We start from the raw sequence: 243,793 nt of genomic DNA, 5'->3' as shown, positions 1-243,793 counted from the left end.
TCTGGAAATATATTAAAAATATTTTCTCCCAGTCTGTGGTTTGCATTTTCAGTTCTGTAAAATTGTCATTTGAGGAGCAAACATTTTTACTTGTAATAAAGTCCAATTTGTCCATTTTTTCTCTTATGATTTATGCTTTTTGTGTTCAATTAAGCGATTTTTGCCTACTTGGAGATCATAAAGATTTATCCCTTGTACTAGATTACTAAAGTTTTATAATAAATTTTGAAGTCTGGTAGTGTAAGTCCCCTAACTTTTCTCCTCAAATTATTTTAGCAATTCTATTAAAAGTCCACTGGGATTATGACTAGAATTGCATTAAATTTGAGATAATTTGCATTCTAACAATATTGAATTTTATAAAATACCTATCTATTTATTTATATCTACTTTAATATTTCCCAGAAACATTTTTATTTTTGTACATTTTGTAATTTTAAGTGTATATGTCTTAAAATCTTTTCTTAAACTTATTACTAAATATTTTATTCTCTTTGGTGTTATAATAAAATAGAGGCCTGTTGCACAAAAATTCGTGCACTAGAGGGGGGTCCCTCAGCCCAGCCTGACCCTCTCACAGTCCGGGAGCCCTCAGGGGATGTCCTACTGATGGCTTAGCCTCAGTCTGGCTTCCTTCTATGGGAGGCAACCTGCAGATCAGGGGAAGGCGATGCCGCCATCACGCCTCTGCTGCTGCCACTGCTGGACACCATGGCCTGCCTAAGCCCTAGGCAGCCACTGCTGCTTTGTCCGGAAGGATGTTCGCCCTAATTAGCATATTACCCTTTTATTAGTATAGATGGTATTTATTTCAATTGTTTATGCTAGTATAAATATACAATTGCTATTTATTTACTGACTTTTTACTTTGTGACCTTGTTAAATTTTCTTATTATTTATAGGAGTATTTTTTTAAAAATATATTTTATTGATTTTTTACAGAGAGGAAGGGAGAGAGATAGAGAGTTAGAAACATCGATGAGAGAGAAACATCCATCAGCTGCCTCCTGCACACCTCCTACTGGGGATGTGCCCGCAACCAAGGTACATGCCCTTGACCGGAATCGAACCCGGGACCTTTCAGTCCGCAGGCCGACGCTCTATCCACTGAGCCAAACCGGTTTCAGCAGGAGTATTTTTTAATAGTTCTTAGAATTTTCTATGTAGACAAAGATGGTGTTTATATGATGTTTACTTTCTCCCCTCTCAATATTCATGCATTTCATTATTTTTTATTCCTGTCTAACTGCATTGGCTAGCACTGCCAGTACAACATTGAATTGGGGTAGAAAGATAATATATTCTTGCTTTATGCCCAATCTTAAGTGGAAAGCAAGCAATTATTTCTTTATTAAGTATGCTGTTACCTGTAGGTTTTTCACAGCTGTCTTTAATAAAATTAAGGAAGTTTCCTTCTATTACTAGTTTCCAAAAGTTTTTACCATGAATGGGGGTTGAATTTTAGCAAACACTTTTTCTTTATCTATCAAGATAACCATGTGATTTTTCTTCTTTTTTTTTCAGTAATTTTTGTTTTTAAAATTATAGCTATTTTTCATGAAAATACTTGTTAACATGTAATAAATTTATTGTTCCTTTGAAATAAATTAAACATTTTGAATTTTAATTTCTAATACAGTAAATTTTTCTTCTTCTATTAATGTGGTGAGTTTGCATAAATGAATTTTCAAATAAACGTTAAACAAATGTAGCATTTTTGAGACAAACTCTACTTGTTCATGATATATTTTCCATATGATATATTTTCTGGATTTATTTTGCTAATATTTTGTTGAGGAAATTTTCTCTGTTTATGAGAGACATTGGTCTGTCAATATTTTTGTTTCAGGGTTATGCTAGCCTCAAAATGAGTTGAGAAGAATTTTCTCTTCAATTTTCTGAAAGAGTTTGTAGAAAGTTAGCATTACTTCTTTCTTAAATATCTGATAACTGGTATAAATCACCAGTGAACCCATTTGGGCCTACACTTTTCTTGTGGTAAGGATTATTTAAATTACAAAATTAATTTTAAAAAATGTAGAGCCATTTAAACTATTTTCCTATGTCAATTTTAATAAGTTATGCTTTCCATCCTATCTCAGTTATTGAATTTATAAACATAAATTTGTTTAAAATATTTACTTATCCTCTTGAAAGCTATAGAATATGAGTGTCATGCCCTCTTTCATTTCTTACACTGGTAATTTGGATTTTTTAAGTAGTCTTGCTAGAGCTTTATCAGTTTTATTAATCTTTCCAAAGAATCCATTATTGGCTTTTCAAACTTTTTATAATGTTTATCTGTTCTAAATCTCAGTGATTTATATTTTAAATTATTATTATTTTTCTACTTACATTGGATTTAATTTGCTGTTATTTTTCTAGCTTCTTAACATTTAAAGCTTTCTTTTTAAAAAATATAGGCACTTAGCCGAAACCGGTTTGGCTCGGTGGATAGAGCATCAGCCTGCGGACTTGAAAGGTCCCAGGTTCGATTCCGGTCAAGGGCATGTACCTTGGTTGCGGGCACATCCCCAGTGGGAGGTGTGCAGGAGGCAGCTGATCGATGTTTCTCTCTCATCGATGTTTCTAACTCTCTATCCCTCTCCCTTCCTCTCTGTAAAAAATCAATAAAATATATTAAAAAAATATATAGGCACTTAAAGTTATATATTTTCTTTTAATAACTGCTTTGGCTGCATCCCACAAATTTTGATATGCTGTTTTCATTATGATTTACTTAGAAATATTTTCTAATTCCCTTATGGTTTCTTTTTAGACTCATGGATTACTTACTGTACATTATTTAATTTTCATATATTTGGGGATTTTCTAGATATCTCATTATTGATTTCTATTTTTATTTCATTGAAATCAGATAACATAGCTTGTAGGCTTTAATCTTTTTAAAATTTAATGAAATCAGGATAGACTAGAATATGGTCTATATTGGTGAACATTTTATGAAAATGTAAAAAGAATACATTTTGCAACTATTGGGAAAATATTTCAGTCATGTTGGTTGATAGTGTTGCTCAGATAATCTATGTACTAATTGATATTTTATTTATTTATTCTATCAATTAATAAGAGGGTCTGTTAAAAATGTGCAACTGTGATTATTTCTCTCTGCAGCTTTATATTTTTTTATTTAATGTGCTCTAAAGCTTTGTTATTGTGTATGTAAATGTTTAGGATAATTGTCTTCCTAATAAATGTGGCTTTTATCATTGTGAAATGTCCTGTAGCTGTGACTATCTACACACACTACAGCAATGGACTTTGTCTTGATATCTACTTCGTCTGATCCTATCTAATAAAAGAGTAATATGCAAATTGACCATCACTCCAACACACAAGATGGCCGCTCCCATGTGGTCAAAGATGGTTGCCCCCATGTGGACACAAGATGGCCACCACAAGATGGCCGGCAGGGGAGGGCAGTTGTGGGCGATCAGGCCTGCAGGGGAGAGCAGTTAGGGGTGACCGGGCTGGCATGGGAGGGCAGTTGGGGGCAACCAGGCCTGCAGAGGAGGGCAGTTGGGGGGGGGGGACCAGGCCTGCAGGGGAGGGCAGTTGGTGGGGACCAGGCTTGCAGGGAAGGGCAGTTGGGGGGGACCAGCCCTGCAAGGGAGAGCAGTTGGGGAGGGGAGGACCAGGCCTGCAGGGGAGGGCAGTTGGGGGTGACCAGGCCAGCAGGGGAGGGCAGTTAGGGGCAATCGGGCCGGCAGGGGAGCAGTTAGGTGTCAATCAGGCTGGCAGGGGAGCAGTTAGGCATCAATCAGGCTGGCAGGGGAGTGGTTAGGGGGTGATCAGGCTGGCAGGCAGAAGCCATTAGGGGCAATCAGGCAGGCAGGCAGGCGAGCGGTTGGGAGCCAGCAGTCCTGGATTGTGAGGGGGATGTCTGACTGCCCATTTAGGCCTGATCCCACATTGGGCCTAAATGAGCAGTTGGACATCCCTCAAGGGGTCCCAGATTGGAGAGGGTGCAGGCTGGGCTGAGGGACACGCCCCCCACCCCCACCCCTGTGCACAAATTTTGTGCACCGGACCTTTAGTATTAATATAATCATGCTCATCTTATGTTTAACTGTCTGCATGGTAAATATTTTTTCATCCTTTTATTGCCGTCTTCCTGTGTTTTATATTTAATATGTATCTCTTATAGGCAGCCAATAACACTACTGAGCCATCATTTTAAAAAAATGAGTGATGTCACATAGAAATCTGAATCTCTGGCCTCTCTTGAGAAATAGAAAATCTGGGGACAACAAGCTACATTCCCATATGGCAACATCCCATCGAGCAGCTGATGCCCCCTATAGATTTGGCATGTTCTCTCCAGTTTCCCCTCTTCTCTATCATCTCCCAGGCACTGGAGCTGAATTGCCATTTTTTAATGGGCTGTTGTTCTTTTCATTGAAGACAAATATTTCTTTGAGTAAATATCCCCATTACATGGGAAGACAAAATGTAGATAACAGGCTGTCTGTTCAAAGACAAAAAGGAGACGATGTATACCTGGCCCACTTTATTCATTATGTGACCTGGTTGGCCTCCATAGACATTTGAGCTTCACTTTCTGTTGTAGTAAATGTTCAAGTTTTGTTTGAGATTATCTAACTCTGAGGATTAGTATTTTAAAAAAGAGACAATGGTTTCAGCCCATGCACAGGCATTTCTTTTACAAATGGCTGTTCTCTCCTTGTAAATGCATTTTTTAAAAAAAATGATTCAAGTCTATACTAGTGTTTTGTTTTGTTTTTTTAAATATATTTTATTGATTTTTTTACAGAGAGGAAGGGAGAGGGATAGAGAGTTAGAAACATCAATGAGAGAGAAACATCGATCAGCTGCCTCCTGCACACCCCCCACTGGGGATGTGCCTGCAACTAAGGTACATGCTCTTGACCGGAATCGAACCTGGGACCCTTCAATCTGCAGCCTGATGCTCTATCCACTGAGCCAAACCAGTTACAGCTATGGTAGTGTTTATATAATGCATATGTGCTCATTAATGAAGATTTAACTTTATCCTGGTCAATAATACCCAATCAGAACAATGGTCTAGTTATTAAAATATGTCTCTATGAGTAAAATCAAATAGTTGAGCCAATAGTTAGCTTCCATCTCTTCTTCTCTGGCTTTTGAGGGCAACAGACCAATGAGAAATAAACATCTGCTTCTCATGTAACAGTTGTGTGGGAAAAGACCAGTGCGAACATTTCTTATGCTGAGATGGACAGAAGGTGGGGAAAACATTTGCAAAGTTCCGTGCCTTGACCCCCAGCTGGGGGTGCCAGCAGCTCCTGTTCCATCCCCACTATAAGGAGGATGTCCTGAGACCCTACCCTACTCCTATATTCTCTCCAGGAAGGGCAAGATGTTGCCCTGCACAGCTGGGCCAGAGCCCAGAGCACTGGGAGGAGCTTGATCGCTTCGTAAGATTGCTCCAACATTCTGTGAAATGAAATTTAGAATATGCTACTAGGGCCACAACACAGAACCTTCCAATCCTCCAGATGCTGCTGTCCTGTGGCTTTACCATCTGGGAGGACGTAGTAGGTGATGGTGGTTTGGAGGCTGTGATGAAGATGATCACCCATTCCATTTAGACATCATTTAACAGTGGCCAGAGCCATACTGCATTCATTTTCTGAGACCCATGGCTGCTTTCCTGACCATTTCCTTCCCTGGGCCTAGAATCTGAAGCTTTGGAATCCTGTTAGCACTTACACATCCTAATTCATTTTCTACAATGGAGGCCGAATCATAAGACCTCTCCTTCCTCTGTAGTTTCTTTCCGCAATGATTTTCTATAAACCTAGGAGTAGAGAAGGTCTGTCACCTTGTCCCTACATTCTGTTCTCCACATGTTGTGAGGTTTGTGCATTTTTCACACATTCCCTGAGGTTTTTCTGCCCATGTTTTCTGTTTGTTTGGCCATGATGGGGCTGTGCAGGCAAGGGACTGGGCCAAGCTTGCTGAGTGGGGAGAATATTTCTTCATTATCATGAGGTTGCAGTGTGTGTGTGTGTGTGTGTGTGTGTGTGTGTGTGTGTGTGTGTGTGAGGGGTCAGCAGGGGAAAGGTGAAGAGGTGGCTAATGGCTTTTCAACTTCTGCAGTGGGAGACAGCAAGAAGATGGGTAGATGTAGGCTGTGGGCTCAAGAAATATATACATTTTAAAAAATATTTTTATTGATTTCAGAGAGGGAGAGGGAGAGAGAGATAGAAACATCAATGATGAAAGAGAATCATCGATCAGCTGCCTCCTGCACACCCCACATTGGGGATTGAGCCCACAACCCGGGTATGTGCCCTGATGGTGAATCAAAATGACCTCCTGGTTCATAGGTTGATACTCAACCACTGAGCCACACTGGCCGTGCTCACCAAATATTTTTAAATAAACATGACTAGAAAGTAGGCTGGAAAAGGCTTCTCTTCCAAGCAGAATGTACCGTGCAGTTATTTTGAGGAAATCAGAACCACCTTGGATATGCTTTTGAGTTACTCATACTGCATCTTGCTTTTGAATGACTTGAGCTTCCTCTTGCAGGTCCAGCCAGAAAGCAGACCTGGAGACAGGGTCAGGGTCCATGAAAACTTAGCCTAGAGGGATTTCACTCTGTGTTTTCCTGAGAATGCTTTGCACACACTCATCTTCTGGTCAGAAAAGGCATTGCTTTGTGTCCACTGTTCTCAAGGAACAGTTCTCACATGGCCAGCCAAGTGGACCTAGTTAAGAAACTCCTGGTTCTGACTGGTGTTCATTACTTTTTGATTCAAACACATTGTCCAGACACTTGAATGGAAGGGTGATGTGAAAGGGACACTTGCCAGAATGTGACGTGGACACAGAATGCAATCTGTCTTTTTCATTGAGGAGCAGTGCCATTAACTTGGATGAAAAGGTGCCTGTAAATTGCTTAATAAGTGCCTGGCACACAAGCAGCACCTAATAAATGTTCAATGTTATTACTTTATTATTATTAATAAGAATGATGCCTCTTTCCTTCCTGCCCACCTTGCCAACAAGGCACTCTTCCCCCCAGCGCCCCCCACCCCAGATTATCCAAATGTGTTTTGGACAAAATGAGAGGATCCAAGATTGAATTATGCAGTTACCTGGTTCCATTCCCTCCCCCCAGGGGTTTCTGGAAGAACCATAGGCAGGTAAGACACTCTTGAAGTCTCCTGGGGCATGTCTGAAGGGCTCTGGTTGGGTAGCCTGTTATGACACAGAACTTAGCCTTTTAGGGAGGCAGCCTGTAACCCTAATTGTTGCTTGTAAATGTTTTCTCTTCATGGTAACCACTTATTTCCTGGTGGACTTTCACTCTACTAGTTTTCTGAACACAGTGAGAGGGAAGCTATTTACAACTGGTATCCTATATAATAAAAGGCTAATATGCAAATCGACTGAACGGCAGAACGACCAGTCACTATGACATGCACTGAACACCAAGGGCAGATGCTCAATGCAGGAGCTGCCTCCCAGGTGGTCAGTGCACTCCCACAGGGGAAGCGCTGCTCAGCCACAAGCTGGGCTGACAGCTGGCGAGTCCAGCAGCGGTGGTGGGAGCCTCTCCCACCTCCGAGGTAGCGCTAAGGATGTCCGACTGACGGTTTAGGCCCGCTCCCTGCCTAAGCCGTCAGTTGGACATCCTCCAAGGGCTCCCAGACTGCGAGAGGGCACAGGCCGGGCTGAGTGACCCCCCCAGCTCCGAGTGCACAAATTTCGTGCACTGGGCCTCTAGTTTCTGTATAAAAGAAGAACAAAGTCCTCTAGCAGAGATTTCTTCTATGTACAGGGTGGGGCAAAAGTGGGTTTACAGTGGTTCATATAGAAAATAATACAATAATGAATAAGTAATAATACAAGAATAAACTCTCCTTTGCATTCTCACAGCTGTAAACCTACTTTTGCCCCACCCAGCAGATATGAGTACATCTGCATCTCCTAATACGGCTGCTTGCCAAGGCTCTCTTAGTTTCCTGTTGTACAGGGCGGGGCAAGAGTTGGTTTAGATGCCAACATTTCTATGTCTCGAGTGCAGGGCAGGCACTGATGTTACAGAGATAACTACACCGTGTAGACTCACATGTTGTTTCTAACTTTTCTTTCCCCTGTAGCCTGGGAGGTAGTAAAGTGTAATGATGAAGAATCAGAGAGTCTTGAGTTGAAATCTTGACTCTGCTATTTCCTAGTTCTGCAACTTTGGGCCCATTACTTATTCTCTGTGAACTTTCTTTCCTTGTCTACATAGTGAGCAAACGAATAGCCATTCCACACAATCATTGAAAGCATCAAATAGCATATCATATGAGGATGTGTTTTATAAAATGTTCAGTTCAAGTTCAGAAAACCCAATCCAAACAACTTAAGCAAAATAAAAATGTATTGACCCTCATAATGAAGAGTTAGAGCTGTAGGCATGGCGAGATCCAGGGGCTCAAACACTGCTGTTGGGTCCAGACTTCACCTTACTTTTAGTCCGCTCCTCTCCACATTGGCCCTCTCTTCAGACAGGTTCTCCCTTATCGGGCCAAGGTGGCTGCAATATCGTCCTTCTTTCTCCTCCAGTTTCAAGTCCAGGGGTTAAGAGAGGATTCCTCTCTTCAACAGTCCCAGCAAAAGTGTCAGTGCATCTCGTTAGCTCTGAGTGGATTATCTAGGAACCAATGCAACCCTGACATGAGCCCACCTCGGGAGCAAGGGGTGGAATCAGTACCCCCTGCATTGCCTGAACGTGCAATGGTTTCCAAGAAGGAAATTGGGGTGCTATTGCCAAAGGAAGGGGAATTGGATGTTGCCAGGGTCAGGGTGAATTTCCCCTAGAAGACCCTAAAGATGAAAGAGTATGGACTTTAACACCAGTTCTAGAAGTCCATATGGAGATCTTTCTTGGACCTTAAAAGAAAGAAAATCAGATTAAATGAAGATAGCACCACTAGATGCAGAAGTCGTGAATTTACGTAATTGTTATTATTTCAAGAATTGAATGAAAATAGAGTAAAAAAAATGGATGAAAGGTTCACAGTGAGAAACCAGAACATTGTGGAGTGGGGCGGGGTGGGAAGCGGCTGCCGGAACTCTGGAAAGTCCATAGCCAAGGACAGACACTACGCCCAGCTGCAGAATGCAGAGAGGCAGGGGCGGAGCAGAGGAGTTCCCGGGAGCCTGAGGGTGGATGGCCGGGCAGAGGGCTGGAGTCCTGAGATCCCAGAAGTTTCCACATTATCATCTGGACTAGCTGTCCCGGCCAAAGATCTTTAGTTCAAGTTCTTCCTGCCAAGTAGGGGTTCTCAGACTTGGCTGCTCACTAGAATGACCAGCTTTTTTAAAGGATGATTCTAGGAAGTGCCTGCTGGCAAGCGATTCACTCAGCCTGGGTGGGGTCGGAGTCTGGATGTGGAACCAGCTTTCCTGGGGCCAGGACTAGTGTTTGGGTCTCTAGGGGCCCTGTCCATCTCTCCCCAGCTGCACTCCCCACTCTGTAATGGAAGGACCTGCTGACACTGCTGTCTCTCCCCCCACCCCCGGCCCCCAGAGTGTGCGTCCCCTGAGGGCAGGAACCCCTGCTGCTTTGGACACCTGCACACCGTGCAGTACCTGGGGTGCTGTGAGCACCCACTAAGCGCTTGTGGAAGGAAGGGCTGGAGGACACAGGCTGTCAGGCCAGCTGCCGTTTCCCACGTGAGCTTTTCTGGGGAAGAAAAGCTGCTATTTCTGGAAGAGCTCTGTGATTGAGGAAAGATCACAGCAGCGAAGGAAGAAAGGCCACTGGGGAGGGGATGGGCTCAAGGTTCACACATACTCCATAACATCTCTAATAAAGCGACAGCAACGCTGGTGACGGTACCGGTTAGCATGACATCCCCATTTCACAGATGCAGATTAAGAAAGGGAGGACGGTACCGGTTAGCATGACATCCCCCTTTCACAGATGCAGATTAAGAAAGGGAGGCACAGGGAGCTCGCCGGTCCAGGAGCCCATCGCTAGGCCGGGACACAGCTGGGACTCTGCCACCTGTGCGGCCACACCTGCCTCTCAGCTCTCGCAGGTGGGGCGGCGCAGCTCTGAGAAACATCATGCATACCTGTCGGGTGCCCCTTTCCACCGTGGAAGCGTCCAGCAAAAATGAGTCAATAGGTAAGGAAATCTTGAGAGAGCAAAGGGCCTCTCATTAAAGAAACCATTGTCCACCTTTCCAAACAGGCTATTTTCGGTCTCATTTTTATTCCCCTGCTGCTGCGTGCTGAAGGTCACTGGCTACGTCTGTACAAACCACCGAGGTCATTGACAAGGAATACTTGGCCGGGAACCCCAGGACTGGGGAGGGGCTAGGGGAGGAAGGAACAGAGGAGAAGGAGATGAAGCAACTCCACAAGGGCCAGCTTGGCCTGCTTTCCCTCCCCAACCACCCAATGACCTTCTTTCCTCAGGGTGACCACTCCCCTGGGCTGGCTTTCCGGCACACCCACAGACAGCCCAGCCTCGGCCTCGCAGTCAGTCTGCATTCCAGGGACCAGGGGACCAGACCGTCTGCATCTGCAGGGTGCTGCTCCCCACTCCTCAGGCGGGGAAACGCTCTTGGAAGGGCTGGAAAGGTGGGTGCCAAGTTGAGGTTCATTTCCTTCTTCTCAGAGTGCGCCTATGAAGAGTTTAAACCGGGGTGGGGCATCAGGCCTCCTCTTGGGAAAGTATTTGAACATCTTCTTGAGACAGAAACAGGGCCAGGCTGGCTGCTCCGAGGGGATGAGTGGGGAGCTGGGGAGAGGGGTGAGGAAGGCCAGCGGGAGAAAGAGCTGTTCTCCTTTGGACCTGCCAGGGCCAGACCGAGAGGACCTCAGAGCCAGAAAAGATGAGTCTGGAGGGCGCAAGGCTGCCCTCTCTGGGTGTTGCCTGGCTCGGTGGCGTGGCGGCAGCTACTGAGGGAAAGCCACCTGCTTGGGGGAGGCGGCTCAGGCTCCCAGCCAGACTCCTTCTAGGACTGAGGCGAGGCATTATCTTGTCGTCCCCCCAGGCCAGGTCCTGAAAAACCACTTGGCCACCCACAGTTCAAACGAAGGGGGACACTGTGTCCGAAGGCTGAGCCGTGTAGCTGGCCTCAGGGACAGAAGTGGAAGGCCAAAGAGACCAAAAGTCAGGGCTTGTCTGGCGTTCAGGACGAATTTTCCTTTTGTTAAGAGAAAAAGAGCTCCATAACTGTTAATGATTAGCCAGTGTTCTCGAAAGAGAACAGCCTGTTTTTGCTCTATGCTTTTAAGGAAGAACTTTCTGGTTGGCAGAGCCCTCCTAAGGGGTAGGACTGCCTCGGGGCGGCGGGAGGGGGGGGGGGTCGCCCCCAGATGATGGAGCGTTGAGGCTGAGGCCTGGCAGGGATGGTCCCCTGGCTGCAGTCACTTCCCGGGCTGTGTCACGCCAGGCCGTATCAGAGGCGGGTCTCTTGATGTCACTCTCTGGGCTTGCTCCCTCACCTGCCACTCCTTCTTGGAGCTTTTCCTGGGATCCTCTGCCCACGGCTTGGGTATCAGCTCTCATCTGATGGGCCTGAAATCTCTATCGGTGGTTTGTCCGTGATCCCTGAGAAAAGAGCGGCCACGCACTGAGAACTTTCTAGGTATCCGCTCTGAGCTCAGTGCCGTCGATGAGAGCTGTGCAGTGTGGGGTCCAGGCCAGGGGCTCAGAACAGACCACATGCTTTCCAATCTTGTCCTCCACTGTTACTGAATGTGTAACCTTGGACTACACACTCGCCTCTCTGTGCCTCAGTTTCCCCACACTTCAAAATGGGGATCACACTACCACCTACCCCACAGAGCTCTTGTGAGGCTCACATGAATGGACACATGCCAACTGCTTTTAACAGTGCCTGGCACGTGTGTTCAATATATGTTAGCAATTCGAATGGTATCTTCTGAGCGGCACAGCAAAGCCCGAAGGGAAGTGTAATTATCCCCAATTGCGGATTAGGAAAACTGAGGGCCAGAGAGGAGGTGGATCCCGGCCAGAGTTTGCAGTCCAGCCACTCTGCTAACAGAAACAGCGAACCCTTAGAGAGCACAGGGCAGAGTCAGTTTCAGACCTAGGCAGGGAGCTCCAGCATCTATTATTATTTTTTTTACTCCTCACCCAAGGACACATTTTTGGTTGTTTTTTAAAATTGATTTTAGTGAGAGAGGTGGGGGGCGGGGGAGAAACAGCGATGTGAGAGAGAAACATTGATCGGTTCCTTTCCATACTCGCAATGACTGGGGATCGAATCCGAAAGCTAGGCATGTGCCCTGACTGGGAATCAAAACCCTTGGTGCCTGGGCCGATGCTCCAACCAACTAAACCATCTGGCCAGGGCTCAGAATCCACTCTCTTCATCACCCTCCCAGACCACCTTTCTGTAATGGTTGTGGAAAGAATCAATACTCAACCCCGGCGTTGGCTTTTACAATGACGCTTGCTTTGGGGTTGGAGAAGGCCTTTGAAAGTGCAGCTGACCCTCAGACCAGTTTTTGGGAGGCAGCAGTGACCCCTGTGGGCGGACTTAAGCATGTGAAGGGGGCCTGGAATATAGTAATTTATTTAATCCTTACCGGGACCCTTGGTAGTATTACTGGGCTTATTTTACAAGTAGCTAAGACAGAGTCAGACCTCCCCGATGACGTCACAATTGTTGGGATTGGGATTTGAATCTGTGTCTGACTCTAAAAATCCCTGGCTGGGTCTCAGAATCTTTGATGGAGTTTTTTTTTTTTTTAAAGGTAATTCCGGCCCACGGGATCAGATTTTCTTAGGGAGCGCAGGCCTCTGGTGTTTAAGAGCCAGAATCTCATGTGCAGCAATCCTGAGAACGCTTCCCAGCTGCGCTGCTGCCTCTGCGTGTCACAGTTGCATTTCCAGGCCTCTGAACATCCCACCTGGGCACTCACCAGCATCTTCCCCTTTCTCCTCATGGCCTTTGGCCACCATCCAGGCACCCAGTCTCCCCTGGGAACTCAGTCATCCTCAACTTCGCCCCCTCCTTTCCCACAGGGGTCCCCATGGTGTCTCCCCAACCCATGCTCCCTCTACCTCTGCTGCCTCCACCTTGGAAAAAGCCTTCATTGTTGCTGCAACAGCTTGCTAACTCACCCCCCTCTGACTATCTGTTTCTCCTTCTCTGTGACTCCATCTCTCCCTAGGCTATTCCCATTTCTTCTCCCCTGAAGACCAGCCCACATCCTTCCTCCTGCCAGACTTAATGAGCTAAGAGCTATCTCATCACCCACTTTGCTGCTTAAAAACTTTCATCCACACAAGCCTCCCAGCTAGTATCCACGATCAGCACAGCAAATCCATCCCCTCAATCCCTGGCTCAAAGTTTACTCTTGAGCTTCGACTTCTCCCGGTGGCCCAGGCCATGTTCCTCCCCTAAACAGTGTCCTTTCACAGCGTGTGAACATGCCATGGTGTGCCTTCTGCCTGAAATGAGCTTTCAACCTGGCTTGGCTGAAAAACTCCTACTTGTCTTGTAGAACCCAGCTCAAAAATCACCTCCTCCGGGAAGCCTTCCTGGAGTTCCTCAGACATGGACACTGCTTCCTCCATCCTTCCCTAGCACCCGGCTCCATCTTTAATCACCGGATGAAACTGGAATGATTTGATGACATGTCTGTCCCTCAGTGAACTCCTCATTCAGCAATCACCTATTAAAGGTTTCCCACTGCCAGGTGCAGGCCCAGGCGCTCGGGGTACTGATGAGTAAAATAGAGTTTCTGTCTTCACATCGACTGAACCTGGTTGAGAAGGGGGACAGGGCACTTCAGAGAGAGGGCACCACATGGCAAAGACCCAGAAGGCAGGGGCAGCAAGTCTTAGGGATGCCTGCAAGGGGGGTGCTTAGGGTGGCAGGGAGGGAGATGCAGACAGGGAGGCGTCTGGAAGGGCCACGAGCTTCCTCTCATGCGCCCTGAGGTCCTCTCCCGCTTGCCCTGAGACCCCCCCACCCAGGAAGCTAGGACTTGGGAGAACCATGATCAGATTCGTGGCTCAGAAAGATCCCTACGAGTTAGTTTCTTGAAATTTTCGTGTCATTCGTGTTTATAAGCACAGTTTCTGGAACACAGTTTCTGGACCTGGAGAAATAAGGGTTGAGAGAACGACTGGACAAGGACATCTCTTGGTGGGGATGGGTTGGATCCAAGGCCTTGCGGTCCCTGAGATTCCCTGTGTCTATTGACTAAGCCTCACTTCTCCCCCCCACCCCCTCGGGGGTGCCCGCAGGTGCCGGAGTCCAGCCATGCTGGCGCTGCTGTGTGCCTGCTGGTTCCTGGTGGCCTGCGCCTCCGGCGCCTGGGTGGGCTCCGATGCCAGTTTCGGGGGCCCAGAGGAGCCGAACCGAGACATGCACGCCATAGTGTCGGAGACCGGGGAGGAGATGGCCCGGCGGCGGGCGGCCACCATGCTCTACGCGGCCTGCCCTGTGCAGCCGTCAGCCAGTCTGGACGCCGCCCAGCCCCAGGTGACCGGCCTCGTGCTGTTCCGGCAGCTGGCGCCCGGAGGCCGGCTCGATGCCTACTTCGACCTGAAGGGCTTCCCGACGGAGCCCAACAGCTCCAGCCGCGCCATCCACGTGCACCAGTTCGGGGACATGATGCAGGGCTGCGAGGCCACCGGGCCGCACTACAACCCGCTGGGCGTGCCGCACCCGCAGCACCCGGGCGACTTCGGCAACTTCGCGGTGCGCGGCGGCAGCCTCTGGAAGTACCGGCCCGGCCTGGCCGCCTCGCTCAGCGGCCCGCACTCCATCGTGGGCCGCGCCGTGGTGGTGCACGCGGGCGAGGACGACCTGGGGCTCGGCGGCAACGCGGCCAGCCTGCAGAACGGCAACGCGGGGCACAGGCTGGCCTGCTGCGTGGTGGGACTGTGCGGGCCCGAGCACTGGGCGCGCCTGGCGCAGGAGCACCAGCAGCGCAAGGAGCGCAAGAAGCGGCGGCGGGAGAGCAAGGCGGCCTGAGCGCGTCCGCCCGCCCCTCCGTGCCGGTGCCCTGACACCCCTCCAAGCTCCCCGAGATCCCCTCCAGGTGCCCCAAGACCCTGCCCACCTTGATTTTCTCCCTCTTCTTCCAGAGACATCCTCTACCCTGAGATTTCCAGCCAGGCATGCTGAAACACCCCCCTCCATCCAGAGGGTAAACCCCCCACCCCCTTCGGAGCACCCCCACCCTGAGCTCTAAGAACCCCCAGAGGTACGCCCCTCCATCTACCATATACTCCATCTACCCTGAGGGCCTCCTGGACTCCTGAGGTCCTTTTCTACCCTGTCACCCCAGCCCTCACCCCATGAGCCCCAAGATACCTCTATGCCCTCAGGACACCCCCCTCTAACTCCCCTGCCCCTAGATTCCGCCAGGCTCTCGGAGGCCCATCCTGGGGTTGCCTAGAGTCCCCACCTCCCCACCCACCGCCAATGCGTAGCCCTGCCAGGCGCGCAGCCTGCAGGAAGGAGCCTTCGGCTATTTTCGGCTATTTTCGGCACCTCGCCACCCTGCAGAGAGATGCCCTTTGGGGCGGTCTGGCAATCTTCACGTTGCACATTAAAAACGCAGCAGCTCAGTACTGCATCGGGGCCTCGGTTACTTTGTTTGTTTGAGGCTTCTCTCCCGGGCTCAGTTACTATTTGAAAATAGCAAAGATATTTCCCAAACCCCTGTAGGACTTCTCCTTATTCCCCTCGTCCCAATTCTGCCGGCAGGGATTGTTGTGGGGAGTGAGAGAGGAAAATTCCGTTTCCTGAGTTTCATCCTGGAGCTGTGGAACCCAACCTGAGAGAAGGAAATCTGTTTGCAATAGGCTGCCGGCTGGAGCCGCGGGCCTGGGCCCTGTGGCTCCTCACACCTGCCTCTCCCTGCGGCATGAGGTCCGTTTCCCGGGTGGCTGAGGTCGGGCCCCTGAAGCCACGTCACTGGGCAGGTTACAGGAGGCTGTGCTGGCAGACGGACAGGCCTTTGCACAACCAGGACGATGCTCTTCTCCACACAAAGGCACTTGGAAGCAGGGCGGCCCGAAAGCGGGCTGGTTTTAATTCAAAGCTTGGAGTTCCAGCCTCTTTTTGAAAATTGCAATCTACACACAGACTAGATCAGTCTTGCGTATCCACCTTCATTTACTGAACAAAAGTTCTCCTAATAACTTTTCAACCTCCAGGTGTAGACCCACGTCCTAGCCATGGCGTTTGCACCCTGGTTAGCTGGAGGCAGCTTCTGTGTCTCCCCGATTCTTAAAACAGTGAGTCAAACTGACCCTTAGCCAGAAACCCATCCCCAGCGGTTATTTTCGCCTCTTACTAGGACTAACTTGTCATTGAAGGTTCTTCCTTTGAACCCAAGTGACAATTGGGGAGAAAGGCTATTCTTGTCTGGTGACTCTGCTCCACCAACTGGTTCTCACTGGTTTGAAACCTTAACTTGAACTGTACAGGTCAGCACTGAAAGGGGATGAGCAAACCGAGTCTTTAAATATCCTGATCTCAAAGAGATGGGCTCACCTATCCCCACAATTAAAAGTTCCAAGAGCGGCCAGGCAGCAATTACAGAGGGCTAAAATGCCAGACATGTCATCTTTGACTCTGCTGCCAGATTGTAGGTTAATTCAGGATCACCCAAGGAGGTTTGGGTTTATTTTTCAGAAGGAGACTGGTGCTTTTCACCACTTACCTTCTGTCTTCCTCTGTTGGGGCTGCTATCACACACACACACACACACACACACCACCACCATCACCACCACCACCACCACCGTGTAACTTAGAAACAACAGGAATTTATTTTTCACACTCCTGGAGGCTGGAGGTCCAAGATCATGGCACCAGCATGGCCAGGTTAGAGACCTCTTTGGGGTTCACAGCCAGGGCTTTTTAGCCGCATCCTCACATGGTGGAAGGTGCAAGGCATCTCTCTGGAACCCTTTAGGCACTAATCTCATTCATGCCTGCCTCTCTCTCTCTCTCTCTCTCTCTCTCTCTCTCTCTCTCATGATTTTGGGATCTCCTAAAGGCTCCACCTCCTATAACCATCATCTTTGAGGGGTAGCATTTCAACATGTTTATTTTGGGGGGACACATTCAGACCATAGCACCTTCTGTTCTTAGTTTCTCTCTTCACTACCCTCAGCCCCTCAGACTGAGGAGAGACCCCAGCAGACCTACTCCCTTCTGTTCTGTCCACTAACGGGAATGGAATGGACACACTATTCCACGGGGCTCCAGAGCCAAGAAACAGAGAGGAACTAACACAGGGGCCAATTACCGTTCCCTGCCAGGGCGAAGGAACGCGTGGAGTGTGATGGCTGATGGCTCGGGCTCAGCTAGAAAAGCCTGTTTGGAACCCCGGCTCTGCCATACTCACACGCTGTGTGACCTGAGCAAGTCACTGCACCACTCTGGGCCTGGCTTTTCTCATGTGTGAAATAAGGCTATCCTGTTGGATTGTTGTGAGGGTTAAATCAACTATTATTCAGGAAAGCTGTAGAGCATCACATGAAGACCTCAGGATCTACTAAGTGTCTAATTAATAACTCTGGCTACGGTCAGAAAAATAGCTACTCCTCATGGATTGGACCACCTTCTTAGGTACTGAGTGCCATGCCAATGGAAAGATTCAAGTAAAGGGAAGGGTGCCACCTCTGAGGTTTGTTAGAAGAGAAACTCTGCGATCCCAGCTCTTGCAGGGAGGGGATGGGAGATGAGGGACAGATTCTGGGCCAGAAAGGCAGGCCTTTGCTTTTGGCCCAGAACTTGTCACCAAACCTGTCCTTTGGCCCCTGGAGGCTATTTTTAGCCTCTCCCCTTACCGTTCTATTTTGTTAATCTCTTTACATTTGCTGTTTTGACTTCCCAGCCAGCTTGCTAATCAGCTTGCCTATTTGACTCACAGGGTTTGCATTTGTCACTGAGACTTCAACACACACTTGTTTTGATTTCTTTTTGTAAAATTAGAAGCATTTGATGTAATGACTCTACCTAGACACAGCTGGTAAAGTGAGAAGAATGCTCAAGTTTGCACAGTTTAAACACAATGTAGACAATAATTAGAAATGCTATCTTTAGATGTTTAGGATAAGCTTTTTCTCAGAATTGCAGTGAATTTTTCTGAGCTGGGCTTTTCAGTGCATATATATATATATATATATATATACACACAGAAATACTAAAAATGTGAGAAAATAGAGCAAATCAGTGAGCACTTGGATCAACTTGAAAGATTGCAGGAAATAAATGAACTGATTTTAGATCTGGCATTTTGGACTGAATGCATAAAATCTTTACATTCTCCTTAATTTTCATGATGAGCACATGAGCTAATAATTTTAGGTGATAGGTTTGTAACTGATAAGTGGCTACAATATGAAGAAACGCTCAGCCTGTGTTTGGCCTGGAGCAGGGGTAGAGAGAGAAAAATGACCCAAATAATAAAGATAATTAGTCATCTGTATAAGGAAAATTACCACATATTTATTTCAGGTAACAAAAATGATACAGTCATGATACATGATGATCATAGAATCCAATAAAGCAAATCCTGTAAATGAATAGAAGTTACTTTTTTAAAAAATTAATCTACAAAATAGCAGCTGTTTTACCTTTTTTTTAAAAAAAGCCAATTGTTTTAAATTTAATAGGCTACCACTGGCCTTGGCTAAGATTCCCCAAAAATGTATATTCCTGGGCTCACATAGGTTCCAGAAAGTCAGACTTGTCAGTGGTATACAAACATTCGCTGTGCATTCCAAAACATTCTCATTTAGTAAAGAGGTGATACAAAATGTAAGGCAGCACATCAATATCTATCATTTTAAATTGCCTTCATGCTGTATCAACGTGGTTTGCTTTGTTTTGGTGAGCAATCATATCGAGAGACGGGTCCTTCTTATTCTTTCTGCTTCTCGTTTCTATTTAGATTCACTACTGAGCTCTCTATTGCATCTCTCTGATCTTCACATTTTTCTTTGTTCAGAAAGACATCTGGAAAAAAGGGAATATATTAACCTAGTGAGTTAAGGGGACTCCTCTGCCTTTTTGACATCCTAAGGTACCCTCCGTATTATTAAGGAGACTTCCCAAATGAAAGCAGAGGGAGAAGATGCTCCAAGAGAGACCTCTTTCAAAGAGAAGTGGGGTACCAAGCCAGCCCCAGGGCTGCAGGAAAATGGTCAAGCCAGGAGGAAGTGTCATTTTTTTTTTTTTTTTTTTTTTGGAGGAGCAGAAAACCAAAAGGAGCCAAGTCATGCTGTAATTTTAAAGAGACAGGGAAGTAGCTGGTCTTTGAAATTCTTTAAAGAGGAGACTGGACCTTTTATGTCCCATGGGGAATTGGGGTGCCCATCCTCAATGCTCCAGCCCGAAGAACACATCCGAAAATGCACCCCAGCACGTGAATGACAGACGCCAGAACCCTAAGAACTTCCCAACGTGATGGTGCTTGGGAGAGAGGGCGCAGAAGAACAAGGACGGGAAAACGAATTTGGCTTATTTAAGGTTGCCAACTGGGCAGAGGTTCCAGCAGGGGTTGAGCTGAGGGCCACGAGGAGCCCCCCGTGGAGAGGCTTTGGGAATGGCTGTGCCAGCGAAGAAGAAAGGGGGAGGGGGAGGGACAGAGAGGCTTAGAAAGGGAGAGGCGTTAGAGATGAGAAATGCCTGGTTTGCAAAAACCAATCCATTTCCATGGGCCTTAATTAAAAGAACGACAAACACTCATATGTAAAAATCCTCACCTAAAGGCTCCCGGGTACAGAGAGATCGCCAGAAATGCAGCCCGTGTGAACAAGCTTTCATTAAGAGACCTGTCAGCTCTGTTTCATTTATCCAGACTGCTCTGCATTCTGCTGGCAACCAGGCTGGAAAAATAATGGCAGGACAGACACACTTGAGGAGGTAAACAAAGGTGGGAGCGTTCCAGCTTCGAAATAGGACGGATGATAGAGAAGCCAGGAGAGGGGGCAGAGGAGGTGGCATTCTTCTTAACTAGCACAACAGCACACAACCACCACCACCCTCCCCCCATGGCCACCCTCATCAGTAACATAATATTCTGGTTTGTTAAGGAGAAACAGATTTTTAAAAAACCAGATGTGGGGTTCAGTGATAATGCTGTCGATGGCCTACCACTCAAATCTATTCTCAACTCACCTATGTTTCTCAAGACCTGATTTTGTTTTGGTGTTTACCCTTGTAGGGTCTGCATGTTCAGGGACAGGGCCCCTCCCCAAATTGTGAACCTAAACCCAGGACATACTTTCATCTCCCTTGCCAGGGATTGGTTTAGACATAGGCAATTCTCACCAATGAAATGTGACAAGCCAAAACCGGTTTGGCTCAGTGGATAGAGCGTCAGCCTGTGGACTGAAGGGTCCCAGGTTCGATTCCGGTCAAGGGCACGTAACTTGGCTGCGGGCACATCCCCAGTAGGAGGTGTGCAAGAGGCAGCTGATGGATGTTTCTCTCTCATCGATGTTTCTAACTCTCTATCCCTCTTCCTTCCTCTCTGTAAAAAATCAATAAAATATATTTAAAAAAAAATGTGACAAGAACTGAGTGCTTTGCTCTTACACACACACACACACACACACACACACACACACACACACAAAAGGGGAAACTTCCTTTTGCCTTTGAACACAGCTGTGAGAGGAGGTGATGGCTGGAGCTGTTGCAGCCCTCCTGTGAGCTTGAGGAAGTAGCTGACACCGAGGTGGTCAGAGCAGGACCACAGGGACCCAGATCCTTGATGACTTTCTTGAATGAACCAGTCCTGGAAGGCCCTACTTCTAAAGTTCTTGTTATGCAGTATAATTCATTTTTCTATTGCGTAAGTTTCTTAAACAAGAAGAGTGAATTACAGATGAGGAGACCCTGACTGATGCAGGGTTATCTGGTGGAATAGGGGAGAGAAGGCTGCACCCTTTCACAGTGGCTCCTAAAAAGACAAAAGGCAACCATCAGTAATGGCTGAAATGCTCTTTAATGCTATGGAACAGAAGAACCACGTTGGGTTGGGATAGCAGAGGTGGGACAATGTCACAGGTGTGCATGGGGCGACAACAGGATCGACTCATTGGCTCCAATGCCATCTCATAACACAGAGCCTTTCTAGGCTGATTGCCCGCAGGGGTTTAGGTGATCGCTCTCTATGACCTCCCTGCCCTGAACCCCAGACTCCCTGGGGCTCACAGCGGTTTCCTGCCCATGGTGGAATGTGTTGGGAGTTCACTATAAGCTTTGCTTTCTGGAAAGTCATGAACGGGCCCTAAAGATGTGCACCTGGCCGACCGTGTGTCACAACCAGAGCTGCTGCGGGGAGACACTGTCCCTCTGATTAGGATGGTATTAAATCTGCCTGTGTTTTCCTTTGGCGACTCTGGCGTCCTATGCAGCAGGGCTGAACATTTGCAGGCGATTAAGGCCGAGTGCAGCAGGAAAATGATGTCTGTGGCTGCTGGGCTGTGCGGGCTCTGCAGCTGTGGAAATGGCCTCCCTGGAGAAGAAGCTGAGGGGTGGGCCTGGCGAGGGGGGAGAGGCTGGAGCACAGAGCGGGGAAAGGGGCACTCCAGCCTGGCAGACGGGAGAGGGGGCAGACGGTGTGTCCAGCTCACCAGGAGCCACAGTGCACTGACTCGGGCATGCCCCCATTCCACCAGCAGGGGAGACCTCCCACGAGTGGAAAGAAAGCTGCTGGAGGCTCCCCCTTCATGCACGTGGCAAAGGCCTGGGCCTTCTTGTCTGCACGTGGCCCCTTCAGAATGAGACAGCACTAATTCCTGTGGGCTCCTGCTCTGCTACAGAGCGGCGCCAGGGGATGAAATGTGGTGGGGAAGTGTCAGGGTGGGCCGGCCACGCACGTGCAGGTTTCTGATCATCTGTTTTTTAGGGTGACTTTTCAACCTTTCCCACCCAGTGAGCCTCTCTTTGTCTGAAGCAGTGATTCTGGTTCTCAGAGTGTTTTGAGCTTTGGGATCTGGTATCAGGTCTTCCTGGGAAAAGAAACTGAGTAAGGCTCAAAGAAAGTCCTATCGTTGGATGAGCCTCAGTTTTCTGCAGGGCCAGATGCTGCCGAGAGCAGCTCATTTTATGCTCAAGGAAGGAACCAGGTGGGGCTGACCACGCCCCCGTCCCCACACCTGGAGCTAGTACTTGGTTCCACAGCCCCCTCACGCGCTGGAATGGAGTTGTTTTCCTCTCTCTTTCCACTCTAGGGTCACGAGCTCCGTGTCTTGTCTAAAATCCCTGTTCCTGGGGGCACGGAGGAGGCAGCCTTCACATTCTGTTGGAGGAGGGATGGGTTCGAGGTTTCAGGTGCGGTGGGAGACTGAATGGGCCCTAAGCAGCTATATCTTGCCCCCAATCCCACATGGCCATAGGACAGGCTGAATGAGAGAGGCAGCATTTGCAGGTTCCGGCCCTCATCTCATCTCAGAAACAAAACATAAAAACAGCCCTGGAGCGCCCCTCCTCCCGTCTCAGCCCGCCTTCAGTCCAGTCCATGAATCCTGCAGAATCACCGGCTGAAACACGGGGCTCCAGCCGCCAGCAAACAGGTCTCCGCAGGGGCTGTGGATGCCAGACCCGAAGCCCCACCTTCCGAGCCTGCTTCAGCCCCTTCCACCTGCCAGTGGGTGTCAGGACAGAGCCTGCTGCGGGCAGGATGCCAAGAACACCCCTGACGGCAGGTCCTGCGGGCCCTGCCGGGATGCGGGGGAGCGGCGGGCCCTCTGGACCCATTATGCTCAATTACACCTTCCTCTCCAGCCGCCTAACCATGACAAAGACGGAGATCTGATTAAAAACCCCATCGGTTTGAAGCCCTCCCATAATTTTGATGGACGTTAAAGGCTAATAAAAAACATCTCTAATGAAACAAAATGCTGACAGAAAGACGGATGCCGAGGACCGGCCATATGGCGGCCACGACTGCGCGCCGGGGCCCCGTTCGCAGCGGCGCGTCCTCGGCGGAGAGAGATGACACCGAGAAGCGTGGGGACCCGCATTTAATAAATCACACGGCGCTGGCATCCTCGGGACAGTCACAGTTTGCGGCAGGAGCCGTGTCTTTCCTCGCCGGCAGACCGGGAGGTGTTCGAGGAGAAAGCGGCTGCGCAGAGCTGTTCTGGGGGTGAACCCTTCGCTGTCCTCGGTGCCGCCCAGGTGTCCTCATGCCACGACCCGCTGCCCTTCATGTTGTCACGGCGCTCCTTGGGCCTCCATCCTCTGGAGGCTCCTGGCCAGCTTCCCCGGGAAGGGTGGGCGCTTCGGCTGCTGCCTGGCTGGAGGCGGAGGGGGCCTGGCAAGACCTGGGGAGCTGCCTCTCCGAAGGCAGGCCCGGCGGGGACGGCCCCGCCTCGTCCCTCAGCCCCTCCAGGGGACCCTCTCCCCTGACCCCTGCCGATTCTGCAGCTGCCTGCTCCTCTGTCAGTTTCATGGCTTCCCTTCCAGGCCTGTTTACTTCTTCCTCCACCGAAGGTAACGAGGGTAATGAAGGATGAAAGTGCTTGCGTCGGTGCCCGTGGCTCTGATTTGCTGGGGACTTGACAGCCGCCCTCCCGGCATCCTCCGGCGCTGTCAGCACCTCGGCAGCGGCAGGGCTTTCATCTCGGTCTTGCGTCTGAACCTCCCCTGGAACAGACGGAGGACAGCATCAGACCTCTGGCTGGAAGGCAGCCCTCACTCCCGACCTCTCCCCGCCTCCGCCCACGGGCACGGGGCCTCCGAGACAGACAGCAGTGCTCCTGGCCCCCTACCCGCCTCGCTGAAGGGGGACAATGGGCCTGAGTTCAGAGAGAAAGCAGCAGGCACTTGGGTGATGACCGTGTCATTGAGGGAGAGAAAGGGAGCACCAGGATCATTTCGTAATCCATCCTGCCCAGGCCCTCCCTCCCTCCCTCCCTCCCGCGTCATTCTCTAGCCTCGGCTCCTCATGCCCCTTACGTATTTAAGTGAGGACAAAGATTTTGTGCTCTTCAGAAGGGAAAAGGGATTCTGTCTGCCTTGGGGGGCACAGAAGTGCATTCTCCACCAGCCCCGCAGTCTTTGATGTAGACGCTGAAGTTTCCTCCATTTCAAATAAAATGACTATATGCAAAAGCAGCTTCAAGCTCCCTCTGTCCGCAGCTAAACTGCCCTCTAACCTCCTTCTCTACACAATAGAAATTCTCCAGCTGCAACTGGGTGGAGGCAGGAGAGAGGAGGGTCCCCAAGAGCCGGTGTCAGGCTCCCATTTTCCTACTCACTGGCTTTGTGACCGGGAGGACCTGTCTGGCCTCCTCCTCCCTGATACAAAATGAGGCAGGACTCTCTGAGGTCCCTTCCCTCCCTAGCAAGCAAAGGTGGCGCCGCATGATCGGGAAGCATCCGGGGAGCGAGCTTTTGGGCTCCCAGGAGTCGAGATTTTCTTAGCCCCGGGGACACACAGTGATGAAATGTATGGAAGAGGCTCGCTGCTGGGCGGGTGCCTCCAGGGGCGAGGGGCCTGGGAGCACTTCCTGGTCCCCACCAATGGAACCAGAGTAGAATCGCACTGCCACCAGGCCTGAAATATATGCAGGTGCGCTTCAGGCTGGAACACTGGAGAACCGAGGGTGAACTGTTGGAGGGTTAGAAGGAAGTACACCTGTCTGACCATGTATCTTCCTGTTAAAACCATCCACTGGCGTCTTGTGGCTTTTAGGAGACATTTCGGTTCCTTTCACGTAGGTCCTTCCCAGGGTCCTACCTGGTCTGCCCCTGCTCCGCCCTGCAGCCTCATTTCCCACGGTCCCCTCGCCTATAGTGTCCTTCTGTCCATTCTGCACTGCCTTTCAGTCTGCCTGCGCCATCTGGTTTCCCTCTCTGGAAAGGGAATTATACCAGCTCACGCTTATTAGGTGCTTTTCTGTGCGAGGCTTGGTGCCCAGCATTTTATACATTTGCCTTATTCGAGAATATATGCAGGGATTTCACCTGACTTGTTTACAGTGCTTGGAACATTCTAAGCATTCAAGAATGTTAAAAAAAGCTCTAGTCGGTTTGGCCCAGTGGACAGAGCTTCGGCCCTCCGACTGAGGGCGGCGGGTTCAATTCCAGTCAAAGGCACGTACCTGGGTTGCAGGTTTGATCCCTGGCCCCCTGGTCAGGATGCGTGTGAGAGGCAACCAACTGTGTGTCTCTCTCACATCAATATTTCTTTACTAATCGCTTTTCTCTTGCCAACAGCAACCACTCTCATACTTCAGATGCCAAGGATGAGTTTCGCCTGGTCTTTGAACTTCAAATACTGAAATCATTCTGTATGTTCTAGTTTGTGTCTGTACTGGCAGATAATAGGTATATGGTGACTTTTTAAGAATTATATGAATTTTTGAGGATTATTTATATAATTTAGAAAGCTTTGGCTCAGTGGATAGAGCATCAGCCTGTGGATCCAAACAACTAAAATCAGAAATGAAAGAGAAGTGACAACTGATACCACAGAAATACAAAAGATTATAAGAAAATACTACTAACAATTATATGCCAACAAATTGGACAATCTGAAAGAAATGGATAAATTCCTAGAAACATACAATATTCTAAGACTGAATAAAAAAGAAACAAAATCTGAACAGACTGATTACAACCAACAAAATCAAAGCAGTAATTAAAAAAACTCCCAACAAACAAAAGTCCTGGACAGATGCTTTCACAGATGAATTTTATCAAACACTCAAAGAAGAACACCTATACTTCTCAAATTATTCCAAAAATTCAAGAGAAGACTCCCAAGCTCATTTTTACGAGGCCAGTATTATCTTGATTCCAAAACCAGATGAAGACACTACAAAGAAAGAAAATTATAGGCCAATATCCCTGATGGACATAGATGATAAAATCCTCAATAAAACATTAGCAACCCCAATTCAGCAATAAATTAAAAAGATCATACACCATAATCAAATGGGATTTATCCCTGACATGCAAGGTTGGTTCAATATCTGCAAATCAATTCACATGATACACCATTATTCTAATAACTATGTATGGTGCCAGGTAGGTACTTAAAATACTGAGGGGATTACTTTGTAAATTACATAATTTTCTAGCCACTATGCTATACATGTAAAACTAATATAAAAAATATTAAATGTAAACCATTATTGAAAAAATAAAGAATAGAATGTTTTGAGCTTCTATTTATTTAATTTAAAAGCTGGATGTGTTTTTTGGGCATTTAGTTACTTAAAATAGTATTTAAAGTTTTAAGAAACTTAAAAATGGCTGAACCCTTGGAAAATAACTCTGAGAAACTTTAGAAGAAATGAAATGTTGGTGAGATCAAATGGATCACAAGACTGAAATGAAGCCACTAAGGTGAAGAAGGGTGGGGCACAGTGAAGGAGGAGATGACTGTAGACAGAGTGGTGGCTGTGACAGTCAACAGGCTGGCATCGCTGGGGAGGACAATTGTGGGTCTCAGCCAGGGAGGCTGTGACCGCTGTCTTCACACCCCATGCCTCTCTAGTCCTTCTGATACACATTTGCTTCTCACCTTCAAAAGAAGCCGTTTTCTTTCTGTTTAGCCTTTTTGATATCCAGAGAAAAAGTCCCAGGGACAGAAGTTCAACCAATCCACATTGCACTTTCTAAAGCGTGTACTTAGTCACGGACAACTATCACTCTCCTGAGAACTCATTGACCTCAGTAAGTACTGTACCTGAAAATGAGACCATTACTTATACTTACAATGAAACTCATAATGTATAAATGAGTGACTAAAGCAAGCCTTGATTTAAAAAAAGTCCAATCTGTTCAGCCAGGATAATTACGTTAGTTCCTAATGGCTTCCTTTGCTTCTAGTCCCCTGCTCTAATCCAACCTGTTCGAAGAGGGACCTTCCCTAAAGCTTTGCTACTCTAAGTGGGGTCCCTGGCCCAGCTGTGGTGCATTAGCTGGGAGCTTGTTCAAATGCAGGCTCCCAGGCCCCACCCAAGACCCACTGGTTCAGAATCTGCATTTTAATAAAATCCCAAGCAATCTGGGTGCACATTGCAGTTTGAGAAACATTGTGAGCTTAAAACACAAACCTGACCATGCCTTTCCCAGCTGTCAAAACTCCAGCCTGCCATTGCCACAGCAACAAAGCCCAGGCCATTAGCCTGAGATTCAAGGCCTTCAGTGACCCAACATCCATCGACCTTTTTAGCTGAGTCCCAACTCTTCTCCTTATAGCCCTAGGCTCCAGCCATACGGAACCTTCACAGCATTCCAGCCCCACCCGCTGCACCTCTGCTTAGGGGGTCGATTCCTCTGTGACCATCACTCCTCTGTGTATCCAGATGGCCACCCCCTCCACGAAGCCCATCTGATTAAATCTGGTCAGAAGTCATCTCCCCAGTGTCCTAAACCCTACAAGGTTGTTTCTGGACCCCAAGAGAACATAGTACTTCCTGTTACCCTTGAATGATTATCCATGTTTAGTTAGCTTATAAAAACCACCTGAGGTATCAAATCTTACCTGGTTAATTTTTTAACTTTGCCAATGTTCTATAGTAGGGGCTCAATAAATAGCTTGTTAAATGTTTGAATCTATGGACATATACATTAACTCGTGAATCAGTGGATATATTAGCATATTGAAACATCATGCATTAATTAATAAAGCAATCCTTGAATTTATAGTGTTTGTTCCTGATTGTATTCAGGTTGCTACCCAAAAAGTTCTTAAAATGGCATTTTCAGGGGGTAAAAAGAGAAAGATTTCTAACTCACATAAACATTTAGCTACATCTGAGGTAGCCCAGGGAAGCAATTACATAATTTCCACACTAACAAATACAAATTTTATAGCGGTTGTGCAGGGGACATGGGAAACACTGAGTCAAAATGAGCAAGTTTCCAGAACAGAGTGAGAACCCTTATCCTAGAGGAATAATAGGTAGTCTTTTCTGCAGCCACACTTTCCACCAGCCTGAGGTGAATAAACTCCTTCTGGAAATTACTCTTATGATGTTACTTCTTCCAGGACACTTAACAGTATATTCTGACGGCCCTGAAAAAATTCATTAACCTTACCAGTGAGAACCTAACCCCTACACCATTTGTAGTGTTTATACCATGGATCAGGTTAATCTTCTCAGCCTTAATTTACATCTAAGTGAGGGGGTGTCTAAATTAACGCAGGGGACTTTTGGTCACTGGCACTTTGCCTTGTGCCATTTCTTTAAGTGACAGTCTGCTCATAATCAACTGTATGAATCTTTTTGAAAATGGCAAGCCTCTGAGATGAGCAGGGAGAACTTTTAAACTTTGCTTCTTGGGTGTGGGGAGGGGAGCCACACTGTGGTCATCATCAGAGGTCGAAACGCAGCTGCAGAAGGGAATGGACGAGGCAGAAATTCTACCGTTGGGTTCTATCGGGGATTGTTTTCTGAGAAAGGCTAGCTTTTCAGAGCCTCAGGACCTTAAATATACAGGGGCCAGGCTCCAGGAGTGGCTTATGGGTCTGCAACAGATTTACCAAAACACTCCTCCCCTTTGTTTATCCAACAGGTACATAAAAAATATACTCAAGCCATTGACAAAGAAAATTTACTGAAAATGTCACAACTGGTGAGCCAAAACAAGGACCTTGGCTACTTGCCGTGGGAACAAACTCTTCCTTTCATTCTGTGATTCTGGAACGTTAATGCTGAAGTTGTGGGAATTCCATCTTCCCTGTGAGAACAAAGGCACAGCATTGCCATTTTCATACAAGAGAGATTTCTGAACTGGTCCAGAGTAGGAAAATATTATTATAAATAATAGTAATTATTCTGTGCTGTTTTAGCCAACAGAATTAGGATCATTAATACTTATTAGTAACAATACACATATTAATAATGACGAGGCAATCAACGGATACAAATGCATTATGACACAAATAGTGTGGAAAGAGAAATATATTTTCTCTAAAAAAATGAAGAAACAGTAGCTCTTTGAAGGAAAGATTGCTTGGTCCCTAAAAATGTGCTCCACACCCCCTCCATTGGCCCAATGGGGACATTCGTCTTCTTTTGTTAACCGGTCTCTGATGGGCTTTGTCCTCCGAGCGTGAGCTGCTTTCAGTTGGAATTAATCAGAGATGCCGCAGTGATGAGGAGGCCATCCCAGACATGTCAGCCGCGACATAAATGCTTCCTTGTTCCACCGTGCTGGTGCAGGACCGGCTGGAACAATGAGAGCTAATGATGGAACCCGGGAAGCGATCATTGTGAATCAGGCCATTACATATGCCTTCCTGGTGAAAATCAAGCCAGGCTCAGGCTCCCTTTCAGTGTAGCAGCCCAGGTCCCCCTGGGGGCTCAGCAGCCCAGAGCAGACAGAGGGCTTCACTCTCCATGTGTATATCAGAGGCTGGTAGGGGATGACTACCAGCTAAGACATGTTCCGGACTGCACAGCGGGCCACACTGTGTTTCAGACCAGCCTTGCAAACAGCCACTGGGCTGCTGGGCTGGGAAGACCCAACCTTGCCTTCTGGCCAGTTGTGTGACCCACCCAGGTCAGGGGCTCTATCCAGGCATTCTCCCTGCATGTGCATGGGGGACCACTCTTGAAATCCCAGACCTGTCCTAGCTCCTATTCTTACTATCCCAGCACTATGATGAGTGATTAGCACAGGCTTCAAAACACAGCTGTCCAGATGTGTGAGTGAGCTTGTAGAGCCCATCTGACCCAAAGACTTGTAATAAATAATACACAGTTGCTGCTTTCAGTTCAACTGGTTAGTACAGTTTGATGGAAGCACAGTTTTCATATCAGAGAAACCTAAATACGATTAGAAAGGCAAGCCAGGCCAGGTCGCAGAGCTGGAAGATAGCTGAGAGCCACTTGAGAGTTCTGAGCAGGGTACGAACAGGATGGAAATCGGTGTTCCAGATGCTTCATGTTAAAGCAGCAGGATGAAGATGGGATGAAGTCAGGAGAGTCTGGGAGGCAGGAAACCTAGGATGGAAGCCCTGCCGAGGAGGTAAAGTGGGCCTGCACCAAGGCAGAGGTGGTAGGAATGGAGGTACGAGAAACTCTGAAGAAAGGGTTTGACTAAAGACCAGGAGTGGACGGGGAAGGAAAGTTGACAGTGGTCAATGATGACTCTAAGGTTTCAAGCCTGGAGAGCTGCTGAGAGGGAGACGACAAAAGGAGGAGGCAGGAAGAGTTGGGGATGTCATACTTGAGGAGTACAGGGAGTATTTCAGTGGGAAAGATTGAGCTTTGAGAAATGTGGGACTGTAACTCTGTAGAGGGACCCGGGCATGGGGGCAATTTTGAGAGTATTTTTCATAGAGCTGGTGGCTGAAGGCATGGTTCTGAGCAAGAGAAGATGGAGAGGAAATGTAGATGTTCATGAAAGAATATTGACACTGCATGCAAGGTGTATTAGTCAGGTACTGCTGTGTAACAAATTACTTCAAAACTTAGCAGCTTAAGACTCAGGAGCCTGGGAAAAGTTTATCTGGTTCTGGCTAATGGTCTTTCATGAGGTTGAATGCCAAATGTTGTCATCTGAAGGCTTGACTAGGGCTAGAGAAGCTGCCTCTAGGGTGGCCCCTCACATGGCTGATGCTGGTGGCTTCAGCTCCACACCAGGTGAATAGCATGGAGGGCTGCTTGAGTACCCTCCTGACATGGCAGCCAGCTTCCTCCAGAGTGAATGATCCAAGACAGAGAGAGCAAGGCAGACGCTAAATGTCTTTTATGACCTAGCCTGGGGAGTCGCATACCATCACCTCTGCTGTATTCTGTGAGTTACACAAATCAAACCTGACACAATGTAAGAGAGGACCACAGTAGGTCATAAATACCAGTAGAAGGGGACCATGTGGGGCCATTTTGGAAGCTGGCAACCACACTGGGAATGGAGGAAGAAGACAAGCCAAACTTAGAAAGATGTGAAGGATAGTTGAGTTGGATAAACAAGGCTGCCACATGGGAAGAGATCTGCCCTCACACCTGCTGGCTCCTATGGCACCCTGCCTCCAGAAAGTGCGCCTGGAAGTGGATACAACTTTTTCTCCATGCAACTGATTCCCAGGCCACGTACCATGTGCCAGGCAAGGTGCCAAGATTTCCCTGAGGTTGGCACCATTACTTATAGGTAGGGAGACTGAGGCTGAAGTTACTAGCCCAAGTTCTCACAGCCAATACGATGTGGGGCTGGAATAGAAACCCAAGCTGTTCAACAAACTGAGCCCTAACTCTTAACCTCTGTGCCACCATCCAGAGAGTGCAGGGGCCTGCGTTTTTTGGCTGGAAACTCCAAACAAGATGATTCATGGGAGCAACAAGAAAGGATAAGAAAGAAACACAAGGAATGACCCAGCAGTGCCACAGAGATGGACGGGACTGATGTCCACTGAGCCCTCTTCTGTCCCAGGCACAGGCCAAGCAAGGACCAAGAAATCGAGGTGTGCTTACCGTCCTTGGGGTTCGCTTTGTCCTCAGTGGGCTGCTCGGTGAACTTCAGCAGTGGAGACCTGGACCTCTGAGTGGTGGGGAGAGTAGGGTCGCTGAACATTATGGTGTCCTTGCCCCCTGTCGTGGAGAAGGGGAAAATGGACATATTAGTCCTCAATGGAGTTGCTGCTGCTTTCACCACCACCACCCCTACCCCCCCGCCGCCCACAGTGGACTGGCTGGTGAATAAGGCACCTTCTTCAGTTGTAGTTAACGCTGGGGAAGGGCAATGGAGAGCAGGTGCTTTCTCTCGTGTGAGGACAGGGAATAGCTGTCTATGAGTCCTGAGAGTCTGCTCAGGGCATGGCTGCCCACAAATGCCTGTATGTTAGCTGAAAACTGAATGGCACTGATCAGGGTGAGATAATAACAATAATAACAATAACAACAGCATCACCGTGCTTAGGAGAGCAGGCTTTGGAACCGCCCTACAGTGTTTGTATTCTGACTCCATCACTTGCTAGCTGGGTGACTTCAGGCAAGTCACTTAACCTCTCTGAGCCACAGAACTCTCATCTGTTAAATAAGGACAAATAATAGCACCCACTTCACTAGGTGGTTTTGATGAATTAATTCATGTCAAGCACTTAGGCATTTAGTTAGCACTCGGTAAATGCCACCTATTCAAATGATTACTTTAGAAGGCACTTCCATAGCACTGTCATAGACACTCTATCTGATTTAATTTGATTTGGTCATTAAGACTGAATGATAACTCTGTCATAAGTCAGGTAGTATCAGGTTCCTCAAATTATCATAGCTACTAGTAAACTTTCACTTAGAACATATAGTCCCAGACCAGCCGCAACCTTGGATCGATTTGCAAGAACTCCCTAAGTGGACAGAGAAAGTCTGAGGCAAAGAGAAGGAGGAAAGGGAAACCATTACAACTTTACTCTCAAAGCCAGTTATGGAGCGAGGAGCAGGGAAGTATGGCTTTGAAAATGAGCACCTTGAACATAGACACAAAAGGTGTGGACAGAAAGCAATGCTGCCATGGCAGTGAAGACAGCACAACAGGCAGGACCGGATCCCAAACTTTGCTCCGTGAAGCCTTGGGACCCTTTTGGTGAGAACCACTCTGCCAAACCCCAAACTCCATGGACCATGTCCCAGCCTATGCTCCAACCTTAGCTGTATAACTTCGCACAAGACTCTTTCTAAAGCCCTTGTTAGCTGTCTCTGGGGCTCAGGTCAGAGGCTCCAAAGTCCTACTATCTTGGTCAGCTTCAGGTTCAACGGAGCACAGAGTGAGATTTGGGTGAAGACTTCCACTGCTTTGGTGAACCTAGACTCTACCTTGGAGTCCTTATCTATATATATATATATAAGCCCAATATGCAAAGTCTCTCCTCAGGTGTTCAACTGGGAGTTCGATCACTCGCTATGACGTATGCTGACCACCAGGGAGTGGCGCAGAATGAAGGGAGGCCCCGGCTGGCAGCCAGCAGCCGCTCAGGACCCTACCCATGCATGAATTTCATGCACTGAGCCTCCAGTTTGTTTATAACACTATCTTCCCATGAGGTCCAGTCTTATTAACTTGATTTCCAAGACTATAGTAGAGAGTTTATACATGTTAGGTGCTTAACAAGTATCTGATAAACGTGTGAATAAATGGCAGGTGCATGCTTGGGAACCCCGATGTCCTGGGAGCAGGGTGCTTGCTGCTACCTCAGGTGGACGACCTATGTTATTAGAGCCATAGCACTCTGGTTTCTCTGGTATCTGAGGCTCATGCTAGAGGAATAGAAGTCTGATAGGAGCTGATCCTGAGGTTCTCCAGTGGCACAGCTATTCTTCACATATGGAAAAAATCCAGAAATCTTCAGTCTAGAGAGGTTTCCCAAAGAGAACCATTGGGGTAGTGTTAAGTGATTCTCAGAATGAAGTCAACGTAATTAGGTCTCCCTTTGAGCTGCAAAGATACCATCTGGAAATAGTTTTGTTGTTTTTTTTTGAGGTCCTTAATCTTTTATTTTTTTAATTTTTTTAATTTCTTTATTGATTAAGGTGTTACATTGGAAATACCTTGAGGGCTTAATGGTTACTATGAACCCTCAGCAGATACCTCAGGATGGACTTTTGTTACTGTCCACAAGTCAGGGAAAGGACTGCAATTTTTAACCCATTTTTCCCCAGTTGGCAGGCTGGCAGCTCCCCAGCCTTAAGGGGACTCAGTAAAAGACACACTCTGCCTCTCTGTGTCCCAACCAGCCTTCCAAGTCCCCTCTGCCTTGGTGGCCAAAGAATCAAAATTATGGGCCAAATTGGGAGCTGGCTGAGATCCTCAGCCCTTCCTGTCACGAGGAAATGTCTAGGGTGGAATGTCTTGTGGCCCTCTCGAACCACAGGGCATCATTCATTCCACATGGCCCCTCCAAAATGCTGGTACCAGCAACAGTAAACCTCTTCAGGAACCCGAGTAACAAGCGCGTAGATAAGGGAAACAGGAGCCACCACTCATTAATGTTCAACCAAGGTGGCGACTGGGGAGAAGATAACTACCTCCCCAGTTGCCTGCCTGGGGAGATCATTTCCTAACCTTAAGGCTAAACGCCAAGGTTTGGTCATTCTTGCAAAATATTTGAAGGCTTCAAAGATCTTTCTTAGGAGAATCCCGGTTCTATTGTTTCTAACTCAGTCCAGATTCCATCTATATTGACTACATTGAGCGCTAATCTGATGGCCTGCTGTTGCACAGTTTCCCTTTGGTTTGTAGGACTGGAGCAGTGGTCGGCAAACTCATTAGTCAAAAGAGCGGCAAACCGCGGCTCACGAGCCGCATGTGGCTCATGAGCCGCAGTTTGCTGACCACTGGACTGGAGGATGAGGAGTGGGCAAGGGACCCACCAACTAGAGTCAAACCACAACTGCTGTAGAAGGTTCATTGAACTTGTGTTTGGACTTCTGGAAGCCCCCCTGATTCCTTCTAACACAACATCCCTCATCTCCTCCTCTAAAATTGACCAAGAACTTTCAAAATGCACATTTTCCTCCTTAGGCTGATGCTTAACGTGGAGAAAAGAGAATTAAAATGAAAAGCTCCAAGAGCCAGGCTCCATTCTTGCCATATTTGTTCTGGCTTATCGTGTCTTTTTCTCTAGTATGAACACACACAGGGCACCTCCTTTCCGAGCTCCCCAAGCACCATTCTCCACGCAGAGGCCAGCACAGGGCTGGGAGAATGAGGCTGACAGGGAGGGGGTGGGGAGGGTGGATGGTCATTCCTTCCAGAGGGGTGTGGTCAATAGGGCCAACCCACCCTCTGGCTTCCTCACAATAGCCCCATACCTTTTCCACCTCAGAGATGGGATTAACAGTGTGGAATATGCTTTGCTATCCAGATGATTTCTCCACAGGTGTGACATTTGTCAGACTTGTCTACTTCAAGGCAAGATCACAAGTTTGCCCTAACTTTATCAAAGACCACCAAGAGCTACATACTGTTGACTGAGAGAGTGGGGAAGGAGGGAGAAGAGAGTCAAAGAAACATCACAGCATGCTCCATGCCCTGCAGTAATTCTGCCTTGTAGCAACGAGTGGTTGGCTCCTTCACTGCTGGCCTTTGGTGTCTCAGAAGAGACTGTTCTGGCTTCTGACTTTCTCTTCTCCAATCCAGCTTGCTTTGTAAACCATTCCTCATCTGATCTACCCTATGGTCTCTTCTCCGAATTGTAGTTCCTAGGACAGGTGGCACATGAAATGATGAGCTGAACACCTGGGTTCTAACACCAGCCACTGTGGCCTCAGATATCATCTAACTTCCTGGATTTCCTTAAGAAACCTTCCTTACCTAAAGTGAGGGGATCGGACTAGCTCAGGAAAGGGGAAAATGCTTTCTCTCACATGTCAACTCTGACCAAAGGTGGCTTCCTGGAAAGCCAACAGTGGAAGGCTGTTCTGAGGGCCACGTGAGATCATCGAAGAAGAGCAATACGATTGATTAGTAATGTCTGCCACTACCATGGGAATGGGTGTGGTGTAATATACACCATGTATCTTAGTATTTGCCATCCTTGAACGTTTTGCTCTCCACTGTCCTTCCAGGGCTAGTATTCAATGACACCTCACACACCAACATCTTTATCCCTCAGCACTGAATTATGTGCCATTTCCCTCTTTCCTCTCACTTCTTGATATACATTCCTCTTGCATCTGTAATGGGACTGTGGGTTCTTGGAGCGGGTGAGGGGCATCTCTAGAATGGCTGGTACAGAACTAAATTCACAAAGTGATGCCCAAAAAGGTATCAACAGGTTGAAGGGTTGATTTACTGGAGGAAACCCTGATAATTTCAAGACGATGGTGAATAAGAGAATTAGCAACTCTCTGAAACCATTGAGACTCAGTTCCCTCCATCTGGCTGAAACATTATGATTTGGCTCCCACTTGGGGAAAGAAAGATGAAGAGGAAGAAGAGGAGAAGGAAGATGAAGGATGAAAAGGTAGAAAAAAGAAGAGGATGACCAGGAGGAGGAGGAAGAGGAGGGGGAAAGAACACACTGTTTCTTGCTCCATAATTGGAGCCATAAAACAATGAGCAGGCAGAGGGATTGGTCTGATTTATGCGGGAAGAGGCCCACCCCTTACTCTCACACAGCTTTGAGAATGATCATAAGGCGCTGCTTCCTTGTAACATCCTTCATCACTGTGCCAGGGCAATGCTATTCCACTGGGAAATTGGCACTCTTTTTCCTGCCCTCCCACTTTGTATCTATGTGGAGGCCAGAGATGAGAACAAACATGGCCACGGCATAAAATCCATTCAGCCGGGTTCCTCAAAGCTAATTTCACCATTTAATATTTGCTTTGTGCTAATTAAATTCTCCATTTCAATTGACTGTTCTAATCAGGGAAGTGCAAGGATACATAGAGAATGCATTTCTATTTATTTACATGCGGGGCAGATATTTATGCACTAATGATATTAGCCACAAACACAAAAATGTCGAATAGAACATACTCCCAAATCCTACTGAAACGTTGTAGCTCAGGCCTTCAGGCAGCAAAAGGAAGGAAAGAGACAATTGTTATCGCACAATAGCCATTGGAACCTAGACCAAACATCACCAGAAAGAGAAAATTCTCAGCATTCATTGTTATTCAACTCCCAGCTTTTTACATAAGTTGTAGAAATAAAACATTGTGAGATTTCACTAAGTCATTTGAAGAGGGGGTGGGAAATCCAAACTTCAGTACAAGCACAGAAATAGCAATCTGACTGCACAAATAAACGACAAATGTGCCCGACTGTGTTGAAATTCAATGCAATAAAAGAAAGGCCTTCAAAGAAGGTTTTAACCGCATCAAAAGGTTCTTGTGCAAAATGGATCATTCAAATCCCCAGGATGGCACTCGCCACTAATTAGTTTTGTTAGGTCTTTTGACATCAAGTTCAAGGAATCGCTGCTCAAAATTCCAATTTATGAAACACACTTCCAGGCAACCTAAGGCAGCAATTCAGATTTACATTAACAAACATGCTGTTGTTCATATCCCTGTGGCAATGTTCATTCCCCGGAAGTTATAGGGAAGCAACAGATAGGAACCAAGGGTAGAGGAGACTAGCTTGTGTAGAAAGGTTAAGTAACTAAAAATACATGTACAACGTTGCTTCTCAGGGCAGAGGAGGCGATGGAAAATGATAAGTACAAGTTTTTGGAACGAGTAAAGGAAAAGGGGGAATAGCTGACTGGGGTCAATGAAGGGGTTATTTCACCAAGATAAGAAGAAAAAATACAGCTAATTAATACTGTGTACAACTGTGAAAAAAAAAGCTCCACAGGAAATTTTGATCTTCAAGCTACATTAAAAATGGGATGGGCAAAGAGAGGAGAAGGAGGTTGGTAAGTGCATGAGGGTTAGAATATTTGTTTTTTCTTATTTTCACTTTTAGGGTTTATGATTAAATTGAACAAATCTTTATAAGACACCTATGGTGACAAAAATGAAGCAATTTATTATCTTCACAAAGTTTACAAAAAACATATAGCCACACGGAGAGACTGTTTCAGATTTATGTTAGCAAAACTTCATAGTTATGTAGATGAGAACCTGCATATGTATTATACTTTACTGATTTCCCTCCAAAATGATGGTTTCCAAGTTTAAAGCACTTGTAGATTTCTCAGCACTTATCTTAGAATAAAAGGACATTGAAAAGGTAGAATCTTCTTTGTAAATTATGAAAGCACTTCCTTTTTTTAAAAAAAAGAAAATAAAAACAAGTTTTATGACGTACTGCTTACCTGGAAGACTCCACAAACCAGAAACTTCCAGAGTTCTTAATTTTTTCTCCAGTTCAGCCACCCGATTCCCTAGGATTCTGGAAAAGGGGAGAATATTGCAGCAGACAGATTAGTAAGCATCTCATCAGCTTGCAAGCCTGTGAGCTGGCTACTTGGGAAACCCACTAGTACACTAATAGAAAATGTTTTGAGATTTACGATACATGCTAAAAATGGAATTCTCTCTCTCTCTCTCTCTCTCTCTCTATTGGAAATACATATAAAGTACATAATTTTTTAAAATATTAAAATGTTGCCATTGAAGTGACTCCTCTCCCAAAAAGGTAGTTTCTCTGAGAAGTTAAACAATTATCCAGCCATTGCCCAAACATCTTATAGAATTTCTATTTAGGAATTGCTCATTGCTAAAAATGACTATGCATTTTGAATACCCTTAGTAGTATCACACCTTGACTCTTTGAAGGTAGATCTGAGTTTTGGAATCAATCAAGTCTAACAAATACCATGCATGAATATACTTGGTAATGTTGCTTTGAGTCAATAAAATAATAATATCTGCCCTCTTAGAACTAACCTATGTTGGATTTATGTCTTGCTATCTAGCATAATGCCTGGTAGATGCTCAAAAATGTACTTGATTAAAAAAATGCTTTTCTTTTCTCATGGCTTGTAATTATCAATGTAGAGAATCCTATATAATAAAAGGCTAATATGCAAATCGACTAATATGCAGAACGACCTGTCACTATGATGCACATTGACCACCAGGAGGCAGATGCTCAATGCAGGAGCTGCCCCGGGTGGTCAGTGCTCTCCCACAGGGGGAGCGCCACTGAGCCAGAAGCCGGGCTCACGGCTGGCCAGTGCAGCGGTGGTGGCAGGAGCCTCTGCTGCCTCTGAGGCAGCGCTAAGGAGAGGGCATAAGCCATGAGTGGAACACCAATCCCCGCTCCTCCGCCCCCCCACCCCGGGCTCCCGGACTACGCAAGGGTGCAGGCTGGGCTGAGGGACCTCTAGCTTAAAGATATAGACATTTCTAAAGAACTCTCAGTGATTGCAAAAATCATTAGAATAATGATATTGCTTCCCAAGGTGACCATTCTGACTCATTGATATGTGAGTTCTGGAATGAGTATTTGAAAAGACTACACTACTTACCCGGAAGTCAAACTTTGTATATATTCATGGGAAGACATAAATGTGGGCATATATTTCCCCTCCTTTACACAAAATTAAATATGTTGGGAAATAATCTGATAGTCATCTAAAACTTCAATCACTCCCCATTGGTCTGGAAATTGAAAAAAGTCTTTATTGGAGGATTTTCTTGGCACTGCTGTGCTAAAATGATGCAGAAATATCCCTTAATAGCAAAGTTTCAGTTCTTTTCAACAGGAGAATTCAGAACAGCAGAATTGTTCTCCCAGCTCTTTATATTCCAGAGATAGCTGCACACACCCACATATACACAGAGACATGAATATGTATATATCTGCACATATATATGGCTTTGAATTCATCTTTATTTTATCTGAATCAACTTACAGCATCTTAATTAATATTCCCTCTGAGTTCATGAAAAACTCTTTGATATTACTATGTGTGGTGTTCTTCATCTGGGTACTTAGAGCTTTTCTTTGCCTCTTTTTCTTAAGTCTTAAATTCTGCATAGTCTTGATCAATTACTTTCAATTTTCACTCCAATTGTTGGGTTTATTCTGCTTTCATGACTCTGACCCTTCAATAAACACCATTCTTCGTAATCTCATTTTCAATATTTTGCTCAGGCCTTCTGATCCAAGCTCCCTTTTCACCAGCTGATGGGTTTGAGATGCAATCTCAGCCGTGTTCAAGTTGACGCCTGTTTCTTAACGAGATCAGATCATCTGTATGTGGCTGCCTCTTGGAAACAAACAATAAGGCTTAACTCTTCCCTGGACACCGAGGGAGGCCGTCAGGGCAATGTTGGAAGGCGTGGTGGAGAGACGTTTGGCTGTATTTTTTCTGATGCTCCCAGAGAACAGCCATGTCTCCCAGAAACGGAGTGAGGTGAATTTGCTGGTGTCCTCAACAATCTACTTCCTAAGCTTGTCAGGGGTGACTGCTTTTTCGGCCTGGCACTGGCATCTGAGGCAGGGCTGCAGGCAGTAAAATGGACCAGCGGGAGTTGTGGTAGTAGGAACAGTGTCAATAGCAATAGCAACTGCAATACTGTTGACACAAACAGCAAAACTGATCTTTCCCGAGTCCTGGACATGAATCGGGGTCCATGCTGAACACCTACCAGACTTGCATTATCTCATCAGACCTGACAAAACCCCTGAAGTGCATATTGTCTTTTTTAATCCTTCTCTTACACATGTGGACCCTAAGGAACAGAGAGGTTAACCCACTTGCCTAAGGATGCAAAGTGCATCTCAAAAATATGTCTTTTCACAACACTCAGTGCTCTTACCCACCATACTCTACTCCTCCCATTAGAAAACAGAGGCATGGAAGTTAGTTAACTTGACCAAAACTATATGCAGGACTCAGCTGGTGATGAGTCTGGATTTGAATCTGTCAACCCATGGTCATTGGCACCAATTCCAAAGCCAAGAGGAACCCCTGATTTGGGGTGCAGTGAAGAAGGAAACTTTATTTAGTGCAAACAGCTCAACAGTAATATAGCAGGGCTCTGAAGCTGCCCCAGGTCCTGGACCCTCTTTAGCTCTGCAGCTCTGCTCCAATCACGGAAATGGGATTCTTTAGTCTTCCCTGAAAAGTGTGCTCCCTCATACAATGCTGATTTTATATAGACAGAAGTCCCCGCCCCTGGTCCCTGATTAGTTCATTGCCTTGCAAATGAGGATGCCAAATCAATCCTTGGTTTGATTGGTCCAAAGGCACTGTCCTGATTGGTCAGAATAGAGCTGCTCTGATTGGTCAGAGTTGTGCAGCTCCGATTGGTTGGGGAAAGCCTCAGTCCCTTGAAATGGGACGCCAGGAACTCCTTTATAAGGGCTGGCTCAGAGGGCAGGAACACAGGGCAGGCAGAAAGACAGTTCAGTGCAGAGGCAGACATTTTAATGCAGAGGCTTCTCCCCAAAGTGCAGCTTTTGTGGGAGGTCCCTGTGCAAAAATGGCTACTAGATTCCTTTTTTTTTTTTTTTTTTAATTTGAGCCTCGTTAGCCACCAGGAGCTCTTCTTAGTCCTCCAGGTTCACAAACCTAAGCCTCAGTTTACCTCCGAAGTGCATACTGTTAACCAATACCCAGTAATGGCAATGGGAAACAAGATTTCTTGTGTCTGGAGCAAATTCTCATTAAAACTGTTTATATTGAAATATGGATGTAACCACAGCTGACTTGTCAAATATAACCCAAGATGCTTCAAATGACAAAGAGGGACCTCCTGATTGGCTTGACACTGAAAGAATATGGCAGGTGGTCTACTGAACGGCATGATGCAACCCAGGAAGAGAAAAGGGCTATTTGGGTCTTAATAGCTGGCTGTATTTATAGATAGAGATGGTGGAAGTAAGAGCAGGGTCCATTCAATTCAGTTTGACCAAGTCAACAAACGATTACTGAGGCTGTAGGGGATAATGAAGAGAAGCAGACCCTGTCCTTGTATTTGAGGGACTAAAAACCTGGTGGGAGACAGACACACAGATGTGTGCAGGCACGTGCAGTGCCCGTGGAAAGCTGTAATAACAGTTGATATTTATCAATCACGTGTTTTGTACCAGATAGTACCCTAAGCACTGCACAGTAATTATCTCAATCCCTTGCCACAACCAATGAGGCAGCTCTTACCATCCTAATTTTGTAGATGTGGGAACTAAGTTCCAGGGAGGTCAACTAATATGCCAGGGTGACACAGCTGTTAAGTGAAGGGGCCTGGAAATGCACAAGTCCTTCAGTAGAACTGTGCAGCAGAAGCGAAGAGTGAACGAAAGATGAATCCAGAGAGGCTTGTAGGGACCAAGATTTAATTATCTTGTTGCCATATTGACAATGTTAAGACTTATACACCGGGGAGATATTGAAGGGTATTAAGCATAGAAATAGCATAATGAGGTTTAGGAAAAGTATTCTTGATGCAGAGTTGAGAAGGGACTGGAAAAAACCAGTTAGAAAGTCGTTGTCCAGGTCGGCGATGATGGTGGCCCGAAACAAGCCAATGGGGATGCAGGGAAGCTAAAGGAACGAGGCAACAAGCTGGAGGCAGGTAAGGAGTGTGAGGCACCTACAGCATCTCCATCTGGACATACAGGAGAGAGGAAAGATGTGGGAGTGCAGAGATGAGAGTGTAGCCTGGGGGAGTGGATCTGTTCACCAACAGCATGGGAGAATTCAGAAGAACAGAGGACTAGACCGCCTTCTGCGTAGGGCAAGAAAGGACCAGAGAAGCACCTGGAGACGGAGGAGGACAGCTAGGGCAATGTGGGGCCTTGGAAGCCCAGGGAAGCGAGCTCCAGGTGTGACGGTGTGGTGAGTGCTGTCTTATTCTAGAAGTGGTCATACTTCTAAATGAAAGTTTAGAGGAGGTCACTTAGAGGATGTGCCCGACCGTTGAGAGAGATGTTTCAGTGGAGGCAATGAAATCCAGAATCCAAGTGACAGGCTTGAGACAACAGCAGACTATGAAAACATTGAGGCGGTGACTTTAGATGACTGTCCAAGTAGTTGAGCAGGGGATAGGAGACAGCCAGGGCAGTAGCTCGAAGCTAAACAGGCTGGAGAGAGGATTTTTTTTTTTGTAGGATAGGGGAGATTTTAAACGAAATTTGTAATTAGCTACAGTTTGTTTGAAGATGGGGAGATTTCTGCCTATGCCCACCTAATAGTCTAGGAAAATCCTCAAGATGTCAGGACTCTGGATTTTCAATAGCAGTTTCTGATAATAACAACATCAGAGGGGATCTACAAAGATGGAACTGACTCAAGAACTGGCCACCACTGCGCCTCTCTCCTTGCTTTCTGGACAGCACAGGGAACAGAAATCCCTGAGTGAGGGTCCTTGGGGAGAGTCGGGACCTGAAGAAGCAGCAAGGGTCTGTGGCTCTCCTCAGACCTGGAGATGATCCTGACCCCCACCTCCACCCAGGCGACCTTCTTTTGAATCTTTGCTCTGATCCATGATAGCTCATGCTGCTACTAAGATCCTGAATGTCTAAGCCAGCCGTGGGCAAACTACGGCCCAGGTGTTTGGCTGTTCTATCCAGCCCGCGGAGCCAAAAGAGCGGAGGGTTCTCTTGCTCTCCCCTCCGCTCCTTTACTTTGAATTTATATTAGTTCACACAAACACTCCATCCATGCTTTTGTTCCGGCCCTCCGGTCCAGTTTAAGAACCCATTGTGGCCCTTGAGTCAAAAAGTTTGCCCATCCCTGGTCTAAGCTATTTACCATTGGCCAGGGAAGGGGAAGAGCGGTGAACAGTTTTAGGCACAGCAGGAAGGGTAGTGAAAGGCCAGTGTGTCTTCATAAATTCACCGCCACCACCAACTCACCACCCCACACTGGCAAAGTGATGGTTTGTTGAGAAGGCCTGGAGTACTAAAGGTGGTGTTCCATGAAACAGTACTTTAGCACCTGCCTCTTCTTTTTTTTCTTTTTCTTTTTTTAAAAATATATTTTATTGATTTTTCACAGAGAGGAAGGGAGAGGAAGAGAGAACCAGAAACATCGATGAGAGAGAAACATCGATCAGCTGCCTCTTGCACACCCCCCACTGGGGACGTGCCCGCAACCAAGGTACATGCCCTTGACCGGAATCGAACCCGGGACCCTTGTGTCCACAGGCCGACGCTCTATCCACCGAGCCAAACCAGCTAGGGCAACATCTGCCTCTTCTATTAATGCTTTGCCATCTGTCTATAAGACAAGTGAACCTCATCTCTTCTGTAGCAATAATCAGACAACTGCCAACTCTTTGGCAATAAATACCTCAAGCAAAATGCCTAGTAATTGGACGTCCTCTCAAAATGTAAAATCCTGGTTTTGTCATCAATTCTTCAAGATGGCTCCCATTGCACTTTCTCAAGGGGTGGGCGGTAACCGTCAGGCAGTGGGGAAGACACTTCCGGGACAGGGTATCTTTATTCCTACGAATGATGCTCCCCCAAAACAAAGCTATCCTGTTATTTTAGTTACAAAACTCTAAATCATGGGGAATAACCGCAAGCAGACAAAATTCACTTTCTATTCTTAGCCCACACTCCATTTGTTGTTTAGTTTTTTTACATGCTCCCAAATAAAACATTTATCAAAAGCATGAAACTTAAGACCTTCTTAGTATTAAAAATGGCACATTAGGTACTCTATGTACTGATGTGAAGCAATCTTCAAGATCTATTGTTATGGGCAAAGTGCAGAACAGTGAAAAACTTTAAAAAATATGTATGCTAGCTACTATTTATAAAAAAATGAAAGAGAATACCTACACAAATATACATGAGCGTTTTTGTATATCTATATAAATGTATTCTGCACTTGCTTATATATGTATGCTTGGGAAGGATCCTTAAGAAATGAGGAATGGTGGTTTCTCTCAGGAAGGGGAACTGGGAGGCTAAGAGACAACAGTAGTTTGGAGATACAGTAAGTCCTAACTTAACGTCCTCAATAGATTCTTTGACTTTAAGCAAAATGACGTATAAGAAAACCAGTTTTACCATAGGCTGATTGATATAAACAAGAGTTGCGTGCCTTTCCAACACAGCAACATTATACTGAAATAACACTGAATGAACTGATGTTATTCAAGGACCTGCTGTATATTGTTGTTTAACCTTTTATTCTTTTTTTAAAAAAATATATTTTTATTGATTTCAAGAGAGGAAGGAAGAGGGAGAGACAGAAACATCAATGATGAGAGAGAATCATTGATGGGCTGCCTCCTGCACGCCCCCTACTGGGGATCAAGCCCACAACCTAGGCATGTGCCTGACCGAGAATCGAACGGTGACCTCCTGGTTCAATGTTCAACCACTGAGGAACACTGGCTGGTCTGTTTAACCTTTCACATGTGAACCACGAAATGGTTCAAAAATATTAAATAGTTAAAAATGAAAAGGTGCATTAAAACAGAATGCAAACATCAGTCTTTCTCAAAAGAGGTGGCAACCCATGGGGAATCCATAGGGACGCATTAGGAAATCAACCTGTCAGGCGGGTCAACAGCAATGTGGAACGCTGCAGGGTTCTGCCTGAGAAAAGAGAACTCGTGCCTGTGCGAGGAGATTCCCATTCCTTCTCCCTCCCCTTAGAAGTATCTGCATTTCAGCCTCTGGCCGTTTCTCTCCTTGGTTAAGATTTCTTTAAAAAGAATCTTTGAAATGACTTCTGTCAATAAATTACCCTTGTCATTCTTTGAGATTGCCCAGACTCCCTCCACTGCTCTCTGCCTTCTTTTATATATATCTTAATCTCCTGCGCGATCTTCCCTTCCCTTCCATCTCCTCTTTTTCTCTGTTTTGTTTTTACAATACTCTCAATCATTTTCCAGGACCCAACTCCCTCCCCAGTCCCTCCCCTTCTTGCTGGAAGCCCAGGCTTTCGTTGCTGCTCTCTTCCTCCACCCCTTCATTTGGGCTCTGGGTGTAGGTCTTATAAGCAGGTCCAGCTACGTAATTGGCAGGGCCCAGTGCAAAATGAAAATGGGGAGCCCCCTTGATGAACAATAATTTAGAATTTCAACATGGAGACAGGAGCGACAGACCCTGTGCAGGGCCCTTCTGAGCACGGAGTGTTGACAACTATGGGGCGGGGTTTGCAGTGTTTGCTGCTTTAATTTACTGTTTATTCACCATTCTCTGAACACTTTCAGTTTTGCTTCTGTTGTCTCTAATGGCTACTTCTACTTGCTTGATTTTGCCCAACACAGTCAGTATGTTTATAATAACCAAATAAGACATTCTGTTTTAATTGTCACTCTTTTTTGCTGATCCTGAAGTGTAACGTGTACTGCTTTGTAGCCACATCTGCCTTTGAGAGGATGCTTGGCTGTTCCTGCCATTCAAAGCCCCTCAAAGGTAAAAATGGCTCCCAGGAGTTACCTCCCCTAAAAGAGACCTGGTGGACAGGTAGGCTGAGTTACCCGGGCGAGTGTACTATCAAAATCACCATTTAATATGCATTGCTCAGGGGGTAGGTCAGGGTAAGCATTCAATAAGCAGTGGCCAGTATTATTTGCTTGCTTGACCTCAGCAGAAGCATAGTTCCAGTTTAAGGAGTTTCCTTCCAGATTGAGGGTTCTCACCCGCTCCTCTTAAGACACGTGGCCCCACCAGTCGCCATCACCCCACATCTCTCCTGCCGACCCCCACCCGAAGGCCCAGCCACCTACTTGTTGGTCTGCCTCTGGTGTTGGATGACCATGTTTTTCTCGTGGATCGTCTCCAGCAGGGCCGTCGCCAGAGATTTCAGATCAGAAATGGACTGCGGAGTCGCTGGCAGACTGCACCCATGATCCTCCGATAGCAGATCCTGGACTAGGTGGGACAGAACAGGGACAACTCAGACTTAAGGTCATCTGGAACCCTGGAATGCAGACCAATGTCAGCTCTTCCTGGACACTGACAGGGGCCCAGCCTCTAACTGCTGCTGGGTTGCATTGAAGAGTCCACTTCGAGGGTCAAAAGTACAACAGAATGAAATTCAGTGTGTGGGTTAAACAGGAAGGCGGAAGTCCTCATGGATTGTTATCAACAACTTTTAAAAGGAGAACAATCTGCTGCACTTGTCCAGTATTTTATAATTTCAAAGATACATTCCTCTTGACTAACTCATTTGAGACTTAAAATGAACAACAACAAAAATCCACCTGGTGAAAGCAGCATTTATCCTCATTTCATGTACAGGAAAGCAAAGTGCAGATGGAGTAAAAACATTGGCTGAAGGTCACGCTGCCACGCTAATGACAATGACTCTAGTCCTGACCCCTTCCTGTACGTCAGAGTTTCCCAGGGTGTGTACCTTTAGTAGCAAGATGATGTGGGAGGCTAGTTAAACTACAAAATACATTCTGTATATGCTCATTTTTGGAATGGATAGATAAAGGGTTTACACAAAAAGTCAATGATCACTTGTACTCCCACCAGGCAGAAAAAGAAAACAGTGTAAATCACTTTAAGTTTTTGTGTGTGTTTTTTCACATATTAGCATAGTTTAATTATTTTAGCCAACTGAAAACTAAATTTACATATAAAACATAAGATTAACATGATTATTTGTTAACAGGCTCCATGTTGACTTAATTAATTAAAATAATATGATTTATTAAATTAATATGACTACTGTAGTTTTTTAATCTTCATTGTTGAAAGCATCACACTGCTCCTCCTTTTCCCCTCATTAATCTCTTCCAGCCCACTCGCATCCTCCCCCGACCCTGAAGCCTTCACCACCCCATTGTCTGTGTCCATGGGTTCACTATATAATTTTGAACACTGTTCCTATGCCCATACATAGATATACTAATTCATACAATTTTCTTCAAAAATGGGAAAAAAGCTCTGCTCTTTTCACTTAACTTGATGTCTCATCCTGAGTATCTCCTTAAATAAAACGTAAGAGCTGCTTTGTAGTTCATATACAGATCTATAATAAATAAATGTTGTTTCCAATGTTTTTTATTATAACTAATGTAGGAAGAACTTTATGGAAGCAAAATGTCTGCATAGGTCTCTAGTTACCAGTTTAAGGCATCTCATAATAGGTTGCCTAACGCTTATTTGCAAAGGTTGCCCTGATTTGCTGCTCGGCGGCCGTGTTTGAGTGTGGCTGGCATGCCCTGTGGCAGTGATAAGACTCGTCTCGGCACTCAAAGACACTATGCTGTCAAGAGTATCCAAAGCTAAATGTAGATGGGCTACTCCACATTTCTATAGAGTACTGTAGTTTTCTTAAAAAAAAAAAAAAAATCTAGCCCTAGCTGGTTTGGCTCAGTGAATAGAGCATTGGGGTACAGACTGAAGGATCCCAGGTTCGATTCTGGTCAAGGGCACATGCCCAGGTTGCAGGCTCGGTCCTCAGTAGGGGGTGTGCAGGAGGCAGCCAATCAATGATTCTCTCTCATCATTGATGTTTCTATCTCTCTCTCCTTCTCCCTTCCTCTCTGAAATAATGAAAAATATATTTTAAAAAATCTATTAAAAAAATCTAGGGTGTCCTTTTCTAGTAGAATAAAGAAAAAAGTTGCTTGGAAAAGTGCCTTGGGTGTTAGTTAAGCTGAAAAGTCAGCATTTTTTTTCTACGCCACCCTCGCTCTGATTAAGACTGCCATCTGACTGTTGCTGTCTGCACTGCCAATGACCCGAATGTGGGCCAGCAACGCATGTCCAACCCGAGGCTTACGATTAAAACTGAGTTCCCAGATCATAAGCGTCAGAAGCAAGCTCTCTGCTATTTGTTCCCCTGGAAGGTTCCTGGAAGACCATTATTTTTCATCGGAATCGACAGGGAGGAGGAACAAAATTGCAATCAATACAAGCTTCCTTGAAAAAGGCACATGCTCCATGATAAAATGATTCCAGCAGCTCCGAGACTTCTATTCAAAGAGGCCAGGAAAAAGGGAAATTCGATGAGGTTGCAACATGTACTCGGAGATGCTAAGCTGGTGATCAGAGAAGGGACAACATAGTTGAAAGAAGAGCACAGGGCCGGGGAAAGGACACATAAGAGGCCAGCTATTAGAAAAACCTCTAAGGCGGAGTTTCTTAAAGCAGGGCCCCCCAACCAAGCATCAGCCTCATTTGGGGACTTTTCAGAAATGCCGACTCCCAGGCCCACCCCAGACCTACTAAATCAGAAACCCAGTAATGTGTGTTCTAAGGAGCCCGCTAGGGAATTCTGTTGCAGCCGGAAGTTTCTAAGAGCCAGCTCGGTCCCCAGTCCACAAAACGAGATGTGATTGACAGCTCTAGCATTCTGGGGTCCAAAGCGTCCCCCCTGAGAAGAAGCCCTACCTTGCTTTGCAGAGAGGACACCCGTCAGAGCACTGCTGCTGGATCTGCCCTGGCCTTTTGTGTTTTTCCGTCTCTCAAGAGCATTCTAAAGCAGGATTGGGAGAAAAAGAAAACCCTCTGTCAGAAAAGCCAATCATGAAAAAATGCCTCGTTACGTTTAGTCACATCCTCCCAGTTCAGCTCCCAAGAACCCTTGGCAAACCCTTGAGGCTGGCCCACCTGTTCAAGTTCCGAGTCCCTGCCAAAGGGTTGGGGTTTTATGGTCCCAAAAAAGAGGTTTTTAAAAAGTTGGTGCCTGGCAGAATGACAGCAATTTCCCTCTCCCAAATAGAAAAGGCACTCTATGCATATTTGTTAAATGATCAAATCTCAGTCTCATGTGTGAAGCCACTGGTTATGAAAACCCTTCCGAACAGACAAGAGATGGAGAACAGGTTCACTTTCATGTACCGAGGCCTAGAAGTCGTCGGTGGTATTTGGAAGGATTCCGTGGTTGGACCGGAAAAAGAACCACGGCCAATCAGTGATTCCTGCCGTGGACACAAAAAGGGAATGCATAGATGCCACCTAAATGTCATTCCTAGAAGAGACTCTTACATTGAAATGGATGTGTACTGCCCAGCAAGTGTGGCTCAGTGGTTGAGCATCAGCCTATGAACCAGGAGGTCACGGTTCAATTCCCTGGGTCAGGGAACATGCCCAGGTTGTGGGCTGGATCCCTGGTGGGAGGCATGCAGGATGCAGCTGATCAATGATTCTCTCACATCACTGATGTTTCTATCTCTCTCTCCCTCTCCCTTCCTCTCTGAAATCAATAAAAATATGTTTAAAAAAAGAACAAGGAACCAAATTATACCTAAATAATTCTGCTAATAAAAAAAAATTGATATGTACTATACAGCTGGTGCTTGGCAAATAGAAGAGCAGAAGACATGTTCTTGAATGCATTCGTGCATATTTTAAAGTTATGTATTAATTATACATCTTTAAAGCTGTATTCTTCTTCGGCTGCATGGGTATATATAGACGTGTATAAACTAACGTGTGGCCCCCACAGAACGGAAAAGAGGAACAGCATGGAGATTTCTGAGGAAGAAAAAAAAAGCCCACGTCAAAAGCCAGGAAAATGAGAAGGCTCTCTCCCCCAAGCATCTAGACTGCTGTAAAACTTCCCCCTCAGCAAGGGAAATCAATCTATTTTCAAAGCAGAGAAACCCAGGAGATTTCTCTAATTATAACACTTACAAGTAACATCTGCAGAAATAGATATTATCAAACTAATGGTGCTGGAATGAGACGAAATAACAGTGGGGAGAACTTAGACACCTTGTCCTTCAGGGTGACGTGAATACTATGGTCTGGGTTGTGATTTCCTAATCTTTGTTTCTCCGTCGCTCGGAAACCGTTTTCTTAGGGACGATGATGAGACCAATAGCATCTGGTGACAGAACAGTTTCTAGAAAAGCCAGGTAAGAAGCCTGAGGTCGCATGGACCGACCGAGGCTGTCAAGGGGCCGTGTCTGGGTTCTGGGGTCTCTGTGTGCCCCGTCCTGATAACAGCAATGAAGGAACTCTCGCAAAAGCTGTTTTGTTGTCTCAGGTTTAATTCTCATCAGTTACCTCGGTGAAAGCTCTTATGGGCCTCTCCCTGGGAGGGCAGGCAGGCACTAAAATATCTTTGGCACATAAAAGAGAATGAAATAGGATGACATTTAGACGTGCAATGGAATCACCAATGCCATCACCATGGCTCTGCTACCTTGTATTTGGCAATGTTGGATTTCAAGAGGTTGACCTCTTCATGAAGTTGCTTTAATCGCTCTTGAAGATACCTGGAAAAACAAGTACAACTAGAAAGTGGGGGCAACAAGCAAACAAAAACAAAGAAAACCAACACACACACATTCACATAGAGCGGAGGAAAAAGCACATGCCTCCAGAGCCATCTTTTACATACAATGCTTCTCACCACCGAAGGGCAGGGCGGGGAGGAAAGCGCGCCTGTGCGACCTCTGCTTAAGTGGCTGCGATCAAGGTCAAATATGCCCAAATCACAGAAACCCCGCTTCAGAAGAGCCCCGTGCAGAGATCCCCTAAGGGATATCCACACGCTTTTCACATAATTCTCATTAAGATGATTCCACTGGGAAGGCAGGCGGGAAGAAGCAACACCAGACAGAACACTGAGTTAGACACATACACACACTGAAATTTGCCTCGGGGAAAAGAGGCAGCTCAGGGAATTTCTCAATTTATTTTCTCATTCTTTTCTCTCTCCTTGATAGCAATAACAGGCAGCTTTCACTGGCTCCCTGCCCTCTCGCACAATTGGGTGGGAGGGGAGAGAGGAAGGGGCACACGTGGGCGTGCAGGTGTGTGCTGCTTCTTTCTGACATTTATTACTAATCTGTGACATTAATATTATTATTTGGGTGGGGGGTGGGGAGATTGTGATGTTCCTTCCATTGTAAGGCAATTCTCTCAAATGTGAATAGGGCTGCAAATAACTCCTAGCCCGCAGGCCGGTGGTGAGCCAGCATTCTGCCTGCTGGCAGGCCCGGCCCGGCCACTTGCCTGTTCTCCATGCACAGGGCGTCCACGTCAATGATGCGGTTCTCATGGCCGCCCAGGATGTGGTTTAGCTCCTGGTTGAGCCTCTCCACCTTGTCCTGGTAGGAAGACCGCTCCTCCTTCACGTCCTGAAGCTCATCCACAGAGGCCTGCAGGTCATGCTCCAGAGACTCAATCTGAAACCAAAGGAAGCGCCCTTCCTCAAGATGTTGTTCTTCAGGCACCCGCTTTATGGCCAGCGGTGGAGCTTTCTGCGTGGCTGACTGATTTTTAGAGAGCGCATAAGACGACCTGCATGCTGTAAAACCCTGAGAGCCACTCACTGGAATACGATCAAAGCTAAAAGGAAGGGGCCGGCGTCCTGCCAGACACTCTGTCTAAGGAAGGTGGGAGGGGTGCACTGGCTTGGAGAAACAGAACCGATCCCTTACCAACATGCAGCATGTCCTGAAATCAGAGGCTCGGAGAGGCCAAATCCCGACGCTGGCAACAGCAGCCAGTGTCTTACAAACACAGGATTTTTCAAGCCTCTCTAGACCCAGAAATCGTGTTCTGCTCTTCAACACCAATTAGCAAGAGAAGGAAAGCAAGTCTGGGCTCTCTTAGCTGTTCCCTAACTGGGACTCTGTACCCGTTGAGATTTTGCCTAAAAAGCACTGCTCAGCATTTGAGCGGAAACTTGCAAATTAAGGCCAGTTTGTCACGTTTTGTTCTCTCCTTGTCTCTCCTGGGTGAGGGGGGGGGAGTTTCTTATCGTGTTCAGAACAATGGCATCCAAAGTAACAGAGCAGACCTGCTGGAAGCCAGGAACACAGAGGTGGCTGGGGAACCTCGCAGAGTACCCAGGAAGGAAAAGCACTGGGCTGGCACCCTCCTTCCTCCTCTGACTCGCATCCCAGACACCTCACACCCTCTGGGCAACAGGGACACAGTCCACTCTTCTGTGTGTTGTGTCCAGCTGTGCAAATCCATCTCCTGCTTTGAACGGATGTTAGCAATACCTGTTCCTTCGCTCTCTCCAGCTGCTGAACCAGGTCTTCACGCTCATGGGCTGCAAAGTGCCGCACACCGATTTCTTCATCTCCAAGCCTCTGTTTGGCAATTGTCATCCTCAAGAGCTGCATTTTCCATTAGTAGGAAAGAGAGGGAGAGAGTTAAAAGGAGTAGATTAAACAAACAAACCAACAAACCCAAGCACACCAGGCAGGAAGTTTTGAAAGATTTTCAAGAAATGCCAGGGAAAAGCAGAAGACAAAGAAATTCCTTGCCAATATCATAAGTTTTTAGAAATATACTGTATTTTGTCCACGCATGCACATACACATGTGTGCATGTATTAATGGTACAAGGCTATAGAAACACAGGCCTGGGCATTTGAAGGTGGATGTCCTGTGTAGCACAGCCCTGGTGAGGAAACCAACTCTGGGTTTCTTTTAAACTTAGCAGAAATTTTAAAAAAATGATAGCACACTCTGAGATGAGCATGCTCCCACACTCCTAACAATGAGGCCATATTATCAAGAGCCTTAAAGTGTCCCAACCTCGCCGAAACTGGTTTGGCTCAGTGGATAGAGCGTCGGCCTGCGGACTGAAGGGTCCCGGGTTCGATTCCGGTCAAGGGCATGTACCTTGGTTGCGGGCACATCCCCAGTAGGAGGTGTGCAGGAGGCAGCTGATCGATGTTTCTCTCTCATCGATGTTTCTAGCTCTCTATCCCTCTCCTCTCTCTTCCTCTCTGTAAAAAATTAATAAAATATATTTTAAAAAAAAGTGTCCCAACCTCATGATCCAGTAACTTCACTTCTGACTCTCTGGGCTAAGAATAATCCCAGACAGGGACTAGCTTTAGGAAAAAAGAAAAGGCAGATTGCACTGTTATTTATAGAAAGGGTAAACAAACTAGAACAGCCTCTAACAACAGTGGAATTGTTAGCAAACTATAATGCAATCCATCAATGGGCTTCTTTGTAGCTGTTTTAAATAAGGGTGATGTGAGCTATGCAATCCCACTGACATGTTTATTTATTTATTTTTTATTTTTTTTAATATATATTTTATTGATTTTTTTTAGTTTCAGGTGTACAGCATAGTGAGTGGTTAGATATTCACATACTTTACAAAGTGTTCCCTCCCCACCATATTTTCAATACCTACCTGGCACCATATATAGTTGTTACAATATTATTTACTATATTCCCTATGCTGTACTTTACATCCTGAGACTATTTTTTAACTACAAATCTATACTTCTCATACCCTTCACCTTTTTCACCCAGTCCTCTAAGCCCCCTCCCCTTTCAACCATCAGTCTATAGTCTGTATTGTTTGTTCACTTACAGTGTTCTTTAGATTCCACATATAAGTGAAGTCATATGGCATTTGTCTATCTCTGACTAACCTACTTCATGTAGCATAATACCCTGTAGGTCCATCCATGTTGTCACAAATGGTAAGATTTCGTTCTTTTTTTTTTTTTTTTCAAAAAAGTGACTGAGTAATATTCCATTATATGTATATACCACTGCTTTTTTATTCACTTATATATTGATGGTACTTGGGGTGCTTCCATAGCTTGGCTATTGTAAAATGCATATATTCTTTCAAATCAGTGTTGTGGGTTTCTTCGGATACATTCCCAGAAGTGGAATTACTGGGTTATAAGGCAGTTCCATTTTTTATTTTTTGAGGTAAGTAACTCCATACTGTTTTCCACTGTGGCTACACCAGTCTGCATTTCCACCAACAGTATGTGAGGGTTCCCTTTTCTCCACATCTTTGCCAACACTTGTAGTTTCCAAACTTTCAAAATAACTATGCATGACTTTCATAACATATGTTTATTTATATGTTTTTAAATCCCTAGGGATATAATTCCAGAAATGCAATTTTCCCAAGGATCCCCACAGAATGCATAGCTTCCCCACACGGCAGGGCCAAGCTTCACAGGCAGCGCCAAACCTCCAGGTAGAGCAACAATGGGAACTCGGTGAGACCAGGAAGATCCAGTGGTCCCAGAGGACCCTTTAGCTTCCCATTAGTGCCAGGCAGGTTGCCATTAGAGTGACTTTTAAAAGTTACGGTACTGCTTCCGGATGCTTCTTCTAAAAAGGTTGTAAGCCTGACACCCCCGCCTCCCTGTAGGGTGTGTGTGGACAGGCTTCATATATGGATGAGATCCTGGGGATAGTTTTTCCCTGTCACACAGATCCCACACGCCAGCAGTGCCTGCTTGGGACACACTTTTCCTTGTTCCTTCCAATGAATCTTGAGGGATTTGTTGCCAGTAGAGGAAATGGCTTTATTTTCAAGTCTCTGAAGGATTTAGGGGCAGGTGAGAGAAAGTTAGAAGGCAAAGTAGAATATTGAGTAGATTGAAATAATAACAAACTTGGAAAAGAAATGATGACCGGAGAAAAGTGAAGAGCATTTTCAAAGGACATCAGCTTGGGCTTCTTATTTAAAAATTACTCAGTTGAACTGGACATACTAGTATATTTATTGTGCACTTACTATGTGCCAAAGCATCATTTGGGTTGGGCAGACAATGTTCCAGGCAGCAGAACAGCTTATAGAAGACCTGGCAGAGGCTATACACAGACGATGTGTTTGATGGAATCTGATCACAGTCGAGCCACATTAGTCAAGGATTCTGTATTTTCAAATTTGCCCAAATTTATTTGTAACCTCAAAATCAGCACCCATGGCACTTCTAAATCCCGCATGGGCATGGGGGAACAAGTGCAGAGTTGCAAAAAATGTGTGTTGTCTATCAGCCTGGCTCCCAGCTGAGGGTGAAAGAGGCAATGCTCTGCCCTTGCTTAGCTCTCTGCACAAGTATCCTTTCCGTGGTCTATTTAGTGCCACATTTTTCTGCTTTTTTTTCCTGTTTAAAATGGCCCTCATGCATAATGCTGAAGTGCTATCTAATGTTCCTAAGCACAAGAAAGCTGTGATGCGTCTTACAGAGAAAATATGTGTGTTAGCTAAGCTTCATTCAAGAGTGAATGGTCGTGAGTTCAATGTTGATGAATCAACAATATGCATTAAATAATATGCATTAAACAGAAACAAAACACACATAAAACAAGATTATGTATTGATCCATTGACAAAAATGTTGTGACCAGAGGCTCACAGAAACCTGTCAACCGATGTTGGCACCAATTCGACGCCAACAAGAATCCCAATTTGGGATGTGGTGAAGAAGGAAACTTTATTCAGTGCAAAGAGCTCAACTGTGATACAACCGGCTGTGAGAAAGTGCTCTCTCTCCCTGAGCCAGAGGGAAGCTGACTTATATAGACAGAAGTCCCTGATCCTAGCCCCAATTGGTCTGTCCTCATGCAAATGAGGACTCCAAATCCTTGAAGTTTGATTGGTTCAAAAGGCACACTCTGATTGGTCAGGGAAGATGCTAATGGAGATATAGCTGCACAGCTCTGATTGGACAGGAAATGCCTCAGTTCTACTGGTTAAAATAGGAGTCCAGGAACTTCTTTATAAGGGCTGACTCAGATGGCAGGAACACATTGAAGGCAGGCAGTTCAGTGCAAGCAATGGGCAGTTTAATGCAGACTTCTTGTTAAAGTGTGGCTTGTGTGAGAGTTCCCTATTTACAAATGGCTGCCAGGTTCTGCTTTTAAATTTGAGCCCAGTTAGCCACAGGAGCCCTTTTTGGTAGGTATCTTCTTTCTCAGGGTTGACAAACCTAATCCTGTATTTTTCCTAGGAGCTATAGTTCTTTATGTGTTACTTTAGCATTTGCAACAACTATAGAGAATACAACTATGGTCAATAATGAGAATCAACTGCATTGGGCCTGGCGGGTATGGGGGGTGGAGCTTATAGCATCAAAGGTTAATTCAACTGAAAGCTGATCTGTGAGAACTCTTTCACGTTACACAGTTGCTTGGCTCAGGACTTGCAGAACCCCAAGTGGCTATACAGAAAGAAAAATAGCTAACCAAATAAAAAAAGCTTTCTCAAATCAAAGGGCGTAGGGACAGGTTGGCTTCTGCCTTTTGCAGTCTGAGGCAGCAGGAGAACTGTGACATGACTTGGAAAGTGGGGCTCTTTTCTTGATATATGAAAAGCCAGACTGGCGGCCTGAACTTTAAGTAATAAAACACTATGGTGGTTTTCCATTCACAATCCGCTTCACTGAGCACTTAATTTAGAATCACACAATTATGTTTGCTTAATGCCAATTAATTATTAAACATGTTTACTCAGGTCTGACAGCCATATAAGAGAGTCATCGTTTATATACTGGATGCCTGTTAAGCTTCAATAAATATGTTAACAATCATTTGGTGTTTAATGTGCATACAATATCGGCTATTAAACCTCAGGGCTAGACTGGTTGAAACACTTATTTTTAAAGTGAGGCCCAAGTTGGTGATAGCTGGATCATTAGTTGGATTTGACACTCAAGTGCAATCAGCCGAAGGCCACGCAGCAGGAATGGCAGGGCCCAGGAAGAGGTCTGCCTTTCCAGCTGACAGCTCAGAGGCTCTGGAGTCCCCCTGCCTCGGGGTTCACCTCCTGGCCCCACAGTCTATGAGCTGTGCAACCTCAAACATCTGCCTTGATGTCTCTGAGCCTTAGCATCCTTAGATGGGGTGAGGGGGAAGAGGAGTAAGAGAGAGACAGAGAAGAAAGACTGAGAGAGAAATAAAAGTTTTTAAAAATTGGGTGACTTTACCCTCCCCAGCTCTCAGTGTCCCAGACTGAGAGGTGGGCAAAATCATACTGTTCATATTTATACAGAATACCACTGTTCAGCTCTACACATGGCCATGTGCCCTGGACTTTACGGAAAATTTGAGGGTCCATCAGGGGAATTTTGACTAGACACAAGTTCCTGCCTCTCACATGCTGACTTCAGAACCTACATGAGAGAAGATGGGATTTCTCTGCGATACTTAGCACAGCCCCTGGAACGGAAGAAGTGTTCCATAATGTAGCTGCTATTATGACTGTCATTGGGATGATGGTCAGTGTCATCCTCCACGTACGTTTCCCCACAAAGGCCCCCGCTGGAGAAAGCAGAGCCCCCACACCAGCCTTATCTGTAGACCAAAGGCGATGATGATTTTCCCTCTTGGAAAAGGCTAGGAAGCAACTGCTCTGGGTGCTCAATTCCCACAAACATAGGATCAGAACTCCTCAGCCTGCCTCCCAGCGCCAGCCCTGGACGTGGCTCAGTGCCCTAGGCGTGCGCACACTGCCATCAGCGGATGCATTCATTTGGTGACTTAGATGGAAATAAATGTTTATGAATGAATTATGGGTGTGAGTCGTCAGCTTATGGACGAGGCGCAGCTGCAGCTGGGATGTGGCTGAAGGGACTTGAAATGAAGGGGCCAAATGGCTCTTAGGTGCCCATCCCCCAAATGCCCATTGAGTCCAACTCCCCACTCAACCTTGGGTCCTCCTCAAGGCCCCTGGCTCAGAACGTCCCCCTCCTTCCCTGATCTCTTCTCAGGCTTCATCCCTCGAAGCCTTCCCCATTCTCTCTCCCCTCCTGTCATCTGCCTGAATCCATCTCCCCCGCACCCCCCCCCCCCCCCGCCACCGCCCCGGGCCCCAGACAGTGGGGGGCAGCCAGGAGCAGGAACAGGCACCCCTCCCCAGGTGCTATCTGTGCTCAGATCCTGCTTCTGCTGATCTAGTCACCTTCTCAGCAGCCATCAAACCTCACTGGACCCCAGGGGACTTTTTTTAAAAATAGGAATTATCTTAGTTCATTCCGACGGCTATAACAGAATATCATAGACTGGGGGGCTAACAAAGAACAGACACTCATTTCACACAGTTCTGGAGGCTGGGAACTCCAATATCAAGGTGCCCCCCGACTCGGTGTCTGGTGAGAGCCTGCTTCCTGGTTCATGGATGGCCGTTTTCTCATGTGGCAGGGGGAGCAAAAGTGCTCACTGGGGTCTCTTTTATGAGCACTAATCCCATGTGTAAGAGCCCTGCCATCGCGATCTAATCTCCCCACCTCCCATACCAGCACCCTGGGGTTAGGCTTCAACAGATGAATCTCATGGGGACACATTCAACCTATAATAAGGCTAAAGGGACCCTGTAGACAGCACAGCTGTGAATGGCTGCCCAGCCTGTACGCTGCACAACTCCAACTCCGGGGCCTCCGTCTTCTCAATATGAAGATGTAAGTCAGTGATTGTCAACCGGTGTGCTGCAAGAATATTTAAAACATGCGACACCTGACTATGCAGTCAGGGGCAGTGACCTCTTTTCCCTTCGGCTGTCAAATAAAAAAAATGACAACAGCCAACACAATAATAGCTGCCCGTTGTGAATGAATCAAAATGATACCTATTTTTTGGGTCAGATCAGCAAACTTTTTTTGTGTGTGTGTGTGCCTCAGAATTTCAGTGATTAGTTCATGTGTGCTACAAGAAGAAAAAGGTTGAAAATCGCTGATATAATGATGCAAGGACCACTGTTGATGTAACTCTCGCTGTTGACTTAAATGTATTGTTGATGCAGAGCTTTGAAAGTGAAATCACCAGTCACAGTTGGTCTGGTTACAGTCCGTATAAAGTGCCTATTTGCCAGGGTTACTGGGAGGGTCAGCTGAGAGAACTGTTGAAGGATGCAGATGCTAGCCCTCCCTCACCCCCAATCCTGGACACGGATGCAAATAGCTCACCTAGGAAGAGGACAGCACCAAAAGGCACTTAGTAAACATCCGTGGGGCAGAGTGCTGTGCTGGGCAGCTTAATAAACAAGGCCCTGACTAGCGTTAGTTTTCCTGTTGCTTTTCTCCACACCCTCTCCCGCTGCCCCTGACTTCTGAGATACCCTCGATAAAACTGAACACGAGAGATTAAAAGGCCCCACGTGGGCAACTCTGTTGTGTATACCAGAGACCAAATTTCTAGTCCAGTTCCAGCTTTAAACAGAAGCATTTGTCACTTAAAAATACGCACACACACACACCAAAAAAAAACCAAAACAACAACACAGACCCAGCAGTTTTCACTTTCTCTCTCCCGGGCTCTGGAGATCACCGCACACACACTCATTAGTGTGTATCGATGTTGCCCAGCTAATGAGCACCCAATTTGGGCCAAACAACACGCTAGAAGTTTCCTTCACATGATGTTTTCAGTGGCTTTTCACTGCACTGGAATAAATGCCTCTGCCCTTTGGAGGCTAATGAGCTGCTCCCGGCCCACCTCCAACCCCATTGCTAATGCTCCCTTGTTCTGTTCTCCAGCCACCCTGTGCTTCAAATACACCAGGCTCCTGCCTGCCTCTGGGCCTTTGCACTTCCTCTGCCCTTGGACTAGCCTGCCCACATGTCTGTCCAGAGCCCATCCTTTTGACTCCTTCAGGTCTCAGGTTAAATGCCACCTCCTCAGAGAAGTCTTCCTTGGACACCATCACGGAAGCTCTTTACCCGCAAGTTACTCTTCCTCACACCGCCCTGCCCCGCTGTCTTCATCGTACTCACAGACATGGCCGCCTTCTCCTGCCTGTGTGCTCCCCACGGTCAGCTGCCCACAGCAGGAGCCTTGCCTGTCATCTGCACTGAAATAGCTCGGCACTCAGAGCAGTGTCTGGCTCTCCCAGGGGCCTCAAGTGCTCCTTATATTAGGGACCTCTCATTTGATGCTTCCCACAACTCTAGGAGGCAGACACTGTCCTCCCTTCTCTACAGCTGAGAACCCCCCGGGGGGCTGACACAGGGCTCTGAAGCCAGGTCTCCTCACCCGGGACCTGCTCAGCTCAGGAGCAGCCCTCACCCAAGGTTTCAGTCTTAACTCTCAGAGCAAACACACGCACCGAACTACCCACCAGGCCCTGTCCTGGGTGCTTACACATGTTAACCCATGTAAGTCCAACAAGCACCATACGAGGTGCTGCTACTATCGTCAATTTCAGGTGAGAAACTGAGACACACAGATAGAGTAACTTGCCCACATCGGACCTTACCAATGTCCGGGCCAGGCGTGGAACCCTGGCCGTGCAGGGTTCTAGAGTTTCTGCTATGCTGCCTCCCTCCACAATAACAACAACACTGCACAGTGCCCCCACCGTGGAGTGTGTCCTATTTCATCCTCACAAAAGGCTCACTGGCCCCAAGCTGGGCCTCTACCACCCCAAGCTCCGCCTACAGGTTCTCTTCACCTCTTCCCTGGGTTATTTGACCACCTCCCACCACGGTTCCTTCAGAGCTGCACATGATTAGATAGATACTCCTTCCCAATATAAACAGTGCCCCCATTCCGCACCCTCTCCCCCCACTGCCCCCCCCCCCCTGTTCTGCCAGGCTGCACACTACACAGTCTGTGTTTTACTTAGCACTTAGTTAGCACCTTCTGACACAGTGCGTTGTGCAGCTGTGCCCCTTCTCTGAGGGGGATACGTTCCAAGACCACTGGGGGATGCCTGAGACTTCGGATAGTACCAAACTCTACATGTACCATGGTTTTTCCTATACACACAGACCTTTCCACTTAAAGGAAGCAGTGTACAGCTTCTCTTTGACATATCCAAATTGCTAGCATCATATTCTTGTCATTGAGGCCATTAGTAAGTCAACTACAGGTGACTTATGCACAAGCACTGTGACATCAGGATCTGATAGCCAAGATGGCTACTAAGTGCCTGATGGGCGGGGAGTGTATGTGACGCAGAGATGCTGGACAAAGGGGGTGATTCATGTCCCTGCAGGATCGAGTGGGATGGCTGGAGATTTCACGCCAATACTCAGAACTGCCCTCAATTAAAAATTTATTAATTGTTTATATCTGGAATTATCCATTTAATGTTTTTGGACCATAGCTGACCACAGGTAACTGAAACTGTGGAAAGCAGAACCACAGATAAGGAGGGACTACTATATTTCATCAAACGTAAGTCTCTATCAACTTTGAGACTCACCATTATGCACCTCTAAAAAGAATACAAAATGTTAATCATAACTACATGATACCACTGACTAGGTCAGAGGTGTTCGCATGTGAAAACTGTGCATCTCAGAATCTGGGAAATATGATTGTGGGGAAGCACGGGACTTGGTTGGAAAGTCTGTAAGGAGGAATCTCTGAAAGGTCAGGGGCCTCTAGGGGACCCTTGCCAAAGGTGGCAGGCCATGTCTTGACTTTTCCAAACAAGTCTGAGCCCCCAGGTGTTTTACTGGAATCTTTATATTTAGACTTCAAAACGTCCTTGCTTAAAGGACACTACAGATGCATGTGTCTTCTCAATGATGCTTACCCTGTTATTAGTATCTAATAGCTAATTTTAGTTCAAGCTATTACTACAATAAAAGCCTAAGGAGGCAGGCGAACGGGGCTGAATGGTTCCTTTAGCCAGGCAGTCCCTTAGCCCTCTCTTTCACAGAAACGTGTGTCAGAGTAATCATTCACCTGTCACTCAGGGTCTGCTGGTCAGTCCTGGCATATGATATCAAAATTTATTTGCTTATTGTCCATCAGTTCCCACTAGAATGGGAGCCCCATGAAAGCAGGGACTCACTCACTACTGTCCTATCCCCAGAGCATGTAGTCAGGTTCCCAATAAATATGTGTTGAAATGAACTGAATCACCTGCCATAAGTCAAGTACTACTATTATCTCCACTATACCGATGAAAACAACTAAGGCACAGAGAAGTCAAGCAACTGGCACAAGATCACACAGCTAGGAAGGCCCTGAATGACCTTCAGACAATTCAGTACACACTGCTCCCAGAGCCATACTCCTTAGTGTCCCACCAAATAGTGTGAAAGCTGCTTCAGTTTCTCTTTACTTTAGTAGACTTTGGGCATGGTTGCTATAAGATCTGTCTTGGGCAGAGATCTCTTTCAGAACCAGTTCTCTACTAAGAAGTATAATTACAATATATGGTCTATGGGATTAAAGTCCAAAACTGTGCTGTGTTGGTCACATGGGCCATCCAGGCTACAAGCTCATATAAACCAGGGCAGGCTCAAAGATGGTCTCTGAGACCAAATGCAACTAACTCATTTGCCAATAAAACATTAGGGGATGCTGAACCAGCCCGGCTGCTCACTGACCCAGCTGAGCACTACATGTAGTTCACAGTCAAGATCCCAGTTTGAGTGAGATATGATGGGGCTGAAGCGAGGGAAGGGCCCTTATCCCTCATTTCAGTTCTCTGTAATTAATTTCCGTAATGCCCCAAGGTGAGAGCTTTCCATTAGAGCGCCCTCTTCATTGGGGTTTCTGCAGGATGGGACATCTCTGAGCTTTAAGCATCAAGAGAAACCGTTTACAAAGAGCTCCCTGACCCTTCGTCCTGGACCATGACAAACACCCACAGCCGAGCTCTTTTTCTTCCTTTTTTAGTGAAGTCTACTTTAATTAGTCACCTGCATGCTCACTGGTCTGTCTTGACTGGCTCATGGCTTTGACTTAATTGGTTTGCTCGCTGGATCTATCCAAAAGTCCCACGTCAGTAGAGGTATGGTCACAGAAGGGCTCCATTGTTTTATGGTGCCAACACCAGATAAAACAGAGGCACTGAAAGACGTCAGCTGGTGCAACATAAAGCTCATTATTAAGGGCGAAACCCGGGGTTTATGGAATGTCACAAACAGCTCCATTTAAGCTGGCAGCGGGGCCCGGGAAGTGTGAATGCATGCCCCTGTCAGAAGTGCTGCCCCCTGAACCTTCTTGCTTTGGAAAACCTTGCACTGCCGTATCGTTCTTCTGCACTAACGTGCCAGACTCTGCAAAATGAAGAAAAACGAAAGCCAATGGACAAGAAGACCAGCTGCTGGCTGTCTCCACGGGAACATGAGCTGTGGCTCCTGGAGTATCTAGTAGGTGCTTATCCCACTAGGGGCACACAAAATGCAAGGAAGCTTCCAGAACTCTGCCCAAAGCAGTAAAGCTGGTGCTGGCAAAGCTGGGAGTGGTGATGAGGAGGGCTGAGTTCTGAGGGGTCATCTGCCGGGCTTCTCGTCCCTATCTCTGTCTCTGTGGGAAGGCACACATCCAGTCCACTGGAAACAGTTGATCCATGGGAAGGAAGACCTGGAAAGATTTCTGGTGGAAATTAAGAGGAATCTAAGCTGATCTGGGCCGGTGTCGTGCTAAACACACCAGCAACATTTACCCTTGTGGAGTGCTTACTGGGTGCCAGGCTCTATGCTACACACTTTACAAACACTTAATATTGCATGCAAACACACACACACACACACACACACACACACAATCATTAAACCTCATTTTCTGGCTTTCTCTTTTTCCCCAGCACTAACCACTGTCTAATGATCTCACTTGTCTATTTTATTTTCTTACTGTCTTCCCAACTAGAACATAAGCTCTGTGAGAACGAGTACCTGGTCTTTGTTATTCCTTATGTTTCCTTAAATCTTAGAACATGAATCAACACATAACAAGTCTCCAGTTATGTGTTGATGAGTGAATGATGAAACCTGAGAACAATTCCATCAGAGGAAACTGAGGCCTTGAGAGAACACTAACCTGCCCAAGGCCACAGAGAGTGTAACTGACAGAGCTAAAACATAAACCTGTCTCTACACATTTCCAAAGATGGACCTATTGGACTACAGAGTGAGTCCTCAAGGTCATCAATAGGTTCTTGGACACTGACTTTAAGTGAAACAACATATAGCGAAACTAATTTTATCATAGATTAATTGATATAAACAAGAGTCAAGTTCCTACAGCTTATTTCTGGTCACAGAAACATCACCAAATTTATACGTAAAGACCCAAAGTATTGAAATAAACATGAACTATACGTACATTTATGGAATATTAATAGAAACAAGTGAAGATAATTCTTTTTCAGCCCACTGATTCCAGTTCAGGGTCACAGGTGGCCGGAGCCCATCCTAGCTGCTCAGAGTGCAAGACAGGACCCACCTGGACAGGATGCCCTTCCATCTAAGGGGGCATCACCCCCCATACCCACTGGGACAGTGTAGACCAGGCGTCCTCAAACTACGGCCCGCGGGCCACATGCGGCCCACCGAGGACATTTATCCGGCCCGCCGGGTGCCGCTGCCTGTCCTGCTTAGCAGCCGACTCGTCCCGGGCCCGCAGTGCGCATAGGAATTTGTTCATAGTTTTTTTTTTTTAAACTATAGTCCGGTCCTCCAACGGTCTGAGGGACAGTGAACTGGCCCCCTGTTTAAAAAGTTTGAGGACCCTGGATGTAGACTCTCATGTGCACATCTTTAGCACGTGGAAGAAACGGAGTGCCCAGAGAAAACCCATGTAGACATGGTGAGAACATGCAACTCCATGTGGACAGTGGCCAGGAATCAATTTTTTTCTCATTAATTTTATAATAAAATGAAGTTGAACGAAACACTATACAAAGACTTGCTGTCCTACACTACGCCACTTGGCAGAACCAGGGCAGGCTGGAGCTGGCTCTTTCTGGAGTGGCCAATCTTTGCAACTCCAAGGTCAGTGACTTCACTTGGGGAGCCTGACATTTGTCATGGCGTCAGTAGTTACATCGTGGAAATTAGCAAAGAGAAACCAGCCAGGCTTCCTCTTTCGGAGACCCAGCTGGCCCACCCACTCACCTTTGGATATTTGTAATTCAGATGTGCTCTGCTAGCTTTGTTGATTGACTCTTACTAATCCTTATATTCTCAGAATCTTCCTTCTTCCTCCAGGTCCCCTCCCCACCCACACCCCGATCCCAAGCTTTTCCTAATGCCCAGATGAGGAAGCCCACAGACCCCAGGGCAGGAAGGGGAGCAGCCATTCCTCAGTGGGTTGCTTTCAGACCTGAGGCCCCGCATGGGCCGCTGGGTCTTTCCACATCATTAATTGTTCCTTATTCCTTATAGACTGACACACTGAGTTTCCCAGGGTGGTTTGGCGGGATGGAGGGGAGGGGGGGAAGAGGGGGTACAGGGGGGTGTCCTCCTAGCCCCACAGGCCTCCTCTTCCATCATTAACCTTTCAGAACTAGAATTATCAAGGCAGGGGAGGGTATCTAGTAGATTTCCCGCCTCACACCTTTCATCTGGTTTGGATTGGGGGTGTATGTCCATCTAGGAGCCCCGGAAAATTCTTGGGTACTGTTCAGAGGGATGGCAGGGGGTGTTTGGTCACAGGACCCCCATTGTCCCAGAACCCTGCCCCCAACCCCACAGGAGTACTAAGCTGTTTGTAAGCCAGGGTGGCAACAAATCTTTCAAGAGGCTGTTTGAAAATGCTTTATGGCACGTGGGGTTACAGGCTCTAGCTGAACAAATGGGAAAATTAGTCTACCTTAAAATATCCAAGGCAAGTCATTTCCTATTACCTTGTTTCTTAAATGTACTTAACACCCAGAAGCTGGGCTTCCCAAATATGGATGAGGGTCATCAGTTAAAATGGCAGCTCGGAGATAAAAATCTCCCACTTTAATGGCCGCTCATAAAAGGCTTCCGTCAGCCCTCTGTTTGGAAAGTGAGGAGTTGGGACCAACAGCAGCACTCATTATGTCTTCTAGAATTTAACAGGCTTCAGCTCTTCAGCTGGCCAATGAGCAGGACCTTACCCATGTCCACCACAAACCCCTGCTCTCCACGGGCCTTCCCTGGGTCTCACACCTTGGGTTTGCCTTGTCTTGTTTTGTTTTTCTCTGATGGAACAAACCATTTGCTTTTCTAGCTCCTTTCTCCAAATTTCCAAACTGTTCCTCGCCCCATGAAGGGAGTTACTATTGACAACCAGCGTGACAGTGAGTCCACTTATTGTCTTGTATTCTTTTTCCTTTTCTGAACCCTGTTGCTCTTCTTTTCATTCCCTTTATTCATTCATTTCATTCATTCACTCATTCATTTATTCCATTCCATTCCTTCATAAGGATTTATCAAATAATGTCTACTGATTAGGAACCAAGAATGTTAAATCCTAGGGATACAGTTGTATACCAGTCAGGAATCTGGCCTGCAAAGAGCTTGGTTACTCATGGGAATGGGGGGACCACACAAGTGCAAGCAGAGGGGAGAGAGCAGGGCATTGTGGGCAAGCCCAGGACCTGCCCCGAAGAGGTAGAGAAGGCTGCATTTGACCTATGACCTGAAAGATGAGCAGGAGTTTGCAAGAGAAGTAAAGGGGAAGAGTGTACCAGACAAGCAAACAACAGGTGCAAAGAGCCTGAGGCACAAGGCAGTTCAGTGTAGCAAAGGCGCTGAATTAGTGCTGAAGGGTGGAAGGATGAGGAGATTAGCGTTAGAGCTGTGGCTGGAGAAATCAGCAAGGGCTAAACAATGGAAGGTCTAGCACACAACGGCAAGAAGGTGGAACTGGATCCAGAGAGCCATGAGAAGGTTGGAGCAGAGAGAGACACAATGAATAAAATGACAATAATGAAGCATTAACTGATTCTCCTATCACACGGTCACAGCCACCTTTGAACAGGGGCCTCTGAGTTCCTCAAGATGCCTGGTGTCCTTATCAAATGAGTAAATCTGGCCTTAAAGCTGGTGACTGGGGTGGGAGGAAGGGGAGGATGGCCATGACTCACAGGAGCCTGACAAGAAACCAGCCCTGGAACTTCAGATGCCAATGAGAATAAATGAAATCCCTGGGGCTCCCCGCAATCGGTCCTTTTTGAGGGGGGAGGCTGGACACTAAGATGCAGGGTCTGTTGAACATTATAACATCCTCCCTGCACATTTTGGCAGGCGAATTAGTTCACAGGCCATGAATTTGAGTCCCTAAATTCTAAACCTTGGCTGGGGAAACAAAGTTTGATAAATGTGTCCAGCTCCTGGAATAAAGACCCAGAGCACAAGCAAACCATGAAGTTCAGCCTGTGTCACAGCAAGAGAAGCCCCAGACCACACACACACACATACACACACACACACATACCTCACATACACCGACACACCCTCATGCACATACACACACACACTTGCACGTGCATACACACATACTCACACACATACATTCACACATACACATACACTCATGCACACACACTCTCCCTTTCTTTCCTTTAAATATCAGTTGCTAACATCAATTCCTAACATATCTCCTGCCTAAAAGGTGATACAAGTGACCAAAAAGTGACCAAAATATGATGCACACTTAGGGAAGTTGGAGATGGGGTAGCTCAAAAAGAAAAAAATCAGTCAGTCAAGAAGAACCATGAATCCAAACATCACATTATAAAATGTTTCAGTCTTTTGTGGGTTTATAGTATCTCCAAAACTCCTGTCCTGTTTTTGTGGGCTTACAGGAAACCACTGCACACGCTTGAGGAAGTGACAGAGAAGGGCTGGCCTTGAATTACTGGCCGAACACCTAGGTTACAGGGCTCAAATCCTTTTTAATGATGCATAAAGCCACACCAGAGGCCTGGTTAGCGTGTTCCTGGCTCATTAGAACCTTTCTTTGGCGTTCTTTCCCACCTCCTAGTTCAAGACCAGAATTAGGAGAGCCTAATTTTCAAATACATGCTAAATCTAAGAGGTATGAAAAGCGTTAGAGGCAGATGAAGTGGAGAAGAGGCTATGTAAAGAAGATTTCCCACAGGTGGAGACTCAAGACAACAGCACCCTGAAATCCTGTCTGATCTTTGGTTGTGGAAAGAGTTCTTGGGGCAGCAGACACTTACATGCATTTAAAAAAAAAAAAAAAGCGAACAACATTCAAAATGGTGCCTTGCCGTAACCAACAACTCCCAGGAACTAGGCCCATCATCACAATCTGTCAAGAAAGCACCTCCTTGCGCCACCCCCCACCTCCCCCGTGTCGTTTCCGTGAGTGACATTCCAATGGTCATCTCTGTTGAGAGAGCTGCCTCCGGCAGGGAGTTAAAAATAAATCTATCTCGGCAAAATGGGGAATTGTTCGTGGGGACGGAATTAAACTTCAGCACTTCTTCCTTTTCTCAATTGTACTTTTGTTCCTAGCTTCAGCTGGGAGAGAGTGCACACATTTAGTGGGGAGTTTATGAGTTCATATTTTATAATTAACGTTGCCAACAGGGGAGTTTGATTAATACCGAGCGGTGGATTTTGAGCAATGTTCCATACAAATTGCCAAATTTAGCAATAAAATAAATTGGTTATGTGCACATAATTAGTACGATGACTACTTAAAATTCAAACCCGAATGTGAATAATTCCAAATCATCTGAGCCACAAATCCATTATTTGTATAGAAGGGGGAAAGTATAGCATTTGGGTTTTATTTTGCCCTCAACCACAATGTTATTCATCATCAGGCTGAACATAATGAAACTTCTACAATGAGTTGGACAATATTTTAGAGCAACCCCAAAACACACGCATACGAGTGCACAGGCACACACAAAGGGAATGCCATAAAGATAAGAAATACTCCACTGTGAATTTTCACTGCAAATGTAAAAATCTATGACAAAATTTTTCAGCAAATGCTGCATTACATGTTCCTGATGCGCTGTCCATAAACCTCTGGCGCACAATTACTCAGCAGAGCCTTTCCCTTTAAATATTCACGGTACCTTATTGTCACCCTGGACTTCTCCGAGCCTTTGCTGCAGTTCTTTGATTTCTTCTCCCAGGTGTTTATTTCGGTCCTGAGAATCTCTCAATAGTTGTACAAGGTTAGCCTGGAAATATCAGCACATTAGGAGATACAGTCAGAAACGGAGGAGTGGACAAATGCGAGGCTTTATTAGGCTCACGGAGGCTGGTGTGCAAGCCCAGCTGAGCCACACAAAGCCCATCAGAGCAAAGGCATGTACGAATGCAGCAAGTGTGCACATTAGGCCCCAACGCCGCCTGGAGGAAATGAAATTGGCCCTGAACCTCCATTTGGGAATGTTCTTTGTTTCCAGAATAGCTCACAGGTAAGTAATAAAAAAGTTGCTTGTATTCGACTTTTTTTAAAAAAAATGTAAGAGCTCTTCATTAAACATCTTGCAAGTGGACATCGAGTTCAATTCTAAAATCTGGGTCAACAATAGAGGAAAAGTTCCATTTCCTTGTTTAGATTGTTTCCCCTGCCTCCCTTTCGAATAGATCTTGTTTCATGAACTTTTCTTTGCTACCTCAATGCCCAGAATTTTGATCACATCATGTGCCACAGTTTCAAAAGTCAGGGTCCAGAGATAATTCACGTCTCCTGGGCTGGTTTTCCCACCTCCTTATTCCCAAACAAGGACAATCACCTGTCAGTCCCATCTTCATGACATCATCCCTTCCTTAAGATTTGCACCCTGCTTAGACCCAGATCCCTCAGCCCATGTGGGAGGTTGTTCAACAGCCAGCCTCCACTCTCAATCCCGCTTCATCTCACACCATGACTGCCCTTTCCCTGTAAAATGTGGGCACCTTTGACCACGTTCCCACACCTCTCCAGGTCCCCCAAATTTGGAATTGTTTGCTCTCCCAGCTATGGACATGCTTTCATCCACTCAAGCCTGTAACTTACCATTCCACTGAGCCTCACAGGGCTTCCTGTTCTGTGGTACTATTTTGCATTTTGCTAGTTGTCATTTGTTCCAATTCTCACCTTGCTTATTGCATTCTAATCTAACATTAGCAAGAAGACTGCAAGCTATGGAGAAGCAGAGATTCCGTTCTCTGCTTCCTCAGCTATAAGAAGCCTGTGTTCCACCTAATGTTTTAAAGACTCGTGATGGCCCAGCCGGTGTGGCTCAGTGGTTGAGCATCGACTTATGAACCAGGAGGTCGCGGTTCGATTCTGGCCAGGGCACATGCCCGGATTGCAGGCTCAATCCTCAGTGTGGGGTGTGCAGGAGGAAGCTGAGAAATGATTCTCTCTCATCATGTATGTTTCTCTCTCTCTCTTCCTCTCTGAAATCAATAAAAAATATATATATATAAAAAGACTCACGATGAATAAAAGAGGGAAGGAAGGAAGCAAGCAACCAGAATATGACTCCTGGAAAGGAATCGATCGGAAATCATCACACAGGCATTTTAAAGATTACCTCGTACAGTCCCTTCATTTATAGCTGAAGAAATTCAGGTCCAGAGCCATTAGGACCCTAGTGTAACTGTAGTGGCTACATCTCCCAAGACTTCAATGCTATCACATGGGGGAATACTCAGGTATGTTAGGTACTCAAAAGAGAATAAAGGTGAAAGAACGGAAAATTAAACCTGGGCTCATCCTTGACTCCTCACTTTATCTCATCTCCCATATCCCATCTTTTGTCTCTGCACTCAAGGTATCCCCCACCCAGGTCAGTTTCCCTCCAAGCTCCTTGCTGTTCCCCATACATACTAGGCATGACCCCTGCTCAGCACTGTTGCACTGTTCTCTCTCACTGGAATGCTCTCCCTCCAGAATATCTCATGCCCTCACCTTTTTCAGGCCCTTGTTCAAAGTTCATGGTATCAAGGGGGCCCACCTAAAGCACTTCATCTAACACTGCAACCTGCCCACCTCCACCCTGACCTCCCTAGCCCATTCCCTTACACTACTTTTTTCTTTTCTTCCATAGCACTTGTCATCTTTTTTTAAAAAACATGTTTTTATTGATTTTAGAGAGAGAGAGATAGAAATATGAATGAGAGAGAAAGAAACATTGGTCAGCTGCTTCCTCCTGCACACCCCCTACTGAGGATTGAGCTCACAACCCTGGCATGTGCCCTGATTGGGAATCGAACCAGTGCTCTCTTTGTTCATGGGTCAACTCTCAACCTCTGAGCCACACCGGCCAGGCAGCACTTAAGCTTCCTTTCTGGTTTATTGCTTTCTTATTTCCTGTCTCCTTCTCCCTACTAAAATGGAAGTTACATGAAGGGCAAGGAACTTTGTTTTAGCTACTGATCTACCTCAGCACCTAGTAGATACTCCATAAATATTTTTGTTAATAAGAGACAATATGCTGAGCCTGGAGGTTGTGATCTCAGCCTGGGAGGGAGCTGGAATGATGACAACAATGACCAACACTGAAACCAGTACTGGCATGGGCACTTACATAAAAAAGCCCACTCATCCCCACGGGCTGGGTTTAACCAATCCCTGGCTTCTACTCACTTATTTGTGGATGTTACTCAATAATGTGATCTCATGTTTATACTGCGTGTTTGCAAAGCTCTTATCTTGTAATCGTTGCATTCCAATCCTCCCAGATTCTGTTCTCAGCAGATAAAAATTGGTGAAGGATGAGAAATGTTAACTCCCACTTTATAGGGAAGAACACAATCAAGGGACATTGTAATCAACAAGCTATTTTTGGAAATTTCTCAATGGAATCAGAAAGACTAAGTTGGATCCCAGTCCTGCCACTTACTGGGCTGGGTGACCCTGGGTGAGTTTCTTAACCTCTTGAGTGTCCCCATCTGTAAAACAGAGTCATAATATCTACTTCATGTGGGGCCTTGATATTAAAATTGAGCAATAAAGACAGGACACCTACCACAGTGCTTGGCATAAATAGGTGCTGGTTAATGGCTGGTTGCCTCCCCTTGATTATGTCCTTCCACTTACCCCAACTCAACCACACAGGGGAAGATCTGGCCAAATGCCTCCTTGGGCACAGCTGGCTTCTTTGTGATCCTGGCTCTTCACTGTCCTTACTCATCTATTTATTTATATAACAAATATGTATTGAGCACCTACCATGTGCCAGGCACTGCGTTAGACTCGGAAGTTTCAGCAGTGAGCAATACACCTAACCCCTTGCCGTTGTAAGCATTCATTTTAACAGATTATATTATACTAGAGGCCCTGTGCATGGGTGGGGTCCCTCGGCCTGGCCGGGGCCATCTTTCCCAGTCCCGATCGGAGCCAATTGGTGCTGGCTGGCCAGGGGGAGGGACCGCAGAAGGTTGGCCAGCCACCGGCGGTTGGCTAGCCGCCGGAGGTTGGCTGTGGGAGCACACTGACTACCAGGGGGCAGCTCCTGAGTTGAGCGTCTTCTCCCTGGTGGACAGTGCATGTCATAGCGACCAGTTGACCAGTCGTTTGGTCGTTCAGTCATTTGGTCGCTTAAGCTTTTATATATCCTATCTAATAAAAGAGTAATATGCAAATTAACCATCACTCCGCTACAACCACAAGCCACGCCCACCAGCCAATCAGGAGCGAATATGCAAATAAACCCAACCAAGATGGCTATGGCCACAGAGAGCAGGAGGGAGGCTTGGGTTTCCCCTGCAATGGAGGAAGCCAAGCTTTCCGCCTGCCCTTGCCGGCCTAGGTCTCCACTCAAGGCTACAAAGTTTCTTTTTTTTTTTTTTTTTTAAATATATTTTATTGATTTTTTACAGAGAGGAAGGGAGAGGGATAGAGAGTTAGAAACATCGATGAGAGAGAAACATCAATCAGCTGCCTCCTGCACACCCCCCACTGGGGACGTGCCCGCAACCAAGGTATATGCCCTTGACCGGAATCGAACCTGGGACCTTTCAGTCCGCAGGCTGACGCTCTATCCACTGAGCCAAACCGGTTTCAGCAAGGCTACAAAGTTTCAATGATAGAAGATACATAAACCCAAACAGAAATGGCGGCAGCCACGGAGCTGGAAAGAGCAGGAGGCTAGGGTTGCCCCCAGCGATGGAGGAAGCCAAGCTTTCCGCACACCCTGGCAGGCCCAGGCCTCGCTTAAGGCTACAAAGTTTCAATTATAGAAGATAAATAAATTCCAACAGGAATGGCTGCCTCCACAGAGCAAGCAGAAGGCTTGGCTCGGCTCCAGGCTACAAAGTTTCAATTGTAGAAGATAAATAAACCTCAGATACCAGGGCCTCCTCTTGGGTTGCCAGGGGGCATGGCCGGCCTGCAAACCACCACAGGCCCCTCGCCCAGGCCACCCTATGCCCCAAGGGAACCCCCACCCTGATCCGGGACATCCTTCAGGGCAAACCAGCTGGCCCCCACCCATGCACCAGGCCTCTATCCTATCTAATAAAAGAGTAATATGCAGATTGACCATCACTCCAACACACAAGATGGCTGCCCCCATGTGGTCAAAGATCCTCTCCCACGTGGACACAAGATGGCCACCACAAGATGGCCAGCAGGGGAGGGCAGTTGGGAGGGACCAGGCCTGCAAGGGAGGGCAGTTGGGGGCGATCAAGCCTGCAGGGGAGGGCAGTTAGGGGTGACTAAGCCAGCAGAGGAGGGAAGTTGGGGGCAACCAGGCCTGCAGGGAAAGGCAGTTGGGAGGGACCCAGGCCTGCAGGGGAGAGCAGTTGGGGGGGGGACAAGGCCTGCAGGGGAGGGCAGTTAGGGGAAAACAGGCTGGCAGGGGAGCAGTTAGGCATCAATCAGGCTGGCAGGAGAGTGGTTAGGGGCAATCAGGAAGGCAGGCAGGCGAGCAGTTGGGAGCCAGCAGTACTGGATTGTGAGAGGGATGTCCAACTGCATCAGGCTTAAACGGGCAGTTGGACATCCCTCGAGGGGTCCCAGATTGGAGAGGGTGCAGGCTGGGCTGAGGGAACTGAGTGTGCTGGGGAAAGAGCCACAGAGGCCTCACTGGGAAGGGCACATTTCAACCAAGACTTGGAAAAGGGGAGAGAGTGAGCAAGACCCTTGTGGTAATCCCAGGGGAAGTTCCAACTACTAGTTTCCCTCTCTCTCTCTCTCCCTATCACATCGAAAACTTCCACTTTGGAGAGCAGTTCACCAGAGACTACATGAAGTGGACAGAGGATTCAGTTCTTGAATTTTTTTCCAGTTCTTTTCCTGGTTCCACCTCTCCCTCTTGTAGGTCTTCTTTCTCAGCACAAACTGTCACAGGTGGGCAGCCTCTGCTTTTCTTCCATGCAACTCCAAAACATTTCCCAGACATTTGCTCAGCAAGCATAATTCCTTTCCACCACAGGGCGGGGCATGCCCCAGGCCCAGTAACTGGCCCAGAGGGGGGGGAGGAGCCCAGGGCTGAAGGCAGCCTCCCAGGGCCCGCTGCTGCCTGCACATGGTCAGGCATCTCAGCACCCCATCTGCAGGACACACAGCAAAATCCACCTTCACAGCACCTGCCTTTTCTTCAGCGGCAGAAGAGATGCCTGGAGAGACATACTTGTAACAGTAATAGTGAAAACTTCATAAAAGACAAACAATGCCCAAAAAACTGCAATGCCCTAACCTTCCCTGTTTGAATCAATAATGGCTTGCGCCCCTCACGGGGGGTGGATGTTCTCCCACCAGCATCACCGCAGTATCTAAGTCAGTACAAGTCCATGTGTCTGTCCATGGTGAAAGACCGTGGACCTCTACTCCGTCTCTACCTCTACTCAGTCACAAACCAGTGCTATTGCAAAATACAATAGAAATCAACTACTAGGAAAATGAATTTAAGACATCAAGACTCCAAGTGTTTGTTAGATTCAAAAATCCTGCTGTCTGCCCGGCCAGCGTGGCTCAGTGGTTGAGCGTCGACCTATGAACCAGGAGATCATGGTTCGATTCCCAGTCAGGGCACATGCTGGGGATGCAGGCTCAATCCCCAGTGTGGGGTGGGCAGGAGGCAGGCAACGAATGATTCTCTCTCATCATTGATGTTTCTATTTCTCTTTCCCTCTCCCTTCCTCTCTGAAATAAATAAAAATATATTTTTAAAACCCCTGCTGTCAGATTGCTGTCAAAGTTTCTGAACACTTCCTCTTCATTTCTGCACTAAGCTTGTCCAGCAATAGCAGCCTGAGCTGGGCACTGGTCCTTGGGCATCATTTTGAACAGCACTGAGCTCAGCGATGCTCCCCAGGATTTAGACCTCAGAACAGGGCAGGTACCCGGTATATACCTCCAATGATACATACAGCAAAGAATAGGGCTGCTTCAGGGAACGGCGATTCAGAGACCCAGTGATGTGACTGTCAAACATGATTTACTCTGCAGCCTGGCTCAAAAGAAATCTACCAAAATAAAATCAGTCGCATCTACAGTGGCTGCAAAACAATAGTCAATCAAGTGAGTTCACAGTAAATCTACACCAGCTTTAAAACTGACCCCTGGGGTAGGCCGGGGTGGGGAGGTATCCTGCGTTAGGGCAGGTGAGTTGTAATTTTCTTCTATGTTTCACAGGCTGGAGTACTTGTCAGCACACAATTCTTTCCTATTCATCAGGCCTTCCACCTCCGCTCCAAAACAATAACTCTGAAAACTAGAAAATGACTATTCTGATACGGTGCCTAACACCTTAAAGAACAAGAAGAAAGAAAGACAAAAGAAGTTGTACATTTCCAAGCACTCAAAATAGAGGAGAAAAGTTCACACCAGTCTTTTGACCAAAAATAATGCCCGTGACTCACACACATTCACTGTAACAACCCATCCAGCGAACACGGGACGCCTGCTTATAATTTATCAGCCATGCAGAGCGTGTTGTCTCCATGTTATCAGGAAGGACTCTGTGACTATCGGTTTAGAATAGCAGCACTGGGTGCAGGAAATGTCAGGGGAAGGTGGCAGACGCTGGGAAGGATTTCACAGGGAAAGAAAACAAAGCCGAGAGATTATTCTCTCTAAACCTCTGGGGCAGGTGGGAGCACAAACAGCAGAACATGAAAAGGCTTAAAGAGAAGCCTATTTTCAATATTCAGATCTAGCCAAGGCCGACAGGAAAGGTTGACATTTTAGCTCTGATCATAGCGGAATGCTGAATACGGTGGAACATATTGCAGAATCCATATATATTGAAGTCCCTCTTTTTGGCTAGAAGTTGAATCTATTAAAATAGGGATGCGGAAAGGAGGGGAGAGAGAGTTGATGAAAATACAGCCAGGAGGCCTGAGGCTGAGAGGATAGCATGGCTCTCCATTCCGATACCCCCAACTACCCCTGATGTCTGCAGAAGCTTTGCCAGGGCCAGCCCCCGCTGTGGGAACGGTGGGGCTCACAGAAATTCTCTCTGCACAGAGGTGAAGACGACACCCCTGACGGTTGTTGGGAAGGCAGAGCCCTGGGACCAGAGAGGCCAGCGAGCATTTCACCCCAGCTCTCCCTCTGCTCTGCTGCAGAAGTTCCCACGGGGGGCAGATGCCTCCTGTGAGCAGTGAGGGTCTCTCCAACTCTCCCCAAGTCCTATTGCATCCTGTGAACGCCAGCCACAGGAAATATTCATAAAATCATATGCTTTTTCTTCTGTTAATCGCTCTCCTGTTCGTTAAATTTGCAGGCCCCCATTCACGGAATCTAGGAGGGCAGAAGATAAAAACAACATTCCTGCCTCTACTTCTATTTCAATTCCCTCAGAAATGCCACGACATGTGTCAGAACCGTTTACACTCTAGATGCAATAGGCTCTTTAAACTTACAAAAAGCGACGGGAGATTTGTAAAAAAGGATGCTTCATGCTTGGCAAGGACGATCACTGTTAGGGCCTCCTGTTTCCAATGATCAAGTAATCATCACTGGTCCCGAGGAGGGGGTTTCAGGATGCGAATTGTGGGGGACAGCCCTGAATCTCTGAGATGGGAGAAAAGGATCCACATACACCATTTTTCTCCCCGATGTCAGAATGAAAAGATGGTTACGAGTGGGTCAGAATATGTCACTCCAAAATATGCCACTTTGTTGTACAGATTATTTTGAGCTGAAGAAATTGAGAACCAACAGATACGGAGAACTCTCCTTCCTCCCGTTTCCTGCCTGAAAGCAGGGCGTACATTTCCTTTTGTGAGCGTGTCCAGTCGGTGCCAGAACCAGGAAGAGGAGAGCGACTCTTATCACCAGAGACTTAGAGTGGGCACCACAAACAACCCTGACTAAAATAACCCTCGTCTCCAGTTAGTTTCCGCATATATTTCCTAGTCACTTTCCCACAATTTATCATCCCTCGAAGCCCAGACCCCATCCTTTTGTTAGAATGGTATATAAGCCCCCACCCAAGTCTAACCAGTTCGTTGAGTTTCCCTTTTCTCTAAATTCCCTTCCATGTAAAATATTCATAAAATCATGCTTTTTTCTCCTGTTAACCACTCTCCTGTTAGTTAAATTTGCAGGCCCCCATTCACGGAACCTAAGAGGATAGAGGATATAAAACAACATGAAGAGAAAGTGGTGACAAGTTTAAGATAACCTTCCAACCTGGCGCTAGCCCAGACCCTGGGAGAGCCAGGTGTCTTCACCGGAGCCCTTAAATAATTCAGACCAGCGACCAGGAAGGGGGAGGGCAGCATTCCAGGAGTGATGCCTCAATCATCTTGAATCTTGCTAATTTATTAGGTGAACAGCATTTCAGGTAACCTAGCCATGGAAAAGCTCCTCTACACTGTAGAGTAAAAGATGATGCATTACCAGAGAGCTCTATATCTTACTTCTCAATTTGCTGATCTAGCAAAACTGGAAATCAAAAATGTAAGGGAAAAGTCAGAGAGAGACCGGTAAAACCTTGACCTAGGCACTTCCTCAAGAAGAGTAAGGAGCCCAGCCAGTGTGACTCAGTGGTAGAGCATTGACCTATGAACCAGGAAGTCATGGTTGGATTCCCGGTCAGGGCACATGCCCAGGGTTGTGGGCTCAATCCTCAGTGGGGGGCATGCTGGAGGCAGCCAATCAATGATTCTTTCTCATCATTGATGTTTCTATCTCTCTCTGGCCTTCTCCCTTCCTTTCTGAAATAAAAATATATTTTAAAAAAAGAAGAAGAGTGAGGAAAAAAGAGCATGAGAAAGAAAGAGACTAGATTTAGAAAATGCTGCTCAACTACATGGTGTTAAAAAGTTTGATACTCTGGACCCCTTACCCCACACCTTCCACAGGGGAACATACTACATAAAACAAGAATATGTTTTTTTTTAAAAAAAAAGGAAAGGAAAGGAACAGAAAAAAGTTTGATGAAACATCAAGCTTACTTGAGAGGTGTGATTGATAGCAAATTTAATTGCAATTTCTACTCGGCTGCTTTGGTGTACGGTGCCTCCTGTGTTAATAGGAATAGAGCGAAACTTGTTCTGCTGAGCAAGGGCCCCCTGTTCACAGCAACTGCCAAGGTGATGACCTCAGCTACAGCGACAGCTTTCTGATTTACAGAAAACAACCACCCGAGAGATTATTCCATACATAGTTGTTGGCTGGGCAAGGAGCCCTCAGCAGCCTCCTCCCACCTCATAGAAAGATCTTGGACATAATCTCAAAACACACACTTGCCAACGAATGCATTTCCAGCCCACGGGCAAACACTCTTCAGTAGGTTTGGGAGGTGGCTACGTAAATAAATATTTGCCTAATCTTGCTCATTATGATTCTGCATCTGCCACTTGAGTGGCTCCCTTAACAGCTCCCAAGTTCTTTAGACGCATTGAGCCTAAATTTCCTCACCTACCAATTGGGGGTGCTTGCACCTTCCTTACAATATTGCTGTCAGGATTCAAAGGGCTTAGAGCAAGAGGCATTAGGGCTCGGAAGGAAGTTGCCGTAATATTTTGGGAGATATCCCACAGGCTGGACCCTGGATGTTTCCCCAGGTTCCCTGGTGTGACAGGAAAGTCATACTTACTGTTCAAAGTGTTATGAAAGGAACATCTCAAAGCACTCGAGACCTTTGAAGGGAGTTTTCGGTTCTGAGCATCAAACTGGGACTCAGACGCAAAGCTGCTCTGCCTCACAGTCACCGGGGACTGAAATAAGATTGACTAAGAAGACTTTGCTACTGAACTGAAACGCTCCCTCCCACCCCACAGAGGGCCCTCTCTGCTCTGATTTCTCCAGGGTTGTCATCCTAGCATATGTCACCGTCTAAATAAGCCATCACTTTTTAAGGAAAGAAAGCAAAGGCTCCCTCCTAGACCCAGAGGAAGCCTCCCATGGCATATCTGCACAAAATCAAAACCGGAAAAGACAACAATGCATCTGGTTACTCACTCCAGGAGGAATTTGCGTGGGGAGAGTGGGCTGCTGTGACTGCCCCAAATCCCACTTTTTAAGAATATTAACCCAAGATCATTTACATTCCCCTTTGTCTCCTTTGGAGAGGCTGCTTGTTTAGCAAAAGACAAATATTTAGAATCATCTGAGATCTTTCAGTGATCTCTCGCTGCAGTGCGAAGAGGTGCCCCATGCATGGTTCTGCCTGGAGTACCAGGAAGAAATTTCCATTTCAATATGGCACGGGAAGCTATTAGTGCATCGCTGCTGTCACGTCTTCTTCACAGCTTCTTTAACGGATGATTTACCATTGGAAATTGAATTGTTTTCAAAAGTATCCTAAGTTCTAAAAGAAAGCCTTGACAACTATGTTTCTAGCACCACAATCATGAAAGTTCTGGTCTGTCCTCTGAGGAGTAGACAAAAAAAAAGCAGGAAAAAAAGTCCCTACCCAGTTTGGCTCAGAGAATAGAGCGTTGGCCTGCAGACTAAAGGGTCCTAGGTTCGATTCCGGTCAAGGGCACATGCCTGGGTTGTGGGTTCGATCCTCAGTAAGGGGGTACAGGAGGCAGCTGATCAATGATTCTCTCTCATCATTGATGTTTCTATCTCTCTCTCCCTCTCCTTTCCTCTCTGAAATTAATAAAAGTATATATATATATTTTTTTTTTATAAACATTCTTTTTTTTTTTAAATATATTTTATTGATATTTCACAGAGAGGAAGGGAGAGGGATAGAGAGCTAGAAACATCGATGAGAGAGAAACATCGATCAGCTGCCTCCTGCACACCTCCCACTGAGGATGTGCCTGCAACCAAGGTACATGCCCTTGACCGGAATCGAACCCGGGACCCTTCAGTCCGCAGGCCGACGCTCTATCCACTGAGCCAAACCGGTTTCGGCAAAAGTATATATTTTTTAAATAGCAGGGGAAAAAGTATGGCCAGATAGTGTTGGCCACAAGAAAGAATAGTGGGATAGGCAGCAACTCTTAGGTTAATTTCTGGTTCTCCACCACTCTGAAGCAGAGGGCTTCGGATAAAGCATTTCATCTGTGGACTTTTAGAATGGGTTGAATTAAAAATTGATTATGCTTCCTCTCCACTCAAATGTTCTAAGAATCAAATGTAGAACAAAACACCTGAACCACAAGTTAGGAGATCTGGATTCTAGTGCTGCTCTTTTAACCTGTTGTGTGACCTTGGACAAGTTACATGAAAAATTAAAGATAGCCAATCCACTTTTTCACTCACCATGGAGCACTCACCAAGTACAAGGAAGTCAGCATTATCATACCAGTTCTTCATAAGAACTTTATGAATATATGTCATTATTATGTTCATTTTGAAGAGAAGGAAAGTGAGTCTCAGAAAGGTTACTCAAGATCACCCAGTCAGCAAGTAGTTGGCTTAAATTTGAATCCATGATGCCCATAATGTGCCCTTGAGACTTCATGAAATACATCCTTGCCAGTGTGACCTCAGAAGATAGGAGATTACATCCATCCATCCATCCATCCATTTATCCATCCATCTATTCATCCAGCCATGCATACACAGTCTCTGAAAAGCTACTACAAAGCACTACAAAGCACGAACGTTTTCTACTTATATCTAAGAAGAACCCTCCATTCATTTAGAGCAGCAGCTCTTAAATGCAGTGCAAGGAACCCCAAGGATCCATGGACAGGAAGCAGACAGTCAATGAATCTAGGAAATTGAATGCAAATATTTTTGTGGGCATCTACGTGCCGCATTTCTAGAACAAAGGCCCATGGTTTTCATCATATTCCCAAAGATATCTCCGATTCTCCTCAAGAATGTAAGAACCACTGGTCCAGAGAAATGGAACTGGAAACACTACTTGAAATATCTCATTTGTTCCTTATAGCCACACTATGTGGTGTGCACTACTTGCTCCCATTTTATGGATGAGAAAGCTGAGACACACACACCAAAAGCAACCTTCCTAAATCCACACAATTTGTTTGATGGGTATCACTGCTGGCTCCCTCAGAGCGCTTCCATTCCAGGTGCTTAATCTAAGGCAGATAATGTACAGTACTCGCCTGGTGAATGTTAATAGACCAGGAATAGGAGCATGTCCAACACGCACCCAACTAGACTTGTACTCTGTGGCTGGGTTTTCTACCTCTTCTGCTTTGGGGAACCAGCCTTAGAAGAAAACTTACGCTAAGAGGAAGCTGGCATTAAAATAGGCACAGTGGCAGAGTGGTCAGATAAAATACCGGATGCCCAGTTCAGTTTGAATTTCAGATAAACAATGAATACCGTTTTAGCATAAGCATTCCCTAATAACGCATGGGACATAACTTTATACTGAAAAAGTATTAATTGTCTGTCAGAATTCAGATTTATCTGGGTATCCTGTATTTCATGGGCTACGTGTGGCACAATGGAGAGAACCAGTACCTGACAACTATACAGCATCTGAAGCCCGCACTACCTCTTGACTTTCGGTTATGTAAGGTCATTGATTCCTGCATGGCTTAAGCAGTCTAGAATTTCTGTCACTTGCACCCCAATGCATCCTACCTCATGCAGCAAATCAGTGGTTCCAACCCCAGTAGGAAGGAGGCAGAATGCAAGCTCACAGCACCATACTAAATCCCAGAGGGACAGAAACTCCATACCATATTAAAAGCGACAAAGCCAGTGCTTAGGACATTGAACTTGTGTGGGGTTTTTTTTTTTTTTTTTTTTTTAGCTATAAAAACACAGCTTGACAGACTTACTGGAATTCATCTGTATTATATAGTCACGGGATGTGAATTCATTTATACTGTAAAATTCCTTCATATATACTAACAAACTCTAAAGTCATGCCAGAGATGACTGGTCATAGCCACCCCAAATCACAAAAACAAAAGCACCTAGCAATTCCAGATGAAGGGTCCCAATTTTTAGACATTAATGCTAAATTTTCATGTAATTTTGTTTAGAAAGAAAAATCTGGCTCCATAGAAAAGTTTGACTTTAGGTAAAATCTAAAACATTGTAAAGTAATCAAATAAAATAGCAAGGAGGTTATGGGAGTGAGTAGAACCGATTGACTGAATGGCTAACCACAGGACTGAACTGCTGTTTAAGGGTAAATGGGCGCGCCTGTGCACATGTGCGTGCGTGTGTGTGTATATGTGTGTGTGTGTCTTGGCCATACTATTCACGCAGCATCAAAAATTACAAGGTAATGAACCCAAGACGTTTATATGCAATACCAGGTATATGATCAATGAACAAAAACAGGATGTTTAGTTAGCTGTGACAGTTATGAAAGACCAAACAAACCTGTTCTTATTTGCCTCCACAAGTTTCAAAGCCCTGCGTGGATATAGAGAATTCCCATAACATGGAACACACAGCATTAACATCACATCATCCGGGCTCCCCTCAAGCCCACAAAAGGCGATAACTCAGGGGTATGTCAGCATAGAACAATTGTGAAGTTAAGAAAAGTTCTAACAAAGATATCTTTGGAAAAAGCAATATACGTGTATGTATGTATGTAACTGTATTAAAAGAAATTTGATGTACAATTTTCCTGGACATAATCCTATGAAAACGTTAACTGTCCCCAAATTAATCTATAAATTTAACAAGCTCTGAATCAAAATACCAATAGGTATGTAGTTGGAGAGGGGGGCAGAGGAATCAGAGGAGCACATGGTAAAATGTTTGTTATCTTCCTGAAAAAAGAAGAACAAAGGGAAGAGATGAGCCCAAACAGATATTAAAGGTATTATAAAGTAAAACCAGAATAATATGGTAGGACCACAGGACTATATAGAAGCTCAAAGGAACAGAACAGAAAGTCCAGAAACAGATCCAGGTATTTCTACAAGAATTCATTCATTGATAAAAATGGGCATCTAAAAGCCACAGGGAAAAATTGAATTTGTCAGTAAACAATGTTGGCTACCATTTAGGAGAAAAGAACATAAATGGCTTGTGAATTTTGCTGGAAAGATGGCTTTTAAAAGTCCGAAGTGCTAGGTGTCCACCAATAGATGAATGGATAAAGAAGATGTGATGCATATGCACAATGGAATATCACTCAGGAATATGAAAAAGTTGAAATCTTACCATTTGCAACAACATTGATGGACATAGAGGGTATTATGCTAAGTGAAATAACTCAGAACGAGAAAGACAAATACCATATGATTTCACTTATATGTGCAATCTAAAACAAAACAAAATAAAACAAATGAAAAAACAAAACAAAAGAAAAACCCATAGAAACAGAACAAACTGATGATTGTCAGAGGGGAGGAGGTTGGGGAGATGGGTAAAAGGTAAAGGGGAATAAGAGGTACAAATTTCTAGTTATAAAATAAATAAGTCATGGGAAGGTAATACACAGCACAGGGAATCTATATAATAAAAACCCAGTGGTCGTAACACCATATCAATCAAAGAACGGTCACCAGGAGGTGCACTGATGGGTCCCGTGGTACCAGCGGGACTTGACGCTGGGTCCCGAGGTGCACCAGGTCTGGGTCTCGCGCGATTTCACACACTGGACCTCTAGTGTAGTCAATAATATCACAATCTCTAGCCAGTTTGGCTCAAGGGATAGAGTGTCAGCCCATGGACTGAAGGGTCCTGGGTTCGATTCTGGTCAAGGGCACATACCTCGGTTGCAGGCTCAATCCCCGGCCCTGGTTGGGGTGCTTGTGGGAAGCAACCAATCAATGTGTCTCCCTCACATCGATGTTTCTCTCTCTCTGCCTCTCTCCCTTCCTTCTACTCTCTCTAAAATTCAATGGGAAGTGGGAGAAACCAAGATGGCGGCATAGGTAAACACCTAAACTGCTGCCTCGCACAACAATTTCAAAACTACAACTAAAAGGCAGAACGGACACCATCCAGAACCACAGGAAAGCTGGCTGAGTGAAAATTCTACAACTAGAAGGAAAGAGAAAAGCTCACAGAGAATTGGAGGTACGGCAAAGGGGCTTTGTGCGTGCAGAGAGGAAGGGCGGCTGAGAGCCTGGCTGACTTTCTCTGGCGGAAGGGGGAAGGAAGCCTCCGACCGCACTGAACCCCAGTTCTGACTGCACTGAACCCCAGTTCCGGGCGAACCCCTGGGGACCCACGCTCTTACGGGGGGAGTCTGGACTCTCGGGCGGAGACTCGAGCTGGGAAAGGCAGAAGTCTGAAGGCGCACGCGGGCCAGTGCGCACAAAGGCTGCGGAGGTTGCCACAGGCTTTCCCTAGTAGAAGGGAGTCAGAGGATCCTGACTGCACTGAGCCCCAGTTCTGACTGCAGTGAACCCCAGTTCCAGGCGAGCCCCTGGGGACCCACGCTCTTGTGGGGGGAGTCTGGACTCTCGGGCGGAGACTCGGGAGCCAGGGAAGGTGGAGGACTGAAAGCACACAGGCGCGCAAGGGCAAGGCTGACAGGAAGCCAAGACTGAGACTCCACCCCATCCAAGCTGAGCACAGAGGCTATTGCAATTTGGCAAGTCTAATCCTATAAGGCTGTCTCCAGCACCGAACTTCTCCCAGCATAGACACAGCTGATCCTTACAGACAACTGGCCCGGAGGTCAATTCTTCCCAGTGATACCAACAACAATAAAGACTTAATTACAACAAGGCTGTACACACAGTCCACAAAGGGGTGCACCAAGAGTGTCCACCTCAGGTTAACTGGGGAAGCAGACCCACTGGGCCATATTGGAAACCTAGCACAAATATCTACCTTACCAACTCAGGGAATCAGTGAAAATGCGGGGTCAAAGAATCAGATCACAAACGAAAGAAATGGAGGAAAACAAACGACTGGATATAGAATTCAAAACCACGGTTATAAGACTTTTTAAGAATATCCTAGAAAAGGCCGATAAATATAACGAGACCCTCGAAGATATGAAAAAGGACCAACTAGAAATTAAACATACACTGACTGAAATAAAAAATATTATACAGAGACCCAGAAACAGAATAGTGGAACACAAGAATCAAGTCAAAGAATTGAAATACAAAGAAGCAAAAAACACTCAACCGAAAAAGCAAAAAGCAAAAAAAAAAATCCAAAAAGTTGAAGATAATGTAAGAAGACTCTGGGACAACTTCAAGCGCACCAACATCAGAATTATGGGGGTGCCAGAAGTAGAGAGAGAGCAAGATACTGAAAACCTATTTGAAGAAATAATGACTGAAAACTTCCCCCACCTGGTGAAAGAAATAGACTTACAAGTCCAGGAAGCCCACAGAACCCCAAACAAAAGGAATCCAAAGAGGACTACACCAAGACACATCATAATTAAAATGCCAAGAGCAAAAGACAAAGAGAGAATATTAAAAGCAGCAAGAGAAAAACAGTTAACTACCTACAAGGGAGCACCCATACGACTTCTCAACAGAAACTATGCAGGCCAGACGGGAGTGGCAAGAAATTTTCAATGTGATGAATAGCAAGAACCTACAACCAAGATTACTCTACCCAGCAAAGCTATCATTCAGAATTGAAGGGCAGATAAAGAGCTTCACAGATAAGAAAAAGCTGAAGGAGTTCATCACCACCAAACCAGTATTATATGAAATGCTGAAAGGTATTCTTAAAGAAGAGGAAGAAGAAAAAAGTAAAGAGAAAAATTATGAACAACAAATACATATCTATCAACAAGCGAACCTAAAAATCAAGTGAATTAAAAACCTGAGGAACAGAATAATCTGGTGAATATAATAGAATCAGGGGCATAGAAAGGGAGTGGACTGATAATTCTCAGGGGGAAAGGGGTATGGGGGGTTCATGAAGAGAATGGACAAAAATCATACACCTATGGATGAGGACAGTGGGGGGGAGGTAAGGGCAGAAGGTGGGGTGGGAAATGGGTGGAGGGGAGCTATGGGGGGGAAAAGGAGAAATAATTGTAATAATCTGAATAAAGATTTATTTTTAAAAAAATAAAATAAAATAAAATTCAATGGGAAAATATCCTTGGGTGGGGATTAACAACAATAATATCATAATAACTTTGTATGGTGACAGATGGGTCCTAGACTTATTGTGGTGATCGCATTGTAAGGTATACAATGTTGAATCACTATGTTGTATACTTGAAGCTAATATAATATTGTATGCTAACTATACTAAAGTATAAATAACATAAAATACAAAATTGAAACAAAAGTCTGAAGTGGCAGAAAATAAACAGTAAAACATTACCACCCATGGAACAGTAAGCTAATGTGCTATAGCCATGAACCTTCAACTTACGGTTTCCCAACAAGAAAGGGAATGCGGTCAATTCCTTGGAAGAAGGAATGGGGTGCACTCTGCCACCCTGTTGGACTTCACACGGTTCCCTTCACCCTTCACCCCACCTCAGTCCCTCTCTGCAGTAGAATTGCCCTACTACCCACTCCCCTCCGTAGGACAAAAGGATCCTGGGAAGTAAAAGATTTCTCTGCACATCATGGGATTCCCTCATCTCCATAACCGTTGAAGGCACCAATGCATACAATCTGAGAGTTATCCAAGATCAGGAGTAAGTCTCACCTGTTTCCTCTTTTCAGGGGGAAGTGACGGATCTCCATCCTACAAAGAAACAAATGCTACATTGTAGTTTTTTTTAATGTGCTTAGATTCAAGGAACTGAACCCAACTATGAAATAGATTCAGACCCTCCCAAGTCCCACCCCCTGCAACCAGTAATATGCTGAACCAAGTTCAGATATGCTTTCAAAAAATTAACTACAAATTCAACCAGACTTATTTTGGAAAAACCTCTGAGGGATCAGTTCCATTTAAGACCAAACCTATATATTGTCCAAAACTGTGCAAACCAAACCCACCCGCCCCCCACAAAACTGCATTTATCAAAATTATTTTTGAGCAGCGCCAATCTTATGTAACATTTCATTTGATTTGAGTTGAGTTCCTCTTTACATCGTTAGATCCAAAGGAACAGCAACAGATACACATATACACACTTGAGTTTTCTCTATGAACAGAATAATATGGGGAGGGGGTAGAAAAGATATGCTCAAAATAAAAGAAAATTAACTGAGAACTTCCAGTCCTATCAGACTTTTTGTCTTAAAAGAATTCAATTTCTTTCCCTTGTAGGTCATCCGGGACTACAAATATCTCAGGTGAATGAGTAAATGCTCAATAATGAGTACATTTTTATCTGATGCTGTCCACATATAGGTCAACAGTACTTTAACCCGAGGAATCTTTCTACTCTATTTCTGTGCCAGAACAGTTCAATGAGCCCAGCACAAATGGTTAAATATTAGCAATAGTGTCAACACTTTAAAAAGAGGCTGCATACATGAGTAAAAAAGAAGCAGGAATGCTCTTGATAGCCACCATTTCCATATAATTTATACCCTTAAAAATCTTGCCATATAAAGCCCTAAAGAAAACCTAAATGCTCACGATAAGAGAAAGGTTTAAAAAATGAAAATATTACTATGCAACTATGTTTAAACATGAGCTATATTTGTATGTATGGCCTAGAGAGATGTCCAAAATAAGGTGTGAGTGAAAAGAGCAAGTTTTAGAACAACATTTATACCATGCTGTCCAACAGAACTCTGCAGAGATGGAAACACCCTACGTGGAACTGTCCACATGGAAGTGCCCCATAGCAATGCAATGCAATGCAGTCGCCACCGGCCACCTGTGCCAATTGAGTCCATGAAATGTGATGAGACTGAGGAACTGAGTTTTCAATTCTAATTAATTTAAAATGGAATTTAAATAACCACATGTGGTTTCTTTATTAGACAGGGCAGATTTATAATACAAATCCTCTTAAAAATACTCCATAGGAACAAATGAATAAGTAAACTGGCACACGAACACCTATGTGTACATGTGTGCTTCATAGGTGCCCAAGTAAGTTGTCTGGAGGGACTGGGTTGTGGAACTGTTTGAATTCAATCCTTTTTTGAGGAAACGGCATGTTAAAATGCCCCCTTTCTATCTTAACCAGGGAACAGGAATGCCACGGTGACGTCATACGTACTATCAGCTCTCGGTATTTCTTCTTCAGGGCCTGGTGGCGTTCTCGGAGCTGGTTGGCCATGAGTTTGTACTGGTCCCTTTCCTGCTGGCATGTGTCCAGCTCCTTGGAGAGGATCAGCAGGGCCTCCTTTTTGCTCTCCAGCTTCCTTTTGCACACGAGGTACTGCAAAAGAAGTCCAAGCGACCGGTCAGGACCTCAGCAGGACTCCATTTACCACGCCCTGCAGGCTTGTTTTGTTTGGTTCTGTTGCTTGTTTTGTTTTTAGAGAACATATACCCAGACATTTGTCAGTAACTGACATATGCACCTAAAGGCTGGGACAGTACCTAACCTATCCCTCAGGACAGAACCCAAGCTTTGGATGCTCATGAACTTGGGCAAACTGGGTCAGAAAAAATCATTTCATTACAAACAAGCAAAACAGTAGAATACTTTTTTAAAAACTACATAGCTAAACAGATAGATAGCTGGACCCCAATAATTTCGTTTAAAGGGATTTCTATATCCAGATAAGATTATGTAAAATTTTGCTAAAATTTTACAAAATGATATACAAAGAAAAACACTTAATAAGACATTTGTATATTACTAACGATTGTCTCTTGGCAGCAAAATTATTTGCATGTTTTAAAATTTTTATTCTTTTAAAAAATATATATATTTTTCTTGATTTCAGAGAGAAAGGGAGAGGGAAAGATAGACACATCAATTATGAGAGAGAATCATTGATGGGCTGCCTTCTGCACACCCCCTACTGGGGACTGAGCCTGCAACCCTTGTATGTGCCCTGACCAGGATTGAACCATGATCTCCTGGTTCATAGGTGGACGCTCAACCAGTGAGCCATGCCGGTTGGGCTAAAATTTTTATTCTTTAAGCTTTTCTATGCTTTCTAAATTTTCTAGACTAAACTCGTATGGTGTCTATAATTTAAAAAACACAAAAATATTATTTAAAATAATTTAATTGAACCATAAAATCATTGCAATAGATTGCAACAGCAGACATTTTCTCACCTGAGAATTTTGGTTCACATATTTGACCAAGATACGCACAACTTCTGGGATTCCAGCCCCCTCCCACCAGAGACCAATTTTACGAACTAAGTACTTTAGCCACATTTGGAATTATCCCCCAATAGTGGAGTGTACCTTGTGGAAACTCTTCGTCTACCTTCTCCCCACTCCCCGCACTGTGAACCACCCCCACGTGACAACCAGCCAGCACATGGGCCAGCATGAGCCCTGACCAGGAAGGACTTCTTTACTTTCATTGCCTATACCGCACCATCTGGTGTTATTCACACACGTGAAATGTGGCACTAAATACCTTTTGAATTTGCCCCGTAAAAGACCAAATTCAGAGCATTCATGAAAACAATTTATAGTTTCATTATACACTCTGACATGAGCACTTTGTCATTGCGGACGCTCACACAAAGCAGAGAGAATCAGCACTCCCGAAACATTTGAGTCAATGCTCTTTTATGGACAAAAAGCATTACTCATATAGAGAGCTTGCTCAGAACTGACTTTGTTAAGTTCAATTTCAAATAAATGAAAGGGGAAAAAGAGAGTTTTGTGCATTAGCACAATTTTTTTCCCTTAAAAAAAAAAAAAAGTAATTGCTTGGCTTCCAAAACAAAGGGGAGAGAAAAGCCATTCTGAGACGGATTTGAGTTCTAAGAGAGGACACTTCCACCTTGGAGGAATCTTATTCCTGGCAGTAATGAGGTTGGAATCCTGCCTCAAAATGTCCTGGATTTTAAGACTTTGACATCCTCTTCATGGAGGCAAAATGGTTCTGTTGCCACAGTGATTTCTCAAGAGTAAAATCCCCAACGAGTAAATATCAAAGGCGGGTGGCTCAGAAACCTAAGCTGCAATGTCCTAAGGGAGGTATTGAGATTTCACAGGAAAAAAATACCGTTTACACACAATTGAACAGACCTGCCCTTGTGCCTTTGGTTCTTTGCCCATAATCAGCAGCAGTGGTTGTCAGTGCTATTAGTATTGGTGGCATTAAGACAGCCACCTTTGTCCCTTGGATTTATCAGATCCAAATCTGAGGCCCTGAAGATACCCAGTGTTTTCTGACTTCGGGGAAGAAAACCCCAGTGGCGTGGAGACATGGTAAGGAGCGGTAGGCAAGATGAGTTGTAACATCTGGTCTACAAAGAGGAACAGGTCCTCGCCACCACTGTTGGCCAAGTGGAAATTCAAGTTCCCTGACTTGAAGTGCAATCAGTTAGGGTCCAAGAGACAAACTGTTTCTCTCTCAGGGCCTGGTTGAAATGGGGCCTCGAAAGCTGTGATGCCCACCCTTCCCTTGGGTGTACGGTACCTGGCAGAAAACAGGCAGAGGCCTCTGCTCAGACCCAGTGGCCAGGATCTGAGAAGCAGTACCATTGCAGTTCAGTTCCCCTCGGGGCACAGAACACAGGACAATTACGACTCCACTAAAGGGTAAAAAAGCAAATGCATTCTGTGTAGATGATGAAGTCACACCAATGAAAGAGTGGTTTTTACAAAGCCAGGGCTGGATTGCTCTTTCCTCTGCTTACTATGGTCTACAGTGAAGTTCAAAAACTGTAGTCCACGTCAATCATTTTTACCAGTAGAAGCTTAGGATGAAACCTCATTTCTAAAGCAGCTCAGAGTGGTGCTACTCTGGCGAAGGTGGGACGCTTCCCCTGATGAGGCCTCATCAACAAGGATCCCTGGAAAAGACTGCCCTGCACCATCTCGGGATGCTCGTGAACATGCAGCTTCCCGGGCCCAGCCCAGCCCAGACCCATTGAATCTGAGTCAGGTGACTGGCTCAGGAAGCCATGCTGTTAGCACAGGTGATTCTCACTCCCATCTACACTTTGAAAACCCAGGCTCAGGAGGTTCCAGCTTTATGGTGTCTCAAAAGTTAGAACCAGCTACAATAGCCTGGAAGGACCGAAAGGCCAGCTTCAGTCCACCAGTTCAGGACCAAGGAATGGTCTCAGCATTGTTCTGGGGTGTCTATGCCACCTTCCATAGCACAGAGGGGTTCTAAACAAGTACAAGCATTTCCCTAATAACCAGTGATGTTGATGTACCCCTATGTTCATTGCAGCATTATTTGTAATAGCCAAGACATGGAAACAACCCAAGTGTCATCAAGGGATGAAAGGATAAAGAAGGTGTGGTCCACGTACACAGTGGAATGCTACTCAGGCATAAAAAAGACGACACGTTGCCATTTGTGACAACATGGATAGATCTTGAGGGTATTATGCTAAGTGAAATAAATGAGATGAAAAAGGACAAAGTCATATGATTTCACTCTGAGACTATAAAATACAAAAGTAACAATGAACTGACAAAACAAATAAAAACAAATCAAAGATATTGACAACAGAATGGTGGTTATCAGATGGACAGGTGTGTGAGGGAGGGAGAAATGGGCAAGGGGTCAAATATATGATAACAGATGGAAACTAGACTTTAGGTGGTGAACCCACAAGTGTATACAGATCTCGAATTATAATGTTGTATACCTGAAATTTATATGATGTTATTAACCAATGTTATCTCAATAAATTTAATTTTTTAAATGCCCAAGTATAAGCACAGACTATATTTCACTGCATCTGGCCAATAACCCTACGTATGCAGAGTCTCAATGAAATAACAACGGGAGGAATGTGTTGGTGGGATATTGGGGACAGGGATGGGACTTCTCAGTCTCATTCTAAAATGATGACAGTTTAGTCCCTGTAATGACAGCTGTTAAAATGTCCCATTTTCTATCTCTCTAATTGGACACAAACAACCAAAAAATCTGGAAGGAAAGAAAAAGGCCCTAAAGATCCTCTTGTTAGAGCTCTAACCAATCAGCAAACTTGTGGATTTACTCCTCGGCCTTAGACGGGACCAATCATAACACAGAAAGCGAGACCAGCCAGTGCTTGGGATGTTTTGGCTCCTAGGAGAGGATGAATACGGTAAGCGTAGATGATGGAGAAGGTGGGTGGAGAGCAGTAACCACCAGGCAGAGCCCAGAGGCTTCCATCCAGATGTAGGTCTAAAGATGAGCTAATCCTGAACCACTGGGGCCCCAGGAAAGCCACCGAACACAGGTACAAAACTAATACACACTGCCTGGGCCTCAGTTTCCACATTTGGAATATGAAGGGGTATACCCAGGGTGACTTCCACTTTGAGAAACCCACACTTTCAACACCACATCCAATATGGTTGGGGGTGAACAGTGTCAGGGAAAACACTGGGGGGTGAGGGGCTCCAGTCCAGGAGGTATGACTCACTCCAAGCACCCAGAGACCGCCTGGTCTAGGACAGAGCTCACTCAGTGAGTTCGAAAGATCATCCACGACAGTGGCAATGCCAGAATCTCAACATAGCAGGGCCTTCAGCAACCTTGTTGGAAGGGGTGCTAGACCTGTGTTTTCAAGAGCAGTACATGATAGAGTGAGAAAAGACTAAACATCTATGTGGTCAACATGAGTGCCTCTCTCCAATATTTCCATTTCTCCTCTACTTCCAGACAGGTGGAGGGCCTGTCCTTCTCCATAGGTTTGAAGTAAGGCAAAGCTGTGTGATTTGCTTTATTCAAGAAAATGAGGCTGGAAGGAACATGAGAAATTTCTAGGGTGGAAGCACTTAAGGGTCAAGGTAAGAATCCCCAAGCTTTCTCCTCTCCTGTTGCAACAGCTGTGGAAGTATGTGTTGTTATGGAGGTGCCATAAGAACAAATCCGCCTGGAGCCTGGAGCCAACACACAGGCAACTGCCCTGGAGAGTCATTTGGGCCCCAGAGAAATCTGTGTGACCAGGAAATAAACGTTTGTAGTGTTAAGTTTCAGAGATCGGGGGTGTTCGTTACTGGAGCATAACTTAGCCCACCCTGACTGGTACAGTCCATATCAAATAGTGGGAGGGTGGGAGATTGGTGGAGGTTATATTTGCTCTTGCTCTGTGCTTCTGCTGAGTCACCACAATGGTGCTCAGGATGAACATTTTTACTATTACTATCATTATTAAAAAAACAAAAACAAAAAAACCCAAAGTTTTGTGACAAATGCTTTTTATGTATGATCGATCACCTTTCATCCTCACAACATAATGAGACCACCATGTTATTATTATTTTTGTTTTCTAAATGAGAATGTGGATCTTAATTTATAGAGTTTAAGTAATGCACCCAGGGATTGGCAGACCCAGAATGCAAACCCAGGTTTTGAACTGTAGAGCCAAGCCTGTGAAACCCCAATTCCAACACCAATCAGAAAGGATATATGCACCCCTATGTTCATAGCGGCACAATTCACCATAGCTAAGATTTGGAAACAGCCTAAGTGGCCATCAGCAGATGAGTGGATTAAAAAACTGTGGCACATCTACACAATGGAATACTACGCTGCTATAAAAAAAGAAGGAATTCTTACCATTTGCAACAGCATGGATGGAACTGGAGAGCATTATGCTAAGCGAAATAAGCCAGTCAGAGAAAGATAAGTATCACATGATCTTACTCATTTATGGAATATAATGAACAACATAAACTGATGAACAAAAACAGATCCAGAGACAGAGAAGCATCGATCAGACCTCTCCCTCTTACCCCCACCCTCAGAGGGAAGGTAGGGGAGGGTGGGGGTAAGGGGGAGAGATCAACCAAAGGACTTATATGCATGCATATAAGCCTAACCAATGGATAAAGACACCAGGGGGGTGAGGGCATGAGTGGGGAGGGGGCAATGGGGCAATATGTACACATATGTAACACCTTAATCAATAAAGAAAAAATTGGGGGGGGGGAAGAAACCCCAATTCCTGACAAACTAAGCATTCTATGCCCGCCCCGCGCCCCCCCCCCCGCCCCCAAGAAACTCAGAATATTCCTGGAGTTGGTCGTCCTAGCACAAAGAAGCTAAGGAAGGGCACTTTTGAATGTGGCTATTTTTTAGACCTAGAACAAATGTGTAAAACCGTTATAGTTTCATCCACCCCCCTCTCTCTAAAACTAGTGGTCCTGCCTCTCCTTTCCTCAGATTCAAGGCCTGAAAGAAGAAGGGGGAAAAACCCACAAAAGAACCCGCAAGCATCTGCACCCTCTGCTCCTTGTGAGGCAGCCAAGCAGAAGCAATGGGTTTCCATCTACGTGTAAGAAATGGGGTAAGACCACAGGGTCTCACAGAGGAACCATAGAGCTTTCCTCAAAAGCAGCTTGTAGTGATGGGGGCTTTTCTGTAAGCGATAGTGGGTCTCCATTATTCATTCAACAAATATTTGCTGGGTGTCTGCTATGTGTTAGGCACTGAGCCAAGCATTGGTCTCCTAAAGGGATAAAGGTTCCTGTTGATTTTGAAAAGGGAAAAACATGGAACTCAGAGAACATTTTACTTCCACAATCCCTTATGGGTTGTTTTTTTTTTTTTTTAGAAACCCCCAAATTTCTAAAAAATTGCAACCATGTTCATACCCTGTTAATGACTTCAGCTGGTGTGAGGGTGTTTATGGTCCTTATGCCACTGAGTATGAATATGCATACATTTACTGAAGGCAAATCAATGTGTTTGAGTACAGGCCGCTGCCCATGCCTCTACTGGGGTTGATACAAGATACACAGTACGCTATCGCATTTCCTTTCCGCCACCCAACATTCCTGATCGGAAACATTTGGGGCCCAAGCATTCTGGACAGGGAACCCACTTTTATTTGAAAGTCACCCTTGCAAATCCTACACAGTTTCAATGACATATGTGTGACTAAAATAAAATCTTTCTCAAACAGTAATTGCCCAAAACCTAAGCATGTATTAGATGTCTACTTCCTCACGTGGTCCAGGAAAAACTGAAAGTACATCCCGTGCAGTAAATGTTAGGCTGCCATCATGCTGAACTGCTATCCCACAGCCTCCTAATTTCTTTATCCTTTAGCTGAGCATGAATGCTGGAGCTGGGCAAACCTCACAGATAACCCGAGTGACTCGCAAAGAACAAGGCTCCTGGCTGCCAAGAGTCCATGACAGTGTTTTCCAAATTGTGGGTCATGATACATTAATCTGGATGGTAAAATGAATTCAGTTGCAATCCTCATTTTCTTCTTTTTTTTAACATTAACATTTTTTAAAAAATATTTAGAAAGAGGAAGGAAGGGAAAGGGAGAGAGAAACATCAGCCCTGGCTAGTTTGGCTAAGTGGGTAGAGCATCAGCCCGTGGTCTGAAAGGTCCTAGGGTTTGATTCCGGTCAAGGGCATGTACCTCAGTTGCAGGTTCGGGCCCTGGTCAGGATGCATGCAGGAGGCAACCAATTGATGTGTCTCTCTCACATCAATGTTTCCCTTTGTCACTCCCTCTCTCTTCCACTCTTTCAAAAAATCAATGGGAAAATATCCTCGGGTGAGGATTAACAGAGAGAGAAAGAGAAAGAGAGAGAGAGAGAGAATGAGAGAGAGAGAGAGAGAGAGAGAGAGAGAGAGAGAGAGAGAGAGAGAGGAACATCAATTTGTTGTTCCACTTATTCATGCATTCATTGGTTGATACTTGTATTTGCCCTGACCGAGGATTGAACCTACAACCTTGGTGTATCAGGACGACACTCTAACCAACTGAGCTAATCCCAGGGCCACTCTCATTTTCTTAAAAAAAAATAAAGAAGATACACAATAGCCCAGAAAATATCAGCATGAATCCCATACAGTAAAGGTAAGTATTGTCTCATGGAACTTTTTTTGAATATGCGTATGAGAATAAACACACCTATATGCCTATTTTCATGCATTTATTGCCGACTGCCATTGAAAAAGTTTGAAAACTACAATTCTATAATAAGCCACTCTGCACATGTATTCATTCAGTCAACAACTATTTAGTGAAAGGCACCAAGAGAGGCAAAAGTGAGGCTGGGGGATGGGGGTGGGGCAGGGAGGAAAAGCTACAGGGAGGAAAGGATGCTTGGGAATGACTTTTGAGTGATGGGTAGGTATAAAAGGCACAAAATAAAGGCCACTATGTAATGGAAATAATTAGCTGGTTCTTTGGGACTGAGGCACCACTCTGATTAATTAATACCTGCTCTGCCCATCTCCCTGAAGTGACTGTGAGCTTGAAATGAAAGGTGATATGCTAAAATTTGGCTTTGTAAACTTTTCCAAAATTACAAGTATTATTTTTCTAGCATTTAAAGCTTATAAAACACTGTCGCTGACACTCTCTCACTTGACAGTCAACACTATATGACAAGCGGGACAAAAACGTTTTCCCATTTTACAGACAAAATAGTGGAGCTTGTCTTCCTCAGAGGCGCATAACTAACAACTGTCAGCTCAAACTAGGGCTCCTAACCACCAACCTCAGGCTCTCCTCACTATTCCATATTGATACCAAACACATTATTAGCAGTTCCACATACTACCTCTCTTGAGTCCAATCATATTTTTAACAAGACACTCTTAGAGATAATTGTGTAACTACTGAAAGCAATGCATTTTATTTCATAGCATTCCCAGGCCCTGTTTGGAAAACTGGCAGCCCCTTGGGGCTTTTACAGCCCTATTCCACCGGCAGGGGCTGAGGTGCAAGCGGTCCCCCGTGGATCCACTCATCGATCAGCCACCTCCACATCCCTGAGAGTCTGGCTAGCTGAGTGTTAGATGACAGGCTCATCACACTGGGGTCTTTGCCAGCTGATTCCCAGGTTTGAGACACTATTTTTCACAGGTAACCTGCATGCAGAAGTTGTGACTCAGGCCCTAGGTCTCATCCCTTGGCTAACTCTAATCCTAGCTCCACCTCACTTCCATCAAGGGAATCTTGTTCAGTCCAATGGCCCTCACGGTCATCTCTTGGCTGATTCCTCCCAGATCGATTCCATCAGCCCAGCCCTCTCACCTGCTTGTTTTACTCTGACATCCAACTGTGTGCTTCCATCTGAACAGCTGAGAGGCATCTTACACTCAACCCTTGCTCTCCCCTCGAACCTGCTCCTCCCCAAATCTTCCCTCTTGGGAAATGGTGCAAACCATGTTTGGTTTTCTGTAAAAACCTTGGAGTCATTCTTGTCTCTTCTCTTTCTCTCCCAGCCCTCATCTAATTTGTCAGCAAAGCCTGTGGGCATTACCTTCACAAGATATATTGGATTAGAATACTTCTCACCCACCTCCAGCACGACCACCCTCATTCAAGCCACCATCGTCTCTTGATTGGGCCTCCTGCTTCTGTCTCCTACCTCTACCCACCTACGGTCTATTTTCCATGTAGTAACAAGAAAGATGCTTTTAAAATGAAAACAGATGGCAACCTGTGGTAGCTCAAAATGCCCCGTGGCCACCCATCACATTTAAAACAAAATCCAGTCCTTCCACTTGCCCTTGCTCACCACTCTCCACCCTCAATGACCTCCTTGCCAGTCTTTGACCCATCAAGCCCACTCAGGGCCTTTGCACTGCTGTTCTGAACCTCTGCTTGGGTTGTGTGACTTGTTCCCTGCCTTTGTTCAAATCTCTGTTGTAATGTCTTCTTCTCAGGAAGCTCGTCCCTCAGACTCTCAATCCCCTTAGGTTTTCCTTCATAGCACTTACCACTTCACCTTGAGTGATAGAATTAATTATTGGTTTATTTTCAGTATCTCCCTCCCTATGGCAGCAAGGACTTTGCTTTTTCCTTCCACATCCCCAGCACTGAGAACAATGCATGATACATAGCTGGTGATCTATTTAAAATGAACGAGAAATCTTCATACATCATCTTATTATAGCCTCAACATACCCAAGACACATGGTATTGTCCCCATTTTACAGACTCTCAAACTCACTGCTATTGAAGACTGTAGGAGTCATCTAAGCCAGGACCCTTATTCTACAGATGAGAACATCGGGACTCTGAATGGTAGACTGACTTATCCAAGGCTGGCTGGTAGAATCCAGAGCTAAAACCTAACCTGAGGATTCTTCTCATTCCAAGTTCAGTATTCTTTCCATCCTCCCTAAGTAAGGTGCAAATTCCTGCTAGAGAGACATTCATGCCTCGAGACTTACAATGGTGCCTGGCACATTTTTATACTAATAATAATTTTTAATGTAATAAAATAGATAATAAGTAGCCTGGTCATCATTTACTAATAGTATGCTAATACCATAAGGAGATACAAAGCTCCCAGAACAGAGAAAGACAGTTGGGAGTAATGGTTGAGAATATGGCAGAGGCACTGAAATGCCTGAGTTCAACCTTGGCTTTGCCACTCACTAGCTATGTGATCAATTACTTAGCTTCTCTGAGACTCAGTTTCCTCACTTGTTAAGTGGTATAATTAGAGCACCTTCGCAGGGCTGATTGAGAATGAAAAGAAGTCATTCATACATGTAAAACATTGAAAATAGTAAGTGCTGTGTGCATATTGTTATTACCACCCTTTTTACCACTAGGAGAGTGATCGCAGCTTGGCAAAGAAGTTATTCAAAGAGCTGGACAAAGATGTGCACATTTGAAAGGAATCCCGAAAAACAAGTAGAGGGATTCTTTCTGTTTGGAGATGAGGGAAGTTGTCACAGGTGGTGGTGAAAAGAAAACAATACTCCTGGCAGGGAACAGCCACAGCAAAGCACAAAGGTGAGACCCCAGAAGACACACTGTCGGAACAGTGAGCACTGTGCTGGGCTGGCCTCGGTGGAGGGTGTGAATAAAAGCTGCGTGTGATAGAGCTGGGAAGAGATAGACGGTGGCCAGGTCAGAAAGGGCCTGGAAGGAGTTCAGGCTTTATTCTTCCAGCAAGTAGGAGTCTCAAGGGTCTTAGACTTGGGGAGTGACATTAAGAGTCTTTTTAGGAAGACAATTTCGTCCTGACAGCATTGTGAAGGGGAGACTGTTTCATGATGTGACCGCTGCCTGTCCCCACGTTGGACCTGGGCCAGAATGGAGGTTGTTTTCTGCAAACCCCTCTTAGAGATCGTCTGATCGTAACTGATGCTTATTCTGACATAAATCAGCACCACTCCCCTATCTTCTGCCACGTGCTGGTTTCTGAAACTGGTTGTTGTCCTGACCTGATCAAGCATATGAAGTAACTTCCCACACCCAAGACCATCCCCCCACCCCCACCCCTTTTACCCATATCATTCTTGGTGACTGCCAAGCGTGCATAGTGATCCACTTTTATCTTGCAGTCGCCCCAAGACATGCTTGGTATGTGAGTTTCCCTTAATGAAGTCCATTGATTACTAGACTGGAGTGGCCAGCCTCTTTCTTCGGTATTTCCCACCCTCCGCTTACGGGAGTAGATTTTCAGTCTCAGGGCTCCTGCCTAGATCTATGTGTACTGACAGTCATGTGGTGTAAACCTGGACTATATACAGCTTGGGTAGAATTTGTTGCCAAGCTCACATGGAGAGGGGAAGGTGGTTGGGGTTCAGCCCCTCGACCCCCCGCCCCGCCTTTGCAGACATACCTCTGGGTCCTGCAGTTGGAACTGATCTGCCAGGCCTATGATCTGCCAGGCCTATTGGCTGTGCTGTTTCTAAGGTGAGGTCTGTTATCTCCTTGTCTAACACGATATTGTTGGGCAGGTTGTTACCAGATGCATGCATGGGCTTAGCCTCAGCCAAGGCAGCTGGTATCAGAATCACATTAGTGGGTAAGTGCGTCACGTGGCCACCCAACCACACCCCAAAGGGCTGAGCTGAGCAGGGCAAATCACAGAAAAGAGTCTCACTTTCTGGTCATTCAGGTGGGGCCATGAGATGCACACTGGTTCTCCTTATGCCTTTGTTTTCACTCTTTAGGCAAGGTGCAAAGATGCTTGTCAAATTCATATGCCGTAGGGGCCAGAGATATTTGCTCACCTCTCTAACCCCAGACAAGGAGGGTTGTGGTTTGTTTTTCGGACAGAGGAAGGAGAAAACAGGTCAGTATTTTTTGAATGTCTACTATGTGCCAGGCACTGTTAAGAACTATAATAATGAGACCTTTATTTGATTATAACAGGAAATGCAGCAGCCACTACTTACTTAGTGAACATATTAAATGCATGTGGCTACCCTATGGAACAGGTTGTATGATTAGCCCTGTTTTAGAGGTGAGGACACTGAAGCTCAAAGAAGTCAATTTGTCCTTCATCCCAAAGGTGATGTGCAGCAGAGCCAGGCCATTCTCGGCATACACCAATTAGGACCCTGGGGTTATAAGCAACAGTAATTGGCACAGCAACCTATTGGGAGGATATTGGCACTCATAGAATTGGCAGGAGGACAGAGAGGTCAACTTAGAAACAGGTAGGCAGCAAGGTGACTCTGGGGGCTGGAGGCAGGACCAGGGACCACCAAGTCTCAGGGAAGGAAGTTCAGGTCAGAGGCCACCACATGGGGCAGAAGTGAACTCCACTGTGTCTCAGACTTTTGGTCTCTCTGCTCAAGGGTGTCTCCAACTGGCCCAAAGCAGATCATTGCCATCCTTTGGGAGGAGAGGACACCCAGATCATATCCCTCTGATCTGTCCCTCCAGATTGTATCCGTGATAACACCCTCCCAGTTGGGGTGCAGTTGAGAAAGAGAAATCAATGCTGGGAAGAGAACAATAAATGTCCACCACAGTAACCTACGCAGGCCCATTCTATTGAGCTTTCTCAACCTTGCTGAGGTTCCCCTTCTAGGGGTTCATGAATAAAGGTGGAAAAAGAAACAGCGGCTATTTAATAACAATTCCTTTTATTTTAATCGATCTCAGCATCTCTATTAATCACACAGAGAAACACAGAGACAGTGAAGTTTACACGGCTGCACCTACCGACTAGAGAAAGGCAAAGACCAGACACCAGCTAGACTAAGTAATCAGTGGAGTTTAAATGGAATAATCTTGATAAAATATGTCCAGCTTTTGGCATATATACTAGATATCGTGAAATATTTTTATTATCCTCTCAGAAACAGTTTTCTTTTGAATTGCATTCCAATTATATTTTTAAAGCAGAGCTCATAACTCATTTGTCGATGTTAATTCACGCCCGCCCGCAAACACCATGAAGGTAGCCTTGTGCTTATCATCTTAAGAACCCCAAATCACAATTTTCACTACTGAGTGGCTTTTATCTACACGTTTACTGTTATCTGCAATAAAGCAAGTCATAATTGCTACAAAGAAGATCATAATAATTAAATGACTATCTGACATACTACATTACTATCTGGATGGCTTTACAACCAGGTAACTGCAGAGAGAGATAAAGGTAGCGGGATGTCAGGGAGGGGACCTCTCCGCCCAGTGACCCTCTCCATCAAACAATGACTAGAGGTCCTTGGGGACTGGTACTGATGGGATCAGGCTGGCTCTCATTAACCGCTGCAAGAACGTGGCCTGTCAACTCAGAAAGATTTCTCCATGTGACGATGAACACGTGTGGCTGAAGGGTTCATGTTCGGGAGTAATTTACAAACTTATCAACTGCAGACTCACTCTTGGAGGTATTTCTTCCCTTGGCCACCCTCTGTTTTCTACTTTGTTACTCCCTCTTCCTATCCCACTCTTTCCCCATCCAGGAATATCTGCTCCCCCAGCCAATAAGCATCTCCAGGGAAACAGGATTCAACAACCAGTGTAACTTCCCCAACCTCACCTACGTCACTCCCTTCATTCCTAGCACCCCTGCTTTGCCCTACCCAGGAATCTCTGGCCGGGGCCATCATAATAGCCTCCTCTTGCCTCCCTGCCTGCCTATTCCAGGTACCAGAATCTCTGAAAATCATCACTCTTCTTTAAAAATGCCTCCATTAAGGAGACTGGCAAATAAGAGCCCTTTAGTATGTGCCCTCAGTCCACCTCTCGGACTTTTGCTGCCCACCGTGTCGCCGTTTGTCCCATCTACAGCTATCCCACACCCAGTCCCCCTCCCCTCTCTCTTTCTTGTCATGTCCTGGATCCAGCTCACAAGTCTCTGTCTGGGAAGCCCTCTGCCACCATTGGGGCAGAGTAGGAGCTAGCTCCCAGTGGCCCCGAGGCATTCTGGGTATACCTTAATTAGAGTACCATACACTGCATCACCACCACCTGCCCACCTGTCTTGCCTCCCCACTGCCCGAGGCCTCTCTACAGCCAAGGTCATCCACCTTTGCATATCCAGAGCCAAGCACAGCTCCTGGCCCAGAGTGAGTGCTCAACAAATATTTGAGGAATAAATTTCAGTTTTCACTAAACATCATGTTTAAAAGATGAAAAGTCCAGATACATGAACTCCATGTCTATGGAGATGTCATGAGGTAACTCCTATAGGATCATCCAATGGCATTTGCCTTTAACATCATTTTTATCCCTTACAATGAGCACTTCCCTACATTACATGGCCATATACTCAATTCGCCACCTTCATTTTTTGAAGTCTTGCAGATTCACCACTCTAGATGGCATAGAGGACTGTCACTTGGAGATGCAGGTATACTTAATCTGGCCAGATTGAGCCGAGGCATCTTTAGCATAAAATGCCATGTGAAGCTAACCACACGCTGGTGTGCATTGCACTGAAGTCCTCTGGCCCCCAGCAATCCCTGCCCCACAACACAACTGGCCAGCGCCTTCGGGATGCATCTTTCCTGCCTGAGTCCATACCTCAGTCTCCAATTGCACAGCTTCCCGGGCATTTCCATAGCCCTTGTCTAACTCTGTGTCCGCCTCTGTAATTTTTAGATAACACTTCAGCAATTTCAAGTGGGTAACTTAGTGATTCTAATGCCATTCTCTAAGATATATTATTTTTTAATAATCTATCTTTCTCGGAGTCATCTTGGTGGGTTCCCCTCTCCAGTATTACTTTCGACAGGCAAACTTTGATTATTTGAATGCCCCAGGGGATGTGCTGAAATTTAAGTTAAGTGAGATTTCAGGTAATTGGAAGAGTTTATAATGTGAACTACAGTAGCTGGGGGGTATGTGGGATTCACTGACAGTCTTGGTTAACTGGAGTTTTGAATAGGGAAGGTTTGCCTGAATATCTATTTCAATCCTTCATTCCTGCTATTTCTCCTTTCCTCCCTCTCCCCATTTTCTCAGTCTCCTCTACGCTCTACAAAGAGCGGCACCTGCTCTTTTCAGGCCTGTAAAGAGGAGGAGGAAACGCAAGGGGAAAAGGTTGGCTTTCCTTCTATTTGGCCATAACCAGGCTAGGAAGCCCCATCTCATTTGCTAAAGAGAGCATATATTTTTAAAACTCATTGCCGCCCAGAGTGAGTTTGCTGTCTTTTCACTGTAAGGCTGATTCGACCTTGCCTCGGGCCGAGACACTGATGGTGGGGCGAGCAATTCTGGTTTGTTTCAGAGATCAGGTGTTCAAGATGGAGCACTAAAATTACCCAGGCACCTGGGGCTCTCCGATTGCCAGGGGCCTGGGATACACTGGATGCAGGCTACACCTCACGTCACCAATTCTCACGTCTGCGGTGACATTATGTAACGGTCACGTGTGGCATGTAATGGCAGATTCGCTGGTCATTTCATTACATTGTAATCCCATTCAGTTGCAGAGGGCTTTTCTTGTGGGCTGGGTAGCAGTAAAAAGCCAGCAAGGCATCGGCAACTTTTGGTCAAACTGTCTTTAAAAGCTGTCAAAATGCTGTGGCTCATTTTGCCCTTGTCTCAAAGAGAAATCATAAAAAGACCCTAAAACCCCACTATCAGTGAGCTACGGCATCCTCTTGCACATCTACCAGCTCTTAGCCTCTCCAGTCTGCCTCAAACACTGCGAGGCAGAGAAGACCTGGGACAGTGCCTGCACTCTATAGCTGGGGGCCTGAGAGACTTACGGGGTGGCATCTGCCAAACTAGAAATGACTGACTCCTGGACTGTCCTTCAACAAAAGGTGTTCGGGAGATACAGAGACAAAGGCGCTGCTAACAGAAGCAACTGGGTTTAGAGCAGGGGTGGGCAAACTTTTTGACTCGACAGCCACAATGGGTTCTTAAACTGGACCGGAGGGCCGGAACAAAAGCATGGATGGAGTGTTTGTGTGAACTAATATAAATTCAAAGTAAAGGAGCGGAGGGGAGAGCAAGAGAACCGGATAGAACAGCTGGATCCGGCCCGCGGGCCGTAGTTTGCCCAAGGCTGGTTTAGAGTAAAATGTGGGTTTCACTGCCATCACCTTCCACTGGGTGTGAAGCCACTCACCCCCTCTGCTCTGTTCCCCTTTTATAAGTGATCACATGATAACCATCATCATTTGGGGGCTATTCGGTGCTCAAAGATGACTTATCATTTCACATCCATAAATCATTAATCCTCATCACAACCCCAAATGGTAAACTTACTATTTCCTTTTACAGATCAGGAAACCAAGGCTCAAAGAGGTGAAAAAAATAAAACATCAGCTTGTGAGGACAGAGGTAGGATATGAACCCAGGCCTGTCCCATGCCCTTTCTGCCAGTGCCCTGCCTCTCTCACGGAAGAGTCTAAGGATTCTGTATGATGTTGCATATAAAAGAACACACACAAATAGTAAATCCTAAAGGCACCAATCTCATTATCACAGTAATGAAAAGAACTGTGTCAGTCCTATCCAAAGAAAGAAAATCTCCATTCCTAAGCTTGCCAGCAGACCCTGCCTTCCTGACAAATATTTTCCCTCTGCTGGGATGAATAGTTCCATGAAAGGGCCAGAGCACTCAAGGGGAAGATTCAACTCAAGAAGCAACGATTGTGGGAATACTTGTGGGCCCCCACCTCTCAGATACTCGAGTCAGGTGCAGATACTCTAAGCAAAGAGATGTTCATCCCAGTCTGCCCCAAAAGGCAGTCATCTGCAGACTAGAGATCTTGAAATCAGCCATGCAAATCCATCACCACGTTAATTATCCAAGTAAAAAGAGCTCTTATCGCCATAGGCCAAGATTCTCAACAGTCTCAATCATTACAGCTCCCCGAATGGTTCTCTTCGGATGAGAACAGCGGAGTCACCGCTAAAGGGCCAAGTGGGCCCAAATTTCTGCCTGCGGGATGAAGGTCTCTCCCCTGAAGCTGGTGGCTGGGAGCTGTTTTTTCCCTCTCTCTCCACTTTGCTCATATTTTTCTGAGCACTGTTAATTTGCTCCCGCACTTCATCTTCGTCATTCTTACTTTCTCCACCAACTCCAGGCAATACTGATTAGTGAGAAATTTTCCTCAACAAGAACTGTCAGTTCAGAACTCAGCCCCACAGCAAAAAAGTCAGGTGGAGATTCATTCCAGAACTCGGGTGGGTGTGCAAACCTGGTGATTCAAATCCCCTGAGACTTCCGAGGACAGACTGAACTGTAAACACTTCTTAAGGTGGGGACTCTGTCCAGGTCTGTTTCTCTGACTGATAACTGTGCACATGAGTTGATTATGTTAGTGAGAGGCTCCTGTGGGTGGCCTGAGTTAATTATGGCTTTCAGGGAAGACGGCAAAATCCTCATTGGCTACACATCGCCAATGGCCCTCAAGGCAATACTGGGCATGATTTTACTTGCTTTCCTTGACAGTCCATTTGTCTACAACCACCACTGCTTCCGTCATCACCATTCACCAGGAGAGCATTTAAATGCCAATAAAATAGGTTGCTCCATTTTACTCCTCCCCAACTACAGAATTAAGAACTGACACTTTAAAAATTCCTTGGGGGAGGGCACACAGACATCACTGCTGCAGCTAATGTCAATGTTTGGGCATTTCTCTTTCGGTAAAGAGAACTCAGTAATAATCAGGATCACTACAGATAGTAGCATCAAGAGGAAGTGTTAAGTATATGAGCAGGCTGACCCTCCAAAAGGAGATGAAATTTCAGAAGCAGAGAGACCTAAAAGGATAGGGAGGGCAATGGAGGTTCCAAGTAAGACCCTGAGCTCGGTAGTCTAACATTCCTGGAGTCCAATCCCTGCCCTGCCACATCTTGCTCAATGACCTTGAGCAAATTAATCCGTCTCCTGCTGAGCCCAAGACCCCTGACCTGGAAAATGAGGACCATGGTTGTAACTATATCATAGGGTGTGTGAGTAGATTAAAGGAAATAATAAAACAAGGTGTCTAGCCCAAGTAACTGGCATGTAGCTGGTATTTCCTAAGAGGTATCTTCATCATTGTCATCACCATCACCATCCATAACCATCATCTTCATAGATTCATCAGGATGGGGTACTGTCCACTTTGTGTGGGAGGGAACGAACACTAGTTACAAGTCCTACTTAGGAAAGTCCCACCAAGCCTCATGGGCCCAGATTCCAGATGTGACCCTGGATGCATCAGCCAAAAAAACAGATGGTAGACTCTTCTACCTTTGACTGTGTACCGTCACTGCTACAGGGACTTTACACACTTGATCCTCACAATGAGACCCTATGACATAGGTCCTACTACGATCCCTACATACATACAAAGTGCTGAAAGCAGAGGGGTCCTGCGGGACTTCTAGGACGTTTCCTTAAGGAGAGGGCACACACTTTTTCATGTCTCCCTCCTTCCTGCAATATATTGGTCCACGAAACGGAAAGCCTCACTCTTGGAATGGAGTGGCCGACCAGAGACACTGAAGGTACCTGGAATCCTGACAAACTGTGAGCCGCCACATTGGCCCTGCACTGCCTACCTCAAAGTTAAAGTGCTTGAGAGAGACACAGATAACTCTATCACATTTCAACCACTGTTGTTTTTAATATCACATTAAAATGAATCCTAAATAATATACCAATATCCCCAAACAACTGATATGGAGGAAATTTGGCATCTTATAATGCAAGATATGTACTTGAGTTCATATTAGAACCCTATGTCATCACCGACAAGTGACATCAAATATCTATGACACAAAAGTGTAGAAGTACTATATTAAAGTATTAGAGTTTAAATGAAAGAATATGTCCATTCTGGCTCCATAATTCAAAATATATACTTTCTAAAAATGAGCATTTCATGTTGGTTGGTCCATCCATCCATCCATCCATCCATCCATCCACCCATTGAGGCTGTGGTAGAGTAGAAAAACACAGGCTTTGGAATCAGGAAAGCCTGAGGTTCAAATCCCAGCTCCTGCATTGCTCACATATTCCCTTTCGTTTACTTGCCATCTCTTAGCCGTACTGACCACAGCTATAAAATGGTGTTATTCTCACTGCCTCCCAAGGCTATTGTGAGGAATAAATGAAATCACACATATAAAGCATCCAGCACAGGACACAGCACATTAAAAAGCGGCTCAATAAAATGTTTTATTTTTCCTTAAAATATGCGCCTGAACTGAACATTATATGAAAAATGCTTCATGTTGTGCCTGGCATACAAGTGCTTAAGAAATGGAAACAGTGTAAGACAAACTTTACTGCTATTAGTAGTAATAATAATACTAAGAGTAGTAGCAGCAATCAGAATAATGTAGTAATAGTGGTAGTGAAATAATCAAAATCTAAACCAAGAGGGTGGAATCCGGGAAGGTTCCCAAATGTGCATGGCTAACGCCTACATAATCACGACTTCACTGCTCATCATCGGGTAGGAGAGTATTTCTGGGAGACACATGGAATTTCTCTCCTGTCAGTGCCTTCACGGATGATTCGAGTAACCAAGACAGCTATTTGCTTAGCTCTCCAATGTCACCTAAAAGAACCTTTCTCTAAACTCAGGTGTTTAAATTGTCCAGTGAATTTCCCTCCTCTTTTAAAAATGAATTTTTAAATTAATTGATTTCAGAGAGAGATAAAGGAAGAGAGAAAAAACATCAATTTGTTGTCCCACTTATTCATGCATTCATTGGTTGATTCATATATGTGCCCAATGGAGGATCGAAACCACAACCTTAGCATATCAGGACGATGCTCTAACCAACTGAGCTACCTGGCCAGGGCCTAAAAATTAATTTAAAAAATATTTTTTATTGATTTCAGAGAGGAAGGGAGAGGGGAGAGAGAGATAGAAACATCAATTATGAGAAAGAATAATTGATCTGCTGCCTCCTGCATGCCCCACACTGCGGATTGAGCCTGCAACCTGATCATATGACCTGACAAAGACTTGAACTGTGACCTCCTGGTTCATAGATTGATGCTCAACCACTGAGCCACGCCAGCAGGGCTAAAAGTGAATTTTTTAGAAAGAAATTAAAGGAGGACCCAAATTAACAAAATCAGAAATGAAAGGCGAAATAACAACAGACCCCACAAAAATACAAAGGATTGTAAAAAAAAAATACCATGAACAAATTTACTCCAACAAACTAGACAACCTAGAGGAAATGGACATATTCCTTGGAAAATATGACCTTCCAAAACTCAATCAGAAAGAATCTAAAAAATCTCAATAGGCCAATAACTATGGAGAAAAGTGAAGCAGTAATCAAAAATGCTTCCAGCAAACAAAAGCCCAGGACCAGACGGCTTCACAGGGAGTTTTACCAAACATTCAAAGAACTAAAACCTATCCTCCTCAGACTATTCCAAAAAATTCAAGAGGAAGGAACACTTCCAAGCTCATTCTTTGAAGCCAGCATTACCCTAATCCCAAAACCAGATAAAGACAACACAATGAAAGAGAATTACAGGCCAATATCCCTCATGAACATAGATGCCAAAATCCTCAACAAAATTCTAGCAAATCGGATCCAGAACTACATCACAAAGATCATACACCATGACCAAATAGGATTTATCCCGGGGATGCAAGGATGGTACAATATCCACAAATCAATAAACATGATACATCACATAAACAAACTGAGAGATAAAAATCACAGTCATATCAACTGATGCAGAAAAAGCATTTGACAAAATCCAACACCCTTTCTTAATAAAAACCCTCAGCAAAGTGGGAATAGAGGGATCATACCTCAACATAATAAAAGCCTTATATGACAAACCTACAGCCAACATCATACTCAATGGGCAAAAATTAAAACCATTTCACCTAGGAACAGGAACAAGACAGGGATGCCCACTTCTGCTCCTGTTCAACATAGTACTGGAAGTGCTAGCCATAGCAATTAGATAAGAAAAGGAAATAAAAGGCATCCAAATTGGAAAAGAAGAGGTAAAACTGTCATTATTCACAAATGACATGATACAGTACATAGAAAACCCTAAAGGCTCCATCAAAAAAGTATTGGACTTAGTAAATGAATTCAGCAATGTAGAAGGATACAAAATTAATATCCAAAAATCGATGGCATTTTTATACAACTTACAGAAAGAGAGATTTAAAAAAAACAATCCCTTTTACCATTGCAACAAAAATTAAGATACCTAGGAATAAACTTAACTAAGGAGGTAAAAGACCTATACTCACAAAACTACAGGATGTTGAAAAAAGACATAGAGGAAGACATAAACAAATGGAAGAATATACCATGTTCATGGATTGGGAGAATCAACATCATTAAAATGTCCCAAGCAATCTATAGATTCAATGTATTCCCCATTAAAATACCAATGGCATATTTCACAGACGTAGTACGAACTTTCTAAAAATTCATATGGATTAAAAAAAGACCCCAAATAGCTGCAGCAATTCTGAGAAAGAAGAACAAAGTAGGAGGGATCTCAATACCAGATATAAAGCTATATTACAAAGCCACTGTCCTCAAAACTGCCTGGTACTGGCATGAGAACAGACATATAGACCAATGGAATAGAATAGAAAACCCAGAAATCGACCCAAACCACTATGCTCAATTAATATTTGACAAAGGAGGAAAGAGCATACAATGGAGTCAAGACAGTCTCTTCAATAAATGGTGTTGGGAAAATTGGACAGATACATGCAAAAAAATGAAACTAGACCACCAACTTACACCATACACAAAAATGAACTCAAAATGGATAAAGGACTTAAACGTAAGATGGGACATCATAAAAATCTTAGAGGAATCCACAGGCAGCAAAATCTCAGACATATGCCGAAGCAATATCTTTACCAATACAGCTCCTAGGGCAATGGAAACTAAAGAGAAATAAACAAATGGGACTACATCAAAATAAAAAGCTTCTGCACAGCAGAAGAAACCATTAACAAAACAACAAGAAAGCCCACTGCATGGGAGAACATATTTGCCAATTATATCAATGATAAGGGTTTAATCTCCAACATTTACAGGGAACTCATACAACTTAACAAAAGGAAGATAAAAAATCCAATAAAAAAAATGGGCAATGGACCTAAATAGATACTTTTCGAAAGAGGACATACAGAAGGCCAAGAGACATATGAAAACATGCTCAAAGTCACTAATCATCAGAGAGATGCAAATCAAAAGGACAATAAGGTACCATCTCACACCTGTCAGAATGGCTATCATCAACAAATCAACAAACGACAAGTGCTGGCGAAGATGCGGAGAAAAAGGAACCCTCGTGCACTGCTGGTGGGAATGCAGACTGGTGCAGCCACTGTGGAGAACAGTATGGAGTTTCCTCAAAAAACTAAAAATGGAACTCCCATTTGACCCAGTGATCCCACTTCTAGGACTATATCCCAAGAAACCAGAAACACCAATCAGATAGGATATATGCACCTCTATGTCATAGCAGCACAATTTACGATAGCTAAGATTTGGAAACAGCCTAAGTGCCCATCAGCAGATGAGTGCATTAGAAAATTGTGGTACATCTACACAATGGAATACTATGCTGATGTAAAAAGGGAAGGAACTCCTACCATTTGCAACAGCATGGATGGACCTGGAGAGCATTATGCTAAGCAAAATAAGTCAGTTACAGAAAGATAAATATCACATGATCTCGCTCATTTGTGGAATATAATGAAAAACATAAACTGATGAACAAAAACAGATTCAGAGACAGAGATGCATTGATCAGACTGTCAAACCTCAGAGGGAAGGCAGGGGAGGGTGGGGGTAAGGGAGAGAGATCAACCAAAGGACTTGTATGCATGCATATAAGCATAACCAATGGACGCAGACACTAGGGGGGTGAGGGCACAAGCTGGGGGGTGGGAGGGCAATGAGGGGATAAGGACACATATGTAATACCTTAATCAATAAAGAATAAAAAATAATAATGAAAAGAAGAAGGTAAGGAATGGGAAGAAGTCACACCCTAAATTTGCTGTCCTGTAAAAACCTTTGTACCATGTATGAGGCTGCAGGATGCCATGTCCAGCACATGGAGCTGTCAGCAGGATGTTCAGCATGACACATGTGCACTCAAAGGAGCAAGCGAGCCAGGGAGGGCACAAGCAGGCCTTGCAAAACAACACACACAAAAAACACAACAACAACAACAAACAAACAAACAAACAAAACAGGAAACTCTCTAGTCACTGGGCCTACAGCCTGTTGTAGAACTAAATAGAACTCTGATCAGACGTCTGGGCTTCCTGATGGTGGGGAACAATACAATCAGTATTTCTAAGACATGCTCAAAGCCCAACAAATGGCTAGCTTGTCAATACTTGGACTCTATGCTGCCATTATGACTGATGATTGTGAGGATAATGACAATGAGCTAGCGACATGGAGGCAGTTCACTCCTTGTTGCTGAGTAGGCAAGAGAATAAAAACAGCATACACTGACAGAGTCAGAATATGGTTACCTGGGGGAAGGGTGACTGGGAAAGGACATGCAGAACCTCTGGGGAACTGGGAATGCTCTGGATCTGGATCTAGGCTGTGGTTACACAGACGCACACACGTGTAAAACAGCATTGAGCTTTCACTGTGTTCAGTCACAGTACGTATGTGAGCCTCTATACAAGTAAAAACATAAAATAGCTTATGATATAAACTCAGTTTTAGAAATAAAGCCATGAGAAAATGTCAGAAAGATTATGCACAAAAATATTAACAGCAGTCAGCTCTGAGTACTGAAATAATTTTTCCCTTTTAAATGTATCTATAGTTTCTAAATTTAGGGGGTGCAGTGAATTCATATTACTTGAATGTTTCAAGTTAAATCCACTATGACCCAAGGCTTTATCATCTCCAGGTACTACCTTTGGCTACTCACTTTTCTTCCCCAACCTGTTCCCATTCACAGATTCAGTCCATCACAGGCAGGGCCCTCACAGCTACCTAAGGAACCCCCGTGCTGGGGGTAAAGCAGGAGGGAGTGTGGCAGTGGCTGAATCCTTGGCACTGTGAGACTCTCTCACAACGGGGCTGGGTCACCCGGTCTGCCTACAAAGGCAGAGGTGGTGTCCTGATTGTCCTTCAAGATATGGTCTCATCCACAGGTCTCCCGACACCACTTTCGCTCAACTTCCAGCCCATATAGAAGTCTGGGCAGGAATCTGAAACTGGACCCCAAAAGTCTCTCTTTCAGCTCAAGGTCTTGGGTTTAGAGCTGGACCGGCTGATGTGAGTGGCAGAGGGTCTGCACCCAAGGCTCCTGGAGGGAAACACACCTATCTGACTTGAAGTTAAAAGGCTGAGCTCCATACACTCGCTTCTTGCCCAGTGACCATAAAGGAGGGCACTGACTTGACATGTATTTGCCTATTAAATGAGGACCCTACCCCTGCTCATCCTAACTGGCAAGGAGGTAATGGGGATTAGATTAGGAATGCAGAATAAGGTGGCAATATCCTGCTGCACTTTGCACTCCAACTTTTAGCAAAGTGCCTGGGACATAGTCTTCAATATCAGGGGAAGAAAGTCAAAGGTAAGGAGTTGTCTTTATTATTTCTCATGAAGAGACAATGAGCATAGGAATCAAAGAAATTACACAATTTCTTTGCACAAGAGTCAACGCTGGGTGGTAGATGACCTTGGAGCAAGGTAGTTCAGAGCACAGTTCAGGGCTGGCATGTGCCAGACCCACATTATACATATCAGAGCCCATCATAAAAAGCAGCTCTTTACAACCAAACGACTTCCCACCTGAAGCTTCTGCCTGACTCTTTCCAAGCAATATATCTGATGCCATAAAATTTCAGTTTGAAAGAAAAGAAGAAAAAGAAGGGAATGAGGGAAGTAAGGAGGGAGGAATGGCTTTCTAGTAAATTCATAAACCCCTTAGAACATATTAAAAGGAGATCTGACTTACTACCTTGAAAAGATCTCAGTCTTTTGAAACTCAAGCTCTGTGAGATCAAATGGATGTAAGAAGACTTTGAAGAAAGAATTAGAGGAGAATGGTATTCTGACCAAAATAAATAGATATCATTGTTTTCAATTCAAGTGTTAACTGAGAACTCAATAGGTTTGTCATCCCTTTTAAATTTGTTCACTACACAGCAAAAGCAGTCTTGAGAGGGAAGTTCATAGCTCTACAAGCCTACTGCAAAAAACAAGAAACAATGGTAATAAATTACCTAACCCTACAACTCAAAGAGTTAGGAAGAGAGCAACAAGAAAAGCCCAGTGTAAGCAGAAGGAAGGAAATAATAAAGATCAGAGAGGAGATAAACGACATTGAGACCAAAAAACAATACAAAAGATCAACAAAACCGAGAGCTGGTTCTTTGAAAGGATAAACAAGATTGATGAACCTCTAGCCAGGCTCACCAAGAAGCAAAGAGAGAGGACCCAAATAAACAAAATCAGAAATGAAAGAGGAGAAATAACAACAGACCCCACCGAAATACAAAGGATTGTTAAAAAATACTATGAACAACTCTATTCCAACAAACTGGACAACCTGGAGGAAATGGACATATTCCTAGAAAAATATAACCTTCCAAAACTCAATCAAGAAGAATCTAAGCATCTCAATAGGCCGATAACTATGGAAGAAATTGAAGCAGTCATCAAAGAGCTTCCAGCAAACAAAAGCCCAGGACCAGACAGCTTCACAGGGGAGTTTTACCAAACATTCAAGGAAGAACTAAAACCTATCCTCCTCAGACTATTCCAAAAAATTCAAGAGGAAGGAACACTTCCAAGCTCATTCTGTGAAGCCACCAGCATCACCCTAATCCCAAAACCAGATAAAGACAACACAATGAAAGAGAATTACAGGCCAATATCCCTTATGAACATAGATGCCAAAATCCTCAACAAAATTCTAGCAAATCGTACCCAGCACTACATCAGAAAGATCATACACCATGACCAAGTAGGATTTATCCCAGGAATGCAAGGATGGTACAATATTCGCAAATCAATAAACGTGATACATCACATAAACTGAGAGATAAAAATCACATAGTCATAACAATTGATGCAGAAAAAGCATTTGACAAAATCCAACACCCTTTCTTTATAAAAACTCTTAACAAGGTGGGCATAGAAGGATCATACCTCAACATAATAAAAGCTATATATGATAAACCCACAGCTAACATCATACTCAATGGGCAAAAACTAAAACCATTTCCCCTAAGAACAGGAACAAGACAGGGATGCCCACTCTCACCACTCCTCTTCAACATAGTACTGGAAGCATTAGCCATTGCAATTAGACAAGAAGAAGAAATAAAAGGCATCCAAATTGGAAAAGCAGAAGTAAAGCTGTCCTTATTTGCAGATGACATGATATTGTACATAAAAAACCCGAAAGACTCCATCAAAAAACTAACAGACTTAATAAATGAATTCGGCAATGTAGCAGGATACAAAATTAACGCCAAGAAATCTATGGCATTTCTACACACCAATAGTGAACTTACAGAAAGAGAGACTAAAAAAGCAATCCCATTTACCATCACACCAAAAATAAATAAATAAATAAATAAGATACCTAGGAATAAACTTAACAAAGGAGGTAGAAGACCTATACGCGGAAAACTACATGACACTGAAAAAAGAGACAGAGGAAGACATAAACAGATGGAAGAACATACCATGTTCATGGATTGGGAGAATCAACATCATTAAAATGTCCATACTACCCAAAGCAATCTATAGACTCAATGCACTCCCCATTAAAATACCAATGGCATATTTCACAGACCTAGAAAGAACTCTCCAAAAATTCATCTGGAATAAAAAAAGACCCTGAATAGCCACAGCAATCCCGAGAAAGAAGAACAAAGTAGGTGGGATCTCGATACCAGATTTCAAGCTGTACTACAAAGCCACTGTTCTCAAAACTGCCTGGTACTAGCACAAGAACAGACATATAGATCAATGGAATAGAATAGAGAACCCAGAAATTGACCCAAATCACTATGTTCAATTAATATTTGACAAATGAGGCATGAACATACAATGGAGTCAAGACAGTCTCTTCATAAATGGTGTTGGGAAAATTGGACAGATACATGAAACTAGATCACCAACTTATACCATACACAAAAATAAACTCAAAATGGACCAAGGACTTAAACATACAACAAGAAACCATAAAAATACTAGAGGAATCCACAGCCGAAAAATCTCTGACATATGCCGAAGCAATTTCTTCACTGATACCACTCCTAGGGCAATGGAAACTAAAGAGAAAATAAACAAATGGGACTACATCAAAATAAAAAGCTTTTGCACAGCAAAGGAGACCATCAATAAAACAACAAGAAAGCCCACTGCATGGGAGAACATATTTGCCAATGATATCAACAATAAGGGTTTAATCTCCAACATTTACAGGGAACTCATGCAGCTTAACAAAAAGAAGATAAACAACCCAATCAAAAAATGGGCAACTGATCTAAATAGACACTTTTCGAAAGAAGACAGAAGGAAGGCCAAGAGACATATGAAAACATGCTCAAAGTCACTAATCATCAGAGAGATGCAAATCAAAACAACAATGCGGTACCATCTCACACCTGTCAGAATGGCTATCATCAACAAATCAACAAATGACAAGTGCTGGCGAGGATGCGGAGAAAAAGGAACCCTCGTGCACTGCTGGTGGGAATGCAGACTGGTGCAGCCACTGTGGAGAACAGTATGGAGATTTCTCAAAAAACTAAAAATGGAACTCCCATTTGACCCAGTGATCCCACTTCTAGGACTATATCCCAAGAAACTAGAAACACGGATCAGAAAGGATATATGCACCCCTATGTTCATAGCAGCACAATTCACCATAGCTAAGATTTGGAAACAGCCTAAGTGCCCATCAGCAGATGAGTAGATTAGAAAACTATGGTACATCTACACAATGGAATACTACGCTGCAGTAAAAAAGGAGTTCTTACCATTTGCAACAACATGGATGGACCTGGAGAGCTTTATGCTAAGTGAAATAAGCCAGGCAGAGAAAGATAAATATCACATGATCTCACTCATTTGTGGAATATAATGAACAACATAAACTGATGAACAAAAATAGATCCAGAGACAGAGAAACATCAATCAGAACGTCAAACCTCAGGGAAGGTAGGGGAGGGTGGGGGTAAGGGGGAGAGATCAACCAAAGGACTTATATGCATGCATATAAGCCTAGTCAATGGACACAGACAACAGGGGGGTGGGGGCATGAATGGGAGTTGGGGGGTAATAGGGGAATAAGGACACATATGTAATACCTTAATCAATAAAGAAATTAAAAAATAAATAAAAATAAATTCATTCACTACACACAGGACTGTGCACTGGGCACATTGGGCGATTCACAGATGAATCAGCCCTTTCCTGCTTGGAGTAACTCTCAGCTGGAGGCGAGGCAGAACATAAATGATTTCAGCATAAGGCGGCCAGGGAGACGCAGGTTACGGAGGCGTGCTTAGATGCTATGGGATTGCAGAAGGCAAGGGAGCTTTCAGTTGGGGGGCAAGGTGGTCATGACTAAGCAAGCATTCCAGACAGAGGGCACAACCTGAGCCAAGGCCAAGTACGTGGAAACCCAAAGTGGTTCCGTTTGCCAGGAGCATGGAACATGTGAAAAGGAGAAATACAAAACAAGGTTGGAACATTTGGTTTAGATGAAAGTAAGAAAGGCCTTCGATGACAACAGAGTCTGAACCAAAGTGAGAGCCAATAGGAATGATGGAGGTCTCTGAACAAGGAAGGGTCAGGTCCGGAGTTTTATGGGCAGTCTGGGAAGGTAGAAGGAGATGCAGGAGGCAGGAAGCTGATGGAGGCACCTGCAAGAACCCAGGGGGAGAGGGATAACTGTTAGCTGTGTCTTTTCCTGAGCATCGCCATCAGCTTAAGAGGAAGCTTGTTCAAGACTCCAACAAACAAAGAAAGTGAAGTAGTCAGCAGATGGCTAACAACCAGAGAGGGGTGCAAATGGGGAAGGCAGATCCATCGGGGCAGAAGATTGGATTGGGGGGCAGCAAGAGGGGTGTGATAGAAGGAGAATAAGGGGAGAGCAGAAGAGACTGGGGGTGGGGAGGATTGATTGAGTAGCTACAACCGTGCTGAAAGGTCTGGCAACAACGGAGACTGTCAGGAAAGAAGAGAAGGTGAGCGAGTGACCCTGACAGAACTCACCAGGCTGGAGCAAATTAAAAAGCAAATTGGACCTGGCTAGGAGAAGGGAGTCCCATGCCTGCCACCTCCAATATTGCCTTGGTCATGGGTCTGCAGATGGCAGAGCCAGCAGTCCGTCAATCTGTGCCCCATCAATATGAATTTTCAATGGCATCATCTTGACAGCCGGCAGCTGACACATCACCTCTCTCTGCAGAAGCATCTTTGAAGACCTGGAAGGGTTTTCTGAAAGCCCAGGCAAGGATAGGACCACCACCTCGGCTGTAGTGGGTTGGTGACTTTAAACCCCATTTTTCACATCACCCCATTGTATGCTCATCTTAAATGAGACACACAAGGCAGATACTGTTATCCTCACTGTATAAAGTCCAGAGAAACTGAAGCCTGGAGAAGTCAGGAGATTTGCCCATGACCATGTAGCTGACTAGTGGTACAGCTTGATGACATGTGACCCACTGAAGCCTGAGCCAGGATCCTTCCCCCCTCTCTACAATCAGAGAGAGAGAGAGAGAGAGAGAGAGAGAGAGAGAGAGAGAGAGAGAGAGAGAGACAGCATCACACCGGGATCAAACCTGAAACCCAGGTATGTGCCCTGACCGGAATCCAAATGACAACCCTTCAGTGCATGGAATGATGCTCTAACCAACTAAGCCACACAGGCTAGGGCTGAAGCTCATCATTCTAGAATTCCTCTTTCCTACCCAACGCAGGTGGTCACAGTCCGGTCTCTGAGGAGCTCAGTAAATTGTGTTGGAGTTAAGATGCACACACAGGGAAGGTGCTTTCCTTTCTTAGGGAGCATGTAAGTGCTGTGTGAGCAGTTTGGAACCTTGCCTGTAAAGGGGAACAGGATGAAGAGCTCACTTCAACCTTGGGAGACTTTATGAGGGGTGTGGGCTTCTAGTCCACCTCAGGGAAGAAGTGGAAGGTCCACCTGCACGAGGCCAGGGCGTGAAAATAAGATGGAAGCCAGAAAGCATGACAGATCAGTTTGGCTGGAACAGCTCATTTATGAGCGGAGCAGTGAGACATAGGCTAGGAAGGTCAAGGCCAGTTTGAGGAGGGCTTTGAATGCCAGTAATGGGGAGCCATGGAAGGCTTCTGAACAAGAGAACCTGGTGAAAGCGTTTTGTTTTCTTAAGGTGACCCTGTAGGTTAGTTGTGTAGAGGGCAGACTGGCTTGAAGAAGATCTGGTACCCTGAACATAATTAGGATGTGTGGTGATTCAAAACCTGATTTTCTAAAAGTCAGTCCCATAGGACACTTAACCATTGCTCACGGCTATTTGCCAATTCTTCATCAGATCAAACACTGCTGCTTCTAGCCATTATATAGTAACACAGTAGCTTTTTAAATGTTATTAAATGTATTTTAATAATCTAGTTAATATTCTATCAAGCATCACTGTTTCAACAAGTACTCTTTTTCAGTGTCTCTTAATTCAATAGCTGAGTATTGTAATTATTTTCCTCAGATGTTTTGTTTTCTCTTAATTTTGTATTTCTTAAATTATAATGATTACACTTCGTTCTGAACATATTAAAATAAATATTTTGAAATAATTTCTTTTAAAAATAAGATGTGTGTTACAATAAAATAGCATAACATAATGAAAACAGAGTAGAATAGGAGAGGTGAAATGAAAATGGGAAGATTTCAAAATAAAAAATTAACCAAAGGTGTGTGTTCCTTAGGGACTAAGTGTCCCCTACCACTGGTGCCACATTACCTGATGGACAAGAGATGCAGATTCTCCACTAAGCAAAGTCCTCCGCTGTGAGGTACCCAAGGCCCCAGTGTGGTCTTATTGGTGGAAAACCAGGCAGTGAGAAAGAAATGTCATTTGCTCTAGTCATTTTCATTCAAGGGCTAGCCAAAGTCTTCTTCTAATCTTCAGCCAATTATTTTACTCAATGTGAGAGTCAGTAAATTAATTTTTAACATAATAAGAGGATAAGTTGTCAATTTTAGAAGCTCCTGTGCAAATTCCCCTGCACAGGAGTGAACATGAACCCCATCAGATAAAAATAGTGGTTGTGCTCACTTTCCCCTACATGCTAATTTTAATAAACTTACTCTGAAATCATCTGCCTCTGGGAGGAGAGCTGTTCATCAAAAAAGCGCCCAGTAAGCACTAATCTTGCTCATCGGAGTTCTAGCGCTCCCAGGAGACTGAACAATGCAGAGTTCTAAACGGAACTCCTCCTCCTCTCAGCAGACTCCGCCTTCTGTTGGACCCAGCATCCCCACTCTCTAGCCACCCATCAGGGGTCATCTTGGACTCTCTATTTCATATTCCAATCCAGTTGGCTATGAAACCATGAAGGGGTCATCCTTTAAACTCTTCCTTATTGCCATCCCTTTTTTTCTATTCCCACTGATGCTGTATCCACGTCATTCATTCAAGCATCCTATTGAGCACCTACAAAGGGCAAGGTACACTACTAAGTGCTAAGGTCACAAATGAATAACATGTGGTCACTACTTTCAAGGAGTTCTAGATCTTTTGGATCCAGTTGCAAGAGAGACAAGTCAAGGGTTAGTTCAAAAACCATGTAAGTGGAATGATATAGACGCAATAGGAATATTTGGGAATGTTGATGGGGACAGAAAAACTAGATTATTGATCTCTCATCTTATCCTGCCCTGATTCCTGGCTAAGTTACCAAATTAGTCTTTATTTGTCAAATGAAGGCTTGCTGATGATAAAGGCTTAGTGATTACTGAGTTCAATGGAAACAAATCTTTCCCAAGTATTCTCATCTACTTATATTCCAGCTAGAACAGCATCCAGTGCCTCTCTGCTACTAGCTACCCTTCTATCTTGCTTTGGAAGTTTTTCACCATCTGGTCCATCCTGGCTAGCCAACCCTAATGTCTGCTATACCTCAACCCACTGGTTTCTGTCTTTATCTGGAGCATTTCCTCAGAGGTCAACCACCAGCCCAGTGTCACATCTGTTTCCTGTCATGACTGCCCATACCCTCTTCAAACCAAATGCAAGGCCATAGTTCAAGTTCCACTTCTTCTAAGAAGCTTTCTCCCATTTCATAAAGCCTCACTAAATGCCTACATATGTGCCTAAGATGTATTATTCACTGTTGCACACCGTTTTTTCATTTAATAACATTATTAATATATGTAATACTTTGAAATATTAATTGATACCTTATCTATCGATCCATCTTGCCTCTATTTCCTATAACCCCCATGCTGTTTCTCCCCACATACTCCTCTCCCTTTTTAGAAGTTCAAGGAAAGGGAGAGGCATGACTCCCTTTTTGGAAGTCAGACATTCTGACTTGTGTTCCAAAGAGGGGAGTGCCCAGCAGAACACAGGTAACAAAGTGAGAGAGCCTGGTCCTGAAGACATCAGGGCATAGAAGAGTCTCCCCACTAGCTCCCTTCCCCATGATCCCTCCACACACATAAAAGACTAGAAAAGATCTCTAAGTTGGAAAAGGGGAAAAATCAGAGTGCAAGAAAGGATAAACACTGAGCTTTGCCCAGTCAGTGTGGGGTGGGGAGAAGGGAGTGAGGCCTGGGGGACTGAGGTGGGGGCATTGCTCATTATGATGGAAACCTGATGAGTTGAAGAATTGGACAGGTAAAGAGTAAAATCTCTATAGTGATAGCTGTCTTGAATATCCTTTTCTCCCTTTAAAAGAAAATAGATTTCTCTATGTAAATTAAGGGCATAATTTACATAGAGAAAAATTCACCCTTTTTAGGTGTACCGTTCTATAAATTTTCATAAACCTGCACAGTCTTGTAGCCATTCCCACAATCAAGGCAGAGAATATGGCCATCGTTCCCCAAAGTTCCTGCGTGTTCCTCTGTAGTTGATCCACTCACCCCTCTCCCAGGCTCCAGCAAAGATCAATTTGGTTTTTGTCTTTTTTGTTCTACCTTTTAAAGGATTTCATATAAATGGAATTTTACAGTAGGAACATTTGAATCTCTGGCTTCTTTCAGTTACCAAATGTTTTTAAGAATCGTCAACTTTTTGCATGGATCAGTGGTCTGTTCCACCTTAACACTGAGCAGGATTCTGTTAAAGGATGGAGCACAGTTCATCTGCTCACCCGTTAATTGGGATTATTTCCAGTTTTCAGCAATTATAAATAAGACCCCTCTAAGCATTCACATACAAGTTTTTGTCTGAACATGTGTCTTCATTTCTCCTGGGTCAATACCTAGGAGTAGGATTGCTGGGTTGTTTGGTTAAGTGTATGTATGACTTGGTGAGAAACTGCAAAACTGTTTTCACAAGTGGGTATACCCTTTTCTATTCCTCCAGCCACGTCTGGGACTTCCCATGCGCCTCGTGCTTGTCAGCACTTGGTTTGTCCATTTTTCATGTTTGTTTTTCCATTCTAATAGGTGTGTCTCGGCATCGTGTGGTTTTCATTTACATTTCCCTAATGGCTGATGATGCTGAATATCTGTTCATATGCTTATTTGCCAGGCAAATCTCTTGCTGAGTGCACCTTCGGTTAACTCTTCTGCCCATTTTTAAAATTAGGTTTTTTTTTAAAAAAAATTATTGAGTTGTGAGAGTTCTTTATATATTCTGGATATATGCTATGTGTTCTGCACACAGTTTCTTCCAGTCTTTGGCTTGTCTTTACAGGGTCTTTTAAAAAATAGAAGTTTTTAATTTTGGTAAAGTCCAATTTATCCTTTTTTTTTTTCTCTTATCCTTGGGGATTTCTGTGTCCTATATATATACCCTTCTTACTTTTTAACCTCCCAAATTTTGAAAGATCACCTCAGATAATGATAAAAGTAACTGTCCCTAATTTAAGTTAGGCATGTCCAGCTAAGTACTGCCATCCCTAGGCTCCCTTGCAGCTAGCAATGGCCACATGGCTCTGCTCAGACCAATGGGATGTGAGCAGAAGTGACTGGTACAGCTCTGAAGACATCCTTAATTAAAGAAAAGTCCTTTGCTCTGAACTCCCCGCACTCTCTTTCTCTCCCTGTCCTTCCCCCCTTCCCATGGGCTGGGACAAAACCACGGCAACAACCCAGCTTTAACCATACAGTTGAGGACCAACCCCTAAGACACAGTGAAGTAACAAGATGTGAGAAAACCTTGAGTTCTCAAATGACCCATGAAGCAGGACCGCTGTTCCAGCCTGGGCCACCACATTGTGACGTGAAAGGCATCCACATATCTACCTGATTTAAAATAATATGTTGGGGGTGGGTTGTGGGGGGGATAGGGATCTTTGGTATAGTGGCCTAGACTTTACCCTAATAAACACACCCTTCTTTCTTAGGAAGTACAAAATAACCCCATTATCTCAGAACCCAGCCTGGTGTTGTCTGGTGCATCTATGTAGAAAAGGGCACAATAATTTTCCAAAGTTTTTCTCAGCTCAGGAGTGATTTGGGGGCAATAGAATATGACCTTGCCCCCACCTTGGGCAAGAGCTCAAAGTCCCCCATGCCCAGAACAGTGAAGGCACCACACCAGCTTGTTCTTCGCTCACCCAAAGCCATGTGGGTGTGGTACAGACAGAGGACCAGAGAGGCCCAAGAAGGAACAAGAGAGGACACCACGGTGACATCCAGTGACCAATAATCAGATACTGGTCTGAAATGAGGAGAGTGTGGCTCAACAAAAATAGCACTCCCCCTGGTCGGTTGGTTGAGCATTGCCCCGTCATCCCATGCATCGAGAGGTTCAATTCTGGGTCAGGCATGCCTGGGTTTTGGACTCCCCCAGTAAGGGATGTGCAGGAGGCAGCCAATCAATGTCTCTCTCTCTCTCTCTCTCTCTCTCTCTCTCTCTCTCTCTCTCTCTCTCTCTTCTCTCTCCCTCTCTCCCTCTCCCTGCATCTCTCTCTAAAATAAATAAAAACATATTTTTAAAAATAGCCCTCCACCCCATTACCACTGCCAATGGCTGAGCACTACTTGAGCCCCCTAGAACTTAAATACAAGTTCAAGGAAAAGGAGAGGCATGACTCCAATCCAGATTACATTTCCACCACCCTCACAGTGTGAATTTGTAATCAAAATTAAGGTGTTATAGCAAAATAAAGAAGTTTTCATTTTGTGAACACCCGAATTTGTGTCCTGAGGTTCATGCTTATTGTACCAGTGATCACTAAACACTTTCTACCAGGCGGAAAGCTAAGCATTAACAGGGTTATTTAATTTGAGCCTCACGATTATAGCACCTATGAGGTAGTACTTTATTATCCTATTTAAAGTTGAGAGAATGAGGCTCAGAGAAGTTGCACAGCGTGGTGATTCTCTCAACATCCAGTCCCCTTCTTCTGGCAAACAGCCTCGAATGTCCCAACCCTCTCGCAGTCCATGTGGTCTGAGCAGGGCCCCATGTACAACTCCAGGCCTAAGACAATCACATCACTACACTCCTGAGTGACTTCTCCCAGGGAAGGCAAATTATCTAAGTGAGTTCAAATGGAGTGACTCCTGGGACTTTATAGGATCTACCACATAAGAGTTTCTGGCTTCTCCTCTGGACTTGAACTTGAGAGGCTAGGAGGCTGAGACTGAAGGCGGTAAGCAAGCAGACCCAACGATGGAGAGGAAGCATCTGCTTGAGCGCTGAATCCAGCTGTGCCCAAAGTCACGCCTATTTTAGTCACATCAGCTGTGTTAGTTGGCTAAGGCTGCCACAACAAAGTGCCAAAAGCTGGTGTCTTGAAACAACAGAAGCTAATTCTCTGATATTCTTGGGAGTTGGAAGTCCAAAATCAAGGTGTCAGCAGGGCCATGCTCCTTCATGAAGCTCTAGGGGAGAATTCTTCCGTGCCTCTTCCTGGTTTCTGGTAGTGGCCAGCGATCGTGGCGTTCTTTGGCTTTGAGTTGCATAACTCCAGTCTCTACCTGTTATCACATGGCCTTCTTTTCTCTGTGACCTCACCTTGTCTTCCCTTTGTGCAATTTTGTGTCACGTTTCCCTCTTATTATAAGAATGTTGGTCGTCGGATTAGGAGCCCACTCTAATGACCTCATCTTAACTCTATTACATCTTCAAAGACTCTATTTCCAAATAAGGTGACATTCACAGATACATATCTTCTTGGGGACACAATTTGACCCACAACATCAGCCAAAAAATTCCCTCTAATATGAACCACTTTGGGTTGGGTTTTTGATCATTTGCATCAAGAAACAGCTAGAGCCGAAACCGGTTTGGCTCAGTGGATAGAGCGTCGGCCTGCGGACTGAAGGGTCCCGGGTTCGATTCCGGTCAAGGGCATGTACCTTGGTTGCGGGCACATCCCCAGTGGGTGGTGTGCAGGAGGCAGCTGATCGATGTTTCTCTCTCATCGATGTTTCTAGCTCTCTATCCCTCTCCCTTCCTCTCTGTAAAATACCAATAAAATATATTAAAAAAAAAAAAAAAAGAAACAGCTAGAGTCCTGGCCAGGTGGCTCAGCTGGTTGGAAAGTCATCCCATCTACCATAAGGTTGCGGGTTCAATTCCTGGTCAGGGCACATACCTAAGCTGTGAGTTCCATCACGGGTTGGGGCGCATACGGGAGGCAACTAATCAATGTTGTGCTCTCATATCGATGTTCCTCTTCCTCTCTCTCTCCCTTCCTCTCTCAAATCAATAAACATATCCTCACGTGAGGATAAAAAGAAAAGAAGAAAGAAAAGAAAAGGAAAGGAAAGGAAAGGAAAGGAAAGGAAAGGAAAGGAAAGGAAAGGAAAGGAAAGAAAAGAAAAAGAAAGAAGTAGAGCCAAAACTCACCACCCCAGATTTCAGTCAACAACTGAGACAGATAGCTATGCCCTTAATCACAGAGCCAGACTCTATGCCTCTTCAAAACCCCTCTCTTCCAAAGTCAGTGGCTATACTTGGGGCAGAGGCCCAGGGTTAACTGTCTTCCATCTGCCTAACAGCCACTGCATACAACACAGTCAAGGAACACAAGAGTGATTGCTATCTAATTAATTAACCAAAATTTATTAGCCATGGTTTATCATAGGGCAGTAGGCTGAAAGATGGCCAGGATTTTTATCTAGGAAATAAAAAGTTATTGATTGCCCGCACGGCTGCCTTTCAAGATCTTCCCTTGATTTTGAGAGATCACCTCAGGTGGTGATAAGGAGAACATGTCCCCCTCCCCAGACATTTAATTTTCAAAATAGACTATCAGCCATGCCCCTTTCACACGCATGGCCACGTTTACCCCAGGGCCTGTGAGAAGGCTGTCATTTCAGCTTGTTATACTGAAAAGATGAAAGTAAAACTGATGTCTGTAGAATCATTTTAAATGAAAACTGCTTCCTAGAGGCAAGCTAAGGAAGCAAACTGATTGAAAGAGAGCACAGGCTCTGGGCAGGCAGGGTACTGACATGCAGACCCCGCGTGAGAGGTAGACACCAGGACTTCTGCAGAAACAGGCGTGTGTCAAAAAGCCGCCTTCATATGAGCTCCCTCTGGCTGTGTCTCAGTCTTCCCACAGCCTTTCCCCTTGTAGCTCTATGGCTCAACTCTCTCTTCTCTTCTAAGGAAGGACATCGCTCAGATTAAGGCCCACTGTAAATCTAGGATGATATCATCCTGAGATCCTAAACTTGATTATATCTGCAAAGACCCTATTTCCAAATAAGTTCACCTTCATGGGGGGTGGAAGGGGAGGGACAGCAGTTAGATGTATCCATTGGAGGGCGGGGAGGGAGATTTCAATCCACTACAGTAGATTTGGGGTGAGACTCAAAATATTGCATTTTCCCCAAAATACAAAGTGACTCTTGGCACTCTTTGCTCCTAAAATGACTCTGATGCAGGTGATCTATAGAACATACTCTGTGAAACATTTAATCCAGTTGCTGAGGATTCAAAAATGAACAAGACATGGTCCCCTCCTTTGGAGAACCTACTGTCTAGTGCAGCGGTCGCCAACCTTTCAGACCTCACGGACCACCAGTGGTCCGCGGGCCACCGGTTGGTGACCACTGGTCTAGTGGAAGATACAGACAGGTGCACAGATGATTAAAATACACAGTGTGGCCTAGTGATGCCAAGCTCCAGAGTCAGAAAAACCAGGGATCCAACTCTGCACCTCTGTCTGTGAGGCTCCAAGCAAGCTCTAAGCCTGTCTGAGCCACAGTCTTCTTATCCATAAAATTAGAAATAATTTCTCCCTCACACCACTATGAGAATGGGCCATGTAAAATGCTTAAGATCAAAGATGGACCCAAATCGTCATTAGCTATTGTGAAGGCGGGAAGCATTTTGCATTCATTTTCACATCCCACAGCCCCTCCACATCCTAAGCCTTTAATAAATGCTTGTGGAAGGGAAGAAAGCGTAAGTCTGGGATAGGCAAGACATGTCCTGGATCTCAACTTATTCTGCAAGCATTTTCTGAGCACCTTCTGTGTATGGTGCTCCATGTAGGCCCCTGGAAGAAAGCCAAATAAAACACACAGCCTAGCAGGGGGGCAGTAGATTACAATAGAGTACACCTCCTTCCTTTGGTTTTCCAACCTTCATATTCCATTCTTTTGTATCTTCTTAGGATTAGTAGAGTTTGGGAAGGCCCCTCCCAAACTATATCATATGCTCCAGGAGTCCTTTGATGGCAAGAAAGGTTCTCTCTTCGCCACTGAATCCCAAGGACCTGGCAATGAACCTGACTCCTACTAGGCATCCGGTGAGCATCTGTGGGGGTGGTGAATATTCTGCTGCTATTTCAGAGCCCAACACTGGACTTCTATGAAGAACCACCTCCAGCCTCCTGGACTGCTGGGTCTGATTCTTGATGGGCCAAGAGAACAGATACCCAGAGGATCTATTCCTTGACATAAAGCCTGATAAGTTGGGGGAGATGGGGACAGACTGCAATACAATGTATCATAATTCTGTACAGTTATGAGTTTCCAATTACTAGACCCAGAGTAAACAAATTAAACTACGGAAGAAGCTCTGACATCTCCTTCCTCTTCAGAACTGCGATGCTTTGCACGCATGAGACATTAAGGACTGTTCCCCGGTTGACCTGGAGGCCCAGAGGACGTTTAGAAGAGAAAGTCATTGCACTGCCTGTGTGCACTGGAATAAGGAAAAGAAGCCCCCTGAGCCTCGGGGACGGAGGCTAATTCTCAGGAGGGAGAGAAGAGCACGTTTCTGGTGGATGGTCAGCCTGCCTCGGTGACATGGGTGACTGCATCACTGGACCAGCAACCTGTGAGAGGGAGACATCGGCAAGCCCTCTCAGCTGGAGCGGTCAGGTAGCCCCTCTCCAGTCAAAAGCTCTTAGGGTGGACTCAGGAGGAAATTGGGTAAGAGTCCAAAAACACTGACCAGCGGTGATTATGACAAAATAGCGGGGCGTGTTCTCTGCTTCCACAAATCCAGTGACTCTGCACCTGTTTCATTTAGTAGGCCCACAGTAAACCCATGTGGATTCAATTGAGTGGTGAATGAATGGAGGCTAACGAGGACCTTGAACTCCCCCACCCACAGCTCCATTGCAGGTAATGCCACCTGGCCCAGGGTTGCCCCAGGGCCCGGATGTCCCTGGCACCACCTTCCCACTTCAGCACCGGGCGTCCAATCGCTTGGCTCCAAAACAGTGGCTACTAGGAAGGCAGGTGGGGCTTGGCGCCCTCTCCTCCCTCCCGGATCCGGGCTCCACGCTCCAATCCGGGGCCCAGCCCAGCAGAGGGAAGGCCCCTCCCCACGGGCTGTCACCAGATGGCGTGGAGGAAAGTGGCCCCGGGCTAGACCGGGAAGAGCGGAGGAGCAGCGCACCTGGCGGGTCGCGCAGGGCTGGGCGCGAGGGCCTCCGGTGCATGTTCCCCCTCTCCGTGCGCGCGTCCCCGCCCGGCTCGGCCTTCCGGGGGGCACGGCCCGGGACTGGGGGCCGCTCGCCCGGCCCTTCCCGCCTGGCCGACGCCGCGGCCTCACCTCGCTCACCAGCCCCTGCCAGTCGCTCTCGGTCCGGTCGCCGTTCATGGCCTCCTGCTGCAGGCGCGGGCGGGCTGCACGGGCGCCGTCCTCCGCCTCCTCCTCCTCCTGCGCCGCCGCCTCCGCCTCCACCTCCACCTTCCGCACCACCGCCGCCGCCGTCGCCACCGCCCGGCCCCGCGAGGGCCTGGAGCCTCAAGCCGCTGCGCCGCCGCCTCCTGCGGCCGCCCGCGCTGTCGCCTCCACGTCAGCCTCGGCGGGAGGAAGGGGAGGAGGAGCCGGGCCCGGGCGGCCGCAGCCACAGCCCCGCCGGCCCGCCCGGCGCAGCCCGGACCCCGCCGACCGGCCCCAGCCCACCCCGGGCTCTAGGGAAGGGGCGGCTGGGTCTCAGCCCGGAGGTAACCCCTGACCCCAGCACTACCGCTCTGCAGGGCAGGAGGAGGGCTGGGCAGGCACCTGTGTGTCTCCCAGGAGAAGCGCATCCCCAAATCCTGCCCTTTCCCCACCACCATCAGGCCCCTGCTGTGGAACTGGAAGCCCCACCAGGGCTTGGCTCTGCTCTCTGATGTAAAGCACATTCTACAAAGATTTGTTGCACATCTGAATGAATGAACCACGTGTTCTATATTTAACATTGTTTTCCAAGCTACTAAGGTTTATTTATATTTATTTCTTAAATGACCAGCTGTCATAAATAGAAAGAACATGTAACAGTGAACAGTAAAATGATATTGAATTCTAAATAGGTCTAGAAGCTGAGCGTATTGCTTAACACTTGGCAGGAGAGGGTTAAGACACATCCCCAACAAACTGAGACTGAGAAAGGACTGAAAAAGCTGATGGCAGGGCAGGTGAGTCTCACAGGAGTTTGTCATTTGAGGTGCTTTTCCTGTGCCACCTAAACCCCTCTCCGGGACCATCCCCAACAGTGAGCCTTCCGTACCTGCACAGCCCTGCCTGCCTATGGAGATGGGCAGGTAGGTTGAGAGAAGCTGTGAACCCATTTTACAGGTGTAAAGCACCACAGCCAATATTTATTTACTAGAGGCCCGGTGCATGAAATTTGGTGCATTGGGGGTCCCTCAGCCCAACCTGCACCCTCTCCAATCTGGGAGCCCTCAGGGGATGTCCTACTGATGGCTTAGGCCCACTCCCTGTGGTTCTCTGCTCTCTGCAGGGCCTGCCTGCTCCACACCACCGCGATGGGCAAGCAGGCCCTGCTGGGTGCTGCCTGTGGGCCACGCTTGCCTACTACCAGGTCGCCGCGAGATGGCAAAGCAGGCCCTGCTGTCTGCTGTCAATCTGCACGGCCGGACCCGCCTGCTGCACCGCCCACCCTGGACTCGCCAGTCCGGCCCTGCCTGGCTCCCTGGGCCCCGCAGCAGCCATGGCCACTGCAGGTCTGGCCCTGCCTCCCTCTCCAGCCCTTGAAGCAGCCTTGGTGGCTGCTGACCAAGCCCTCCCCCAGTGCAGAGGCCCCGGCCACCCTGCCCCTGACGCTGCGTGCACAACCTCCTCCTGTCCCGTTGACCTGTTACGGCATCCTGGTTAATTAGCATATTTCTCTATTTTTCATATATAGATTACTTTTAGCCCCTATTGATCCTGTATCAACCCTATGAGGTAGATTTTATCCCCATTTATCAGATGGGGAAGCAGAGATTCAACTAGGCTCTGTTGACTAATGAGTTTGCTGACCACTGAACTAGGACATCTGGCTCCAATAGGCCCCATTCAGCATCTTGGGAATCTACAAACGAAGTATCACCCCTGGGAGTTGCAAAGATTGGGACTCTAATGTTGGCCTTATTTTGTTGATGTGGTAGATGGTTTGCAAAATGGCATGGATAATTTCCTGCCTGTGTCCCAGCCATTGTCTGTAACTTTGACCCTTGGCTCGGCCATGTGGCTTGCTTTGGCTGATGCAATGTTTGCAAATGTGCTACACAAAGAGGCCTGCAAACACCCGTGCGGTCAGACTTATCCTTGTTTATGTCCTTGGGAACCTCTGATCCCCACCATAGAAACAAACCCAGAAAAGCTTGCTGGATGATGAGGGACTCAGGGCCAACTCAGCTACCACATATGTGAGCGAGGCCATTGACTCCCAGCTGCCGTGGATGAGACCAGCAGAACTGCCCAGCTGAGCTTTGCCCCGTTTGCTGCCCCACAGGTCACAGGCTACATAAACTGAGGTGGTTTTAAGCCAGTAATGTTTGGGAGGGTTTGCTGTAGATCAACACATAACTGAAGAGCCTGGATGGCCTGCCTGGCAGCACTTTAAAAGCAACAGCCCCTGGCATCCCAACCTGTTGGGTCCTCATCTAAAGAAGATTCTACAACAGATTCTGGCAGGCCAAGGACTAGGAGACTGCCAGTCAGCACCTTTATTCTGTGCCTGTTGTATACAAATCCTATACGCACCCTGGGTTCAATAGCTTTGCAGACCACAGTCGCTGTCCTGGGGCCTGTGGGGTTTGCAATCCTTACCATCGAGGTTTTGCTCTAGGGAATAAAAAGAGAGAAAAAGGGGCTAGAATACAGCTAAGGCTTCTGACCATGCTGGGCCACCTAATCTATTCTTTTTTTAATCCAAGGAAGTGGAAAAAAGGTCATCCCTGAGCTGAACATCTAGGGTTAACTCAGCGCCAAGTTTCTGTTCTTAAGGAGCCTGATGTCTCATGCTAAGAAGCAGGTACTGTCTGCCAATATATTGCCCTCTGGCAAACCATCTGGTTTCCTTCTGACCTGTCGATGAAATAGACTGTAGGAAGAGTGGACATAACTTGGTCCATCTGCCTTCCGCTGCCTCCTGCTCTGCGCCTTGCTCTCAGCTGGCATTCAGGTGGGAAAGCAGCCTGCCCCTTCCAGTTACCACGTTTAGCTGAGGCTTTCAATACCGCTGCTCCTTGGCAACGGCCACTGATATTTCAGGCTGTCAGCTGCCAAGGACTCTTACAGGAGAGGCCACGTACCTCTGTGCGAAGTCATTTCTCCAATTTGCTTTCCTTCTCTGAAGTAAGTCAGCCAGTGTTTAAGGTATTTTAAAATAAAATTAGGGCCCAGCCTGCGTGGCTCAGTGGTTAAGCGTCAACCTTTGAACCCTGAGGTCAGGGTTCAATTCCCAGTCAGGGCACATGCCTGGGTTGTGGGCTCAATCCCCAGTGTGGGGCATGCAGGAGGCAGATGATCCATGATTCTCTCTTATCATTGATGTTTCTATCTCTCTCTCCCTCTCCCTTCCTCTCTGAAATCAATAAAAATATATATTTTTAAATAAATATAAAATTGGGAGGAAAATCCAAGAGTGGCAGCCCTCTTCCCTCCCCAGCCTGTGGAGAAACATCCAGCTCAGTTGGACAGCATCTCCAGGAGCTGGGTTCTCCTTAGAGGTTTCATGTCCCACCTGCCAGCTCGAACCTGCCTCGCTTCTAAGATGTGATGAAATCACAGACCAAGGCAGTGTTGCTGCGAGCGATTCTTTTTTATCTCTTTTCATTTATGGAGCCTGACATTGAGTAATAATAATAATTAAATGCCATTTAAGCTTTTAGGCACCTATACCAGAAGGCCTCTAGACAACTCATCAAGAGCAGCCCAGGCTGACGAAAACAAAGCTAATTATATTGTTGGTTAGCTTTTTTCTTAAAAAAGAAAAAAAGAAAAATAAGGAAAACTGCTGACCAACTCTCCTTAACTCTAGTGAAAACAGTACATTAAATGCTGCATCCGACAGTCCATTTGTACGGAACCAGTTTAAAACCAGCTACCCTTGACTTGAATTTCCCTCCTGGAATTAAGTATTAACATGTGACTCTAGCCTCTATTTTCTTCCTTTCTTTGTTTTAAAATTAAATTTCATTGAATTTGCTGTAGAAAGAAGCTTGTAAAATCTCCCATGACCTAGGTAAATTATTATAAATATTTTAGCTAATTTCTCACATTTTTTCCTATGCATTTATTTGGGGGGGGGGGTATTGATTTTTACTTTGTTGTGTTTATTCTGTATTTTCTACCCTTTTGTAAATGTAAAACAAAAGTGCTATTAATAACAATTACATATTTTGAAAGCCCACATCAGGAGGGTTTATTTCTTCTTTATTTTTCAAATACAGTTGGCATTCACTATTATTTTGTATTAGTTTTAGGTGTACAGCATAGAGCTTAGACAGATACTTTACAAAGTGATCCCCCTGATACTTCCAGTACCCACCTGGCCCCATCCATAGTTATTACAATATTATGGACTATCTTCCCTATGTTATACTTTACATCCCCATGACTGTTCTGTAACTCTGATTTGTACTTCTTAATCCCATCACCTTTTTCACCCTGCCCCCCAACCCCTCTCCCCTCTGGCAACCATCAGTCTGTTCTCTGTATCTATGAATCTGTTTCTGTTTTACTTGTTCATTTATTTTTTTTAGCCTCTATTTTCATGTTCCCTTAGCTCCCTGAGAAATCTCTAGGGACCCAATTTTTCCATATAGATTCGTAGCCCCGGGGCCAGTTTTATTTATTTATTTCTCTGCACCTATAGTGGTAGAAGGAAGTGCTTGGATGCTTTTGAATGACGCTTTTCACTTTCAAACGTTGGGAGACAGGTTTAGATGTGGAAACTCCAAAAATAGCTTGATCTCAGAAATTAAACCAGCAGATACTGATGACAACAAAAGAAAACAAAAAAGAAATCTCTGGAGAGACTGGGAAAGGGTGACGTGAACTTTTTGTTACAAACCTGAGCCTCTCGTTGCAGGTTTTCTACTGATGTGCAGGTTGACTCTGGCCAACTCTCAACAGCCCCAGACACACGGGGGAAAACCCTAAAGCTTTTGACACAACTTCTTTCGACAGTATTTTCAGTTCAAATTCTGGCTGCCCAAGCAAAAATGCCAGAGTTCTCATTAAAGGAAACGAAGCAAGTTTGCAGGAGAGGTTTTGGCTCGGTTTTTCTCTGAACCATGCAGCCGGGCAGTGTTCACGGCCACTCCTTTCCCAGGTCACTTTTCTCCTGCCTGAAAGAAGAAACCAAGGCTGATGGGCCTGGGAAGAAAATGATTCACAATGACTGTGGTTTATAGTGGTAGATACAGATTTTTTTAATTAGCTCCATGAGAGTCAAGGTCCCCAATTCTTGCTCTTGTCAAGGGAGGGCCATTTTGACAGGTCCTGCCAGGAGCCCCCCTGGGCTGCTTGCTAAATGCCTTCCTTTGTTCTTGATCTCGTCTGGGTCAGGGGACTGCAGGTGGCCCGGTGCACTGCGGTCACTGCACTGCGGTCACGGTCACGCTTCCTGCAGAGCCCTGAGACCTGAGGTCCCCTGGGCCACTGGCCTCAATTCTATAAAAGATAAACCTCCTCTCTTCCCCCTACCTGGGGACACTCTGCAAAGGGCCTCATCCATTTTTCTACCAGGGCTGGCAGCCAGACAGCAGACAGGCAGGGGATCCTGGCCAGGTTCCTGACTCAGAGCATCCTCTGTCTCTTAGCCCCTTGAGCTCCTGAACCCTCACTCTGCCCGCACTAAGCCCTCCCTTCCCAGCAACAAACAATCAGTTGCTGGCTGCTCCCCCTCTGCACCGCTGGCTGCCAATCAGCCCAGCAACAGGGGGTGGAAGTAAGTTCCACTCCCCGCTGAACCACCAGGAGGTGCTCAAAATGACTGAGTGGGGCTGATGACGGCCTGGCAGGCTGGGGACGTGCAATTGTCATCCATAGGGGGCCCAGGCTTGGGTGTGATTGGCTGGGGTGTTGTGGGGCAAGGGGTGGGGACTAGGGGGAGCAGAGGGGCAGATCCTTCTACTGATGGAAGAGTTCCAGGAGGGGAAACCTACAGGAAAGGGCGATCTGCCCACGGAGGCCAGATAGGAAAGGAAAGACAAAGGGAAATGTGGCCCAGGGCTCCTGATGAGAAGCCAGAAAATCAAGAACCAGGGGGAGGAATGGGAAACCAGGGGTGGGTGGGAGAAAGGCAACTCGGGCTCCTGGGGGAGTGGAGTGAGCAGTGGCCCATGGAAGGAGTTAAATGGAAGAGAGACAGGGAAAGTCACTCGCCTCTCAGATTATTCAAATTTATTGTACTTATTGATAATGAATTTCATTTCTTCTGCATGGGGGGGATATGATTCAGCACAAATTTGATGTAAATTTATGGAAATGTAGATGCAGAGAGGCTGTAGGCGGGAGCTGCCGGCGGGCAGGTTGCATGGCCCTCCCAGAGGCGAGGTTACCGCTCTCTGGACTCGGGGAGCCGGAAATAGAAGCAACCGCCTTGGGGGCCACTGGCCTCAACTTCAGGCCAAGAGAGGGGCTGACCCTGTCGCTCTGGAAGGGGTAAAAAAAGAAGTCTGATGGCCGTCTACAGCAGAATCACCTACGTTGTCCTCCTGTTTGATTTTTGTCTTGTGGTGGGGGTAGGGGGGGTGCAATTTTTATCCAGTGGAGAGGGTCAGGGGAGAAAGAAGAAAATTACCATTAACTAGAACCTACTATGTACACAGAAGTGGCTAGAGAAGTGACAGAAATGTTGTTTTTCCCTCTGCACTATGTAAGAATCATGGGGCTTGGGGAGGGGGAAAAAAAATGAAAAAACCAAGAAAACAATTTGCTAGAGAGGGTGAAAATGTGGCATTGCATATAAATGGCCGGAGCTGGTAAAATATTTATTGTCCATTAGGCTGTCCTTCACAGCACTGAAGGCTGATTTTTATCTTCCCCCCTCAAACCAGGTCACGGCATTTATCTAAAGAGGCACCTCTCCCAGCGGGTCGCAGCCTCTCCAGCCTGGCCATGACCATGACAGTGACAGCAAAGAGGACCGTTCATAGTGTGGGGGTAGCCTCTCTGGACCAGGCCTCCCTCTGCAACTGGAATTGCAGTGACACAGGAGATTCAAGACAGCAGAGACCCGCCAGGCCAAGGGTCTCACTGTCCCTTCATCCCATTGGACAGATATTCTCGCTTTCTGCCAAAGCTGCGATTCCTTTCAATGTCCAAACAGTTGTGAGCCCCCGAGCTGCTGCATGCGGGTTGCCTGGTCTGGAGGAAGACAAAGAGGTGGTTAGCGGCAGCCCACAGCCTGGGTTTGAAACAGGCATATTTGAGTGAGCGTTTCAAAGGATGGCAGTGATCTGCTCATTTTTATTACATTCGTGGGGCAGAATTTGTCACCCCTTGGTGACACCCATTATAATGCTTTGACCTCATTCAGTCACCAAAGGGCAGATTTCTCTTTGTTCTCTAACAGAAACACAACATGGCAAGTAAAAGTGAGTTCTAAAACGAGACTGTCACCAGGGGTATTTATGAGCCTATCATGTTCCCGCTGTTGCACTGAGAAGCTCACCTTTGGAGAAAGAGGCATATGTGTGCCCCTTATAGGCCCTCATGTGACACAGTGGTTGCCATTTATTAACCATGTTTATTCCCATGAGACAGGAGAAGTAATCTTAAGGTGATGTAAGAGAGTCTTAGGAGGCTCTCCTTTAACATATAGGGTCATTTATTCACCTGACAAACAATTGTGTTTTTCTTTTTAAATTTAAACATTTTTTAAAAAATCCTCACCCTATTGATTTTAGAGAGAGGGGAAGGGACAGAGAGAGAAACATCAATTGGCTGCCTCCTGTACACGCCCCAACTGGGAATCAAACCTACAACCTATGTATGTGCCCTGACCCGTCATGGAACCCACGACCTTTTGGTGAAGAGGACGACACTCCAACCAACTGAGCCAAAGCACAACAAACATTTCCTGAGCATTTGTACGCTGAGCTAGGCCATGGGGGTGACAACCAGGCTTGGACCTGGCTCTGTCCTCGAGGCTCTTAGTCCAGCAGCCTCAAGCAGCTGAGCTCTACGGAGCACAGAGAGATGATCCAGGACTGGCCTCTTCAGCTAAGATGTCACACAGGCTTCAGGGCCAGGGATGCACCGTGGAAACTGGATCCATTTGGTACACTTAAAATGGTTAAAATGGCCAATGTTATGTTATATATATTTTCCCATAATAAAAAAAAAATAGTAAAAGAAAAAGCTTTGAGGAAAAAAACGAAAAAACCTCAGAAAATGAAAAACTAGGTAGGTTCATGTGGAAAGCTGGGACAGGGCAAGGTCAAAGACACAGGCACAGAAAGCACGTGTTGGCGAGTTTACTCACAAATCCCAGAGCGTTTAAAAAAGAGGAAGCAATGACCCCTTTCCAAAGTGAAGGGAGGAGTCATTGGGCAAGAACTTTAGAAAGGGGGCCTAGGTAGAAGCAGGGAGTGTGCAAGCTGGGACGTGTCCACGTCTCTGTGCTTATCCTCACCTATACAATGAGCAGATTGGGCCCGATGACCTTGAAGATCGGTGACTATGAAATAAAAGCAGAATTTTCCATTTGAATGGGACTCTGTACAAAAGGTTAGTGAAGGTGATATTCATATCATCCCAGAGAGCTTACAGTACCATGGAGCGTTAGAAGTATGAGGAATCTTAGCAGTATTCAGAAGTGCTGCTATGGTAGCTTGTCTCCAAAGCTGGGAACCATTAAATTTTCCTCTCCCTGCCTGTGACTCCATTTCAACTCCATCTAGAAGTGGATTCTATGTATCTACCTTCTTGAATCTGGCTGGCTTAGGAGGAACTGTGACAGAAAGGATATGGTAGAAGTGACTCTATGTCAATTCCAGAACTCACTTTTAAGAGGACTGGCAACTTCCACTTCACTGTGGTCCGAATGTCTCTGTCCCCTCAAAATCCATGTGTTGAAATTCTTATTATACACGAGAAGAAACAGAGGCCCAGAGTGGTAAAGGTCACAGGGCTTGTTAGGGACAGAGCTGTGGCGAGAGCCCAGACTTTGGATTCCCCATGCCCTGCCTCTTTCACAATGCTTACAGGTTGGCAATATCTGAGGTTCCTAAGAGCAGAATTCTGGTTATCTATTGCTAGTCAATACACTGCCCCCAAACCAGTGGCTTAAATATTAATTTATCACTGTCTCTTGTGGTTCTATGGGTTGACTGGGCTCAGATGGAGTCTCCTAGGTAGAAGTCAGATGGAGGCTGGGGCTGCAGTCCTCTGGAGACTTGGCTGGGCTAGATGTCCAAGCTGGCTCACTCACATGGCTAGTAGTCGATGCTGGCTGTCGGCTGGGAACTCAGGTGGCTGTCCACTGGAGCACCTGCTCATGTCTCTCCATGTTGGGCTTCCCACAGCGTGGCCCCTGGGTCCCCAGAGGGAGCTGCCCAAGGACAAGTGCTTCAAGGGAATGGAAGTGTGCCTCAGTCCATTCTGGTTGCTATAACAAAACACCATGAACTCAGTAACTTAAAATCAACAGAAATGTGTTTCTCACAGTTCTGGAGGCTGGGAAGTTCAAGGTCACGATGCAGGCAGACTCCGTGTCCTGTGAGAACCCACTTCCAAATGGCCATGTTCTCCCTGTGATCTCACAAGATGGAAGGTGAGCTCTCTGGGGTCCCTTTGATAAAGACATAAATCTGAGTCACAAAGGCAGAGTATGCATGACCTAATCACCTCCCAAAGGCCCCATCTCCTAATACTATCACCTTGGGGTTAGAATTTCAACATATGGATTTTGAGGGGACAGAGACATGTGAACCACAGTGAAGTGGAAGTTGCCAGTCCTCTTAAAAGTGAGTTCTGGAATTGACATAGAGTCACTTCTACCATATCCTTTCTGTCACAGTTCCTCCTAAGCCAGCCAGATTCAAGAGGGTAGATAAATAGAATCCACTTCTAGATGGAGTTGAAATGGAGTCACATGCAGGGAGAGGAAAATTTAATGGTTCCCAGCTTTGGAGACAAGCTACCATAGCAGCACTTCTGATTTTTACCGCAAATTATCTTTGGGTGCCCTGTTTGGAAAAAGAATGCTAGGCAGGGATTAACCAAGCCTGACATTTTTATCTTAATGGAAACAAAATCAATTGAATTCAGGCCTCGGTACAAGTGTTTGTTTGTTTATTTGTTTGTTTGTTTGTTTGTTTTAAAACCTACCAAATTGGGGATCACTTAAGCCAAACCATGACATAGCAAGTCCCTAAAGAAATACTCGAATGAGGAATGCATGGGGACATCTAGTGTGGATAGAAAGGTGGAATCAACAGTGCTAGGCATTGAAATACTAAAAGACCCTCATCTCCCTTTATTATGAAAAGCAGGGAAGTAGAAAAGAGTATCTCAGCTCTGCTAAAAATAAACTCCTTGAGGGCAGGGATTATGCCACGTTCATTTCTGTATTCCTAATGCCTGGGCTAGTGCCTAGTAGGTTGTAGGTGCTTAATTAATGCTTAATAAATTGAGCTCCATTGAAGTACCATTCTTCCCAATTATAATGTAAACTAGCATTTATTGTCATATGCCAGGCATTTTTCTAAGCACTTGACATGTGTCATCTCATCTCATTTTCACAAAACTGTATAATTATCTGTAATTATCACAGGCCTGATATTCAGCAGGTAAAAGTCAGGAAAGCCTGATTGATTGTTGATATTAAAATGCTTCCATATAGGTTGGTAATTAACAGCTTCTCTGTATCCCTTGAATGAGCCCCTCACTTCACACCTCTTCCCACTGAACACCCCAGCCCAGGAGAGACCCAGGTGGGCACTATCATGGGTAGAGAGCCCTGAGTGCTTCCTCCACAGTGGTCATGCGTCTCCCTGGCCTGATTGGACCAACTCTAAAGGAGTAGACAGAACCCTGGCTAATGTGTTGATGGCACCTCAGCAGATACATGCTCAGTGCCTGTCTAGCCACCCAAGACTGGAATGAATCTTTAAGAAGGAATGAACCTAGAGTCACCCTCCAGTGGCCACGGGTGGGTTCGGCAGCCTCTAGCGCACCTAATAGGCTGTTAAATATCTTGAATATCACTCCTGATTATCTACATGTTAGAGAAAAGGAAGTTGAGAATGTTAAAGAGTTTTTAAATGACTTAACCACAGTCACATAGCTAGTGAGGGGTGGACCCAGGAGCTGTGCACTGCCTCCGAGATCCATGCACTCTGCTATTGCGCGATCCTCTATGTTTTGGTAGGTTTCTACTTCCCTGCTTTTCAGTCCTCTGTGTTAGTTGGCTCAGGCTGCTGTAACAAAGGACCACAGGCTGGGTGCTTCAAACAACAGAAATGTATCGCCACACAGCTCAAGAGGCTAGAACTGTGAAATAGAAATTGGCTGTGTTGGTTTTCTCTGAAGGCTGTGAGGGAAGGATCTGTTCCAAGCTTCTCTCCTGGGCTTGTAGATGCCCATCTTTTCCCTGTGTCTTCCTTCTATGTGCGTCTGTTTCTGTCCAAATTTCTCCTTTTTATAAGGACACCAGTCATATTGGATTAGGAGCCCACCCTACTCCGGTATGACCTCATCTTAACTAATTACATCTGCAATGATGCAATGATCCTATTTCCAAATAAAGTCACGTTCTGCAGTACTAGTGGGGAGAGAGGGAAGGGGCACACAATTCAACCCATAACAGCTGTTTTCTTTTCAATGAGACTTCCCGCATCTCTGCATAACAAACTTAACTGGGCATCTACATAAATTATCTGGGTCCACTAGCTTTTTGATGCATGCTTAACCATCCCTAACCATCCCCCCGCACCAAAACCCCCAACACACCCACTTGTTGCTGAATTGGTGCTACTCAGCAACATTTGCCCTTCCCCCATGCAATCCATGTTTTTCTATTGTGCCAATAGCATGGATTGTCCCAGTCCATTTTGGTATCTAGTGGAAGGCCTGAAATGAGGTGTTTTTACTCATTTTATTCCTTTTTCGTGCTCCTTCAATGTCCTTAAGCTTGCTGACTGCCTGGCACATGAGGTCAGCTCTTGTGCCTTCAGTAGTTCAGTGAACTCTGCAGCTCAACCGATCCTGGAACTGCTGATCATGTATGGTGCCTCCTTTCTGAGTTCCAAGGAGATACCTCAAAGGCCTTTTGCAGCAAGTGCTATGGGAAGCATTGCCTTTGGGACTCTTCTCTCACCAGGAGCTTCAGCTATATTCTGTGAGTGAGATGCTCGTCTGGTTTTCTTGCACACTCCTTTCAAACAGACAGTAACCTTGGTCTTAGATGCAGTGTCCTCAGACTTGGAAACTCATTGGACCAAAAATGTCTACAACTTATTTTTCCCCTTAGATTCTCTTTTTTTTTTTTATTGATTTTCCATTTTTAGCACAAGATTGATCACCAGCCAAATACCAATTTACATACAAATTCTGCTAAACTCAGCATCCTATATACTTGGGACTTTTTCATCCATAAACCAATTTTTTAAAGAGAGAGATTCTATTATCAGAAGTGTCCCTGATGACACCAAGATGGCCTATCGGGAGCAAACTCAGGGGGCCCTCAGACTAGTGGGGTGAGCTCAGCTGATTTGTGAGCATAATAATTATGAAGTCAATGTTGTAGGTTGATACTGTGTGGGCAAGTTCATCTTTTGCTTACTTCTATGGCCATGAGTTTGAACCGTAAACCTTGGTCAGCTATCTTACAATTTCACTCAATAAAATTTAACAAATGGTCTTTGAGTACCTACTATGTGCCTGGCTCTGTTTAAGTATTGAGATTAGAGCAGGAAGCAAGAAGGACATGGGCCTTGTCCCCATCATGTCTACAGTATAGTGGTGAAGCAGATATCAAACAGTTATGCAAATGATTATTTCATTAGCAAGGTCATAAGTGCTATGAAAGAAAAATACAAGGATACTACTATGAGAGCATGAATAGGAAATCTAATTAAGTGTCATTTAAAGCAAGACCTGAAATATGTGTAAAAGTTCGCTGGGAATAAGGATGAGCTGAGAAGGAGTGCTACCCAAGCAGAGAGAACAGCATGGAAACAAAAGAACTTCATGAAGACCAGCTTAACCTGAGCACAGAGAGGAAGGAAGAAGTGCCAGGAGATTGGGCTGGAGGGGGGATCTGAGCCTTAGCCGTGTTAAGAAAGTTGGAATTTGTCACACAAATCTTTTTGAGTCAGACCCTTCTGTCTCTTGGGCCCTGATGTGGTTATTGTGGGACTCTGCCTTCAAGATTCTTAGAAGTTTCATTGTTTAATGAAGAGAATCTACAAGGCACACACTAAAGATCCTTAGAAGGCCTTTAATCTTTTTGGAAGAATTTCTAAGGTTGCATCTTCGATCTTTCTGAGATTTAAACAAAAGATCTTATAGCTACATCTTGAACTTATATTTTCTCAGAAGCCAATACTTAATTTGGGATCCTTTCCTGGCTGAAAAGACTGTTCTAGGATCTATAATAATAAAAGGGTAATATGCTAATTAGACCAGATGTCCTTCTGGATGTCCTTCCTTCTGGACAAAGCTGCAGCGGGCGGGGGGGGGGGGGGGGGAGGGGCCAAGGCCCTTGCACGAATTTCGTGCATCGGGCCTCTAGTATTTATATAGTCTCCAAATTGCTTGAAAACTTAAGAATTCATTCTTTAGTCTACTTACTCCTCTGTCGGTGTTTTGTTTTGTTTTATTTTGTTTGTTTTGTTTTGTTTCGGCAGCACCTTCAATACTCTGCCTGGAAATCAAGTTTACTAGATTATATAGATATATTTTCTACTTATGCATTACCATAGGAAACAGTGTTGCTGAAATCTCTTCCACTACATTCAAGGCTCTCCTTTCCATCAGTTTCTAATAACATTTCCCTCGGTTTGCTTTAAGCCCTCATCAGCTCTCCTGGAGGCCCTTCCAGCTTTCCCTCACTGTCCTCACTAAGGGCTTCCGGAGCCCACCTGCCACTGGGTCCCTAAGCTAATGCCATATGTTTTAGATTTTTGTTACAGTAGTCCCCCACTTCCAGATTCCAGAGTTTCTATTTCTATTGCTGCCAATTCCATTCCTGTTGCTTCCAAACTTAGTGGTATGAAATACTATGCTAACGGTTTATGTGCATCAGGAATTCAGAAAGAACATAGCTGGGATCACTTGTATCTGGCCTGTCTGGAACATCAGCTGAAAATACTTGAAAATTGGGAGTGACTCTACAACCTCGAGTTTGGAGCATTTGAAGGCTTTTTCAATCAGTCTGGCACCAGGCCTGGGAGAACTCGAAGATTAGACTTTTGACTGGAGTACCTATCAGTCTGGCTACTCCATGTTGCTTAGCTTCCTCACAGTATGGTGCCCTCAGAACAGTCTGACTTTTCCCATAGCAGCCCGGCTCCCAGTGTGAAGTTTCTGGTGAACAAGTAGAAGCTACATGGCTAAGCCTCAGAACTCATGCGTGGTCACTTCTGCCACATTCCATTAGTCACATGGAAGTCACAAGCCTATTCAGATTCTAGAGGAGGGGACATAGACTCTTCTTCCTGATGGGAAAGTGTCAAGTTCACATTGTAAAGGAGGATGTGGGATGAGATATTTTTGAGGTCATCTTTGCAAACTATAATCTGCCACATCCAGGAAGGTCATTACTGATGAAGCAGAACTGAAATGCAGTTGTTTTATGGCCAGACCCCAATTCCTTTGCTATAGCATGCTGATGAGTCAATAGCATCATTTGCATGAATGAAGGACCTTATGTTATTAGAAAAAAAAGTTGAAACATAAGGCAAGAAGCCAAATTCAGTCTCAATTGAACATTCTCTATCTTACAAATGCAGCATAAATGTGTTTTCCATAGTTCTCACAGAGCAAACAGCTGCATTTATTTGCGTCCAAAAACATGGAAAAATTACCAACTGTAAGCAAAGGGGAGGAACTTGAGAAAAATATTCAAATGTCTATAAGTATAAATCGTCATAAAAATCGTTGTAAGGTTGACTAAAGCAGGTGCTGAAACCTTCTCTTAGCCTGAGTGTTCCACTTACAAATGACTCCCTTCCCATATAAAGATGGCATTCTCTAGGTACTACTTCTATATTTGTCTAAGCCAGACATCCTCAAACTATGGCCCGTGGGCCACATGCGGCCCGCCAAGGACATTTATCCGGCCTGCCGGGTGCCGCTGCCTGTCCTGCTTAGCAGCCGACTCGTCCCAGGCCTGCAGTGTGCATAGGAATTTGTTCATAGTTTTTTTTTTTAAACTATAGTCCGGCCCTCCAACGGTCTGAGGGACAGTGAACTGGCCCCCTGTTTAAAAAGTTTGAGGACCCCTGGTAAGCAGTCAAATGCTTATTACATTTTTTTATGTTAACTTGATCAACCACTCCCTCCTATCTCCAACATACACAAGTTTAGCTTCTCTCTCTCTCTCTCTCTCTCTCTCTCTCTCTCTCTCTCTCTCTCTCTCTCTCTCTCTCTCTCTCCCCTCTCCAAACACACACACACACACACACACACACACACACACACACACACATATGCATACACAAAATTTCCTGTATCCCTTTAGAGCTCCTTAGATTCCTTATACAGAACTGGTATATTTTCTATAGTTAAGACTTGGCTTGGACAAAAACATAGGACATATACACCTGTGCCCAAGTTGATTTGAAGTTGATTTTACCCTATGTGAATTCCTTCCTTTTGCCCCATGAATAAAGACACAGTCTGAAAGAAGATGGCACCAAAGAACCTTTATAAAATTCTCATCCCTTTCCCGCCAACCCTTGATCATATTTTTTCTCTGGTTTGTGAATCTGAAAATGTCAGGAATGCATTGTTCCCTACAATTTAGCATTAGCAAGAGAGCTCTTTGAAAGGATTCTATTACATCTTTATGTATTTGCAAATAAACTAGGTCTTGTCTAAAAAGTTTGGTTTGCAGTGAAAATTCTGAAAGTTGTGGTAAGGATTTTAAGAACTAAAGAAGGAAATACCACCCAGTGCTTACTGTGTCCAAAGCAACATGCTAGGTGCTTTTTTAGAGAGATGGGCATTGTAGGGCATGGCATAAAAGAGGTCATGATAAGTGCTGTGTGTAGATGGGTTTGGGTGTCCAGGAAGGAGGAGGTGGTAGAGGAGAAGGGGGAGGGGCAGCATCAGGGAAAGTGGGCACCTGATGGTTGTGAAGGATGTCTAGAATTCCAACTGAATGGATGGTATGTGTATTGCTCTCACTTTCTTAATTAACCCACTGCCTCCTCACCATTGCTTATGTGTGGTTTGAACATTACTGGGCTGTCCAAAACTCCTAACTCCGCTCCCATTTCCCACTGCCCTTAATCTTGTTTTCTCTGTTCTAATAACACCGGCCAGGTTCCCTCCCACTTCAGAGCCTTTGCAATTATGGTTCCTTCTGCTTTGAACACTCTTCCAAAACTGTGAGAGAATATAATAAATAGCTGTTGTTCTCAACCACCAAGTTTGTGCTACTTTGTTGTGGCAGCCCCAGGAATCCAACAGAGATGTACCATGATCTGCACAGAGTAGAGGGGTTTCCCTGTCCTTCCTAATGTGTCTGGGAGCTGAAATGAATCTGGAAGGCAAGGAAGGAGAAGAATAAGAGGCACAGTAGCACTCCATGTGATGGGCTGAGTAGCACACACCCCTTCTTTAGGTGACATTTATGGTCAACTAAAATGAACTTGAATTATTGCTAAACTTCACCTGCCAGGTTGCTACAGTGTCATGCACTTAGCTGGTCCATCTGCTTGATTTAAATGAAGAAGACACACCCTTATTAGCATAGCGCTCTGACCCGTATCTTTTGATGCTCCTCAGAAAAGCTGAGGGTGGAGAAAAGCAGTCCCAGCCCCAGTGGTGTTCAGTCCCATGATCTGGTGATGATATTTGGTCCCATTCAGAGCTGGCCTAAATGTGCTGCTTGGTGACTTCTGTGTTCTCCAGACGTATTGTCCCAAAGCTCTGCTCTGCTGATTCTCAAAAGCAGCCTGTAATTTGCTGCACTTTTTCTCGTGTGAGCTCCCAGGGAGCAGAGGTCGGCCCAGGGCAGCTCCTGAATGATGAGCTCGAGGATTCTCAGAGTGAGACAAAAAGGCTTCCGGCTGGATTAGGAAATTTCCCCAAATCTCCTCTCCCTCCTCATCATTAGCATCGCCACCACTACATTTCCATAATCACCTTCATAATTATTTGAAGTGGAAAGAGAGCAGGTTACCTGCGTAATGAAAAATAGACAGGGGAAAATAGAAACTGTGGAGATAGGTGATTGAACAGCCTCTCTCAGAAATGCACATCATCATGTGTGATGAGTGATTTTGAGGGCATTGCATCCAACACGCTGGTCCAGCTTAAACTTGCTCTCTTCTCTCTGATGCCTTTCACTCCAGCAAATCAAATCTGACTTCCTGCCATAAAGACTCCCCAATTCTCTGTGCCTACAACACCCCTCTCCCATCACAGAATCCTCCATCACCCCTTCTCCTCAACGTCCAAGAAGACTTATCTAAACGTCCCTTGGAGATTTTGTCATTTTCTGCCTTATAGTATATAGTTTGTTTTCTACTAGATTATAAACTCCCCGAGGGAGACTTTTTGTTGCATTCTCCTCTGCATCCCCCATCCCCCAGCCACCAAGCATGTGCTTTGAATAGAGCAGGGGTTTAATCGATGTCTATTGAAAGAACAAGAAGCTAGAGGTTATTAACTCATCCTTTTAGTGGACATATATCAAGAGGTGTGGCAGAGCCTATATTATTCCCCAACCATTTTTCCTCTCCTTCCTGGACACAAGATAAATGGCACTGACCTACCTATTTTGCAGTTAAACAGGAGCCTATCGGTGTGTTCTGGCCAATGGAAAGTAAGCAGAAAAGATTCGTACCACGCCAAGGCCTGGCCCATTACACCTCCATGCATGACCTTCTATTCTCTTTCTCTTCCACCAAGCTTGGAGACCACATCTGGAAGAGGACAAAGCCACAAGATAGAAAGATCCTGGGTCTTTGAATCATCACATGAGGAGAAGCAACCTACCAATCAGGAATACCATTTTAGGATTTTGTGTGAGAAATAAATGTCTGCCATGTTTGAGCCATTTCAAAGTTTTGGGGGTTTTTTGTTTGTTTGTTTGTTTTGTTACGGTAACTAGGACTACCTTCACCAATATAACAGGTTTTAGTATTTCTGGGAAAAGGTGCAAAAAACATGATTCTTCGTTTTCTTACAATGTATATAGAATTTTATATTCGTCAAGACAGGCTAGGTTACACTACAGTGACCATTAAGCCTGAAGTCCCACTGGCCTAGCATATGAAAGCTTTATGTTTTGCTCGTGCTACGTATCCATTATAGGGTTTTTGTTTGTGTCTGAGTCCAAGGAAGTCTCTAGTCCACACTGACATCGGGTACCCAGGCTGACGGCCTTTCTGCCATTTGCAGCTACAACATCTGGGAGGGGTGGCCTTCTCCTTCACTGCAGTAGGAGGGGAGAGACCAAATACGCCCAGCTCTTCCCCGTTCATCCCATTGGCCAGAACTTGTCATGTGACCCTGAAAAAAAAGAGCTGGGAAGTACCCAAATTAAATATAATATTTAGTGAGCATTACTGTCTTCGCCACTTTCCAGAAAGCCTCCCGGGTTCCTGGAGGTATTTTTAAGAGGTATTTTTAAATACCTGGAGGTATATTATGAGGTATTTTTTTACACTGTATGAAGACACACACACGTCCATATCTATGTAAAAGAGAAATCACTTGCTACATGCCACTCTCCTGTTTTCATGTATTAACTCATTTAAAACCCCACAATAGGCCCTGGCCAGGTAGCTACTCTTATTGTCTCAAACTAATGGATGAGGAAAGTGGGGCACAGAGGTCTAAGTTCCCAGCCGGATTCCAGCCAGGATTCTAGCACAGCCTGTTCACTTCCACAGAGCATGCTCCGAACTACTCCACTACATTGCAGCTTGTCTTTTTAACTCCCTTATTAGCAGAGATTAAGATATAAAATTGATTTATTGCTTTATTTCCCATAATGCCAAGTACCGTGTTGGACACATAGCAGGTTTCCTGAAAGGTACTGCACACAATTAGTACCTTTCTAATCAAGATTGTCATCAGAGCTGGTCTTTTAGTAATTCGATCTTCTGCAATGCCGGTTGCTCCTGAGGTTTCGGGAAGTATTTTAGGAGATGCGATTGTTTCTCCTTAAAAAGCTATAGGTCTTCAAAAAGGTAAAATGGCTTCTTTGGGGACCTCTAGGGGAGAGCAAGACAGGAGGCAGCAGAAGTGAAGGTAAGACACTGAGGAAAGACTTGAGCCACTTTGCTTATATTGTGTTTGATTTTGTGCTTAAGAGACTGTTAAATTGCAGTAGGGAGGTGTGGCTGCTAAATCTATTTGGTCTTCATTTGAGTCCCCAAACTTCGTAAATAAATCCAGATCCCCAGAGAGGACTTCCCTTGGCTTAAATGTGGATTCCTAGTAAGCTGTAATCCCCTGCCATTGGCCGTGGCCTTCTACAGACTAAATTTACAAAAATTAAATTACAACCCGGCAATGTGGCTCCCAAATGAAATGTAGAGGGCAGAGTACCTGAAAACACCAGGGAAATGGTCGTGAGAGGGAAGTGTCAGGGACCCAGTGGCCAATCTCACATGTCTACACTCAGAAAGGCAAAGGTCCTGTTCATTTAGAAAGAATTGGGATTGTGCGAGCCTATTTAGAGCCATCAGAGCAATGAGCGGGGAGAGGCGCCTCATTCTAATTATGACTCCGTGGTCCAACCAGGCATGAATGACATCATAGTAAACCTATTTCAGGGGAAGGCATTCCCCAGTGTGGCCGGGCCTGATGTCTTATGTGCAGTGAGGGCCAGTGAGTCAGGGAGGAAAAATACTAGAAAAATGATCTTCTTTGATGACTAACAAAGAGGGGGCTGTTCTCACGTTGCCCTGATGGAAAAATTGGAATTAATAAGGAACTATCAGCCCCTGCTTGGGTGTTCTATGGTGAAAGTAGAGACTCGTATGTATTAATTTTTTTTTCATTTTTGTGAATAAAGTTTTATTGGAACATGGCCATGTGCATCATTTACATATTGCCTGTGGTGACTTCCTTTATTTTCTTTTTTTTTTAAATAAATCTTTATTGTTCAGATTATTACAATTGTTCCTCTTTTTTTCCCCCAATAGCTCCCCTCCACCCGGTTCCCACCCCACCCTCTGTCCTCATCCATAGGTGTACGATTTTTGTCCAGTCTCTTCTTGCACCCCCCCACACCCCGTTCCCCCTGATTGTCAGTCCACTCCCTTTCTATGCCCCTAATTCTATTATATTCACCAGTTTATTCTGTTCATCAGATTTTTTATTCCCTTGATTTTTAGCTTCACTTTTTTATAGATATGTATTTGTTGTTCATAATTTTTATCTTTACCTTTATCTTCTTCTTCCTCTTCTTAAAGAATACCTTTCAGCATTTCAATAATACTGGTTTGGCGGTGATGAACTCCTTTAGCTTTTTCTTATCTGTGAAGCTCTTTATCTGACCTTCAATTCTGAATGATAGCTTTGCTGGGTAGAGTAATCTTGGTTGTAGGTTCTTGCTATTCATCACTTTGAATATTTCTTGCCACTCCCATCTGGCCTGCATAGTTTCTGTTGAGAAATCAGCTAACAATTTTATGGTGCTCCCTTGCAGGAAACTAACTGTTTTTCTCTTGCTGCTTTTAATATTCTCTCTTTGTCTTTTGCTCTTAGCATTTTAATTATGATGTATCTTGGTGTGGTCCTCTTTGGATTCCTTTTGTTTGGGGTTCTTTGCACTTCCTGGACTTGTAAGTCTATTTCTTTCACCAGGTGGGGGAAGTTTTCGGTCATTATTTCTTCCAATAGGTTTTCAGTATCTTGCTCTCTCTCTTCTTCTGGCACCCCCATAATTCGGATGTTGGTACGCTTGAAGTTGTCCCAGAGGCTCCTTACACTATCTTCATATTTTTGGATTCTTTTTTCTTTTTGCTTTTCTGGTTGGGTGTTTTTTGCTTCTTTGTATTTCAAATCTTTGACTTGATTCTTGCAATCCTCTATTCTGCTGTTGGATCTCTGTATATTATTTTTTATTTCAGTCAGTGTATGCTTAATTTCTAGTTGGTCCTTTTTCATATCCTCGAGGGTCTTACTAAATTTATTGGCCTTTTCTAGAAAAACCTTATAACCGTGGTTTTGAACTCTATATCCAGTCGTTTGCTTTCCTCCATTTCTTTCATTTGTGACCTGTTTCTTTGTCTCCACATTTTGGGTGCTTCCCTGAGTTGATAGAGTGGCTTTGTGTGCTAGGTGTCCTATAGGGCCCAGTGGCTCAGCCTCCCAGTTACCTGAAGTGGACACTCTTGGTGCACCCCTTTGTGGGCTGTGTGCACAGTCTTGTTGTAGTTAAGTCTTTATTGTTGTTGGTATCACTGGGAGGAGTTGATCTCCAGGCCAATTGTCTGCGAGAATCATCTGTGTCTACGATGGGAGAACTTCTGTGCTGGAGACACCCTTATGAGACAAGACTTGCTTCAGTGGGGCTTTGGTGCTCACTGAGTCTGCCCCCTGAGTATGTCCCTTATGGATCAGAGGAGTTGTAATCTGGATGGTCCTACTCTGACCCCTGGGTACACTGGTTCTTGGATCTCCAAGGAGGTGCTAATTTAGCCTCTGCCTGAGGCCACCCAGCAGGAGCTACGGAGAGATCTGCATATTCCTCTTCTTTGTTTGGGTTTTGGAGGTGCCCAGATGAGGCCCAGCTGTGAAGCAATGCAAGCTGCTGTGGGGCCTTGGGCCTTCTTTTGGATGTTCTGGGTCTCACTGACTGACTCAGCTGCATTTTGTTAGGTAAGTTTAGAATTCAAAGGACCAGGCCATTCATATGCAAAAGCCTCTACCCTCAACTTGGATGGGGTGAGTCTCAGGGCAGAGCAATCAGCAATGGCTTCAGCTGTGCCCTAAGAGGCCCCGGGGTCTCTGTTTTGCGGTAATCGCGGCAAGCACCTCTGAGAGAAAGCCGCCCTCGAGTTTCGCCCACTGCCAGATAGTCCAGTTTTTATCCCCATATGAGTCTGGGTTCCCAGAGTCTCGCCTGGAACTGGAGTTCAGAGCAGTACTCCAGTTTTGTCTCCCTCCCAATTGAGAAAGCCAGCCGCGTACTCAGTTGCCAGCCCTCTCTGTGCGCACACGCCTCTGTACCTCTGCCTTCCGCAGCTCCTGTGAGTCTCAGTGTGCTTTTCTCTTTCCTTCTAGTTGTAGAATTTCCACTCAGCCAGCCTTCCTGTGGTTCTGGATGATGTCCGTTTTGTCTTTCAGTTGTAGTTTTGAAATTGTTGTGCGAGGCAGCAGTTTAGGTGTTTACCTATGCTGCCATCTTGGTTTCTCCAACACTCATATGTATTTAAATGGGAGGGACTGGGTGGCACAAGAAGTCTATCCTGAGAAGGCAGGACTAAGTGGTGCTTTGTCATTAAGCAACCCACAGGATTGCTCTGCACTACCTGCTAAAAGTAACAATGCCCAAGTCACCTTAAAACGCACTGCAGAGCCCTAACCAGTTTGGCTCAGTGGATAGAGCATCAGCCTGCAGACTGAAGGGTCCCAGGTTCGATTCTGGTCAAGGGCATGTACCTTGGTTGCGGGCACCTCCCCAAAAGAGGGCGTGCAGGAGGCAGCTGATTGAAGTTTCTCTCATTGATGTTCCTAACTCTATCCCTCTCCCTTCCTCTCTGTAAAAAGTCAATAAAATATATATTTTTTAAAAAAGGCACTGCAGAGCTTGACCCAAAGTATTTTCTAGATTAAACAAACAATGAACAAAAAGCCTGAAGTTTTCCTGGTACCATACTAGAGATCTCGGGTTTAAAAGAATATTGGGATTTAAAGAAAAATGTTTCCATGAAGATGGACATGATTTTTTGCAGAAGAGTAAGGGTCATGTATCAGTTAGGATTGTTGGTATTTTAATTTAGTCTACAAATATTTTTTATTATTTATTTATTTTTGTATCACACAAGTTTTTATTTGCTTATTTATTTTGCAGCTTGGTGTCACTCAACAAATATTTACTGAGTCCTAAAATAGGCCGGGGACTGTTCCAAGTCACCCCTGAGAATGATGTGGTGAACAGACCAAGTCCTTTTCCTCATAGAGTTTTCTATTCTAGAGGGAGAGACAATGAACACTAGGCAGATAAACTAATAATTGTGTGATTTCTTACTGAGATAATTGCGATGATGGAAAAAACAGTGTCTTAGTCTGTTCAGGCTACTGTAACAAAATACCATAAGAATATGACATAACAAAATACTATAGGCTGGGTGGCTTATACAGAACAGAAATTTATGTCTCACAGTTCTGGAGGCTGGGAAGTCCAGGATCAAGTGCTGGCAGACGTAGTGTCTGGGGAGAGCCTGCTTCCTGGTTGGTAGACGCCATCGTCTTGCTATGTCCTCACGTGGTGGAAGAGGAACAAGATGGCTCTCTGGGGTTTCCTTTATAAGAGCACCAATCCCATTCTTGAGAGCTTTCTCCTTAAAGTGATAGCTTTCTATGTTTTCTGTGCAGCCTGAATGCTGGCGTGGGGAATTGCATGTGCAGTTCCTCTAGGACAGTGGTTGGCAAACCTCGGCTCGCAAGTCACATGCAGCTCGCAAGCCGCGGTTTGCCGCTCTGTTGACTAATGAGTTTGCCGACCACTGACCTAGACTCTCGACTCCAATAATTACAGGCTGTTGTTGTTCCTTGTGATAAAGCCCCTAGGACATTGGTTCTCATGCTGTGGAGGACTTCGGTCCCCCAGAGGTCTTGTTGAGATTCAGTTTGCTGGGCTCCACTCACAAAGCTTGTGATTCAATATGCCGAGGGTGGGGCCTCAGAATTTACATTTCATGGGTAAACTAAGTTAAATAGTGTCACCCCTCCCCCCACACACACACACATACAGACATAAGGTTCCTGTCTTCCCAGAACCTCAGAAACTGACCTTAATTAGAAGCAGAATCTGGTCATACAGGATCAGGGTGGGCCTAAACCGAAGATGACTGGTGTCCTTTGGAGAAGAGAAGAGATAGAGACACACAGGGAGAAAGCCATGTGCTGACAGAGGCAGGACTGAACTAGTACATCCGCCAACCACGGAACACCAGGGTCGCCAGCAACTACCAGAAACCAGGTTGAGACAAGAAGGCTTCCTTAGAGCCTTCATGCGTGTCCTTGAAATGGCCTACACTTAGCTGGGTTGCAGAGGAATGAGGACTTAACCTTGTTCTTCAATTTTTTTAATCATTCTAACATGACATTGTTTCAGTTACAATATCTTGGTTTTTCCCCCTAATTATAAAAGTAATGCACATGTTAGAACAAAGGAAGGGTGCTTTCTAAGGTGGAGTTTAAAAAAAAAAAAATCCCTGCTTAAAAAATAAAAATATCCCTGCTTGCCTTCCATTGGTTAGACCCGTGGTCGGCAAACTGTGGCTCGCGAGCCACATGCGGCTCTTTGGCCCCTTGAGTGTGGCTCTTCCACAAAATACCATGGCCTGGGTGAGTCTATTTTGAAGAAGTGGCATTAGAAGAAGTTTAAGTTTAAAAAATTTGGCTCTCAAAAGAAATTTTAATTGTTGTACTATTGATATTTGGCTCTGTTGACTAATGAGTTTGCCAACCACTGGGTTAGACCATGAGAAGATACAATGTTGATTAACTAGACGAGAGGGCTTTCCCCCGAGGAGGGGACACATTAAATGACTGTCTAAAAAGCCAGTCCTAGTAAATATGAGCAACTTCAACCCAGCAAAAGGTGGGAGTTTCCTTTTCCTTATCCTATTAGGTGAGTTATTATCAACTCCAGGTTTATCATCAGTCTAAGATTTGCCTTAAAATCTCATTTATATTAACTTGAGGCGCACTTTTAGAGTTCAAGACTTGCGTTTTTCATACACAGTTATTTGTGGTGTCTCAGTATTCATATGCACGCATAGCTTTTCCTTCCTGAACTGCACATTTCTTCCTCTCTGTGACACCATCTGCTTCCTCCACCTAAGCCACTTTGCAATGCTATTATAAAGTTGGCGTCAACAGCTTCCCACCTGACCTGGAAATCGGGTTCCTCTGCGAGACAATAATATATTTTTTTCAAACCATTAGATAGATCATGGCAACTTTTCTTCTTTTTATTAATGCACAAATACATTGAAATAATCTCAACCAGGTGTTTATACATGCTCTTTGCTTCAATTCCATCCTCCCAACCTGCACTAAATCACAGGTGTTTAAGTCAAACATGACTCTCATGAGCCTGCCCCAAGTCCATCCTTTTTGCCCCCCAAGAAATCCCAGCCACCCTTTTCTGAACCTCCCCAGAAACTTTCTACAGCATAGCAAATAGCCAGAATTGGCCACCACCCATCCTGCGTGTTGCATCTAAAAATCAAAATGCTACCTTTTAAAAATGAAAAAGCCAGTAAAGTGCCTTTCAAGGTTCAATTTGAGTTTAGAAAATTCATTACAATGAGAAGAAAAGAAAGAGGATTTTTTTTTTACATTGCTGGATAGTTAGTGGCATTGATAGATCATGGCAGAACCATCCGTAATATGGCCAAATAATTTCACTGGAGAAGATTTTATATAGCTACAGCTAAAATCCAATGAACTGATGCAGAAGGCTCAGTATAAAATATAACAGTGACTGTGAGCGCCAAATCAATCTGGGGGCTTGAAGGGATAGGGGGAGCCCCCTTCATGGATGCGACTAAGTGGAGCTGTAAATTCAGAGGCATCGGAGTGGCCAGGCAGTGGGTTACAGCGGGTGATTTAAGAAACCTAGCACAAAACACCAGCAAGTGGTTGCGAACACCGATGCTTAGAGAAGCATGTGACTCTGCAGTATGTCTGCGAGAAAAAGCTAGAAGGATATTCTTGAGGACAACTTAGGGATTTGCAATCAGGTGGCTAGGTTTGCAACTGGGTCAAGACCCCATGTCCTACCTCAATTTCCTCCCGTATCCGATGTAATCAAAATAGATTGAGTACCTATATTCATTTATTCAGTTATTAACTAGCAATAGAATACCTCAATGAGCCAGAATCTATGCTATGCTCTGAGGTTAAGAGTAAATAGGACGTGATTCTGGTCTCAGGGGCTCACACACATTCCACAAACACACAGACCAAATACTTTCTGTGTGATTCCCAGCCTGGGAGAGGGGGCCCTGTAGACAGCTCTCATTCCCAGCTGCACTGAAGTCTCCAAGTGGGGGCTCTGGCTTGGGCAACTGCCAATTGCCGTGGTAGAAGGGAGGCGCCACCTCCACGAAGAACAGTCAGTTGTGCACTTCCGACCCAACACCCTCTGGGGGAGAGGGAGTGGGCAGAAGGATGCAGCAGACGTGGCCTTTCTGCCAAGATGCTGCAGGGATTCAGGTGCAGACCCAGGGCTCTTGGCTTAGGTGGATGGTTTCTTTAGAAACCTGCAGGTGCATAGAGGGCAGCAGAGGTGGCCATGAACAGAAGATGGGCGACCGTCAAAGGGCTGTGGGTCAGAGGCACTCTTCTGGCCTGGCCTCTCTGCACCTGGGGAGGGGGGAAGGGAGGTGATCCACCTGATGAGAAGAGTAGGGATGGTCCCAACGTTCCTCAGCCCTATGAGGGGACAGAGGGATATGTAGGCTCAAAGCTGTGAGCACGAACTCTGGAGCCACACTGCCCGGCTCTAAATCCAGTCTGTGTCACCTGCTGACAAGTAATATATTTATCTTCAGTCTCCTCATCTGTAAAGGCAGTGTCTAACCCCACCTGACAGAATGTTGTGAAAATTTAATTAATTGACATACACAAAGGATTTAGAGCAGGGCCTGGCGCAGAGCACGTTCCATGTCAATATTAGTATTACTACTCCTTGTGAATGTTAGTGTTACTACTCCAAGCTACGTCACTACCTTCATTTCCTGGTGGCCATGTTGTAAACATACTTCAAGATGGCCCCAAATCAAGTGGAATTGGAGGTAGAAATTTAATTTGGCCGATGGGCACAAGGCTGGAAGGCAAGGTGGAGCATCTGAGGCTTTGGAATTGGAGAAATATTTGCATCTTAGTTCTGCCACAAGCCATCTCTGTGATCCTGGCAAGGACTTACCTTCTCCAGTCCTTAGTCTTCTCATCTATAAAATGGGGATAATGATAGTGTTCACCTTCTAGGGTTGTGGTGGGGCTAAATGCAAATCATTCCTTTATTTTTCATTTACTTACGTATTCAATTTACAGATTTGTCCCACTATGCAGCTGTGCTTACAAGGCAACAAACTTGTTTTGCAGTTTGAGGGTGGGTCCAAGTCACATATACAGTCCTTCCGGGCCTCTGATAAGAAGGCCCAGGCCTCAGTTGCCACAGGGACTTGACCTAATTCTTGCTTCTGAATGGGATGTGCCCCATGTTTCTCGGCTCCAGCCTTCAAGGACTCGGACTCCATCAACACCCCAGCTCAGCATCTGTGGACCCTCAGGGACCCCTTCTGGAGAAAAAGCAACTGTTCCCCTGCTGGGGAGGAGGAAAGGGGCCAGGGGCAGGAGGGCGCAGGAAATTGCTGCCCAGTGCTGGGTGATTACCGCATGTGTGGGTACCACTCCTGCCTGGGCGGTTACCAGGACTACAGGCAGTGAGTGACAGGTCAGATGCACGCCTCCTCATTCAGATTGCCTGTTCCCAAGGAGCTTTCAGGGCAAGCTGCCCCGAATGTTTCCATTCAGAACGATGCATCCCCACTCATCTTTGGAAGCTTTTAAACTTCAGGGTGGACAGCGTGGCCCTTGGGAATGCTTTCATGCATTGGGAGTTGATTTTGGACAGCAAATATGCCGCAGTCAGTCACAGAGGGAAATAATAACCCAACTTCAAAAGAGCAGAGGCCAAAAGAAAGGGTATTATTCATGGAAGGAAATTTTAAAGTCATATTAAACAGCCTCGAGTCTAGTGGAAAAAGCCAGGAAATGGGAACAAAATTAGCATTATTATAGCTTTTCATGGTAACTTACTCCGGGTTTTTATGGTGGCTTAAGAGGGGAGAAAAGAAGGGGGAGCCTAGCTGATAAGGATTTCTCCGACCAAATACATTTCCCATCCAAAACGCACCTGCGATAGTGACTGTATTTAAAATGCTTTCTTTTTCTCTCGCTTTGTGGCCGTTTACACCTCACAGTGTTATTGGAGAAAGCAGCATTTTGTTTGGAACAGTAAACAGTAGAGCTCTTTGAGGCCTTTCAGGAAGTGGTGCCACTTAGGGCCAGGAATTATGATTATTAATTTGCATCTTAATATTCCAGGTCTCCCCAGAAGCCCACGCTGCAGACACAGCCTCCCAGCTCCGCAGAGGGCCGGCACTGTATATAAATGGGGCTCTGTGGAGGCCAGAGGGAAGGAGCTTCCATGAAGGGCAAGGTCTTTCCTTCTCTCTGTGCAACAATTCTCTCCTCTGAGGCTGCCCACTTCCCTCTGTTTCAATCACCTCAGCTGAACTAGACCACCCTTGTCGTAGAGCCTCCTCTTCCCATCACTTAAGACACAAGACCACTGATTCCCAGGGTCCCTGGCCATTGTTCTTCATTTGGCTTAAGATGCTCACAATTCCACTCTCCTGACCCTATTCCGGGGCATCTGTGTTCGCATCCACATACAGTGTGTGCACATGAAGCTCACATAATCTTATTAACCAATGTCACCCCAATACATTTAATTTTAAACTAGATGGAAACAATCTTTGCTTTCATTTTCACCCAAGAAGATGTCAGGAAGCTTAATGAATGTCTTAGACTCCAAAGGTGATTCTGAAAAAATTGGGGTACATTGTTAGAAATACTGAGAGGCAAAAATATAAACCTCAACATGTTCATGCATCTTCTACCAAGTTAATGGGACCAGTGCTGAGTCGTTTCTCCTTTGCTGAGGGAGAAGCCGGATGCTTCTTGTGATATGATGGAAAACCTAGTTAACCCACCCCGACCCCATACAAGGGTTTCTCTGAACTTGCCCGAGGCCTGATGGTCCTAACTCACCCTCTTGGTGACCCTCTATTAACATATGTAAAGACTTTCAAAGTGACTTCTAGAGCTGTCCTGTTTGTTTCAAGGCTGCTGACAGCCTCTGACTCCCTTCTTCAGACTGAATTTGTGAATTTACTACACTGCCTCCTGGGAAGACTGAGCGGGGTCTAAGCCATTTCAGGCTATTCATGCAAATGATTTTAGTGACCGGTAACTTCAGTTCTTCCCAGTACACACTCCACGCTCACACCTCACACTCACACCTACCCCAGGCCTTCACCACCACTCCGTGGCTCATTGATGTTTCTAAGGGCAAGACCAATGGGCAGCCCACAAGGGTACTGTTTAATATGTATGAGCAAGAGATTAAGGAGGAGAGTAGACTGCGGTCAGCGGCCTCCATAGGAAGTCATGACAAGCGCTAATTCAACTCAGAGCAATCCAGGACACCCCACCCCATGCATACTGTATGATTCCATGTACATAAAACTCTAGAACATGCAGAGTAATATAAAGTGACAGCACATCAGCAGTTACTTGGGATGGAAGAAAAGGAGGAGTGAGCAGGGGGAATCTCAAAGGAAACTTTTGAGTCATGGATATATATACTCACTATCTTGATTGTGGTGTTGGTTTCATAGGTATATACATGTATCAACATTTATCCAATTGTACAGTCTAAATATATAAAGTTTCCTGTATATCAATTACACCTTCATAAAGCTGTGTAAAGATCACCAGGAAAAAGAATGGCTCTTTGGGTTGAACTTGGAGTGGTGAGTATGTAAACCTGAGGCTCCTGGCAGCCGTCCTGACATTGTGAGGAGAAACATGCTTGAGAGTGAAACCAACACAGAGGAAACCGAACCAAAAGCAGGCCCACTGAGCGCCTGGATCCAGCTGTGCCTGAAACTGTCCCTTGAATTTTTGCTCCTTGAGACAACACGTGTGTGTGTGTGTGTGTGTGTGTGTGTGAGAGAGAGAGAGAGAGAGAGAGAGAGAGAGAGAGAGAGAGAGAGAGAGAGAGAGAGATGACCTCAGTCTGAATCGACATTTCTCTGTTGCAACTGAAGAGTTCCATGGATACTGTTCATAGTCAGCCAGACAGACTGAGAGGCCCTTCCTGGCCGGCACATACCTTAAGGAGGGATTCGTCTGGGGACGATGGCAGGAAGCAGCCCTGCACCCCTGGGGTCCCCCAGCCAGAGGCCCAAGGGGAGGCTTCAGCGCTTCACGCTTGTGTGCTGGGCTGTTGCCAGAGTGTCACGGTCAGTTGCACATCTGCTTTGGAGTATTTTTAGAGGCAAATAGAGTGGTTTGTGAAAAACAAACGCCTGGAACAAATCTTTGAAAAGGAGAGCGCCCGTGTGCGGCCCACTGCCAAACTAGGTCAGTCTCAGGCACAACTGCTTGCGACAGTTTGCTCCCGAAGGTGACCGCAGGTGCGGCTCCTGTCCCCACCAATCAGCCATCTGTGGTTTGAGACTCGCGGGCCTGGAAGAGACCTGGGACGCCTGGGTTCATGCCCCCACTTCCATGTGGGTGTACCCCCATCCAGCTCAGAACCCAGAGGGGGGAAAATACCCTGATTCCACCAGGGAACCCTCACGGCTTCTCTGTCAGCAATCCCAGGAGGTGTCGCCTTGTCTAGCAACTGCCATTGAAGGGGATAAAACAAGGTGATATGAATCCAGATGAAATACATGTGGTGTGAAGGAAGCTACACAGGACTGAAATCTAGCTCAGGCCCCAGCCCTCCTACCCCTCCCCCCAAGGGGTAGAAGATAGCTTACCCTCCCCCTAAGGTAGTGTCAGGATGGAGATGTTAGTGCCAAGGGGTCTGCCTCTTGGGAATGTTGACCAAATGATAACAAGCACATGAAAGCATTTTGAAACTTACACAGCGACACGTTATGTTCTACACCTGTGCTGCCCAACTCAGTAGCCATCAGCCACATGTAGCTACTTAACTCTTGAAATATGGCGAATCTACACTGAAATGTGCTCCATGGAAATGCACACTGGCTTTGGAAGGCTTTTGGTATTTTTTTTTTTAAATAATGCAAATACCACATTAATAATTTTTATATTGATTACCTGTTGAAAGGATGCTGTTTGTGACCATTGGGTTAAGTAAAATATATTACTAAAATTAATTTCACCTGTTTCTTTCCCCCCATTTGATGTGACTACTAGGAAATTTTAAATTGCCTATGTGACTTGCATTTAAAGCTCGCGTTGTATTTCTATTGCACACCGCCAGTCTAAATTTGAGGGGCGGTGTGTTGGTGGGGGAGATCCATGAGTCTGGAGCAAACCGGTCAGGCCGTGGGGGTGAGGTGGGACAGCATTCAAAACCAATCTGCTTTGGTTGTTTGGATGTTGTGTCTCTAATTCCCTGTGGACTGTCTTCCCTTTTCTCATCCTGCCTCCCACCCTTCACCTCCTAACGTCCTCCACAGGATGAAATGGGCTCAGCATCCTGTGTGCTGGTCACAGTGAAACCACTGGTCATAGTGAACATCTAACCTACTTATGTTCACTGGTTTCCCTCCCTCAGAGGAGCTCTCCTGGCTTCTCTCGGTGGGGTAATCTCCAGGACTTTTTGGTAGGGTGACATCTGTGGTCTGCTGTTCAATGTCCATGTGCCCCTTTCTGGAAGCAACACGTTTTGTCTTTAGCCTGATTACCACAAAAAGGTCCTGAGGCAAGGATTTGGGTATAAGTGATTTTGGGGGGAGGGAACCCCAAAAAGCACTGTGAGGTAGTAGGGACGTGACACAGGGAAAGGATGAAAACCAATAAAGGGTGGATGGATAAGACCACTGTGGGAGTGAGGGCTCAGTTCCTTGGGGGACTTTGAGACATGGAGTGAACTGCGGGAAGCCACCACTTGCCGATACTGTCACCAGAGTGCACCAAGGACCTTGGGCGTTAGCAGGGCTGCCGCTAAGCACCATTGTTAGTGTTGAGATAAGTGGTGGCTCAAGGCAATTCCCTAACCTGATAATCCTTTTACTGTTTACCAAACTTTACCTTTGATATGCCTGTATGCATTGCTAAATGGCAAATGTGTATTCAAGTAAATAAAAGGTGGACCAGGCCAGAAGTCAGGTGTTGCCTCTTCAAGAAAGAGGTCTCCACCTGGCCCCACAATGTCTTCTAAATTCATATTTCTTGTATAGTATTTTCATTTGTGCATCAGCCCCTCCTTCAGATCCTGAACCCCACCTCGAAGGTTGCGGCAGTGAACCACATACCATAATGGTCCCACTAGGAATTAGCAGGCTAAGCTATTTATTCTCTAACTTCTATTTATGTTTTTTATATTGACAGTCAGTTTGGAGGTGTTAACTCTGGTGTTTCCAGCTTGTTGAGTATACTCATAGGGACAGAGAATTCCCTCAGTAAGAAAGATGTAGTGACTCTTTACATGGAAAATGTCTACAAGAGGACTTCAAGAAAGGCTGAGGAGGAATGGGAAAAGCACAGGCAGTACTTGCTACACCTTAGAAGACAGAGAGGAGAGAGAGGGAGAAATTCGATCCTTGGTGATGATTCTGATCTGCTGGATCCATCCTTACCTGAAGCCTACACAGACTTCTTATTTATCTATATCTATAAATTCCATATACTGTTTAAGCTGGTTTGAGTTGAATTTTCTGTTAATTGCAACATAATGATTCCTAACTCATTTCTTTTCTAACCTTGTTCCTACTACCTAGGAGTCTCTCCAGGGTTTCAAAATCAGGGATGATGGATAAGTCACAATTTCCTTCCTTAAACCAGAGAGCAATGGTAAAATGAGGAGCTGCATAAAATGGTGGCCAAGTTCTCCTTGTGAACTACCAGCCACTCCAGGGAAGGGGAACTCATTGGGACCTCACTCAACTCTCTCTGAACACTGGCAGCTCCATGTTCCAAAACAAACTCCACATCAAGTGCATTGATGTTTATTCCAGAACTAGAGGCCCGGTGCATGAAATTCGTGCATGGGGGTGTGTGTCCCTCAGCCCAGCCTGCACCCTCTCCAATCTGGGACCCCTCAGGGGATGTCCGACTGCCCGTTTAGGCCCGATCCTACTGGGATCGGGCCTAAACGGGCAGTCGGACATACCTCTCACAATCCAGGACTGCTGGTCCCAACTGCTCACCTGCCTGCCTTCCTGATTGCCCCTAATCACTTCTGCCTACCAGCCTGATCACCCCCTAACCACTCCCCTTACAGCCTGATTTCCCCTAACTGCCCTCCCCTGCAGGCCTGGTCTCCCCCCAACTGCTCTCCCCTGCAGGCCTGAGTCCTCCCCAACTGCCCTTCCCTGCAGGCCCGGTCACCCCCAATTTCCCTCCTCTGCAGGCCTGGTCCCTCCCAACTGCCCTCCCCTGTTGGCCATCTTGTGGTGGCCATCTTGTGTCCACATGGGGGCAGGATCTTTGACCACATAGGGGCAGCCATCTTGTGTGTTGGAGTGATGGTCAATTTGCATATTACTCTTTTATTAGATAGGATCACATCAAAAATCTTCCTATAGAAACACAAAATTTAAAAGGTTTCTCTGATGCTCTAAGAAGTCTCACAGAGTAATAAATGGAAAATACCATGCTCCATACAATATAAATACATATATTTTTTATACAATAGAAAATAATTGTTTCCACCAGTAACTTATGAAACATACCTAAGGAAGAATTTAAACAGGAGAAGAAAAGAAGAAATTTCTCCTGCCATTCACATCATTTCACAAAATTTCATGGATCCAGGAGGATATCCAGGCTCCAGGAAGATTAAACAGAACATGTGAGACTCCCCAAAAACCTGCCTCTCTAGTATCCAATCCCAGACCCACGAGGTTGGATCAATTGGTCTTCTCACTTTTGCTTTTGGGGTGAGTGGGGAGGTAGGAATTGATACAGTCCCATTCCTGATATGGCCACAAGAGGGAGCGCCCAATGGTTGGCTGTACCTGAAAGGAAATTACAGTCCAGTCCATGGAAAGTGACAAAGAAAACTTGATTTAAAAGGTGTCTTCTGATGGACGTCAGCATATTCTTGCTAACATGCCAAGAACATGTCACTGAACATTTCTAGTCTGTTTAATGCATCCTCTCAACATCTAAGCTTTGTCCTGTTAAATCTAAGTCATTTGATGTAGGGCATCGGGTTTTTCTTGGGAGCGCCTCCTACATTTTACAGGGTGAATTTTTGAGCAACAAGATTAAAGCTTCAGAAAGTGGGTAAAGTTAACACTGATCCCTGGGGCCTGCTAAATTGACAATTGAGCCAGAATGACTATTTACGGAGGAAGCTCTGATCTGCATTTCACAATTGTTTCTGAAGAATGCCACCATCACCTCCTTTCTCAGTACTTGTCTTGAGTCTTTTCAGCTCATATTTGAATTGATTCTCTCTCCTCTCTCTTTCTCTATTTTATTATTATTATCATTTTGCCAGGGACTTTGGATCATTACAAGATTGCGGGTAATGACAGACTATAATTAAGCCCGAAACAGATTTTTCTTTCGGGGGAGAGAAGAATCTGCTCTAGCTGAGACTCCAGATTGCCTGGGCTGTAATTTGTGCTGCTGTCACAAAGGGGTCCTTCTTCCGCGTGGTGCACCGCAATGATGAGCGAGGCGCTGGAGTTGAGGGGTGTGGGCCTCTCCCCGCACTCTCTCGGAGCCGGCAGAATGGACGCCTAAATAGCTGAGTATAGCTTGAGGCTGATTACAGGCCAGATCCTGCTATTGTGCCTCATCAGTTGTCATTGTTGAGGTTGCAATTGCATGGTATGCTTCTCTTTGTCGTGTGCTCCAAACTTGCTTCTAGGACAGGAGGGAAACTGTGTGGTGAGCCTGAGGTCCGGGGTAGGGAGAATTGTTCTTCTGGTGTGTTGCTCACACCCACGGAAGGGCTTGGCAGCTCTTTGGAAATGGAAGATGGCCTGGGCTCCGCTATGATGCCAGTAGCCTTGGTATCGATTTGGCTCCCAGACTTAAGGATAATCTCTAACAAAGAGGATGAAGTCATGGCTCTGCCTTCAGTAGCTGTGGGAACTTATGCAAGCAGTGCAACTTCTCTGGGCTTGGTTTTCTCAACTGTACAATGGGACTAATAATACTTACCTATTCCAATCACAGATTTGAGTATCCAATGAAATGAAATATAAAGAGCCAAGACAAAAAAAAAAGAGCCCAGAACACACACACACACACACACACACACACACACTAGAGGCCCAGTGCGTAAAATTCGTGCATGGAGGGGGGTTCCTCAGCCTGGCCTGCACCCTCTTCAATCTGGGACCCCTTGGGGGATGTCCAATCCCACAGGGCCTAAACCGGCAGTTGGACATCCCTCTCACAATCTGAGATGACTGGCTCCTAACCACTTGCCTGCCTGCCTGCCTGATCGCCCCTAACCCCTCTGCCTGCTGGCCTGATCACCCCTACCTTGCCCCTCTGCTGACCTGATCGGCCCTAACTGCCTCTGCTTGCCTGATCACCCCTAATTGCCCTCCCCTGCTGACCTGATCTCACCCCCAACTGCCCTCCCCTGCTGGCCTGATCACCCCTAACTGCCTTTGCCTCAGCCCCCACCTCCATGACTTTTTCTAGAAGGAAGTCAGACATCTGGAAGATGGCCGGTCGACCTGGTCTAATTAGCATATTACCCTTTTAGTAGTATAGATAGATTATATAGGACAGGATTGCTTAAATGGGGTGGGGGGAGCCTTTTTCAGCAGGAGGAGATGCTCTTAGCAGACAAAAATACATAATCCCTATATCTGGACTGATAGCCTGCCATATGCACTATATTGCCAAACTGGTCATTAAAAAATTGAATCAGTTTCTTACACCTTGCACCAAAAAGCTGTTGCCCTTAAAACCCCTCCTCAACCCCCACCTTAGGGTCTGCCTTCACAGTTCACCCAGAGTAGGTTCTGATTGGCCAGTTTCTATGCCAGTCAGCATCAAAAGCTCTGCTTCCTAGGCAGCCATTGGCTCCTCGCAGTTCACCCAGATTTGGTTCTGATTGGTCGGTTTCTATGCCAATTAGCATCTCTGAGCCTATCTCTAGGCCTGATCATAGAGGCGGGGCTGATCAGCAGCTGCCCGAGGCTGCTGGTGAGCAGGCTAAACTGCTGACCTCTGGGAGAGAGAGAGAGGCTTGGCTGCCTGCGAGGCCCATCTCTCTCTCTCTCCCAGAGCTCAGCAGTTTAGCCCGCTTGCCTGCTGCGTGCGCAGCCTGGCGTTTGGTTGAGCCTTTGGTCATTTTAGATGTTACAACCCTGGCTCTTTATATATATACTAGAGGCCCGATGCACGAAATTCGTGCATGGGGGGCGGGGGATATTTCCCTCAGCCCAGCCTGCACCTTCTCCAATCTGGGATCCCTCTCATAATCCAGGACTGCTGGCTCCCAACTGCTCGCCTGCCTGCCTTCCTGATTGCCCTAACCTCTTCTGCCTGCCAGCCTGATCACCCCCTAACGACTCCCTTGCCAGCCTGATTGCCCCTAACTGCCCTCCTCTGCCTGCCTGGTCACCCCTAACTGCCCTCCCCTGCCAGCCGGTCACTCCCAACTGCTCTCCCTTGCTGGCCTGGTTGCACCTCCAACTGCCCTCCCCTGCAGGCCTGGTTCCCCCCAACTACCCTCCCCTGCAGGCCTGGTTCCTCCCAACGGCCCTCCCCTGCTGGCCTGATTACCCACAATTGCCCTCCCCTGCCAGCCATCTTGTGGCAGCCATCTTGTGACCACATGGGGGCAGCCATTTTTGACCACATGGTGCAGCCATTTTGTGTGTTGGAGTGATGGTCAATTTGCATACCACCTCTTTATTTTATAGGATATATTAGAATAGTAGATATAGCAACTACTGATATATACAAGGTGTCCCCCCAAAAATGTATACACACTTCAATAGCTGATAGCCCAATTTGAAAATGAAATGTATTTTAATAAACACTGCCTTTATAATGATTCAAAGTGTGTGTATACATTTTTGGGACACCCTATATTATTGTGGGCATTGTGTGTGGATGTTTGTGTGTGTGTAGTTTCTTAGTAACAGGGGTCAGATTATAGAGGTTTTATGTGCCAGGAGATGGGGTCTGGACTTGACTGACAACAGTAATAATAATGATAAGCTTGCATGAGTGTTTCCTATGAGCCAGGCACTGCTCTGAAGACTTTACATGTGCCAAGGGAGTGATTCTCAATAGCAGCACTATTGGCATTTGGGCAGAGCGTTCTTCCCCCTCTTTGGGACTGTCCTGATCATTGTATAGTTGTCAAGGGTCTTGCAGGACGCTCAGCATCTCTGCCCATTGAGCACAGCTAGCACACCCTCAGTCATTCGACAGCCCGACTTTCACACTTTTTATAATACCCAGCTTGAGGACCAGCTTCCTAAAGCATGGGCCATGCTGTCCAGGACCAAAGCTACGGGCCACACATGGCAACAGAGTGCTGAAAATGAGCTAGTCTGGACTGAGATGCACCGGAAATACCGCACCGAAAAAAAAGTTTCCTGTGACTATTTTTTATAACGATTACATGATGCAATGATATCACCTTGGATATACTGTGTTAAATGTCACCTTTTTCTTGGTACTTTTTATAATGTGGCTACCAGGAAATGGCGAAGTCCAGCAGTAGGAGACATTTGTGGTTTGTGTTACATTTCTATTGGACAGTGCTGGTATCGACAGTGGGACGTTTTGGAGAGGTTCCGAGCCAGGCCTTTTCCTTTAGAAAATGGGAATAATATTTACCTAAAAGGTTTGCAGTGAGAATTCAATGAGAAATGTGCTTAGCCTGGGGCCTGGAAATAGTATGTTCTCAGCAAATGATAACTGCTAATTCTCTTGCAGCCTCTTCCCCAACAGGCTAAGCTCCCAGCTCCCTCGTTAGGCCCCGTATATTCAGGGCCCTTGTGGCGACATACCTGACACCCACTGCAGCACCAGGGAAGTGGGAAGCCTTAGGCAACCAAGAATTCCCACAGGTGAGGTTTTGGTTCAGTTCTTTCCAAATAGAAAGCACACTGAACTTCTCCTATGACTTTGATGTTGCGGAGGGAGTCTCCTAGACGACTCTGTGATGAGAAATCTAGGCCACGTGATTAGCCAGAAACACACAGGCTCCTGGCAGAGGCTCTGAGCTGCCTCCCTCTTCTGAACTGAGGACTGGGGATCAGACAGACTCCTCCTGACGGCTCCTTAGCGTCCTCTGGGCCTCACCTCCAAGGCCAGCCGCTTCTGCAGCCACCAGCTCTAGGCAGACCCTGACCAGCTTTACACGGGCGCTTTACATTGTGTGGGACATGCACCTCTGTCCTGCCTTGGGAGAACATACATCCTGATGCCATCCTACAGGGCACCCCCAGAGGCTGCCCAACCCAGGGGTGGGCAACAGCAAATGTCTGTAAGGCCAACGGTGGCCAGTGGAGACGAGAGCTGATGGAGCAATGCTTCCCTTGCATCACCTCTGCAGGCGGCTCTGAAACCCATTCACACGGACACGTAGACAGTCCAAGTGGGATCAGGAGGCAGCCCCATGGCACCAGCCACCTTGCTTCTTCATCCTGCTCCTCACTCCTGCTCCAGGGATCACACTCCCCAATAGCAATCCCTTCCAACAAAGCCTGTGTCCCAGGCCCTGTATGCTGGGGGACCCAGCCAAGACAATCCCCATGACTCTCCTGAAATGAAATCCATCCATTATAACCTTCATCCACACATATTTTTTTAAAATCAATATCTTACCCTAACTGTATTTTAATGGAGAAATAATAGGAGTAGTCTATAAAAAAAATAAAACCTCTCGCAATGTGCACAAGTTCAGGCAAAACTCTTGCAGAAGAGCACGGGAGCAGCGTGGATGTGGCACCTTTGTGTGGATGTGACCGAGTGGTCAGAACCCTCGGAGGCTCGGGGACCTGGCTCCAGGCGTCAGCTCTGCCATTAACCTCCTGTGTCATCTGAGTCCTTTCTCTGGGCCCCGTTTCCTCAAGGATAAAATGTGGCTTTGAACTGTATGCTCGCCAAGGTCTGTTTCTGCTCTATTTCGGTTTGGTTTTCTGACCTTCTCTGAACACTTTTTTTTTTTTTTAAATTCCAGTCTCCCTCCAGCGGTTAGAGCAGCTGTGGACAGTTAAAATAACAGCATGCACATTGAGGACCCAGCCACTGCAGACACCAACAGAGGATTCAAAAACCTGCCATGGTGGAATCTACATTTAGGGAGGCGGGGGTGGGGGGTGGGGGGGAGAGGTGTAGAACAGGCAACATGCAAACAGATAGACATGAAGTGTGCCAGATAGCAAGAGGAAGAGAGAAAAGTGAAATAGGTAAGGGGCCAGGAAACATGGGGCTAAGAGGCAAGGGAGGGTTGCTGAATAAATACATCCCTTACGACGTTCATCTCAAGAGAGTTATACGTGAACTCTCTTCCACTGGGAATGCCTGCTGTTCCAGTTTCTATTGATGCATAAACAATGGCCCCAACATGCAGCTGCTTAAAACAATGATTGTTTCATCCTCTCGCATTGTTTCTGTTGGAAAGTGTTCAGCCAAGTGGTTTTGGTGTGGGGGCTCTCCTGCATTGCAGGGATACTGGAGCTGCCAGAGGGAGGCTGCAGTAGCTCGGGTGCGAACCTCTGTCTCTCTTCATCTCAGCTCGGGGTTTCTCAGGGTTCTTCCTAAGTGGGGTGTTTTGAGCTTCCTCAGAGCATGGAGGCCTTTGTGCAATCAGACCACTCATTCGATGGCACAGAGCTCCAGATGGTGTCCCAGCAAACCGGATGGAAGTTGTAACACCTGCTGTGGTGGATGGTCCCTAGAAAGGCCCCATGATTATTGTTCCCTAATGTCTGCCCCCTGAGGAATCCCCTCCCCTTGAGGTTGGCAGGAAGTGTGACCTAATTCGAACCAATAGACTATGCAGGGCAATGGGCTGTCACTCCCATGATTACATTATGTAAATGGCAAAAATGTGATGATTTTTTCAGATGCAATTAATGTCCCTAATCTTTGAACTTTGAGTTCATGGTCCTGAATGGGCCCGAGCTAATCATGTGAACCCTCTGAAAGAAGGTCTAGACCCGTGGTCGGCAAACTGCGGCTCGCGAGCCACATGAGACTCTTTGACCCCTTGAGTGTGGCTTTTCCACAAAATACCACGGCCTGGGTGAGTCTATTTTGAAGAAGTGGCATTAGAAGAAGTTTAAGTTTAAAAAATGTGGCTCTCAAAAGAAATTTCGATCGTTGTACTGTTGATATTTGGCTCTGTTGACTAATGAGTTTGCCGACCACTGGGCTAGACCTTTCCTGAAGTAAGGGGCTCCTAAAAGCAGACACTTCTCTGTCCATTGCTGTCATGGGCTGAACTGTGTCCCCTCTAAATTTCTTTGTTGAATTCCTAACCCCTGGTACCTTACAATGTGACTGGAGATGGTGCCTTAAAGAGATGATTAAGTTAAAATGAGACCACTAGAGTGGCCCCTCAGCCAATCCAACATTATAAGAATAGGAAATTAGGACACATAGACAGACACCAAGCATGCATGTACATAGAGAAAGGACCATGTGAGGACAAGGACAGGAAGAAGGCCGCCATCTGCAAGCCAAACCTCTTGCCATCTGCAAGAAACCAAACTTGTGGACACCTTGATCTCAGCCTTCTAGTTTCCAGAACTGTGAGAAAATAAATGTTTGTTGTTTAAGCCATCTGATCTGTGGTGTTTTGTTATGGCAGCTCTAGCAAACTAATACACTTGTCTTGAAGAAATCAGCCGTCATGAAGTCTACAGTCACAAGGAAATAAATTCTGCCCCCAAACCTGAGGAAGCTCAGAAGTGCGTCCTTCCCTATTTGAGCTTCTTGCAAAGAACCCAGCTCAGTCACCACCTTCATTTCATCCTTGAGAGACCCAGCTAAGCCACACCGAACATATGACCCACAGAAAGAGTGAGATGATAATAAGTGTCATGGTTAACCACGATGTGTGTGGTCATTTGTTATGCAATAGAGAAACCTAACCCATCTTTTATGATTCAGCCTTAGAAGTCCCAGCACCACTTCTGCTGCGTTTTATTGGGTGCAAGTGAGCCATAAGCCCACCCTGATTCCAACCTTGGATGGGAGGTATTGCTGTGGCCAAATTTGGAAAATACAGCCTGTGTCACCTACATAATTGAATTCTCATTTGCGGCTTATATTCAAAACTACAGCTTGCTTTCTGCATTTACATCATCTTCGTTTATACCGCATGCCCACTCCTTGGTCTTCTACTGAGGCCTGTTTGAGCCCCTTGGCAGATGTCTTTCTGTCCCTCTGAAGAGCCCCCAGCCTACACAATACCATTAGAGAACAGGCTTTTCCAACCATGCTCTCATTTTTTATGACTCTTCAGTCAGGCATTTTCTCATTTAATAGGTAGAAACATTTATTTCCTTCACCCCACTTTTGCTGCTCCTGGTGGCTGGTTCAACTGGCCAAGCCTGAGGAAGCATGAGCGTAGTGAGCCAACTGGAGGTGTGAGTCCCAGCACCTTGTGATGTGGCCCCTAAATTACGTTCACTCCACCAGTTTTCGGGGTTGTACCTGCTCTGAGAAGCCCCCAGTCTGGACTTGCACTGCTCATGGGGGCATCTCAAGAAAGCCAGAGTCCAGAGCCCTGGCCCTAGGCTGCAATCCCAGAGGTGCTCTCAGGGCTTCACCAGCCAGGCCACCCTCTCGGGTGTCCCCAGCCAGGAAGGACCTTGGGACATTCTGGCATCTGAGGCTCAGTTCCCTTCTACAACAGCCCCACCTAGTGGAACTGCCAGAGTGCTTCTCCTGGGGATAATAATAACTCCCAGCTGCCCCAGGGAAGGCAAGGGCAGGTTCTACCCAGAAGAAAGATGCCATTCATCAGCTGGAGTCTCTAAGCTGCCTTCCTTGACCTCTTTAGCAAGACAATAGTCTTGACAGCCAGGCACTGTCAAAACAAAAGAATTTTCTAAATTCCTCTCGTTTCATTGGCCAACTGAATCATTTTACCATAAGACAGAGGAGAAAGAAGCCAGCTGAAGCAGAGGAAATTGGAAGGCCATGCCTTCTACTTGGTTCATTGGGGATTGTGGGAGGAAGAAGAGAGAAGCAGGGGCAAGGCCCTGAAAGTGGGGGGGGGGGGGATGCTGCAGAGGTCAGGGGGAGGGCCAAGAATTCTACAGAGCCAGTGCCACTTGCCATGCATTCCAAACAGAGGCTGCCAGGGTCTAGGAGAAGCCCACCAAGTGGCCTCTTCCTACATGGCACAAGGTGAGGGACAATGGCACTGACAGAGCAGCACTTCTGGCCCCAGGGGATCTCAACATTTCTGTGCTCTGGTGAAGTGACCTGGGTGCTGAGGGGGTTGGCAGAGTGGCCTGCAAGGGGGACAAAGAGGCCACTGCTAAATGCCTAGGACTGGGGCAAATGGCCAAGATCCAGTGATGGGCCTGCCCAACAACAGTAAAACAGGTGACATGTATTGAGCATTTGCCAAATGTGAGGCATTGCTCAAAGTGCTTTCCATTTAATATCTCATGTAATCTTTGAATTCAGCTTGGAGGTAGGTACCATTACAACCACAGCTTTGCAGATGAGGAGACCTGCCCGAGTTCACTCAGTAAATTATATAGGATCAGCCAGACCTTAGTAGCCCAAGGTCAGGTATCAAACCAGGTCAGGGAAAAGGTCAGGGAGTATCTAGAAAATTCTACATGCATGTGAGGAACCTTCCCTATTCCTCTCCCTCTGCCACAAGGTCCCTGAAAGTTCTCCTGAAGGAGAAACCCAGAGAGTGGAAATCTGAAAAATTGTGTATTTAACTCACCACAGCCTGAATGCTCTAAGGAGACTATTTAAATTGTTCATTAGACTGAGTTTACTGGATTGGCTTACATTTCATTTACTCATTACCCAGTGGGGTGGAGTCCATAAAATATATTAGGTTGATCAGAGGGCAAATACAGAAGCTTAATTTTTTGCAGGCTTGAGTGGTGTGCGAGTCAATGCATGATTTGACTTCATTTCTTAGCCTGGCCTGTCTAAAGCATTATTTGGTCTCAACTTGAAAATCAGACAGCTCTGGTTTGAATTCCTGCTGAGCTACTCACTTGCTACTTGACTTTGAACAGCTGGCTTAGCCCTCAAGGGCTTCCTTTTTTTTCACATGTACAAAGTGTGGGTTCTGGATTAGGGTTGTCAAATTTAGCAAATAAAAATACAGGATGTCCCAGCTGGTGTAGCTCAGTGGTTGAGCATCGACCTATGAACCAGGAGGTCACAGTTCGATTCCTGGTCGGGCCACATGCCTGGGTTGAGAGCTCAATTCCCAGTGTGGGGTGTGTAGGAGGCAGCCAATCAATGATCCTCTCTCATCACTGATGTTTTTATCTCTCTCTCCCTTTACCTTCCTCTCTGAAATGAATAAAAATATATTTAAAAAATACAGGATACTGTATCTGTTAACACTTGAATTTTAGAAACACAAAGAATAATTTTTAGTATAAGTATAGATCATGCAATATTTGGGACATTCTTATGCTTTAAATTTTTGGTTTTTATCTGAAATGCAAATTTAACAGGCATCCTGCATATTTCCCACCCTCTTCTGGAGGTGAACTAGGTGTGTTCCTACCCCAGGTCTTATTCACTCTACAAACTTGAGCAAGTTACCTAAGTGCTCTGGGCCAGGGCTTCCTGGTTTTGCTGGTCTTTAGCTGTACAACCCAGGGAATCCTTCAACCTCTTTGTGCCTCCATTTTCTCATCTGTGAAATGGGATATAGGAGTGCCTGATTCATGGAATAGTTGTGAGAATAAGTGGAGTTAAGGCATGTAACACCCTCTACTTAACACCTTCAATCTTATCCTTTCAGAGACTATCGATTGGGGGACCCTTTTGGGCTAGGTGACATGAGGGGTGCCAGGGAAACAGTGATGACGGACACAGATACAGCCTCTGAAATGAGAGTTTCCTCCTGCTGTGGCTCTTTCCACACCCACAGCTTGCAGTGGTCGGCAAACTGCGGCTCTGTTGACTAATGAGTTTGCCGACCACTGACCTAGACTCTCGATTCCAATAATTACAGGCTGTTGTTGTTCCTTGTGATTAAGCCCCTATCCAGTGGTCAGCAAACTCATTAGTCAACAGAGCGGCAAACCGCAGCTCGCGAGCCGCAGTTTGCCGACCACTGGGCTATACAATCCCTATGTCAATTTCATCTTTAATTTCCTAATGCTTAGTGAGCCTTTGTTTGAATTAACTTATTTTTTTCTTTGCAAAAGTCCACTTCTTCCTCTGAGCCATCCTAGAAATGATTGTCTGTAGTTCCATGCTGAGAGAGAACCGTTCTGGAACCTACTCATTGGAGGGTTTTACTGGTTATTTATTGTGACCAAAATGCAAATGCATCGGCAGTAAACCTAAGGCGGAAAAGCTAGCTCAGCAGTCTGCGCAGAACATAAATGCAGATGGAAGCGGTGGGAGAAAGTGTCATTTCTAGTAAGTGGAGCAGATACTCCACTTTGCTAAAAATATGAAATGCCAGAAAGTTCTCCTGATTTTCTATGTTACTGAAAGGAATTTAAAGTTGACCTGTTTCTTCTTCAGGATCCAGAATGACATTAGAATTCACTATATTCAAAGTGAAAAGATAAAATAGCAAATAAAAATCTAGAAAGGGAATGTGAAAAAGAACAGAGCTTTACTGAATTCTATCAACTCCTGCCACCTGCCAGGGGTCCTCTCTCAGCGCTGGCAAATTTCCCTTGTCATCTGGTCTCTTTCATACCAAAAAGATCCTTTCCAAGTGGGTAAATGCATTTCTCTGGCTTCTGTGGACATCTTGCAAATAGATGGTAAGAAGTAGGAAGCTTGAGCTCCCCAGATCCGCTCAAATATGGAGACACTGCCTTGTCCCGAGTTGTTGATGTTCGGGGGCGGGGGGGAGAGGCTTCCTTCCCACTCCGGGTATCTCCTTCCCCGTGGACGAGACCCCTAGAGCACAATACTCCCAGCGCCAACCTGCATGTCCCACTCTCCACCAGTGGGGGTGTCCTAATGTGACTGGTGAGTTAGCACAGAGAACCTGGACATGCTGAGCCAGCCTCCCTCTTCCCCTCCCAGTCTGCACACAGAGAGCGAGGGTGTCTCCTGCTCTGCATACTGTAACTCTGCCATGCGGTGCCCATCTTTCATTTAAACAGGGAATAAGCCACAAAGACACATGGGCACACTCAGCTGCCTGGGGTAGGCATCCCTTCAACTCTAGGACTCAGGTGGACGTATCCGTAGGCAAGCAGACCCGAGATCAAAGCCATAGTAGGCAGGAGCTACTTTTTATTCATAGGTTTACAGGACATAGCGAATTAAGAGGCATATCATTTGTTAACTCTATTTACCAAAAAGAGCTAAATATATGTTCGGCCTTAAAATGCATTCATTGTAGCTTCATACCGTAAAATTCGTTTTCATATACAGATAAACTATTCTTATGTTGCCTAAGTTATGCATTTAAAATACATAAAAATGGCATATTGGCCTATTTTCTCACAGGTCTTATACATTCCTGATAGTCAAAGGGAGTGATGGGGAATGCATAGTTTCCTACTAGAAAAAAGGTGGATTCTGAGACAAGCAATGGAATCATGTAGGGATCAGAGTGCCTTGGTTTAGCTTTCAGTAGCTTTCCAGATAATTCTTATTCTCATTAGCGCTATAACTGGCTCTCTCCGTTAATAATAAGGATACTGTTCATTTGCCTGGTCGTTCCACCGTCTACTTGCCTGGCTGAGGCGAAGGAAATCATCATGACTTGTTCTTTTCCTCCAGTTCACTTCCATGTTCCCCAAAGAGTCTCCTCCACAGCCATCTGCCCTGCTTTTCTATCCATTTCCTTTCCCTCTCCCCCAAGTCTGGACCATCTTACTCACTGTGTCGACAGCTGGGTTATTGCATTCTATTCCAGGGTGCCATTTAACAGAAGCTCTGGTCACTGCCTAATTAACTCTACAGCTTTGAGCGAGGGGCTGATACTTCTGCAGAAGAATCGGGAAACCGGCTCAAGAGATTTTCTTTAGGAGGCATGCAAATAGACTCCCCTCCCGCAGACCTTCATCTCTCTTCCATTACACCCCGGTGGAGAAATTTCCATCCTGAGTGTTCCTGGCAGCCAAATTTCCATCGTGAGTGTTCCAGCATCCCACGCTGATTTCTTCCCTAAAAATACACAGCCTCTCACTCCATGGGGAAGAAAAATGCAACCCTGCCATTCCCAGCGTGCTCCCTGAAGGCTGACTGTAGCCCGGAGCAATTCATCATCACTCGTGCATCACGGTTTTAGTTTCCCCCCCTCGCGGAACTGTTCTTGTTTATCTGGTGGACATTGTGACAAGAACCAGACCCGTCTTAACCTCAGCATCTTTCCTGTAGTTATGTGAGGGGAGAGGCAACCGGGCCCGTTAGAAACCCTCTTGAGAACAGAAGATTATCTGAAACTTCTGGAAGACTTTCAAGAGTGGGGCCTTGCATGTAACGGCAGTTCTGCGGTGTTTGATCGTTAAGTGGACCGGTTGATTGGATGGTGTCTAGTCAGCACTCTTTTCCTTCTGGCTATACATATTTGGTTGCATTTTTTAAATTTTCTCTCAAGGTGCTGCTGTCTTCAAAATCATGATTAAAACGTGTTCATTTGGAGGGCCTGGCAGTGCCCACAGGAAAAAAATACAAAGCCTGCTGGGCAGAAGGCAAGTCCTAGTTTTGCCACTCCACTACGAAAGAATCTTGAACAGGCAACTGACTTAGAATTTCTGTGTCTATTCCCTTCTCACTGTAGATGGAATAATATCTGCCCTCCAAAGAACTGAAGAGCTATTTAGGAACAAAGAAGATGAATATAAACGTACATGGAAAAATATAAAGGTTTGCTGAAATGCAAGGTGGTCTTAACATCCACTGTCTAAGGACACAGCACCATTCAATCTGAAGACTTATTTTTAGTCTTCATAAGGGATCTATTCCTGACTCTGTGGAGTGTGGGGACAAGTCCTCGCTTTAAGGCTGTGTGTCTTGGCCGCATGGCTAGGTGGAGGGACTCAGTCTGGGAGCTGCGCCACCAAGATTGTAAGGACAAAACCAGCGGAGATGATCAAGCAGTGGGTGATGGGAAGGAACGGGGCAAAAAGCACAGCCCCTCCTAATGCTATCTCCACAGGGATGGTCCCCCAAGACTCTCTGCTTTGGATTGTTGTTGCTTGGTGTTTTTTCTCTTACGTTATTACGGGAAGAAATCTTCTTGCAGAAATTGTTTAAAACTTGAGGGACTCTTGGGATGGAGCAGTAAGATTAATGAAGCAAAGCTTCCATCGCCTGGCGCCAAGAACATCTCCACTCCTTAAGTCGGCCAGAACAAATACCTCCTCCCTCAGGGCAGGGACTCTAGACTGCAGACGAGGATCTTGTCTGAAGTTTTTTAAAAGAAAAAGAAAAGAAATCCTGATTGCAACTGAGGGGCTTCCCCACCCTCTCTCCCTCCGACCCCTGCCTCCATCATAAGCTTGGGAGTTTTCTTCCATCCTATCTCCCCTGGACTCAGCCAGTCCCCCCACACCCTGCCCGGCACCCTGTGCTCCCTGGTTTTCTAGATTCTGGGCAATGGTTACCAGGGTGGTGACTGCACGTGGTTAGCCCCTAATTTCATGCTCAGCAGTGAAGCTGGGAAACTGGCATACCGCTCCGTCGAGACAACGCCATGATGTTGGCACAGTTGCCTTCTCTATAAACGTCTGAATCGGGAACATCATTTCGATCTGGCACAGTGCTGGGTTGTCTAAACATCTCCTACTTGACTATTCGCCAAGTGCCCGTTTTCCCACCCAGCCTTGTCGGAAGGGTTCCATGTGCCAGAAAGAATAGTCTGACCATCATGACAGCCCGAGGAATAGCTGAGCTCTCCCACATCCAGCCTCCAATGCAGGGATCTGGGCATTTGCAGTCAATGCAAACAACCAGGAAGGGGAAAGAACACGGGAGAAAGTCACTGGTGCTTAAAAAAATGAAAACACGCCACTTTTCTCCGGTTCCCTCGGTGCCTCATGGGAACGTCCCAAGCAACAAGGCCACCATGTGTGAATGAGCTAGTTCATGAAAGTCCCTGGTGTCCAAGGCTGGGAGCCCTCAGCCTTCAGTCTCAGAATGTACCCAAGAGAGCTGCTGTGACATCAGCACATTGTTCTCTAAGTGCTATTTATTGCCTCGGTCCGCATTGCTTACAGTCTGGAAACAACACACACATTCATATTTGTGTCAAAACATCTACCTACTCATGACTTGGCAAACACAAATCATTAAAAAAGTAATACAGTACAACGATGATGCTATGTTCATGGCTACAAGTTGTGGGGTTACTCTTTGAGAGCCACTCCTGGAACTATTCACTTCCTATTCTCTGAAGAGAACCAGCTAACCAGGCAGAACACCCCCTGGACCCTCCACAAAACCAGATCCCTGTCCCCATGAGCTTCCCGATGGTCCACACCAGAGAGACCCATTTTGAAACAGGCCACCTGGGCCCCTGAGTGCAGACCCAGTCTATGGGATTCTACGTGTCTGGCTCCTAAGCTGGTCCCTATTGTTCAGTGCCCTCCCCCCGCCCCGCCATTTCTGTGTAGAGGATAAGCCCCCTGTCAGCACATGTCCCCGAGGGGGCAAAGGACAGGGAGAGGGAGGAGAGTGCTGTCCTGAGTACCCCGGCTTCTACAATTTGGTGCTACAGCACCTTTGGAAGGGCTGTGCTGGCAGCAGCAATATCAGCAAATCAACAAAGCAGACGGCTACATGAGCAGGGAGGTAGGCAGGTGGGCAGGTAGGTAGGTTGCTATTCAATTACTTGAAATATTAAGTTGCCCAGGGGGCAAAGGCATGCATCAATCCAAGGGCCATCTCTAGGTTTCAAAGTACATGGAGATGTGTGTGAAGTCCTCCTCGACTCTACAAACTCTTAGTTCAGAAATTCTCGTCAGATGGCAATACCTGTTCTATTGCTCTAAAGGACAGAATAGAAAGCACCATTCGGTCTTTGGGCTGTTTGCTGGCGACCCGCACACTCAGAGAATGGGTTCTGAGAAGCGACGCATCAGGGAGAGCATCAAACAGGCATTGTTGCTCTGGCCACCACGGGGGTCAGCGCTGAACCACAAGAAGAGGAGACCTCCTTTGTCTCCCTTCTGGGCCCACAGCCCGTGCTGGACCTAGACAGGTGTCAGCAGAATATTTTCTTTGTAGCAGAGGAAGCAATTCGTCAAACATTATTTTGTTGACACGCCCATGACAAGCATCCATATGAGCCAATGCAATAGCTAAGGTTCTGCTAGGAAGGGGGATTGCGGGGGGGGGGGGGGGGGTCGGGAAATTGGGATGGCTCAAAATAGCAATGCTGAGTGTTACCCGATTTTTAAACTTACCATCAGCAAATCTTTTCAGCTGACTTTGGCTTTAAGAGTCCTTACCAGAAAGATAGCTAAAATGGGGTGAGAAGGGCCCATAGTTTGTTTGGTCTTTTTAAAAATTTCATTATAAGAGCTGTCCTATCTTATCCGATTTTCTCTTTCCTCATTAAAAAAAAAAAAAATCTCACATTACTTTCCTAGATGGTAAGAGTTACTACTGTACTCATTTCTCAGGAATTACAGGCTTCCCTATGTCTTTTTAAATGGGAGGATGGACATGGCATGCAGTTAGCCAATAAATGTAATCCCTGATTAAAATGTGAGTTCTAAAAGTTGGAACACGTCTAACTATTTCCCCGATGCAATGTTAATGTCAGACCTCTGAACCTGGCTTCCTTTTAAATATGTTTTCTCAGTTCTCTCCCGAGAGCTCGTGCTATGTGTCCTTTAAATTCACTGATCACAAACTTAAGTCAACAACTATGTGTTCGAAAATCTTTGTTTTCCCTTTGAAACTGGATGCAAAAAAGAAATCCCTCCTGTCGGTGGAGACGGCCGTGAAGGAACGAGGCGCCTGCACGTAGATCTCCTTGAACTTCTTGAACAGCTGCTTCTCCTTGTCCCACTGGTATATCTGGGAGAACGTGTAGTCGCTCCCCAGGGCCAGGTAGTGATTCTCTTTAAAAGAAAAGGGCTGCAGGGTCATGGCCCCCCGGGACGGGAGAGCCTGGATCTCCACGAACTGCTTATTGTTCCACCTCATGACCCTGGAGTCCCCGATGAAGCGGGTGAGGGACAGGTAGAGGGAGTTCTGCATTCGGAAGCTCTTCACGGCCAGCACGTCCTCCATGTTGGGGATGTCGCTGTGGGGGACGAACTTCTTGGAGCTCTTATTCCACTGCAGGATGATGGGGACCTGGGAGCGGCTGGACAGGATCAGGTGCGATTTCCCGTCTATGTCAACGAACTCGGCGTCCGTGTCCCTGAACCACTCGTGCAGGGACTGGTAGGAGTAGAATCCTTTGCTGTTCCATTTATAAACCGTTGACAGGCCGGCTTTCGAGCTGTCGGCGATGACAAAGAACGTCTCATCCTCGATCTGAAACAGCTCAATGTCGTTGGGCTTGGAAATGCGAGAGACTTCGATGTCTTGGAATTTGACAAACTTGGTCCAGCTCTCGTCGTATTTGTAGATGTGAGAGCCGCCAAAGAGCTGGGCCACCACCACAAAGACCTGGTCGTCGATGAGGATGGCCTTACAGCCCACAATGGACTGACCTGTGCCCCAAAAGAGAGGAGAGAGGATTAGGGCAGCCGTGGTTAAGATGCTCCTTGACAGTGACACAGAGACCCTAGGGAACTGCTGGTGGGGAATGTATAATGGGACAGCCCCTCTGGAAACCATAGAAAAGTTAAACCATTGAAAAATTAAATATAGAATTACCATATAATACAGAATTCCACCTCTGGATCCTTAGCCAGAAAAATTCAAAGCAGAGTCTTAAAGAGGTATGTGTCCAGCCATGTCCATAGCAGCATTATTCACAATAGCCAAGAGGTGGAAGCAACCCAAGTGTCCACTGATGGGTGAATGGATAAACACATGTGGTCTACCCATCCAATGGGCTTTTATCCAGCCTTAAGAAGGAAGGAAATTCTACGCAGCCGGCATGGCTCAGTGGTTGAGTATTGACCTATGAACAAGGAGGTCATGATTCAATTCTCGGTCAGGGCATATGCCTGGGTTGTGGGCTTAATCCCCAGTGTGGGGTGTGCAGGAGGCAGCCAATCAATGATTCTCTCTCATCGCTGTTGATCTCTCTCTCTCTCTCTCTCTCTCTCTCTCTCTCTCTCTCTCTCTTCTTCTGAGAAATCAATAAAAATATTTTTTAAAGGAAGGAAATTCTGATACATGATACAACGTGGATAAACGTTGAGGACATTAGCCAAGTGAAATAAGCCAGTTCACAAATAGACAAATACTGTATGATTCCACTTTTATGAGGTACCTGGAGTAGTCAGATTGTAGGCACAGAAATGGGAGGGCGGCTGCCTGGGTCTGGGAAGAGGGGAAAATGGGGAGTTGTTTCGTGGGTGGAGATTTCCAGTTTTCCAAGGCAAAAAGGGTTCTTTTGGTTGCACAATAACGTGAATGTACTTAACACAACTGGACAGTACACTTAAAAGTGGTTAAGGTGGTACATTTTATGCTATGTCTAGTTTCCCATAATTAAAAAAAAAAGTAAACCCTTTTTATAAATGGTAGCTCCATACAAATATATAAGTGCTGGTCACCTGGGTCTCTGTGTCTTTAGAGCAGTGGTTCTCAACCTTTCTAATGCCACAACCCTTCAATACAGTTCCTCATGTTGTGGTGACCCCCAACCATAAAATTTTCGTTGCTACTTCACAACTGTAATTTTGCTACTGTTAATGAATCATAATGTAAATATCTGTGTTTTCCGATGGTCTTAGGCTCTACAGCCGTCGCAACCCACAGGTTGAGAACCGCTAGCAGGGTCGCCTAAGACACACAACATGAGGAACTATATTAAGGGGTCACGGCATTAGAAAGGTTGAGAACCACTGCTTTAGAGGCAGGTGTGCAAGTCAGGAAATTCACTGACACACCAAATGCATTGTCCTCATGATGTTCAAAAAGCACGTCCCAACTCCACAGGGCAGAAGGAGGCCATTAAATGGCCGTCTTCCCCTGGGGGTGGGGAGGCAGTCACATGGTAGGAGTGAGGGCTCATGGGCAGAAGGAAACAATTTTAATAAGGGCTCTTGAAGACACTGGCCTCTTCTGATAGCCGGAGCCAAAGGAAACCTAGATAGCCTGGCTGCTGCCTACACTCCACCAACAAGGCACCAAAAAGCACAAAGAAGAGAATTAAAATCATTGGTCCTGCAAATGCTGAAATGACACCTAATATCTTGATCTATTTCTTAATCGCCAATCTCTGCTCATATTCAAATGCACTTTTTAAAAATAAATTTGAGCTTATCATACAAACACATAGGCTTCTTCTTAACCTGTGTTTTCACTTGACCATGTTCACTTGTGAATATTTTCCCACGTTACTTCCTCTTCTATAACTAGACCTTTGAAAACTACACAGCATTCCACTGTATGAATGCACCGTAGTTTGTTTAACTAATCCTCTGCTCTTGGACATTGCAGTTATTTCTAGCTTTTCGTGATTGTAAATAACATGCTTCCTCGTAGAGAAATCGTTTTTGGAAAACCATCTGGCAGTGTTCTTATGTGTTTGCTGAGTCAAACATTGTGCACATTTTTTAAGGCTTCTGGGTTTCAACTACCACACGGCTCTTCGAAAGCTGCCCGGGCTGCCGCCTGCCAACGCTAACTCAGATGCACGCTCCTGTCTTCCTCCCGCACCGCCTGGCCCCGGAGGTGCCTGCTGCCCAAAGCACCCACAGGCCTGCCCGTCCCAGCCAAGGGGCGTGAGAGACAGAAGGAACGGACTTCAGAAATGCTCCCTAATGCCTCTGCCCAGGTGAACACTTCTAGCCCATGGAGTTGTCAGTAGCAGCCGAGATCATCGTGTGTGTGTGTGTGTGTGTGTGTGTGTGTGTGTGTGTGTGTGTGTGTGTGTTTCCAATGACACAAACCAGCACCTGGCACCTCACAGGCACAACCAGCATTGCCCACAAGCACTGACATTGGCTCTCCCCGCACAAGAGCAAAGTGTCACTCTGCTCCCAGCTCCCGTCACGGGGAGAAGGCAGAGGGGCCGGCTCATTCACCCCGCACCACCTTCCAAGTCAGGAAAAAGAGGCAGAAAGATGTGGGCCGTAAGTCCCTCTCTCGCCCCCCTTTTTCCTTTCATGTGGGCTGGGTTTAGGGTGCGAAGCCTCGGCTTCCCTCGGCAGGTTCACCTGTGCGGTTCGGTGCTGACTCTGCACTTGGACGAGCGGGGCTGCTCTCAGGAATGTGAGCTCAGCACCAGGCGGCCAGATGGCCGACAGCAACGTGCTCATCTGAATGGCCTCTCAGTGGCATCTGCATGTGTGTCTCACAGACCTCTCAGGGCTGAGAGATGAGGCTCATTACGACACTTTCCCTGACTCCCACATCCCTGCACCTGCTGCGAAGCCACTCGGTGCCGGAGAGATTCCGAGGAGCCACCCCCTCCAGAAATTCCACCTCCATCCGCTTCTCGCTGGAACAGCAAAACGCTGCTCCATCTCCAAATCAGGACCCTAAAGGAACTTCTCTCGTGGGGTAACTGTTGGGCCATTGTGATGCTGCTTATAAAGTTAGTATTATTATCAGGTTGCACTTGATAAATGAGAAGTGTTTGCAAGATTATTTTAACTTTACCTGCTTATTTAAAAAGCAAGCAGACCCTCCATTTTCAGTAGCAGTAAGACACTGGGGGCCCCTGCCAGCCCTGAAAGAATCATTAACTACGTCTTGTCCCAAAGGCCTGAATTTAGAGAGCCATGCATTCTTATTTTGTTTGCATTTATTACAAGGAAGCAGTGATCACCAGGACCTGGCAAGGGGGCAGGAAAAACAGCTAGACAGTGGAGGTGTGTTTATGTGCATGTGTGCCTGATCACACACGTGTGTGCACGTGACAGCATGTATGTGTGCCCGTGTGCACATGTGTATGCACACACCTACATGCATGCATATGTGCACGTGTACATGTGTGTGCGCATGAGCACACATGCTTGTGTGCATGTGTTCATTACCATATTGTTAATAATCAGCTTAACAAAAGGCGAGGACTTGTTTAGCTGCTACAAAGTTGGTGCAATCAAAGGTGCCATAACTGCTCAAGATCAAGGGGTTCTCAGGGTGACCTCTCACCTCTCCAGGGAAATGCCTCCCACCACACGTAACCCATCACACTCTCCCTTTTTAAAAGGATCCCCAACAACAAACAGGATCACCACCTGAGGCTTCCGTTCTCACCAATAATGGACCATGTCATGAAAAAATCAGAGATGAGGATGGGCTGGAATGTGTCCCTAAAATCTAACCAAGTGACAGAGCCAAGCGGTCCCTCAGTACGGCAGAGAATGTTTCTTCTCTCACTGAAATTAGGCCAATACCTCAAAGCCACACACACCTGTGATATTGTCATAGCTCCGGAAATTCATTTCGATGTGGTCCCACTCCAGCACCATACAGTTCTCCATGCTGGGCTGGGCGATGGCCACGTACACGTCGTTCTTGGAGTTGAACGTATCCACCGAAACCGACTGGTAGGGCAACGTCTGATGAACAACAAAATCTGGGAATAGTTGTTTAAAGAGAAAGGCTCCATGAGATGTCCTGTGGGAGTCATCGACCACCCCTTCTTTCCTTTCTCTCATCGGTTCCAAAAAGGGGAGGGGGGACAGGAAAGAAGCAACGCTAACATCCTAGTGTGTTTGATTCTGGGAGATTCTGGAAGGTTCTGGCGTGCACAGGACTCTCAGACTGAATGCACAGCTTGTGATACAGCTTCTTCGAGATAAACAGCTCACAGGTTTGGCTGAAGGATCTCAATGTTTTAAACACATTTGGTGAGACCTGGCTTTCAAAAAGGCCAGACAGAAAGGAAGCCACAGAGCAGCACTCCTGACACTACCCTGAAAATTCCTCCGTGACCCAGGGCGGCAGTGGGCAGCCTCGTTTGGGGAAAGCTGTGTCTAACGCTCTCAGAAGAGCCGGGTAGTAAAGAAACCTGTTGCTGGGGTGGTTCTCAAGCTGACCTGGCAATGGAATCCTTTTATCATCTGTTAACACACTCCCAGCTCTGCATCACCCTGGTGGGGAGGCTGCCTCAGCAGGTTCACCATGAGAAGTCAACCCTTCAATGGCTCCCTGCATGTCTGGAAACCAAGCCAACCCCTCCTATGCGGTCTCAGAGGTTTATATACCCACCCCCACCTCCCCACCCCCTGTGGGGAAGGAAAGATAGGCACTGGCTCCTGGGCCTGGTGCAATGAGTGATGGCTCTGCCTGGAGTCTAGACAGCTCAGCAAGCACTCACGGGAGGTCTGTTGCATTTTCAAGCAACAGAGAACCCGCCCAATCTGAGCACATGCTTGACTCTTATTACATTTAGTGGTAAATTAAATTAAAACTCCTCGTCCACATGGCTCCCCTGAGCTATGACAGACTCACTGGATTAAGTCCCGGTCGGAAATGTACAGTTTTACCAAGGAACGGGGTGAGGATGCCCTCGGATGCAAGGATACTTAGTGCGTGGGATAGCTGGAGAATCGATGAAGAAAGGGGGAAAGGACACTAATAAAGTTTAAGTTCTTTCTTTAGCCAGCGAGCCTTCCATGTGCACCACTTCTTGGCAGGTCAAGTGCTCCCAGGGTAAAATGACGGTGCACGTCTGGCTAAGGAGAGTCGCTCTATGAGAAAATCCTCGCCCCTCTATTCCCCACATTGTCCTTATTGGGGTCCCTCAAGTCCCACCTCCTCTGCAAAGCCTTCCTTGACGCTCTAACCCCCGGGACTCTTCCTAATTCATTGGACACATAATCAGGCACTGTTGTTTACATCCTGTTATCCACACTGACTGACTCTTCCATACAGCATCATCAGAGTCAGATCTGGGGACATGGGAGCAATCTTAGAGCCTTGAGTCATTTTACAGAGTCAGAAGCCCAGAGAGGGTGCATGTCTGGCCATGGGCACACAGCATGGTGTGTCTCCCGAACGAAGGGCTTCCTAAGGTCAGACCTTGGCATGAGTCCCCATGGCACGAGCCCACAGCAGCCACTCGGGAAATACTTCTGACTGGGAAGCCTCACACAGCTGTTACACCAGAAAGGCAATGAGAGGACCGGCCACTCCATGGGGAGTCAAGAGGGACAGTGCTGAGGGAACGGGGCAGGAAAGGAGGTGGAGCAGCTGAGCAAGTGTTGGAGTGGGAGGCGTGGTGACAGGAAGAGCAGGCAACAGGCAGGGGGCAGGAGAGGGGGGCAGGGCTGAGGGAGGGAGGGCAACCTGAGGCACCAGGAAGAGCACTGTGCCTGGAGTCAGGCCACCTAAAACCACTGCCTGCACCGGAGACCCTGGGCGCACACTTCCCCTTACAAGGCCTCAGCTTACCTAGCCACAATATGGGGGCAGTGGTACTTACCTCCCAAGCTTAATGGCACAGGGACACATTGGGTAACGTGGCCAGAAATGCCTGCCTCAAGGCTTAGCACAGAGCAGCTGCTTAATAAACATGGAACTAAGGTCCCAGAAAGGACAAACCACCTCCTCTGTCCTCGCCACCACCCCTGGCCTGTCCCTTGGGGGAGTGTCCATTTCAATGACATCTGACATAAGATGCCAGAGCTGTGACTCCACCTTCCTGCTGTCTTACCCTCTCTCTGCCTCGGTTTCCTCCCTGTATGTTACGATTCGTACTCACTTAGAACCGTACGTAGCACAGAGTTAGTGCTCAAGGCATGCTGCCTTTCAGAGGTGGCCCTCCCTGTGTACAGCAGGTGCTTAATAAAGGCTGCTGGCTTAATGAGTGTGGGAGCGCTGGCTCATTCTGAGGACTGGGGTGGGGAGAGGATGGGGCTGAATGAGTGATGCTTGCAGGTGTGGGGAGAAGAGGGAGACGCAAAGGGGAGGCTGCCTCTGCACCCCAACAATAAGAAGTGGCCAAGGGGTGTGGGGACAGGTGGCAATCATGGATGAGGTACCCTCTCCCCCACCCCAGGGAGTGGACTATCCAGAAGAGCTGGGGCTCAGGCTCCCACCTACACTTTCGCCTGCGACCTTGGGCAAGAAACTTGAGCCTCAGGTTCCTCAGGAGTGAAATGAGGCGGGTGTTTATTCCGTAGGTTGTTGCAGAGACTAAGTAAGAGTGTGCACGTAGTGTCAGCACAGAGCCGTCTATGGAAATGCCTCAGCGGGGTTAGATATGTAACGATACAGTTACGTGGAGCAGACAGTCGTAGTTCCAATGATAACATTATGCAGCCTGCATGAAGATAGGGAGAAGCCCCAACCCTCTGCCAAAACCCCCAAATACCAGCGCTGATCAGCCAAAGAGGAACAGAAAGCATCAGCCTCGGTCCTTCCCTGTTGGCAGGCGCAGGACCAGCGTGGAAGTCAGGAAGCGCTGGCCAGGGACACAGGCTCCGAAGGCTCTGTGCTCACAGGTTGCGAGATGGGAAATGGCAGCCGGCCTTGTCCGCCTCCTTTTCCGGAGTTAGCAAAGGACTCTGAGGACACAGGTGCCCTCTTTTCATTGCAACCCGGAGGCCTATAAACCACTCCTCTACCAGGGGCATTCGTCTGACCCAGGTCTGCAGAAGCTTCTGAACATGCATGCGATGCCTGTAAGCAAGCGGTTTGCTCTAGTCAGGCTCCCGACTGCACGCTGGCTTCCCAGAAACATGAGCGTCTGCTTAAAAACGCAGGTCATTCAAAGTGCAGGCCCCAAAGTCAGCTTTTTATTCGCGATTCCCAGAATGAGAAAAGAGCTGCCAGACTGGAGAGCATTTTACAAATCTGGCCTTCAATGGTCTGATTGTCATTTATTTTCCCAAAACATCGGTTTCATCATATTTTGTATCAACTAAGTATCTTGCACAACACAGACAGTTAACGCGTTTGAATTATAAATCGAATTGCTAATAGGAGACCCCTTTCTCCCTCCACAACCCCTCCTCACAAAAAAGGAGGAGACAGCCCTGGCTGGTTTGGCTCAGTGGATAGAGCATCGGCCTGGGGACTGAAGGGTCCTGGGTTCGATTCCAGTCAAGGGCACATGCCCGGGTTGTGGGCTCGATCCCCAGTAGGGAGCGTGCAGGAGGCAGCCCATCAATGATTCTCTCTCATCATTGATGTTTCTATCTCCCTCTCCCTCTCCCATCCTCTCTGATATCAATAAAAATATATTTAAAAAATAAAAAAAGGAGGAGACAGCCCAGCCGGCATGGCTCAGTGGTTGAGCATCAACCTATGAACCAGGAGGTCACGGTTCCATTCCCAGTCAAGGCACATGCTTGGATTGTGGGCTCGATCCCCAGTGTGAGGCATGCAGTAGGCAGCTGGTCAATGATTCTCTCCCATCATTGATGTTTCTTTCTCTCTCCCTCTCCCTTCCTTTCTGAAATCAATAAAAAATATAAGAAATAAAAAAGGAGGAGGGAGAGAAGGAAAAGAGAAAAAACAGGTGGAATAAACTGATAGATACATATGAGCGTGTGTGCATGGGGGGAGGGGACTCAAATTTAAATATCGTCTTCCATCCTCATCTTAATTTATCTTTCACAAGCAGCAAACGCACAGCCACATGGAAAGCTCTTGGAGAATGTGCGCATTGATATGACACCAATTTACTAGTGTTTAAGTATTATTGGGATCTCTGCAAAAGCCTGCCACTTCCATTCACACTGGATTAAGTTCAGGATGTCAGTGGGACTCTTCCAATTCAGGCACGGCTCCCCCTGGAATCAACAGATTTTTACATAGCTATTTATAGCACTTGCAGAGAATAAATTACACATGATGCCTACCCTACTGGGAGAGAAACTGCACATTAATGCATTATTTCTCTTTGCATTTTCATCAGCCCGGAAACAGGGCAGCTAACAGGACCATTAGGATGCAAAATTCACTCCCTCTAAGGAATTTAGTGAATTATCCACCTAACACGGGGAATCATGAGCAGGTAACAGGGATTTCTGAGGTGGATAAAAATAGACTTGAGGCGGAAGGTTCGGGAAGGACTGTGATTAATCTAGAGAGCTGAACACAGTCCAGGGTGCTTCGTAGTGCTAACTACACCCCTGTCCCGGGAACAGAGTGGTACCAGTACCTCCCTCTCCCTGGGAAGAACAGCATCTGCCTCCCCTCCTCCACCTCAAGAACTTACTCTTTTCCTGAAAATCTGGGCCACGAAGGAAATAATACACTAGGAAGATGCGCTTCTTCCCACCTCCTTGGGGAGGGTGTGGTAACAGTCCCATGACCTTGGAATGGGCTTTCCCTCTTCCTCGCACATTTCCTCCCAGCCTCTAATAAAGCCCAGACGATGATGCTTTATCTGAGCCGGAGAGAGGAGCCCCAAACTCACAATCGATTGACTTACGTTCTTACGAGGCAAGGACTCTGTTTGGGGACAGGTTATAACTTGCCTGTGCCTTTTTTTTCATGATGGAAGACCCTAGAAGCAAGAGGCCCTTTGTCCATGATTCTTTTTTGGTGTTGTTGTTAATCCTCACCCAAGGATATTCTTTCCATTGATTTTTAGACAGGGGAAGGTAGGAAAGGAAGTGGGGGGAGAGAGAAACATTGATTGGTTGCCTCCCACACCCTCCCAAACCCCGCCAGGCATTGAACCTGCAACCCAGGTACATGCCCTTGACCAGGAATCAAACCGGTGACCCTTTGGTGCATGGAGCTGATGCTCTAACCACTGAGCAACACCAACCAGGGCCATTTGTCCATGATTCTTAAAGGGATAAAACAATAACAAAGATAGAATCCTCATCTTCCTGTTACCAGGGAGGTGTGATGACTTTCTTGATTTTAATAGGAAGCTGTTTAGCGAAGATATACACTGAGTGGCCAGATTATTATGATCTCTGAATGCATAATAATCTGGCCACTCAGTGTGTGTGTGTGTGTGTGTGTGTGTGTGTGTGTGTGTGTGTAATTAGAGGCCCGGTGCATGAATTCATGCATGGGTGGGGTCCAGCCAGCCTGGCCAGGGGGAGGGGACATGGGCGGTTGGCCAGCCTGCCTGCCTGCTGGTCGAACTCCTGGTCGAGGGGACAATTTGCATATTAGCCTTTTATTATATAGGATATATACTGAGTGGCCAGATTATTATGTGTTCAGAGATCATAATAATCTGGCCACTCAGTGTATATAAGAGAGAGAATGCCCTAAAATGTGTTAGGGACTCACACTGATTCTGGGTTTATGACATGGACTCTGGGTTTATGACAGATTTCAGGACCTGGCCACCTCAGTTCCAAGTGCCCTCTGTTCCCATGACAATTCTCAGAGCTCGGATGGTTTTCATAACCATCCATGGGGCTCTAAGCTCAGAAATAAGGTTGTCTCATGTAAATTATCCCCAAGTCCCTCAGTCCCTCTATAGCCTGTGTCATTTCTCTCAGAGCTTGGCAAATTTTTCATATTCTATGACCAGGTGTGACTAGAACAGCCTTGGGCAAACTACGGCCCGCAGGCCGGATCCAGCTGTTCTATCCGGTTCTCTTGCTCTCCCCTCCACTCCTTTACTTTGAATTTATATTAGTTCACACAAACATTCCATCCATGCTTTTGTTCCGGCCCTCCTGTCCAGTTTAAGAACCCACTGTGGCCCTCGAGTCGAAAAGTTTGCCCACCCCGGACTAGAACAATGGAAAAGCTGCTAATTTCACCTGGGGGTTAGAGAACTCTCTAGAAAAGCTGGGGAAGAGGTAGAAGCAGCCCCAACGGGCTTTGGTTTAGCATTTCATACCCAATGGCCTTGAATGCCACCTTCCGGTGCAAATGTCATTGACACGACCTCTGATATTTTGCACTGCTCCACAATACAGCGAATAACCTGACGCAGCCTCCCTGGCTAAAGGGCACCTGCCGATTACACAGCTAAATAAGCCCCTGTTTGGTGATGAAAGACAAGGTCATTCCCATAAGATTTCAGATTTCCTCTCAGAAAAGAACAGAGAATCACAGGGGCCCTTATTTACAAAGACATCTGGAAATAATTTTTACTTTGCGAGATTTTGTTTATTTGGAGGATGGCCGCTGGAATGGCCTACACGGGATATTTTGTTCTTGAAGTTCTTTTGTCTTTTGAGTTTCTGTAACTATGTTCTGAGTTCTCATTCATGCTGCTCCTACTGACATGCCTTGAAGCCCTGTAGGTATCAAATCTCAGCCTGTTTACTTTTCTAAGTCTGATAAAGCAGGTTTCATGCTGTGGATTGGTCTTTTCTCCTTTAAAATCTGGTATTAGCTCTGGCTGGTGCTCCTAAGTGGTTTGAGCATCAGCCCACATATCTAAGGATTCGGGGTTCAATTTCCAGTCAAGCATATGTACCTGGGTTGTGGGTTTGCTCCCTGCACCCTGGTCGGGGTGCACGCAGGAGGCAACCAGTTGATGTGTCTCTGTCACCTCTCTCTCTCTCTCTCTCTCTCTCTCTCTCTCTCTCTCTCTCACTGCCCCTTTCCACTCTCTGGAAAGCTATGGAAAAAATATCCCCTGGTGAGGATTAAAAAACAAATAAAATCTGGTGTCGGAAGCTGTGGCGACGCCATCTAAGCCTTTCATATGCAGACACTCACCTGCTCTCTACAAGATGTGCAGAGAGTTGAGGCAGTTAGTATTTTAATTTTATCTTTATAGCCTAAGTGTATAAACTGGACCCTGAGGGAGGTCCTGAAAAACAAAATCAAACTTTACATATTTCCCTCAATGTGAGTTCTTCTTTTGACAATTAACTCTTAACTTACATTTCTACTTTGCCTAGTTTGGTTATAATTTATCTAGTTATCTCTTTTTAGATGGGACTACGAATGCAATTTATAGATTTTAAATTCTCGTATTTACTACTTAAATTTTCAATAAAATTCATGTAATTCAATCAAGAGAAAAGAAGTTTAGGCCTCTCTGCGCTGGCTTTCTATAACCCAAACTGACTTGAAAATGTTTTTATGCCAAACTCAGCAGTTTATATTTGACTTAAAAAAAAATCTTTAGAGAAATTTAAATTTTGTGAAGAATCAATAATAAATCCAGTGCAGTTAACAAAAATCTAAACTGTTGAGATATTTTCCTTTTCACATCAATGCATACCTTTTGGAGCTTAAATTTCGCCTAAAATAACTTTGACAGAAAGTTTTTGCATCAACTTTTCCCCAGTCCCTGTTGACAAGCTAAAGGGCAAACACAGGGATTGTTCTAATTAACCGCCTTGGTGACAGGGGTTCTGCATACCTGTAGTTGTGCATTCGTAGTCAAAGCTGGTCACATCGTTTAGCTTCTTCTCCTGATATTCCGGGGGACCGATACACAGCACATCCGAAACAGTGGAGTTTGTCATCTTCAACCACAGATACAGCCACTTGGCTTTGCAGTCGCATTCAAATTTATTGCCCCTTAAATCTCTAAAAAATAAAACAAAGTACAGGCACAGGAAAACAGACATGCTCAAATGTTTGGGCACTGACATGAGACTCCAGAATTATTAATATCTTGATATATTTAATACCCCAAAGTGTAATTTAAATTTTTTTATATTTAATACATCCTATTTTTTTGTTCTTATCACTGACTTTATTTAATCGTCTTCAGTGCCTCTGGTTTTAACTGGACAGCCTATAGCAAGCTTTTAGAGCTAACATACCCCCATTTCTCCAAACTCTCTTGAAACTGTCATCATGCCATGCTGGACACGGGAGCGATGACAGAACACCAGCCAACACAGCTTCACACAAACACTAACAGGACATTCCAGGAAACCAGTTTTCACAAACACACTTGAAACGCTACGATCTTGTTAAACTACGTCCAGTAAAAAGTGACCAACACTAGAAGGTAAATCAGATGGATATGCTATCTCGGGGAAGGAGCCTAAGGCTACTAAGAATATTCTAAAATGGCACAATCCAACCCCATACAGACTCCATGCTGTTTCCCAGTGGGCACAGCTCTGTCATAGGTTCTTGAGCTACAGTGTAAGAGAAATGCAGCAAAGGGGGAGAGAGGACTTAATGGCATGATTTACTGGGGCACAAGCAGACACAAACTTGATTTTCATTACTTACAGTTCAATCAGAGAGTCTAAATCACTGAAGACATCTCTTGGGAGTGCTTTTATGTGGTTATTGGCCAAAGAGCTAGAACCAGAAAGTAACATTTTAATGTGGTTATTATCTTCATGCCTTATTACTCTGAAGTTCCTTAAATAAAGTCATGATTTCAAACAGAGCTCTAATCCTCTTCAGCACAACGTGGTTCAATTTCTGGCTCTGGTCATAAATACTGAGATAAAGAACTGAGTGTAGTTTATACAAAAATAATATAAATGCTGGGGTACAATGTAAGTCTTTTGTTTTTAAAACAAGCATTTATTAAGCTCTTGATATATATTGGTTAAACCTCAGGTAGCACTTACGTTTTCAAAATAAAAGCCACAGTCCCTATGATGGCATGCAAGACCCTCCACTGCAGGGGTCCTCAAACTTTTTAAACAGGGGGCCAGTTCACTGTCCCTCAGACCGTTGGAGGGCCGGACTATAGTTTTTTTAAAAAAAAACTATGAACAAATTCCTATGCGCACTGCGGGCCCGGGACGAGTCGGCTGCTAAGCAGGACAGGCAGCGGCACCCGGCGGGCCGGATAAATGTCCTTGGCGGGCTGCATGTGGCCCACGGGCCGTAGTTTGAGGAAACCTGTTCCATTGTCTAGTTTACCTCCATTCCCACCTACTGATGGGACATCTTAACCACCAAGATCCAGCTGCACTGGCCTCTTCGTTATTTCTCAAACAGGAGAAACACAGCCCCAGCTCAAGGCCTGAACTTGCTGTCCATCTGCTTAGAATGCGCTTTCCCCAGATACCACACAGCTCACTCCATCACCTTCTTACATCTGTCCCCATCTATCACCACCTTCCCTGACCTCCACACATCTCCCTCCCCTGCTATGTTCCTCATTGCACGACTGTTACTTGACATACTATACATTTTATTTATCTACTTGTTTATTGACTGTGTATTCATCCTATACATAAGCAACATGAGAAAAGAGTTGTCTGTTTGTCCACATCTGTATCATCAGCTCATAGAACATGGCCTGGCATATAGCAGGTACTCAGTAAATCTTTGTTGAATGAATTATGCACTAAAATGACAATGATTTTTTAAAAAAGGGATGGACAGTCGTATACCAAGAAGTTCCCTAGTGGTCCATTTAAGTGAATTCTATCACTTGTCACTCTAAGAAAGGACTCAGTAAATATGCAAGACCCTCAGCTCTAACCCTGACAATAATATTAAACCTCAACGAACCCCATTTAGGGAATGAATGATGGTGATTGATTTTGTTTTCTCATTAACAACGGTTGACCAGAAACTATTCTGCATTTTTGCTGTTAGTTTTTAAGAACTTTCTAAAACATCTTAGCCCCCACTTCCCCTCTTCCAGAAGAAGACTCTGAATGAGCACCATCTACTCTTTCTCAGATGATTCAGGATTCTGCAGTGCCCTGTCACCATCCTGTTAAAGATGAATGTCATGGGGCTGGGCTGCTGACGTTGAAAGATGCTGGGTGTTGAAACGATGTACATCGAGTCTGTGATTTCCCCCAGGCTTTGTGTTCTAATATGAGTCAGCCAAGAAACTAATGGCTACTTTTTTTTCTTTTACACATGAGTACAAATAGCAAAACCATAACTGAGAAACATGTAGGCAATTCATCACCAAATATATATGTATATATATTTACATATGAAATATGTATGTAAACATATATGAAATTAATCTTCTGTAGCATCATAATGACCCATCCCAGAAAGAGGAATTAAAGAAATGCATGTCCTCCTTAGACTCAACTAGAATAGAAAGTTTTGAGCCCATTTTTTAAAATGTTCCATGTTTTCTTTTTTAAAAAATATATTTTTATTTATTTCAGAGAGGAAGGGAGAGATAGAAACATCGATGAGAGAGAAACATCGATCAGCTGCCTCCTGCACACCCCCTACTGGGATGTGCCTGCAACCAAGGTACTTGCCCTTGACCGGAATCGAACCCGGGACACTTCAGTCCGTAGGCCGACGCTCTATCCACTGAGCCAAACCGGTTTCGGCTGTTTTCTTTTTTTTTTAAATATATTTTTATTGATTTCAGAGAGGAAGGGCGAGGGAGAGAGAGATAGAAACATAAATGATGAGAAAGAATCATTGATCGGCTGCCTCCTGAACGCCCCATGCTGGGGATTGAGCCTGCAACCTGGGCATATACCCTTGACCGGAATCAAAGATGGGACCCTTCAGTCTGCAGGCTGGCACTTTATTCACTGAGCCAAACTGGCTAGGGCCTTTGAGCCCATTTTAACCAACCATTCCAGCTTCAAGATACTAACAGAATATGGGGATACCCCTTCCCATTTAGGTAACCACAAATGGATTAAAATACCATTTCTTGTATTTGTTTAACCTTCATTTCCTAATATCTGTACATTTTTAAAGATGTTGGAAAATAGACTGAATATGTAATCAGACTGAACATACTTTAGAATAGCTTTCTGACATTGAAAAAGAACATGTTTGTTTTGATTTTTTTCTGGTTGATGGTCACCTTACCTGAAAATGTAAAGTAACATCTTTTTTTAGCTAATTAAAGGGGAATTTTTCAGCTAATTTTTTTTTTCTACTTGAACTGTATGGTATTGAAGTGATAAGAATATACGGGATATTTGAGGCCAAAAAAAGCAGACTATTCAGCAACTGTTCCAAGCGTTCAATTTGGATTTCAGAAGCTGAATTATTGAGATGGACCATCCACCCCACTCACACTCAGTGCATAACATCTCACTTTCCACTTCATTTTATCTACAAATTCATGGCACTTACTTCATTTCTAAAACTACTTAACAGCAACCTGTCCCTTGGGCTTTACAGACTGCTGGAGACGATTTTACTTACAGATTGGCACCACTCCTTCAGGGCCCTGAAACCTGACCCGTGTTTCTTTACATGAAAATGTGACCCTGCAGGTGTTGGAGAAGTTTATAAAGGACAAAAATCAGATACTTAAACAAGCAAATTCCAGACAGTGATTTCCTTCATCACGGGAGTGAACTTTAGAGAGCTGACATGTGATCTTTGCTCAGAGTTTACAAAAAGAAGTGGGGAAATGGAAGGACCCGTTCATTCTTAAACAATGTACTAAATGCTTTAATGACTACACGCACCTCCAGCCCAGAGGAGTCCACCTGACTTGCCCAGAAGTAGAGTCCACATGGAAAATCCAGCTCAGTAAGGAACCCCCTGGTCAACCAGTGAATCTGAAAGGATGTCCTGCTGGCTTAGCCCTGTGCTAGATGCTGGACGAAGAACACAGCCAATGCAAGATCCTCACGGGCCCTCCCCTCAGGGAGCTCTCACTGCTGCTGGGAGATAAAACTAACACCATGGAATTGCACCAACCAGTGTGGCCCGAGTCTACAGTAAGGTGCTCGGTGTGTGGAGCCAATAGGGGGGCTACAGGAGACGTGAAGGGGAGACCCACATGGCTCCACGTGGGAGATAGAACTTAATCTGGACTTTGAAGAAGAAGCAGATCCCAGGAGACCGTGGGCAGAAGAAAGAGCACCCAAGGCCAGAGAAAGGATGAGAAGGAAAGCCCAGGGATGGGATGAGTTGGGTATGCATGGGAGCCCCCTGAGAGCCCGGTGTTCCGAGGACATTTAGGGAAATGAGGTTGAAGAGCTGGGGATAGAGGGCGCCTGGTGGGCTTGACTGTCAGGTGGCAGTACAAGCTGGGATGGGTGTATTAGTGCACCCGATGCACTCTGGGCCCAAGCAGAGGATTCCTTTGTTCCCTCTGCATTTCACACAGAGAAGGAGGTGCCTCATACACATATGTACATCTGATATATACATATGGTCATATGTGCAGATGCACAAGCATGCACACACAAACGCAGTTATACACTGAGTGGCCAGATTATTATGATCTCAGTGTGTGTGTGTGTGTGTGTGTGTGTGTGTGTGTGTATTAGAGGCCTGGTGCATGAATTCGTGCATGGGTGGGGTCCGGCAGCCTGGCCAGGGGGAGGGGACATGGGTGGTTGGCTGTCTGCTGGTCGAACTCCTGGTCGAGGGGACAACTTGCATATTAGCCTTGTATTATATAAGATATACATTGAGTGTCCAGATTATTATGTGTTCAGAGATCATAATAATCTGGCCACTCAGTGTATAGACACATGTAGAGAAGTCCATACACCCATGTAAAAGCTATGCAAATATACACGTACAGTACCTATACGTTCTTCAGACCAAGGACCATAGCCAACTGGTCAAATGAAAGTTGACATCTGGGCTAACTCAGTCTCATGGGCTTTGCTTTAGGTTCACAATCTGCCCAGAGTCTTTGCTCAGAACAAAGCCCCTCATTCCTGACTTCTGGGAACTGGTTTATCTGACCCACAGCTGTTCCTCTCAGATGCCCACAGCTGTCTACTTAGCAGACTCTGTCTGGCCACGCAAACTGCCAAGGCTACTCAGCATTCCAGGGAGAAAATTGAGACTTCTTAAAGATTGGAGGAAGGGAATGAGGTTGTTGATGATGATGATGATGATGATGATGATGACAATGATATCAATGCCAATCATACCTGGAGCATTTACCTGGGTGATGGGCTGGATGCTGTGTAAGCAAGCATTAACCTCCATGTGCGACAATCCTCTGGGGTCAGTATCATCATCCCCATATTAAGGATGAGGAAACAGGCTCAAAAAGGCTAAGCAACAGTAACAAATGATGGCCTTGAGATTGAACCCAAGTCTATGTGACTCTACAGGAATGTAGGGATTGGGCATGTAGGTTGAATTTGCTGGGGAGAGAAATCAAGATGTTTACAGGAAGAAAAGAAAACCTGGAGTAATTATGCCAACAGGAGTCAGATGCTCTGCAGGATGACTGTGCTGATCCGGATGTTTGGACCTCCCACTCGGCTCCCTCATCTCCTTACTCTGTTAGCCTGAACTCAGGCAGAGCTTCTGCTTGGTAGGATTCCAGAACCAAGTGCTCCCTGAGCCCGGGGACAGACACTTTTGCCTACATCGGGGTTTGATGTAAACTCTTCAGATGCTGTATCAGGCAGGGTGATACACGCGAAGGATATTACCACTCTTGCCCAACACCCCAGTCAAAGCCCTCCCATTTTCTCACTTCTCTTTTTACCACACATGACCTGACTATGGAGATGAGACATAGTATCTTACTCAGGCACAAAATATCCATCCTGGCTAATAAATGGCTCCTACCAAGATAATGGCTATCTTTACATTTTCATAAATGCGGTCCCTATTTTTTCCAGTTTTCCACATTGGTTAAGTGTGTGCACTTGCTTCATTCTGATATGCCAATTCAAATCAATTTGTTGAATTTTTTTCTCCAGAAAGCTATTAAAAATCCCAGAGAGCTTAGCTTAAGCTGCCGATTAATCCAATGTAAAAGAAAAAGCTATTTGCATTCAAATTTGAGGAACCACAGAAAATGTCTCTATTCCACTTTGTCCTAATTCTGACCCTGCATTCAACCTTCTTCTATGAGTCCATACGTGTCAGTTCCTAAATCTGTAAAATGGGGACTCACAGATTATCTTGAAAAATGAGAAGAAGGCTCACTAAGCACCCAGCCCTGTGCCTGGCACAGAGTAGGTGCACAATACACGTCAGTTTCCTCCCCATCTCCTCCGTCACTCACATACATAGCCCCCTGGAAGCAGAGTGCTCCCTACTTGACATGCAGTCATGTGGTCCATGACAACAATCCAGAGTGATGGAAAAGGTAATCAAGACAAGTGTGTCTTTATTTTCGTGGACTGGTGATTGGCCCATAATATAGAAACCTTTAGGGCAACCTGGAAATTAGTTTCATTCCGAGGATGTTACAATATGGACAAAACAGTCAAGAAAAAGAGAGGCACCAGGAAGGGAATCTTATTTTGCACCTTGAAAGATTGACAACACTTTTCATAGGACTTACAGGTGAGTCAGGTCACGGAGGCCACGGAAGGCATTTCTTGAAATCGTTTCTATTTTGTTCCCTTCGATGAACCTAAGGAGAACAGCAGTATAAGTAAACGGAACTTTCTCAGCTTAACAGCTCTGGGAAGTTATATTGGCATGCTTTTGAAACAAAATCTGAAACATGGACACAAGTGTTTGTTCTGCACTCTCTCCAGAAGCAGCACAAACGTCTTCAAATTCAGAGTTGGCAACATGCATAGAAACATGTTTGGGGGGAAAAGAAGAAAGCACTGGACCAAGGCCAGAACGTTCAAATCTCTGCAGGCCTGGGATGTTCCCAGACATCAACCCTTCTTACATTTCACCGCCTGGCTACTCCTACTTCTGTTACCATCTTTGTCCCTTGAGGAGAGCCCGCTGTTTCACATCTCCTTATTCAAGTTCTTGCTGAGGGAGAGTCCCATTAAGCTTGGCTTCTGGCAAACTCTTGAGTTCATCATGTCCTACACGGTCTAATCTCAGAACAAGTCGGTGACGAGGCAGGGTCCTCTCAAGATCTCGAAGGCACAGGGAAGTGGGAAGTATAATGACACTGAATGTGGGCCAAACTTCTTTCTCTGCGCTGAAACGGCTCGGGGCTTGAGCTAGGATCCGGCATTAATAATAACTCTGGCCATGCTGTAAAATCTTGGTGAGAAATAGAGGCACTACAACTATGCCCTCGGGCCATAGAGACCTACAGCTTAGTTTAAGGCAGGGGTGGGGAGCATCATATAAGGCCCTCGAAATTATGTGGTCTGGCTCTGCCAAGGCATTAGGGGTGAGTTAATTCAAGGTTTGACCAAATATAACAGGCTCATTTTTAAGTTGATAATTTTGTGTGGACCTTGAATGATGTTGTACAGATCCAAATGTCCCTTGGCAGAAAAAAGGTTCCCCACCCCTGGTTTAAGGCATCACATTTCATCAAATGGAAGAGGGTCTTTGATGAGATGGTCCAAGGGAGAGGCTTTGCACACGATGCCATTCGTTAATGAAATAGTTCTTGATTCTTGCACTGAGAACATCCCCATGCCTGCTTTTTAAAGATCAGGGGTCTATTCCATGATAGACTTCAACTAAGCTGACCTCCTCCTCAATCACCTTGACACTCAGATGAACTGCTCATAGGAGAAAACTGGTAGCTTCCCATTCACTCCTTGTATGGCGTGCTCACATGCTTTGAGAGACCCTAGCTGGACTCAGTGCTGCCGTCCCACCTGTCTTCCATGTGAAGCATGCTAGTACAATGTCCTGAGAGCACACATAGTATGTGCATCTGGAGAAACAACTCCAGAAACATCCTTCCTGAGGCCATAACATCAGCAGAGAGCTTCCTTAGACCTAGGATGTGTTCGGAATTCAAACATCTACCTGCTCACCTCAGATAAGAAAGCAGAGACAAGGCTTTAAAAACACCTCTGAATGCCAAGTAAGGAAATCCCATCAGATAACAGGATTAATGTTATTACAAAGTTACACAAGACAAGGATGAAAGAATTTAAGCGGAAAAAAAGACATCAGAGCGGGGCAAAGGCAGAAATCAGAGAGAGAGCAAAGCTCATTGCTGGGGGGGAAACAGCACCTCAGAAAAGGGAAAAATAATCATTCTTGAAAGCAGAAAAAAGAAAATTAGACCCTTGTCAGCAGCTCCCAGGGGATACTGCACACAGGACATAGGCCAGCTGAATTAAAAACATGACATTGTATTCCCATATAGGGAGACTTTATTTAAAACTAAGTAACCCTCAGAATCCTTTCTGGCTGATCAGCAAATCCATGCCTCGTTATGAGAGGTAAAAATATCCAACACAATTTCCAATTGTGCTTACTACATGGCAAATTAAATGTCAGCAGAGAATGAATGGATATCTTTCCTTCTTTGTTTCCTTTCCCCCTCTTTGTCCCCAGCCTCCTCCTGTCCCAGCATGTTTATACACAAGTGAACTATAAAAGGTCAGCGCTGGAAAGGGAGTGGGGTTTTATCCACCCCCAAGTTCTGTAAGAGATGCTGTTTGGCTTGGAAAGCAATAGAGCAATTGTACTGACGGACCAAATGCTCAGCAAACAGACAAAGCACAGCACTTACAGGTATTCGAGATGAAAGAGTCCAGCAAAAGCATCATCGCGGATGACTGTAAATGAGTTAGAATTCAGCAATCTGAAAAGAAAGGACAGGTTTCAATGCAGAGATGTAAACCTGGAGTCCCATGGTGAAGCATTTGTTTCTTTCCCTATGTCCTGAGCCATGAGCAAATATGGGTTCTTCTCAGCCTAAAACTGGCTCATTAGATGCACAACCCAACTGGCAGATGCTGATAGAAAACAGCAAGTGGATTCTCTTTGGCTAGATTTTCTGGTCACTCCCATTACTCTACCCTTTCTCCCCTTTGGGTCTCAGAGGAGACCCTGCGAGCTGTTATTTCAGAGCATTCTAAAGCCAGCACAACTAAATAGCCAATGAATGCTCAATGATACACTAGCAATCATGGAAGTAGAGATCTAAAGGGAGTTAATCCAACTCCATTTTTAGAGAAATCTGAGCCCAGAGAAGTTAAGAGACTTCACCAAAGTAACACAGCTGAGACATAAATAAATAAATAAATAAATAAATAAATAGAAACCTTTCTACTATATTATACATTCCCATGAGAAATAATAATAAAAAAAAGTTTGGGAAGTCTTCAGAATACTCTTTAGCACCAATAGTTTTTTATGAGTCACACCTAAGTCTCCTTGGTAAAAGTTTATATGGAATAATAGATAGTTACCACTTACGTCTATTGGGTAAAACTGTATTTCTATTTATGGAAAGTATATTTTAATAGAACTAGAGTTATTAAGAAATTTCAGAATTTAATGTTATGAGTAGGTACATAACATTTCAAGAACAAAAAGATCAACAATCAGTCAACTTAGGATGAGTAGTGATCCATATTCCATTTCTTCATGTTTTTCTGTAGTATATTGCTTTTGATTCATCTCAAGTTTAAGAACCCAATACATACACAGAGAGTGTGCTATGTACTCATGACTTTGCCTGTCAATGATTTGCTTTTGAAGGTTGCTTTCTGGACATCTCTTTCCATTAGCAAACATGAACTGACCTGGGCAACAGGGCAGGACATAGGCACTCGCCAAGAGGGGCTGGGATGTAGAACAGTTCTGAGTGTGGGTTAGAATCCTGGCTGTGATTTTGAGCAAGTTACCTAACTTCTCTGAGCCTCAATTTTCTCATCTGTCAAATGGGAAAATAAAGATACCCTTCTTGTCAGGATAATAGGATGATTAAATAAAATTTTTCATATAAATGCATAGTATGCTTCCCAACAGTTTATGTACTCAGTCAACTAGAAATACTGCTATTTCCAGAGTAACATTAAGAATTAAACTGTAGGTTTTCTCTTAAAGCGAGAAAAACAGTTCATTTAGGTCAGTGGTCAGCAAACTGCAGCTCGCGAGCTACATGTGGCTCACGCTGTTGACTAATGAGTTTGCCGACCACTGATTTAGGTGAAACTCTAGTCAAAATTCCATGGACTCACATTCCTAGTTGCCAGATGTGTGGGCTGGGAGCTACAATCAAATCCTTGTGCCCAAAGGACAGGACACTGAGCTAAGAGCCTTCAGACCGAGCTTGATGGGAACACCACACGAGTTATCAAGCCCATGTTACCACAAGAACCAGCCGTGATTTACTCATGAGCTTGAGCATCTTGGGAAGAATTGATACCAAAGACGCAGAGATTGCTCCTCCCAGGACCACACCTCAGCGGACCCCCACTTTCAGGGAGAACTTGCCATACTCACAGCAGCTGCAAGGAAGGCAGATGGGAAAACATTCGGTCCTTGATCTCGGAGAACGTCCCATTTACCAGGCTCCTGCAGGCAAGTGAGGAACAAAACAAGGCCTGGGCGGTTTGAGAAGTTCTGGGCAGGATGGGCAGTCAGCCTTACCCTCCACCTGTACTGCGAACGCCTCCACTCAGGAATGAGTCTTAAAACCGCTGGCCCGGGGCTTCTCGGGGTAGGAACAAGGCAAGTCAAGTTCATGTCCCAATGAACTGGATCGATATGAAAACCAGTCTGAATAACAGAAACCTTTACCACCAGACTAGCTCCTTCCACAGACATTAGCTCAGCCAGTTTAACTCAATCCCCCTGCTTCCTTTTTCTCTACTACAGGAGGCCCTGGCTGCAAATGGATAATTACTTCACCTCTGCCCATGATTCTGTTTGTATAGACACAGCGTTCATGTTGGCCCACGAAACTCCAGAGTAGCATTAAGCATTCCCCTTGGGAGCCCAGCTCTGAAAGACACTCGAAGCCACTTCTGATTAAATGCACCGTGAAAGCCTTGGGGGGAAACTCTGAGACACCTGAACTTGGATGTGCAGTGGGAGGCAATGCCATCTGCCAGATTTAATGGTTAATGGGGGGGGGGGTGCAAGAGGCTTGGCTCTATTATTGCCATGAGCGCCCCCCCCCCCCTCCATCCTTTCTGGCCACAGCAGGACCTCAGCACATGATTTCAGAATGACTTTCAGTTGGCATGCAGATAGATTAAGCAGCTGCTGGTCTGAAGGATTTAACAAGGGGAATTCTAATTTCTGGGATCCTCCATGTCACCCGATTTAGCAATATGAGGAACCAAAAAGGCCCTCTTTTGCCTGCCAGCCAGACTCCTAACTTTCTAGAAATGCAAACAGGAAGCCCTTCACTCCCGGGTCCAGGCCTCTGTGCCTTGCCCAGGGGAGGAGGCAGGGCAGTGTAGTGCAGGAGGAAGTGCCCTGAGCATAGCTGCTCCACCTGGGAACTCCCTGCCTCTGCGTGGAGTGGGCATCCCCAGCACCTTGGCCCGAGCAGGGAGTCATGTCAGCAGGAAAGATAGCGCCGGGAGCCCCTTCACAGCCATTAGGAGAGCTGGTCATGCGGCTTGAGAGGCCACGTGCCGGCAGGTTGAAAGCATCTCTTAGTAGGTGGGTAAATGATGTGGAGCCTTTTCCCATCAGCTCCTCCATCATTGAAAAAGCAGCCAATAGAATATGTGGTGCGGAGAGGGGGCGAGAAGCCGGTGTGGACTCCAGGCAGGAAGTCAGGCTGACTTCCAGCACCTGACCACGAGGCTGGGTGCCCCACCTGCCCCAAGACTCTCCAAGCTCTGTGTCCCCTCTTCCAGGCCCCATGGGGCACCTCCTCCCCCTTCCGGAGGCTGTATGACTTTACTCAGTTCTTCCCATCCTGAGCTGTTAGAGGTCGGGATGAGGCCGCCGTGTAAACCGCAGCCCAGACTTGAGGTGGGACAGCGAGGCCTCACCCTTCCTGGGTACACTCACTCCAGTCACGCTCACTGCATATGCATGCCCATACACAACACTGCCCCCCCCCCGCCCCCACGCACACATCCTCTCAAACTTTAGTGCATCTCCGAATCCCCTGGGGACGCCACATGCAGACCCCCAGGCCCCACTCCAGAGCCCCTGCTGCAATCAACGCGGGCCCCAGAATCTGCACTGGCACAATCTCCCCCAGGGGGGTCCCCATTCAGGGGGCTCGCGGGCCACACTCGGAGAAGCACTTCTACAGGGACTTGTCCGGGTTCCCAGACTCTGCGTCTCGGTCCCCTCCATCCTCCCCAGGGCCTGAGACTCCACCCACAGCGCGCCCCCACCCAAATACCGAGAAACCCGCTAAGGAGTGGGGTCAGGGTGCGCCGTCCCAACTCCCTGGGCTCGGGGGGTCCCACTGACTCACAAGGAGCTGATGTCGCCCGGCACGACCCTGGGCACCCAGGAAGAGCCCACGCAGATGATGGACTCCTTGGTGCAGCTGCAAGTGGTGGGGCAGCGCGCCAGCCGCCTCACCTGCGCGCTCGGCGGGACTAGGCACGCGGCGCTCAGCAGCAGCAGCAGCTGCAGCCCGGGCGCCCCGCCGCCGCCCCTCCGCAGCGCCATGCCGGGTCCCCGGTCCCCGCCCCGGCCCCGATCCCCGCCGCCGCGCCGCGCGCTCGGACCCGGCGCCTCTGCAGACCCGGGCGCCGCGCGCTGCTCCGCCGCCGCCGCCGCCGCTGCTGGCGAGGACGAGGGCGCCGCGGGTGTGGGAGGCCGAGCCGCAGCCGAGCAGCATGCTGGCCGCCACCCCCACTCGGCGCCCCCCCACCCGAGCCCGGGCTGCTGGGCGGCCGCCGCTGCGCCCGCCGCACTCGCGCCCGCCTGACATCAGCACTAGCGCCCGCAGCCCGCTCTGGCCAATGAAGACTGTGGGGCGGGCGCCCGCCCCCAGGGAGAGGGGGCCGCGCCCCGCCCCCGCCCCCGCCGCGCCCCGGGCCACCACCCCTCCGGACCCTCCCGAACCCTCCCCGGGAGCTGCGGGAAGAGGAAAAAGTTGGGTAACCTTAGGGGAGGGGCCGGACTTGGACGGAGACCTCCTGGGGCCCGCGGGGCGGTGTGAATCGGTGCCCGCAGTCCCTCCACCAGCTCTTTTTGCTCTTTGCCGGGCCAAACCTGACCAAGGCAGATGGGGGGAAAGGAGGGCCTGGGAACTGGCTTGAAGGCTGGGAAGGGAGATTTCGTCCTGGGTGCTTTGAAGAGTGCAGAATGTTGAGCAGCTTTTAAAAAGAAATGAAACGAATGCTGCCACAGAGCTGGGCAGGATGGCTTCGCTTGTCGTTTGCGGTGGGCAGTGGGGTCTGGCTGTCATTCCCAGGACACCGTGGGGTCCCTGAAGCCAGCCACCTTCCCTGCCGAAGGGATGGAGAAAAGAAAGCGTGCCACAGCAGTGTGCGCTCCGGGCCTGCCTGCTGCTTGCTACAGAGCTAAAAAGGCAGAGAAAGTTTCCCCTCGCTCCATGCTCTCTGGCACCCCACCCACCCCAATTAAAGGACTGGGGTGCTTGTTAACAGAGATTTTGTGCATGATGCATTCTAGGCGCTGTTCATTTAATCTTTCCTATTAATACCCTTCCTTTACTGGTGAGGAAACTGAGGCACAGAAAGCACCCGTAACTGGCTGGTAGTTTAGGAGTAAATGGCTGGGCAGAGATGGGGACTGGAGCCTGGGATGGGAACTGGTAACCAGGCCCTATTGAGCTCCACCCTCTTGCATTCTGCATGTTTGCTCCACTGAGCTTGAATCTTATTACCGCAAGCTACTGTCACCTGGGGAAATCAAAGAAAATGGCCAAAGCAGAACCAGAATGATGGCTAATAGCCCGAACTGCTCAGAGTGGGGAATCCCAGGGCACCATCATCAGGCTACTATTAACCAAGGCACACGGTTTCTTACATTAAGACACACCCAGGGAAGGCAGCACCCGGTGCAAAAGGCTGTTACTGTAGGAATCCTCATTACCATCCCTTCTTCAGCAATCATTCTGAACGAGCGTGTCTTGGGCTGGCCATTGTGGGAGGGCCCAAAGGGACAGGCCCTCTCCTCAGGGAAGTCTAACTGGGCAGATGGCCCTAAAGAAGTAACTGCACACAGTACACGGGGTCACAGACTGACCAAAGGGGTTCAGGGATGGAAAGTGAGTTCGTCGCAGGTAACCTACAATGGAGGCAGCTGGATCTTCATTACAGGAAGCCTTTATCCAGCACCTAGCATCGATGTGAACCAGTCTACATTTATCATCATTTAATTCTCACATCTTCCCTGAGGAGTGGGACTTCCCATTTTATGGATGGGAAATTGAGCTCAGAGATGTTTTCAGCTTGCCCATAGTCCCCAGGACAGATCCAGGAGGCTCCTTCTCCAGAACTGCCTCACTGCTGTGCTGGCTTGCATCCCACAGCTGGGAGAATCAAATGCTTCACTCAGCAAGGCCCAACGCTGGGGCGGAGGATGCAGGCTACAGTCTGGATAGGGCGACTGGCGGCAGGCACTTGGACCCACAAGCAGGGATGTGTGTGCTTCACGCCTGAAATATGCCTGCTTTTAGAGGGGTGGGCTCCTGGGAAGGAGAGGGCAAGGCTTCTCTAATGCAGTACCTTCCTGCTGGGCCAAGAAAGAGAATCTGGTTCTCACTGTGTTGGAGTGGAGCGAGGAGGAAGGGTGGGGAAGGTAAGCTCTCCGCCCCCAGGACTGGACAGGTTTGAGTTAGCATCCCAACATGCCTCTCACTAACTATGTAATCACAGGCAAGCTGTGACCTGTTTAGCCTCCGTCTCCTCACCTGTAAAACAGAGATAGTTGTACCCACTTTGGGGGGTTAAATGTGACCAAGAATGTAAAGCACCTGATGCCACACAGGAGATACTCGGTATCTGCTCAGAATTATGAGTGATGGGGTGGAAAGGGCCATGCTCAGCTAACCTCTGTGATTGCAGGGAACCGGCAGGGGTTGGTGGAGGGGTTATGAAAGGAGATGAGTTTTCTTGACCCGTGTGCCTTCTTTATAATCAAGGACAGGACACAGTCTAGCGTGGTGGCTCTCAATCAGGGGTGACACTTGGCCATGTCTGGAGATATTTTGGGTTGTCCCAGTGAGAAAAGTGCAACTGGCATCTAGGGTAGAGGCCAGGGATGCTGTGAAACGTCCTGCAATGCAAACAAAGAATGATGCAGCCCAAAATGTCACTAGTGCCGAGGTGGAGAGACCCTGCCCTGGTGTCCTGGGAAGACACTTGGCATGAGGAGTTCCAGAGATACAGATTCTAAGCCTGGCTCCAGCGCTCGTCAGCAAACCTTCTTGGTCATTGTCGCTCCCATCTCAGCCTCTATTTCCTCATCTATAACGTGGGAGTCATGAGACAATGACTTCCTCTCTCTTCCCTATATAAATGTAACATATCATTATTACTATCCTTACCCTCCCCAAGCCAAGCTGACTCCAGCCCATCCTCTCCAACCTGAAAACTAGAAAGTTCTGAGAGGAAAGGTACAGAGAGAAGACTTAGGTAGCAGAGCTGGCAGGGTTGGTATTTGTTTCGGCTCTGTTAGCGACACTAAGTGAGTGCTTGTAAATTACAAGGTGCCGTTTATAAATTAAGATATAAAAATGGAAATGCAGATTACTTTGGTTTGGTTCCAAAATCTTCAGCAGGCTAAAAAAAAACTTAATAGACAATCAGAGAAACACAATCTGTTTCCAAGAAATAGCAGGAGTTTTTGAAAATGTAAAAATCTGTGTTCAGTTGTACACTTACTCAGGCTGTCTCCATGACATGAGCACACATCCATGCCTACAGGGGCTGAGATGGTGCCGGCTGGAGTGGCAGCTCAAAGCATTGTTCATTCTTTCCCCAGCTCATTTAACCACCTGTCAGTCCGGTCAATATTGATTGAGAGTCTACTAGGTGCTGGCTTGGATTTAGCTTTGAAGTCAAATGAAACATCAAGAATGCCTCCCAGGGTTTAGCTTGAGCCAGTGGGTGGATAGAGGCACTATTTTTGGAGATGAGAAAGCCTAGAAGAGGGGAGGGTTTGTGGGGTGAGAGGTATCAAAAATTTGGTGTTGGAGATGTTGGCTCTGAAATGTCTAGGAGGCATCCATGAGCAGCTGGTTGACAGCTAGATGACCAATGGGAATGGGAAGGAAGAAGTGGGAGGGAGTAGATGTGAAATCTTCCTACCCTAGATGAAACATTGATTCTCCCTCAGGAAGCTCTCAGTGTAATGTTGGTTGATTGAGTAAAGGAGAGAAGAATGAATGAATGACATTTTGGACATACAAACACTAAAGAGAAAATATTCTCAGGTACAATCAGCAAGAAATAACAGAAATCTCACAGAAGAGGGTGAATCTAGGGACACTATAGTTTGGGAAAATCTAATTTTAGACCAAAAATAATCTTTAAGTACTAAACCAAACTGTAAATCTCCTAAGAATCTCAGAGACCTCATCATGCTTGTAATCCCCCTCCCCTAGTTTCCAGCCACTGCCACCCCGAAGCTGGTCTTCTCACCAGAACCACAGGCTTTGGAAAGCTTTCACTAATGTCTGGCACTTCTGGCTCTGATGCTCACTGTAACAACGGAAGAAAAACTATTCATCCAAACCTCAAAGGCACTCACTTTGAATGCCCACAAATTGGATTCCCTGGGGTAAAAATATAAATAAATATAAAACAAAACTGTCGTGTCCATTTTTTTTAATCAGAAATTTGCCAATCCCTCTTTGACCACATCACCCAACATGCCACTCTTGTGGTTGGCTGCTGGTCAAATGTAGATGCTGTTTCTGGCTTCCCATCATTTCCTTTCTTCATAAACTCAGTGGGTGTCACAGTCTGGAGCTCGCTCTGAATCAACCTCAGAGTGGCCTCTTGATTTTCAATCATGCTCTTGAAGGGCCTCCTGGGGATATCTCATGCAGTTTCCTAAATCAGCTGAAGGGCCCTCAAGACCCTGGCCAAGGTTTCTGGTGACCTTGGCCACCTCCTCCCCACCACCAGTGTAATAGACACCTGTGAGATATTTGCCACCCAGCCGCAGCTGCCCCCTCTCATGACAACAGAACACAGCTGTGCTTGGGAAGGAATGACTCCTTCTCCACATTCAATTTCATGTGGCTCATTTGATAAATACTTCCATCTCCCATTGCACGTGTCATCTGGACTAAAGCATTCCAGAACATCCCATTCTCCCACAGTAACTAGTTTAGTGATGAACACATCACCCAATTGGAGCAAACCTGCGAAGGGTGAATTGCCTTTCTGCTTGAGCTAGGACATTTGTCCTCTCCTGTCCTCAGACATCGGTGCTCATGTTTTTCAGGCTTTTGGATTCAAACCAGGACTTGCACCATCACACTGCACCCTTCCTGCCCACCTCCTTCCCCATTTTTAGGGGAAGGACTAAGCTGAATTACACTACTGGCTTTCCTGGGTCTTCAGTTTACAGACGTCAGGTTATGGGACCTCTCAGCTTCCACAACTGTGTTGGCTAATTCCTATAATAAATCTTCATGTATATGTTTTCCGGAGAAACCTGAATGCCTTTAACTATGTTCCCAGTTCTAGGAACCTAATCTTTTAGTTGGGTTGAATTGATTGGAAATAGATCTGTGAGTCACAGACAGTGGGTCTGAGTAAAGTCAATCCCCTAAGATAAGGTCTGTTTTCTAAATAACAAACTTTTATGGTCTCACATCCGCAAGTCAATATAATTTTATGGGAAATCTCTTTGCTCTTCTTAGCAAACAGAAATTCTACTCTAGGAGAACAAGTTACACAAGGAGTATAGATTTAACTTAAATTTATAATAATGGGCCTATACATATCCTCTAAGCTCTTCCCTTATTCATAAACAACGGTTAATTCAATGCTTTGCATTCTCAGAGGCTGTATATTCTTTCAAGATTCCTGCTACTGAAGCCTGTGGCCTCTGGTCTCAATTTAGCTTTAATCAAGACTAAATTAAATGGATGGACCTGGAGAACATGATGCTAAGTGAAATAAGCCAGTCAGAGAAAGACAACTACCATATGACTTCACTCATATGTGGAATCTAATGAACAAACCGAACTAACAAGCAAAACAGAGACAGACTCATAGATAGAGAGCAAGCAGACAGCTCTGGTGTGGTGGGGTGTTGAGGGTGGGGGTGGAGGGATTGAGAAAATAAAAGAGAAAACTCATGGGCATGGACAACAGTGTGGTGATTGTGGGAGGCAGGAGGGTGGGGGAGGTGGAGGAGGAGATAGGGTGGATGAATGGTGACAGAAAGAAAAAAGAGACTAAATAAAAGATATTTGAGGGTTATCATTTTCCATTCTAAAGCATCTGAGTTATTTTGTGCTCTTATGCCCTCTGCTCAACCCACCTCAGCCCACATCAAAAAGTGTTCTGAGGCAAGTGTCAGAAATGCATCCATATTTAATCCCAATGGCTGTTTATTCGTTGAACTGCTCTTCAGAGGAAAATTGGGTTTGAGCATCAGTCTCAGAAGTTAACTAAACACCAGGGGGGATGTTAGAGAGTCCCTGAAATAAAAAAATGGACTAAGGCTTCCACTGCTACCTACAGCTAGCTAAGGGTCTCCCCTCTTCACCCCACCTATGTCTTATAAGAAAAGTTATTCTAAAAAGAAGTATCCAGAACTTATCTTCAGAGACCCCCACCCCCACTCCTGCCCATGTCTCCCTTCCCTGAGCTCTTCAGAATCTAGGACCCCCACTCCTGCCCATGTCTCCCTTCCCTGAGCTCTTCAGAATCTAGGACCAACACTGGTATCGTGAGGGGATCCTGCAATATGCTGGGGGAGGGCCTGATTTGAATCCCAGTTTCACCATTGACCACCTTGGCAGGCCTTATCTTCTAGGGCCTTGATTTCCTCCTCTACAAATGGGAGACAACAATGCATATCACCCTGGCTTGCTTGAAGGATGCAATCAGTTGAAGATCTTTATAAGCCGTAAAGCTAGTTAAGTGGTTAGCTAGTGGGTCTCTACCTATTCACCTGAGAGCCACAAATCACTGTAGATACAGATATGGATATGGGAATGGACAGATATAAATATAGATAATAGACATGGATATGGGTATATATCGATAGAGAATTGGATACAGAGAGATATAAATCTGGGTATAAATATTGATAGGTATAAATATAGACATAGATATTGGTATGGATATGGATACAGATCAATATAGACATGGATATAGATCTAGATAGATATATATTTAGATATATTCTCCTCAAGAAGCTTAAAATGTACCCAAAGAAATAAGACTTTTCTATGTTACAATAGCCTGCTAGTATATCAGAAGTGTCTTAGTTCTTCCACAACCCAAGAGATAGAATCTGTGCATTCATCTGAAAACTAGAAAGATAAGTTTAACTAATTTAATTGTTCAACAAATATTATTGAGTGGCTCCACAGTGCTAGGCACTATGCTAGACTCTGGGAATACAATGGTAGCCAAGGCAGATGTGATCCAGCTGTGGATTCCTGCTGCCCTCATCCTGCCCTGCTTCTCATGCACCAAATCCAGGTGGGCATCCTGTACCCAAGGTTCAGCATCCCCCAGGTAACTGGGCAGAAGCTCAGGAGCCCAGCCAGAGGGGCAAGATGTTGGCGACACCAGCACACACCCACCCACCTCCCCTTATACCAGGACAAGATCAGACCCACCATTGCACTGAGATAAATTTTCATCCCTTAAATAAACCTCATGACTCCTTGTTCTCAATCGGTAGAATGACACTGGAGCTTAGAATTTATGTGGCTCCTGAAGACTGCTGATTCGGTAGGAGAGTAGGTGATTCGTCATTTAAGGAAGGGTAAGGGGATGTGTCCACTGGTCTGACCACTGACCCGCAAGAGCAGTTGTTTTAGGAAGAGGAAGTTGTAAATCCCAAGTTTGTCTTCAGCAGGCATCTTAGCTCATGTCAGACAAAGGCTTGCCCTCTGTTTTAAAAAAGTCCTGGAGTGCTTCTATCTCAAGGATATTTCCTCCCTACTGTGGCGGAAGTAAAGTAGCTCCTAAGGGTACCATGATAAAACCTGACATTTACTGCAGGTTCACAGTTAACAGGGCTCTTCACCCCATTATCTCAGTTGTAGCCTCACAATCACCCTGGCACAGAAGGAAGACACTGAGGTGTGGACAAGTTAAGTGTCCTCCCAAGATCAGGCAGCCAATGTCAAAGTGCCAAAGGCTGCCGTAGACAGAGTTGTCACCACGCTGGAGGGCATGCGGGCAAGGGTGAGAGATGCATTGGAAAAAGAGCATATCAATGCCTTCCACAAGATTCTAGAAAACAGGAGCCTTGTCTTTTCTTCCTCTGTCTTGCCCCAAGGTACTTTAAAACACATCCCTCTTTTCCCCTTGTGCACTGTTAGTGGGAATGTAAATTGGTGCAGCCACTGTGGGAAATAGTATGATGTTTCTCAAAAAAATTAAAAATATAACTACCATAGGATCCAACAGTTCCACTACTGGGTATACATCCAAAGGAAATCAAATCAGGACTGCACCCCATGTTCTCTGCAGCATTATGCACAATAGCCAAGATATGGAAACCATCCAAGTGTCTGTGGATGAAGGCATGTCTCTGATGGTGGACTATTGTCTAAAAGCAACATTATATATTCTGTAAACTCTCAGGGATGGGTCTTGATGATTTTCAGGCCACACGTGACCTACAAGACACAACTGTCCAGCCTGGCTGATGTAGCTCAGCAGTTGAGCATCAACCCTGAAACCAATAGGCCACCGGTTCGATTCCTGGTCAGGGCATATGCCCAGGTTGCGGGCTCGATCCCCAGTCAGGGGCATGCAGGAGGCAGCCGATTGATGATGTCTCTCTTTCATCATTGATGTTTCTATGTCTCTATCCTTCTTCCTTCTTCTCTCTCTACAAAATCAATTTTAAAATATTTTTTAAAAAGACAAAACTGTCCAAATATCCCAGGAAGCACCAGCTGAGTGCAGAAGGGTAAGTGGCAGAATGAAGGTCCTTCACAAATTTCCTTTCAATGCACATGATGCCTGGCTTGAGGCAGGAAACCCCAGGAGCCTGAGAGACTTGCTGAAAGGCGACAAGGGCAAGGAGAGGAACAGACATAGTCACACTTGGAGATCACATACTCCAGGAAACCTCCAGAGCAAAGAAGGGCCAGCTGGAAAAACTGCCCCCAGCCACCCTCCACCCCCTCCCCATTCCAGGACGAGCTGCGATCAGTCCTCTGGGTGTACAATCTAAGACAGCACTATTTATTTTTATCTTTATCCTCTGAAAGGAATAATAGGATTCATCAATAATGTCTTGTTTTTAGACTCATTTGGGAAATCAGGAAATTTGCCACCCAAAGAGCATCCCCTCTGATCGATTTTCCTATAATATTTTGAGCAATGTAATTACAGCTGAATTTCCCCATAAAAACCAAAGGACCTTTCGTGTCCTTCCTGATATACGGGCAGGCCCCTGGATAAGGCTTTAACTGGCCAGAGCATGGCCAAAACTGGTGCTGTCAGATCAGCCCGAGATTCTGGATTGCTTCACCTGCCGTAATGTGCACAGCTCCTGGAAAATGAGGTCAGCCTTCCTTCTGGCTCCTCTAGGCTCTCTTGGGACACTGGTCTGCAGTGGTGTGCTGTTTAGGATCTTTGGGAAGCAGAGGCTTAGCTGGAATTGAAAGTACAAAAGGCTTCGTAGGGAATAACACCTATCACAGAACAAGGGGAGCAGTAGGTCAGGGCAGGGGAGCCATCAGTCTGTGATGCAGACCCCACAAAGTTCAGCCAGCACCCGGAGGCTCTGAAGCAGTCCCACATGAGCAGACACAGCCAGCCCTGCACCACCAACTTGCTCAGTCAGAGTCCAGGGCTCCCGAGAGAAGAGTGCCTTCAGCTTATAAGCCAAGGAGGATCCAGAGGAGCTAACAGCTGGAACTGACCCTTGGCGGCTGGCATCCAGGCCTTTCAGGAAGAGACTGAGCTGTGATTGCCCAGGTCTGCTAGAAATGGTGAAAACACATTTGGGCTTTGCCAGTTGACATGAACGGAAAGGAACTTGGTAAGAACTGTTACAGAAGATTCCCCAGGCATTCCTGGGCCCAAGAGAATAACAGCAGTGACTTCTATCTTGAAGTTCGTTGATTTACAGAAGCTGATAACTGCTGCCTAATGGATTTCCTTTCTCATAGCTCATTGGTTGATTCAATAAACATCTACTGAGCATTTTATGTTTTACTTTTATTTTTATTAAAGCATAGTTGACATCAATATTATATTAGCTTCAGGTATCCAACATAGTGACTTAACATTTATATACCTTACGATGTGAACATCACAGTAAGTCTAGTAACCACCTGTCACCATACAAAGTTATTACAATACTAGAGGCCCAGTGCACGGATTTGTGCACTGGTGGGGTCCCTTGGCATAGCCTGTAGGGATCCAGCCGAAACCAGCAGTCTAATGCTGCCTGCTGCTCCTGCTCATTCCAGCCCCACTGCGCCAGCTGCCGGTGCCGCTCAGTAGGCTCGCTGCAGCTCCAATGTGGTCTCTGGGCTGCAGTGGCCATCGTGAGCCCCACGTATGGTGCCTGTCTGTCAGCTGAGCAGTTCTCCTGCTGTGGGAGTGCACAGACCACCAAGGGGCAGCTCCTGTGTTGACTGTCTGCCCCCTGGTGGTCAGTGTGCATCATAGCGACCACAGTCACTTAGGCTTTTATATATATAGATTATTTCCTACATTGCCTGTGCTGTACACCTCATTCCCATGATTTGTTTAGTTTATAACTGGACGTTTGTACCTCTTATTTTCTTCACCTTTTTCACTCTCTCCCCCTTTTCCTCTGGCAACCATCAGCTACTGAGCACTTTCAATATGTAGATACACATATCTATTGAGCTCCTTGAATATATCAAACCCTGGGTGAAGGACTGAGGCTACAAAGATTCTTGGCACTTATGCCCTGTCTTCAAAGAGCCAGATAAATAACTAAAGAAATGCAAGAAATTATATGACAATTGCTATGGAAAAGAAATACTTTGGGGCTAGATTAGAGGAACTCAGTAAAAGTTGTTAAAGAAGATCTTCAGGCCTTTCTGGACCCAAGAGACTATTATTAATGATTTCTTCTTATAAATTCAGTGCTTCCCAGGAGTTAATAGCCCAAAGGGCCATAAATGCACGGACTAGAGGGAGAAAGGAGGGGGGGATGCAAAGCTTCCCAGGGCCTCTGGAGCTGGGCCATAGCAAACAGGTAGGATCCAAACAGACAGATATGAGAAAATGGAATGAGCAAAGCTGCCTATTAATAACGACGACAAGAATAATAGCTAACATTTTTCTAATGCTTACTTTTGCCAGGCCCTTTGTGTAAGTTTATCTCACTTAAGACTGGAAATGTCTCTGCCAAGCAGGTGTTAATATCCCCACATGCAGGGGAAGAGTCCCAGGCTCAGGGAGGTTAAGTAATCTGCCTTGGGTTCCACGGGCAGTGGCAGATTCAGAATTCAACATTGTGTTTTGTTTTGTTTTGTTTTGTTTTGTTTTGTTTTTATTTGAAAGCTCATCCCTAACCCTATGCTGTCCCCTAACCCTCCCGTAGGTGAATTTGAGACCAATGACACTATTGCCCAGGGAGAGCACACAGCGGGGCAAGGAGGAGCAGGAGGAGAGATTCTGGGGAGGAAGAACAGTGGGTCCAGAGCTGGGTTGTCTGTGGAGATTTGCATGTGAAAGGCAGGCAGGAGACTGGGATTAGAAAGGGTTGTGGGAGAGATCATTGCTGTGTTAGAAAGTGGAGACCTATTTCTTTACCAAGGAGAGCAATGGGTTGGCTTAGAAAAATACTATGAGCAGGAGACTCCAAAGGTTGGCTAAATGCCTTGTAGGAGAAGAAGAATACAATCTGTTTTCCCAGGAGTGAGAGTGGGATAGAAAATACGAAGAGAGATGGAGGAAAAAATGGCGGTGTAATATAGAGGCGTGTCCCGAGCCTTGTCCCGGAGCAGATAGAATGAACAGCTGAGGGTCTCATGCAGAGTGTTTGTTGGTGAGTTAAGGGACAGCTATACTCCAGGAGACGGTGGGGGACTGCTAGACGGGGCTCCCCTGTCCAAGCAGCCCCCACTGCTGCTGGGTTCCCTCCAGGAGTGACCTACTTGGATGCGGAGACCACGCCATCTTGAAGGGGAAAGTGGATGTTATCAGAAGCCTGAAAATCTACACCTGCAGCACCCACCAAACAGCTGCGAACCCCAAGCACTGGTCCCCAGTTGGCGCGAACACACGGATTCAGAGGAGCTCTACACTCCACCATGGAAAGGAGAGAGAGAACTACATAACCAGACACCCGGAGAAGAGAGACCATGGGGAGACAAAGAAACAGCCCACATATGAAAGAAAAGCAGGCATCACCAGAAAAGGAAGTAAGTGAAATGAAGGCAAGCAACCTGCCAGAGAAAGAATTCAGAGAAATGGTCATAAGGTGGCTGAAAAGAATGGAAGACAAATTTGACAATATGTGTAAGAACCAAGAGGAAATGAAGAAGAACCAAGAAGAAATGAAAAATGACATCGCTGCTGTAAAGAACTCAATAGAAAGCATCAAGAGTAGACTAGAAGAAGCAGAGGACCACATCAGTGAGCTAGAAGACAAGATGGGAAAAAATACCCAAGTAGAGCAGCTTCTAGAAAAAAAATAATTAAAAAGCAGGAGGAGAGCCTAAGGGAACTTTGGGACAACATGAAACAAAACAACATCCACATAATAGGGGTTCCAGAAGGAGAGGAAACTGAGCAAGGAATAGAAAACTGTTTGAAGAAATAATGACAGCAAACTTCCCTGATCCAGGGAAGAAAAAACCCACACAAATCCAAGAAGCTCACAGAGTCCCAAGCAAAATGAACCCCAAAATTGGCAAACATCAACGACAAAGTAAGAATCTTAAAAGTGGCCAGAGAGAGACAGAAAGTTACCTACAAAGGAACCCCCATCAGACTAGTGACTGATTTCTCAACAGGAACTCATCAGGCCAGAAGGGAGTGGAATGAAATATACAAAGTCATGCAAAGGAAGGGTCTGAATCCAAGAATACTGTACCCAGCAAGGCTATCAATCAAAATTGAAGTTGAAATCAGGAGCTTCACAGACAAAAAAGGACTAAGGGAATTTATTACCACCAAACCAGCAATGCAAGAAATGCTAAAGGGTCTGCTGTAAAAAAAAAAAAAAAAAAAAAAAAAAAAAAGGAAGCGAAGAAGGAACACAGGGGTAAAGAATAAAAATGGTGACAAATAACTACATATCAATAATAACTTTAAATGTAAATGCCCCAATTAAATGCCCCAATGAAAAGACATAGGGTAACGGATTGGATAAGAAAACACGACCCATATATCTGCTGTCTACAAGAAACCCACCTCAGAAAAAAAGACACACACAGACTGAGGGTGAAGGGATGGAAAAAGGTTTTTCAGGTGAATGGAAATGAAAAAAAAGCTGGGGTAGCAATACTTATATCTGACAAATTAGATCTCAAAGTGAAGGACATAACAAGAGATAAGGAAGGCCACTTCATAATACTAAAGGGAGCAATTCAACAAGAAGAAATAACTCTGGTAAACATATACACACCCAATACAGTAGCACCCAAATACATAAAAAAATTCCTGGAAGATATCAAGGGAGAGAATGACAGCAATACAATCATAGTAGGAGACTTTAATACCCCACTATCACCATTGGACAAATCCTATAAACAAAAAATCAGCAAAGAAACATCAATCCTAAATGACTCACTAGACCAGATGGAATTAATTGACATCTTCAGAACATTTCACCCCAAAGCCACAGAATATACATTCTTCTCAAGTGCACATGGGTCATTTTCAAAGATAGACCATATGGTCAGTCATAGGCAAAGTCTCTTCAAATTCAAGAAGATAGAAATCCTATCAAGCATCTTCTCAGATCACAGTGGCATAAAACTAGAAATCAACTACAATAAAAACAATCCAAAAAATCAAACACATGGAGACTAAACAGCATGCTATTAAACAATGACTGGGTTACCAGAGAGATCAAAGAAGAAGTGAAAAACATCATGGCAACAAATGACAATGAAAACACAACAACCCAAAATCTATGGGACACAGCAAAAGCAGTCTTAAGAGGGAAGTTCATAGCTCTACAAGCCTACTGCAAAAAACGAGAAACAATGGTAATAAATTACCTAACCCTACAACTCAGAGTTAGAAAGAGAGCAACAAGAAAAGCCCAGTGTAAGCAGAAGGAAGGAAATAATAAAGATCAGAGAGGAGATAAACGACATTGAGACCAAAAAAACAATACAAAAGATCAACAAAACCAAGAGCTGGTTCTTTGAAAGGATAAACAAGATTGATGAACCTCTAGCCAGGCTCACCAAGAAGCAAAGAGAGAGGACCCAAATAAACAAAATCAGAAATGAAAGAGGAGAAATAACAACAGACCCCACCGAAATACAAAGGATTGTTAAAAAATACTATGAACAACTCTATTCCAACAAACTAGACAACCTGGAGGAAATGGACATATTCCTAGAAAAATATAACCTTCCAAAATTCAATCAGGAAGAATCTAAACATCTCAATAGGCCAGTAACTATGGAAGAAATTGAAGCAGTCATCAAAAAGCTTCCAGCAAACAAAAGCCCGGGGCCAGATGGCTTCACAGGGGGGTTTTACCAAACATTCAAGGAAGAACTAAAACCTATCCTCCTCAGACTATTCCAAAAAATTCAAGAAGAAGGAACACTTCCAAGCTCATTCTATGAAGCCAGCATCACCCTAATACCAAAACCAGATAAAGACAACACAATGAAAGAGAATTACAGGCCAATATCCCTCATGAATATAGATGCCAAAATCCTCAACAAAATTCTAGCAAATCGGATCCAGCACTACATCAGAAAGATCATACACCATGACCAAGTAGGATTTATCCCAGGAATGCAAGGATGGTACAATATTCGCAAATCAATAAACGTGATACATCACATAAACAAACTGAGAGATAAAAATCACATAGTCATATCAGTTGATGCAGAAAAAGCATTTGACAAAATACAACACCCTTTCTTGATAAAAACTCTCAACAAGGTGGGAATAGAAGGATCATACTTAAACATAATAAAAACCATATATGATAAACCCACATCCAACATCATACTCAATGGGCAAAAACTAAAACCATTTCCCTTAAGAACAGGAACAAGACAGGGATGCCCACTCTCACCACTCCTGTTCAACATAGTACTGTAAGTATTAGCCATTGCAATTAGACAAGAAGAAGAAATAAAAGGCATCCAAATTGGAAAAGAAGAAGTAAAGCTGTCCTTATTTGCAGATGACATGACATTGTACATAAAAAACCCGAAAGACTCCATCGAAAAACTAAGAGACTTAATAAATGAATCCGGCAACATAGCAGGATACAAAATTAACACCAAGAAATCTATGGCATTTCTATACACCAATAGTGAACTTACAGAAAGAGAGACTAAAAAAGCAATCCCATTTACCATCGCACCAAAAAAATTAAGATACCTAGGAATAAACTTAACTAAGGAGGTAAAAGACCTATACGTGGAAAACTACAGGACACTGAAAAAAGAGATAGAGGAAGACATAAACAGATGGAAGAACGTACCATGTTCGTGGATTGGTAGAATCAACATCATTAAAATGTCCATACTACCCAAAGCAATCTATAGATTCAATGCACTCCCCATTAAAATACCAACGGCATATTTCACAGACCTAGAAAGAACTCTCCAAAAATTCATCTGGAATAAAAAAGACCCTGAATAGCCACAGCAATCCTGAGAAAGAAGAACAAAGTAGGTGGGATCTCAATACCAGATTTCAAGCTGTACTACAAAGCCACTGTTCTCAAAACAGCCTGGTACTGGCACAAGAACAGACATATCGACCAATGGAATAGAATAGAGAATCCAGATATTGACCCAAACAACTATGCTCAATTAATATTTGACAAAGGAGGCATGAACATACAATGGAGTCAAGACAGTCTCTTCAATAAATGGTGTTGGGAAAATTGGACAGATACATGCAAAAAAATGAAGCTAGATCACCAACTTACACCATACACAAAAATAAACTCAAAATGGATAAAGGACTTAAACATAAGATGGGAAACCATAAAAATACTAGAGGAATCCACAGGCAGAGAAATCTCAGACATATGCCGAAGCAATTTCTTCACCGATTCCACTCCTTGGGCAATGGAAGCTAAAGAGAAAATAAACAAATGGGACTACATCAAAATAAAAAGCTTTTGCACAGAGGGAGAAACCAAGATGGCGGCATAGGTAAACACCTAAACTGCTGCCTCGCACAACAATTTCAAAACTACAACTAAAAGACAGAACGGACACCATCCAGAACCACAGGAAAGCTGGCTGAGTGAAAATTCTACAACTAGAAGGAAAGAGGAAAGCTCACAGAGAATTGGAGGTACGGCAAAGGGGCTTTGTGTGCGCAGAGAGGAAGGGCGGCTGAGAGCCTGGCTGACTTTCTCTGGCGGAAGGGGGAAGGAAGCCTCCGACCGCACTGAACCCCTGTTCTGACTGCACTGAACCCCAGTTCCGGGCGAACCCCTGGGGACCCACGCTCTTACGGGGGGAGTCTGGACTCTCGGGCGGAGACTCGAGCTGGGAAAGGCAGAAGTCTGAAGGCGCACGCGGGCCAGTGCGCACAAAGGCTGCGGAGGTTGCCACAGGCTTTCCCTAGTGGAAGGGAGTCAGAGGATCCTGACTGCACTGAGCCCCAGTTCTGACCGCAGTGAACCCCAGTTCCAGGCGAGCCCCTGGGGACCCACGCTCTTGTGGGGGGAGTCTGGACTCTCAGGTGGAGACTCGAGCTGGGGAAGGCGGAAGACTGAAAGCGCACATGCGCGCAAGGGCAAGGCTGACAGGAAGCCAAGACTGAGACTCCACCCCATCCAAGCTGAGCACAGAGGCTATTGCAATTTGGCAAGTCTAATCCTATAAGGCTGTCTCCAGCACCGAACTTCTCCCAGCATAGACACAGCTGATCCTTACAGCCAACTGGCCCGGAGGTCAATTCTTCCCAGTGATACCAACAACAATAAAGACTTAATTACAACAAGGCTGTACACACAGTCCACAAAGGGGTGCACCAAGAGTGTCCACCTCAGGTTAACTGGGGAAGCAGACCCACTGGGCCATATTGGAAACCTAGCACAAATATCTACCTTACCAACTCAGGGAATCAGTGAAAATGCGGGGTCAAAGAATCAGATCACAAACGAAAGAAATGGAGGAAAACAAACGACTGGATATAGAATTCAAAACCACGGTTATAAGACTTTTTAAGAATATCCTAGAAAAGGCCGATAAATATAACGAGACCCTCGAAGATATGAAAAAGGACCAACTAGAAATTAAACATACACTGACTGAAATAAAAAATATTATACAGAGACCCAGAAACAGAATAGAGGAACACAAGAATCAAGTCAAAGAATTGAAATACAAAGAAGCAAAAAACACTCAACTGAAAAAGCAAAAAGCAAAAAAAAAAATCCAAAAAGTTGAAGATAATCTAAGAAGACTCTGGGACAACTTCAAGCGCACCAACATCAGAATTATGGGGGTGCCAGAAGAAGAGAGAGAGCAAGATACTGAAAACCTATTTGAAGAAATAATGACCGAAAACTTCCCCCACCTGGTGAAAGAAATAGACTTACAAGTCCAGGAAGCCCACAGAACCCCAAACAAAAGGAATCCAAAGAGGACCACACCAAGACACATCATAATTAAAATGCCAAGAGCAAAAGACAAAGAGAGAATATTAAAAGCAGCAAGAGAAAAACAGTTAATTACCTACAAGGGAGCACCCATACAACTGTCAGCTGACTTCTCAACAGAAACTATGCAGGCCAGACGGGAGTGGCAAGAAATTTTCAATGTGATGAATAGCAAGAACCTACAACCAAGATTACTCTACCCAGCAAAGCTATCATTCAGAATTGAAGGGCAGATAAAGAGCTTCACAGATAAGAAAAAGCTGAAGGAGTTCATCACCACCAAACCAGTATTATATGAAATGTTGAAAGGTATTCTTAAAGAAGAGGAAGAAGAAAAAAGTAAAGAGAAAAATTATGAACAACAAATACATATCTATCAACGAGCGAACCTAAAAATCAAGTGAATTAAAAACCTGAGGAACAGAATAATCTGGTGAATATAATAGAATCAGGGGCACAGAAAGGGAGTGGACTGATAATTCTCAGGGGGAAAGGGGTATGGGGGGTTCATGAAGAGAATGGACAAAAATCATACACCTATGGATGAGGACAGTGGGGGCGAGGTAAGGGCAGAAGGTGGTGTGGGAAATGGGTGGAGGGGAGCTATGGGGGGAAAAAGGAGAAATAAATGTAATAATCTGAATAAAGATTTATTTAAAAAAAAAAAAAAAAAAAAAAAAGCTTTTGCACAGCAAAAGAAACCATCAACAAAACAACAAGAAAGACCAATACATGGGAGAACATATTTGCCAATGTTATCACTGATAAAGGTTTAATCTCCAACATCTACAGGGAACGTATACAACTTAATAAAAGGAAGATAAATGATCCAATAAAAAAATGGGCAATGGACCTAAATAGAATCTTTTCGAAAGAAGACAGAAGGAAGGCCAAGAGACACATGAAAACATGCTCAAAGTCACTAATTATCCGAGAGATGCAAATCAAAACAACAATGCAGTACCATCTCACACCTGTCAGAATGGCAACCATCAACAAATCAACAAATGACAAGTGCTGGCGAGGATGCAGAGAAAAAGGAACCCTCGTGCACTGCTGGTGGGAATGCAGACTGGTGCAGCCACTGTGGAGAACAGTATGGAGTTTCCTCAAAAAACTAAAAATGGAACTCCCATTTGACCCAGTGATCCCACTTCTAGGATTATATCCCAAGAAACTAGAAACATGAATCAGAAAGGATATATGCACCCCTATGTTCATAGCAGCACAATTCACCATAGCTAAGATTTGGAAACAGCCTAAATGCCCATCAGCAGATGAGTGGATTAGAAAACTGTGGTACATCTACACAATGGAATACTACGCTGCTATAAAAAAAGAAGGAATTCTTACCATTTGCAGCACATGGATGGACCTGGAGAGCATTATGTTAATTGAAATAAGCCAGGAAATGAAAGAAAAAGACCACATGATCTCACTCATTTATGGAAAATAAAGAACATTATAACCTGATGAATAAAAAGATAGATACAGAGGCAGTAAAGCACCGAACAGACTGTCAAATTACAGCGGGAAGGCTGGGGAGTGTTGGGGAGGGAGGGAAATAGATAAACCAAAGGACTTGTATGCATGCATATAAGCACACCAATGGACACAAGACACTGGCGGGGGGGTGGGATGAGGGCATGCGACAGGGGGTAGGGGAGGCTGGGGGAAGATCAATGGGGGGAAAAAAGGAGATATATGTACTAATATATGTAATATTTTAAACAATAAAAAAATATGAAGATAGAAGGAAGGACAGAGACAGAGAGATGAGAAAGGTTCTGCAAGCTATATGATTCCTCCTTGTGACTCTCCAATCTTTGGAAAAACTACCAAAAGCACACATGCTCAAGATGAGTGGGGTGTATGCCCGCGCACGTGTGAATGTGTGTGTGTGTGTGTGTGTAAATCATGTCAGGCCCACAACAGATGAAACAGAGACTCTGTGCTCAGAGCAGGCCCACGCCAAGGGACCCTGACAACCACGCCCTGGGAATTTGCAGACATGGGCAGGGTTCTGGCCTTTCACAGGCTGGAGAGTCAAGTCAAATCTACCAAGTTCTCCTTGGAACAGAGAGTCCCTGGCTAAGGGAGAGCAGGCTGCCGATAGAACTTTTGCCACTACTTCTGAAGCTCCATGGAGACCAAATCCAGTGAAGGAGAAAGCAGACAGCAGAATAGAGAGAAGATGGAGGTGACCTTGAGCAGAGGGAACAGCCTGGGGCCTGGCTCAGCCCTCAACCAACTATTGGGCATTAGATAAATTAACCACATGCCTCTGGTTCTCCTGTTTCCGAACCGGAGCACCAGACCACATAACCCTGGAGTTTTTTAATGCATGAAGCTCTGGGCTTTGGAGACTAATAGGCAGGAAGGTAGGAGCAGCAGGAAGTCCTACATGTCCTGGATGCAAAGAGGGGAGATATAGGCAGCAGCTTCCAGTGCTGAGAGTGAGAAGGTCGTGGACTTAGAGCTGTCCACCGGGTTTGGAGAGAGGCAGGGCCTTCTGGAAGAGTAGCAGGGCCACATTGCCAGTCTCCTGTTTAGGACATTGTGTCCACAGTTTCTTTTGTAATAAGGGGCCAGGCATGGGTGTGTTCAGGTGGGAAAGTGTCTCTGTACCAAAGCTGAGTGGCCAACCCTGACGTGTATGTCAGGGCGGCACATTCTGTCCTGGCTGCTGACCCATTTCTCAGTGCCAGGTGGCAGGAACCCCGCCGTTGAAACGCATGGCTCCAGGGATAATTAGGTTCTGATCAAGCAGTTTTGGGAAATAACACTCCCCTCTCCTAAACGGATGAAGAATTCCTGGGAGGCAGGAGCGATGTGATGTCATGTGGCGAGTCCCCTTTCTGTCACTCTGACTTTGACTATTCCAGCTGGCTCTCTACAGTCCCCAACTGCACTGTCTCCAGCTAAAGAGGACACTGGGCAACTTCAAGCACAACTTCATGAGCCCAGGAAGGCAGACTGAGGGGCTCTGGGAAGACCCCCACCTCACTGATAAACCTCTCTCCCACCCAGATACCATAGGGATTCAGATGACATCCATTCTTTCTGTTAGGACTATAGGGCAATACAATCCTTAATGGCCATTTGTAAGCTTCCCACCATAGAACAAAAGACCAAGAAAGATTTGTTGGACACCGGGAGTCAGACCATATTAGGAATTGAAACTGTCCTAAAGACACCTAATCGCACACTGCATTCCGTCCACATTCCAAGCCCACCTCAGCCCCCAGACCTACTGATGATGAGAGCTTCCCCCCAGGGACTGCCTATAAAGATGAAACTCCAGCTCCTGGCTGCTGCCATTATCGGTGCTGTGCAGACCTGCCCTTTGGATGGCCCATCCCTCATCCCCTTTCCTTAAAAAATTCCATTTTCTTTCATCACCATCTGAGATGGCTATTTAGTCTGCCAGAGTGAACCATCCACTTTAACTTTTCATTCTTTGTCAATTATTTCCTCAGAAAGAACAATAACTAACCCATTACTCATCTTCACTCAGCAATGGCTCACCTATCACATCATTGAGATCTTTCCTCAGATGTCTTGTCTTCAGCAAGGCCTTCCCTGCCCAGCCTGTCTAAAATGGAACCTCCATCACCCTCTGTCATTCAAGCAGCTTTTTCTTTGCAAGCAGTTCCCACTGCTTGACATAGTATATATTACATTGTCTTCCTCATTAGAACGTGACCTCCATGGAGGCAGAAATCTTGCCTGTCTTGTTCTCTGCTATCTCCCAAAGGTCTAGAAAAGCTCCTGGCACTGAACTAATAAATACTGGATAAACAACAGTCAATAAATATTGGAGAATGAGTGGACGAGTGAATGAGTGGATGGCATTGAGATGGTCCATGCCCTGAGGAGGCCAAGGACAGAGGCTATGAGGTTTGGTTACTATTTTAGTCCCATTGCCTTGTACAATCCCTGACACATCATAGACTCTCAAACATCATTGAATAAATAAATAAAAGAAGGAAGGAAGAAAGGACCAATGTCTATCCCAGCATCCCCACAGTCCCAGAGAGCATTGGGATTTGGAGCACCTGGAATGAGCACCAATGAAGCAGAAAAACTGAAGAGATGTCAAGGAGAACCAAAGATACTCGAGGCACCTGGAGTCATTTGAACCTCTGGTCTAAGATGAGAAGGTCCCTGTCATACAGCTTTAAGGCTGGGTTCTGAAATTCTGCTTCCACCATAGGGAGGGATGCTTCAGCCAGAAGGATAGACTGTCACTAACTGGCTCTACGACCTTAATCACTTAACCTCTCCAGGCTCTATAAATGGTTGAATGAATGAATGTGTGGTAACACTGCTGTGGGAACTTTCAGTGGTTCAAACTTTCAATGGAGCATTGAGGTAGAGGGGTATTAGATTGCATGCAAAATTAGATTGCCTCAAGGACATTCTTCAAGGAAATCTTGCCATTTGTGATAAGATGGGTAGATCTGGAGGGTATTATGCACTGAGGAAAATAAGTGAGAAGGAGAAAGAAAAGTACCACATGGTTCCACTTGAATGTGGAATCTAAAAATAAAACAAACTAACTAAAACAAGAACAAACTCACAGATACATAAAACAGACACGTGGTTACCAGAGGGGAAGTGCGGTTGAGAGAGGGCAAAATGAGTGAAGGAGATCAATTGTATGGTGATGGATGGTAACCAGACTTACAGTAGTGAACACTATGTAGTGCACACAAATATCTATAATAATAAAAGCGTAACATGCAAATCAACAGAACAACCAAATAGCAGAACGACCGTCCGTCCGGACAACCTTCCGGACAACCACGCTATGACACCCACTGGCACCAGGCCAGCCAAGGCAGGTGCAATGCGATTGGTTGGGGGCCCAGGCCACCCTCTGTGCGGCAATCAATCACAGAGCCCCGGTCGGTGGGCAGGTCCTCCCTCTGCTGGGCGATTGATCGTGGAGCCCCTGATCCATCACCTTGCAGAGGGAGGCCCAGGCTACCCGGCCAGAGGCTATGAGGTTTGTTTACTATTTTAGTCCCATTGCCTCGTACAATCTCTGACACATCATAGACTCTCAAGTATCGTTGAATAAATAAATAAAAGAAGGAAGGAAGAAAGGACCAATGTCCATCACAGCATCCCCACAGTCAAAAAAAGAACACCAGTATATTAACTTTCTGGAGCTGCTGCAACAAATTACCACAAAATGGCGGCTTCTAAAGGAGTTCATTCTCTTGGTTCTCTAGGACAGAAATCTGAAATCAGGGTATCGGCAGGCTGTGCACCCTACAAAGGCAGCAAGAGAGAATGTTCTGTTGCTTGCTCCAGCCCTGCTGGCTCCAGGTGTTCCCTGGCTGCACCTCTCCAATCTCTGCCTTCATCTTCAGATGGCCTTCTCCTCTTGGCTGTCTCAACTCTCCCTTTGCCTTCGTCATAGACTTGTCATTGGATTCAAGGCCCACTGGGATAATCCAGGATAATCTCACCTTGAGATCCTCTGAAATACCCTTTTTCTAAATAAGGCCACATTCATGGGTTCCTCAGATTAGGACATGGACAGATCTTTGGGCAGGAGACACCATTCAACCCACTGCAGTCAGTTTCGTTGCTTTTTGTCAATTAGAAAAATCTCTCTCTCTCTCTCTCTCTCTCTCTCTCTCTCTCTCTCTCTCTCTCTCTCTCTCACACACACACACACACACACACACACACATTTATTAGTCCACTTGATCACCAACTTTATTTGCCCAACTTTGCTCTCAGTGTATTTTGCTATTTCCAAAACTTAATCAACTCTTAAAAGATGAGGAAATGTGTTCTATGGCAAATAATGGAAAACCTCATCCTAGCAGCATAGAGAGAAAAAATGATTTACCAACATCCACAAAAGTTGGTCAATGGAAAAGGTATGCTCTGAGCTCTGTCTTTCACTGTGGCTGGCTCCTCCAATCAGCAGAAGAGGGATTTGGGTTTCTTTACTTGAAAAGTATGCTCAGTCCACTTTCTACTCCTCCTCTGCCCTAACTCAGCAGTTGCTTTTTCTGTTTTTAATCCAAATATATGTTTCCTCGATTATTCTTAGTACACACGCGTCTGCCAAGTTAAATATGGCTAAGACAGCTATTTATTGGTCTTGTGATATTTTTAAGGGCAATGTCAGGGCCTTCACAAAGGCATAATTTTTCACAGAACCATCTAAAGGCTTAATTTATATGATTTCTCCTGTCCTGGCTCGAGTCGATGAACAACAGTGACGTCAGTGAAGACTGCAGATGAGTTTCCCGAGATTATACTCCAGTTATTGGTTTGGAGCAAATAGAATCCTTTACTGAAATATAACTGCGCTGATGAATGCTCACCAAGAATAAACTGGAAAGAGCAATGGATGTAGAAATAGAACAAGTAATTGCCCTGACTTTTAAAAAGATGTGCTTCGGCGATGAGTCAAATTCCATACAATTTTTAATGGAAGGTAGAAGCAAGGTCCTGTGTAGCTTATTTGTAGAGTCTTTAGAAAGTGGAGGAAAGGGAAAAAAAACTGAGCTTTAAGAGCACACCCTAGTGACCAGTTAGCGTCTCTCCTGGGGCTGTGGGTGGGAAAGATTTGCCTCACAATGCAGAGATACTGGGAAGAGGTTTTATGCAGCATTAATTAAAATGTAAAGAAGAAAGAGCCCCTACCATCTTCTCTCTCATTTCCTTTTTAAAATTGTGAGTAGCCAAATGTGTGACTGACCATGCGAGGATATGGATTATTCTAGCAAAACACTAATCTGACACATATTTTATGAAACCCATAATAGACTTGCTGTTGATGAATTAGAGCCACCAGTCACTGTACTGAGGCCATTGTATTCATCTCCAATATTTACGACAACCCTGCCCTTTTATAGATAAGGAAATTAGGACTCAGAAAGCAAAGACTTTACCCAAGGCCACAAATAGAATTACCTCAATTCCAAAATGCCATTGACTGTGGGACTCGCCATTGATTTCATAAGTGTTTTACAGGGACCAACAAAAAACACACTTCATTAAGTGTACAGCTCTGTTGTAAGATGGATTGCGCTTTCAAAAACATTAAAATTTGAAGGAAAAAAAGAGCATCTGAAATACACAGAAATATGGCAGAACATCGGCCCTGAGGAAAGACTTCCTCTCAAGGTCTTTCTGCTCCAAGACCCAGGTTCTCTCCGCAGCAGCCTGCTCGCTCCCTGCTCTGCGCATCCCAGCCAAAGAGGGCAGGGCACACAAAGAACTGAAACCAATACAACAAAAGCACAGTATTAGTCCTCTCACCTCTGGTTAGCTTTTCTTTTTTCTTTCTTTTTTTAATCCTCACCCGAGGATATTTTTCCATTGATTTTTAGAGAGAGTGGAAGAGAGAGGGATAGACATAGAGAAACATCGATGTGAGAGAAACACATCAATTGGTTGCCTCCTGCACACACCCTGACCAGGGACCAGGGCGAGGAGGAGCCTGCAACCAAGATACATGCCCTTGACCAGAATCGAAGCCGGGACCCTTTGGTCCACAGACCGACACTCTATGCACTGAGCCAAACTGACTAGGGCTAATTAGCTTTTCTGTAATCCTCATCAGTAAGTACCCTGATATCAGACACCATTGATTCACCAACATCCTCTTCGTCCATTTCCTTATTCTGCAAATATTGTGAGCCAGACCCCATGCTGAGCCCTGGAGGGACAGCAGAGAGCAGAACTCTGGGAGGCAGGGGCATTATCAACTAATCACCCAAACCAAGGAGAGGTAGAGCTGGGATGTGTGATGTGCAGAAGTTCGCGGTGCCCTGGAGGCTTCTCTAGGGGGATTTGATCCAATGGGGGAGATCATGGATGCCATTCTTGAATTGATGTCTGGGACGAGTTACCTTCGCTGAGACAGAAAGGAAGAGTGTGGCCCTGGCTGGTGTTTCCAATGGTTAGAGCATCTGCCTGCACACTGGAGGGTCATGAGTTAGATTCCCAGTCAAGGGCACATGACCTGGATTGCAGGTTCAATCCCTGCCCCTGATTTGGGGTGCATGCATGAGACAAGCAATCTATGTATCTCTCTCACATCAATGTTTCTCTCTCTCTAGTTGCGTACGAGAACTAGACAGGGTGATCCTGTTTCTTTCTTTCCCCTTCCTCATTCCCCTTCCAGTCTCTCTAAAAATAGCCTCACTCCTTGGGTGAGGATTTTTAAAAAAGAAAAGAAAGGAAGAGTGTGCTCAGCAGATCAGAGTGTGTGCAAAGGTAGTGTGGTGAATGACAGCAGCAGAAATACAAGGAAGTAGAACCAGGAAGTGAGAAGGCCGGTGAAGTGGCTGGGCCATCATAGAGAGATTCAGAAGCCACTTGGCCACTGTCCAGAGCAGCAGGTAAGAGGACAGACTCTGGAACCTGTCTCCTTGGGTTCGAGTCCCTACTCTATGACTTACTTAACCTCTCTGTTTGCTCATGTGAAATATAGGGATATTAATGGAAGGATTAAATTAATTAATACTGGTGTATATAAAACTTTTTACAACAGTGCTTGACTCACGCCAGTGCCATATACACATTGGTTATTATTCTAAGAGCAACAGGATCACAGCATAGCTTAGTAGCAAGAAGGTAACATCATCAGGTTTGGGTTTCAAAGTAGTCACTCTAACCTCCATAGAAAAAAATGGCTTGCAGGAAGGCAAGAAGCTGTGGTTTGGCCGATTAGAATGGTTGAAAAAGGAGAGTGGAGAGAAGTGGACAGAATGAAGAGATAGGAGACAAAATCAACAGGACTTGGAGAGAGAGAGAGGAGGCCACATCTCAGATACTGTCACCATTCTTCCCCTTTCACAGCTAACACACACACACACATACACACACACACACAGAAACTTAGAAGCAAAAGCAAGAAATCTATTTTCTAAGAATTGCAAGGAAGTCAGAAAATTTAAAAAAACACACAACAGGTATTCTTTTTAACCTGCAAAACTACCAAAGTTGCCAGCTTTCCATTTGTCTGTTCATGGTGGAATAAGAGCAAATCAGACATGATTCTTTATCTCCACATCTGTAGAAATCAACATTGCACAAGTCAGGGATAAAGGCATTTTGCTAGGTAATCAGCAGCTGTCAGGAAATGCTCAAGGACTCATTTATTTTGAGTATGAGAACTAGACAGGGTGATCCTGTTCTTTAGTTGTTTTCTTTTGTTGTTATTTTATCTAAGGATCCAAAGTGTTTTATATATGTGCCATCCGTGGATATGTGCCAAGTGTCAGGTTTGCTTCCACACGCCTTGTCCCTCACCTCCTGCCACCTGCAGTGCTGAGGGGCCTTTCTGCTCTTTTTGGGGTCCTCCTGCCATTTGAGAGGTCCTCAAGAAGCTCTCAAGCTCTGCTCTGGTGCTGGGTTTCCTACATGCAAGGAGTTTAAAACAGCAGAAATTCAGGAACATGTGGGGAACATGGTTGTTTGTGATTCAGAGTCCTGATCAGACAATATAGTGAATTGGATCATGTCCCCAAACTCCATGTCCACCTGGAACCTCAGAATATGACCTTATTTGGAAACAGGGTCTTTGTGGGTACAATTAATTGAGGATCTTAAGAAGAAATCATCCTGGATTTAGTGTAGACCCTACATCCAAGGATCTTAGGAAGAAATCATCCTGGATTTAGTGTAGACCAAGGCATCCTTATAAGTAGAGGAGAGCACATAGAAAAATACAAAGAAGATGATGTGAAGATGGAGGCAGAGATTGGAATGATGGGTCTACAAGCTAAGAAAGGCCAGGAGGTAGGCCAGGAGCTGGAAGAGGCAGGGAAGGAGTCTCCCCTAGGACTTTGGAGGGAGTTTGGCCCTGCTGGCACCTTGATTTCGGACTTCTGGCCTCCAGAACTATGAGAGAATCAACTTCTGTTGTTTAAGTCACTAAGCTTGTGGTCATTTGTTACCGCAGCCCTAAGAAACTAATACAGATGGCGTGTTGGTGCAGGAGATGGAGAGAAACTAGGAAGAATGGTGGAGGGATGGATGGTGTCAAGGAGAGAAAGACAGGATATGGACAGAAACCCCTGTCACTCCCATCCCAACAGAATGACTTTTAGGACCACCCTCAGCCAAAGTCTGGTTTCAGAAGCAGAGAGAAGACTGTTGAACAGTTAAATAAAACATAAACGGTATGGTGAAAATCAACCAATATCTTTTTTCTCCTCCCTCCTCTTAGTGAAGTGATAGAACTCTTCCTGCCAAGCATTAGCTGAACACATGGCCACCCAGCCAGAGACTACCTTCCCCACTCCCCTTTGCAGCTGGATGTGTCCATGTGACTGGATTCTTACCAACATTAAGTCAAGGAAAATGACGTATGTGACTTTGGAGTCTTGACTCTGCAAAAAATGACATGCGTTCCCCTTCCCTCCCATCCCGTGAGCTGGAATGCAAAAGTAGTGTCAATGAGCCAGCTTTAACCAGGGGACAAGAGCAGTCCTCCAGGGTTGCACCAACAAGAAAGCCATCACGCACTTGAAATGTGGCTTGTTCAAACAGACCTCTGTAAGTATATAATGCACACTGGGTATCAAAGACTCAGTACCAGAGGAAGAATGTAAAATAGCTCACTAATGCTTGTTTATTTTTATTGCATGCTGAAATGATACAATTTTAGATATGAGTTAAATACAATGTAATATGAAAATGAATTTGACCTGCTTCATTGTGCTTTTTTAAATGAGGCGACTGGAAAGTTAAAAATCATATATGTGGCTCACATTATATTTCCACTGGACTGCATTGCTCCAGGTCTGGTTGAGGAAAACTACTACCCACAGTCTAAATCCTGCCCACCACTTGTTTTTGTCAATAAAGTTTTATTGGCACACAACCATGTCCCTTTGTTTACATATAGGCGCTAGCTGCTTTAATCCTACAATGACAAAATTGAGTAGTCACAACAGAGGCCATTTGGATCACAAAGCTGGAAATGTTAGTTGTCTGGGCCTACACAGAAAGTATTTGCTGATTCAGGAGAGACGCCACCTGGATCCAGAGGACCAGGGCTCAACAGACCAGAGTTGCCTGCCCAGCCTGCGCCAGTTTCCAAAAACTCAAGTGTTATGTGGGAGAGAAGTAAACTGAAATCTTGTGTAAGGCTCTGTTTGTTTTTTTATATCATTGCAATAGTTTAACATTTACCCTAAAATATGATGGGGTCCCCACAAAATGATGCTGCAGTGAGAGGTCCCCAAAGATGAGTATTTAGGGTGAGACAGTGGAGTTAGAAAAAGACATTTCTCAAGCTTTGCCTAGAAACGTGGGCCCAGAATGTTAATTGTCACCATAAACCATGAGCCTGTAATGTAGGGTCAAAACTTCATCTGGGGTTGGCATCTAATTCTGAGAAAACCAGTGGATAATAGGTGTCATGGAGGTTAATTGCCAGCTTTTACTCAACGGTCACACTCTTGGCATTTTAATCCCCTTTGTCACCAGGCTACCACTCATTTAAAACCCTCAGTAATAATGACAGTGCTGTTTGGAGACAGACTCCAAAACGTGCAACTGTCTCTCTTTCCCAGGCTGAATATCTGAATTCCCCAAGGGACCATGACAGTGTCCCCAAATGGAAAATGTCCAAACACAATAAGCCGGCGGGGGGCGGGGTGGGGGGCGCTTTTCTCTCCCTGTCTCCTAGGCCTTGAGCTTCCCTTTGCATCCCCCACCTGCCAACTGCCAACTTTCAACAGAAGTGTGTCCCCTTCACAAGGCATTTGCAGTGCAGTTACTTACCTATATTCCCAATGACAGCAATGCCTTGGGTAATACATTTTCCTCTCTCTGACACACTTGAGAAGGCAGCCTCTGTAAGGATATTTTTGGCAGAATTAACCTATAAACTGAGGGCCTTATTACTGGGCATAGCTTACAGCCCTACACCCCAACCCCAACCTTTCCTTTCATTAGGTAATGTCACGGTAAGATATGGGACTGTTTTCATGGGCATTAGATCAGCTTTGCAAATGGTCAGTCACTAAAGGAAGGCAAAAATATATACAGGATGGGTAGGATAGAGTGTTCTGTGTGTGTATGCATGCATGCACATATGTGTGCATGTGTATAGACATGTGTGCACACATGTGTGGGTATGCACATGCACAACCAATTCCCAGTGTCCAAAATCATCCATTTCAGGAAGAGTTACTGTAGATGTTCACAGAAATCCATATTTTTAAAAATCTATTATTATTCATTTCAGAGAGGAAAGAAGAGGGAGAGAAATAGAAACATCAATGATGAGAGAGAATCATTGATCAGCTGCCTCTTGCACACCCCACACTCGGGATTGAGCCCAAAACTTGGGTATGTGCCCTGACCAGGAATCGAACCATGACCTACTTGTTCATAGGTTGACACCCAACCACTGAGCCATGCTGACTGGGCTAGAAATCTGTATTTTGAGTTTGGCCACCAATTGTCATATTTGAAGCAAATTCAAAGGTGGTGTTTTATGAACTTTCATTTCTTCCACTTTCACTCTGAAGGAAAACTGGTAGAGGAAAGGCTAGAACGTGGTAGATGCTAGAAGTATGTGGACATCTGCCTGCCCATTTAAGATCCTGGGTGTGGACCATGTTTCCTGGACACATTCCAGAGAGGACAAGAGGTTTTATTTTCTTGGGATAAGGCTGACACCAGGTATGAAGGTCTTCTGGAATTCCTGTTGCTTGAGTCAATAATTTCTCAAAGTTCTATTTCTATTGTCTTCCTCATTGTAACCCTCGCAACCTTTTTAAAAATGTTTTCGATTACCATTTATATTCGATATTATTTTATATTTGTTTCAGGTGCTCAGCACAGTGGTTAGACTATCATATACTTTATCAATTGTTCCTCCTGATAGTTCCAGTACACACCTGACACTATGCATAGTTATTACAATACTAGAGGCCCGGTGCATGGATTCGTGTACTGGTAGGGTTCCTCGGCCTCGCCTGTGCCCTCTCGCAATCCAGGACCCCTTGGGGGATGTTGGACTGCTGGTTTCGGCCCAATTTCCATATTCCAGGCCAAGGGACCCCACCGGTGCACTGTGCACTGAGCCTCTAGTATGCATATAAGATCTTTGGTTAATCTCTTCTTGCCCTCCCCTTTTACCTCCTTCTCTCTGAGATTCATCAGTCTGTTCCATGTTCCCATGCCTGTGCACTGAGCACCTGGTCAGTACACATCATGGCTACTGGTCAAACAGTCGAACTGTCAAAAGGCTCTTATATATATAGGTTATCGACTATATTTCCTCTGCTGTACTTTACATCCCTGTGACTATTTTATAACCACCAGTGTGCACTTCTTAATCTCTTCACCTTTCCACCCATCCCCTGAACCTCCTCCCCTCTGACAGCCATCAGTCTGTTCTCTGTATTTATGAGTCTGTTTCTGTTTTGTTTGTTTATATTGTTCTTTTGATTCCACATGTAAGTGAAATCATATAGTGTTCGTCTTTTTCTGATTGACTTATTTCACTGAGCATAATGCCCTCTAGGTCCATCCATGCTGTTGGCCGGGTAGCATTCCATTGTTTATATGTACCACAACTTTTTATCCACTCATCTATTGATGGGTACTTGGGTTGCTTCCATATCTTGGCTATTGTAAATAATGAATAGATATTTCTCCAAAGAAGACATACAGATGGCCAATAGACATATGAAAAGATGTTCAACATCACTAACCATCAAAGATGCAAATTAAAACCATAATGAGACATTACCTCACACCTGTCATATCGGCCATCATCGATAAATCAATAAACAAGTGTTGGTGAGGATGTGGCAAAAAGGGAACCCTCGTGCACTGTTGATGGGAATGGAGACTGGTGCAGCCACTGTGGAAAGCAGTACAGCGTTTCCTCAAAAAATTAAAAATGGACCTGCATTATGACCCAGCAATCCCACTTCTAGATATATATCTGAAGAAACCCAAAACACTGATTTGAAAGAATATATGCACCCCTCTCGTTCTTGAGTGCAATTGTATTCTAATAATTTGTTCCATTTTGTCTCAAAAAATCATAAATCCAGGAATTAAGCCTTTGTTTATCTTTGCCCTCTTTTTCGTACCTCTCTAATCCTTCTCCACCTTTGCCTTGGGCCAAACCTCAGCAAAGCTCAGCTGGCCTCTCTCCAGAGCCTCCTAACTGTCCCTCTGCCTCCAGGAGGCCTCATGACCTTCCTGAAACAGAACAACCTTCCACAATTCTGCTTGCAAATCCAAACTGACTGTCCATTGTCTAATTCTCAGGGCGGTACCAAAACCCTCTGACCCCAACTGACTTCTCTTCTTTCACCTTCCCTCCCTCCCCCAACATGCACAATCAAAGCTCTTGCCACGTCAAATTCCTCACTGTTCCTTAAATGTGCTCTTTCAGGCCTCCCCCACTTTTATACATCTTCTTTCCACCTGGACCCTCCTCTGCTCTACGTAGTAAACTATTTACCCTTCAGAACCTGATTTAAAGATCACCTTTTCTTTAGGACTTCCCTGATCCTCCAGGCAGAGGGGGTCCCTTCCTTTCTGGATTCTTGTTTTTATCTGCCTTTACCTTTGTTGTGAAACACATTTATTGCATTGTATTGTAATTGTGGCAGTTGAGATGCTAAGATTGTCCGCTACACAGCAACGCTGCCTAAGACAGGCTATTTTCAAATTTTCACTATAAGTAAATAAGCAGAGATGCTTTTTCACTTGTGATAGATTCCTAAAAGCGGCATTAGAGATGTGAACAAAAGTCATAAAGCAAATAGAAAGCAGTAACAATATTAAGAAGAAAAATGCCAGAAAACTTTCCACATTCTGAACGAAACAGGGCTTTTCAATTGACCATTGAAATAGAATATGTTGGCTCTCTTACAGAACAGAGCGAGAGAGAGAATGGATTCAAGAACCACAGAGCCAACACACTTCTTTTTTTTTTTAGCTTGACAATATTATTTCTTTCTAAATGGAGAAACTAAGGAAATGAGATAAGTTAAGTCAACAAGTGAAAAGGCAACCCACAATGGAAGATAAATTAACAGACTTCAGTGAGTCCTCCTAATGGGCTCCCTCCCATCTCCAGCAGCGGAGGAATCGATAGGGATGCTAAGTGCTTGGGGAGCCAGGGCTGGACAGCCGGGGAGGCATCACAAGCCAAGCATTGCTGCAATTTCATTAAAGACCCGGGGGTGACATCGGCCATCGATTTTGTTTTTCCCAGAACTTTTCTCTGATTTGGTGCTTTGTGAAGATGGATGGCTGGAATACTGGGCAGTGAGAGGGCAGAGAGGAAGTCCATGGATCAGAGTCCACACCCAAGCTGCTGGGCCTCAGACTTAGCCACCTTAAAGAGAAAACAGCAAACACAGAGAACGATGACTCAGGAAGGCTGCTCTTGGCTTCAATGCTCCAAATGAACACTCAGAGGAGGTATGGAAGAGGCTTTAAGAGTTTTTGCTTTGTGAATAGAAAAGCCAGGTTAAGTTCTGAGCTCAGAAGCTACCTGACTATAAATTTGGACAAATTATCCAACCTCCCTATGACTCAGTTTCCTCATTTGGAGAATGGGAACATGAAGACCACCTATCTCCAAGAACCACAGTGAGGTTCAGTGAGATCATTCATGGGAAGTAAAGCACTTTACAGCTAGCATTCAGGAAATGCTGGCTGCTACTAGTTTGGGTGGTGTGGTTTTATTATTATTGTGGGGGTCTTGAGCTGATCCATGCTTTTGCATGTGCTATATTTTCCACCCAAAACATCTTTCTCCTTTGTCTCATCCCCCTCTTTAATACCCACTCTCCTTCAAAACCTAAGTCAAATGCTACCTCCCCCGGGGAGCCTCCCCTCACCCCCACAGGTCTGAGTTGGCTGACCCTCCTCGGTGTCCCCATGGCACCCTGTTCTGCTCTTGCAGCACCTGACACATTGTGCACCTTCCTCTCTGCCCACTTTGCCTTGTGGACCATGAGCAACTGCAAGACTGGAATTGGGTCTTATCTACCTTGCCAGTCCCTAGTATAGGGACCAGGACATAATAGGTGCTCAACAAACACCTGTTGAGTAAAAGAATGATCCTATATAATAAAAGGCTAATATGCAAATTGACCGAACTACGGAAGGACGGGTCACTATGACTCACACTGACTACTAGGGGGCAGACGCTCAATGCAGGGGCTGCCCCCTAGTGGTCAGTGCACTCCCACAGGAGAGCCACTCAGCCAGAAACCCTGAGCCAGGCTCAAGGCTGGCGAGTGCAGTGGCAGCGGCATTTGGACATCCCCTGAGGACGCCTGGACTAAGAGAGGGCACAGGCCGGGCTAAGGAACACACCCCCACACAAGTGCACGAATTTCATGCACCAGGCCTCTAGTATAGTATAATTTCAAGTCCCTGGAAAACTCCTCTACTTCCAGAAGTGCCTCTCCCAGTTCGTAAAATTCCACCATTAGGGTCTTTCCTTCTACTTGAGACTCTGGTCCCATTTAAGTCATATATAGGTCTCCCCGCTGCTACCTGCCACTCAATGTATGTGGTAGGTGACCCCAAAATATTTGAAGAATCAAATTGATTTAGAGATTGGGTGCCTCTAGGAAGAAAATTTCGCACATCAATAAATCAGAGAAGAGGGGATGGTGGAGAGAACATACAAGGTACCTTCTCAGGGGACCTATCCCTAAACCAGAAACCGGGCCGCTCCCACACAAGGCGAAGTTCAAGGAAAGGGAAGGTTTCTTCTGGGTTCTCTGATTCTCCCCGGGGTGCCATTTTCTCCTCTGGCCCTTCCAAAACTCCTACTTCATCTCCTGAGCAAGGCACATGGTGCCTTGGGCTGCTCCACACTTTAGAGGCCAGGCTTTGCTGAGGAGAAACATGTAATCCACAGGAAAGGTGATTTGAATAAAGGAAGAGCACCTACTGTGTGCCAGGTGCTTCACACGCAATTCACTAATGCCTCCAAGAATCCTGAAAGGTAGCTGTTATTAGCTCCATTTTACAGATGAGGAAAATGAGGCTCAGAGACATTAACACCTTGCCCAAAGTCACACAGCAAAGAAGCTGTGGAAAGTCTACTTCACAGCACCAACCATCTAAGAGACTCTCAGTAACTGCATGTGTTTTATTGGCAAAATCTGGCCACCCTACTCTATTTCACGGGTTGGGCAAAAAGTACTTAAGCTCGCTGTCTTGTTAGGTTCAGAACATGAAAAGTTTTCTGGCATTTTCCTTCTTAGTATTGTTGCTGCACTGTCTCCAGGCTTGCTCTTCTGTTTCCAAGTTTCCAAAACTTACGTGCTACCTCTCGGTCATTTTTCTACACCTTCCTCCTCAAAGTTTTCAAAGGGTTATCAAGCACTAGGCTTGCTCTCTGCGTGCTGACATATGCGGTGTTGATATAGAATAGAGAAGAAATACTGTGTTGAAACATTTTTTTTTAATGCACACACACTCACTCAACACGAGATAGTGGTGGGTGATATGCTAAAAAGAAATGACATTATGTTTAGACCAAAAACCTTGCTGGGTGACAGCCAGTCAAGACAGCCCTACCTAATGGATAGTGCGAGCATTGTTTGGGGACATTTACTGCAGAATACAAGGGGGTAAAGGCACCAAAGGTGAACAAAATATCATCCTTCATAGGCAGAAACTCAGGCAGTGACAGAAAATAAATTGCTGGAGAAGCATCTCTTAAAGAAGAGTAGCTTTAAACGTCTGCCTGACTTGAGTACCAGAAGCTGCCAGGGTTTTTATCAACTGGAGGGATGGAGCTCAGCAGAAGAAATCTCTTTTATTTTTCTTTGGGGGATGTGACATGATGCAGAGAAGGCTGGTTGTGTGTGGAGAGACGTTAAAATGCCTGGCTTCTTTTACATAAGTAAGCCCTGTCTTTCTTTCTTTTTAAGACAACATATTTTACCTCAACTGCATAGTTTGGGAACAAATGCAGGAGAATATGAGAGTAGTAGAGGAAAATGTGGGAGATCACAAACTGTGGTATCAGAATCCTGACTCCAGTGACTACCTATGAGACTGTGGTAAGTTACTGAACCCCTGTGTCTTAGTCAGGATGGGATAGGCTCTACGGCAGTAACAAATATGTCCAATAGCTCAGTTTGATTTCTTGCTCCTGGCCAGTGTGATACAGGTTGGTCACCAATTCTCAGTAGCTTAGCTCCAAGCAGGGACTCAAGGATGCAGGCTCCTCCCGTCTTCTGACACTGCTGTGTTAAATACATGGCTTCTGTGGTTGCTATGGAAGGGGAAGAGGGTGTGGTAGGCAGTTCAGGGGAGGTTAGGGCCAGGCCTGGAAATGACATGCATTACTCTGCCCATTTTCCATTGGCCAGATCCAGTAGCACGGCCCCACCTAACGGTCACAGAGGCTAGAAAGGCAGTCCTCCAGCATGAGCACATGGAATCACCCCCGCCACACTGAGCATCTGTACAATGGAGGGGATACAAGGAAACTTACTGCCAGGTCGCTGTGTAATTAATTGCTCATGCAAAGGTAGTTGTTGTTTTTTGAATTTGAGCTGACATAGGTTCAATTAATCTGTCCTAAAATTCGGTCTGTGTGGTAGTCAAATTCACTGAGAAGAAAGTAGGATGGTGGTTACTGGGGCTGGGAGGGGGATGGGCAGTTCTTACTTAATAAGTTTCAGAGTTTCAGTTTTACAAAATGAAAAGTTGTTCTGGAGATGGGTGGTGGTGATGGTTGCATAATAATGTGAATGTACTTAATCAATGCCACTGACCTTAAAAATGGTTAAAATAGTAAATTTTATGTTATGTTACTTTATCACAATTTTAAAATAAATAATTTTGTAAAAATTAGATATGAGTTGACCTGGCTCTAGGACAGGGTGAGAACTGGTCTGCAGTGTTTGTGTTAAGCGGCAAGGAGGTTAGTTCTGTGCCTAAACTTCTGAGGAAATGAAGGAGTTTTAGATGGCCCGCCCTATTTGTGCTGTATTGGGAAGGGTGGTGTTTAAATCTCTTAAAGTCCGCCTTGAATGCAGTCACTTATCAAGAAAAAGAAGGAGGCATCAAGTAGTAGCAATCGTCATTCTTTTCCCAGGCACCCCTAGTGTGCTTGCTGGCTTTTCTCCTCGAGGAGTCTTATCTCAATCTCGGTTGCCTTAGGACTGAATCCCAGCCCCACATCACCCAGAGGGAGCTTACCTGGGGAACTTTGAAAAGGTAGCAAACCCAGGCCAAGCTTGATCCAATTAACTCCGCCCCCCACCCACCCCCACCCCCACTCTCACCCCCACCCCCACCCCTACCCCCACCCCCAGGTGGGGTCTGTTTGAAAAGCTCCCCAGCTGATGTTAATGTGCATCAGGCTGAGAAGCGCGGAGTCCTCTGTTCTGGCTTCCTCCCAGCTGCCTTTCTGCGGAGCTCCTAAAAGCGGGGGCCTGGGACAGACTGGCTGAAGTCTCATCTCAGGCCCCTGCTGTGTGGTCTCAGGCACATCTGATAACCTCTCTGGTCTTCAGTGTTATCTATACAGTGGGGGCAATGAAAGTGGATGAGATCCTGGGTGGGAAGCAGTAAGTGCTTGCTGCTCTGACACATGTTGGTATGAACGCTTCCTGTTACTGTTACTCCTGCGGGTTAAGGGCTTAGCACACAGTGGCGCATGGTCTTATTACAAACACTTCCTGCTGGGAGTCCGGGTTTGCCGCGTTTCCCACAGGAATTCTGTGACTTGCCTGCTCCATCTGGGTTCTGTCAAAGGCAGGAAAGGGCCCGGCCCTTTTTCTCCCTTAACCCCTCCCCCGGCCAGCCACCTGCTGCTCTCTTCAAATCCTTTCCCTCCGAACCTTCCAAATCCTGTTAAGCAAAACCAGACACGAATATAAATAATCAAATACAGATTTCTTCCTAGCGTGCACCTGCCAAGGAATGTGACAGGAGTGTTGCATGGGGGGGTGCGGGTTGGGGGGACCCTTTAACCATGGCTTACTGGAATTTGTTCAGACTGGTTTGAAGCTTAGGAGCGAACAGAAGAATTGATGTGGTTCTGAGTTAAACCAGGTTTGGGTCTTAATCTCCCTAAGCAAACCAATCAGACAGAGGCATGGGGGCAGGGGGAGAGGGGGCGCGCACTGGAACTGGTGGGAACAGCAAGGCAGCTGGGCATGGAGGAGTGAAGGCTGGGAACATGCTCCAGGAGCTACCCTAGGGATGGAGTGACCTTGAACTTGGTCAAAGCAGGAGGAGAAGCCCAGCAGCAAAATTGCCAGGATCCTGTGACCCTCAGCCTGCTCCCAGGCATTGTAGTAAGTATTAGTTTTATTCTTGCTTTATTTATTGTACTTCGATGTAGAATTAAATACAAGTCAAGCCACCTCCCACCAGAGTCCTCTTCTTAGGACAGATCCTTTGGGGGGCAGGGTAGAGGGAGGCAGGAGTTCATGAGGAATCCAGGACATCGCCTAAGCGCCCTTGGGAGCCTGGTTCTCACTGGACGATGTTGATGAGCCCATGGCCTGAGACTCTGAGCCCTCCCGGTGCTCCAGGTGGAAGCTTCCAGAAAACCATGCCTGTGTGGTCCCTTCAAGATGCTACCCACAACAAAGGAACCAAAGGGGGGAGTGCATCACCTCCTGCCACCCTCCCAAATCCAGGTGCATCCAGTCTTTGGGGACTTCCTTCCCAGTTCTGGCCCTTTCAGGTCACACACTGAATGGCTCAGTGTCTCAGTCTTCTCATCGATAAAATGAAAGCAGCCCTTGGCTCTTCCTCATGAAGTCGGGTCGGAGCGAAAAACAAGTGAGTTAATATAAAGCCCTTGGCCCGGTGCCTAACACAAAGTAAATGCTGCATACCTGTTAGCTTTCATTAACCCTCAGAGCCCCGCCCTCACCACCACCCCCGCCCCGCCCACCCCACTCCCTCCGCTTGCACTTGGCTCCTAATCTAAGCTTTTAAACAGAGGCCTCTTCTTCTGTCCTAAGGGTAACAAACACTTGCTTTCAAGATTCCAAGTTTCCAAGCTCTATTTCCTTCCGAGGGAGAGAAAGACCCCCCCAAAAAAAGCCTTTCGTTTTTACCAACTCATCTACAAATGCACACAAAACAAAATCCTCGATATCTTCAGCAGCAGGAGTGGAGCCTAAGGAAGAGTAGGAAAGCAGGACATTCATTCACTTGTTCTTTCTGTATTAAGCTCCTACTGTGTACCAGTAAGACAGTCCCCACCCTGAAAGTGACCCTGGCTGAACATTAGGATCACCTCACCTGGGAAGCCTTTAAAAATGCCAAGCCATCCAGACCCATTAAATCAGAATCTCTTGGCAGTGGGGCCCAGGTGGCAGTAATTTTTAAAGTTCCCTAGAGGAGTCCAGTGTGTAGCCGAGGGGAGAGCCAGTCACAGATGCACAAGATTATTCCAATCCAGTGTTGCTAGAACTGGCAAGTGATGGATGGTGTGTGCATTATCTATATATATAAAAGCCTAAGGGACCAGCCGACTGGCTGACCGGCCAGTAGCTATAATGTGCGCTGACCACCAGGGGGCAGACGTTCAACTCAGGAGCTGCCCCCTGGTGGTCAGTGTGCTCCCACAGGGGGAGCTCCACTCAGCCACAAGCTGGGCTAACAGTTGCTGGTGCAGCGGCAGTGGCGGGAGCCTCTCCCACCTCCTCAGCAGCGCTAAGGATGTTGAACTGTCATACATCCTCCGAGGGCGCCCAGGCTGCCAGATGGATGACTGACTGCCAGCTTAGGCCCGAGCCCCTGGGGAGTGGGCCTAAGCCAGCAGTTGGACATCCCCCAAGGGGTCCCGGACTGCGAGAGGGCACAGGCCAGGCCCAGGACCACCCCCCGCCGAGTGCACAAATTTTTGTGCACCGGGCCTCTAGTATCTCAATAAATCTGGTAAAAACAAACAAACGGGCAAGGATGGGAGTTACAGGATCCCAGGGAGGGCAGCCAGATTCTGACTCTGGGTGGGGGTGGGGCTCAGCCAGGGCTCCCTCCGGGGGAGAGTATCCTCTCTGCTTAGACATCAACAGTAGCCAGACATGCTGAGATAATGAAAGGAGAAGTGCTCCCTTAGTTCTCATTTGTAAAGTAACAACTCCTTGCATTATTGACAGTATAGGACACACTGCATAATTAAGTCTGTTAATGAGTATTAATAAATTGGCATGTTTTTTCATTTAGATTAACACTTTTCAAGCCTCAGGAATAGCTTTTGGTGGTTCTGTTGGATCCTGTTGGGCACTGGGAGAAGTCTCGTGTGGAAACAAAAAAAGCAAGTCTGGACCAGAGAACCTCCGTGGCAGCTTTGACTCACCCCTCCCCTCCTCCCTGGCTCTGAGCAGTCATCAGTCCTGGTAAGTCTCCATGGTGAACACACTCCAGATACAGCCCCCCATAATCCCCTTCCCTCCCCCCAATGGGCTGTTCCTCACATCAGGAAGTGGGTCTGTCTTCTCTCCTCTGGTATCTGGACTGGCCTGTGACTTGTTTTGATCAGTAGAAGGTTGTGGAAGCTATTTTCTGAATGTCCAAGGCCAGGCCTGAAGAGGACTAAAAGGCTCTCCTTTTCTCTCTGGAGCCCAGATGCCATGCTGCAAGGAAGCACATGCTAGCTGAAGGATGATCAGAGCTTGCCCATAGAGAGAGGCCTGGAAGGATGCTATGAACTGAATTGCCTGCCCTCCAAAACTCATGTTGATGCCCTAATCTCCACTATGACTGTATTTGGAAATAGGGCCTTTGGGGAAATAAATAAAGCTAAATGAGGTCACAAGGGTGGGGCCCTGATCTGATAGGATTAGTGTCCTAGCAAAAAAAAAAAAAAAAAAAAAAAAAAAAAGGAAGAGAGGCCAGACTTCTCTCTCCACGCATGTGCACCAAGGAAAGGCCAAGTGAACACAGAGCAAGAAGGTGGCTGCCTATGAGCCAGAAATAGAGCCCTCACAAGAAATCAATGCTGCCAGAAACTTCTTGGACTTCCCATTCTCCAAGACAGTGAGGAAGTAAATTTCTGTGTCTAAGCCACTCAGTCTATAGTATCTTGTTCTGACAGCCTGAGAGGATTAATACATAGGATGAGAGAACAACTTGGAAGCTCCAGGTGTAGCCATGCTCCCAAGTAAATGCAGACACATGAAAAGCCCCAAGAGAAAACAAAACCAAACAAAACCCAAGCGAGACCAGCAGAAAATTGCCTGCTGAGCCCTGGTCAAACCAAGTAACCTACAGAATCATGAGGAAATCCATAAATCATTGTACTAAGCCAAAACGG

The 243,793-nt window shown here is 45.7% G+C and overlaps 3 protein-coding genes across 4 annotated transcripts; 1 reads left to right on the top strand and 2 right to left on the bottom strand.

Moving 5' to 3' along the window:
- The first annotated feature begins 10,356 nt into the window (after positions 1-10,356).
- On the top strand, positions 10,357-15,606 carry SOD3 (superoxide dismutase 3). The gene is made up of 2 exons (XM_080678314.1): positions 10,357-10,617; positions 14,267-15,606. Exon 2 carries the CDS (start codon positions 14,283-14,285, stop codon positions 14,997-14,999), a length of 717 nt encoding a protein of 238 aa, XP_080534440.1. The 5' UTR covers positions 10,357-10,617; positions 14,267-14,282; the 3' UTR covers positions 15,000-15,606.
- A 5,378-nt stretch (positions 15,607-20,984) lies between these two features.
- CCDC149 (coiled-coil domain containing 149) lies at positions 20,985-128,419 on the bottom strand. Of its 2 annotated transcripts, XM_080644699.1 has the most exons (13): positions 128,182-128,341; positions 88,024-88,185; positions 86,547-86,585; positions 68,731-68,838; positions 52,252-52,368; positions 51,254-51,426; positions 50,439-50,511; positions 48,680-48,764; positions 46,060-46,204; positions 37,728-37,804; positions 36,443-36,475; positions 31,438-31,554; positions 20,985-23,647 (listed from the first exon to the last, which is right to left on the bottom strand). In XM_080644699.1, the coding sequence occupies exons 1-13, from the start codon at positions 128,227-128,229 to the stop codon at positions 23,208-23,210; spliced, it is 1,617 nt and encodes a 538-aa protein (XP_080500825.1). In that variant the 5' UTR covers positions 128,230-128,341; the 3' UTR covers positions 20,985-23,207. The 2 variants fall into 2 exon arrangements, with proteins under 2 accessions (XP_080500825.1, XP_080500826.1); XM_080644700.1 differs by lacking the exon at positions 36,443-36,475 and having other exon boundaries at positions 128,182-128,419.
- Positions 128,420-173,411: 44,992 nt separating this feature from the next.
- Positions 173,412-203,431, bottom strand: LGI2 (leucine rich repeat LGI family member 2). The gene is made up of 8 exons (XM_080649076.1): positions 203,036-203,431; positions 201,091-201,162; positions 199,370-199,441; positions 197,258-197,329; positions 191,305-191,376; positions 190,475-190,644; positions 182,636-182,800; positions 173,412-178,808 (listed from the first exon to the last, which is right to left on the bottom strand). Exons 1-8 carry the CDS (start codon positions 203,233-203,235, stop codon positions 177,991-177,993), a joined length of 1,641 nt encoding a protein of 546 aa, XP_080505202.1. The 5' UTR covers positions 203,236-203,431; the 3' UTR covers positions 173,412-177,990.
- Between the last annotated feature and the right edge of the window lie 40,362 nt (positions 203,432-243,793).

The sequence above is a fragment of the Plecotus auritus genome (assembly GCF_963455305.1).
Source record: "Plecotus auritus genome assembly, chromosome: 1".
NCBI lineage: Eukaryota > Metazoa > Chordata > Mammalia > Chiroptera > Vespertilionidae > Plecotus > Plecotus auritus.
The sequence above is the reverse complement of the archived record's forward strand: the minus strand, read 5'-3'. Positions and strand labels throughout refer to the sequence as shown.

Excerpts from the sequence above, each read along its gene's own strand:
- SOD3 (XM_080678314.1), top strand. The coding sequence starts at position 14,283 with ATGCTGGCGCTGCTGTGTGCCTGCTGGTTCCTGGTGGCCTGCGCCTCC.
- LGI2 (XM_080649076.1), bottom strand. The coding sequence starts at position 203,235 with ATGGCGCTGCGGAGGGGCGGCGGCGGGGCGCCCGGGCTGCAGCTGCTG. Across the intron at positions 201,163-203,035 it reads CCGGGCGACATCAGCTCCTT|GAGCCTGGTAAATGGGACGT; the intron begins GTGAGTCAGTGG and ends ACTTGCCTGCAG. Across the intron at positions 182,801-190,474 it reads CTACGAATGCACAACTACAG|ATTTTGTTGTTCATCAGACG; the intron begins GTATGCAGAACC and ends AACTATTCCCAG.
- CCDC149 (XM_080644699.1), bottom strand. The coding sequence starts at position 128,229 with ATGAACGGCGACCGGACCGAGAGCGACTGGCAGGGGCTGGTGAGCGAG. Across the intron at positions 68,839-86,546 it reads CCCCTGAAAAGAGGAAACAG|GCTAACCTTGTACAACTATT; the intron begins GTGAGACTTACT and ends TGATATTTCCAG. Across the intron at positions 46,205-48,679 it reads TGTCCTCTCTGCAAAGCAAG|TCCAGGATCTGCTATCGGAG; the intron begins GTAGGGCTTCTT and ends TGTCCCACCTAG.